Here is a 288,358-nt window from a genome sequence, read left to right on the forward strand (position 1 = left end):
GAGCCATTCGAGAAGTTTGTCACTTCTGAGTTGCTGACAGTACCTACCTCAATGTCCTACATGCTATGAATTTTAAATGATTATATTGAAATAACCCTAAATTTATTGAAGGATTGCCAACTCTTATGTAGCACTATTCTTCCCTCTGGCAATTGGGAAAACCAAGACAAAATAACCGCATCTTGCCATGAGTAGTCACTATACTATATTCAGCCTATCTACTCCAGCACAAGTGATACTAAAATATAACTTCCTATTTAGGGCTGGCTGTGCTTCTACATGCATAAATATGTGAGAGGAATACATTTCCTGTAGGCTCATAGTGATATAAAAACATCACAGTGGCAAAACCGACGTTCCTGTCTTCCAGCTTTTTGAAGCTGTATGTGTGCCTTTTCTGTTTCTCAACATGTTTTCATTCATACTGAAGGATCATGCACAATTACTGCTGCACATCAGATGGGCCATCGTGGATGCATCCATGAGGTCACACAACAGGAGGTAAAGCATCTCACTTAGGGATTTCCTTCAGTAATCAAGACTTTTCACTATCATCTTTGGTGATGTACTGAAGACTTTTCTGAGATATCTTTTCCACAGAGAATAGTCAAAGAAAATATTTGATCTCTTGGCAAAAAATTAAGTTTGAGTAACGTAAGTGTCTTTATCACTTAGTGTGAAGATCAATTCTTATAAAATAACCATCCCCAAGACCCACAGAATCACTATTTAATTTATTTTAGATCATTTTTCTGAAAGCTTTAAGGAAAACGTGCTAATCAGGAATGGCATCCTTATGGTAAGGTATGAATGAAGTTACATTTAGCTTTGTTTTTAACCTTCAAACCACTACAAATTAAGGCATCACATTAACTGTCCAGCAGGTCATCAAATTAGCAGGTCATCATATTAACGTGACCAGCAGGTAGAAGGAGATGATCTTGATCCGCTACTCTGCTCTCGTGAGACCTCACCTGGAGTACTGTGTGCAGTTCTGGTGTCCTCAACATAAAAAGGACATGGAACTGTTGGAACAAGTCCAGAGGAGGCCACAAGGATGATCAGGGGACTGGAGCACCTCCTGTATTAAGACAGGCTGAGAAAGTTGGGGTTGTTCAGCCTGGAGAAGAAAAGGCTGCCTGGTGACCTCATAGGAACCTTCCAGTATGTGAAGGGGGACTACAGGTGTGCTGGAGAGGGACTCTTCATCAGGGTCTGTAGAGACAGGACAAAGGGTAGCGGGTTCAAATTAAACAGGGGAGGTTTAGATTGGATATAAGGAAGAAATTCTTTACTGTTAGGGTGGTGAGGCACTGGAATGGGTTGCCCAGGGAGGTTGTGAGTGCTCCATCCCTTCCCTGGCAGTGTTCAAGGCCAGGTTGGAAGAAGCCTTGGGTGACACGGTTTAGTGTGAAGTGTGTCTGCCCATGGCAGGGAGGTTGGAACTAGATGATCTTGAGGTCCTTTCCAACCCTAACTATTCTATGATTCTAAGTGGTGAAATGGAAAAGGTCCTTTTTAATTTGGTCTCTCTGCTCAATCCACACTAAAAAGCAGAGTTATTTTCTTAGGAGAGCAATTCTTTGATAAGATCTGTCTGTACTCAGCTATCTGATAAACTGGGAACTAGAGATCCAATGTCACCTTTTATTTTATTTACTTATGTATCTGTCAGTGGTACAGGGATCTGGGGATACAGTCACTCCAAAGTTTTCTGAATATTTTCTTAGTAGTGATTTATAAATTAAAACCCAAAATCAGTTTTGTTTTTAGTTACAAATGAAATATGATTTCCAAAAGGATTGAAAAAAAAAGTTTAAAAAAGGTTTAAAAGCTGTAGATCATATCTCCTAGAGATATCTCTTGGCATTTGTAGTCCAAATCATGAAGCTTTGCTGTTACTATTCAGAGGCCACCTGTGTTGTTCTGGGCTAGCATTTTGACTAGATGAGTAATAAATTGTTTAGATAGTTAAAACATTAACTAGGTGAACAAGCAATTCTTAACTCCGCATAAATTAGTAGTTACCTTCTTGGCTCATAACAAAATACTGTGTGAAATACCTTGGACTAGGATTTTGCGATTAATCTGTTCCCAGGCTTTGTATTTTGATCTGTCCACTGGACTCTTTAAATGTTTAATGCTGTTTTGAAATTCAGGCTTGCTACTTCAAAAGAAAATGGCTACTAGAAAGATGATGTAAATAAATAATGATCAACCATTTATTATTATTCAAGGCAGTCTGCAACATAATGCATATTTTAACACCAATGGGATTTATGTAATAGATTTATTGTACTAGTAATGTAGTTATGACAAAACCACAGTTTGGGACTATTTATTTATTTTTGTTACTATACATGTGTATAATGCAAGGCTTTCCACAGATCCTCTGTATGGCTTTTCTGTGCTCTGATTTGATCATAATTTGTTCTCCATGATTAATACACATTTGTTTGCAGCTGTCTACAGTATTGAAACCTTAACTATAAAAAGGTTGCCTAGCATCCCAGGGAGCATGCCCACTCCATGCCCTTTTATCAGACAAAATCATCACGAAGGAGGAATCACAGGAATCCCACTCCAGGCTCTGCTGGCCATTAAAGTTTGACCTGTGACTTTGTGGCATTCGTCATGTCCCCTGTGCAGTCATTCCTTTGCTGCTGCAGGAAATCCCAGATATTGCAGGTAGCACCGGCCAGCTGCTTTGATCACTTGCCTTGCAGGGCACTCTTGCTATAGAGAAAAATTATGTTCACTGTTCCAGCACAGCTACAAAAGCAAAACGGGGTTTTCCTCACGTACTTCCTAAGTCGATAGTCCCTAAGATAAAAATACAAGAACTTCAGGAATTATTTGGACTGTCTTACATGGTGAAGAAGATGCTCAGCTGGTAGGATTTAGAGGCACTACGATGACCCTTTAGTGAGCAAAATGAGGATCTGCCTCATTTCCTCCTACTGGGGTTTCCCTGTGTTGTGTTACTGCTGCATTTTATCTGATCATGGGACAATTACTTATTTTTCCTAAAACAGAAAACCCAGAAATCTTAATTTCCATTCACTACCACCTTCTAATGAATATATAAGCTTCAATTCAAAGGCTTATCACAACACTTGTTCCTTATCTTGTATCAGATTTTTCACATACTCGTACTTTTTACTTTTCACATCCTTTATATAGCTGCATGTATATTTACATAACCACATATTTTATTTTTCTTTTTAATATGCATTTTATTTTTTTTTAAGTTGCTCTGGTACTTTATTTCATGAACACAACCTTATAAATGCTACTGAGAAACAAACCAAAACAAATTACATAAGGAACAGGGTCTCAGTAGTGCCAAGATTTTCTTCATTGCACACGCAAAGTTTTCCTAGTTAATTAAGAACAAACATGCACACAGCACAACTAGCTCCTACAATGTGAATTTCATTTCCTTGAAGCTAAATTAAGACCAAGTAAAACAGTTCTTGTTACAATCTGATCTTCAAAGGAGTTTATTTATTTCTTTTATACGTCTGGACAGCCTTGAGCTCTCTGTTTATATTAAATCAGCTCCAGAATCCTTCTGTCCCTCTTAGCAGGAAAGAATACTGAAATGGGAATTATACCTGAGGATTAAAGCTGAAATCAGTGGAACTGAGTGGAACGTGGTTGCCAAGAAGCAAGAAGGGCACTGGCCTAGACTCCCATGGTCTAGAGCCCATGGAAACACGGTCTCCAGTGCTGGGCAAGAGACTGGGAACAACACTATGGTTCCCTGTTAATTTGCTGGAAGGGGTATCTGCTCAAAACACACTGACCAGCATATCAGAAGTAACACAGAATACACATGAAAATTGGTGAATCTCTATGATGCATTCAATAACTTTCTTGCTTTTCTCTTTCTTTGTCTTAAAACTGAAAGCTGCACCTTCAAATTACATAATTTAAACTATTTTTGCTCCCTACATTCTCATTTGTAAAGGGTTTACCTCCTCTGCAGATTACTGAAACAGCACAGCATCAAGTTTAAATTTTTGACTAGCCACAAATATTTCTTCTTATTCAGAATATTCAAAGAAATTTCTTGAACCTTTGTACTGCCCATGACAAAAGTAGATACTGTCTCTTCCCTGAGAGCTCAGTTTTGTTATGTTGGAGCTATATAGGAGGAATGAAGCCAGCTCAGGAGTGTTGGCTGCTGGTGGAGCTGTGCTGGAGTGTGCTGGTGTAAGGACAGTGGAGGCAGCACAGGGAGGAGGACTACAGTCTAAGAGCTCACCTGGCATGTATTTCTTGTTTGAGCATAGCAAAGATGTATTTGCAATATTTTGACATAAGGAAACTTACCTCTAATAGGTCAGGTGAGGACAAACAATTTTGTGAATGCAAGAAAGAGTATGGGAAAATTCATTTCAAAGCATGGTACCTTACTGTTTCCTCCTGTGATTGCAAAATCATTTTGAATATATAATTTAAAATAACATGGTATGTGAAAGGTTCAGTGCTCATTGCAAAGTATAGTCTGTACAGAATGTATTTCGGTTCAGACAGAGGGTCCCTGAAACTTAATAGCCTTGTCCTTCTGCCCTATAGCTCCTGGTTAGCACTGGAGCACTCATTTCCATCACCACTAAATGCTCAGCTGCTCACCTAAGGCACACCATCTGGCCAGACTGCTTGTAAACTCGATTTTCATGATTGGATAGAAAATGTTACTCAAAATAATGCTATTTACAAAGCTTTTTATTGCATTCTGGTTGTTTCTTTGCTGTCACTTGAGAGACCAGCTGAGATTGTCTTTGATGGATGAGCAGCGGTTTATAATCCAGGGTCTACCTTCCCTCTCAGGTTTGAAAATGCCAGTAGTGAAATCTTCCTGGAAGGCAGTGAAGCCACCACATATTAATATTAGAAAGGAAATGACAGTATAATGTAATATTTCAGTATAATACAATATTGCAACAACCCCGCACTACCACTGTTTATTCCTAGCACGTTGCCATTGCTGTTTCTTCCAGTGAGGAGCAATTGTGTGGACAAGCTCCTGCCTTGTCTTGGGAATAAAACACCCACTGTGAGATCTCCCTTGACTAACCAGAAAGCTTTCCAGCCTGCTCCCTTGTTTTCATCATTTTTCATGAACAATTTCCCTATAAAACTGAATAGTGTAATACTCATGGAAAGCAATCACTGCAAGGGTGCAAAACAGGACTGAGAGAAAATTGTTACATCTTGGAGATGAGCTCATGAAAAGAGGAATTTATATCATGTCTGCTGTCAGGACTTTGTATAGTGCTCAGACTGGCACCATATCTTGGGTCATCTAGGGAAAGGTACTGTACACAATGAAAGAAATGCTTCATTAGGGGGCATATGAAGACCTCACTTCTGCCCAGACCTGGTGCCAGCTGGAGTGAAATAGCAATTTTAAGTGTTGGAGCAACAATAATTCTCCTTCTGATATATTAGATGTTCTTTAAATCAGAAGAACAAGGTGTCCTGAAAAAAAAATAAGAGAGAGTGGTTGTGAAAACTCGGACTAAACACTGACATAGACTCAGCCTTTGCAGGAGGTGAAGCTTCAAATTTTCTCCCTTGCAAGTAACAGGAAGAAAATAATCTAGTTTAAATAATTCCCTGATAGAGCACAGGTCATGCACAATGAACTGCTGGCGTACTTTCATCAAACCTCTTTTTATGCAATTAAAATAAATTAATAAAAAATAAAATGGTTTGCTAGCAACAAACAGAAATTAAAATGATGTTTATCAAGAAAATGATAGAAGAAAAGGACATGGAACTGTTGGAACAAGTCCAGAGGAGGGCCACGAGGATGATCAGGGGACTGGAACACCTCCTGTATGAAGACAGGCTGAGAAAGTTGGGGCTGTTCAGCCTGGAGAAGAAAAGGCTGCCTGGTGACCTCATAGGAACCTTCCAGTATGTGAAGGGGGACTACAAGTGTGCTGGAGAGGGACTCTTCATCAGGGTCTGTAGTGACAGGACAAGGGGTAATGGGTTAAAACTTAAACAGCAGGGGTAAGTTTAGATTGGAAAGAAGGAAGAAATTCTTTACTGTAAGAGTAGTGAGGCCCTGGAATGTGTTGCCCAGGGAGGCTGTGAATGCTCCATCCCTGGCAGTGTTCAAGGCCAGGTTGGACAAAGCCTTGGGTGGCATGCTGTAGTGTGAGGTGTCCGTGCCCGTGGCAGGGGGGTTGGAACTAGATGATATTAAGGTCCTTTCCAACCCTAACTATTCTATGATTCTATGTTTCTACGATGGTGAATTATTCTCTGAATAACCTGGTTAGGAGGAGGAACCCCATGAAGAAGAAAATGATAATTTTATTTTAAATGAAATTTGGCTATAAGTGTATATTAATGTTTTTGGAAACTGTTCTGGTAATAATAAGATTACCTTCATTAACTTATATTGGATAACTTTTTAATTGTTAAGATAAACATTCAAATTAAAATAATATGAAATATGGTGAAAGCATGCTATACATACACTTTATGTAGAACCCCAAAGCTTTTATTTTCTCTTGTTGAACAGGGAGCTATGTCTGCCATCGCTCTGTGGTGAACACTGGCCAGAAGAAACAGAAAACTCACATCAGGATAGTGCCCCATTGAAAGTGATGCACTTAAAAGAATAGTAGGTTAATGAAATCCTTGATAGTAATTCAGTACCTGAGAAGAATATACTACTCTTGGAAAAAAATTATTTATAGACTATGTTAGAGAGGGACTAATTCTCCTCTAGACTACACAGGTGTGCAAGGAATCCTGTTCTGTTAAAGCCAAAAACCATTTCTTTTCATGAAAGTGATGTTTAATTTATATAGATAGAATAATTTTATAACACTTTCATTGCCATTATGATTATTATTTTCACAAGTAACTGATCTTCTGTGGTACTGGAAACCCAGAAAACGTGGGCATCCCTACAAAGCTTGTCAGTAATTTGTATCATCATCCTGGGCATGTTCTGCAGGTTGTCTGCCTCTTAATTTCTTATGATTGCAGAATTAATTGTAATTACCCTCCTATGCACAGTTCTTTCAGATCCAGAGGAGAAAGTATGATGAAAGCAATAAGTGTTATCTTAACAGTGGCAAGTATATTAAAAATTACTTCAAGTCTTGCATGGAGAAAATGTTGCCCAACCTGAATGTAATTTTTATGGCATCCTTTCCACATTACACAGGCATTAATGTATCTGCAATGAAGCTGAAATAACATGACTTCTTTTTTCTATTTTTTTTTTTATTAGATGCAATTTTGCAATTAGTTCCACAGTATAGTTCAGGAGACAAATGAGACTGATAAAAGTATACAGCTGTTTCATCTTCAGCATGCATGACAGTTTGAACATTACTAAACTGAATTTGCAACTGTCCTCTGAGATTGCAGACTGGCCATGAGCTGCTGGAGCAATGCCTCTTCCCTTCCCTGGAGAAGTCATTCTTTTGCTCTGAGCTGTCCCACCACCACCATCTCCTGCCCCAGTCTGGGGGGCTTTGAAAGCCCTGTAAACCACTGGTGAAATGGGCTGCTTGTTTTTCTACTGCTGAAAAGCAGGAAAAGTCGGATGTGGATGGGAAACGTTTCCAAAAGACAAAGTTAGTCACAAGGACAGTTTCAGTGTGATAACCCAGAGGAGGAAATCCTATCAGTGTGAGCAAGAGCTAGAATAAACACGTCACTACAAATACTTGTTTCCCCTTTAATAAATATTTGACTGAGGTCACCAGCCTTGCCTGAGCTGGACCTGTTTTGATAATGCAGACCATTCCTCCATCTTACAGCTGAAAATTGTGTTTCCTTGGTTTAGAAGTCAGAGCTAGCAAACCTGTTTGCACACAGGCTTTCCTGCCCTGTAAAGTAGCAAGCAATCCAGAACTGTTGTTACTTGGGTATATTATAAAAACGTAATTACATGGTCTCTATTCTTTTTAATTACATCTAATTAGTGAATATTTATTCTTTAGCTCTCTCTCCCAGCCCACCACTTAAAATTGTTTCTGAAAAGTAATGCTGATCACAGCACCCAGAGCCACATGCCCAGGAGGGCAGACAAACAAGGCAGTGTACAGCCGTACCACCATGCCATGCTTGTCACTGATGGTTCAAAAGAGTTTAGGTGACATATCCCTCCACTTTATTTTCTTCAGATACTCTTTGGTCTATAGGGATGAAATAATTGAGGTATTCCTCTGGTGCCAGTTTCTTATTTTATGCTTAAGATCATTCCATTTTATTGTGCATAGGTACACAGGGTGAAGGATGGAAGCAAACCTGAGAAGCACCAAGAAATGGTTATTTCCAGTTGCAATGTATTCCCATTCACCTTTCTGAGCTTTCTACACAAGTATCAGGCCTCATCCTATGGGATCCTAACTACCTGGTGCTGCAAAAGCTTTCTGGCCAGCATAATGCACTGGGAACTTTCCAATCTGCACTTGTCACTAGCATATTTTCACACATATCAGCTTTGCCATTTGCTGTGAGATTATTTCCTTGTACCATGTATCTGCAAGTACAAATCATTCATTGTATCATTGTACAAATATACAAGTTATCAAAATATTTGAAGTCCCAAGGAGACAGCAGCCATCATCTTGACTTTGGAGGAAGACCTGCTTGATTTCAGAAACAAGCATGACAATTCCTTCTCAAATCCTGCAAGCTGACATCCTAATTGCACACAACATGCTCTGCTTTGCTCTCTAAAACACAAAGCATCTCATAGCTCGCAAGGACGCTGCCTGGGTTCCTGGTAACCAGAATCTACAACAGCCTACATTTTCCCTACACTGATGCTGCTGGAACATTGACTTCTAAAAAATGTAGTGCTCCTACTTGTAATGCAGTGTTTTACATAGCAAAATATTTAACAGAAAATGCAGCAAAGCTGTTGTAACTCTATGTGAGAAATTCGGCAAAATATGTTATGTCCTACAGTCTAAAGAAAACATGGCACAAGTTGTCTAGCTGTCTGAGAGCCAAGGTGTTAAGTAATTTTCTTATCTCAAACTGCGTCCTGTAAATTGGGTATAAAAAGGACTCAGGCATCCACAGAGTTGGCAGCTTAAAATGCCACTACCATTTATTGTAGCTGAGGAAAGGGTGTTACAGGATGGTGCTTCACAGGGAACCTGAGGCAGAAATTGTCAGGCCCTAAAATTTTGTGCTTGCTGTCTCATCTGCTGCCTTACTGTAGGCAGCAGTTGCTAAAGTCTTAGTCTTTGCAACGAGTGCCAATGTTCACAAACTTCCATCTCCCCTGGACCACTCACAGGAGCAGAGGAGGCAATCTCCCAAGGCATGGCAGAATAACTGCAAATACGCAAGTGCAAACTCTGTGTCGTGCATACCTCAACCGCTGACATAGCCGTACAATTTGACCTCCTCCAAACCATGAAGGGATACCTGCAACTGTGCTGGTCTGCTTCTTGAGCCAATATTAAGAAAAATACTGAAACTCAAATACCTGTATGTTCATATAAAGACACAGAGGCATGGACCTAGCTTTCTTTTTACTAAACTCAAAATACAAATCAGGTTGGATTTCTACAGCCTGTGGCACGTGTACAGATCTGGACATCTGAGAGGGACAAGCTTTCTCAAACATTTTTCTGCTGCTATATTTCTTCTAATACTATTTTAATCTGTTTCCCAGTGCATCCAAAGAACAAGAACAAAGTCTTTCTGTGGCTAATCTAGTGACCATAAATTCTCAGACCATAGTGAAAGCTTGTGTGACCTCATGGATAAAGTGTTTGCTTCATAATTTGAAGGTCATAAATTCAAATCCTGTTAATAGTCTCATCTTATTAAATGTCTCATAGCTTATTTTCAGCAGTGTAATTACACACTAGGTCAGTTAATTATTACTGATTTCCTCCAGCAACAACAAAAAAGGGCAAACTACCCACTAAGAACAACTTAGAAAGTAATACTTACAAAATCATTAGCAATTTAAACAGTCCAATTAAATGTTACAATTAAGTTTAAGTAGATTGCTCATTAGAGTAATTTTCTGTAGTCATAGCTGTACAAAAGTCTTAAAGGCCTTTTTGGGAACTGGGGAGCTTCATGCATTTCCATGAAAGTGAACATGCCATGGCTGGGGCTGATATGTATGTATCTGGTTAAATAAATTAGCTGGGGAAATTGATAAACATACTTATAGGAGCTCTTGATCAGAGAGGGAGATCTATTTTCTTTAATAGAATCTTGTTTAAATTACTGAAAGACATACCACAGGCCTTTCCTGAGTTTATTGGGAAGAATGGCCCTATTCCATATCCCAACAGCAAATGACACCTTGTTTTAGACCTGCATTTCTTGGAGAACATAATACAAATAAAAACAGCCCTCTGTGGGACTTTATGGGTGAACATGAAAATTAATGTGCTGCTTCATTAACTAGCTATAACATTTTGTACGGAAACACTTTGCCTGTACTGACCTGGGAGATCATACAATTGTTTCTCAGGGTTCATTGGCAATGCTTTTGCTCACATTGAGTAACGCTTGATAAATAACAAGCCAGAGAAAATGCCTGTGATTTAAAGTAGAGCCATGTGTTAGAAAGTCAGTCTGTGTCTTCTAGTCATGCTATAGAATGTTAAAGAGATTTCTGCTTATTAGTTGTGTTTTATTTCCTGATATCCTCTTTCTTTATAAGTGTTGGGTAAATGCAACGATGTCAGACAGCATGGAAATGGTGAATCACTTGATCTTCTCTTTGGGCAATCTTGCTCAGGGAAAGCAAGCCTGACTGGCTGAGATTTCTGGGAGACCCAGATGAGAGCATGAGAGCTCTGATTTCACCTTCAGGCCTGTGCCAAGAGCAGAGTACAAAGGTGGGGAGAAAAATTCCTCATTGCCTTAGAAAACTGTGTCTCTGCTGGGAAGATGTGGGCAGGAGAGTGAGGCACTCCTCGCTGAAGGGAGAGAGCCTTCCATGGCTGCAAAAGCCCAAAGCAAACCAGCCCTGAAGAGGGTTTTATACCTATACAAAAGTGTATAGTCTTGTAATTCCAGAGTGAGTTTTGATGTGACAATTTTAGCTTAACATGTCAGAATTTAAAAAGAAATAAAAAGAACAAAAAAAAGCATTCTTTCCAGAGGTGACTTACAAACTAAGGCTAGGACCATTTGTCTTGAAGCTCATTTCACATTAGGGTGTTTCTCACAATATGTTAAGCCCTAAAGGGATGTTAAGATGAAAAATGTGTTTTAATTATTTTAAATGGCTTAAACAAAGCGACTTGAAACTTTGTCTGCTTTGTACAACCATCCATGCATGAAATTAAGAGAATTCTATAATACACAGCCAGAGGAATAGAGTACCAACATTACAATGAGGCTCAGCCCCAGCACAGACCTAGCACTGAGGAAAGAGAACAACCACTTTTCTGTGTAGAAATACAGAACTCCCTGGTGAGGTTTGTGTACAAGACATACATGTATCTTTACAGATAGGTTGTCTTGTAAATTAAAGATAAAATTAATTGTCAGTAGCAGATATGAATCTGTGAGAGCAAGTCAAATATCAGTGGTAATACACAATGTTATGGATTGTTCCACAGGTGAGGATTTACTTGTCCTATCACTTATATCCTTGAAAATACTTAATTATCCCCATCCTGTGGAACATAATGTCTGATGAGGTAGCCTCATGTGTGTTTTCCTTCTCTGAGGCAAAAATAAACCACTGTTGTGGTCAGTTTATCCTCCTGCATGGCTGCAGCCAAAGGAAGTGAATGTTTCCTACTTCCAGACTGCTGGCCAGTTTGGCAGTAGGGATTGACCTTATGCATATAGTAGAGGATGAAGTAACACCTGAAAAGTGTTCAGTGATGAAGAATTTATCATGCTGAGCTGTGCTACTGGGACTCTAAGGCCTTGACTTGAGGTCTAGAGATAACAAGAAAGGAATACCGAGGAGCCGAGGATAGCAAATGAGACTTCAGAATGCTCTCTTGGAAGAAAAGAATTATTTTTGCACATCTTTATGCTACCCTACACAAAGCTGCAATCAGTAAAGGTAACCTTAATGGTATATTTTCATTGCAAATTTAAAAACACCTGTTATATCCCTGAGGTTCAGGGCACAGACTCTGTCTTTGATGAAGATTTATTTCACTTGTGCATTAGCATGCTTTCTGATCTTTTCAACTCAATTGAAATGTAGCTGTGCCAGTGACTATGCACAAAATCTACTATCCCAAATTTTAATATACAGCATACTACTTATCACATACTTTTTTTTTTGTTCCTTATATGATAGAATACCATTTTTGGGTGGTTGTTTTTTTGATTTTTTTTTCCTTTTTTGTTCCCTTAACCATAATCCAAAAAAGCTAAAAGGAAGAAAGTTTAATAAAATTGGTACACAAGCGTATTATATGTATAGAAAAATTGTAAAACTCATCTGGGCTTCTTTATTCTTGGTTTGGATGACCTTGACTGAGGTTATAGAATACACTAGCTACTGCCAAAAAAGAGTTCTAAACACTGTAAATCGAGAAAATGGAATTTTGCCCTTCTTCCACCTCCAGAAAAACCAAGCAAAATATAAAACAGCCATATTATCTTACAAAACAAAAGTCTGAATATTTTCCCTACGAAAATCAACGATTATGCTCCTCTGTCAAGCTGTGGCTCTGATTATAGCTCCCTGAAAATAAATTTATTTGCAGTTTTGCATCATCTGTGTTTATTTTTTAATTCAGTTTGAATCTGATGAATGATTTCAAAGAAATTAAAATGTAATGAAAACTTACTTGGCAATTAGCATTCCATGGCTCCTTGCAAAAAGGCAGTGTATCTTTGGAAAGCACAGAAAAAAAATAGCAGCAAATTGGGGTTTCTGTCATATTTGCCATGTAAGGAAAGAAAGCACACTAAAAAAATATCAATGTTACAATTCAAAGAATCATTGCATTAGGCTTTCAAGTGGTAGCTCTATACTGTAGATGCTATTTACTCTGTAGCCAGTAGTGCTTTTGCTAGTCATAATAAAATGCAGAGATGAAGTTATCAGGTTGATGTGGGATGGAAGAGATGAAAGCAAAATAAGAAAAACATACAAAAGGAACAGGAGCACAATCAAGTCAGACGCACACGAGTGTACCTTTGTGTTCAGATACATTCATTTCTGTAAAAACATTGAAGTCAATGGATAAGGTTAATAAAGCCAATTCTTGTGCACTGAGTAGAGATTGCTCAGGATATGCAATTCATAGATTTCAAGTGTTTGAAAAGCTTCACAAATGCTTGCCATTAGCTGTCTATCCTTAGACAACCCTTACTAGTGTATTTGAACTCTTCATTTGGTTTGTGTTTTGCTTACTGTTTTGCTACTGTGCTAGCCACATTTATCTTTGGGACTGCACACATGCTCATTATTCTACCTGCACATTGACACATTATATTCAGAGCAGAGTATTGGAGTAGAAGTATTTGCATGGTTTTAATGTATACACCCCTTTTGCTTAAGTATTTAATTGTTAAATTGTATTTCATTGTTATATACATAGATAACTATTCTGTCAGTATAGCCACTTCTCTCTGTAGTGATCTAAAATTCTATTGAGAGTTTCAGTGTACATCTCATACAGTGACTGTGGTCAGAAGTATAACCAGCTTCTTTATGATTTCTTCATTAACTTCTACCTTTCTGTTTCCTATTTTCTATGCAACTGTCATAAAATAAATACCAGCTCCATGATCACTTGTGTGCAATAATCCTGGAACCATTTAGTGTGCTACTACAGGAAAAAGGAAATAGATTTTTAGCTCCTTGAGAACTGAATCATCACCAGCCCATCCAAGTGTAAACAGTGTTAAGCATAAAGGAAAAAAGAAAAAACAAGTTTGTGGTAACAGAGAAATCAGCACTGCAAAACAACAAACCCACTCCAGAGATGAGAGGCTCTATGAAGACTTTCATGTGTAGAGGTGGTGTCAAAACAAAAGCATGGACAAGGGCATAGAAAAGGAAAACCAAAACAAACCAATCAAATCGAGTATTTCATATTTTGACCTTCCTTTAATCCAGTAGCATGCTAATTACAGGCAACATTGTTTTTAAAAGACTGCTTCACTCAGGAAAACTTTAAAACCTGTTGTGCTTCGATAAGCAACATTAATCTAATGTAAACCTGAGCTAACAGCTTAAAGCTGAATAATAGAGACCTGAATTAAAGTTCTGGAAAGGTTGTAGGTTATGTCAATGAGTTTACTGGCACCCAGAAATAAGTGCTGCCTTCAGATATCTATCACAAAAGAGTAAGCATGACCATAGTTTAAGATAGGATATTCTCCTAGAAGACTGAAAATGAGGCTTCCAGACCAGTCACCACAAGATCCCAGATGTTTTATTTAGTGATGATTTCTTGCAATACAAGCAAACATTATTGAATAGATTCTCCCCTCTAAGGCTGGGACCTAGACACCAGCATAGAAAGTTATGTGCTATTTGCTTCCCTTCTAGACAATGAAGTACTGGGAAAAGACCAAAGGAAGACACTGTTGTTGCTACTAGATTTTTTAAATTTTTTATTTTTAACCTTTATTAGAACTGCTTTGACGAGAGAAGCAGCACTTTTCTGATGTTTTTGAAGCCTTCAGTGCTTTCTCCCATAGTACTTTCTCCTCAAGTCAGCCTAGAAGCTTAGAGAAAATTTAGAGCCTGCTCTTAATAAAAAGGACTTGAACACAAGTTCCTGACAAAGAATGCTCTAATCACAGCATTTGACTATCTGCAGTTATCAGGGATTGCTCCTACAGTCTTCATACCCTTTCCTGCTGGTACACTCTGCCCCAGGGCCCAGCTGGGGCTGAAACAGAAAGTACTGAGCTGTAACTAGAAAGTCAAAGCAAAGCCCTCCACACCAAACATGTCTTTTTGTCATTTATTTGTTATTTTAAGAATCTCAAATGCTGTTAAATATATAAAAAAAGAGATATACTTTGCTAGAAACAAGACTCTCAGTTGCTGAGAACCAGGGAAACCCCACCACAAAAGAGATCCCTCAACAGCCACTAATAAGATGAAAAAAAATTGAAATAAAATCAAAACCAAACCTAGAAACCCCTTTCTTTCCTGAGCTTTTTTTTTTTTTTTTAAAGGATTTTAACCCCTCTGGGCTCCACCCACCATTCCAGGTGAAGAGCATAAGTTCTGAAGTGATGGCATGACTGTTGTGGTAAATAGTGTATTTGGGGCAGGTAGGAGAAAGGTAGTATTTTTGTTTGGAGGTGAGCTGTTAGCAAAGAATATATAATGTATAGTGATGCATATAGGTGAGTGGGTGTTATTTTAGTATGAAAGCAAGAGGAAACTAAAATATATGAGAAATTGTCTATTTTAAGCTATTTTTAAGCTATTTTCTCTTGTGGAAGCAACTTCTAGTATCAGATGAGAAGTTATATTTCTGGATGCAATATAGCAAAAAGTATTTAGTGAGACTGAAAGCTGTTCTGTGTCCTAAGAGATGCCTTCTGTGAGTGCTTTTCAGGAAAAAGAACAGATAAGGAATAGATGTAGCAGAAAGGTGAGATAAGTAATTTTTGCAGCTCTCAAGCTTTCCTATAGACTTGTGCTAAGAAGTAAGGATGGCCTAAAGGCTATGTTCTGCAGGTCTATTCAATACTTGCTTTATCTGCCATAATGATTCTTAGCTTAGGTAGCAACTTTCAAGGTTGCAGTCAAAAAGTGCAGAAATTAAATACAGTATTTCACAGATACAGAGGAAAATATACTGATCTTCATTGTCTTGCCACTGGTTTCAGCGCCTCTTAACCTTCTGATATTAAGTCATGAAACAGTTTCTGTAAATCAGGTTATAGACATGAATAAATGCAAAAAAGCTTTTATTGTAAATGTAAATAACCAAGTCTTAGGTTCTCTGCATAAATAGTATTTTCCTGTGATCCAAAAGATGTGTAAAAATAAAAGACAATAGTGAGAGAGGATTTAGTCCTTTATTAAAGACATATTTCTGCAATAAAGTATTCACATAAACATGCTAGAAATTCAGTGGAGTTCAAATACAGTATGATCATGAACAGTGTAATTAAATTACAATTTAAAATATGTGAACCATCTGCACTGCAATGTGGATCATAGTGCTACATTGGGAATATTCATGATGAGTTTTATAATACGTAGTAAAATAAAATCTACCAAAGCTCTGCCTGGTTTCCAGTCCCTTCAACATTTGCTATTAGTAGAGCATTCCCCTTGGCCTTGTCTAACTTAATATTGAGTGTTACACTTCTATGGCTCCATAATTGCTTCAAAGACTGTACAAAAGCTGAATCTAATGTGGTTTATCTTGTATCTGTCTCCTCTAAGAAAGGAGAGCTTCTCCTCTTATTCATTGTCAAAATAAGAATAGAAGAGGTGCTGAGAGCCCTAGGTGAACTTACAGGAGAAAGGCTCAAGTGAACAGATTAAAGCAGGCTGAAGAAAATTCAGAATAAAAAAAAAAAGTCTTGTTATTGTTGTTATGCTAGTCAAAATAAAGCCTTGTTTTTATGCTAGTAGCTACCATATCAGAAGGTAGCAGCTGAAATTTAGAAGTCTGTTGAAGACATGAGTTTCTCTGATATTTTGTTTTCTGATGTTTTTTGACTTTGAGAGCCACAGCATGCATACCAAAAAAAGATAGTTGACCTACTGAGTTGACAGGTATTTTTCAGCTACTAAAAAGCTAGCTTGGTTTAACATAATTCTTTATTAAAAGCAATATACAGAAACACTTCTGCCTCCCCTAGCTTCAATTCTGAAACCGTGTGAAATCCAGTGGGATTGTGAGCAGATCTTTGGAGGTTCAGGTGCTCTGCTGACACCTCTCCTCCTAGAGACTGCTTTCCAGGAATGACAAGTGAAGGCCACCTCCTCCTGATGGGTATGAGCCTGAGCCCTTTGTCGCTATTTTTCAGTACCTGCATTGAGCCCTTCTGAGAGGGAGCAGGTAAGCACTGACTGACTTGCCATCAGCTCACACTAACGGGCTGCAAAACTTCAATATCAGGTGAAGGACCTTTCTTTGATTTTCTGCTTTGTTGGCTAATAGTGTGCTTCTATTCCCAGTTTCACTTAGGTGCCAGGATAGAGGACTGAAATGCATGTAATAGGGGTTCAGCAGCATGTTGCCAGGCAATGGTCTGTGGCAGCCTCCTGCTACCACTTGATCCTACTGCAATTTCCACATCTAATGGCTTTCAGCAAAATTTCAGGCTAATTTGAGGAGGTTGGGGTAGAGGAGAGGCAAAAAAAAAGAAGGCTGTTAGGGGTTCTGGTAGAGAGGGAGGCGAAATTAAAGGGGAGCACTCTCTGAAGGTAGTGATCAAGAAGTGGTGGAAAATGTCTTAAATATTCTGGGAAAGGAATAGAAAAGGTAGAAATAACATGTAAAAAATAAGCAGGCTGGGTTGTACGGGTGGACATGCTGTTAAATCAGAACTGCAAAAGAAATTGATACTTTGTAGGATAGTTTGATGCAGTTTCTTTCTCTCATAATTTTCCTTTAAGAATAGGAAGACTTTGCTTCTTTAATGAACAAGGCAAACTGATGAAAACTCTTAACTGCTTTGTTATGTATGTATTTGAAGAGATGGTGCTTCCTCCTAGACTGTGATGTGAACTATTCTATATCCCAGATTCCTGAAAATTGAAGTTTATTTAGGACTGGATTTGCCATCCCATGCTCTTGCAAAGGCAAAGGATTAAAAGCTGGAAGGAGGGGGGAGGACAAATTGGTTTCAATGGTTTTCATAAAGAGAACTTTGTCGTGGTTTAAACCAAGTCCCCCAACTCCCGGAGAGTTAGGAAGAAGAATCCAAAGAATGTAGCCCCCACGGATTGAGATAAGAACGGTTTAATAGCTAAGGCATAACACAAAACCCCTACTGCCATTTACTACTACAAATAATAATGATACAGCAAACAGCAAGTGAAAAGAATACAACACCCCACCAGCCACCGACCCATAACTCACTCCACCCTGCCCGGCCGAGCACCATGTGCTCCCTCCTCCATTTTTCTCCACAGCTCCCCCCCTCCAGCTTTCTCCTTCCCAGTATGCCTCCTGGGCATCACGTGCTATGGTATGGAATACCTCATTGGCTAGCCTGAGTCAGGTGCCCTGCCTCTCCTTCCTCCCAGACTCCCCTCCTCCACCTGGCTGGAAAAAAAAACCTTGAACAAAAACACCCTCAAAACATGCTCAAACCATGACAAACTTTTACGAGGAAAGAAAAGGCAAGAATCGTGAGTTGAGAAAATTTTTGTTTGTTTCATATTTAGATGTGTTTGTAAACTTGTTAGGTTTTGCATTTTTTTCAGGCCTAAGTTGCCTTATAGCTGCGAAGGAAATCTGAAGCACGCTGTAAAAGCATGCAGCCTTTTCTAGTTTCTCCTATCCAAGACACTGAAACTATCCTGGAGAGATGCCTACTGGCATGTCCAAAAGGACTCCTCTTCCTCACACTTCCCAGGAAGCTTCCTGACGCTTCCCAAGCTCTGTGTAAAACTGTAAGCAAAGTGGATTAATAAAAAGAAAGAACCCCCCTCCCCCCAAAAAACACAGGAATCTGGTGCAGAATTGATGCTACATCAGTTATCACTGTACATTATGCAATAACGTCACAGGGAAGTCTTGATGAATCAGAAATTTAACACCAAAGTAGGCAGCAGTCCTAGATCAATGATTCTGTAAGCCGTGGACACTGCATCTGAAACAAAACTTGATTTCAATTCAAAACCTATGCAAAACATAAATGATACACTACCGAGCTTTCTTCCACTAAGTATTGAGCACACTGAGTAAAACTAGTCATGAGCAGACTTTCATTAATGCAAGAAAATGGCCATAAGATATTGCAGGTGTATAAAATCCATCAACAATGGTGGATTTCCAGTCTAGTTTCTGGTAATTGGCAACTACATTATTACATGCTCTGAGGGGATTCTTGTTACCTATATCAGCTGAGGACTGTGATCCTCAGTGGCCAGATAGACATCATGCTCTTCAAGCTAAGAATATCCATGAAGAGTATTTTTGGATAGGATCTGTAAAACATAAAACACTTGTGTGCCTTACAGAGAAAGTTGGGTTGAAAATCCCTTTTGTAATCAAAACAACAATTTACGAGGACAGACATAAGCTGTTAAAAGGAGTATAATTATTGCTTCCTCCTTCCTGTAGAGGAGTATGCTGGCATGAGAATGTATGGGTTTGGTAGGCTCATTTTTAATTAATTGCACATGTTTTTTTCATCCTTTTCTATCCATCTGGAAATATTTGCTAAGTGACAATTTCCTTACATCTAAATGATACTATTTTGGTTGAATAAATATTATTTCCTAGGGCTAGGAGTGTTGTTTCTTTTGCTGCAGCAAACCTACACCTGTGTTTTGGCAATTCTTAAACACAGGTCACAGGCTGTTTATTATTCTAACTTGAAAACATTGAAAACAAACAAGCATAGAATTGAATGTGCTAAATCCTTTTTCCTATAGCATGTGAAGAATAAGATAACTTAGTGTCTGTCTTCAGTGTGAAATATGGACCAGTTTTAAATCCAATTTATTGTTTGCCTGGAACAATTATATTTTCATAGCTCATTGAGATTATCATGCATGATTTGTATGTCTAATAAATAATGCATTCCAGTTAGTCTCTGAAACCCCCCAGAACAAAGATGATGGACTCCCAAATGACTGCTGGCAGATAGAAATTTAGTATAAATTATCTATTTTTTACCCCAATTAAAGTCTAAAAAGGTATCTGAACAAACTCACTACATGCTCATCGCTCACATCTTGCCTTTCAGTAGTTCTCTGAGCTGAAGTATCAATGCAATACAGCTTTACTTGATAGAAACAATGTTTCACAGTTTGTTTGCTGTATTTAATATTCAGTGCTATATTAGATCATGTAATGTTGTCATTAGTTTGGTAAAAAAAATAGACCGGAGGGAAAGAGAACTGCCATGGGGCAGTCTTATGGACTGTATTCCAGCCATGAGATTTCAGTTTTCATCTCTGGTGTGTGAACCTCTAAAAACCACAAGGAGCTGGAAATACCTGACCTCCTCGGTAGGCCAGTATGTCTAAAGCATCTTCCATATCCTGGGTAGGTTTTCATATGCATGTTCATGTCATGTCTTCCTACAGAGCCAAATTGAAGCTAAAACATTCAGTAATAATGTAGTGGGCTCACACCATTTATTTTTTTGACCAAGGCTGTTATTGCACCTGCACAGGGAGGCTGTGACATCAAAGGCAACACATGAAAGGGATTTTTAAAAAAGCCCAACCAACAACAGTAAATGTAGGGATTTGATTATTTGTGTAAATCATCATAGATATGGCATCTTTCTTTGATGTAGCCAGCACAGCAAAAGGTTGGAAGTTCACACTTAAATGCAAACTGCTTTCCAGCTCCTGCATTTGTTGTCCTCCATAGCAATATTTTGGTGTAATAGTTTTCCCCCTTTTATTCCCCACTTCATCATAGTTTCCATACAGAGTGATTGCTCATTCATTACTTATGCAGCTCCTGAGGACTGTAGTACCAAAAATGCTGATGTATAGCTTAGGCTCCCTTTTGGTATATTGAGGTCTTCAAACTATACCTCCAACTATGGGTTATAAGAAAGTATTTCAATGAAGCTGAAATGTGGCTGCTGAAAACTCCTGGCAACCAGGCTAGAAGCACCACAATGAAGTGATGGTTCTTGGAAAACCATCCTGGTGGAGACAGCTGTGTTGGGAAGGTGATCTGTAGCTGGGAGATGAGAACTGGACTATGCTCTGAGAAGTAGCTTGATGATGAATGTCATTGAGGTTCTTCTAATCCCATATCACCCATATCAGAATAGGAATATTGGTTTTCCATCAATAAATGATAAATTACAAAACTTACTAATGTTCAGAATTGTACATAAAAAGTATTTGCTTTTTTAATGGTACTTGATCAAGATAACTATCGCTCACATGCTTAAGCCAGTTAGCTGGGATACTGTTATCAGTGTTTGTCACGTAGCACAGAGTTTTATACAGACAAAGGTCTTCATTAAAGAAACTAAGTAAAATCTTACATCACTGATCCATGCCAAAATAGCATTGCCTGACTTAGCAAGTTTGACGCTAACAGGAACTGCAATACTTTTTGATGTCATGCATGGCATGTGAGCCCCAAGTTTGCTAGCAAGCAGTGATTATAGATTACAACTCAGGCATAATTTGGACTCACTCCTGCAAACTTGTCCTCATGAAGGAAATCTCAATGAAGTTAGGAGGATTAATTTAGCAAAATACTGGCTTTAAACATCAGTATCTTTAAGATCTGTTCTTGCATCTGAGCAATTTCTTATGCCACAGGACATCAGTGTTTTGAAAAAGCATCTTTGAAATACAGAATTTCAAGATCGTGTTGCTCCTCAGTGTAATGAGAAAAGTATGCTAGAGCTGTGAATCCAAAGGAATTAAGATGTTCCAAAAGTGGAATTCTGACCTCTTTGCTATTATTGTTCTATAGGTACGGGTGAAGTATCAATAACCACCTTGATGTAGCAGTATGTCTGAGCTCAAGTAAAATTGTTTCTGTGAATTGGGCAGATAGTTGGAGAAATTCATAGATATGCTGGCAAATTACCCACAGGATATCATAGTGATCTATCCCATGGGGTTGTTGAGTGCATCAATTAGTAATGCTTGGTGAGATAGTCACTATTAATTTTAGTTTGAATAAATTTCCTTTTATTTTTCCCCTATGAAATTGTCTGAAGCCTATGGATTTTTTAAAGAAAATACATGTAATTTGTATAGCTATCTGGGTTTCAAATGCTCATCCAGCAAAGCAACTTTTCAGTCTACTCCATCACATGAGATTTTGTGGAGTGCAGTCCTAAAACGATACTGAAAATGTATGCCATTCTTCATCTGCCTTCCAAATCAGACAGCTAACTACAGAGGGAAATGGGTGATCTTTCAGATCAAACTTATAGCAGCTTAAAGGTACTGTAATGTTTCATTCTGGAATTCCAGACAGCTTCAAGAGAGGAAACTGCCATTTCCTGTCCTTAATAATGCATTATTGCTTTAAAAAATACTTCAAATGCATCTCAAGGCACAGAAAAATATTCTACATCTTGAATACAAATTATGCACAAAGTACATAGGATAAAACAGCAAAAATGTTCTTTGAAAAACATGTTTCATGCATACTTCACTAAAACCCCTTATTTTCTGTTCTTCTAAATCAGTTAATTGTGCTGATTAATAAGGACTGGAATATAGAAGCTTCTAGTAAGGCAGAGAAAAATACATTATATATTAGAATGCATGTGGCATTCTAAACTGCAATAATAAAAAAGCAATTACACCTATAGCACAGATTTTGTATTTCTATGAAATGTCGTGGTTTAAACACAGTCAGCCACACAGTCCCTCTCTAATCCCCCACCTCTTTCTTTCCCCCACTCCTCCCAGCTCCCAGAGGGATGGGGAGGAGAACCAAAAGAATGTAACTCTTATGGGTTGAGATAAGAACAGTTTAGTAACTAAGGTATAACACAAACCACTACTGCTACCACCAATAATAATAATGATAAGGGAAACAACAAGGGCACAGAATACAATACCACCCACTGAAATGAGCCTGACCCAGAAGAGCGTGCCCTTCCAGGTAACTCCCAGGTACCTCCCTGGGCATGATGTGCTATGGTATGGAATACCTCTTTGGCTAGCCTAGGTCAGGTGTCCTGTCTCTGTTTCCTCCCCGCCTCCCCTCCTCCCTGGCAGAGCATGAGACTCAGAAAGTCCTTGGTCAGAGTAAACATTACTGAGCAACAACTGAAAAACATTGGTGTTATCAGCTCTGTTCCCAGGCTGAAAGTCAAAACAGCGCTGCACCAGCTACTAAGGAGAAAAATGGACTGCTACTGCTGAACCCAGGACACATAGCAATAAAGTGCATCTCATATTAAGTAGTGAAGAGGTGGATTAAATAATGTGCATGAAAGCAGACAAGTCGCTATCATTTCAGGGAAAGCATCCCTTGATGATTCCAGAAGGAACCAGGCTCTTTAACACCTATGGACAGATGGTGTACTGTGGAAGAGGATTAAAGTTCTCATGAGTCAATTGTTCAGGATTAATTTTTAAATTCCTTGAAAATTGCATCTGGGAAAAGTGTGACGTGGTGTTTGTTTCTGGCAAAACAATTTATTCTCATGTGAACATCTCATTAAAGGTAAGACCCAAGTGTAATTCCTAGAGGATCAAAATGAAACCAGCAGCAAGTAAATCGCACACTGACACTCTTCCCCAGCCCTGGGAAATGGCAATGGGACATTGAGTGCACACATCTGAAATCCTTCTTGCTGTCATCAAAAAAACTTCTGATTAGATTAATTGTGGGATTAAGGAAACATGCTAAGTAATCCAGTCATAACATGGAAGTGATGAAGTTTTTTAACATCTGTACAGATCATGAGAGCATTATTTCTCAGCAGCAGTCATGCAGAAGGAAAGGGGAGCTAACCCCTCCGAGATGACAGCTATGGTATTTATTCCAGCATAGGCTTTGCATTTCCACACAGGCATTCTTTGTATCTTTGTTGCTAATTGTGACAGGGTCCCCAAACCTTGGAGGGGGATACAGCTCCTGCGGATGGGTCTCCAAGCTCCCCTGGAGAAAGTGCTGTCTTTGAAATTGCTCGCCTGGTGTTCTACTGCACACTGCTTATGCTGATTACTTTTGATGGATGAATTGCTTTGGAAACAGTATTAGACATCAGTGTGCTCAAAGTGAGTCTTTCGTTCCCTTATGGACATGATTATCCTCGTCCTTCTTTTGGCAGTGTTTTGTCAGAGAGGAAAAAGGTGGCTCATGCAGAGGGACAGGAGGGGAAGCTGAACACTCAGCCCTCATGAGCTGATGGGGTTGGAGCTGGTGCTGCTCACCATATTGTCCAACTCTGAGGGGGCTGACAACATCAAATAAAGTATTGAAAATTACCTTAACAGTACTCCAGGTATCAGCTTTTGAAGTATCTGGTGACTGATGCATATGAATGACTAAAAGCATTAGCTTTCCCTACTATTTCCACTAATGATTTCCAATTGGCTTCTCTAACAAGGAAAGCCACAAAAGGAAAGTGAAAACAAAGCCGTTTGTTCTGTACTAGGTAGAGCTCTTCAGCTGGAGAAAATGATCCAGTTTTAATAATTGGATCTTTTTCTTTTCTTCTTTTCCTTCTTTCCCTGAAAGCATAAGGGAAAACAGAGAGAAGAACCCAAGTAATAATTGGCTTTATATCAGTGTTCTGTATGTAGCACTGAAGAGACAAAATCCTTCTTGGAAGCCCTGAGGCACGCTGCAGGGGCACAGCCTGGCCACTTTGTGTCTGCTCCTTCAGCCCCTAGGCTGGCACAGCAGCTGTTACTTTTTGCATCTCTGAAGAGGAAGCTTTTCCCAACTAATTGCATAAACACAAAGGGTCTTTTCCCTCACGTCTCTCCCCAAAGGCAGCCTTTTAAAAGCTGCCAAGAAGCCTGCCTCTGCGCTGAACAGCGCTTTTTGTGCTAACCCTTTCTGCTCTACTGCAGCTTTGCTTTTATACCCCCCCCCCCTCCTTGTGTCGGTTCTCTGTGCAGGGTAAATTCAGGTAGCTCAGCTGTGACACCTTTTATTGTGTGCGTATGTGTGTGTGTGTAACTCTGCCAGCTTCAGCAAAATGACTTGGTCATAGGGAGGTCTGTATGTGAGCTTCGGGTGAAGCCCTGCAGTTTGCTCTACTGCAGCAAATCTGCACAGATTCAGAAATATCTGTGGGTACAGTTGTGTCCAAAAAGCTGTTTTCCAAAGGCTGTTTTAAATCACAGTGTCACAAACAACTCCTTTCATTTTTGCCTTGCATATATTTATATACTATGACACTATATCAAAATCCTTTCTTATGCACATATAACAAAACTTAATTAGGATTTAATCTGTCCATTTTCTGAGATACTGGGCATCGAGTAATTTTTAAGTTACTGTAATGCTCTCATGAGTCTGCAGTTTTCCGCTGGAGGAGCCTTTGGCTCGGGTGAGGCACCTTGTAGGTTACACTGTGGTCTGTGCTGCTGCCTCAAGCATCAGTTCCATCAGGTTAACCAGGTGCTGTTGCCAATTGATGCAAATTGTCTGCACCTCTATTCCTAGCTTGCTGCTTCCCCCTGACTTTGCTAGGGCTCCCTGGGGGAAATCTGCGATGGTCTCCTGCAGACTGTCTGATCAGGCCTGCAAACGCAAAAATGGAATATATCCACTTTGTTGTTTTGTCTTTTTTTGAGCTGTCCATTCTGAAAAAGCTCAACCGAACAGAAAGCAGTGTTTAAGCACCTTATCCCCATTAAAGCAAACACTGAAATACTGATGTTTTCAACAGAGTTCTGATTTTTCAACCAGCTGTACACACTGACTGTATTGCCATCCCTTTGTAATCAATATACTGAACTGTAAACTTTGTGTCTCTTCAGTCAGATCCCCATACCACTCCAGACTTCATGGATTTCCTTCCCTGTGGTTCCTGAGCAGACAAGGTAGCCAGATCTGTTAGCCACATGCAGTAAGTCCTCTTATTCATGCCATAATACAAGGCTGTTCAGCAATCAGATAAAGGGGACAAGAAGGGGAAAGACTAAAAGGAGTGGGCTAGAAGCAGTGTCCTGTTTTGGTGGTGGTGGTCTGTGTGCACGCAGGAATGCAGGTCAGCAGGATGGGAGCATGGATTTTCCATCTCACTGGTGAATTCCAGCTCTGCCCTTGAACAAGGTTGTGGTTGAGGGGTGCTGCAGCTTCTTCAGACTTTGCCATATACAGGTTGTAACCAGTGATTTCACTGCTCCTGTAGGTTCCTTGTCTTCTCAGCCTATTTGGCAAGTCAATTAGTTTTGCCTCACAAGCCAAAATCTGAGCTGCCATTTGAATCATGCAATAAAGGAGTCTGTGGTATTTCTCTTAAGACCAGGAGCTGTTTAGTGAAAATATGGCAAATATACCCCAGCTTGAGAAATCACATCTGCCTACATATACATAAAACTGCCTCCATCCATGGAAATGCCTAAGTGTATGTTTGGTGTCCCTGCCCATGGCAGGGGGGTTGGAACTAGATGATCTTAAGGTCCTTTCCAACCCTAACTATTCTATGATTCTATGTTTCTATGATTCTATGCTTCTGCTGTTCCTAAAGGTGCTGTGCGATGCTCCTGGCTCAGGTTTGTTATCTTGTCAGGACAGAGGACCATCACTGGCACTCAGGTACTCTGCAGCTGGTACTGTACTCACTTCAGGGAGGACAGTGCTGGATAACTACAGAATTATTATTTACATGTACATGAAACGGGTTTAATTATCACAGTTCATCACTGGGCCCAGTAGAGGGAGCTTGTTTTAGAGTTGCAGCTTTTATCAGACTTGAAAGGAAATTTGGGAAAGGGAATGGCATTGATTCAACCAAGAAGCCAATGATGTAGTGAGTGTAGAAATGTTGAAGACCAGACTGTGAGAGCTTACAGATCCCTGAGAGATGCCAGTGATGTTTTGGCGGTAAGGCTGGGTAAGCACAGGGGAGGCAGCAACAACACCAGCTGCATTGATGGCTGCTGTGGCCATAACCAGAGTTTGTACCCAAGAGCTCTGGTCAAAAGGAACCACTGGTACTTCTTGCCCTTCTCAAGCAATTAGGTCCTGGCTCCAAGGTCGTGTCTCCCAGGGGCAGCGCCTTCACTCTGGGATGAGCCACCAGCTTCTCAAGCTCCGGTACCTTCTTATGTGTCAGTATATTTTAAACCTGTAATCTTAAAAAAGCTCAAGTAGACATATCCAGTTCATCTGATAAAATGTCAAAGTACTTGTGTACAAGATGATCATCTGCAGGCTTCCTGTGAGGGCTATCTGAGAATGGCAACCTTGTTCAGAGAAAATATCTAGATGAAGCAGCACCTTTTGAAGAGCTTAATCATAGCAAAACAACCTGTATTAGAAATCAACTGTAGCTCTTGCTGTAGAACACCCCACAAATACTTTCATACCAATATCACCAACATTAACTGAACATTCATCTGTTATATGTAATCCTGATGAAGACCCCCAGCCTGCAGTGTAGCTATGTATACTTTCACCAGATGAGGCCCATGAACTGGTGTAATTGGAAACTGTGTCTTGAAAAGCAGTTTTAGGTGGAACAACAAAAGATGATGGATGGCTGGACTGCCCCTTCTTACATCTGCCAAGTGCTTCTATGATTATGGTTTTCTTTTCTTCTAAGAATATCAGACCTAAATGCTGAGCTGAAATTTTCCCTGTTGTAGGTTAGCTTTCTGGTAGTTTTATTTATTATTTACTCAAATAGGAAGTGTCATAGTTCCAAGCAGTAGAGTTTTCACCTTATTAAATAAATCTGTCAATCTTCTAAAAAAAAAAAACGAAAATACTAACTCTTCCCATTTTGAGGCAGAGCATTTATATGTAAGGAAGGACTGATCTCAGCATCACAAGCTTTCTGACAGGGTAAATGTTTTGTGACATGACAGCATCAATGGTACTATACTATCATTTTTCATACAGTGTTCTAACAGTCCAATAAATAGTATTACTCCATTTCTATTCAGACTCTTTTACTTCTCTTATTTCAGCCCTTATGGGCAAAGAGATACAAAGCAACAGGGCACATAAGAATTGGAAATGAGTCCTTGCTGTAAAGCACAGTTTCAAATAGGACTTTCTCCATTTCAACATCAGTTTTCATCCCACTTCTTCCCTATGCAAATTAACAGGGCAACAATAGAAAGGATTTAAAAAGTTTCAAAAAGACATGAGTATTTTTCTTCAGGAGCTCCCTCTAAACTAGAGGCTGCCTTGCAGGCATTTTGTAATTGTCTGTTGTAGGTTTTCCTGCACCTCCATCTCCCATCAGACATATGATTGATCAGAATCAGCAGAATGATTGTATTAACTTTATTTTGAACTTCATTTTGAGCTGAAAGTGGAAACTAGAGACAATCTTCATGTTATTGAGAAGCTAGAGAGAGTGGCTTTATAAAACTCTGAATTGAATTTAAACTTTGGTCTCTTTTAAATTGATGCTTTTCTCAACCACCTCCTCTCTTTTTATGAGCAACAGTTTGTAAGGTGATCAGTTCTAGTATACTGTAATGACTCTGGAAGGAAGATATTTTAGTGTGAAATGTACTACTTGGAAGCAAACAGCATACTTCAGTAAAGGAGTTTATTTTTGAATTAAAAACAACCCTTTCCTGAGGTGCTTAGGGAGTAATGGTTCAGCTCTTCACACAGCAGAATAGCATCTATGTAGTGGTTTAGAGGTGCTTATTAACAATAGATTATAAACCTGAATCCCACATGATTCTCACATCTGTGTTGTTAAAGATGAAATATCTCAGACCAGAGGCAGCAAATGAAGACTCTTTTATGTGCACTGGAAGTTTCAGATAGCTTGGCTTAGATGCAGTTTATTCTCTTTTTTTTGCGAGAAGAGCTTTCAGCTGGTGGCTGAGTGGAAAAAAAAAAAAAGAATTTTTCATATTTCCCATGTTGTTTTGGGTTTTCTATTTCCTTTTCATTACCACAGTCACCTAATTACTCCCTGTACATGTGTGCTTCCTCTTTGCTACCCTCTCCCTTCTATCTCTCCCCCACACCCCCAACTCTGCTGCATCCTTTCTGGGTTTCCTCTTCCATTTGTTTTCTGCTTCAGCCCTACTTCTGAGCCTACTGATCCCTACGTCCTTGTCCTAATTTCTTTTCCAGACTGAACTCATTTCCTTTCTTGGCCATATTTCTCCTGACCCAGTCCAAGCTTCCTTTACACCTGCCCAGAGCTATTTTCCTGCCAAACCCAAAATTGTGCTATGAAAGTCCCTTGGAAGGGCCAACACTGGAAGATGCAGAAAATGGTTGTGCTGTATGCCGTGCTGCTCTGCACTTATACAGACCATCATGATCCAAGTATGGGTGCCAGTGAAGACCATATCAGATATTGAGTAGCATGCATCCCCAAAACATTTCTTAGGACAAAAAGACAGATGCAAAATTTCAGTAGATCCGTGTTGCTCAGTTGCGATAACAAAATTATATTTTTATGCCAGATGTGGATTTTTTCTCTGGAGAGGGAAGGTACTGGATATTATGAAACTGGGTTTGCTGGTTTGTTTGTTTTCAGTGCAATAAACTTCCAGAGCTTTGTTTTTCTTTATGGTGACATTGCTTGCACATCTGTACTTTATCCCATTGAAAAAATTTATCCCAGCCTGTTCTGTTTTGTTCTGAGAAAAAAATTCTCCATTTACACTGCCCTTTTCTGTTTCCTGTCTTGCACTTGCACCTTTAGTTTCTTTACTTACTTTAATTTAAAAGTCCCGTAAAGGCTGGTTAAGCTCTGAGTATTAACCTTGTTAAGGTCTAGGCTTGACCAGAATTTGCAAAGTTTAATTCCTCATAGCCTTCCTTGCTTTAAAATTACCTAGTGCAATTTCCTACATTAGCTCTATGAAAAAGACATCATAGGAAACAAGTTACTGTAGGAAGTTACCTCATGGTATTCAAATTTTGAAAGGAGTCTGTGGTTGAAGATTAGCTTTTGTTTTAAATTTGACTAAGCTAACAGGAAAGACATATAGAAAATGGCCCTCTACACCCTCACATGCTATACAGTGTACGTAACTCAATGAGTGGTGATGCCAGCAGATGGTAATGTGTGCTGCAGGCATTGTGTCTCAGGCTGTGATCTCACCACATCTTAAGGTAATGTAGCTTTCAGAGCTGGTCTGCCTTTGGGAAACTTCCAAAGCAAACCTAAGTGTTATAATGGGTGACATTGATTATTTAGGAGGTAAGACTTCCATTTCTGTATTACTCTTAAGCCAATGCTCCAGCATGATGTTAAAGAGAATTAAGTTTTTAGAGGCATTATGCTTAGGAGAAGGTGCAAAATGGTGATCCATTGCTCATGTCTTTATTTTCTGTCATGCTATGATACCCTATGTGGAAGTTTTGTTCCTTGAAAGGCAGCCTGGAGACAATTGTATTTCTGCAATAATTTGTTTCACACTTCTATTAGGTCTTTGAAGTGTGTTAGTGCACTGTTATCTTCTTATGTCATGCACACTAAATGTGGGCTATGGCCACTACTTCTTGGTGACCTTTAATGAAACAGGGAGGAATGTCTGTAAGACTAATTTGCAGAATGCAAGTAGTATGTAAGCAAGTGCTTTTTCTAACTCTACATTTTATATAGCAAGCTGAAATTCCAAACCTCAGTTCTTGAGTCATTTTCTCGAGTTATTCGTATCTACAAACTATGCTCCTGAATGCAGCTTGGTACTTCCTTATGCAAGTAGCTATTTTGACTTGGTAAATTGAAATAGTCTTTTTGCTCAACTGTTTCAAGATGCATCTGATGGCTCTGTCTGGGAACACATCCTAGCACATTGCGTGCATCAAGAGACAGATAATACATAGTTGGGAAAAGCACAGTCACTTGCATAAGGAGTCTAATAACTTCACGCTGTTGGTGGTTTCTATAAGATACAGATGTGGGAAACAGCAAGAAGTCTTAATTGGCTGTGGTAGAGGGATATTGACAGCAAGAGAAATAAAGGTAGTTCCAAGCCAATATTTTTTCTCCCATCTGAAAGGGCTGTACTACTGTAAAACACTAAATAACTAAGTAAGGTAAACACTGACTTCACACTTGTTTCCCGCTGTTACATAAAATCTAACAGGGTCATGTTTTCAGTATTCTCTCTCCCCCTTAAATGCAAGCTGATTTTGATAGAGTATCTCCTGTTGGACTACATATGTCCGGTATATTTCCTCTTCTACATCAGCACCTCTCTGTGATGAAGATCAGCTGTACCATATCCCAGATGTTTTACGACACAGCCAGCACCCAGCTCAAAGCTCATCTTTCTTTTTGGCGCTTGAAGGTCGGGGGATGTTTTTTAAATTGCTTTCTCTCCCTCCAATTACAAATGGCCAATTCTCCTCCAGCCCTTGGAAATCATCAGTTCCTCTGGGCTACAAGTCCATAAAACTCTAATGAAGAGAACCTTAAGGTATAAAACCATTGTGGAATGAGGGAATTTTTTGCTTTGCATTGCAGAGTTCACTCAACATCAGGGTTTCATTGGGTTATGGGCTACAAGCAGAGATAAGGGCAGGTCAGAATGAGGAATACTTGCAGAGGCAGCTGCAAGGCTTAAAAAAATGAAAAAAAAAAAAGCTGTGCTTGAGCAAAAATTAATCAATCAGCAGGCAGCAATCACAACTGTTAAATATAAATGTATTTATATTGTAAAATGGAGCCATGGCAATTAAGCTTGCAACTTATTTTTTTATTTAAAGTGGCTGAAGAAAAATTTTTGAATCATGGTATTCCAAAGAAAGCCCACCTTCCTTCTGGTGTTAACACATTTCCATTCTGAAACTTTTGCTTCTTCTTCCAAAAATGAAGTTGCTTCCATATGTCATAGCCATTTCCAGGTAAAGATGCCTGATTGTATTAAAACATGTACATGAAATATCTCAGCTGTGATACACATTTAAATATCATAGGATTTAATGCCCTCAGTCACCATGCAAAACTGTAAGAGTATTTTCAGATGTGTATGTAACATCAGCTGTGACTTTGCCAGAAATCCAAGGTACAAATACTATTTTAGTACACTGCCCCAGGAGCAGAGGCTAAATTCTCACCTGATTTCCTTAGAACCTGCAGCTAGGATGTGCTGTGGTATGCTCACAGAGGTCCATTTCTAGTGCTCTTTATGGAGGGGAGCAAAAGTTGTACCTTTGCCCAGTGTACTCACCCATCTCCTTCCTGTCCTTATTTCTCTTACAATGCAAGAAGGAAATATAGGATGAAAAAATTCGATCTGTCAGACTACAATAGCAGATAGACAGGCAGCTGCTGGACCTTAAAATAGACATAGAATGCATTATGCTTAATAACTAAAAATGTTATGATACCTTTTTGCCTTGCCCCTTCAATCTTTTAGCTCACAAAAAAACGCTTTACACAATGAACATGTTATTTTGAGTTCCAATCAGATCAAATAACAACATTAATGGTTCATATAGACCAAAATGTCATATTAAAGTTCTGACTGTCTCTAAGATAACAGTTTTATACTATCGGGGTAAAAAAAAAAATCAAAAAAGAAGAATCTTACTTATAAACCATGGCTAAACCCAAGAAAATTCTTGATTGCTGTTAAGGCAATTCCAGATATTCACACATCAAGCTCCATTATCCTGTTTTTTAGGCCGTAGGAAATTCCATTTACATTATTGACTTCCTGCCACTATGGAAAATAGGCTTTGGTGATGGTTTAGAGTTAGAATTAGCCCTCATCGTCCTTCTCTAGCTCTCAACCATGCCAGTGTAATTACCCAGAAATTATTAGTGTGGTCTTTTTCTTTTCCTCCTTCACCCAGCATTTCCTGCCTACTAAACAAAACCAAGGTTTTTGCAAGGCAGAGCAAAATTAGGATTTAAAGCAGTTAATACTGCTCAGAGCAAAAATATCACTTAGTCTAAAAGCTACAATAGACACAGGGAACCCTAAAACTGGAGAGAAATTTGTTTTTTTCTGCCATCAAGAACTGTGATGCTCATTTGTGAAGCTTTAAGGGCCAGTAGTAATGCCTGCATTGTCTGAGCAGCAGGAGAGTGGCTTTTTCTCACAACTTAATCCAAAATACAGTCCTGAAAGTTAGATTAGGATTGCTGCTGCTGCAGCATGTCAGAGATGCCTGACAGGAGCTGCCCTTTTTGCCAGCTGTCTTCTGACAGTTTCCAGAGGTACTGAATAGCTGATCCACCCATCAGTGGGAAGTTTCTGCTGGTTAAGGATGTGGCAATGACCTTCAATGAACTAGCTGGGAAGGGATTTTTACTTCTTGGAGAACATGTGTGGCTGAAGCATAGTGAATTAATATGGGTGGGTTTAGGTCTTGTGCTTCATCCTTTCCCCTCAGTCTCATTGTGTTCAATATGTTAGTTGTTCATGTCTGGCAAGCCTAAGAAACAGAGAAAAGGAGTAATCTGCAGTAATTTGTGCTTTTTGCTGTAGTTCATGTGTCTGTAATAATATTCTCAGGGATTGTATCTTCAGTTAACCCAACAGCAAGGGCAGCTGGTAATCTTATCCCTTTGACTTCCGAGAAGAGATTCAGAGCCTAAAATGTCAAACATTATCTTTCCTTGAGAGAAATTGCTTTACTGGTTTTACATTCATACCCCGAATGATGTGTCCCAGGAAGGTAATGGCTCCTTACCTTGGCTCTGGGATACATATGTGTGAAGCTTTTAATGAGCATTTTGTAACTCCCTCCCTGTTCCCAAGTGAGGGCACTTTGACATGAAGAGCAGGAATCATGATCATCCACTCCCAGCTCTCCCTTTTGGGTTTGCTTTTCATCTGACATGCTTGCCAGGAGCTTATTCCAAGGGCAGAGATTTCCAGCCCCGGATATATCCTTGTTTACCCAGATTATTTTGGTGAGAGAAATGTCCTGCTGTGATATCAAATTAGAAGGAAAAAAAGGGGGAGATTGGATTAATGAGCTGCTTGTAAACATGGGGATGTGTGGGCAGGTTAGGCATCAGAGTGAAATCACCCAGCTAAACCTGGGTGCTGAGAGTGCTCCATAAAATATGGAGATATTTGTATGTGTTTCATTCTCTAGGTTGGCATCTTAATTCAGGCTTTTGGATGCAGCTTACTAATAGTGAAACTGGGAGGCTTTGCCATTAGTCATCTTACATGGGTAGTAATTAGCCACTGGAGTACAGTCCTATTTTTTGTAATAAATTTTGTGTCAAAATTTCTCAGTTCATTATCTTTGGAAAAACTCACAAAACAATCAACACCCGCTTTACTAGAAGTACTGTCGAATGCCCTAGTTTTGTTCATGCTATTCCCTTCTGATATGACCACAAATTTCCCAACTTCTTGCTATCTCCTTCACCTTAATATGCCTTGGAAGGACTGAATGAGGATGACGTAAGTTCGAGGGCTTCCTTCTTTTTTTTTATCATCTCTATGAGCATGTCTGGATATTTAGCATATCTTATTCAGTGCAAGTAAATAACATGTTACTTTAATATTTGCATTTATAATCGTACCTAGGGGTTTAGCATATGTCTATACCTCAGTGGTATCAATGACAGCAAAGGAGATGCCTTAAACTAGCTATCTGGTTTAGCCCTCCTAGATCCAAAGTTTATTAGTGGTGACTTATAACTCTTCAGGGCCTGATATACCATGCCTTATTGATGCTACCCTAGAAAACGTGCAGCAGCTGTCACTTTCAGAAGGTGAATTGCAGACAGTCTCTTGATCACGTATTGATCCAGACCACTTATCTTGTTGAATTCCAGGGGAGAGTTCTTTCAGTGTTCTTTGATTCCTATGGGAAAAGTGCACACTAAATCCAGCTTTTCAGACTGTTTTCTAAAACCAGAAGAAGTGAGTCTATTAGGTAGGTGGATCACAGACAAATATTCTTAAGAGATGTTTCCTTCCAGTGAAACCCCTTTCTCACATTCAGGCATTATGTAAGTATTACACCCATTTAAGAATTCAACAGACAATAAAACCTATCCCTCTTTCAAACATTAGTTTTACTCCCCTCTCACCAGCTAGAAGTAGTTGGATCATCAGCTTTGATGTCTACATGGTAAAAAATAAATCCATCTGTGCACATGCAGACAGGGACACACTGTGATAACAATAGACAGATATTCATCTCCCCACCAGGCAAGCCTCTCTGAATGACTGCTTTTCTCCTAGAGAGCAAAAATTTTACCAGAAAAGGGGCTTTGTGATGAACAAGACACCTACTAAGCCCAGAGGTGGTCCCCAAATGCTTGCATTGGAAAGCCACTGACAAGGAAACAAGCTTTTGCTGTGCAAGTTCCTGCAAACCACAGCTTAGCCCAGCATTTTCCTGGCTTCTCAGCTCTTTCCTTATAGCCTTCTGTTTTTGCTTCTCATCCTAAGAGCAACACAAAAAGACAGGATATAAGGATTTTTATTTTTTCTTTTCTTTCAGGCGAATGTATCACCTCTTTATGAGCTCAAATCTCATCTTTAATAGATCTCACCCCCTTCCATTTAAACAACAGGCAGATACCATGTACAGCATTACTACTAGCTGTAATTGTGTAAAAAAGCTTGTATAGTATAACCCAAATTGAGTCATACGGACTAAGTACAATGGTCCATCAACTCTAATTTTCTTTAAAAGTGGTTGGTATGAACTGCACTGGGGGAGTGAGTTAGAAATTCTGCATCACACAGATAGTTGCTTGAACTGCTCTGCCAAAGTACAATTTTTTCCCTAGGTTTACACTCTGAAATGCAGCATTTTCCCTGCCATAGCTGACACTTTCTTGGGTAGGAGGATGTCTGTTTTAAAAAAGATTTGATCTTTCTTTCAGTAAAAGTACATGTTATTTTTTCATCATGCTAACCTTCTCAAAATGCCTTGGGACAAGTTTACCAGTCTCTGAGTGAACATGTACCTCCCTTAAAATACAGCAAATGTAAAACCCTGGATGTCACTTGCCATTATTTTTGTGTTTATCCGAATAGGCAAGCCTAGCTCACCTCATTTATTTCCTCCTTTATTCTGCTCACTGCATGACTTCTTTTAGTTATCTCCAACCTGTGTGCCCATCAAGGGCTATCTTCAGGGTTACCCAAAGGCACTCATCCTGCTGCAAAATAAGGTACCATCTCCTTGTGCCCCAAACATGATGCAATTGTTTTAAAGTAAGAGTGTAGCATTTGCTTGTTTCAACGGAGGAAGCTTCTTGGCTTTCTCATTTCTAACTCTGCTCCTCCAGCCAGGCTGGCATTTGAAGAGAAGAATCATTTCACTTTAATTGTGGGGTTTTTGAGGTGCCTAACATATACGGTATTTTGTAAAATAGCACAGAAGACCATAAAGCTTTAAAAAAAGGTTTCTTATTTATTGCAGAACACCTTGTTTTCCTGTTAGTGAAAAGACTAAAAGACACAAAGACCCTCTTTCTCTCTAATCAGGTTACAGCATCACAATATGGCTCTCTTTATAAGGGTCATTAGGTCTTTTCTTTGGGGAAAAGAGTTCTTTCCATAGCTTCGGTGAATTAACTCTTTTGTCTCTAGCAGAAGGTGCTTCCCTCAAGCAAACTTTCTTTTTGGCTCTCAATTGCCTGGAAGCTGTGTGTTTATTTTACTATCTTTGTTTTCAGAAATACTTTCTGAAGAAAATGCTACATCTACATACTGGCCTTAGGTCACTGAAGATACTTGGAATAACTGTCACAATATTCAGACAACATGGAACTTTTCAGGAAGGCTGTCAATTAAAATTCTCTAGTGCTCATCACTTAACCTGAATTCTGGACAGCACAGGCAATGTCTGAGTTTCTACCTGCTAAAGCATCAGTTTTAAGAAGAGATGCTTTTCAAATTAAACATTTGTCTTAATTCAGTTGTGTGGTGCATATATTGGTGAATATCATGCAGGTTTGTTTCTGATTTACATCTTCTTTTCACATCAAATTTGTTGCCACAACCTTAACTTCAATCGAAGAACACAGCACCCTGCTGGCAGCACTTCACAGCTGGGGTTAAACTCTAAACTAGACAAATCTAGAGATACATACAGATACAGGTATGTACAGGTTAGGAAAGCCCTTTGCTACAGCTTTTCATTAGGGAAATCCATAACAGAAAGTTACTATTACCAGGCTCTGATTTGTCAGATTTTCATGTCTGATGATGTACAAAATCCATTGTTGCAATGAAAAATGCTAAATGTTCTTCTGAGTTTAGATTTGCATATCTGCTACACTAGACAGTAGGAAAACAAACCTCTCTGTGATTTTTATCCTTGGACTCATTCATTACTGAAGTAATATTTCCCTGCAAAGCCTAAGTGCCACAAAAAAAAAAAACAACTCCTTTCTGAAAAGAGGTGAGAAAATGGCATGATTAAGCAGGCAGAGGAGATGTTTTGAGAGAGCTGCAGTGACCTTGGATGAGGTAGGAGGAAACCAACCAAATCACCTTCCCAGCATGTGACTTTGACAATTAAAAGATTCTATCTAAAAGATGTTACCTACAAGAGGAATAATATCTCTTTGAATACAAATTTATACCCAGAGGGTATAAAACTAGCTCATGCCATCCATGTATATTCACTGTAGCAAAGGGGGAGAGAACTAAGCTGTGCTCTGCTGCTGCAAAATTGATGGGTAATCCTGGATGGCTGCAAATGCTAAGGAAACAGATGCCTGGGAAGGCGTGGGTGAAAGAGATCAATCCTCTACTCATAGAATCATAGAACAGTTAGGGTTGGAAAGGACCTCAAGATCATCTAGTTCCAACTCCCTGCCATGGGCAGGGACACCTCATAATAAACCATGTCACCCAAGGCTTCATCCAACCTGGCCTTGAACACTGCCAGGGATGGAGCATTCACTACCTCCCTGGGCAACCCATTCCAGTACCTCACTACCCTAACAGTAAAGAATTTCTTCCTTATATCCAGTCTAAACCTCTGCTGTTTAAGTTTCAACCCATTACCCCTTGTCCTATCACTACAGTTCCTAATGAAGAGTCCCTCCCCAGCATCCCTGTAGGTCCCCTTCAGATACTGGAAGGCTGCTATGAGGTCTCCACGCAGCCTTCTCTTCTCCAGGCTCAACAGCCCCAACTTTCTCAGCCTGTCTTCATATGGGAGGTGCTCCAGTCCCCTGATCATCCTCATGGCCCTCCTCTGGACTTGTTCTAACAGTTCCATGTCCTTTTTATGTTGAGGACACCAGAACTGCACACAATACTCCAAGTGAGGTCTCACAAGAGCAGAGTAGAGGGGCAGGATCACCTCCTTTGACCTGCTGGTCACGCTCCTTCTGATGCAGCCCAGGATACGACTGGCTTTCTGAGCTGCGAGCGCACACTGCTGGCTCATGTTCATTTTCTCATCAACCAACACCCCCAAGTCCTTCTCCGCAGGGATGCACTGAATTTCCTTTTTGCCCAGCCTGTAGCTGTGCCTGGGATTGCTCTGACCCAGGTGTAGGACCTTGCACTTGGCATGGTTAAACTTCATGAGGTTGGCACCAGCCCTCCTCACAAGTGTGTCAAGGTCCCTCTGGATGGCATTCCTTCCCTCCAGTGTATCAACGGAACCACACAGCTTGGTGTCATTGGTGAACTTGCTGAGGATGTGCCCAATCCCATTGTCCATGTCAGCGACAAAGGTGTTGAACAAGACCAGTCCCAAGACCGGTCCCTGAGGGACACCACTCGTTACTGGCCTCCAGCCAGACATTGAGCCATTGACCCCGACTCTGTGTGCGCCCATCCAGCCAGTTCTTTATCCGCTGAGTGGTCCACCTATCAAACTGATGTCTCTCCAATTTAGAGAAAAGGATGTTGTGTGGGACAGTGTTGAACACATGCCCCGGCCCCCTACAGCTGACCCTTCAAAGGTCTGAAGAGGAAGGCAAGCACCACTGAGTAGAGCCAGACATGGGGAGAGGTCCACTGTCAGTCCATTCCGTGTCCATATCAAAATGATTTTGGAAATTGGAAGAACAAATTTAATGGCAATCTTAAAGGATCCTGTATTTTTGCTGGCAGTACCTGGCACAAGTGAAATCTGTCCTTTCTTTCCCTCTCTCGCACTCTTTTTTTCATATACTTATCTAACTACTTACAGAAAAAGTTTGCAATTTCAATAATACTTTGAAAAATCAGATAATAGTGCAAATAATATGTTGCTTCAAAATCACTCCTGAGACATCGTAACATTCCAAAGCTGTTTGAAACCTAAGAAAAGTATTGTCTGCTTCTCAGTATTCTGCTTGACTTTGTTATCACAAGCAGAATGCATGTTTTCTCTTCCTCAAAGTCACTCTTAATTCTCCTTGCTTCTTATAAGATCCTCTTCCTCTAGGAAATTAATCTTTGTTCCAGTTGCAAAAGAAATTTTCTCCTTCCTAAATCATACTCAAAAAATTTAGTGGTTTCTAGAGAATTTAAGCCTCCCGTTGTTACCATTTAACTTGAATTCCAGCAATTCTATGGGCTTTTCTTTTTATTTATTTTTTTAAGGCTACAATGGCTTTTCTCATTTTGTTTTTTTGTTGTTGTTGCTTGGTTGCTTGGGTTTTTTTTAATTTGTTCAATGGAAATTTTAAAAACAATCTTTTAAGGATCATCAGGAGACCCTTCTTGTTATCTACAATTGCACATACCTTCAGCTAATGTCTTATTATTTCCTCTTCTCTTCCAGACTGGTGAGCTGCTTTAACTTTAATCATCTTGTTCCATTTAATTTATTTCCCCCATACCTAAATTTGCTAAATAGTCTGCACAGCCTTGAACTGACTAGCAACTGCTGAGCCAAGCAGTTAAATCATTTAATTTACCAGTTTAAGAGTCCTTGTACTTCAGGACTCTTGTTTCTGCCTTTGCAAGGCATCTGAGTTGTGACTTTGCTGTCCACCTTTGTAATTGAGACAAGGATGCTGGTGGGATTGCAAAAAGAGAAATTACAACAGTAACACTCAAACTCCGTCTGATGCTGGAACCCTTTGAAGGCATTGCTCACTATCTCACAGATGTCTTCTGTGAGAAGCTAAGAAGAGAAATCAGATAACGGAACAGTGGTAAAAAAAGGTGATGTGATCAAGCTTTATTACTGTCTCTGCAAGGAAGGAGATGCCATTATCCAGGTTCCTAATTTTGTACCAACCTTTTGATCATGCTTCCTCCTGATAATGTGTTTTGCTAGCAAACAGTATTAATTATTATGTCATAAGCCAAACGACCCAAAGCAAACAGATCAAATCCAGGCTGGCGGCAGAAAATAAACAAGAAATCCATGGCAACACAACTGAAAAAGTAGTGGGCTTCTCTTCAAAAGTCTTTTCAAAACTGATATTGCCACGTTGTGCTAATTCAGTAACCTTTTAAAGAACAATCCTCTTCTGCCAAGTATTATTTTGGCAGGAAAACTTAGGGAATAAGTTAATAAATCTAGCAACATCTAAGAGCCTTTTGAAGACTATGTGTTTCCACTCACATCTCCTCCTTGCCCCACTCTCTCAGTTTACTCTCCTGGTTTTTGTTTGCTTCACATAATAAATAAAAGAGTTAACTGCTAGTGTGCTACTAGTTAGAACATGGCACCAGGCGCATGTGAGATGCCCACTCCAATGTCTGCTGGATGGAGAATGACCTGCTTGTTTGCGGAAGCCCATCAAAGCCTATGCAGTGTGGGTGTGGGAGATGATGGAGGACCCTGCAGCACATGCAGTGCAAAAATAAAACCCTGTGCTGATCTCTTCTCCCCCTTCAGCACAATTACTACTGCAGTGGTTTTTTCATCCATGAAGATGCACATGTATCATTTATTTATGGTGCATTTGATGTACCAAAATATGCCAAAGACAAGACACTGCATTCGCAGTCATCCGAGGACTTGCACTTGAATGTGTAACTGAGCATGCAACTTATTGGCCAACACATAGAAACTGCACAAGCACCAGAACAGACAACTAAGGTCCATTCCAGCTTCTGAATGAAGTCAAGACCAACATGCTTTCCATTCATAAACCTGCTGATTTTCACAATGATTACAAACACAACTGCAGGCATTAAGATGTACTGCTATGCTTTGTAAAATTGACTTTAAAGCTGTCTTTGGACTTTACAGATATCTGGCCTATGTTTGCACTGATGTCAGTGAAAATGTTCATGAGCAAGACATGACAAGGTCTGTGTTTTTTGGGGTAATAGCCTGTTATAAAAGCAGGAATTTGGTTGGATGTTTCTAAATCCAAGCCTGATGGGGTGGGGAAGATGAGAAGAAAACATCTGCCTGGCTCATCCTGGGTCTCATTTATCATCAGAGTTATGGAACAGTATCAAGCTGAACACAATCATTGCCTTCTGGGTGATGGTCATTCGTTTTTATGCTCTGAAATTCCATAATGTGATTATTTGAAGGCAGAAATCATCTCAATAGGTCTTTTTTCCACAGTCTTGAATCTTGTGGAGAACATAGAAAGAAGAGTATATTCTCCTTTTTAACTGAAAAAATAAATTTAAAGCAAAAAGAAATTGAGTACTTCCTTCACAGCGTCTGTCCTTTTTCTCAGTAAGAGACCTTTATTCTTCCAGGCTGTTGAGTTCATTATATTTACATTTTTCCACAAATTCGTTCACCGATAACCTCAGATTTTCCTCTTAATAATCTCAAAACCAAGCTATCAGAATACGCAGAGAAAACAAATGCTCTGAAATGACAGAGTTTCTGGTGAAATAGCTGCTGGTCTTGTCTTTACTCTTTGGGCTTTTTTTTTGGAGGAGTGGTTACGTAAAGGATTCTGCTCATACAGATCTTTGTTTATCTATCCATCATTTGAGTTGAAGTTAAGAAAATAAAATTATGATGGTGTTTAATGGTGTGAACCAATATTTTAGCTGATGCAAATAGCCATAGATTTTGACTTCTGTATAGCTGTCCCCTTCTAAACCAAGTAATGCATGTGTGGAAGTCAAAGGGTGAGGTACACTACTGGGAAGCTTACATTTTGGTGCTTAGCATCATCTGTCCTGCCCTTGACCTCAGTAAAAATGTCTAGGAAGAAGGAAATTCATTACCAGCACATCAAAACTTCTGGCTCTATAATATACCTTATCAGTATTTATTGTTCTCTGCTGCTCACCTTTATACTTCAGGTTTACTTTTTTTTTCTTTTCTTTTGTATGCAAGTCTAGAAGCAAATCTTTCTTTCTCTAGCCTAGGACAGTTGATTTTCCTTTTTGGGGAAAACTACAGAAGTTGGTGACTTGAATTATGACAGAATAGCTGTAGCTATAAAAATGACAGTTTCTGTTAATGGCTTCTTCATTATCTTGTCTTCTGCAGCATGAATACAAGATCCGTAGGTTCTGTTACAGCGAGAGATATGCTTGTTGATAGGCAAACAAAACAATATCCTTAGCCTGGAAATAATATAATCTAGTAGTGATTCAACAAAATGTTACATTAACAACAGACAAATAATCAATGTCTTGTCTATAATTTGCAAAACAAAGCAGTTGCATTAAAATAAGAACTATCTTTGTTCAGATACTTCTGTTTTTTTTACGTTTTCCTTCAATATTTACAGGCACCTACTTAAAGAAGAATAAAAGATAAGTAAACCAGAAAGCTGTAAGCTTGCCAGCAACTTTCCAGACCTCAACTTTAAAATCAGCTACCTGCAACAAGGTAACAAATAATTTATTGTCTTACTGTATTATGCAGATGTTGAAAATATGACGTTTTCTTGGTTCCACTGAGTCCTGCTAGACTGCTTGGGCTCGCCTCCACAGAACTGGGATCTGGCCAGCACAGCTTTCTTGGAATCTTTGATGTTCATATGCTCAGCTGGGCTTCCTGGGATTTTCTCCTTCCTGATGAGAAAAAAGTAAGTACTTTCCGAAGCCCATCAATTCCTGGCACTTCTTTGAGCTGTGAGTCACAGGAGGCTAATTGAATCAGTGGTGCTCAATTCCCTCCATCCCAAGACCTGCCCCCAGCAGCCGGCACTGACGTCAGGGCATTGCGGCTGGGAGCTGCTGATATACCACATGTGTATAGAAAAGAGAACAGAAAGAAAGATTCTGTGTAAGGAGTGAAATGGTGGCAGTAGAGTGGCACCTGAGTAAACGTTTACTGCAAAGAAGGGAATAATGCATGTTTATGAGGGCTACTCTTTGAGGTGTTTATCAGACTAAGACGGATTTCACACTTCCCTGTGTATATATATTTTTTTGCCTGAGCTTGTTGTTTCTGCTATACCTTGCCCTGTCATCCCTTGTTTAAAACTAGAGAGGCAAGTTCAACCATGCCTGGTGTCAGCAAGTCCAGCCAAAGCAGCCTCTGGTGCAGGAAGCATAGTCAGAGGAGTTAGCTCCAGAGATGCCTACAAAGGCAGGCTAGGCAATACCTCCAAAATGAGAGTTATCCGTGTCTTTCTATGCAAACCACTTTTCACAGCTCTTGTGGCAGCTGTTGCACTTCTCAAATGAGAATAGAAAACTCATGGATCTGGAGGCTGAGCTGTGCAGAGCTCGTGGGATGGAGATGGGGCCACAAGTCTCCACCTGCCAGGCAGCAGTGCAGCCATGTGGGCAAGCAGTTGTTTTCCTTCTAGCAAGTCCCTGCTGTAGAGGGGAAGTGCAAGCAGATTTTGCAACACCTTTGATTACAGTTTCTAAAGTTTACAGAAGAGCCAAAACATGCAAATGAAATAAAACAACAAGAGAAGATGGATCTTCATGTTTAGCTCCAAGTTTGCATTGGAGTTGCATGTCTGGGAGGCAAAAGAGACCTTCTGGAGGGTTTTGCTGGGATGTCTTCTTAGCACATCTTCTTTCTCCTAGCAGGCCAGATTGCAGGCACTAGCTAGTTCTCAGGTAGTGCCACAATTTCTTTATGCTGAAAAGCTTAGAGGAGAAAAATATGCCAGCTGCAACTAACTAAAGAAAAGCCCTATTGATTTACATTTAAATGCAGCTGTCACTCACCTGTTATAGCCAGGAAAGAAAAGGCAATTGGACACAGTACTAAAACACCACAGGGACACTTGTACTTTTACATGCTTGCAAAGCCCCTCACTCTGCTATCTGAATAGCACAAGGTGGTGAGAAGAAAATGGGTGGCAATGAATGCCAACATACAGGAGCAAGCATGCAGCCCTCTTTCCAGCTTAATTTGCCATTGTTGATGCACATGAGCAAAACCCACCCGGCTCTGAGTGTGGATGTAGGGCTTGCAGGGAACAGGGAGACTTGGCTGCAGAGCAGCGAGTGGGGAATGGGGTTGCACAGCGGAAGCAGCAGCTGTTCTCCTCACTGGCTCCCTCTCCCAGAGACGTGTGTCAGCAGCCCTTGCATGCATAAAGCACTATTGTTCACAGCCCAGGGAGCACTGGACAGTATCACTGCCTTACAGCATCAGAAACTGCACATGGTCCCTCTCCCAGCCACACAGGCACAGATGAAAACAGGCATCCTGAGGGTATCATTGAGAGGTGCAGAGAGGGGTACCTAGAAGGACTTCAGGCTGCCCCTTAGCCAGGTCCCTGGGATTGCTCAAGGTCTCAAGGAAGGTGGGAAGTGATGGACATCCTCACTGGGTCTGCACTGGGGTAATTGGGCTGGCACATCTGAGCTCAGCAGTGACCATTAAGAAAACCTGTGTAACAGCATAATGAATACCTGGTATTAAACTGCATGAGTATCTGGTGTTAAACTGTGGAGCTAATCTGCTACTTTTTTTTTTGTAACTCACTTGGGATGAAATATTTGATTTTTACATGTGATTCTGAGGGCATTCAAGCCCTCTGAAACACATGCCCTCTAAGTGTTGCATGACATGTACCAACGATAAAAGGGAATGCTTCCCAGTGCTGGTTTTTAATGCTGTATATAACAAACACTTCTTTCTTTCGTATTTCTTTAAACTCCATTTTTGAAGTTGATTTATATCTGCCTCCTGTTTTGCTCCAGTTTCAATCTGCTGGCAGTGCTCCTTGCCAAGCCAGCCTAATGCCCACATGAGCCCCATTAAGCCGCATGCTTCTGTATAGGCAGAAGTACATGTTTTTTCTGAGCTAAGCTTTGTTTGCCAAATCTGGGCCTGTTTTCACAGATAATGACTTCCTTTTTGTCTCTTTCTCCTTCTGTGTGCTTTTTTTTCCACACACAATCTTTTCAAAATGTAATATGACCCTCATACATCATTTTTATCAGCCTTATAAACCCAGCATAGCGTGGTGTATGATGTATGTAAATTCATGCGTCTAAAGCCAGTGAGGAAAAATATCTTTTTGTTCTCTGTCAGGAACAGAGAACACCTCTTTGACATTCAAAGGGAATGGGTTTTCTATCTGAAAACATTAGCTACAATAGTCTTAGGATAAAAAAATACAAATACCTTCTTTTCAAGATATCATAATTCATTTCTGCACTTTTTCAAATGGTGAGATTCTGACATTCTCTTTCAAAGTCACTTTTCATTTTGAAATGTATTTTTATGCAGTACTGTAAAACCCTTTAAATAATTTTATTTTAAAAAGTGATTAAATAAAATGCCATGAATTTATTTCATAAAATACTTGGAAGCTTTAATCTGGTTTTCTCACTGGTAATGAAAAAAATTTCTGGAGAAATGCAGAAATATACTTTTGGAGTATATTAATAGAGTCATATCTGTGTGCTTGATACAGAATTGTTACCAAGGAGGTCTCAGTGAATGGACGTTGGCCACTGAATCCTGTAATGGTTTGTGTTGGAAGGGACCTTAGAGAGCATCTAGTCTCAACTCCAAAGCACTCATCTTTGCCACAGTAGCCAACCACTGTTTAAAGTTGGAAACTAAACCTGCAAGGAGAGGGCTGGTTTAGTTAAGGACATGCTGAGAGCACTGGGCAAGTTCTATCAAATGGAAAAAACCCTCTCAGTGTGCTGAAAGGAAGACCACACCAGCCACCAGCACCAGTGAAAAGCAAGCTGTAGGGCATGGCACACTAGCAAAGGATCGCCTGACACTGGCAGGGCCTGCACATGGGAAAATTCAGATCTCAGTGTTACAAAAGCACATGGGGCTATAATGTTTCAGTTGGTTATGTTATACCCCTGTCTAATGATACTCCCTGATAACATCTGGAATTTCTGAGCACTACAGGGACTTTTGTAAATGAATTCGCCACAACAGTGTTTGTCCTAGACTGAGTATGCTGAGGCAGACAACTGATAAGGGACCTACAAGCTTGACATCAATACACAGTTGTGCTGTCATAACAATACAACCTCAGCCTCTAGGTTCCGACTTCTCAGAAACACGGAATGCTCGTTCAGGGGAAAGATAACTGGGAGCGGTTTCCTTGAAAGGAAAGCCACTCCAGGCAGCCACAGTGTGGAGGGCAGGCCTTCACAATGCTGGCATTGTTTAGAAGCCACTGACGTCTGCAAACAAAAATCTACTTAACTCAGTGTTACAGTCTAAGAGAGAAATATCAGGAATCTGTTGTCCTTCTGCTCCAGAGTTGGAGATTCAGCAGAGCTGCCTACATCTGTAGATAAAGGCGGTCATGCTCCTGAAGACATTAATATGAACACCACAGATTTCCTTTGAGGTATTTTCTCCTCCCTTGTTAGATGTGTGACTCGGCTATCTTGGTAAATATGAGAAGTCATGTGAGGCCAGACCAAGAGATATATTTTTCAGCAATGACTGTAATGCAGAATACCGTGGTGTCTTTTCATTTGAAAATCTTTATACTTAGGTTTAAATGAAAACATTTCTTTGAAATCTCCTAATCATCATACGTCCCAGATTCTGCGAATTTTACAGGCAGAAGATTAAGCCATATTTTAAAGAAGAACTTGAAACTGAATATGAAGTGTTTAACGTGCAGACAAATACCTCTAATATACGGACACAAAGATGGGTAATCTTTACCCTTGAGCCCTTTATTTTAAATCTAAAAAGCAGTGTCTGAAAAACCTGCAAGCCAAGCAGTTATCTCACATCTCTCACTTTTATTTATAATTATTCTTTCCAGTGCTATAGTGGAGACTGCAGCCGTGTTCTTTGGGCCATATCCTGCACATGCTCAGTGTCTAATTCCTTTGTTGACTTCTACATCACATAATATTTTAGATCCTTCATTATGTGGAAGGTAGAGAAGAATTTATATTTGGTTATTAGAAGCTTTATTAGCTGAAGGTGTGACAGACAGAACCTGTACTTACCTGTACTTACTTACAGGATGGATGAATCAGGGCATTTGTGGTGTATTCTAAATCTGTGCCCTTTTGTGCCACTGTCTGGGTCTGCACTGATCAGTAATTAGCACCTCCACTGTCTGGGTCTGCACTGATCAGTAATTAGCACCTCCGGGAGGAGTTTCCACCAAGAGAGCAACTACCCAGGCAAGCAGCTCAACCCTCCTTCCCCAATGGCCGTCTTCAGAACCTGGAAAAAAAAATCCTATTTGTGAGTCCATACTTTAATTTTGTCAATGGTATAAGTTATGTTATGGGGCATCTGTGAGCACAGGCCATCTCAGTTGTTATGGTAGAGCAACTCTCTTATTCCTCACCTCATGTCTATGGAATTCTCACTGAAAACTAAATTTGCTCATGATCTTGTATGTATGCCAAATGAAATTCCTTAATAAGAAATACCAAGAGAAGCAATAGATCTTCAAAAGCAGAGGAGTGATTACAACTTGAGTTAGAACATCAGTATGTCCAACTACGTACACAATGCATGCATCTATGTAGGTCTACTTAATCCTTTTTTTAAGTTAAAGTTGATTTTTTTTTCTCAAATTAAAAAAATAAATAGGGGAGCGGGGAAGGATTTTAAATAAACCCAGTTATGTCCATATCCATTCTAACTCCTTTTCTCTGTCTTTCTCTCCCCTACCTTCAAGGGCCCAGTCCCTTCCTCTCTCCCACTCCTTGCCTCTCATATGCATGCATTCACATACATTATAGCCAATAAAATGAGAAGACAGCAGTGAAAGAAGCTTTAGGAAACTTCTGCATGTTTCAAACAGCAAAATTAAGACAATTTAGCGCCTTTGTGGAACCAACTTCCTTTTCAGTTTTAACCTTATGGGATTCACAGGTACACATGTTCCTTGTCAGCAAAAAAGTATGTAGTGGGAAAAAAATCATTGATAGACACCAGTTGCACATCAGGAGCTTCAGTATACTCAACACTTATGAACAGAGAGATAGAAATGAGGGATAAGTTGTTTTGTTTTAAGACAAATAACCATAATTATGAGAAGAAATGGTATTACGACATTAGACAGTCCTTTCTTTTTCTGTCCCCTGTGGGTTTTTTAGTGGCTGTTTCTGAAATAAGAAGCAGAAAGCTGTGGAAAACAAAAAGAAAATCCTTCAATCACATCCTTTATTTTTAATCCAATCTGTATGACATGGAGTAAATTATTTAAAGCAAAAGTTTGTATCTGAGATGGCACTTTCAGTGCTTGGTAGGAGAGCTGTGCTGTCTGTGCTGACCAGGGGTGGTATTTCCCACTGCAGTCACAGAGCATACATCGTGTCTCTGCGCAACAAAGCGGGCCAGAACAGTCAAACTATATCCAGCTATAGCTAGATCTATGCCCAGAAAAAGTGGGGTGTTTTATTCTTTCAGCTTCCATTAGATTAATTATGGAGTTTTATGGGCTGCTTTAGACAAAATATGCTCCTTGTTATGAAGATTTCATCTTCTTATATTCCTTCTCAAGGAGTGTTAATGGGTACAAAAGGGAAGGATTACTGTGATAACTCCACAGCAGGAAACCCTCACAGCATAAGTTTCTGAGCCAATCTGGATATTAAAGCAGCCCCTATCTCCTGCTGTTTCAATCCTGATGGATTTATATCACACACCTCAGCGATCACACATTACTGAGGAGTTCTCTGAGTAAACACAGGCTACTTCAGTCTCTGGCAGTACAAGAGACATTGCTGAGCTGAAACTGTTGTGACAGCAGCCAACTCCTTTCATTTCCATTTCTGACTTCTGCCAGAATCCAGAGGAAGTGCCTTTATCATCACTGCTGTAGTCACGTAGTATACACCCTGAGGACTGAGGGATGCTTTTTCTGGGTCCAGGGCTTCCCATATTTAATAGTGGCTTTTACCTATCTTCACTGGCCATAATCAAATCTGAGCGTGATATTACAATACTCTTGCACTCTTAAATGAGAACAGAGAAATTCTTAAATTACCTTTTATTCAGAAGAAACAACGTGATTATATGGAACCTAGCAACTTCTACAGTGCCTGTGGTTGATGGAGATGACTAGGAGAAGCCCTCTAATCTTTAGATAGCCCACTCTTCAGTCTCAAAGCATGGCTCAGTGACTGAACATAATCACATGCATTTTGTCTGGTTTTTGAACAAGCAGTCAACACTTCGGCAGTGGAGAAATTAATGTACCTGAATGCCAGCCACAGAACAAAACTACCACATTTGAACCTGTGAAGGAAAAAGGGCATATAGATACATCTGGTTACCCAATGGGAACCAGAAGAGGAAACAAATAACTGCAAATACAAATAAGCATGTATCAGTCTCTGTCTGCAAGACTGAGGTTGGAAATAGATGATCTTAAGGCTCTTTCCAACCCTAACTATTGTATGATTCTATGATTATCTATCTCACTAACTTACCATGGACAGTGGGAAAATCATGCAAAATGAATGCAACTGAAGATGATCTGAACTCAAAAGATCAGGTCCATTCTAATTGAAAGTGCCTGATCCCATTCAAAAACAATTCTTTCTTTCAGCCACCCTGCTTGGGAGGTAGAACAATACATATTCTGGGCTACCTGTCTCTTCTACATATGGCACATGAGCTAAGATACTGCGAGTTTTGTCCAGTATTTGCATCAAATGAAGAGTAAGGCATGCTGCTTGCTTATTAATTAGCATAGAAATTTAATGCTGGCTGGCTTACTGGCTTGCAGATATATTTTGGCAATTACAAGGACCTACTGGGTACACCCACAAGGTGAAATCCTGGGAATTTTTCACTTCATTTAAATAGAGGCAAAATTGACCTCAATTCAGTAGAAGGAATCTGCACGTTTTATTTTTGAGCATCATTCCATATTTTGAAGCCTCCCCTCTTATGTGTAGTATTTCACATATGAATGTATATAACATCTTACAGCTCTTGGTGTGTTTAATCTTATCTGTATTGAAGTTTACAATAACTGGACATATGGAAGTGCTTGGAAATAGATGAACTTGCATAAGCTCAGTGTTCCAGATTTTCTTCACTTAAGAAATTATAGTAAATATGCCAGTGAAACTTGTGCTCAAGTAATCTCTGCTGTTCTACTACATTTAAAAAATAAAATACTCCTGTTCCTCACTGTTCACAGTACAGGCATTGATTTAATCTTATCCTTACAGCCTTTATTACCAAATATAATCTGTGCTCCAGATTCTGATAGCAGATACTATTACCTTGGAAAGCACTGGATATATATAAGGGTAACAGCCAGTTCTATAAAATGTTTCATGAGTTCTTGTGTTCCCATGTAGCATTGACAACATTTAAGTAGAAAAATCAGGTCTGCCCAAGGAGGGAGAAAAGGCTATCGGTATTAATAACGGCAAGATATTTCTTTTGTTGGCTCAATCACACTCTTCATAATAAGGATCACAAAATGATGTTCTTTGAAGGATGAAAAGAAAATCTGTTTTGCCAGGCATCCATTGAGCAAGGACAGAGAAGTGCTCTGCAGATTGTGATGAGCAAAGTATTATCTGAAGTGGACATATGGCAGCACAAGCTTTCAGACATGATTTCAGGCTCTAAGAGGAGTTATGAGACAGCTCTACTCTCAAGTACTAGTTAGTATGATGTCCTGGTTTGAGCAGTAGCAGTCATTTTTCTCCTTCTTGGTAGCTGGTGCAGTGCTGTGTTTTGACTTTTGGGCTGAGAACAGTTGCTGATAGCAAGTATGTTTTGAGTTACTGCTCAGGTGTTTGGTTTGTTCAAGGCCTTTTTTTCTGAGCTCATGCTCTGCCAGGGAGGAGGGGAGGCCGGGAGGAAGGGGAGACAGGACACGTGACCCAGGCTAGCCAAAGAGGTATTCCATACCATAGCACGTCATACCCAGGATGTAACTGGGAGAGACCCGGAAGGTCTGGAGCTCTGGGGGGATGGAGGAGGTATCGGTCGGTGCTCGGCCAGGCAGGGTGGGGTGAGTTATGGGTTGGTGGCTGGTGAGGTGTTGTATTCTCTTCACTTGTTGTTGGCTTTATCATTATTATTTGTAGTAGTGGTAGCAGTAGTGATTTGTGTTATGCCTTAGCTATTAAACTGTGCTTATCTCAATCCGTGGGGGCTACATTATTTGGATTCTCCTTCCTAACTCTCCTGGAGCTGGGGGAGCAAGGGGGGGAGTGAGTGAGCTAACTGTGCGGATTTGGGTTAAACCATGACATACGGCCATGGCAGTGAATATAACAGAGCTTTTAATTTATGTGATGCAGCTTTCCCAGGAATATCAGAAGATGAAATTTGGCTCCACTGGTTTAACTTTAAGGTGAAAGGAAGACACTGATGTCCAATTTGCAAGCACACAGAAGAGAGAGCTCTGTAAAAGAATAAAAGTATGTACAAGGCAGAGCCCACTGGGCATGTGATGATCATTGATGTCTTTGTCTTTTTAAAAAGGAGGGCTTTCAGATGATACCAACAATGCTCTAAGGAAATACACTGATTTGGAAACAACAAGGCATCAAGATGTATTGAGGGTACCAAACGTTGCCTTTACAAATGTTGTAGGAAAAGGAGTGAATAACCCAGGTGGAGGATAAACAGGAAGAATCTTTGTGGAAGCAGTTCATGCAGGATTTGCTCAGTAGCACCAGCAGATTTTGAAACTGATGTGTATAAAAGCAAGGATCTGTGCTGGTTATTACCTTGAGATTTCTTTGTTCGGGAACAAAGGGATGGGGGAGCAGCCAGGCAGAACGGTCTGGGTAAATTCTCCTGTGGGTGCGGAGTGGGGAAAGCCTCAGCAGCCTTCCTGAAACTACAGGCACTTGCTTCACGGCGGGGACACACACACACACACAAATCCCCCTGCAGCAATCCTTGCCAAGCAAAATACACTTTCAGTTTGCAGCATATCAGTTTTATACCAAAATTTATTTTACAGTGAAACAATGCATGTGGATTAAAGCAAAAAAAGTCAGTTTGCTCTACAGCAAGACATTATAATCCAAAGATAATAGGAGAATCCTAATCAAGGTTTCTGAGCTATTGTTCCAATAATCAGTTACAAATTACTGGTTTTCTACATTTAGTCATCTTTCCATATCTATTAGGAATTCCCCAGAATATCCCACTTGACAGTGGTGAGAAAGCTAGTGCACACAGGTTTTGTTTGCTGCAGAATTTAATTGTGCCTTATGGGGATTCCCTTCTGTCAATGATTAGTTGGATATTGATCCACATAACTGGAGGACTTTTTTTTTTTAAAAATAATTGATCTATAATCAGATATTTGAAAGAAAGCACACTAGGAAAGGAGAGCTTTCATCTTTCTAAATTCTGCCAGTAAAAAGCCAACCAATAATTTGTCAATATCTCGACCATCTCCTTTGCTGATGGAAGAAATAGAATATTTTTTCAGGAGTGAACTGTAATCAGAATAATGGTTTTGGCTAGCTTTTTTATTACTTTATAAGACATCCCATTATTTTTGTGGCACAGAACAGGTTCAGGGAAGATTATTCAGGCAAGGGGAGAAAGACCTTAATCACAGGGCTGCTGTTTCGATGGTACCACCTTGATTACCAAATGTCAGGGGGATACTGAATATGTTTGCATAAATAAGGTCTTTGCTAATGGTACTGCTTTTAAATGTAATTAATAGCTTTATGGGGATACTATTATTTTGAAAAACAAGGAGATTGTGGTAACTGAGGTTCAAATAATGGCATTAGAATTAACAAGAGCTAGGATGAAATGCATGAAGAATTATGTGAAACATTAATTAATGAAGAAATATAAAGCTATCAATTTTTGGGGCAGTTCTGGAGCAGGGCTGGGCAGAAGAGACACAGAAAGATAGCTTTGTGTCTATCACTGTTTGGAAATATAGTCCATCTTTTCATATTCACACATATAGGCAGAGATGGCGAAAGAGGATTTATGTAGATGCTCCAGGAAAATACTAGGGGTATAAGTTTTTTTGCAAAATCTTCAACTTTTTTGCTTCATTTTAAAAAATAACAGAGAACTACTGTATCCTGTTGGGGCCAACATCTGGTGGACAATTAAACCCTTTTAGACTCCGAGAGCAGGGAAACTCAGAGGAACTGGCCCTTTTCTACCATATCCTCTGAAGGATTACAGATAGAGACAAGATTTTGCAAATAACTAGGCACATAGATAATTACAAAAAGGTCCAGCTGATTTGTTTTTAAGTAAATTTGGTTAACCATGAAGTTTTATTTTGTAAAAAAGACTTACAGATATTGGCACTTGGATCTGAAATGCAGCACTAATAACTTTGTTGCGTCTCCCTTTGGTAGGAAGCCAGATCTAAGATGACAGAATAACCAGCTGAACAAATCCTTGGGTTTTATTCATCAGATTTCACATGAAATGATTTATCAAAACTTGATTCACAATAATATGACACCTAAAGGTCATGACATGACAGCGTGCGAGGCTTCCTACCAGAGAGGTGGCCTTGACAAATTCTGATCTGCCAAGGTTTAACACCTTAGCATATATATGGATGCCTCATCCCTGAAGTGTTCAAGGCCAGGTTAGATGGGGCAACCTGGTCTAGTGGAATGTGTCCCTGCCCATGGCAGGGGGTTGGAACTAGATGAGCTTTAAGATCCCTTCCAATACAAACCATTCTGTGATTCTATGATACATACAATGCGAGATGCAGACCTTGCCTCATATGACACCATTTTTTAATTTTTTTTTAAATTTTTTTTTTTAAAAGCCCGGCACTAACGGCACAATATCAGGAATCAAGGTTTCTGCTGCTTCAAAATTGTCAAGCCCAGTACAATTCTCTACATAACACTTCAGGTTTGGAACAGCCTGAGAAACCCTACTGGCACAGATTGCATGCAGGAACAGTTTGCCCCCTATGCTCTGAGCAGACACTTACAGAACTGATTTACCCTGCAAGGCTAGAAACATAAACATAGCAGTTCCCCCTAACACCGCCAAAACAAAACTACTCCTGTGGAGTTCCCACAGGAAATGGAAAACGTCAGGCATTAAGACAAGTCAGGCTATTTTTTCTTTTTCCTTTTCTTCTTTTTTTTTTTTGTGAACTTCAAGAAAATGCAACCTGCAGCAGGAATAGTTTAACAGTGAGAAACCCCAGGGCAAGGGAGGGAACTATCTCTTTGCTGTGGCACCGCACCTGTCTCTCTGCCCCAGCAGACATTTGTCCAACACTCACATTTCCATGTTACAGAAAACTGGGGGCAGAAACTGGGCAAGAGCTGTGGCATTCCCTGGCCAGGGGCTGGAATACAGCTGCAGCAAGGCCACCATGGCACACTGGGCTCTTCATCCAGGCACAATGAGCAAGGAAGTTGTGCCCAACCAAAGGCTTCTCTGCCTTCATGTGCCTTCTGCATTTCTTCCAGGCTTTGCATCCTATTTTAAGGCCATTGCTCTGTCACAGAAGTTATAAAGTAAATTTGAAGGTAGAAAATAAGGTATTTAATATTTGGATACATCCATCACATAGCCTGTGATGTCCCCTGGACAGTGGACATGATGGCATAGAGCAGACTGCAAACCTCACTGCTTGCAAACCTGAACTGGGCTGGCAGGAGCACCCCCAGAGAGAAGAGAAGCCCAGGAAGGAAGAAGAGTTTACTTATAAACGCGCACACACAAACCTTCCTTTCTGAAAGCACAATTATGCTTCATATTTAAGCATCCACTTCAAATGCAGGCTGATGGGCAATAGCAGCATGACATGAACTGATGGTTTCAGGAGGCACCAACACTGGAGAAATGAAAATTATTATTTGAGTGTGAAAATATGGGCTTTCCTGTTATTTAGTCTGTATTTAAATATTTGTTTCAAAATGTGGCTCACATTATAAAGACAAATATTTTAAGAGCAAATAATTGTTTAATTCAGTTTGCACACCATGTTAACTTCATAACAAGATTTATAGAACATGTAATTATGAGTGTTCATCTAATAAGTGATCATGGGATGACAGAACACTCCTGACAAAGCAGAAACAGCCAAAACTGAGGCACCTGCAGTGCCTCCCCATGATTAAGCATCTGCTGTCCCGCTCTGGGTGAGGACTCTGGCTGAGGGACCCTCTGCTTTCAGGTTCATTGTGTATGAAGGAATTAGTTTTGTTTGTTTTCATGAAGGGACTGAAACACGTTGTGACTCTTTCCTGCTGTGCCTTGAAATAGGGACTCTTAAATCAAACACAAGCTTTTGTGTGACAGATGCATTAGAAAAGGGGTTCTTTTAGGTTTGCTTTGTAAGGAAGCCAATCCTTTTGGTTCTTCCACTGATGTCCAAGCTCAGAAAGTCCAAATACAGACGAGAATGTGTCTGTACAGCTCTGCATGCCAGACACAGGCCATCCACTGCTGCTGCAGTGTCAGCTTTTACTTTTGCCAGAGCTCCACAGGAATAGAGGCAGCTTTAATCTTTTCTCTCTTCAGTGTGAGTTTTGCATTAGAATTCCTACCAATTCCCAAGCCTGACATATTTAGGAAGCATAATGGGGAGTAATGGAAAAGATCACAGTAACAGAAATATCAACAGTGGAGGATTTCATTCTCATTACCTCAAAATTAAATGGAAGCAGTTAACTGGAAAAGAGAGGATGAGTCAAATGTAATGGACAGTTCCTCTTCCATATGGAATCCTTAAGAAAATGAAGAAGTTTAGGCTCAAATACAGCTTGCATACAGGTAAATAAAACCCCCACTCTTGCTAATACAGGTGATCCTGTGCTAGAGCAAAAGCTTCAAGACAGCATTTATGCTGAAATAATGCAAAGACTGTGTACTGCAATCTGTAGATAAAGTGTTCCCTATTGAATATCAAGGCAGAAATTTTAGTGATTACCATTCCAAGAGAAGTCCAAATAATGAAGAGGTGTAAAGGAAATTCTTGCTGGGGTCATTCTCCCTCCTCTGCTTATCTGTTCCTGTTGCTGCCACATTGCTTGACAGACACATATATGCCTATGCACCTATGTGAATATATACTGACTTTCACGGTGGAGGCTACAGCTACAGTGAAAGAACAAAATCTATGCCTGGACACAGGCACAAAATCTATGCCCCAGAGACCAGCTCAGAAGGAAGGGTAAGTAGTTTCTGATTAATTATTTGCCTAGCTGTGTCTCTACAACCAAAGAGATACGGTTTAATGAAAAGCAACTCCTCTATTTGAGGTATTTTAACTTAAGGCAAGACTAATCTAGTATAAGTAAAGGTAATGCAAACTTCCCATTGAAGCTCACGTTATATTGTGTTTACTGGAGTGCTCATATGTTTATCCAGACATGTATATGAACATCCTGAACAAATTTCAGGAGAAAGTTCTTATTTTGCTCAACTCCAGGTTAATCCATCATGTTGGTATTTTCAAATTGGTCTCATGCTCCAAGGGGCAGTTCTGTAGAGAAAGGTTAGAGCAATGTTCTTCTAAGTAGAGTATACTTATTTCTTCTCAGATCACTGCTCCCAGGAGTGATTGTTGGCATTTAATATGTAGTGTCTGCTGTGAACAGGAATGGCATTGCTGGAGAAAGTGGATCTCAATCACCCTTTGCTCAGGACTTAGCCACCCTTCTAAGGAAATATTTCTTACCTTTTCAGTGAAACTGAGCTTGAAAGTGTGTGCGCAAAGGGTGTTGTGTGGCTTTTCCACAGGAAGCCCACTGTTGTTTCAGGGATGTGAACTGCCCTGGTATCCCCAGCGGATATCACCTTGCTGTAACAGTGCTGTTACAAAGGTCAAGGTATTGCTCTTGAAATCTTGCACTGTTTTGCCCTGGGAGAGGATCAGTGATTCCCTCCAGTTCTGTGTGGCTGTTCTGCCACAGGGATTCAAGATCATGGGATGCCACAGAGGCATTACAGCTGCTTCTCCAGCGAAAAGTAGTCATTCCTCATTTAAGGTTACCTGATGAGAGTTCAGCTTCCCTTTACAATTCCCTTTCAGCATTTAGTTTGTTATAATTTACTATAACTTAATTAAAGTACTTTCTAAGATGATGTTAAGTAGTGAAATAAAGTGACTATGCCTTGCCCTTAGGGTCCCTTCAAATATGTTAGAATTTTAATATCACTGGCATTTTTTGTAAAAATACAGTTCTATCTTAGTTACTTAATCAGTGAAAGATGAAACATTTAATTAACATAAGACATGATGTATTTTGCCTTCTGTACAGCCTGAAGGCTCCAAGGTTTTCCCTTTTAGTATCAAAAAGCCTTCATAGCAAATCACCATATGATACTAGAAGTGAAGACATAAAAGGCATGCTCTGTGCTATTCTGAGCCCAATTTAAATCTGAGATCTTTATTCTTTTATTGAGTGTGCAATACAGTAAATTTGCTTAAGGTGGTGTAGCATAAGGCCTATTCACCACTCAGATCTCACACAACTTGGTACACAGCCTGCATGCTGTCTGCACTTGAATGTTTCACAGCTTTAATAAGGTATTTAAAAAAGAAACGGAAGGAGGTGGGGTTTTTCCACCCCTATAGAGAGTGTTTTTCTGAATGTTGCACACACTTTTACTTAAATTTAGTACCTGCTCTTTCTTTACAGATTATTACCTATTAGCAATTGGGGTTGAGTACCAAAATCCCAATGATGAGTCTGAGGATATAATCAGCAGGGGCTGAGCCCTGTTAGCTGTCACTGCTTCAACAGCTAAACATGCATCATTTAGTTGTGTTTATAAGCAGGTGCAAATAGAGCCTTGCAAAAAAAAGGCTAAGGTAGAGGTTTGCATTGCTTTGGGGACTTTTATATTCTGTTTTACAATATCTGACCAGAGGTTGTAGGATGCTGGGAAGTGGGGGCTGCTTTTGGATGATTCTCTGTGGCTCAACAGTGCAGAGACCAGCCTTAGCATCCTCAATTGTGGTAATGAAGGTTAAAAAACTTTTTAGCTAGGCTTTTTCTTATCTTTTCTTACTTTATCCTCTAATTATATCCATACTGAAGTAGCTGTCATTGTAGGCCAAATTTATGCCAAAATTTTATTCTTATGAGCTCGAAGTCATTTTGACATTAATGGCTTTACTGCTTCAAACACAGCATTTGAAACATTATGGGTACTTTACTTCTCCTCCTTGAACAAATAGCATCATAAGAGAGTCAGTAAAGCACCACTTTGTATCAGGAAAATTATCAGTAGAGCTGTTGGACTCCAAGGAACAGATTTAACATTCAGATTTGTAGATTTGCAGAGCTGTTTTATTGGATAATAGGCTGTATTTCTGATTTAGAGACAAGAGAGATGTTTAATGAGGACTGAGTAAAAGCCCTGCAGCTTCACAGTAACTGATGTCCTAAAATGTATTACAGATCAGTGTATTCTAGACAAATAGCCTCTTTTCTCTATGCTTCCCTGTCCCCAAACATTACCAAACACATCAGGTGAGAACTCTATCCAGAGTATGGTATAGAGATGCTTGAAGGAGTAATGAGATACATACGTGTTCCTTCACATAGTTAGAATCATAGAATCATAGAATAGTTAGGGTTGGAAAGGACCTTAAGATCATCTAGTTCCAACCTCCTGCCATGGGCAGGGACACTTCACACTAAACCATATCACCCAAGGCTCTGTCCAACCCTGCCTTGAACACTGCCAGGGATGGAGCATTCACAACCCCCCTGGGCAACCCATTCCAGTACCTCACCACCCTTACAGTAAAGAATTTCTTCCTTACATCCAATCTAAACTTCCTCTGTGTAAGTTTCAACCTGTTACCCGTTGTCCTATCACTACAGTCCCTAATGAAGAGTCCCCTCCTCATTAACAAAGGCTAAGCAGGCAATGAAAACATCTCCAAATATTTACAGAGATTTTGAAAAAAAAAAAAAGGGGGTTAAAAAAGGGGTTAAAATTGCGCTTCTGGGATACTGGCAAAATCAGTTAATAACTAGTTACTGATGCTGTGTGTACACGGTGCAGGCAACAGTAATGCAGTGTAGATTATCTTCTCAGCTGAATTCTACCATCTTGTGGGTTCCCAGGAAATTACAGCTCCAGTATCAAAATCACGTGCTGAAAGCATTGCTATTCTTAATGAACCAGTGACTACTATGAACAGAGCACTATTAAAGCTTTTCTGTAACTTGTGCTTTCCATTTCTGACTTTCCAAGCCACAATAATATACATATATCCTGCATTTTCCATCCATTTTCCAAACTCTTAACTTCATCTGTGGAAGTTTTGCAGTGAAAATAGCGAAGAGAATGATGCAAACCTTCTGCTGCTGTTTTGGCTTTTAAATCTTGTGACAGGGAAAGCAGAACAACAACATAAGGAAGAAGTGAGCAAAAAAGAAACATTAGCAATCATTTGAGAACCCCCTTCTTTCTCCTGGCCAGTTAAGTTGTCCTTTAAAGTGCCAGAGATCCAGTACAGTTTTGCCTGAGAATAGCAGGATTTCTACTTGTTTAGGGTTTGGGGGGGGGTGGGAGTTGGAGGTGGTGGTTTTATTTTTTCTTTTTCTGTTCAGAAATGATGGGACTCTTCTGTTTATATGTTGTGAATTTGATTTTGAGTGGGATAATGCTGAATTTAACACTTGAATTTTAGCGGAAGTTTTTAAAGACCTTTAAAAATGTGGCAGCTGCTGACTTCAGTAAGGTTTCACCAGCAGCCAGGCCATGAGCTATTAGAAAAAAAAAACCAAAACATTTAATGTACCAAAAAAAGAGAAAAAGCCACAGCCACGATACACATTCAAGAGCACTGGCGTGTACTATAGCTGTTAAAGGCAAAAGAAAACATACTGTTGCAGACAGGTGTTGAAAAATAAAACTACTAAGTTCAGACTAATATATTCCTAGACTACAAAATATGGCTGGAAAAACATTTCAATGTCTTTTTCAAAGCACAGTGGGTCTATTAAGTGCTAAATATCTAAATACCAATACAGCTTTCATTAGTGTGACTGGGAAGGCAACCGAGCATTGAATTGGACTCAACGAGCTGATGCTGGTGTCCCTCTCTGGGATGCCATGATCCTCAATAACACATTATGACTATCATAGTCTAAATCCTTTAGTGTCAGAGCAAGAAAAACTTGAATGTTATGAGAATGAAACATGAGGCCTCATATCAATAATGAGGCTTCATTTCTTTTTATCAGCACTCCACTTAGTGATATATGAGCCACAGCAAGTTCCCTTGCAGCCTTGATAAGAACAAATGCACTGATCTCTTCCAGCTCTTTTTGTAATCAATGAGAAGCTGGTGTGCATGTTGAAAATAATAATGTTGACCACATCTGCAGATAGGATTTATCATATTTCCCATCTCATTTCAATTTTCAGAAAGATTTTCTTCACTGGGGTCATAGATCTGAGACCCATGACAGTGTTTATCAAAGGGGCCTGGGTTGAGCTGATTGTGATGTCTGTCCCAGGGAACCAACTCTACCTCTCCTTTCCAGGAATGTAAGCAATTGTGTATCATCACATTTACACATTTTAAAATATCTTTCACCTGATGACATGTGGATCTCAGGACATCCATGAATGATTCCTTAAGGTCCCTGTGAAAGGCAACTGTAGAAGAGCAACCCTCGGTTGAACTCCATCCTGAGAAAAATATTATATTTTATTCCCGTAGCATCAAAAGAGAAAGCAATGGAACCAAGGAGTTTTCCACTGTGTCTGCACCTCACCAAAACACAAAGTGGTGTTACAAATTAAAATACAGTTAGTAAAAGGAACCAATGGAGAAAAAGCCCAATGAAAGAACTGAAGATGTTCATGCACCCTCCTAAGAAAGGTTTCAAATGAGGCAGAGGAATAAATAAAATCCATTTTCAGATAGAAAGCTAGGTGTATATTCTAGGAAATCAAGAATCTGAACAAGCAGGTAAGAAAAGGTGTGAAATTCTTATCCTTTACAACTCTATATTTAGCAGAATACAATTAATAAAACCCATGCTTGTCATCAAGTTTCTAGAGAGGAATTCACAGTTTTATAATAAGGCCTATAATTTCTGATTACTGTGCTAATGTAAGGCCTGAAATTACACTTCTGGGGGAAGCAGATTCCAAAATATGCCTGTAATAAACCAATCTGAAGCCTGATCTCTTAGGCTGCTTTGAGGATGTTCACAATTCTCAGGCAATTTGGTAGTCATAGCACCTCCAAGAAAGTCCTGTCAGAACATAGAAATATCACCTCTGAGGGTTTTTATAGGCCAATAAAACAAGCTGGCTTGGACAGGTATCAAGACATGGGATATAGGTTTTAGTAACCACAAATGAATAATTATCAAATGTTGCTTTATGTGAGTAATGACATGACTGGTTCTGTAGTAAAAGCCCTTGGGAAAAGTCACACTAGACCATTGATGAGGAAAACATTTGTTTTCTTCAAACACACACAAAAGAAATATAGCAGCAGTATTTCCTGTACTAGTAATGAACTCTTATCTCAGCTGCTGTCAAATGACAGAGCTTTACAAAACACACAAAATGCTAGTAAGCTACATAAATGGAAACCTACCCTGTCCTGGCTTAAATCATTCCCTCCCCCAAATTTGCAAACGAAAGTGAAATTAATTTCCCCAATAAAAGGAATGCAGATAATTGACTTCAAATGTGCACCTACAAAGGCAACTTAAATCCAAACCCCAGTACCAAGTGCTGCTTTAAATCCTTGCATTGTATTTAGAGATCATAAAATTAGGCTTATTGACTTTCTACTTAAGACTCTAAGGCAGCATGGCTTGAAGAAATGATTAATGGATGTTGATATAAGTATGTGCTTTAAATTTTGACTGAGGTATAACTCTGCCAGAAAAACAAATATTTTTGTTAACTGCTTTCAATGGTCTGAAAGATCTCCATTCTTGGCAGCTGCTGTGGACCCACTGTACAATTTGCCTCTTTTTCCTGTCGTCTGATGGCTGGATACCATAATGTCAGCAAAGCTGCTATTCTGGGTTCTGTGCATTTAAATAAAAAGAAATAAAAAGGGGGGGGGGGGGGGGGCAGGGAGGGAGGGAAGAACAACATTTAAATAATTCTTGGCTTCCAGGATCTGGAATGCACATTTTAAACAAATCCTTGAATATACAAATGAAATGCTAAAAGACAGTCAGCTATTAATACTATACATTTACACAGGCTGGAGAGGATAAACTGGTTAGTCTGTTGTGTGTCATGAAATCATGGAAGGCTCCTGTGGTGTGCAAGCACAGAATTTCAGTGATGAATGCCAAGCTGGTTTCTAATCTATTTAGTAATAGGATTTATCTAAGAAAAACATATAATAAAATGTGATTTTGATATTGGGTTTGTGAGTAGTGATACTATGAACCCCATATGAATCTGATAAAATATCCCTGCTCATAGAGCGGACTGTGCCCAATACACTAACAGAAGTGGACTGATAGACCTAAAAAAAGAGCTAATGAGTTATCCTCATCCAATTAAGGTGGTTTTAGTGGCTCTGCCAGGAACCACATAGTCTTGGTCCAATACCATTCCAGATCTTTATCAGTGGCCTAGAAGGAAATGAAATTAATTCTGATAAACCCATCAGCTGATAACGAAATATGTGGTGTAGCAAAATGGTAAGTCTGTTATTCAGAGCAATCTGGAATGCTTTTTGTCTGAGATACAGCACACCATATAAAACATAAAAATGAGTTAGTAATGTCCCCAGACAATCTGCATTATTGGTTATCTTTACCTACTGGGAAGCTGAACTAGACCAAAAATCATTTTAATACAGCGTAAAGCTGTGTACATGGAGAAAGAAGCATAGCTCAGACTGAGGGGGTAACAGTTTGTATATCTCTGGGATACACTAAGATTTTAAAAGTTATCTGCTGAATTTCCTGACTACAAAGTTCTCCAGCGCAGTGATGAAAAGTAAATGCTGCGTGCAGGAGTACAGAAGTATCTTCCTGGAGCTGTGTAGCGATATTTCATTTACATATCATCCCAGTGAAATTACTTCCTGAGAAGGCCTAGCTGGTCCTTTAAAGAGCTTCCAGCTCTACCATGTGCCCTTGCAGGAATGACAATACCTGAGTGAGAAGATCAAGTCCACCCTGACAGGACTCTGACATCTCCTACCACAAACAATGCTGGGGTCTGTAGATGATCACAGAATAATTTAGGTTAGAAAAGACCTTCAACATCATCCCATCCAACTGTAAACCATAACAATGCAGGTGTGAGCAGGATTCCAACTGGCTGCAAGGAATAATGGAAATGTACAAAGCCAAGTCCCGCACTACACAGGAGTACATCAAACAGGGCTTTTGCTGTCTCCCCTTCAGCTCATCACATACAAAATAGAGAATACCTGCCAGATCTGCCCAATTCATAACTGTTTCCTATTCCAGCTGCAGAATAAAATTATCTTCCTGTCATAATATCTGATATAAGCCTGAGACCTCTGAGGACTGTGTGAGATAATGGGTACGTGTTCAATTTTCGTTCAGCTTACATGGGAAGAAAATGCATAAGCTCATGGTTTTTTTTTTCTTCCTTACAATACTCCTTATTACATTTATCAGCCCTCCACTTGCTTCTCTACTTTCTGTGCCTTCCAGCACAACATTTCAGCAGCATCATTGGCCACTTTTAGGCAAAGCAGCATTGAAAACACATTAAACGTGACAGCCAGATGTGTTGATCTGTTGACATTGGACACTATGAGGTTGCTATTAAGACTTTGCAGTGGAGTGTGAGCAGGACAGTGTTGGGATTAGATTGCTTGTTCTGTATCTGGAGGTGAAAGCCTGATGAAGTGTTGGGCTGTGTTATCAACAGAGCTGTAGGCAAGACGAAAAGTGTAAAATGACCTTTTCTTCACTTTATTCCTCTTTTTACAAGTTATGAGTGGTGGAACGCTTCCTAGCACAACCTTAACTGTGTCTGAATTTATTTGTGTTAATCTGAAAGGGGTCAGAACTCTACCCAGACTTATGCTGACGTATCACCAGAGTAATTACAGTAACAGGAGCAGAACTATTCCAGACTTAGGCTAATGAAGTAGGAAGAAGTTGGCTTAGGATGTCTCTGTCATGCTTTAATCAGTCTCTAAGAACAGCAAAGAGGACACAGATCTACATGTAATGTTTCCAGTGGACTTCAGGGAAGAATTTGGGAAGTTACCCTGAGTTTTAAGGCCTTTCTTTTCTCTTCTCTCCTTTTTTGTTTAGCACGAGGGTGATAAAGTGCCCAGAATTTTAGGGTTTTGAAGCAAATCAGGTAGAGCTTGCAGTGGAGATGGTCATGGTTTCCACAAACTTGGTTCTTCAGCACTGTTCTCATCTGAGCTGCTCAGTGACAGATGGACAAGGAGAGCTGTTGGCCCTGACCCTATGGCAGGCAACACAAGATTTCTTTATTGCCTGTATTCCTTCTGTCCTGGCCTGGTTTTTTACCATTGATATGTCGAAATAATGCAGTACTTGTGACAGGCACATCAAAATCTTCACATAAGCAAATTGTTCATCTCTCAGGAAGCAAAATTATGGGGAGTGACAGAGGAAAGAATGGATCCTGAGGGATTTATCACTGTTCAATGAAAGCATTTGAAACCCCTTTTGCTGACAGTACCAGTGACAGCATAGGCAGGTTTGTGTTGATTTAGATCTTCTGTAGCTGCTTCAATTTCAACAGATTATTTTCTTAGCCATTAAAACAACTTCCCTTCTCCGCCCCCCAAAAAGAAAGTAAAATTTTTATTTTTAAATCATCTCCTGACTTTGACTACATTTGACATAGAAGCTCACATTAAAAATATAATACGACGACAGTGAGTGTTAGAAAAAAAGTTGACTGAAATTGTTTTGGTAACTGAGAATTAGTTGCAAATTTTTATATCATTTTCTGTAAACACTTTTATTTTAAAAAGTCACTTCTGAATCCTAAGAAATGGAATTTTGATATACTGAATCACTTCAGGAATTTAAAGGTTGTGATTTTTTCTTTTGTAGGTGGCTCATACCTAGAAATACATCTAGGCTAGCTTTACATCTATGAATACAAAAGATTTAAGCAAATTCTGTTTCTGAAACAACTTGCTGATATTTACAGTCATCATATTAGATATGTGATATAAACCCCAATGTTAAATTATACAGCCTGTAAACAGAAAATAGATATTGTTGGGCTCATTATCTCGTATATGTGAGATGAAAATTTTTGCAATGTATCTTTTTGTGTTAGTATAATGGGCATGTATCATAGTTTTGGTATCAGATATTGACAGGTGTTATTTGTGAGTTTCTGGAATAGCATAAACCTGGTGCTGTAAACCCTATTGTCTAGATTTTCTCCTCTTTTCTAGATATTCTTTTTTTTCCAGAATTTTATGCAATTTGCTTACCTCAGGTGTACAGAATTTAAGAGGCTGATGTTGAGTTTTCATTTATTAGAATTTCCATACTTTTATATAGCACTTTAAAGTTTGACACAAGAGAATAGCCCAGAGGGAAGTGCAAACTGTGGGTGCAGAAAAGCCATAACAACCAGAACAAGATTTTGTCTGTTGCACACATAAAATAGTTGGTTAATGATTTATTTTGACCTATTCATTAGTGAATGGACCAAAGTCCTTTCGGGGGTGTCAGAATGCCCACTATGTTTCTCAGTGCTGTGTTGTCAACTCAGAGCTCAAGTTTAGCTGGCAGATGTGGAAAATCCCATGTAGTGAGAAAAGCCACTTGTGATAAATCCGTGGTGAATGCTTGAGGAATTATTCTAGCTAGAACTGATGTTAATTTATGATGGTAATCCTTCCCTTTTACCCAATATAATATCTTCTCTTTGAAAATATCATACTGCTGTTGTTTTCTCATCTAAACTGGGGGCATTTTTATAATACAAATAAAGACACCTAGATGCACAGGGCTGCCTTTCAAGAAGAGCCAGTGAATTGCTGACTGAAAGCAAGGGTCGATGTACGCCTGTAGATGGAGTTAAATATCAAAGAACTGGTGCAGATTTTGACAGAAAGATGTGATCAGGGAGATGAGACAGGACTAGCGATCCCTTCTTAATTGTCCCATAGTTTACTGTCCAGCTCCCTGTGAGAGGGAAGGAGGTGTTTCCAATAAGGTATGTAGGTTTGTAAGGTTTAAAGGTATACTTGCTATCTCCTGGTGAACCAATTCATGCAGCTGGCAGGGCACTTTCAGGCACAAAACTCCTCATCTGTAACAGGTACGGCAAAGTGCAGAACTAAGTACTGGCTGCGGAGAGCTGCCCCCAGGAGGAAAGGTGCCCCATGATGATGGAGCTGGCAGGGATTTGTTTAAAAAGCCACTGTGTCTGGGCTGCCAAAAGGAATGGGGATCAGAAGGAGTTAAGGGCCTGAAGTCTGTTTTTTGGGTTAGATGACAATACCGTCCAGGGACATCTACTTCACCAACCACTTCTAGTCAAGACCCCCCTGCTGATGTTTATTTGAGCTCCTTTTTTTGCATTATAACCATCTTTAACACCTTACCCTGCAACTCTTCCAACTCCATGTTACTCAGACTCTTCTTGCTTCTTTTCACCTAGCTTCTCTCTCCTTCTTACTTTTCCAGTTTGGAAAATTCACTGCCAGGTTCATTAACTACCTCACAAGGATAAATAAACTCTCGTGTTTGTTGATTTGTTACATGGTTACACTGGGCTTACTTTGTCAGCTTAATTGCTGCCCGCAGGTTGGTCGACTGCCATGTTTATGCCTGAGCTTGCATTTAAAGGTTAACAAACTCAGAATCAGACTTTTGCTTCCATTGACACCACTGGCATCGGGGCTGTCCCTGCCTTGGCGCTTGACGGTGGCCGCGGGCAGGTGGGGTTGGGGCTTTCCGGGTCCTTTAAAGGTTGTTTTGGGATAAAGGAAAGCACGGGCTCGTGAGGATGGGGCGCCCGTGGGATGTTTCACCTTTCCCCCCGCACGGAGAAGCGGGGAGTGCTCACTCCGCAGCCCCCAGTGCTTCGAGGGCCTGGCGGCGGCGAGACAGCAGAGGGCGCTCGGCGCTCACGCTCGGCTGCTTCGGGCCCCGCGCTACCCGGTGCCGCTCTTGGAAGTTTACCGCGGCAGCCGAGCGTCTTTCCCGGGGACCACACGTCCCGGCCACAACGCTGAGCAGCCTCAAGTTCCTTACGAGCTGCTTTACAAACAGCGCCCGCAGCCACGTCCCTCGGTGTGCGGGGCAGGCGCGCAGCCGCAACCCGACCGACGGGGTCCCCGCCGCCCCGACTCCCTCTCGCCAGCCCGGACCCCCCTCCCCGCCGCCGGGGCGGACCCCCAGGTACGCGGGGCCCCCGCCGGGCTGGGCGGGCCGGTGGGCGGGCCGGTGGCGGGCGGGGCGACCAATGGGAGGCCGTGGGGGGAGTCGGCGGCGGGCGTCAAGAGGGAAGGGATCAATGAGCGCCAGGCAAAGTTGGGGTCGGGCCGTGGAGAGTGCTACGACCGTGGATTACAAACCCGGCGGCGTCCCGCACCGCCGCTGACGGCCGCGTCGGCACCGGGCATGCTGGTGGGGCGGCGGCCGCTGCTGCCGAGCGGCGAAGTGCGAGCACCCCGGCGGTACCGACGGCGGCGATGAGGTGCGGCGCCCCCGGACGCCCCCCAGCCCCGGAGCGGCGGCTGCGGCGGGAGGAGCGGCAGCGGCTACAGCAGGAGCGGAGCGCCCCGTGAGCGCGGCGCGCCGGCGCGTCTGCTCCCTTCCGTGGTGGGGCAGGGTGAGCGGAGCCTCCGTGAGTGACGAGAGGGAGAGAAGCGGGAGCGGTCGGTGGGAAAGTGGACCCCGGGGTGCGCCGCTGAGAGCGGCAGCGCCGGGACCCTATCCCGGTGCGCTATGGGCCGCCCTCCCGCCGCCGGCCGCGGGGCCTCGTCGCCGCTGCTGCTGGTGCTGTCGGTGCTGCTCCTGCCGCAGCAGCTACCGCTGGGCGCCGCCGCCGAGCCCCGCCAGGTCTTCCAGGTACTGGAGGAGCAGCCACCCGGCACCTGGGTAGGCACCATCGCCACCAGACCCGGATTCACCTACCGGCTGAGCGAGCAGCACGCCCTCTTCACTATCAACGCCAGTTCGGGAGCCCTGCACACCCGCACTACCATCGACCGCGAGAGCCTGGCCAGCGACGTGGTGGACCTGGTGGTGCTTTCCAGCCAGCCTACCTACCCCAGCGAGGTGCGGGTCCTGGTGCTCGACCTCAACGACAACGCACCCGTCTTCCCCGATCCTTCCATCGTGGTGACTTTCAAGGAGGACACGGGCAGCGGGCGACAGCTTATCCTGGACACGGCCACCGATGCCGACAGTGGGACTAATGGTGTAGACCATGGCTCCTACCGCATTGTGGCCGGCAATGAAGAGGGGCGTTTCCGGCTCAACATCACGCTCAACCCCAGCGGTGAAGGTGCTTTTTTGCACCTGGTTTCCCGGGGTGGGCTGGACAGGGAGGCCACCCCCACGTATCAGCTGTTGGTGCAAGTGGAGGACAAGGGTGAGCCCCGGCGGCGGGGGTACCTCCAGGTCAACGTCACTGTCCAGGACATCAATGACAACCCACCCATCTTCAGCCAGACTCTTTACCAGGCACGAGTGCCTGAGGATGCTCCTGTTGGGGCCAGTGTCCTCCAGGTCACTGCAGCTGATGCTGATGAAGGTACCAATGCTGATATACGCTACCGCCTGGAAGGAGGTGATGGCAGCAGTGGTGGTGGGGAGGGGTCTGGCAGCCTCCCATTTGAGGTGGACCCTGAGAGTGGGGTGATCCGTATCCGGGAGCATTTGGACTATGAGATGCGACAGCAGTACTCCCTGACGGTGCAGGCCTTGGACCGAGGGGTGCCAGCACTGAGCGGCCGGGCTGAGGCCCTCATCCGCCTGCTCGATGTCAATGACAATGAGCCCCGGGTGAAGTTTCGCTATTTCCCAGCCACCTCTCGCTTTGCCTCTGTGGATGAGAATGCAGCACCTGGCACAGTGGTAGCCCTGCTGACGGTGAGTGATGCCGACTCCCCTGCAGCCAACGGGAACATCTCTGTGTCCATCCTGGCTGGAAATGAGCAGCGTCACTTTGAAGTGCATAGCAGCAAGGTACCCAACCTCAGCCTTATAAAGGTAGCAGCTGCGCTGGACCGGGAGCGCATCCCGGCCTATAACCTTACGGTGGCAGTGGCAGATAACTATGGGGCCCCTCCACCACCCCCAGGTCCCCCTATTTCTGCCTTTTCCCCTGATGGAGTGGTGGCAGCTCCTGTGAGCCGTTCATCCGTGGCTAGCCTGGTGATCTTTGTGAATGACATTAATGACCACCCCCCTGTCTTTGGGCAGTCGGTGTACACTGTGAACATCAGTGAGGAGGTGCCCCTGGGCAGCTATGTGAGGGGCCTGAGTGCCACAGACCGTGACTCCGGCCTCAATGCCAATCTCAAATACAGCATTGTCTCGGGCAATGAGCTTGGCTGGTTTCGCATCAGTGAGCACAGTGGACTGGTAACCACAGCTGGCCCTGAGAGTGGCACTGCTGGGCATGCTGCAGGCATGTCCACCTCCAGCAGGCTGGACCGGGAGACTGCTTCTCAGGTGGTGCTCAACATCAGTGCCCGTGATCAAGGGGTGCAGCCCAGGTTCTCCTATGCACAGCTGGTGGTGACCATCCTGGATGTCAATGACAATAAACCTCGCTTCAGTCAACCCGAGGGCTACCAGGTGTCCCTGGCTGAAAACTCCCCATCAGGAACTGAGTTGCTGGTCCTGAGTGCTACAGATGGGGACTTGGGGGACAATGGGACAGTCCGCTTTTCCCTACAGGAAGCTGAACCAGCACTGGCTGTGGTTGGCCCCTCCTCAGTCACCCCTCGCCAGATCTTTCGTTTGGATCCCGTGTCAGGCAAGCTTAGCACCATCTCACAGCTGGACCGGGAGGAGCAAGCTTATTTCTCTCTGCAGGTCCTGGCCACTGATTTAGGCTCTCCTCCCCTTTCTTCCATAGCTCGAGTTAACGTGAGTCTCCTGGATGTGAATGACAATAGTCCTGTGTTTTACCCTGTTCAATATTTTGCCCATATTCAAGAGAATGAGCCAGCTGGAACCTATGTGACCACAGTGTCTGCCACAGACCCTGATCTAGGACCCAATGGGACTGTCAAGTACAGCATCTCAGCTGGAGACACCTCCAGGTTTCAGGTTCATGGCCAGACAGGGGTCATCACAACAAAAATAGCTCTTGACAGGGAGGAGAAAACTGCATACCAGTTGCAGATTGTGGCCACTGATGGTGGCCATCTTCAGTCGCAGAACCAAGCCATTGTCACCATCACTGTCTTGGACACCCAGGACAATCCACCTGTTTTCAGCCAGGGTGTGTACAGTTTTGTTGTCTTTGAAAATGTTGCCCTAGGTTACCATGTAGGTACTGTTTTTGCTTCTACCATGGACCTCAACACCAACATGAGTTACCTTATTACTATGGGTGACCAAAGGGGCATGTTTGCCATCAACAGAGTGACAGGACAGATCACCACAGCCAGTATTATTGACAGGGAAGAGCAAGCATTTTATCAGCTGAAGGTGGTTGCTAGTGGTGGGGCGATAACTGGAGATGCTGTGGTCAATATAACTGTCAAAGATTTAAATGACAATTCTCCACACTTTATTCACGCGGTAGAAAGTGTAAATGTGGTTGAAAACTGGAAAGCTGGGCATACCATATTCCAGGCCAGAGCTCTTGATCCTGATGAAGGTGTTAATGGTCTAGTTCTTTACAGCCTTAAGCAAAACCCGAAGGGCTTGTTTTCAATCAACGAACAAACAGGGGCCATAAGCTTAATAGGGCCACTTGACATAAATGCTGGGTCTTACCAGGTTGAAATCCTGGCCTCGGATATGGGTGTGCCGCAGCTGTCCTCTAACTTTATCCTGACTGTATCTGTCCATGATGTAAATGATAACCCACCCGTGTTTGATCAGCTTTCCTATGAAATTACTATTTTGGAGTCAGAGCCTGTGAATTTCAGGTTCTTTAAGGTGCAGGCTTCTGACAAAGATTCGGGAGTGAATGGTGAAATAGCTTATAGCATAATTGAAGGAAATACTGGGGATGCATTTGGCATATTCCCAGATGGTCAGCTGTATATAAAAAGTGAACTGGACCGTGAACTTCAGGAAAGATATATTTTACTGGTCATGGCCTCTGATAGAGCAGTGGAACCACTCAATGCTACTGTGAACGTTACTGTAATTCTGGAGGATGTAAACGATAACAGACCCCTGTTCAACAGTACCAACTATGTATTTTATTTTGAAGAGGAGCAGAGAGGTGGATCATATGTAGGGCAAATAAATGCTGTAGATAAAGACTTTGGGCCGAATGGTGAAATCAGGTATTCGTTTGAGCATATGCAGCCAGATTTTGAGCTGAATGCTGTAACTGGGGAAATAAGAAGCACTCATCAGTTTGACAGAGAAGCTCTTATGAGACAAAGAGGAGCTGCAGTATTTAGTCTCACAGTAATAGCAACAGATCAGGGATTGCCAAAACCTCTAAAAGATCAGGCAACTGTACAAATCTACATGAAAGACATCAATGATAATGCCCCCAAATTCTTGAAAGATCTCTACCAAGCTACTATATCAGAATTGGCAGCAAATCTGACACAGGTTCTGAGAGTTTCTGCCTCAGATGTTGATGAAGGGGTTAATGGATTGATTCACTACTCTGTAATCAAGGGAAATGAAGAGAAGCAGTTTGCAATAGATAGTAGCACAGGCCAAGTTACCTTAGTAGGCAAGCTAGATCATGAAGCTACTGCATCATATTCACTTGTCATCCAAGCAGTAGACTCTGGAGCAGTTTCCCTAAGTTCAACTTGCTTGTTGAGCGTTGAGGTATTGGATGAAAATGACAACAGTCCTTCCTTCCCTAAATCAACCTTTTTGGTGGATGTCCTGGAAAATATGAGAGTTGGTGAACTTGTGTCATCTGTCACTGCCACTGATTCTGATTCAGGTGACAATGCTGAACTCCACTATAGCATTACGGGGACGAACAATCATGGAACCTTTAGCATCAGTCCCAACACTGGTAGTATTTTTCTTGCAAAGAAACTGGACTTTGAGACACAATCTCTGTATAAGCTGAATATAACAGTAAAAGACCAAGGAAGGCCACCACGGTCATCTACAATGTCAGTGGTAATACATGTTAGGGATTTCAATGACAACCCTCCTAATTTTCCTCCTGGGGACATCTTTAAATCTATTGTTGAGAATGTACCTGTTGGTAGTTCTGTCATTTCTGTGACTGCTCATGATCCAGATGCGGATATTAATGGGCAGCTAACATATGCAATCATCCAGCAGATGCCAAGGGGTAATCATTTCCGTATAGATGAAGTGAGAGGGACAATATTTACCAGTGCTGAAATTGATCGTGAGTTTGCTAACCTCTTTGAGTTAACAGTCAAAGCCACAGATCAGGCTGTTCCTGTGGAGTCCAGACGATTTGCTTTGAAGAACGTGACCATTTTGGTGACAGATCAAAATGACAATGTTCCTGTATTCATATCACAAAATGCTCTTGCAGCCGACCCTTCAGTTGTGATCGGTTCAATTCTAATGACGATTATTGCTGCAGATCCTGATGAGGGCGCCAATGGAGAAGTGGAATATGAAATAGTCAATGGAGATACCGAAACCTTCATTGTGGATCGCTATAGCGGAGATTTAAGAGTAGCGTCAGCTTTGGTGCCTTCTCAGCTTGTATACAATCTCATAGTTTCTGCCACGGATCTTGGCCCTGAAAGGAGAAGATCCACCACTGAGATGACTATCATTCTGCAAGGGGTTGACGGGCCTGTTTTCACTCAGCCAAAATACATAACCATCTTAAAAGAAGGTGAGCCTATCGGGACAAATGTGATATCTATTGAGGCATCAAGTCCTCGGGGCTCTGAAGCTCAGGTGGAATATTACATTGTGTCCATCCGCTGCGAAGATAAGAGTCTTGGGCGCCTCTTCACTATCGGGCGCCATACTGGTGTCATCCAGACCGCTGCCATTTTGGACAGGGAGCAAGGAGCACGTCTCTACGTGGTGGATGTTTATGCCATTGAAAAGTCATCTGTTTTGCCCCGCACCCAACGAGCAGAGGTAAAGCTTTTATTCAGTAATTATTTACCTGTTTGCTTTCTAAATGAGCCATTTTGTGTATTTGTTTTTAACTGTTTTACAGAGAGTAGTGCACAGCAGAAGCCAGGAAAGCTAAGTCTGCTGATTCATTAGTTAAAGATGAGTTTTCAGTTGGTATCCCTCAAACAGTTTTCCTCAAAGCTGCCTCTAGAAATTTGAAAGAAGATTAGGCAGAGTGCTTAAATTGGCTATGCTAAGCCTAGGGTTGGTCAAATAAATTCTAGGTACTAAATACTATAACTGTGACAATATTTCATCATGGGCATTTTTGAGTTTTGCGTGTGTTCTCTTTTTAGCAATTGTTCATTATTTGAAGTCTTTTATTCCCATGTGAATTATAACTAAACTTCTTTCACTGCAATAATCCTGTCAATATTTGTCTGAGAACTGACCAGTAGGGTATTGCTCTCTGGGCAGCTCATTGAGTGTCTCTAGTCTTGGATGTGCTTGGCGTCTCTGCTTGGTTAAGTCTGTTAAATTCCTCATGCACCTCTAATTCAGGCCATTTCTTTGCACACATGGATGAGTACGAGAATGATCTTTCTGTTTTTGAGTGTGATAGACAGTACAAATGCGATGGTTTAGCTGGCAGTTTTCCTTATCATAAAGACGTTTGCCTTGACTGAGAGGTCTTTAAATGTTCTCTGCATGATTAGCTTTGAGGACCAAAGGGTGAAAAACAGGTTTGAAACACACCTGTGTAGTGTGAATATTTTATTTGCTCTGTCTAGTAATTGAGCCACAGAGCTGATCCTTTAGGTTATTCTTGCTATCTTCTGTAGGAATAGTGAAAAGTTTGGTGTGAAAGGGAGTCTTGTGTTTGGTTTAAGTTGTACCATGTTCTAAAGCTCCCTCCTGCACTTTACTATCAGCCATTTAACTTGCAGTTCTTAGAAATTTGGGGCTGGCACTGCTGAGTGGGTCAACCTGTGGAGGATGCTGCTAGCGTGCAGTGTTTCAATTATTTTCCTTGCCAGCTGAATGCTTTGCCTCAATACTGCATAGCTTGCACAGATCCCAGATAGACTTGCTCTTCAGAATTATGTCTTAGCTTTGAGCCATTAAGGATGCTGCAGTGGTTTGGTTTCTGTTGTTGGTTGGGATTTTGTTTTCCTTTTTGTTTTTAGTAGATGTGGTATTTCTAGTTCTTTAAACACTGTTCAAACTCAAATATTTCTTAGCACTTATGAGAGAGCTTATCTTAGTGTGTGTGCTGTGTGCTGTTGATTAGCCTGTTTTGAAGAGTGTATTGGAAAGAAAATTCCTGATTTACGGGTCTCTGTATCCCTGCTAGAAATTTATAAAAGACTAAACCTTTATAATTTTTTTTATTATTATTACATCATATTTTGTCTTGATGGACAGTGTTTTGAGGGTTCAGCCTTTGTCAGTGGGTGTTTAGATCATAATCTTTCAACTCTGTGTCTGTCCGCATGACCAAAGAGTTTCTTGACTGGAGAGGACTCAGAGGAGGCCATGTGATTGCAATAGTCTCACACATTGTAGAAGTATTTAATATGAATATTTGGTGAGCAGGGAAGAGAACAGCCATTGAAACTTTGAGCAAATTTTACATTGTTGAATACAAACTACTTCTGAAATCAAAAGCAAATGTTTTATTCTGTAAAGGATCATTGAAAGCAATAGTTGGAAGCTAGGATTTCATATTACTGGTTTGATCTTTACAGCTTCTAAAATGCTGCTTCTTCCAAATGTAATTAGCTTACTGTGCTTCTTTAGAAATACATTATAAATTATAATCATCTATCAACTTTAAGAAACATAACCATATGCAGTCTTTCTCTTGACTGATTGGATTTCTCTGGTAGAGCTTTTGCTGTCCCACAGTTGAACAAGAACTACTAGAGTGACATTCTTTGTGCAAGCTGTCAGTGGGTGCTGAATAAGCAATGCAGCTTTTTTCTGTGTTTCTTTTGGATGGTAACTTTTGTTTTGTTTTTAGTTTGATGTACGTAGTGCAAAAATTTTTGGTCTTCTTTTTTTGCCAAGCTACTGTCATGAAAAATCAGCCTGTATCCAAGTGTGTAGACACTATCTCTTATCTTTGTAAAGCCACCTTAAAGCACACTTTTGCTAGAGTTTTTGGGAATCAGATGTGCAATGTGAAAGGTTTAATGTTTTTTCCCAGTTTTTAAGGTGATAGCTTGAGTGGTGGCATAACCATAACACTGACAAGAGACAATGAATGTGTGTGGACCTGTACAATATCTAAAACCATGAAGCTTAAGTGTTCTTTCGCCCACAACATCTTAAACTTTTTTTGGTATATACATGGCAGGTTGAAGACTGATTTTTTTAGAGTCCTGCTTGAGGAGTAAGTTGTAAAGCGCTGATGCAGGTGTGCAAAGCCTAATAAGTCTGGTACCTGACAGCTTTCTGAACAGATAAACTGGATATAAATTTTTGGTTTTGAGGAAAAACCTTGAGTATTTTATATTTTCGTTGCTCCTTCTATGCAGAGAATGTTGGGTTTAGTTTCTGAATATGGTTAAAGAAAAGGGAAAAACAGTAACAGGATTTGCTTAACGACTTCACTTTCTTCTTCACTGCCTGCTATGCCTTCTGCCTGATGCCAGACATCATGCTAATTGCACTGTGGCATGTGAGTGAAACACTGAGCACTCAGCCACCCAGTGCTAAGCTTGCTGGCTGAGAGTGAAGAGAACAGAAGTAGCAAGAAAATTAATAGTCTTTTATCTAACGTAGGTTTTGGGAATCATTTTGTGTGGCAGATACCTGGTGTGAAATAGAGATATTTACAGCTTCAAAGCAGTGGCTAGTCTTTGTCCAGTTGGCAGGCAGTATAAAAGAAGAGCAGACTTGCGTGAAGTCAATTGCTCTACAAATGAATCAACCCTTGTCCTTGGGAAATGGTGTGGTGTGTGTGTTTGGGGTTTTTTTTTTTTTTTTAAATTTTATTTTAAATTTATATAAACTATAATGGTAAGATCCACCTAGTGCTCCAAGTGAAAACATCTCTTTTCAGCCTTTCTCATCCATCCCTGGGGCTTGCCCTTTAGGATCATAGGGCATAGCTATGGGGATTGTACACTACAGTTTTCTGAAGAGAGGGTCCAAGGGAACAGCTATGCGATGACAGGGCTGTGGAGAATCCCCTTCTGACCCCAAAGCAGCTGGCATGCCTTGTAACTGAAGGATTACATTTTCAGTAAAGCAGCAGCTAAAGAGTTTATGAAACAAAGAACAGTTTATTTTCAATTTGTGGATTATGGCTTTTTAGCACTAGGTTTCATATTTGTGTATTTTTCTGTGCTTATTATTACTATATGGAGAGAAAGGGTGTGTGTGTGTGTGTCAGAAAAGTGCAAGCTCTGAGTTATGTATGCTCAAAGTACCAAATGCTCTGAGATTTGCAAAGTCAAATAGTGCCTGTTCTATTTTACATCAAGTGGTGTAATTTTGGATAGTTATTACTGAATTAGAAAGCTTTTTTCTTTTGGACATTAGCCAATTTCTGTGTAACCTACAGTGACAAAACAGGTGATTTGATGTTGTGTGAGTTTGTTCTGTGATCAGTCTTCTTTTGCCCTGTCTTGCGTTAATCATTAGGTGTGACATTGTTCTTCTCAGATAAGAAAAAAATAATGTAGGTGTTCCTGAAGCTCTTCTGTTTGCCATTTTATGCCTTTTTATGTGTTTCTGCTGAAAGAAAAAATGCAGTAATTCCTTAGCTCCTTCCTCATGGCTCTCCAGCAGAAATTCTTTTCTAACCTCTTCAGGCAGGGCTGAGGGTTTCACCATCATGATTTTATATTTAATATAGAATGACTAATGCACATTGGCATCACTTGGAAACCATGTGAATTTATTCAATTCTGCCTCCCAAAACAATGATCGTATGCTGTGGGAGACTTTGGGTGGTCGTGTGTTGTACCCTGCTTCTTAGCTGGCAGTAATAATAGGAACCCAGGGACAATACCTCATCTTCTGTGCTCTGTTACTAGGGATTAAATGGAATTAGACGGGATTTCTAGCTTGCATGTTTAACCCTTCAGTGGGCATATTTGCATGTTTAACACTTGAGAAGAGCAGTGGGTTTGCTGGGGACTAGTGGTGCTACCATGTATGTTGTATATGACAAATGAGAGGATAACAGTTTGGGATGTGAATTATTTGTATATGAAAGATGTTTAACTGAACTTTAAACAGGTTCATAATTTCCAAGGAAGGGAGAGAAAGGTATAAATATTTATTTATACACTTCATACCTTCCTTAATACCCTGGAAAATGTATAAACTTTAAATGAAAGTTTTACTGATGGCATTGATTTGAAAATGGAAATACTTGGAGAGGCATATCAATGATCCAGTGAATGTTAACATGCTCTCAAAACAGGGCAATTCCCTTGATTTTCAGACAGGGAAATATGAGGCACTGAGTTTTCTTTTGCATTTGTGCACGCATAACTGCTTCTTGTAGTACATTTCATGACTGGCACTATTGGGAAACTTGGACTTCCAGGTTGGCAGAGGCTTTTATCTCCCAAATCCATAGTCTAGGCAAAATATGTGCTTTCTTTTATCAGGCAAAATATGGAGATTTTAGACAATGCTTACTGCTGGCATAGTGAAGATTTGGAATTTAATGAAGACAGACAGAATGAATGGTCCTCTCCTCCTGGAAAGAAAATTATAGGCCATTTCACCTTGACCTGGTGTGAACTGCAGCCATGACCATAAAACCATGACTGCATGGGATAACTAGTTTATGTGGAGCTTTTAGAGTCACCCCAAACTAGATCCTGTCACTCCTGTCTCTCCTGCACCCACTGAACCTAAGTGTGAGGTGGAGGTGCTCAAAAACTGTCTTCCCTGTGATGCAGAGCTCCAGAAACCCAGATTAAGAAAGGGAAGATGCTGCTAAGCAGGAATGACAGAATACGTTGCAGCAGAGGTTGCCCAAGCCATAGGAGCACAATGCATCCCTTGTGCTGTTTAGGTTGGGTACCACTTCAGGGATGTGGGGCTAGCCCTAACATCCCTGAGAGGGGAAAGGGATAGATTGCTGGGGCAAAACACTGATGGTGTTACTTCTCTAACCAAGCTGGCTAATTGTGGAGGGCTTTAAATTTAGTAACAGAATTTGAAACCCACTTCAGAGAAGTCTGTTATCTGGCATATTTACCCATATAAATAAGAACAATGGGGTATTCCTTGTATTCATACTATTTATAAATCGTTTTATTCTTTAATGATACATGGCACATTAATTGTAGCTTGACAAAGGAAACTACATGTGAAAAGTTTGAGTAAACAATGAAAATCTGTTGCCTTGTCCAGCTACAAAGCCAGGTTTTTTTTCTTCCTAATGCTGATATTGCTGATTCTGAGTAACTTAAAATTATTTAAGTTATTGCTGTCATTTGCACTGATCTGAAAAGGAATCTCTAAGTTTTGCTTGAACTGAAGCAGGAGATGAATGTGGCTTATGTTGAAAACTGCTCAAAACCAATTTGTGGGTTTTAGTTCAAAGTTGTCCCTTTTTTTCCGTCCTCTAATTTCATTAATGGTTCTGCCTTGCTACATTTTCTTAATATCTAGAATTTCTCATTTCTTTGCTATTTTAACAGCCTCTGGGCATTTTTGCATGTGAGGTCACTTCATGATTTTTATGTTAAAAAATCACTAGACTTTAAAAACAACATTCTTTATTATGGAAAATAGTTTTTCATGTGTCTCTTTTGGCTATTATTGCTAGTGTTTGCATTAACCATAGCAAAATTTTCATGTGCTTGTTTTTGCTGAGTGTTAAATTCTTCATACAAATCTCTAAATTATTCTTAGGTTCTATTGATCTTAATAAGCAAGTCTTTTTCCATCTAAAATGATATCCCGCATTGCTGCTAGAGTCCAGGTTTCTTTCCATGTTTTAGTCGGGTAAAGCAGTCAGTGGTTGTTCATTTTGGAGAACTCCAGAACTGGGTCACCAAAGCCTGCTTGCCCTCGTGGTGTCTCCAGCCCTCACCACTGGCTTTACTGGGGCAAGATTAAGTTGTTGTCGGCCCCTGGAATATTTGCTATTGTCTCTTCCTCTTTCCTGTGCATATCTTGAACCTTGAGACTGCGTCTCATCAGAAGATGTTGGTACCCTTTTGACTGATGGAAGAAGGTTCCAGATGTTTCCATGGTCTCATCTGAGTCTTTACAGAGATTGGATTTTGTTGAATTACCACTCCAAGGGCCACTTCCCACCATCCAATAACAAGGTGCCTTTTAATTTACATCAAAGCAACCCCTTAGCATGAAATAGTTCCATTGGCATAGTTGTTTTAACTGTGTCTAGGATAGGGAGTAGCATTACTGTTAAGTTAGTTTGGTTTCTTACCCATGTAATTGTATCTGTGCAAATCCTATGTGTAGACAAGCCCAAATACCCTTGGATTTTAATTAGAGAAGAAATTTATGATGACTAAAATTGAAGTAAAACAAAGGGTTTTCCTGACATATTCCTGCAGTTAGGAAAAGTGATGCCAGATCAGTATGGTACATCAGTACCATACAGATTTGTTTCAGTAAATTTATAGCCTGACTTCACTTTGCCAAGAATAATACCAGATATGTTAGAGAAACTGTGTCTTTGTTTTACTACTATGTTTCTCTCTATTCCAATAAATCTTATTTTTAATTAGACCCCTAGTCTAGACTGTCACCCAGGTTTGTTTTTGTAGTGATCTATTTTTGTTTACTTCCTCAGAGCAATAACATACCAAAAGGACAGTAGAACAGATGGAAACTGATAGCTATGTTTGCACTGTAAAAATACATATAGTTGGGTTAGTTAATGCAAAAGAATTTCAAAGAACCTATTATGAAGTGGTAATTTATGTGCCAACAGCTATGCAAAAAAGAAATGAAAACAAGCATTTGCCTTAGCGTTTCATGTTCTGCGGTCTTTGCACATATATGCTGTTAATAGGCTGTCGCTTGTAGTGATATAGTGATATGCAATTAGTGTGTAAGGGTTCTACTATATTTAGCACAGCCATCCAGGCATCCAGCTCTACAGACAGAAAAGAGTGCTCGTGGTGGTGGAAATATTCAGCAGGCTCAGACAGATGGATGGAGCTTTGGGGGCTCTTTCTTCTGGAGAAGAGCACCTTCTTGCAGTACATTGCCTTCCACCTCCACTCTACCATGTGGCCCAGAGGTGGCATCCCCCGGCCAAGTCTGGGTCCCCAGCAGTGACCTTGTGAAGGATACTAACTCCTAAATGTCCCATGAAGTTGATCTGGATGCCCTATTAGAGGTGAGACACAAAGAAAGGATTTTTCTCACAGCTCTTGAAGAGAAAAAAAAAATAAAGTAATAGCTTTGAGATGTGCCATATGGCCAGTGGGTGAAGTATCATTAGCATTAAGATAAAATCATAACTTTCTCAGTTTCACATATCCTCATTTTCCATACTTAAGACTAGCTGTGCTCTTCTAAATATGCATATATGTGCATGTGTCAGAAAATTCTGTCTTCAACCGCTCAGTTGGATGTGTCTGGAAAACAACCAAGCTGAATCAAGCAGTGTTGTAGTTTTCTTTGTAGGATCTGCCTGTACCATTTTCAGTTTTTCTCTGGTACCTATTGGACTGCTCCCAAGCCAGGGTCAAGCCCCAGCTTGCCATTACTAGCAGAGAATTATAGAATCACAGAATGATTTTTGTTGGAAGAGACCTTAAACCTCATCCAGTTCGAACCCCTTGCCATGGGCAGGGACACCTTCCACCAGACCAGGTTGCTCCAAGCCCTGTCCAACCTGACCTTGAATACTTTCAGGGATGGAGGCAGCCACAGCTTCTTTGGTCAATTTGTGGCAGTGCCTCACCACCTTCACAAAAAGAAGTTCTTCCTTAGATTTAATCTGAGTCTACCCTCTTTTGGTTTAAAAGTGTGTAAAAGGTGAGAGAAATGTGGCAGTGTAATTCTTTAAGTTAAGTTAGTTTTCTAGGAGATTCACTATTTATCTATTGTTTCTTCCATAGTACGGTGGCTACAGTCTGTAGCCAGTAACCTGATTTCTGGGCTTTTGAGCAGCCTCCTCTAGTGAAATGTATTCCTGTCCATGGCAGGGGGGCTGAACTGGATGAGCTTTAAGGTCCCTTCCAGCCCAAACCAGTCTGGTGTATGAATTTTTAAAATTACTTCTTTATTTAATAAGAGAACACTAAAGCTGCTGTGCAAGGACTGGTGTTGGTGTCAGGACTTCTGGACCTGTGCCTCATACATACTGCTGCAGCATGGTAAGGGGTCAAGTGCTCCTGCCTTCCCTAGGAGGCAAATGGGGTTTGTACCAGAGCTGTGCCAGGGTGTCCAACCTACCATACTGCCCGTGGAGGATGTGTCATGTACTTACTTAATTCTTTATGGGCAGCACTGATAAAGCTGATGAGGATTTGGGTCTTAGAATTTACTTCTGACTCATTTCCAACCCCTTAGTTGGAGGCATCTTTTATGGGGCAGATTATTATATTAGTACAGAGTATAACAGTCATTGTCACTGATGGGAACGAGGCGTGGATTTAAGAGCTGTGATATGGGATTAACTGCTTTTGGAGGTCTCTGTCAGAGTTTTGCAATCCACATAAGACTTGAAGTGTTTCATATCTAGTCCTCTTTGGGTTTTTAACCAAAAGTTTTATTTTTGGTAGCTGCAACATTTCTTGAAATACAATCCAGGAAAATACTATTAATTCTAAGAATGTATATAACATGTTTCACCTACCTAAGTCAGTAGTCTTCTTTTTAAGCTATGAATAGAATTTATCTCCTGCTTGGACTGAAGTAATTTAAATAGCATCCAACACTAGATAGTGCAGGATTAAACTCAGCATTAGCAATTTGCTATAGGTATATTAAGATAGAAAAAGCAGTACTTAAAACTTTAAGCTGGAGGGGCGGGTTTGCCATGGGCCCTGTGTGTGGGGAAATACATGATTATATTTCCCTTGCAGTGTACTCGAAGATGAATTGTTCCTTGGAGAGCTAGAGGGAAAACTGAGTTGAGGGCTTTTCATGTCAACTCCTTTTTGGATCATTTTTGATAAATAAAGAGAATTCTACCGAAATAGTTCAGAAGAATAAATAAGATGTCTGAGCTATGGTACACATCTGTAGTGTATGTGCTTAAAGCTTGAATTTTCCATAGGGATTTTCTTCTATATTACACTGCAGGTTTCCTGGTGTTTTTCCCCATTCCACATTCCTTATTCTTTTCAATACAGCAAATCTTTTTAATCCATCAAAATGTCATTCTGTCTGAAATATGAAGACATGTTGCAATTACAAGGCTGTTCAGAAACAGAAGGCAAACTCAGTAGTTTATTGCACTCTTATTCTTTTGAGACCTGCATTTTTGTTTATGTGATTTAATGTCTTTTTTCTGAGCATGATTCTATTCCCTTTGAAAGTTGCCTAATAAACTTTTTTATGCCTGTTTGCTTTAGAAAAGAATTTGAACCTTCATGATTTCAGGGAAGAAATGAATGAAAATCCAGATTTTAATCCCAGTAGGGTCATGTCAGATTGTCTGGAAAATAATTTATGGTGGTGGTGATCTTAGATGAAGTAGAGGTTTTCTTTCCACTGTTTTCTCTCTCTAACAGCACTCTTAGCTCTTGCACTTCTGACTTTTAAGGGGTTGGCTTATTTTATTTTATTTTTACATATAAATTTCTTAACTCCAAGTAATTTCTATGGCCAGCACTGAAAGTCATGTGGGGTTTTATAATCTGTTTATTTCTCCATGCTGTGTTATCAAGCAGGGATGTAGTTACTCAGAATAAGGTTAAGTGATCATGTTGAGATCATAATTAATTAAACGTAAGCTCTGATACGTTGTTATTTCAAGACCTGCAATCAACAGATGGAGAATGCCGCCTGACCCACGTGCTGGTGGAGAGGGGAGGAAGTGGGAGTGGACTTCTCGCAGGGCAGGATGATATTGGGTAGGAGCAAGCTGCGCACATGCCTGCCAAAGTACTTGGATCAGACTAAAGGAACACAGATGGCTGAGGCTGATAAAGATGTCTTTTATTGTTGGTTTGGTTTGGGTTTTTTTTCTGCTTGGTACTGTTTTGAGTTTGTGTGTGAGAGGGGCAAGAGGGAAGGAAGACTACTATATGAATATGTTTGTTTTGATACATTTTACAGTGTAGGAAATGAGTTGCACAAATTCAATGCTCCTGCTCAGTAGGATGCCAAAGGCTGGAGCTAAGCCCTCCTTTTTAGGTTTCTGTAACAAATGAACAATAATGTGTCCTCAGGGATTTATATCATGCTGTCCAGCCTTTGGCTCTTATCTGCTAATAGAAAGATCCCGATGCATTGCTGAAAGTAGCTCCTACAAATTGGACTGAGAATCCTTAAAAACACATAGCTGCCTCTGCTCATAACCAACCTCAATGTTAGCTCTCCCCTGTCATGGATTTATGTGATGTCTGTGTATAAATAAACCAGTATATATGTATGTACACATATATATGTATAAATAATGCCTTGTCTTCCAAGGAGGTAGCAGTGCCTAAGTCTGTCTGCAGTTTGTCTGACAGAGGAGGAAGCCAAGCCATTGCGGGACAGGGGCATGTAAGGGAAAGCATGTCCCGCAGACTCTTAATCTGAGGAAAGTCCTGTTCTTCTTAGCATCTGTTATTTATTGTTGTAGAAACTAACTGGCCACTGCTATCTAAAAATGGTATGTCTGAACTTTCAAGTTGCTTGCAGAAATAAATCATTGTCACCAGACATAGTGGTTGTCCCAAGTCTGTTGGATCTGTTACACCCATGAACAACACCATCCATCATGGCAGGGCTGAGGAGAAAGGAGTAGAAGCAAAAACTTCAACTCCATCTATTTGAAACAAAGTTTAAACCAGGCAATTTCATTAGAAAGCCTTAAAGATTCTTTTTTTTTGTGAATGATGGCAGTAATGTTCTCCTGCTCATGACAGCTGGAAATCCACAGGATGTTCTTGCTTTTAAGCATGAAAGAAAAATGGTACATGAGACTTCATTCTAGGGCAAATAATTTTTATTTTGAATAGCACTTTCAATTTGCAGTCATTAAGCTGACCTATTGCAGTCATTTTTCATAGAAACAAATATATTAAAAAATCTAGTTGCAAAGTCATGCTCCTAATGGTATCCTGCAAATGACTAAGACCAAGCTTCATTCAAAACAGTGCTGTTTTGGTCTATTGTCTTCAAAATGCTCTTTCTCTCCTTCCTCGATCACCCCATATTTATATGTTCTTTAAACAGACGATGAATTTTTTTATTTCCTATTTTTTTTTTTTTGTGCAGCAGACCTGCCTGGAATTGCTGGAGGGAGACATTGTTTCATTCTGACGTTCATTGCTGTAAAAATGAGTGTGCTTTCCTGATGCCTTGTGGTCTCACATGTGCAAACAGCTTTTCTATAAATACACCATAATATTATGAGTATTAATTGTGGCTACTGCCGTACAAATGGAAAAATAAATGCAGTTACATTTGCTCTGAGGGGAAAAATAAAGCCCTTTGTGGGGGCAGGAAAATGCTACTTTTTTCCTGTGAAAATGTATCATTGTTATTACACTTTGGGTCTATAAAGGATGTACGAGCATGAGAATCTGGAATTTATAAAAGGAATTATAACAAACAGTGGACTTTTTCTTTTTTTATAATGGTGCTGATTTTCAGTTGCCGTAACTATGCTTTATTTAATTGAATCACTTTTTTATACCAATGTAATTGGTATAACCAAGCAGAAAATGTGGCCCTGAGTAAATAAGACTGAACTTCGATTCATATAAATTGAAATCTATATTGAAAGTGACACAGGGTAAACAGTAAATATACAACAAAAATTTGCTTTTGCCAAGGAAATCAGGAAATCAAGACATTCTGCAGTCTATAATTAGGCACATGGGGTAGCTCTGTTAAAAGGAATATAAGACAATGGGATTAACACAGTACTCCAAGGGAAAGAACAAGTGATAAATTACAGTCCAATGTGGGCTGCAGGATGACTTTATAGAGTACAGTTTTGTAGAAGTGTCCATTTAGAAGTCAGTTAAATTCTAGACATTAATAGGTAAGCATATGTTGCTTGTTCATATAATTTAAAAATAAAGGAGAGCTTTATCTAGCATTAATATAGAGTGCTTCCTGTTGTGGCATAGCTTTAAAAAGACAAAAAATCAGCTGCTTTATCTGGCCTAAGTCAGGGGTAGGTACTTGATGTTTACTTAGGCTGGTAAAAAGAAGTAGAAGCTGTCTAAAGGAGTTTGGTGAGGCTTGTAAACAGAGCATGTTTTCTTGCTCAATATTAGCTTAATGTAGGGACTATAATGTTATGTTGAGACATTTCCTCATTTGGCTCTCCAGATGCACGCTTGAATTCAGAGCATGTAACTTCAGCTTTGAAGACTAATAATCCACTTTTTGAGGCTTTCAGTATCTCCTCATGGTAGGATAATAGATCCCCTGGAGATTGTCCTTCAGGGGAAACCAAGAACGGGAATGTGCACATCTACCATGGGGTAGGACACTCACCCTCACAAAGTGTCCACACAGGGACCTGTGTGTCTTGCTTAAAGTAAGCCAGCATATTTGAGATTTGGTTAAACTTGTGCAGTGAATCCCATAGCACATGCAGGGTTTTGTTTACATCAGGAAAAGCAACTGCAAACACAGCATGCTTGAGAGCAGGTTGGTGCTAACAGGTCTACCTTTCTATGGCCCCCAAGTTCACCTGCACGTGGAAGGGTGTGAAATAGATGTGCATAAACATGCAACCAGGTTTACATGTCAGCCTCCTCTTTGAAAGAAATTAAGTTTATTAATGGGGTTTTAATTTTCATTCAAGAAAGTTGCATTCAAAAGAAAGAATTACTTTCACCACCACTCCAAAACATATTTTAATATGGTTATAGCAAATACCTATCTGTGTGTGTATTTCTTAATTTAAAAAACAGAAGTCTGGCATTTCAAATAAAGGATTCTGGTACAGAAACAGAGCATTAGACTTCCTTTGCAACTGCCACAGGCATTGATTAATTGGGACAGTCAGCATGGCTTGCTTTTAGAAAGAAAGAGGTTAATGATTAACTAAGTTCTATTTCTGTGCCCCCCACTGAGCATATAAAATGATTATAAAAGAATATAGAATAGAGGCAGTTGGAGTTGTTGTTGTGCACAATTGATACACAGCCAAATATTTCACAATATACTATATATAGCGAGAAACATTAATTTCCATGTGCTAGCCATCAAGATCTGAATATAGTAATGTATGCTCCAAGTCATTCTGTGTTTTTTGGAAAGAAAAACCTGTCATTCTCCATGGGTTATAGATGAAGTAACACCTATGCTGAATGATCTACTTGGTTTTGTGTGTGTTGCAACACTGGAATGGAAAACCAGTGTTTGATAAGTTATTATCAATTTTAAGCCAAATGATGGCTTGATGTTTCTAAATGCTTACTGAGAAATAATGAGACTTGAGATGTGCCCTCTGTGAATGTGTGATTTTTTTTCATTCATGTTATCTGGGGAAATAAGAAATTTGTTCTGTAAGTAAGGGAATGGTCAGGGACTCTGTTTGATGCAGTTAGCAATGTCCGTCATGTCCCACTTGTAATTCTGTGTTCTTGGTGACTGCCAGCAATGATTGCAGCATGCTGCAATGTGTAATTAAGCATCTCTTGAATGAAGCCTACACAATATTCAGTATTCTTTTACATGGATCAAATTCAACTCTGTTGAAATTACATTTTCAAACCTGAGTAACATATAAAATTTGGGTGTATGCTTTTTCAAAGCATGTTCTTGAGATTTAGTATATCAAAATATTTATCTTCTTATTTGTCTCTCTAAATTGGGATTTGATTTTTATCTGAAGGGATTGTGGGATGATAGCTGAGCTTCTGTTGTGCTTTTGGAAGTAATTTGCTTTTACATCACATAAATCTTCCAAATTACTTAATAATGCCTCCTTCACATGTGGGAACCTGCAGTGTCAAGGACCATTCAGGACGGAATGAGACAGAAAGAGCATCGATTGGTCTTGTGTGACTTGGATTAAGCAGGAACAGCCCAATGTATGTAATGGATGCAAAGCTTTCAGAGACACTGTAATTTGTGGGGCACCAAAGTTTTTGCTCCTGTTCGATGACATTGGTTGCATTTCTCTGTTCTGGTTCCCTGGTTTACTGTCTGGAAACTCTGTTTATTAGAACATAGCTATATCATTCACCAAGCTTTTAAAATACAGAAGTTTATGTAACATTGTAGTAATATTGAATCCATTTAACAAACGTAATGTGTAGATTTATGTGAAATTTGTAGTTTCAATGCGGTGACTTTGATTTATATGTTTTGAATGATAAACCCTTTGTAAAACTACTTTATAAATATGGCATTTATATGTGGATTTATGCGGTCAGTGCCTCTCAGTAGCTTCCAGCTCAATGTTCTCATCTTCTGAATCCCCCAAAAGTAATTTTGCCTGTGAGTTATTAACTCAGCCAGTGGTAGTTTTTTAAGTGCCAGCTCATGCACACCTAACCATTTGAAATTTAATATTATTTTGATGGATGCTGGAATTAGGCCTCTTTCAGCATGTGAATAGTATTGTCAGAAAAATTTACAACTTCAAATCCAAGCCTAATATATACTTTTGAGGGAAGGTTTGTGTTACAGGCTGATAGGTTTTGTCTGGCTTCCCTGGCTTTCCAAAACATTGGTGGGATGATGACACTGCAATGTGATGGTCTGGTAGTCTGTCATCTTGAGGATTTACTTTTGTGTGAAGAACATAAATTCTCCTTCAGGCTTTGTATTAATAATTATTGTGGCAGTAGCTTTATTTTCTGAAAGTTGCCTTCATTGGGCATTAGTATCAAAGCTTTCAATAGGCTTGGAGTATCCAGGCATCTCCTGGGACTTGGTTCGTGTGTCTGTTTTGGGTGGGAAGGGGTACCTCTGTAAGGCTGGATACTGCTCTCAATGGGAAGGGTCACCATATTGTATCCTTGGCATAACTGGAGGCACAGAAATCCCATCTTCTTTAGAATCTTCTCTGTACTGAGCCTTCCTTTGTTTTATTAATTTTTTTAGCTTTCTATAAGATTGTTATCTGTCATATATATATTTATAGATGTTTATATTTTTCTTTAGCAAACAGAAAACCATGTTCTTCACATTTAAAAACTTAAATTTTGTGTTTGTTATAATTTTGAAGTCAGAAATGTTGTAGTAGTCAAGTTTTGTCTTACAGCAAGTCTTCCAAAAAAATATGAAAGTTATCAAAAGACTTAATTAGTAGTGCAAGTGCTCCCTCATTTCTGATGCAGACCTGCATAGGTGGATAATGGGTTCCAGGAATAGGTGGAATGAAAGAATGCAGCTGGATCCTGTGGCTCTAGGACAAGTCAAGGTCATCCAGAACTAGGGCTTCAGTGGTCCATGAGGATGAGCACTTGGCTGATTGCAAAGTGATTTTCTCAGGCACAAATGTGTCTTGAATATTGACTGTCCTGGCAGTGGACATCCCTCTTGTACAGTATAGAGAGCCTCTGTATTGTGGCGAGAGAGGAGAGAGGTGATCAGGAAATGGGATGATATGTCACCTTCTCTAAGGACAGAGGTGAAGTGGAGCCCCTGAGCCAACTAACTAGCATTGTTCTCTTTATTCTCTACCCTGCCTTTGCCCTGGCTCCAAATCCTGTAGCCCACATCTCCAAAGCATCATTTTGGGAGGAACATCAGGCCACGAACTCACTGTGTGCAGGATGTGATGGTACTACAGAGTGGAGAAGGCTTGCCCCAGGGGTTCCCACCATTGCCTGCCTCTCGCTCTGACTTTTGTGAACCACTGACTGGAATGGTCACACAAATGGAAGTCACTGCAAGGTAATTCCCTGTGTAGAATTAATGTCTTGACTCAAGAGGATCACTCAAAACCAGTGAGGTAACATACCTTTACTTTAGAAGGCAGGTGCTAGTTTTTGCTTCCCATCGTACTCTAGTTTTCACTGTCATTGACAGCACCCATGGGTACTTCACTCTTCTGCTAATTTCCAAATGTTAATTATATGTGTGTTTATTTTAGTGTGTAGTCATTTGTGTTTATTGTTTTTATTTAACATTTCTTCCTGCTCTGTTACTGGCAGCAGTATTTGATTTATTTTTGTGATTAATTCTTAGCCCTTTGAAATCTACGGAGCCTTTAGAAAAGAAGGAAGAAATCCTAGCAATAATAATAGCATTCAAGCTCTTTTATCTTCATTTTGTTCCAGTGCAGTGGTGGATATTCCAAATTCTCCATGGTAATAGAGAACTATTTCAGAAGCAAATATCTTGCCAGATCTTTGCATTTTCATTGCAATTATTGCTTAGGAGCACGAGTACTTTATCAGCCGTAGGCTTTGTATCACTGGAACATGGATGTTTAAAGCTGATGCAAATGAGCATTCTCTTTTCATTGTGAGTTTACTGCTGAAGTAATGCAACTTTAAAGATCTTTTCTTAGTGGAACTTCACTGGCATCTCTTTGGTAAGCAAGGGGCGCAATGCATCCCCGTGGTTTCTTACAGGCAGAACAGAAAATTCTCCTTTACCCAGCCTGTTTTGTTACTTGAGGATTATGCGCATTAGTTGTTATCCCATTATATGGTACATTCATAACTGTTCTGCTCAGGATCTGAAGTAACCAGGTTGGGACTGTGTATAGTCCTGCTGATGTGAAAAGAGCACAGACAAAAAAGACCTGATTGTTTTTCTACCCCAGGGACAAGTAATTAATGAAAGATTTTGATTTACTTATATCAGTTCAACGTTTATTTGTTCTTGTCTGCCCGACTGCTAGTCTCAGGCAGACATCTTCCCTCTTTGGTTGCACATATCACATCTGGCCTCAGCTACAAAGAGGGAAATAATTTGCTGCTGCTGAAGGTTCTGCCTGATCTTATGATGTTCCTAAGCTGTAAACCTTACAAGGAACAAGGTTGGAAACTGTGGAGCTTTTCTACATTAATCAAAGACACAATCAACTTGCAGTAACAAGTATGTTTCTTTTCCTATAACAATGTTGCACTTTGTTTCATTCTCTTATATTAATACCATAATTTAGGCCCTATTTCGGGCTGAGTTTAGAATTGGTGCTTGTAGCATTAAACTGTTTTAATATGCACTTAGGGAATTTGTGGCACAAACATACTAACATTTCAAAAGAAATAGTTTTATTTTTTTAATCTAAGCTTTCGTAGGCCAAAAGTAGTTTTGATTGAGTAAAGGGTTGGAAAGAACACAGCACTGTCCTTGACTGGGCTAATTACTGAATATTTCAAATTAAGTATATTCCTTATGTAAACCCACAAAAAAAGTGATTTAATAAAAAATAATGCTTGAAGAGCTTTCATCTCCAGTGAGATTACTTGCATGAGTCAGTTGAAAAACATTCACCTTTGTTCACTGACATTTAAGAAATTAAGTAGCTTGGAGCTACTCCTTATGTTGTAGTTACTTGCTTAACTACTGACTTGATGCATCTGTAATATAGAAGATTAATTCTGTACAAATTACATAGGATAGCTAATTTGATATTTAAGACTTCCTTAATTGAGAAACTAAATAATTATTAACAATGAAACTTAAAAAAATAATTATAATAATTAGCATATTATTATAAAGGCACAAACTGTTATGCCTGTGAAGGAATAGAGCTTTGGGAGGCTTGAGCAAACATTGGATCTGAGACACTCAGTTATGGCTGGGACAAGTATGACAAGGCCAGGCAGAGTGCATGGATTTGTCTGCATTTGAATTAATATATTAACTGCCTTTTTATTTATTAGACTACTCTCTTCATCAGGGCTTGTTGTGCATTCTTGGCAGCACAAGAATATGTGTGTTGCTGGGAAAAAGAAAATTATAAGTTATTTTCTGCAATTCTGAGACATGAGCCTAGATGAGAACATTGCAGTGAGGTCTGTTATGTTTCTGTGTCCCTGTATCAGCTAAATGTGTGGAATAATGCATAAGTAAAGGGCTTCATACTTAGAAATTTTCATGTTGGATTATTGTTGAGACATCCTTTTTATGTAGATAAAAATTTCAATCCAAATGGTGGTATCTGCTGCAACGATGTAGCAACACACATACATATTATGTAGAGGAAGCCAAGAAATGGATGTAATTATCCTGTCATCACCCATGAGAAATCTGTATGTCACTGCTGTGCTCCTGAAGACGATAGCGTGTTTTCCTATGGGTCACATACTGGTAACTCTTGAAGGTATTGCTGAGTATTCCTTGAAATGTTATCCTGATACCTTTCTGTCATAGCCCAGGAAAATTAACAAAGCAGAAAAAAGCTACTATAGGGAAGGATACACTTCTGGTTGAAATCTGTGACACTGGGCATGAATCTCAGTGCCAGACTTACTAAGGAGGTTGCTCAGTCTGTGGCATAACAGTTCACCCAAAATGTTTTGAAAATGTCACCTGTTAGTTTAGATTAATGAACTTTACAAGTTCGTATTTGACAGGTTTGGATAGATGGTGCTAAATTTTTTTTATCCAGTAATTTGAGAGGTGGTCACACAGATGCATGTCCCATGGGGCAGTTTTGTATGCCAGTACTTGAAACCTCTGCATCTGTCCTGTTAGCTGGGGCCTGGTCACTAAAGATCAGAGAGACACAGTATTGCCCATGGTTGTGTCTGAAGGCAGTTTTCTTCCAATTTTTACTACTTTTAACTGAAAGGAATATTGGTACTAAAGGTTCCCTAAAGATTACAGCTCTATCAGTTAGATACCGTGCTGCTTTGCTGCTTGGTGTAGATAGAGAGCTCCCATCACTAGAATATAACCTTGCCACTGAAAAGAAAAGCATTGGTGAGATCAGTGTGCTTGTGTCATGCTACTTCTGAAGCAAAATGAAGACATTTGAATAAACAAATTAAATTTGTTGCTACCTTCTGTGTCTTATTCAGTACTGAAAGCTACCTGCTTGGCACTGAAGCATATTGTTAACTTTTTAAAAGGAACAAGTTTTCTAATTAATTGAAAGCAAAATTACATTTGTCAGATGATGTCTGTGAAGAGGGATGTTTAGTTAGATTCGGACATGCATTTGTGGGTCCAGAACAGGTAGAGTTAAGTCCGAAATAGTGCGGGACAACAGATGAAATTATGTGAGTATATGTAGGTATATTCCTGCAATGCTAAATGCAACCAGTTAGGAAAGTGAAGTTAGCTCTTGCAGTGAGATAGGACACTGCATCAGCTTCTGCATATCCAGAGCGTAAGTCTCGGGACCTTAGCATGTGCTTGTCAACAGGAACTGCCCATCTTTTCTTGTTTTCTCTACTATGAAATTCAAGTGTGCAGATACCTCCTCTAGGATACGCTATGCAGGGTTTTTTTCCACGGTAGAAAAATTTGTTTGCTTCAGTAAATCAAAACAAAAAGTACCAACACCCCTCTATTAAACAAACAAACAACCAAACAAAAAACAAGCCACAAAAAACAACCAAACAAAAAACCCCACAACCTTCCACCCACCTCCCAAAAAACAAGCAAAGAAAACCGACCCAGAAAAAAACAACCAAGAAACAATGGCAAAATATTTTACTAGAAGCATTTAGAAAGACTTGAATAAATAAAATGGAAGGAAGATGCGGTAGTTAAGATTCAAAAGGATGGTTTCCTTGAGAAGGATCTTAGCTACAGAACTGCAAGAACTGACTAGAGGTGCAGGGTGTTGTATTGAGAGCATTGTTGTAACTCTAGAGACAAAACTGAATGAGAGATGATGCCTGCTGGGAGGAGCTGTGGTGCCTCAGGTGAGTGAATGTAGTCAGTGAGCTGTGATTCAGATAACCTTCTGATTGATGACAAAAGATGTCATGTGGATGTAATTAATTTTCAGTGACTTGTCAATGTCTGCTTGTGCCCCCCAGCTGCTGATATGGATAAACAGTATTTCTTAATGCAACTTGTTTGATACTTGTCCTCATGCCCATGTTTCATTGCATTCATTACATTCAAATTAATATTTCATATACTACATTTAAAGATCATCTTAAATCATCACAAATAAGAACAAGTGCTTGGCTATCCTCGTAGTATAAAATTTAAAAGTTTTGGAGTTCTTTGTCTTACACAAGCTATATCTTACTGTTTTCAGAGATATAGTTCAGTTGTGTTCCTGTGAGCTGCATGGGATTATTCATTTCTTAGAGGCAGTCAAATTTTCCCTGTTTAACTTGCTGTTGACAAGAGCTGGTCTGGGTCTTTTGTTGTATTTTTTTTTTTTAAAGATTAGCTCTTAGAAGGTCATTTGACTTTTGAGGGTTATTCACTTTGTTAGCCTAAACACTAAAACCTTGTGTCCTTGAGTTCTGATTAGTGACACTTTAATAAAGTCATTTGAAGTTCAGTAGACTGAATTTTCCACCTTTTCTAATGTTTCTATGGTCACAGGGAAGTGACCTGTATTCAGTCTTTTGAATGCAAATTTCTTAAAAGTTTCTGTGCAATTTTGTGTACCAGACTTCTTCATGGGTTGTAAAAAGTGCTTTTTATTTTTGTAAACAGTTACAGCAGCGTCTTTTATCTTTCTCTTCTGTTTTCCTCCTCTCTTTCTTTCTAGTGATGTGACAGCAATTGACTAAACTTGGGTCTTTTTGGATAACAAAGGATGGAGAGAAAACTTAAAGGTTTTTATCACTGCACTTTTTTTTTTTTTTGTTGGACCAGGGCAGACAAAGACCTTTCCACTTGATTAGATAATAAGGCTAACATGGGCTTTGACTGAAAAATATCTTTGAATTCTGCACTTCTTTTTCCTCTCTAGCTAAAAAAAACCCAATACAACCAAACCAAAAAAGAAAAAGAAAAGAAAAAGAAAAGGGGGGGGGGGGGGAAGAAAAAAAAACAACTATGCCTAATCAGCCACAATTAAATCTTTCATGGTGAATTCACTTTGGAGGAATTAATGCATTTTGTATTGCCTAACAACTCGAGTGGACATTAACAACACGTGAGAACTGAGGGGAAGAAAAATTATGGCTGTCTTCTTTTGGTTCTCAAGGAATAGGGAAGGGCAGGTCATTGACTTGATTTTCATGGGAAGTTTGACTCTGGAGCACTCGCATATCCAGGAGCAGAGCGAGGGGTATTGACAGCTGGGATTTGGGGAGGGGAGTGTGCAAGAACAGTAACTGTGGCATGGATTGTTGGGGAAAAACAAGGGAAAAGGAAAACAAAGCCCAAAGGGAGAGCAGTATCTGCAGTGTCTCAGGGCTGAGGGGCTTCTTGACAGTGGATACTCGTGCTTGGACTTGAGCAGTTGTAGAGAAATATTAGTGTAGTTAAAGGGGGCTAGTGTTACATGAGAAATAATTCTCTGCTAAGGAAGCTGAAGAAGTTGTATCGTGCTCCTCCATGCATACTGTGAAAGGGTACAGAAGGTGCTCCTTCAGCCCTCTCGCCTCCCTCACTGCTGAAGAACAGCTCATGCAAAAGAAATTTGGGAATCCAGATGTGTTTTTCCAAGATTTCCTAAGTACTACAGGCCAAGAACAATAACTGAAAGTGTTCTTGACTATTATTTTAACAATTTCTTTCTTTTGACACCTGTTTTGTTCATGTTCTGTGATTACAAGTAGTCTGGACACTGAGGTGTGTTCACATCAATACATCAGTCCACTTTTTCCCTTTCACCTGCATAAGTCCTGGGCTCTGATACAAGGATCCAGACAGACCCTTCGCATGCTTGGAAATTTGACTAGTCATACAGTCTTCTCGCCCCTTCTCCTCTGAGGGACACGTGGACATCCCATCCACTGCTCCTTGTGCAGCCGTGTCTCGGACCTTTTCCTCCTCCATCTCCACTCATGCGTGCACATTCCCAAAACTGTCACAGCCCTGTTCACTTGCCTGCAAGACCCTGAGTCATCATTTCCCCCCTTTTACCTAATTAATCTCTTGTCTTTCTTATCCCTTCCTCCACCTCTGCCATCATTTCCCACTCTTGTTGGATGCCAGCAGCTCTACCCCCAGCTAGGATTCCTTCTGTTGCAGTTGTTTTTCCAACTTCTTCCTGAGGAAGGTTTTTGGTTTCTTCTGAGCATCACATGCATGACACAAGATTGTCATTCAAAGTAAGTTCTTCCTTTAAGAATCCACACTTCATGTTGAATTGCAATACCATAAAGACTGATCTTGTGAGTTATTAAAATAACATAAACCAAACCAAAAGGCAAATTGTATCTGGTATTGCAGGTCAAAGAAACATGTCAAGAGCCAAACTAGCTTATTCCTTAAATGCTGCCTCAGTGAAGGCCCTTGCCAGTTCTTAAGGCTTTTGCCTGAGCATCCAACCTCTGATGTGGGCTCTGAAAGGTGGACATACCCCATAGCAGCCAAGCCAACCCCTATTTTTAATTGGGGTCATATTCCTTGTTGTGCAGCCCAGTCCTAAAGGTTTCATCCCTGCATACAGAAGAATCAAGGGTTTGTTTTTTTAAAATACTTAACCAGGCTTTGGCAGCAAAACCTCTGCTACATCAGAAGTTTCTTTAGTTCAGTCAGCTAATCCAGGTCATTTAGAACTGGGAAAATGATTGGAAACTGTGAAAAAATCAAGAAAACATACTTTCCTTATCCAAAAATAATGATGAAACTGTGAGAGAATGAGATCAGCTAATTGTGGGTTTCTGGAGAGCACAGTAATGGGAGGCAATGGCTGGGATTTTCCTTCCAGTCTCTGAGGCCAGAGGCTGCTGGCTCACCATGGTCTGCTGTAAGCTTTTGTCTGACTAGCAAAGAAGTAACTGGATTTTATGTTTTATATTTCTATATTTTTTATATTTCTATATTATTTATATTTATATTTCAGACCTTATCCTAACATGAGTTGTGGGATTAGCACGTTTTCACTGGCTGTGACTTCACAGGTGACAACAAAATTAAGTATGAGTAAATCTTCATAGTCCCATTTTACAGCTTTCATTTAGTTCTCTTCAATTCCTCCTAGTGGGCTTGTGAATATGTTTTAAGATATGCAAACATATGAAAGCTATTTGTTTTATTTAGGTGTATAGATGATGTTCCTCTGGGATGAGCTACCTTGTTTTTTTCTCATTTCAATACTTACTGCTGTTTGGGATTTTTTGTTTTGGTATTTTATTATTCTTAATTCCTTAGCTGGTCTTGTGCAAGTGCTTTTGTTTTTCTGGTTTATTTAAAAAAAATTCTGAAATCCATCAGCTGAATTTTCCTTTTTAGAAGGCTAGAGTTACTGTTCATGTGTGTAGCTCTCAATTTACACAGTTGCTCTGAATTTGAACACCCCTCTGCAATGGCATATAATGGCTATCCAAAGCAAAGTCCACAGGTTTTGATGCTGACTGAAAGCAAACCGACTCACACTCCCCAGCATCCAAAAAACCCCGGGGTTAGTGCTGCACAAAGATCACTATAGGAAGTGGCTGAGGGTTTTTTTTACCACTGGCTTTTGTCTGAATCCCCCCTTTGCTTGAGCTTTAGAAGTCAAAGGAGCAGAAGAAATGCAGTAGATGATTTTAAATGTGTGTGGGAAGAATGGGAGCTGAAAGATTGCCTTTCTGAAGGCTTCGCTCAGTTCCTGCCTTCCCAAAGAGACTGTGGGGAGTTTATTCTTCCTGACTGCCTCTCTGCAGCAAAATAATTGCCTTGAGGATGGCACTGTGGAAAGATGCTTATTTCTGATTATCTTTGTTTTAGTGGAGGTTACAATAAAGAGGGGAAGAAAATGCAGAGGTAGGGAATAGTTTTGGATAAATTTAAGTGCTTTATGGATAATTTGATAATCATGAATGGCATCATTAAAATCAAACAGAAGTGTGGATTGCTAAACATGATGGCTTTAACTGACAGGCTGTATTTCATGAAGCGGTAATTGTGAGCCGGAAAATAGCTGTGCTTTGCAAGCTCCTTAGTCCAGATGGGAATGAGGATATCTTTATGCTTTTAATGTGTTGGTGGGGAAATAGTGCAAGTGAAGGAAGAGGATTACGTAGCAGGAGGTCCTGCTGCACTGGAAGCTTGAGGCAGCCTGTGGGCACCACAGAAATGGGACGTGAATGTGGAATCTGGCAGCAAACAGCTTCTACCTGTCTTGCATACCTCTCACTGGGCATCTTCCATTGATCTGCTTGAAGACATGTGGCAAGCCTGGATCCCATGGAAGCTTGTTGTACTCTTTCTAATCCCCACCAGATCAAATGCTGTCCTCAGTTTAGGCCTCCAGTGCCTTAATCAATTAGTCCTGGGAAGCACTTCCAAATGTAATTCGTCTTATCTGTAATCTTATCACCTCACCTGGCAGATTATCCATTTTTATCTGATTTGTGGGCCAGCAACCTACACATCCCAGTAAGCCGATGCTTCCAGGTCATTCTTCCTGCTTCTAGCACTTCTATAGCTGCCTTCTTCTTTTCTGGCAGTGCTCCTCTAAATTAGGGAGAAGAATTGACTGAAAAAGGAACATCAGGTCATGAGAAAATGACATTTGAGTATTCAGAGAAAGCTATGTGTTATTGCTACTCATTCAAGCAAAATGAAATACAAATCTGCTTTCACTGAATTCAGACCTAGGATATTCAAATATCAAATCGTGGTTCTGTGTGTTGTACAAAATGTAATGCAGTGACATGGCATTAAATGCATCAATATCTGTAAAGAACTAAAGGCACAAAAAAATGTAAAATTCATTCTTGTGTTTTAGCATTTCTGCAGGCAACTGTCATTTTAATTCGTAAGCTGTTTCATAGTGTTATGGCTGTTATCCACTGCAATTCTGGAGTCGTACCCTTTTGTCTGAAGTTAAATGAGAGATCTCATTTCCAAGCCACTGTGCATATTTAATGAAATTATTCCAACAGGAGGGTAGGGTGGAAAGTCATTCCTAGACATGTGCTTTTTTCTCAGAATGTCAATGTGACTTCCAATGATTCTCCACACCTTCATTTCTGCCCCAAATGCAAAAGCATTTTCATTGCCAGCCCCGGGCTCTAGACCTTACTGCTGGCCTTTTTGCTCCCCACACTTTCTGACTCTTTGGGAAGCCTGGGTTTTTTGTGTTTATATCCCTTTCTAACCTCATGAGCACTGAAAGGGTTGAATTGCTGATTTGTCACTTCCATTGTTTGTATTACTCTAAGCCTTGAGTAGATCTGTTCCCTATCTTCAGCTTTTCTTGCTGACAGTTTTCCCAAGTTACTTGGCACTAAATTTAGTGGTGATGTGGTTGGACATTGCAGAAGCTTAACATGGGGTATTTCTAACTTTACTGAAGTTAGTAAAAAGCCCATTGCTGTTGGTTGCAGTAGGATTTCTGGATCTCAAAAAGTAGGCCGATTCCCTATGTAGTTTCTCAGCTTTGTGCATTATTAGAATAAAAGCATGCATATCTACTTGCAATTTGGGACAAACAATTTAGATGATGTAGTTCTTGTAAGTTAAACAGCTTTTACTTAAAATGCATGTAACTAATTAAGTAGCTTGGCAGCCTGTCAAAATGATTGCTTAAGTACTACAGCTTCACAGTAACTTTAAAATGGAAAACCAGCCAGTAATTCAGTGATATCATTGAGAAACATAGCATTCTCTCAAAGCAAGCAAAGATGTTAAATACAAGGGATAGACATCATCCGTGCTTTTGGCCATTGCTGGCTCATACATTCCTACACACTGCTTTGCTCCATGTTAAGTAAAAATGAATATTGAGTATTCTTTAGTGGAAACTTTCCACCTGCTAAAGCCATACAAGATCTTAGTGTGCATGCACCCTTAGTTTGTGCTGTGTTAATTGGATTAAGTTGTTACAAGATGAGCAGCATGGGAAGACACAGGCACAGAGAGGGGGGAGTCTTCTGAGTCTCACTGCAGTGCTGTCCCCTAGTTTTGTATCATTTTACGTTTCTGCTGATTTTGTTACTGCAGGTGCTGTGCAGCATGGTCCAGTATGGACTGGAGAATTTGTGTTCTAGCTGAAAAAAACCCACCTTGTCTTTCTGCAGTGTTGCTCTAATTACCCACTGTTCATTTTCAAGACAAAAATGAATCACTGTCAGGCTTGCACATAATTCCGTGTTTGGCCCTAATGCAGTGATTGCAGAACTTGCCGGTAACCACACACATTTGTATCATGGGAAATGTATTTTGTTAAAAACAGACAAGAGGAAGCTAACAAACCATGGCTTTCTTTTGCAGAAAAGCTTAGCTGTATAAGTAATCTCTTAGAAGCTACTGTCTGGAGACAAACATCAGTGTATACCAGTTTAAAGTGTTGTATGCTCCAGAGAGGATTGCTTCAGGTCTAGCAGAGGCTGTGTCAAAGGCATTTGGAGTGACTTACTGGTTGTGCTTTGGGGATGATGGCACGCTGCTGCCTTCCTCACAAAACAAAGTAGCTTTTAGGTCATGCCTGGCACAGTTCTTCGGTCTTATTATTCCTAGGAAGGTAAACCTGTCTAAAATTGGCATGGGCAAGCAGGCAGGAGGCAGGCTGCTTTGTCAAAGAGCTGCCTGCGTCGCAGCTGCATCCTGTGATTGACGCAGTCACATCCGGAGAGGAGCAGTCCTGCTCCTTGGATCACGGGGTGTTTTCAGTCCATGGTTTGTCTCGTGCACTCTCCTCAGTGGGTGCTGTGGACCTCAAGTTGACAAAAGGCCTCTGTAACACCATGTCCATCTTTGAATTATTTGGTAGATGAGGGGGTAGCTGTGGCAGTGGTCTTGTTGCTCTCTCCTCTCCATTATATCATTGGACACCTCTAACTCACATCTTCACTGTCTGCTTTATTCAGAAACAACTGGAGACACCAATTACTGAATAATTTGCCTTTGCTTGAGGGAACGACAGGTGAGATTTGTGTGTGTCATGTTTAACAATGCCATAGCTTTAGGGGAGGGGATGCCAATAGTTAGATGATCCATTCTAATTTGATTTCAGATCATGCTTTCTTTCAGATCAGGGTTTGCTTTCTCTGTGTGGCTTACAAGGCAGAGCAAGGGGTTTTGGGGAACCTGGTGGTAGGGTATGCCCTCTCCTTCACTGCCTGGGGTTGCTTGCTGCATCCCCCAGGGTAGTATCCATCATGGGAGTGCTCTGCTGAAGGCTGAGGGGAGCAATCGATGCCAAGGGGTTTGGAAATTCCCACTGAGCATTTACCATATGTCATGGAGCTCTTCGTGGTTCTGAGGGCAGGAGTCAGCCTGGTGTTTAACAAGTTGGTCTGTGTGATGTGCGCTTCCTTAAATTACATGTATTGAGGGCATTGAGATAACTTTTTTTTTCTTCTTCCCCCTGAATGAAGGTGTTTCCTGAGACAGTGCCAGAAACATTCCCATTTGTTTGATAGGAAGTGTTTGTGATGTTAGAGAAATTACAGCTTTGAGCATTCAGAGCTTGTTGAAAACAACTTGCTCTTGAGAAGATTTTTAGTAGCATAAACTGTTCAAGCACACAAGTACCCTCAGTAATGAGAAGTTAAGAAAAATGCCCAAATTGCATAACTAGAAGACAAATTAGGCAAGAATCTGTTTCTGAAGTCCAGTGCTCCCAGGTGATGATTTGCCCGTAGTCAGGGGTGTCAGGCAACCCCTACCAGGTGGCAATATCCTGAGAGCTAAAGCTCTAAGGATAGTTTTTGGGGTTTTTTTTCTTCCATAGCATGTCAGATTGTATCTGCAAACCACATTGCTAATGTACTGCCATGGGGCAATTTGTTCTGGAGGAAAAAACTACCATGTAACAGACAAAAATGGGGAAAAAGCTAGTTTAATGAACAACTTTTCATCCTCTGTCTCACAAATTGAAAGCACTAACAGAATAATTGACTAACTACAGACCAAAAAGATCTTTTATAGTCACTTATATGACAGAAAAAGCACGTGATCATACAATATTAACTTGCTTTTTAAAAAACACTATCATAGCAAACTTCTTTCACTCTAGCAGCTTTCTAGCACTGCTGTCATTCTTCTTTCCATTAGCAAAATGAAATCTTTAGACCCTTCCTCCAGCTAATGTTATTCTTCACATGGCAACATTCAAAAACCCATTGACAAGCTGCAAATGATGTGTGAAGCAAACTCCAGGATTAAGTTTATAACCTTTCCCCAGGGGAAAGAATTTGGAGGCAGGAATGAACTTGGGATAGTGAAACAAAAGGGCACAATGAGACAGATCAGGAAAACTCATATTCATATTTAGCTGGATGAAAAATTCCATCCAGTCCTAGTTTATGTGGTATACCAGGGATTATCCACACAGGTATGTAGGACATTATGTCTCCTTTTCACAGGTTTTACTGCTCTGGCTAATAAGAAACGACATCTCTCCCTCTCTCTTCAGTTTTGCATCTGGGATTTGAAAGTGTGATAAATAAAATATAAACGGTAGAAGATGGAGGGCTTATGACCTGTGGATATGTTTGCATCCTGGGTTTCAAAAGGCATGTACCTTCCTCCTGGGGGGTTGTCATTTTCTACTGAGTTTGTTGTCAAATAGGTGTGAATAAGATTTGGGGGCCTTAAGACACTGTTAAATTGCAGATGTTAATGAAGTGATGGAGCTAGAGAACTCTTTCCCCACAGTAATGAAAGAAACAGTGTGTTCCTTCACATATCTTTAAGATTATTTCCTTTCATCTGCCAGTATTACTTTCTTTTGAACTCACTTAATCTTTGCTCCCTATAAATTGAGAAAAGTTATTTTAAGCAGCTCAGTGGGCAGAAGGGTCTTGTGACCAAGCATTCCCAAAAAGAGGTCCGACCACAGGAGTTAAGCCTTGTCAACCTGGTATCTGGTGCCAGACAGAAATGTGGCTTTACTTGAAATAGATAATTGTGGAGAATCATAATATAAAGGAGTATAAGGCTTATCAGTACTGCCACTTCTTAAAAATATGAAAATAAAAAAACAGAGAAGAAAAATCAAATAACAACTTGGTTGTCAATTCAAAATGGTGCAAACTGGGCTTTGAATAATTCCTAGGAAAGCTGACAGAAACTCAGCTTTACTCAGATAAGTAACGAGAGCCTGATGAGGTTAAAATGGAATTTAGCCATGCCCATAAAGTGGGCAGTGCACTTCAGTCATAGAATCATGGAATAATTTGGGTTGAAAGGGACCTTTAAAGATCAGCTAGTCCAACCCCCTGCAGTGAGCAGGGATGTGTTCAATTACACCAGGCTGCTCAGAGTCCTGTCCAACCTGATCATTAACATTTCCAGGGATGGGGGGCATCTGTCACCTCTCTGGGCAGCCTGTGCCAGTGTCTCACCACCCTTATCTAGTCTCTCTCCTCTTTTAATTTAAATTCATTACTTCTTGTCCTGCCACAACAGGCCCTGCTAAAAGTCTCTCCCCGTTGTTTTAACGAGCCCGATTTTCAGTACTGGAAAGCCACAATGGTCTGACTAGAGCTGGGTTCCCAACTCTCTTCTTTGCACATATGTTATTCAACAAAGTTTGACACTTGGGCTTTTGGCTTGGTTTTGTTTCCTGACAGCACACTTATGAAAATGAAAAATCATGATGGCTCGCTAACAGCTGCCAAAAATGCAGAGAACTCCTATATAAAGCTGAGGTCCAGCAGCAGGACAATACAGCAGGACAAATGCCTCTTGCCCAATTAAGATGTATGCTTGGAATGAGAGGTCAAGGCTCTGCATCATTCTGTCTGCTACCGCGTTATCACCAATATGACGAATTATTGTCTTCTTGGTTAGCAAGCATTGCCTTTACAAGCAGCAATGCTCCACCTTCTAGATTTCAGAGCCGTGGACCATGTTTAGTGTATCTTTGTTTATAAGGAAATTATAACTTTTCCTGTTTGGATCACTGTATGCTTTTGGCACTTCTGCTCCTTCTGCATGGGTCACTTTTTTTAAGGAGGGACTATAGTGTAGAGAGACCAGAATATGCTTTTTCAGGAATTTAAGCCAGAAAATATTTGGCAAGGTTTTTTGTTAGATATCCTTTGGAAATATGCTAGTTCAAAAGTAAATAATAAAAAAAAAAATCAGAAAGGAGGCTGGAAAGTATTAATAATAACCAGTCTTTTGCAAGTAAGAATGAAGTTGTTGGTATTATCTGTCTTTTTAATAGCAGAGCATGAGTTCATGTTTGTGTTTCCCCTCTTTCTCTCGACTCTCAGCATCCACAGCCTGGATCACAGGCATTCCTGCTGTGTCTACATTAGGGATGATGGAAAGAGGCAACAAATGCTTTGCAGAAGCTAGCCAACTGAACTATGGAAAATATGCAAACACACATATGTCTTCTGCCATTCCTCCAAGTACAAAATAGTTCCTTGGAGTTGTAATGCCTCTCAGAAATCAAGAGCTGAGCTTAGTCCTGGCGGAATGATTTGCTGTGGGCTGTGCAAGGTGCAATGTGAGGGTCCTGCCCTCAACTCTTGGTTGTCTCCTTGCCAAAACGTGTCTTAGTGTTTCTGTGGTCAGCTGAGGTGTTGTGGTGTGGAGGCTTGGGATGACATCTTGCAACCGTTCCCTTAACTAGGCTTGTTTCAACTTGCTGCCTTTCAGAGAAAGGAGCTTACATTTGGGTATCTGCTCTTGTGAGTGTTGTACATCCTGAAAAGAAACTGAGTTATTGCAAGGCCTGCTGGGGTTTTCCTTTCCACCAGTTCTGATTCCTGAAGTGCTCCTTAAAAAAGTCAAGACATACATGTGCAGTCTTTGGGCAGTTGAATATGCTTGAATATATGCTTTTGGTTTTTTGTTCCTTTTAAAAAACACCTTGTGCCATCATGATTTATAAGCACTCTTAATGGCTGAGATTTATTTTCTTAAATAGTAAAATGTCTTCAGCAGTTGTAGGTAATTCAGTATCTGTTTCTCAGTCTGTGGCCCCTGGAGTGCTGACCTTCTCCTTGGGTGTCAGAGGGTGGTGATTTCCAGTGACCTGATACCTGGCTGGTATCTCCAAGTGGTGACCTGAAGGTGACAGGCTGCAGGCTAAAATAAAACCGCAGGCAGGGAAATTACGTCAAAGTGTAATACCATGATCAGGGAAAACAGCTGAAGGCTGGGTTTTGTTTAGCACTCTGGAACAGCTTGGTCCTACATCAGGGTATTTTTCCTGTAGTCAGTATTGAGCTTTGAATGTGATGATTTGACATCAGGGTAAAAAACTCTCACTTGTGTTGAAAAGCATAATTTTTGTTTGTACTGTTGTGTTGGAAGGTTGTTATCCTGTGGCTTTGAGCTGCAATATCCATCAAGTGCTTCCTTATTATTACTTAAACCCTTACACAAGAAAACTTGCACATTCCTTAGGCTGTTTCTTTCAGTTTTTGGTGTTGTTGCACCTGCTGCTATTGTCTAAGCCAGAAGATGGAGATGATGGTAAAAGCAGATGAAAGCTGAGGCCATCCGGAGGCATGGCAGCAGACAGCTGTGAGATTTCCTCAAGCTTGGCTGAGAATCTCATGTTGGATGCCTGGCTGCCTTGTTTTCAAACACGCTTTGTTTTTCCTTGCTGTTCATTTGTAGTCCTGTTTTATAGTAGAAATGAAAGAGCAGATTACTGTTCTCCGTCAGGAGAAAGGAAGGGAAGAGAAGACTCCAATGTGGTTCTTCTTTGGAGGTCATCTCAGATGGTTTTCAGATAATCATAGGAGTGTGCCAAAAAGTTGAATCACTGCTGCAGTGTCATACCAGGCGCTTGTCTTTTCCAGAATACTTTTGTGTCACTCGTAATGCCCACATTTTGGATGCTGAGCTCTGAAATGTTTCCTCGGTGATCCTGCAGTGCTTTGATGAGAAAAAATCTTTTTGAATTACAGAGGCTTGGTTAGCTGTCTTTTAGAAAAAGAAATTCCAAGTGGTCTTTGTTAACCACTGAATGATAGGTTATTGTGGCATAAAATAGAAGTTCACTTAGACTGCACATTTTTGCTCTGAAATCGGCAAGAGGAGGAAATGTTGATATGGGTGTATACATGGGAGGAAGATTTATCAAAGAAGCATGCATTCACACACCCTCTCTTTTTTAAAATTATGGTCAGTAAATGATAGGCTTCCTTCCCCTGTGTTGGAATGCCAAATAGATTTCTAACGAAATTATTTATATACACATCCCTTCCACAAAAATATAAAGCATGTCCAGGTCAGGGTAAGGCCTCAGTGTCCATTTTGAAGTGGGAGATGAGAAAAACTCAGGCACAACCTTCAGCCTTTCCTGTCAGCACAATTTTTCTCCAGGAAGAGAAGATGGATAATGTGAACTTAACATTTTCTTATTTGCATATCATTTTCTTCCTGCTTATTTAAATGTGTATCAGTTGCAGCAGATGCTTGGTCTGGTTGGATGGTTTAAATCTGACTGCTGTAACTTTGACCATCCTTATGGCTTTCTTGCTGCTTCTATGTGGCTTAAGGTTTGTGGTGGCAATGGTAGTAGGGTTGGGTGTGTATGAACACAGTGGGGAGCAGGTGCTGGTACCTGCTCCCTTGCAGCATGAATAGGTCTTCTCCTGCCTCCTCCGTCATCATGTTCTCTCATGAGTTAGGTACCTTAGAGTTACGAAAAAAAAAAAAAAATATATATATATATAAAATACAAGCAAACACAGAAAGGAAGAAACTATCCAACCTGCAGCCCTAAAATTCTAGATTCTGGGAGAAGTATCTTCCCCCAGCCAAGCAAAAATATATGTGTAGAAAGCTTGTGCTTCATTGCTAGGTCTACTAGATGTAGGCTATTTTTATTGTTGAACTCCCTGAGACAGTCAGGATGTAAGTTTCAAAGCAAATGAATGTGTATGTGTACTCCCATGGCCTTCCTTCTTCAGCAACATTCTTCCTGTTTCCTTTACAGTGTTTCTCCTAAAATTAGTTTCTTTATAATAGTAAACACAGTTAAGTTCTTTTAGATAAATTATTAAATTATAAATTTAGATAAATTAGTAAAAGGGGAAAATGTTGCTGGTTTGAGTAGTCTTACTGTGGGTCTGACTGGTACTGGCAGTGATTAATTAACACAAGTGCCACTTGTTTTACTTGGTAGCATTTAAGTTGTAGAAACCAAAGGCATGCTTAACCATAAATGATCAAACCACCTCCTGAAAGGCTTTGTAACTGGGTTGAATGAGACTTTATTCTGCAGAAATGTTTCTTTCTTTAGACTTTGTTACCAGTCTTTAATGGACAACTGTGATTAGTTTTATGGTTATCGTTTGTCTAAAGATTCTAAACTTCTTCTTCCCTCCCTTCTGCCCCTAACACATGGTGCCCCTTCAGGGAATGTGTCCTTGCCAAAGGCAGAAAGATGGTCTCCCCGGATCACTGCATTAGAAATGTGCCTGCAGCAGCAGCAGCAGCTCACAGAGGATGAACAGTGGGTGTTTTGCAAGTGCAGGTCCAACGTACATCCTTTGACTAGCTCTGCATCCATCCTGGGGAGAGGACACATAGATCCCCAGTGCATGTCACCTAACACAGCTGGGCCAGAAGGACTTTGGGGTCCTGAGCTGTTAGGCCCCAAATTGGATCTGTCATCTCAAAAAACGTTTTATGTAAGATCCTTCATATTTGCATACTTCACTACTCTGTTTTAAAATCTCTTTCTCTTAAAAAAAAATGAAGGGCAGAAAAATTAGTGAAATAGAAAGGAGCGATTGACAGAAACACCAGTGATTTTTAGGTTCGATCAAGCTGTATTTTGCTGTACTGCAGTGGGAGCAGCAGAGGGAGCACAAGTTAACACATCGTTGCTTTACCAAGAGCAGCGCTGTCATCACTGAAGACATTTTGCTTGATTGATGAAGATCAAGAATGAGCAAAAAACAACCCAGCCTAGTGAGCTTGCCATAGGACAGGAGAAAATGTCCTCTATATTAAGTATGGAGGGGTAGCAAATGAAAATGTATCCTGTTACTGCTGCTTTCTGGTTTAAATTTTTGGTTGCGCTCTCCATGAAGCTCCAGGTTGCATGATGTCAGTATGGTTTCGTGCCAGGATGCAGCCAAGGGTAGATTGATGCTGTGTGGTTTCAGAGGGCTGTGGTGCCATCCTGCTTCATAGTATTCTCCTGTTAGACCTGAAGCTGCAGATTAATAATTGTAGGTATTGAAAAAGAAGATGAAAACGGCAAACACCCAGCCAAGTTATCTTTGGTGGGTGAGATCGGAGCCATGAGCTGGTCAGGCTCTTGCAGCACATAACAGCATGACCTGGTTTCTAGGCAGTATTTAAAGCAGAGTTTCATTTTCCTTGAGTTTATAATCAGGTACAAAGAATAATCTTTCCCTTGAAGTCCATTGTGTCCTTTCAGGCCTGGGCGGTGCGAGCTCTCTTAATCCACACAGCCCTTGCCACCCTGTCAGGGCTGGCATGTGGGCTTTTGGGGCAGATTGCCATCATCAATGTCACCAAATCACATTTGTCACTGTCATCTTAACCCTTAGGCGTGCAGTTTTGTACAGCTGTGTTTCCCATAATCAAGACTTCGAACAGAGTTGAATTTCCTCTTGCCAGTCCCCAAAGCAAAGTCCTGGATAGGGTCAAAGAGGAGATATATATATATATTTTATTTTGTTTTTTTCCCCCTCCAGGACTTTTAATAAACACAATACAGGCTTTAAGTTTTTCATTCTGATTACAGATTGCCAATAGCAAATTTTTGCTTTGTTGAATTATTCAAAAGTAAAGGTTATTGAAATGTGCACAGAGAGATGGCTGGTGACCCAGAGTGATAAGTTTAAAAAACCTTGGCAGCTTTGGGGGTGGGAACCATTTTTAGTCTCAGAGAATAGAAAGAGTAGAAATGTCTTTGTCTGGAAAAAGTAAACCGCTGGTGTACTTGCACGAATTCACCCTTCCCACTATGCAAACACCCCTTGCTGTTTTATTCAGTGGTCTACTTTGTTTCCAAGGCCACTGCTGACTGTACACCAGAGATAGGCATAGGCTGCTAAGTAACAAGAGGTTATCTGAGTAGGTCAGGCAGCCAGTTCATTGTTTTCCAGGAACACTTGTCCAGCGTGCAGTTGTGTAATGCTCAGAGCTAGAAGCTGGATGCACAGATGGTGGCCTTTGTTATTCATTACCTATGAAATTAATTGCCAACTCCATAGATTTTTAATGCCATTTCCTCAATGCTACTTTTAAATACCTTCTGGAAGTGGCTATTTATGCTCCTAAGTACTGATTCTTCCGTGGCCATGAAGAGATGAGTCGACAAACAGCTTCAAGACCAAAGGGACCACCATTGATGCCCAGCTTTATCCCTGTCTTTCACAAGCCACACAAAAATCCTGCTTATCCTAAAGATATATAATCTTTTCTAAAAAGCTGTGTAACTCCAGCACAAGTAGGAAAATCTTGCCTGTTTTTACTCACTTCAGTGGGGGTTGCTTTTCTTATGGGCATTCGCATAATAAGGTAGAACAAAGTGAGATGCTGTTACTGACTCATGAAGAATCTGCTTCTAAAAATGTCTCAGGTCTAATGCAAGACGTCTGGCATTACTCATCTGATATGAAGTGAGCTTGCTTGTTGTAATCTTACTTAAATTACTCCCTCTCCTTCACCAGAAGCAGGTAACTAGAAATCAGAAGCCACAAATAAGCATCACCATGGCCATTCCTGTTACCAATGATGGATAGAAAGGTGAATTTATCCTGTGTTGGTACTTTTCTCATCTAATATTCTTCAATGCAATAGTTTTAAGGAGAACCTCCAGATGCTGATATTGGAGAGGTAGAATTTTTTTTTTTTCTCCTTTAAAATGGACTTGGCTATATTCCTGCCATGAATGTGAATATCATTTATCATATGCCTTGGTTTAGCTTCAGCCAGCTGTTTTGTATTGGAGAGCTGATCATGTTTCACCAGCAGGAGAGCTCAGAAGTGATAGAAGTAGCACCCAAAGTGCAAAACACAGAGTCTAGTATCATCTGTAAACTTTGAACACTGGCTATTTTCACTTCTAACCTTTCCTGTTTGTTTAATATAAAAGATGGAGATTGATCTGTGGCATTTTTGTGTGAGTGAGCTGTGAAGGTGGTTCTCTTCATATGTGCCCCTGTCTTAATAATATCCTGTGCGGGAAAAGAAAAATGTACGTTTGCAATGAAAAAACAAAATCGTAATTTGTGACTAATTTACTTTTTTGAGGTAGATAGTGCAAAAAGCAATATATGAGCATGTCCACCTGTGCAGTTGTAAAACAATTCAGAGCTTTGGGACTAGATTTATGCAGACGTTTTTGCAATTGAAAGACATCTGCAGATAAGGAGACAAAGGCAGTCAGGTTGGTCACTTCTCGCTTCTTTCATTCTTCTTTTTCTCACCCAAGGAACAGGGTTTGGCATCCAGAGCTCTGCTTATGGTCAGTGTTTAGTGATGTTCCTCTTGGTGCTACTTCACCAGTGTTAAATGCTGGTAGTTTGGTCTCTTCTGTCAAGTCCCTGGATGCAGGTGTTTAGCTATCTACGTGAAGAATTGAATGATTGCACACCTGCTAGATCCATTTTTTTTTTTTAATAATTTTCTTAGATCTGGAGAGTAGCTTGTTTTATCCTAATCCAGTATTGTTGTGGTTTAAGCCCAGCTGGCCACTCAGGCGCGCAGCACCCCCCCGTCCCCCCGTCCCCCCACTCCCGGAGTGATGGGGAGGAGAATCTAGCCCTTCCGAGTAATTGCGCCCCGTTTATATACTGGGCATGATGTGCTTTAGCTAGTTTGGGTCAGGTGTCCTGTCTCTGCTTCCTCCTGGCTTCCCCTCCTCCCTGGCAGAGCATGAGACTCAGAAAGTCCTTGGTCAGAGTAAACATTACTGAGCAACAACTAAAACCACTGATGTTACCAGTGTTGTTCTCAGGCTGAGAGTCAAAACCATGGCACTGCAGCAGCTACTAAGAAGACAAAAAGTGACTGCTACTGCTGAACCCATGACAAGTATTCATTTAATGATTTCTGTTGAGGCATTGGTCCTGTTTCCAAAATGATTTTCCTCAGTTTTGAGGGACAGACCATCAAGGTGCGTGTAAGACTACTAGGTCTGTCAGAGCAGTACTTGAAACAACACCTATCATTCCAGTTTAAAGAAAAAAAACACGGTACAAGGAGCTAGCAACTTGTTTCATCTGTGAAAGAGATGGAAGGAGGTGCTTCTCTACACAATTGATGGAGCTCCCCGCCAAAAAGCATTGTGTGCAGTAAAGTCGACATAGGTTCAAGGGGATGTTGGACAATATATAGAAACCACATCCTGAGAAGCCCTTGAACTGAAAATGGATGGAAACTGGGGCAATGCAGGGGGAATTATTCTTACATGTGTCCCTGTGCTTTTTTTATTCCCATGGTTTTAGACTTGCCTTTTCAGCCCCAAATTAGGGGGGTGGGGGGAAATCCAACCCAAACTCCAGCAATAAAATATATTTTAGTTAAGAAAATTTTCTATGCATGCTTTTCATATATCACAACTTGCATAAAGAATAAGATGTATAGAATGAAATCGAGTTCTTGCTTACAGCAGTGTTGAAGGCTTGAGCAGGTGAAAATTTGGTCTGATAATACTCATGTTGTTACATAGTGGTGCAGGCAATGAAAAGACTGGAAAGCACCAGGAGAGGTACAACCTGACAAAATATTAAAATTAACAACATTCCTTTGGGAGCATCTATAGAGTAAGCAAATGTCAAAGAGCTTTTGATCATCATTGCTATTGAAGATGAAAATCACATCAGTGTTCTGCAAAGACAATGTTCAAATAATTGTTGTTCGACTGTTTGTGTTTAAACTGAAATTACTTTCACTCCTGTTAGCGGAGCAAGGCCATTTTTGTGCCTGTCACCTAAACATCAGCCAAGAGAAGGGAAGACTGAGAGGAGATGTGCCATCCCTCAGAAACCTGAGTGATTCCTGCACCTCCATCTCTTTACTGGACAACAACAACAAAAGCTATTTTTGGCTTTCTGTGTCAAGGAGGGGATTGCTTAGTCACTTGAACAACTTTTTAACAGCAAAGTTAGTAATGCCTTGTAAGGGTATGTCCAGAGAGTTGGTAAAATTTGTTTTAGTATTTATTTCTTAGAGTGGATACAGAAGTGCCTGCCGGGGATACCACAGGTACAGCTGATCCTCTCTTTCAGCACAGGGATGAACCAGCTAGTTGTTTTCCAGATTTTTCCAGCCTTATTTTTTGTGTGTTTGCAATGCAGGACAGAAGATCTTGGCATTGTTTTTAGAACTGATAATCCTAGCAGGGTTGAATAACTCAGATGTATCCAAATTTTAGGCTGAGCTGAAATACGATTAATAAGTAGCAGTTCAAGCTGCAGTGCCCCAGAACAGGAACAAAAGTGTTCTGAGCTGCAAAATTAATTAAGGCATTTACAAATGAACTGCTGTCAATTGTAGGATTTTTTTTTGCATGGCAGCTCACCTTCTACCTACTAATGACTGTTGCTCCTATATACATTCTAGGTAGGTCTGAACAAACATACAAAAGTACAAGATTATTTTTTTCCTCCCTTTTTCTCTTCTCCAGTAGATTTGACAAAAAGCAATGGCTCACTTCCAACCGTTTATCTTTCTCTAGTAAACACCTACCTGAGAAGTGCTGGTGGTCTGCTAAGGCAAGTGCTTTCTCTGCAGCTCGGGGCATTGCACTGTTCTGGTGAGAACAAGGACTGCCAAAACAAATGCTGAACTGAGATTTCAGATTAATTTCTTATCCACCATTGCCTTCTTGGTGTTAATCCCTTTCTCAGTTAAGAAGAATGTGTTTCACAGTGTCCCTTCTGAAGGGAAGCAGCGTTTTTCTGCTCCCTGGATTGATTTCTGAACATTTTTGGTCTGTTAATAATGAAAGCTTCATGCAAATGTGTATTTTGGGTTTAATTTACATTTCTTCAGCTGCTGCATATTGTGTGTTTTGCCATTTACAAACTCATTTGGGGAAAGAACAGGAATGCATTGTTTCAAAAACATGGACAGTTAACTGGCTCCCTTTCTCATAGAATCTTTTTGAATGTGAAAGACACAAAAGGTTGCTAAAATATTCATGTGCTGCCATACCTCAAAGGAGGAGGATACCTCACCCAAAGATGTCAAAGTGTAGATAAGTAGAGAAATAATATACATTTAGAAGCTGTTGCTGTTAAAGTAAAGGTTCAGCAAGCCCCAGGTTTTATTTGGCTAATGTGAAGTTTCTTAAAATCTCTGAATTCTGTGGTGGGAGATCTTTGATCTTTTGCTGTGTCAGGATTTGGTCAATATTGTGTCTATAAACTATACCAATTTGTAAATTACAGCTATAACATCATAGTGTCAATATTTGCTTTTAAAGCACATGGGGGGTTTTGAAAATACTTGCAGGTATGTTTACATACAGTAGGTAAAGACAGCAAATAGATTTAAACCCCACAAAGGAAGAACGAAAATAAACCTGATACAATATTTATGTATTCTCTTTACATTGTAACTTAGTCTCTGTTTCTTTGATTAGAAGTAGTTCTCTTCCATCATGTACCCTGTCACCTAAAATGGTGTTAATATTTTCAAACTTTGGAAGATTTGTATTCTTGTGAATGTTTTGTCTCAGATGTAACTGAAGCTTGAAATACTAATGTCCTTTACAGGTGGTGTACCAAAATAGATGAATACTGTTCTATGAGCTTTATAGATGATAATCTGTCTACCAAGGACAGAATTCATTAGGAAAGTGATGGGGGTAATTAGAATGAAGGACAGACTTACAGAACTGGGACACATTTGTTACTAAGAGCCCTATAAAAATATTTCCTTCTGTAAACACAGCTGCTGTATGAAATGTTGTTTTTAGATATAAGTGTCATATAGACGTCTAATTGACAGCTGTGGTATTACAGAATGTAATCTGTGTGTATAGGTCAGGAAAAGAAAGTGATAATTCAATGATGAGATTGTTTTTGACACAGTAGTCACAAATTCAAACTTTATGTATGCCTCTCATTTACAGATTTAGATAATATGTACTTTTTCTTACGGGACTTAAATCTTCCAGGACATTCTTCATAACACTGGTTACAGCTTCACCAGGAGGCTGTTTAAAACACTAAGTTAGTTGCTTGTGGAGGGGAGCAGATCAGTGTATTTCCCTGAATTTTCTTGGCCAGTCCTGGCATAAATGCCTTCAGCTGACCATGTGTAGATGGCAGCATTTACCTACTTCAGGTGATGGGGAAGATTAGTTCTCAGTGCTGGAATAAATGTTCTTAAAAAATAATATATATAAAATAGAAGGATAAAAACTAATGTTGTCCTAATGACTGAAATAAATTGTGTAAGTGAGCAGGAAAAGGATGCATATGCACCCCTGATGGCCTCCTTATGTTTGCTGGAAAGACAGCTATGGGGATGGCATTTTTTCTACAAAGAAAAAACCAAAACCACTGTCTGCCTTTGAGGGTTTGGCTATTTGGGCTAAAAAAAAAGGGCAGTGCTAGGTGTTGGTGGGTCCTAATGAGAAGCATGGCCTTGGGACCTTGCCCCTTGGCTGCCATGCCCATAGCAGTGGCTTGCCTTTCCCAGAAATATCATTGCTATCAGTTTGGGTCTCATCTGAGTCTTTTGTTGGTCTTCACTGTAAAAATCTCTCTGTATTCCCTCCAAACTGTTTTCACCTATTTTGAGGTTTGACTTTTGTATTAAACGGCTTTTTTTTTTGTTATTCAGTTTTAGTTTGAATAACAAATGTGAGTAATACAGAAATTCTTAAGAGATCTCTCTGTAGGATTTTTCTTATTTAGAAAAAAATCTTGCCACGAAGTCTGGCTTTTGGACAACTATGATGCAGTTTTTAGAAAGTAAATATGATATGGTACAGAGTTTGAATGTCTGGCAAACACTGCATAAGGCACCACTCTTCATTTTGCACCACTATGAAGACTTCTAAAGGAAGAATTCAAGTTGTGTTGCTATTTGTTTTTGACCTAGTTTATTCCTCAACTCTGTAACATGCTTATGATCTGTTAAACTACTATTATTTTTCTTCCTATCACCTTGTGCTAAGCAATCCATTGCAAGCAGTATTTCCTGTGCTTGTGGCACATGTGGCAGGCAAGGAGTTAAATGTGTGATGCTGTGAGAAATACTCTGTGGTGATTGTAGGGTCACCTTTTACTCTGGTAAGCTGTAGACTCAAACCTAGCCTAGGACAACACAGGTCAAAGTATGAAGCAATATTTATTGTGTGCTAGCAAGGATCACAGTTCAATATTCTAGCATCTGTAAATTCAGATAAAGAACATACAGTATAGACTGCCTCTGCCTCAAGGAGTTTGCAATATTAATAAAATAATCAGAGCAGAGTGCCCTGGGGAGAAAGCAAAAAGGAAATACCTAAGATTGAAAAAAAAATTATCTTCAAATTATTATTGTTGACTCATATTTCTGGTTATTATATTAAATATAAAATGAGAACAAAAACAATACCTGGAAACCCCACAGTGTCCAAAAGTACAAGGAATCTTACTCTACAGAGTTTTAGTATTATAAGATTTTTATAAGAGCCCATGACTTTGCAAGTTCTGTAGCCATAAGGATTGGCAGTGAAGCAGAGTAAAGTAATAAAAAGGCAAGGCGTGGAGCCAAATACTTCTGTTTGTAATTGTGGTGGTGATGTGCAGAGCAGCAGGAAGACCAAATCAAATGCAGATGCTTTTTGTATGAAATCTTGACTTTTATTGGTGGTAGTGCTCAAGGTGGTGTTGATACTGTAATATCCCTGAATAAAGGCTTAGGTTATCGTGCACATTTTGGATGGTTCTGTTCTGCAGTCTAAAGCTTCATTTTGGTTGCCCTCTCACTTTTCTCACTGAGGTCTCTACCAGGTTGGTCTTATCAACTGCTGGCAGTAACTGTTCAGCTAAACTGCTTCCTGAACTGTTGTAGAACTGTATTGTGGAGTGTTTTCCAGCATGGAGACAGGACCTGGTGTGCCTTCGTTGGTCCAGGCAGTGGTTTCTCCTGCTGCCTCCCTTCCAGCACTGCAGCATTTCCTTCCTAAGTTGCTTTTATTACCATTTAAGCCCTCTGTTTTTCAGACATGCAGGGAAACTTATTCTTTATTCTTTACTCTTCTTCATGCTTTTTTTTCCATATAATTTCTCCCAGTCTTCTTCTAAACTGAATCTCAGCTCTTTCAATATCACTCGGTTGGTGGGTCAAGTTTAATGATGATGGTCATCATTGCTCCTCTCTTCTGAGCTCTTTCCTTTGGATTTACACTGTTACTGGATTTCTACTCTGCAATTTGATCGAAGTTCTGTAGCTAATGTGAGCCTATGCATAGCAGAGCAGAAGGATTATTTCTTATGCCATACACATGGCACTCCTGATTTTATGCCCTAGCATGTTGTTTGCCTTTCCTGCAGCTGGGACATGTTATTGGCTTGTATTCAGATGGGAAGATCCCCTCTAATAGAAAGATGTGACATGTGGCTTTTCCCCTATATGCATGGTCTCCATCCCTGGAGGAAATCAGGTCTGGTTTATGCAGTTGGCTTTCTGCTTTTTTTATCTCCTTGTTGCTTAGGAACCTTGGCCTTAGCTGGCAATTAATCTGCCTACTTATATACAAATATATAAGATATAACAGTGATAGATATATATTAATGACAGTAGTGAGGTTAGGAAGGGACAGTGGTACAGCCAACAGAAGGAGATCCGTAGGATTTTGGAGAACTGTACCTTCTGTACAAGGGGACACGGGGGAATGACTTTATACTGAGAGAGGATAGATTTAGACTAGATACTAGGAAGAAGTTCTTCCTGTGAGGATGGTGGGGCCCTGGCACAGGTTGCCCAGAAGAGCTGTGTCTGCCCCATCCCTGGCACTGTTTAAGGCCAGGCTGGCTGGGGTTTGGAGCAACCTGGTCTAGTGGAAGGTGTCCCTGCCTATGGCAGGGGGTTGGAACTGAATAAGCTTTAAGGTTCCTTCCAACCTAAACCCTCCTGTGATTCTGTGGTACTGTTCTAGTAGCAGGAAGAGGAGGGAATGAATTGTGGGTGAAGTTGGGAGTGATAATTCAGGTGATCTTTTCTTCTCGTTTCCCTAAGAAAGTGTCAGACCCTGCAAATCCCACATTCCAGTGTGCAAATAGGTGAATACTCTGCCAAGGAAAGCAGCATTAGACTCCTCCCAGGTAAACCAGATTTAATTAATGTTGTTACATTCATAAACCCATAGTTATGTTAACCTGTTTATAACTGCGGATGCATTTTGAGCAAGCTACAAACAATGGAAGAGATGTCACAGCATTTCCCCAAAAAATGGGATATATTAGCACGTAGAAGTTGTACCGCTGCTGCCTCAGTCAGATGAGAACACAGATTGTACAAATTGTATGTCTAGCAAAATAATTGGTCCTCCTCCACTTGGTTCACATGGACTTTTGGCAGGGCTGAGACTGAAACTGAGATAAAAACTCTCATTTGCCAGCCAAGAAATAATCTCAGGAATGGGCACCTGGGGGTGGGGGAGCAGCCATTCCTGCGGGATACCACTTGGTATGAAGCTGGCAATGGGGATTAAACAGGTGGTCTCTGTTAAATACCAAAATAAATTTTACCTTCTGTTTGAAATCATCTTTCTGAGACTTTAGGCTTTGAGGATATTCAGTAGCTTTCAGCTTTGAGATATGTCACATTTCAAACTCCCACTGAAATAACTCAGTTATCCATCCCTCCTACTGAGATCTCCCTGCGGCTGGTCAAGGTTTGCTCTGAACTGTTAATTTGAGACCTTCTTCCTAACATATCAGAGAGGGTTAATGTTGACAGCTCTTTTTGGTTCAAAACGTGGCACTTAGCTTTACCTTACCATAACATTTTTGTTTTGAGGAGACTTTTTCCTAAAGTGTGTTTAACAGAACATTTTTTATTAAATATTTGTTTGTAAAATACCATTGTTAGCCTATGAACACTTACGCTGAAGCTCTCCAGCAGAGATTATTCTTTTGCTAATACATTCCTGGAAGGTGTCTCTTCCAGTTTCGTACAAATCTGTCTGTATTTGGAAGCATAAAGCCCAGTCCTACTAGACACACCTTTTCCAAACTGAACTTTTGTCCAGTGGATTATTAATTTAGTCCCATCAGTGGTTTCATACCCACTACATAAACTTAATATATTCTTTTCCACTTGGCTTGAAGAAGTGTGAGGTGATGTCTGGTCATGTGTTTAAGGTTATTGTTGACGGTTCTGGTGCACGCAAGCACATGGAAAGGTTTAAGAGCAGATGCTGCAATTACGGAATTACAAATGTACTTATTCTTGTTTTAAAGATGTGCATTGATGAATTATTAGGAATTATATTAACCTTTTTTTTACCTTTCTTTTAAACTGTACCCTGCAACTGCAGTGTATATTCCAATAGGCTCTGCTGAGAGGATGGCTCACCTTAAATCACTGCCCTGAATCCACTGAACTCTAAGGCTGTTTCTGCTAGCAAATGCAGTAACAACCTGTTTTTTTTTTTTGTCTTGTGCATCAGCTCTGTAGAAGTTATCTAGGTTATTGGAGCATTTGGCACTTGGCAAGCCTCACCAGGCCTTATGCCAAATAAGACACACAACATTTGTTGCTGTGGCATGTAAGTTGTACAAATAAGGTTTTTATGCCTACAGGAAAAAAGCACGTAAATTGAAATTCTTAGTCATCTTTCCTTAGTCACATTTTAGAGAAACGAGATGGTATCATAGCCATTGTACAGTGTTAGACAATTCACTGGGACCTATGGTAAGCGTGAAATAAATCTTTTTAGTTGGCCTTATTTTTTACAGGGTTGCTGTTTTCTGTCAGCAGATGACTAACATAACGACCCATTTTCTGTCATAGCTATTGAAGTCAATAGGTTTTACACCAGCAGGAATTTTGATGTAATTTAATTATGATTTCAATACCAGGAACTAAGCTCAAGTTTAGAAGAAAGACATTTAAGTGCTGCTCTGTTTCTGTGTAGCATGATGATATTATTTGTCAAACTAGTTATTGAATTTGTGGTGTTAATGAAGTTACTCTTAATAAGGTGCACTCACACATGTACTAAAAAATCAGAGGAGCTGAGCTGTCTGCATAACTGTCTACATAAGAAAGCTCTAGTTATGTGTGTATAACATAACTGAGTTATGTCTACATAGAATGAGTTAGCAAATTTGATAAGCTCTACTATATGAAGTGTAGTACAGAAAACGTAATTAGGAAGTGCTACTGAGGTTAGGAACTGTACAGTGAAAAAGTGCAGCATTTTATATGCTTTCTGTGATGATTTTATTATCATCATATACGGTGTATACAAATACAGCAATGTATTTGTAATGTTGTAGCTGTGTTTTAAGTTAGAGATCTACAGATACTGGAAATCACAGTTTGCAACACATTTCCTAATCTGCACAGTACACAGCTATTAAAAAGACACTATATACTGAGCCCAAGAGCTATAAGCTTAAAGTTCATCAATCGCTTACTGAAACACTATGGATAAATATGATTTTGAGTATCCTTGCATCTTCCTAATGATCTTTGATGTAGATCACACAGAATCACACAGATCACACAGAATGCAAAGTAAGTCATGACAATATGCTTCATAAGCTGTTTTCTAATGCTGTTCTGACATCCGTAGTATTTTACCAGGGACTATGAGAAATGTAGGAAAATACTTTTGTCTAACATTAATGGAAAAAGTATGTATTCATATGTGTCAAACTACTTTAAGTAATCATCTGTCAGTAGAAAATTAAGTTAGGATTCCTATTTGCATTTCTACTATTCATTAAATACATGTTCATCAACCTAAAAAAAAAAAGTTGGGGCAGCAGGTTCGGATTTATCAGAGGTGCCAACAGGACTTTCACACCCCAGGTATACAGCTCATATCTCTTGGGTTGTGGGAACACCCTGAGACCTCAAAATGCTGCCTGAAGGGGTATCATAGCTGTTAGACTCCACTGGTGAGTTTGATGGTCCCTTCTGCTTGGTTGGAGCCCACCACGTGCCCCAGTGCCCTGGAGTGCCATGCTGTGGGTTTGGGCTTGCCAAGCCCCACTGAGAAGCTTATTCTGCTTCATAAGGTTTTTCTTTGTAGAATATGATTTTTTTTTTCAGTTGCTTAGTTTTCTCTAAAGGCTAAGATAGGAAAAGTTTAAAAACTGACATAGGGTGTAATTACTGTAGGCCTCAGTTATGGCTTTGGTGCTCCCATACATAAAAGGTATTGCTGTCTGAAGCCTGCAGATTGTGCGGGAAATGAAAAGAGTTTGGTTTGCCTGGTTCCCTCCAGTTCTGGGTCAAACCAGAGTACTCAGAACTGTGGTCTCATCACTTCAGTACATACAGTTGAGCTTTTTTGAAACATCTTGCTTGCTGTGATCTGAAATTATGGCATAAAGGCCACAAAACTAATGTTGCTCTTAGTTACAAAGAATGGAGGAGGAATAATGTTGACTAAAAGTAGCTGGACAAAATTAATGCTGAAAACAACCTAAAATCTTAAATCTGCTTAATCTTGAACCTGCACCCATCTTTAACAATGTTCAAACAGTTTTAGACAGGAAGAAAGTTAATTTAACTAAGCATTCAACTATTAAACATAAATACAGACAGTCATTGTTTATTCTGAATTCATACAAGCTATTGTAGTCATTAGTAAACTTAATGCTTTGCAAAGCACACACTCCCCCTTATTTTACAATACCTACTGAAAGAAGTGGGTAGGCAGTAAATTTCTTCAAGTATAACCTATTGAAGAAAAGTACTTGCGAGCATTTATTGGTTTTAATTCCCCTCATGAAAGCAAACTGTTAATCATTTTTTTCTGTTTGCCTTTATATAATGTCATCTTCCATATGGCTTAGAATTCATGTTATGTCAGTACTCTAGTGTAAAGTAGATAGGTGGTGTGTCTCATGGTAGCTGGCTCTTGGTTTCCTTCACCTTATTATTTTCAGTGTATAAAATGGGTTAGAAAGTGTACTGCAATTGCAGCTGGATTATTACCCCAGAATCCTAGCAAGTTGCACCTGGTTTTTAGCAGAGCAGTAACTTCTCATGAAAACTTTCTGTTCATGCTGAAGCATGACTGTTGAAAGCAGGGCTGATGAACAGTAAATGACAGAGAAGAGTATCAAATGATTTTGATAGAGTATAAATTAATAAGTTCAAATATGGCATGACCAAGATATTTTTTCTGATTCTGAAATTTCTACATCGTCAATATAATGTAGTGATGCAGAAAATAAAGAGCAAGTGACATCAGAGTCACGCTTTCATCTTTGACTAGTGTGTTGTGAGACTTGATATTATTGAGGATAATTGCTGATGACTCAGTAGACTAAAGATGCAGGGATTCAGGGTGGTACATTGCTGCAAGCCAAGTGCTGGAAAAATTATTTATTAATCTCTCAGCTGTCTCCTGCTTGCTTCATACATCCTGAGCTTCAACATCCATCTTTCCCAGTGGAGAGAAATCACGAGGGTGAAGTGGATCATTCCGGTTGTAGTCAACTCAGGTGAACTTGTGAGTTCTGTACGCTAATAGCTATTTTGCATTTGCACAGAGGTTCAAAGTTAAAATAGCTTCTGGAGACATTCCCAGTTTGTTCAAGCCACATGGGACTGGTGGACAGCAGGGCCATAAAGGAACTGAGCTTTATAGAAGCAAGGCTGTGTGACTTAATTGTAACTTTTCAAATTAGTACATTCTTTCCTTACCATGAGAACTTGTTTTCTGTGGATGTGTTGCTTTGAAATTAATATCCATGACTTTTTTTCTAACAAATAAATAAACTGAATAAAGTTATCCAGCTTTTCAGCGTCACCCCTGTCTTGAGACTCTTCTGAGCATGAGCACAAGTTTGTCTTCTTGCTTGCCTGGTAGCAGCCCAGGCCCCAATTTGGATGTTCATTATTTTTGTGTGCATGTTTCTGTGGGCTGTTACTAAAAAGTCTGGAGTTTTACTGAGGCCTCAAGAGTGTGAGTTAGCAAAGACAATTAAAGCAGTAGTGGGTTCCATAGCTTGGTGAAGTCCTCTCTGTTGCATTAAAGGGGTAACGGACTGTAAAATATAAATACCACAGCTAGAAGAAAGGGACAGATTTTCTGTAGCATTTATTAATGTGAGGCAGACTGTGGGTTCTGGCAGTCTAGATGGGAGAACTGTAATGTTTCTTCTGGTTTTTCTCATTAATTTTGACAGTTTTGAGGGCCTTTCATTTCTGCACAAAGAGGTTTCAATTAACCCTTTAAACTTGCCTGTATCATAGGCTCATTTTGGTTCAAATACAATAGTCTGTGCAACACATGCAGAGAAAGGCATTAACCTTTCTGGAGTCTCTCAGGATTTGTTTTGGGGGTAACTAAAACCAGAATGTGCATCCAGTCATCAATTAGCATTACTACAAATATTTCTCCTTCATTTCTTTTTACTGTTGTTATTTTAGCGTGATTACTGTAATCATAACCCGTAACTTTCTCTCTGAAGCATAGGGCAAACACAGCATTTTGCACACCATTTAATGTTGGGGAATTGCCATGGCCTGTTGGAGAGCATATGCGAATTACTGGTTTTCAAGAAGTAAGAAAGTTGTGTGGTGTTTGGTGATACCTATGTAAGGAATATGCTTGAAAAAAATGTGGAAGTAATAGCTATCAGGAAGATGTTTTGAAAATACCAGCAATCTATAGTTCATAATCTTGAGAAATCTTTAGAGACAAAATACAACATCGGCAAATGGCACACAGAAGTGTGTTATTGATTCATAAAGGAAAGGTAGAGGTGACTTTAAATAGGCATTTAAATACTGTATTGAAAACACCGGGAATAAGCAGATAGAAACCACAAAGCCAAGGCAGTGTATCTGAAGTTACGAGAAATTTATATTAATATTTGTAAGTCAGGATGGCAACATAAATGCATTTTTTATGTTAAATGCATTTTTTTATGTTAAATGCACAGATAGTCAAAAGCAACCTCAAATATTTGTTTCTGTTTCAGAAGAGAATCTTCTGGCTATTTTAAATTTCTGCATCCTTAAGTTTCATTTTAATGAATTTCTGGTAATTTGCACAACTAATGCTAATGATGAGTTGAGAGCGTTAATGATGAGGCTGAGAACCAGGCTATGCATTTACTGTATTTATTCCCATTTCAAACTTTCCATTCCTTGCCTGTTTCATGATGAACTCACATTTATAGCTTGCTACCAAATGTAGCAGATGAAAATATTTCTACAGTACTGTAAAGAAAAGAACAGCACTTCATTATCTGTAGCTATCAAAAATCCCCTGGGGAAACTATTTCAGATTAAGTTGACCTGGAAGATTAAGACATTAAGAGTTACGAATATAATTGTAATTTAGGCTATAGTGTAGAGGAGGGACAGGTGTTTTCCAGCTTGTCAGGTGCTTAACTTTTGCCACACAATATTTGCAGAGGTTTTTACAATTTAGGACTTTCATTGTATCCATTATGTCTAATATAGATCATGTGGTTGTAAGTCACTAAATGCTGAATTCACACGGAATTTTCAAAAATGCTAATGATCTCCTCCACTTCTTTTTCGTTCCATTACACAGTAGTAACAGGTAGCAGTAATGGTATCTCTGTTTAATCATGGCTACAAAGCAGAAAGATTCAGATCTATTCAGATTCAGGTGGCGGTACAGGCTCAAGCTCTTGTGTGTTATTTGGTTTGTGACGATATCAGTTAAGATGCTCAGGAAAGCAAAATCAGTTTGCTAGTGGATTAACTGAGCCAGTTCTCAAAAAGTTTTTTGCTTTGGTTTGTTTCTTCAAAGGGTGTTTGAAGAAAAAGAACTGAGTAAATTGTGGAAAAACACTGCAAAACATTTAATGTATTCTGAACTTGTGTATGCCTGTATACACAGTTACCTAATAAATGGCGTAAAAGTTTAATAGGGTACACAAACTGGGATTCTATTTTGTTCTGTAAATAGAAAAGCTTGACAAACTTCTACCAGCTTGATTTTATATATATTTGGGAATTGGGAGGAAGTTTAGCTAGCTTTTTTCAATGTTATGGTCATCACTGTAGCAATAGACAGTGAATAAACTTTGACCATGTGGTAGTACATTTCCATGGTAGTTTTACAAATCTGAAGTTACTGTATGGTTATTTTCTCTTTCTGCTGCTTGCAAAACGTGGATTTTCATATTGTGGTGGTATATCATTTTTTAGATGATGTACCTCAGGATTCCAAAATGAGGATACTGTTTATCTTATCCCTTGAAATATTTTCAGTATTAATAGTAGATTCTACTTCTCTGTGCTGTAGTTTGGTCACTGAAATAACCAAAGGAATAACTGCGTTATACACACACTTCTGGGGGCTCTCTAGGGGCTGAGATTAAGACAGAGATTTCTTGTGAGATGTTTCTTTCTGCCCTTCATCATTAGTGTCCACACAGCTTTTGCATTATGTCACATTCTGACTGTGAAAATGAGGAATGGTGCAGGCTTAGGCCAGCAGCTGTATCTGCCATAAACTGCAGTATACCAGTCAAATCACCTTATTTCTCTGTCCCTTATTCTTTTTTTTTCCCCAGAGGGCAAATACAGTAATCATTTCTCTACTACAGAGATGTCTTTAAATCATGTTTCAGAAGTCTGCTGGAAGTTTGTAGTAGGCAACTATTGATAAATGAAGGATGCAACGTTATTAACTCCTTACAAATACTAAAATAGTGCTTTTCAAACTCTATGTTTCTAGATAGGTATTTATGTTTTCAATTATACACTCTTTCTAAACAGAGCATCCATATCTCTGCTTCCTATGCAATTACTTGTAGTAATAGTGTGCTGTAAAGGATACTATGATGTCTTTGAGGCATAATGCCCAGTTTGCCCTATCACCAACTGCTCATTATGAAATCACATTGCTAATGAAGTTGTCACCATTAAACCTATGAGCTAGCAGAGACTTCTGAGTCGTTGGCATGGAAGGAACAAATGAGACTGAGATTTGGGTATTTTGTATGGTGGTTGGGGAAACAGTCCTAAAAAGTGGGGGGGGGGGGGGGGGGGGGGGGGGGGGGGGGGGGGGGGGGGGGGGAGGGAGAGTGGGGGTATGGATATGCAGCATTACTTCCTAGACCTCTCCATGATGCCCAGGTTTGTTGCTGTGATTTTCTTGCTATGAGTCAATTTATTGCTTTCTTTAATATATTAATTTTTGCTTACCCTCTGTTACTATTTTCCTTCCCTTTAATATAATATAATTTCACTGTAAACCATTCCATTTTTGTCCTCAAAAAATTATTTTTTTCTTGATTGTTTGTCAAGCTATTGAAATGCTGCAATTGTCAACATACAATGAATGATCATTCTCTAATCTGTTCCACATGGATAGTGGGCCAGTCTGTACATCCAGTACACAGAAATTCTTGATTCAGTTAAAACCAGCAAGACTGATGCTGTTGCAGTTTAACATACAAGAGCACTTGGAAAAAACATGCAGTTCTTAAAAATCACATCACAGCATAAACACCCTATTGAAGACATGATGTACATAATCACCTATGAGGAACAGAGAAAAAAACTAAGGATAAATGCAAAGAAATTGAGCTTAGGTTCAATCTTCCAAAGAAAGAATTATATTTTTTGTCATGTCTTTTAAGGGTGCTTAACTGTGCAGAATTTCTGACTCTCTTATGGTTACATTTGAATTCTGATTTTTTTTTTTCCCTACGCTCTTTAGAAGGAAACTGGTGATTCTCAGCACTACTAAAATACTTCCCATATGTTTTTAAAAATCCAGAGGCTTGTAGTAATGACCAGTGGTGGTGAACTTTCAAAGGATCAAAGATTTGGCATGATCAGGATAAAAGCTGAAAAACCCAAGCGCTATAATGCAAGGGAAAGCTGAGTCACTTTAGTCAGGACATCAGAAGGCACCTAAGCAAGAAAAGTCTCTGGTTTCACTTGTGCTGGAAATACTATGAGAACTGTTCTTTTGTGGTGTTTCTGCTTCCCACCACACTGAAATTAAGATATGCAGAAATGCCAGTGTGTTTCTTTCTTCTTCTTTTCCTTGAAAGTTTACTAAGATTATAAAAACTCACTTAGTTTTGACTTGATTGAAGGGAGGCTTTGGTTTGGTCCTTTTTTATCTGGAGTAATCCAACTGGCCTTCCAAACAGCTGTGTTTGTATTATAGTTGTCAACTGCTGGTGATATTTCTGACTCAGTAATCAGTGCTTGCTTAGGACTACCTGCAATAAGACCACATTCTTCTAATGTTCTTTGGGAGCAGGTGGCTGTGAAGTGTCCCCAGGTCAGTTATGGGGTGTTAGTTACATAGAGAGGCTGCAGGACAGCATGGACCCTCAGGCATTAACCTCTATCCTCTCCTCCCAGACACCCTAGAAGTGTACTACACTAAAGCTAGAAAAAGAATAAAAGCATATCAGCCAATCCTTTGAGGAAGGAATTAACCACAGAAGCCAATAAATAAATTCACTCATGTGTTTATATATATATATATAGGTCTACAGTCTCTCTTTGCTCTTCTGTTAAGTTGAACACGTTGAAGTCAGCGAGAGATTGGCTGTGTTGCAAAACCATTAGTACTGGTTGAGATAGCTGTCATATAGCACTTGGATATTGATAGAGGATTTGGACTATTTTAAAGTTCTCATTATTGACTGTAGTGGCCAGAGAGTGTAACTTCATAAGTGGAGGTAGGTTCTACATATAAGAAAACATGTAGCAGATCTTTAGGAACCAATAAAAGTCAAAACTCTGAATTTACAGTCAAATAAAACACTTCATATCCATTATTAAGGAAGATGACTGTAAGAATCCCACATAAGCACACTGTTTAAGCTATTCCAGTGATTTCTGTGAATACTTCTTGCTTTTTGCTTTATTTTTCTTCAGTGCACAAGGTCATATATAAAGGTACCTTTTAATTAGTCTTTAATGCTTGGTTTTCTAAATTTTCTATATTAAATCCAAAGTCCAATGGCTTGGTAAAGAAATACCTAAAGAAAAGCGTGGGGAAAGCCTGGATGGTCATCTGGGTCTGCTGACCGCAGCCACAATGAGAAGGTCTGTCTGTGACCACATGAAAAAGACTTCTTGGCCACAAGTGGCCCGCGGCCACAGGGAGGGAAGCCCATCCCCAGCACTGCAGGAGCAGATGTGAAGCTGCTGCAGAAGAATAAGATGGGGTCATTTCCTGAAATTCGTAGGAAGATGCAAAAAATTTTTGAGTTTCTAGCCCTGCAGTTCCTTGGTAGCAGCCTCTAATGGTGGGGGGGGGAAGCAATTAGGCATTTTTAGAAAATTGCAGTGTTCTAAGTGTGAAACTAGAAAGTAAATTGGCCTCATGTGGTTTATTTGCTAAAATCTATTAGACTCATACAGGGTTTCTTCTCAGAAAGGTGTGCCACTATCAAGCCCTCATACCACTGCAAAACATCAGTTGATCTTCAATTCTACATCCTTAATTCCCTTCCACTCACAGAAAAATCCCTATGGTTTCTTAAGTGACTATAGCAATGCTGCTTCTACCATGGCACTGGGTAAGGAGCTTTTCTTCTGCTGTTTGGGCAGCCTTCAGTCAGGGGAATTGGATTTTTCCAGTTGTCCTGATCATAGAATCATAGGATATTGAATTGGAAGTGTCCTTAAAGATTATATAGTTCCACTCCCCCTGCCACAGGCAGTGATACCTTCCACTAGACCAGGTTGCTCAAGGCCCCATTCAACATGCTTTGAAACCAACCTTGAAGCTAACCTCCTTCCATACAACTACCCATCAGACCCATACTATCCATGTTAGGATTGACTGTTTCTTAAATGTCACACCTGTAGGTTTAACTGATTTATTTAATTTGTATGTGTGACATTCCCATCCTCAAACTGCTAATGCTTACTTAATGCTTACTTTTTCTTTTTTTCTTCCTTTTTTTTTTGTCTGGCATGGGAAAGAATGTTCTTACCAATTCAATCCATTTCTTATTACATGGCAGTAGACCTTATTTAATTAAGTGCAAAGTTATAAACTAAATGGTTCCCAAATGTATAACATTTTTTAGTATTTAGAAAAAAAAAAAAAGAAAAAAAAGAAGCCAAACCAAAAAAGAAAAACCTTATGAGCAAGTGTTTGCCAAGTGTTTGCATTGGTTTAGCAGGTGTTTGGAATAGGTTTTGTAGCTAGAATTACTGATAGATACAGAAGAATTAATGTCTTTACGAGGAAATTACACATTTTATCTGAGGAGGTGACACAGGACTGCATGTGTGCACATGGAGGGAATTCTTTACTATGAAAGTGGTGAGGCCCTGGCAGAGGTTGACCAGAGAAGCAGTGACTGCCCCATCCCTGGCAGTGTTCAAGGGCCAGGCTGGACAGGGCTTGGAGCAACCTGGTCTAATAGAATATATCCCTGCTTGTGGCAGGGGGTTGAAACTGGATGAGCTTTAAAGTCCCTTCCAACCCAAACCATTCCATGGTTCTATGTCCCAGCATCCACGGGTAGGCAGGGAAAGGATGGTTAGAGGAGTTCTGGTTCATGGCAAGGCCAAGCAGTGCTGCTGACTCACCACTTGAGGGACAGATGGATGGAGCTGTTCTGCAATCACTGCCCTCCTTGCCGTGCATAATACCCTGGGGGCAGTAGAGCATGAGGCTGTTGTACCCCATCTTCTGCTGCAGTAAACTGGTTGTGCTGGTACCCATAGTGGTTGTTTTTGTAAACTATGTGAATATTGGTTGAGCTACACATGTTATTTGTTTACCAGTGCTGGCAAACTCATGTGTATTTCGTTATGGTTTTGGTGGTGCAGGAAGGAAAAAACATGACTGCTTGTAGTATTTCTTATCATTTGCATTCCTTGTACCATTTTAATGTTTATATCTTATTTATTGTAAAGCTGGATTACTTTGTATTTCCATGTGTATGCTTATGTGTTTTGATGGGTGTTTTAAAAAGGGTGCTGTTGCTTTCTTAAATTAGCCAAGGTTTGAATAGTGCTTTCCTTAACCCAGTCTTAATTCCCTCTGTCACATGTGAGACCTTGCCTATCTTTAGAGAGCAGTAAATAATGTAGCACTTAAACAATTACTTTAAAATATTGATTTCAGAAAGAGCAGGAATGTCAAAATGGCTTGCTTCACCTTCAGAAAAACCTTTTTTTGTGTTCTGGCTTTTCAAACAACATAGTTGGCCCCCAAAGCCCCACTCAGTTTTTATTGCACCCCATCTTCCATGAACCAGTGCAGGCATTTGGAGACTGGGATAGGAGGTACCAATCATAGAATCATAGAATAGTTAGGGTTGGAAAGGACCTTAAGATCATCTAGTTCCAACCCCCCTATGTTCTGTCCTGGCTTTGCGGCCTTCTGTTGGTTGGCAGATGTAGTTGCTTTTGCTGTAGGAATGCTGTTATCATAGCTGCATGCACGTAACATGCCCAAGCAATAAATAATTGGTAATTGAAACAGCCTGAATTGTTTGCTTTACTTGCATTTGTATATCTGACCCTTCATTTTCCTATGCTGTGGGGTGCATAACAGCACATCATAACAAAGTCCGGAGTGACCCAACATGGGATATCTGAAAATATGAATGGTTTGCCTGAAGTGGAGGCAGTCAGCCTGGGAAGCACAGAGAGCATCTTTGCTTCTGACCTGGGACCAGGGAGCCACTAAGCATCAGGGACAAGCGCCTGGCTCCAGTGCTTATTTTGTTAATGGCTGTGTCAGGTTACCACGTGTGTCCCCTTCTGTGATATATGGTATGCCTGAGAGGAGTGAGTGCTGCAAATAAGTTTCTGAAGTTAATTTCTCTGTGCTGCTCTGGTGTTTATTCATCTGTTTCTGTGAGTATGCAGAGGCGCACAATTTGTCAGCCACACGTGTCTACTGACAGGCTAATAATGCTGTTTCCAACATTGCTGGGTTTTAATAAATATTCTACCCAGGTACTGATGCACCCCTAGCACAAATGGATAAATCATACTACATGTCTGCTAAAAGCAGTATTTGCAGCTCTCTCACTAAAGCAAGCCATTTCTTTTCAGTGCAGTATCATCTGGACTTTCCTGAAAAGTTAGATGTAACCACAGTAGGTACTGTGTTTCCAGACAATGCCTTATTGTCTGCACAGGCTGGATGCAGAGACCTTGCATACCTAGTTAGAATCAAGATTAAATTACCAGCCTTTTTGGCATTTTTATGTAAAATGTTCTTTATTATGGTCTTCTCATAGTTAAAGCATGAGTCATTTGCAAGCCATAATAGATTTTGGCTATGCTGCATGATGAAGTGTTCTGGATGCAGTGAAACATTTAATCAAGACTCCAGGCAGTGCAGCTCCCTATGGTCACCTTTAAAATAAAAAAGGGGAGTAGGCAAGGGCAGGAGGGAGAGAAAAAAGAAGTAAATTATGGCACCTTTTCTTTGCAGCACTAAGATGAATATTTGAGACAACACAAAAAAGTGACATCTTTTTAAATAATTATAAGAGCAGAGTATGCTTGATTTAGCTTAGATTTAAGGAAGAAATTCTTCACTATGAGGGTGAGGCCCTAGCATGGGTTGCCTGGAGAAGCTGTGAGTGCCCCATCCCTGGCAGTGCTCAAAGTGAGGCTGGAAGGGGTTTGGAGCAGCCTGGTCTAGTGGAAAGTGTCCCTGCCAATGGATTTTAACTCCATAAAAGTTACTTTGGGTTACAATACCGGAATTACAGCCCACAGATTAAAATTACTGGGAAATTCCAGAATTACATATAAATCTTATTAGTCATATTTCCATGCATATGGAGACTTAATGGAGAAAATTAAACATATTGACAAAATGCTTTGATCCCTAAGTTTCCAGCCAATTTCAAGGTTGGTTAGCAGTAGTAATTCCTGATTTTGTGAGGGGGAAAAAGAAATATCACTATAATCCTTCTTCTAAATGGGCTCAAACTGTTGTCTTTTGCTGGGTCAATATTTGGTCTGCACTGGGGGGACTGGAGTGGGCAGTTGTGTAGCACAGCACAGCTTTTACATCTTTTTTTTCCTTAAATTACTCTTGAGCTCAGGTATCAAAATTAAGTCTTGTGACCTGGTCTCCTTCTGTGGAGAGATCCTAAATGTCTAAGGGTATGGCTGACACATCTGTTTATTGCCTGTGTGCTTGTGCCTGTCACCTAAAATTAGGGACTTTGACTGTAATGTACTAGAAGGAGTTTAGATTATATTCACTACACTGATTTTTGTTCAAACGTGTTACCCCAAAGCTCAAAGATCAAGTGACTGCTGCTGCCTCTGGACATTCAAAGTGGGATTCTTAACAACTTTGTATTTCTATTTAGCAGGTTTGCTGGCCTGCAGCACCATAGACTAATGTGATTTTTATTGTACTAGCATGAACTGGGATTGTTTACCTCCTGGAAAACGAGATATTCATATGCCTCATTCAACCTCTCTAAGCAAAAAGAGAGCAAAAGCTATTGCCTTGTCCCATGGCATTTCTTTGTAAATGGGTTTTCCATCTTGTTGAAATTGTAAATATGCATGTAGTTCAGGTTTTCCACCTTTCTGAGCTCTGCTATTATTGGTTATTCAACTAATTCTAATATTTAAGTGGACTGGAACACCTCCCATATGAAGACAGGCTGAGAAAGTTGGGGCTGTTGAGCCTGGAGAAGAGAAGGCTGCGTGGAGACCTCATAGCAGCCTTCCAGTATCTGAAGGGGGCCTATAGGGATGCTGGTGAGGGACTCTTCATTAGGGACTGTAGTGACAGGACAAGGGGCAGTGGGTTAAAACTTAAACAGGGGAAGTTTAGATTTGATATAAGGAAGAAATTCTTTCCTATAAGGGTGGAGAGGCACTGGAATGGGTTGCCCAGGGAGGTAGTGAATGCTCCATCACTGGCATCCTTGTTCAAGGCCAGGTTGGATGAAGCCTTGGGTGATATGGTTTAATGTGAGGTGTCCCTGGCCATGGCAGGAGGGGTTGGAACTAGATGATCTTAAGGTCCTTTCCAACCCTAACTATTCTATGATGCTATGATTTTTCACCCCTATGCTTACTGTTTCCCAGTATTTTATTAGAGCAAGGTGGGAAACTGGTTCAGGATAGCCTGTGGGCTTTTAGCATTATTAGAAACTATTTTAGAGATATTCTAGGAGTATCAAGATATATATATTAAGTATTTTTCTTCTTTTCTTCTGGAAATGCACTTTTGCTTGCTTGCACTCGTGCTACTTAATCTTTCTGTTCCTTTGCCTTCACAGTTTGCAGGACCAGTGCATGCGTGATTCTTCAAAGCACTTAGTATAACCGTAATTTCACTGATGCAAGTAGCCGATATGATTACTCACATCAATAAAGAAGGAATCTACCCATACATTTGTGTTTCCTAGCATTAGCAAAGCATTGTTTGCTGGATGAACAAAAAAGCCAAAGTGGTACAGGTAGGAGAAAAATTACAAGTGTTGGCCAGGTTCTTCAGTTAGCTACATGGATGTGATAAATTAATAGTTGATTTTTTCTCTTTTATCAACATGACTGATATTATTTAGAATGTTTATCAAGGGATGGGGAATAGAATCCTTTCATTTTGATTCTGTTAAAATTGATAGCACACTACTGCAGTCTCCAGCAAAAAATAAGCTCCTTAATTCTTTTTTCTTTTTATTTTAATATGAAGGATCATATGATGACTTAAGCATAAACAGAAGTCTTCAGGAAAGCATGTGCCAATGCTGCCTGTAGACTATTAGATGGTATCTCGAGAGAGGCAGTGAACGTAATGGCAGTAAGCAAAGGGAACAAGAATGACTCAACAACGTAGAAATTAAAAGTTGTCATCTTTCCACTCTCTTTGATCTTTTAATCAAATAGCTGTAGCGTTTGAAGAAGTATTGAACACATGAGACATCTGGGAACTCCTTTCTTAGGTCGTGTTCTATCTAGAGATCTGTGATCGAGCATGTAATGCAGATAGGGTGGCTGAAAGCAAGAATTTCTGGGGCTTTTGGGGCTCCCAGTGAAACTTGCTGCTGCCACGTGAGCTCATTCAGGTTTTCTGTGGCATCTTTTTTTCCTCTTATTTTCATTTGGTAGATGTAAGAATTTGAGAAAAGTATTCTGTCTATAAACCTTCCTCACCTTGAAATAAAAGAAAAATAAATGTTAATAGGTGTAATAAGCCAGAGGGATAGGTTCTGGCCAAATGAGCCCATTGGTTTATAGAAGGCGTTATGATTGGATAGACTTTGGCATGTTGCCTTCCAGTGCAATGTTTTATTTCACATACCTTTGTAGCTCATAAACCCAGTATGATTGGTCACTAAAATAATTCCTTGTTCCAGAATAAAACTCTCATATTAAGCTTTTATGTTTATGGAATTTGTCTAGCCTGTTCAGTAATAATTGCCTGGGGTACTAGTATTTTTGAAGAGGATTGGTTCTTTTCTAAGAAATTAAACTATCTTTTAACAACTGCTTAATTCAACAAATTATTTTGGCTAAGAATTGATTACTCAAGTGCAAACTAATTTTGGCTAACCAGAAAAAAAAAATCTTTTTTTCTTGATTTCCATCAGAATTGAGTTTCTCCTCCTCCCTAACCCCTACCCCGAATAAATGTTTTCAGAACCATGTGCAAAGTATGAAGCTATTGAAGACTTTACACTGCAGCATCACTCTTTTAAAAGAGTCTCTTTCACCTACAGTCTTCACAAATGCCATCAGTTACTTCAAAGAGGGCATTTTCTAATTTCTTCAAAGTAAAGACAACATTTTGAAACAACAGCGAGTTGCCCAGTGACTTCTTGTGTTCAGGTTCATACTTAAATGGATACTGTATGCTTTATGAAGTGAGGTCCTGGTATGGTTCCTGAAATTTGTTAAGACCTGAAGTTTGTTTGAATGGAGAAAAGAACTTGTATTTTTCTTATATCCACATTTAAAGTAAATTAAGTCAAAACTGTTTGATGTGTGTGCTGCCCTGCCTCAATCTGTTCTGAATTTTTTTATGAAGAAAAAACCACAAGAGGCTAATTTGAGCAGCAAATAAGAATCTTAACAAGATCGAGGTAATTAATACGTCCTCTGCTTTACAAATATCCATGACAGCAGGCTGAACAATCATAGTCTCGCAAATGAGGATAGGTTGACCATCTGTAACAGTGGCAGGGGTGTGATGGTTTTGTGAGAACAAGAAATTGGATTCAGACATGGGGAAATCTGTAGTATTGTTTGATTTGCTACTTTTGCTAATCTCTGTGGTCTGTTGTTTGTATTTTTGTATCTTAGTTTAATATAGATTGAAACAAACATGGACACACAAAAAAACCCCTCGTATAACAACAGTTTACATAGAAGTTGGTCTGGAAAATGATTGTGTTTACTTTAAAGGCATAGTAAATAAGCAACATGTATCTTTCTGCAGAACCTTACTTTTCAGTCTTTTTTTTAGATGATTTAAATGTGAGGGGAAAGCATTATATTAGAAATGTACAAAAATACAGTGATTTTGTGGAGGTTTACATGCACATGGATAAAACAAGCTTTCTGGTTTTTGGTTTGTTGTTTTTTTTAATTCCCCTTGAACAAATAAAGCAAGGCAATATTTTGAATCTATTCATCAGTTTTCCATCACAGTCTTTACAGATTTAAGAAGTGTCTGAGACTATTTATATTCCCATGGCTTCTGCAGAAGTTCCAGGCTCTTCAAGGGAGCAAAGGCCTCATCAGTGCCTGGACCACCAGAGAGTCACACTGACTGATGGTTTTGAGGTCAGGCAAAAATACTGCCTATACTGCATGGTTTTGGAGAAGGGAGTGGTGGTTATCACTTTCCATGTAGTCTGGGCATGTTGCTTCATAGAGTAGTACAGACGTTGTGACCTAATGGTTCCTTCCTGTTCTAGGGACTGAGGTTTGGACAAATCCCTTAAGGACACTGTCTTTCTTCCTGTGGCATATTTCAGGTTTACAGGTCTTTATTTATTCTTGTATTGATTTTTCTCAAGTCCTTCTCAGAGATGTATTACTTGAGTGAAATTTCTGCAAACGGGCTGATCTCAGGATCTCATTTCTTAGGTTTGCAACACTCTATAAGCTGAAGTAATAACAGAAGTAAAAAGACAACTCTACACAGGGAAACCAGTTAGACTTAGCAAGCAATGAATTATGAAGGAATATGCGTTATCTAAGCCCTATGGACAAATAGTAAATCACAGTGTGAATGCTTGCTAAAAATATTGTGGTCTCTTTCTAAAAAATTCTCTCCCTTATTTGAGAATTTCTTATTTTTACAGCATCTAGAGCAAGTCTTCAGTATAAAATACAGTGGCTTTTTTCACTTGTGAGCTGATTTTTCAGGATAAAATTACTTCTTCTATTATTATTCTTTTTTTTTTTTTTTTTTTTTTTTTTTCCTCCAGTTCACAGTTCTCTGGAATCTGACTTCATAATTAATTTATTTTGTCCCACAGCCGTTAGCCATCTGTATTCTTGGGTTCTGGCTACCTTACATTGTGTAAGCTGTAGGCAATGCACAGCTCCTAATCTGAACCCCCCAAAAGTTGTCATATATTTTTCATATGATTTTTACAAAGGGTAGCCTCTTATCCTGACAATGGGTTCTGGTGGTGAAATGTCACCTGCATCTGAAACACTAGCTGTGCGTGACACATATGGTATGAATAAATAAATTGTAGAGTTGTGCAGCTGGTTTACCTTGACACCGTATCTGGGGAAATGCTACACTTAGAGCAGAAAAGCACACATAATTTGCTGTGCCAGCTCATGGGGCAGGACCCACTTGCAAAATCCTTCCTCTGTCATTTCTACTGTGTCTCTTCCATTTCTGTGGTTAATTGTCACCCAGATGCATCAGTCACCATAAAAACTTTTTTTTTCCTTTGAGAGTTTGTGTCTGGTTAGTTAGTTGTCAAATCACTGCTTGTGATGCTCCGGTCAGCACTTCTTTGATTTCTGTTGTCAGGGATTTGAATTTAACAATAAAACTTTCTGGGTTAATCTGTCTCAGGCTATGAAGTGTTTTTGTGTGTCATTCGTGAGCAGTCAGAGGAATTAGAGATGGTATCAATACATAATGGTCTTCTATAAAAGACCATGTAAGTCTGATAGGACCAGCGTTTTGTCTGCACTTCTAACAGATCTATCTGTAATATTAATGTAATATTTCCTCTGTTTTTAAAGTTCTCTTTACTGTTGTGGGAAAGTTCTGGCAGGCTGACTGTAACAGTAACCTACTGTGGGCAGAAATACTGAACACAAACTGAAAAAAAATGAAAATAAGCATGCTAACTTACTCGAGGTGACTGAGGATGGCTTAGATCTCTGGGTGGAAGGTGTCTCCCCGTGTGGTGTATACACTGACCAGTGTAGCCATAAGTTGTTCATGACAGTCCACATCTCTCCACCCTCTGAAGAACTCCTGTTGGAGGAAAAGTGTTTATCAGGGAAACAACCAAGCTCCTTGCAGCCTTCTCTGCATTAGAAACATCCTCTGAGGCAAAAGAGATGGGTGTGCTATGATCAAATATACTCTCAGAGTATTTATGGATCTACAGCAATTTATATTTTCAGGATGCTTAATGAAGGAGAATAGCATGCATATCAAATCTGTTCCATCACAAAGTCTAGCACTGGTGAAAATGTTAGGCTTTCCAAACCAGCTGGCTTTGGGAGGAGGACAAAAAGATGGAGGACCCCTCAGGATGTGGTCTCAGGAAGCCCAAGGAGGACCAATGGCTCTAGGGTGCAACCAGTGAGAGCTCTGGGAAAGATACAGCTAATGAGCCTGGGTGACTCAATTACTCTACAGGGACAGCCAAACCTTCATCACCAAACTGCTTATCTTAGGATCATCTCATTGATCAAGTCAGAATGGCTTGCCAATTGGTGGTCTGTATGAAAACAGTATGAAAAAAGAAAATATTATGGGAGGTGACTGAAAAGAATAGAAATTATAGATTTCAGATCAGCAGAAATGTCTGTGTGGATTATATCCAGAGCAATCTTATCCACATATTTTCAGCTAAGTGCAGGGAGATCCCTTGTGGGTAATGGCATGGTGGGTACTGTAGGATACATAACATTTTGCCTGTCAATCTAGGTATCTTTTTTAAGTCATCCATACCTTTCCCTACCTTCCTGTGCAACCGCTTTAATTACCTTTCTCTCTTCCCTGTAGAGCAATAAAGACAGACTTCCTTCAGCTCCTCAGTTTTCTCGTTAGGTCTTCAGATTTTGGTGGCCATTTAATACTTTAGGTCCAAAACAAGCCTTCTTTCTGCATGGTGAATGTAAGCCAGCTGTGTCCTCTCTTTCTTTCTTTTTTGCAATGTTACCTGCCATACGCAGCAACAAAGCAAAACAGAGCTTTTTGAATTAGCATCAGCAGGGCAGCAATCTTGCTTGTGAAAAGATAGGAATAAAGGGCACAAAACAACTTTTAAGGAGCTATCACTACTATTTGAAAAAGCATACAGATATTGTGCGTGAAAAGAACTTCAGTTGAAGCATTCATGTGTAAGGAGATGCTAGTGGGTGCTTCTAAAGTAACGTTTATGTTTGCATTTAGAGTGAGAAAGAAAAGCCTAAAGAGCAAGGGTGTTTTTTCCTCCCTCAGAACGGAGGGTTGCCAATATATAAACATTTCAGGGAGAATTTTACACCACCTCATCGTTATGTCAGGCAGCATTTTATGGTTGAATGATCTCCTGCCCTGGGACTTGGCAGCTATACTCCAGGGGACAACTTTGAGGATTAGAGTGACAGTCTATCTGTGGATCTTTTCCAATATAAACTAGACTAGGACAATTTAAAATCAGTTCTTATCATCAAGTCAAATTATTTATGTTAGAGGCTTTCCTATGAGTATTTTATAAGAACGTGGAATTTTAATATCCAGAGGGACTTTTCCTATTGTTGGTTTGATTTTGGAATGTTCTAATTCATGTGATTAAGAACAATTTACCTGATTTCTTTCAAAATTATGTGATTTGTAACATTTAGGTCCAATCAGTGTCTAATTCACAGTGTTCACACAACTTTTTCCTATTCCTGCTTTTTACAGGTGGAAATAACACTTCAGGATATCAATGACAACCCACCAGTATTCCCCACAGATATGCTTGATCTCACTGTAGAAGAGAATATAGGAGATGGATCGAAAATATTGCAGCTGACAGCCATGGATGCTGATGAGGTGGGAGTGTGATTTCGTATTTGAGTATCTGTACTAAAAATGCTATTCTGAAAATACGTGGTTTTACCTGTTCCCTTGTTGCCATTGTGAGAGCTTGGCCTTGGAAGTCATTGTAGTCATGCTTTGAACTGCAGCTGGCCTGTTCACAAAACTGTGACTCACGGCGTCAGGCAGAGGCAAACACACACAAGCAAGTGTGATAAATACTCTGTTACTTGAAGGCTACTCATGGGTTTGCATATCATGAGTTAACATTTTCCTAACATCCCTTAATGAGCAGTTCTACTAATAGCAAAAAGTCATAGAGTCATAGAATGGTTTAGTTTGGAAGAGATTCTGAAGCTCATCCGGTTCCAATCCCCTGTCACAAGCAGGAGCACCTTCCACTAGACCAGGTTGCTCCAAGCTCCATCCAACCTGGCCTTGAACAGTGCCACGGATGGGGCAGCCACAGCTTCTCTGGGTACCCTCGTAGTAAAGAATTTCTTCCTAACATCTAAGCTGAATATACTCTGTCAGTCTAAAGCCATTCCCCCTCGTCCTATCACTACATGCCCTTGTAAAAATACCCCGCATTTTAGATGATTTTCTTGTTTTCAGTTTCATCATACACTGTACTTGATGACTTGGCGAAGGTGCTGGGATTCCCACCTTGGGATAAAGATATATTGACATTCAGTTTAAGGCCACAGCTTGAGATCTAAACTAGGTTGTATTTGAGCCAAATTTCAATGTGTGTAATAAAACCAATATCAGAGGAGCCTTGGAGAGCAGGAAAGCTTTTGATAATGCTTGCTCACCCTTGGATTAGAACTATTTAATATCAATATTACCCTTTCCTAAAGAAGGATTTATTTCACTAAAAAGAAGGTGAAATAAATAATAGTAAAATATGTGCTCTGTACATGAACCTATTTGCAAAATAGTTTTGCCTCCTTAGATTCGTTACTGTGAGGATGCTCCAACCAAAGAGCTGTTAAGAAACTGGCAAAAACCTTTGAGCAACTGATGTTAAACAGTTGGCCAGCCGGCTTAGTGAGGGGATATTGCAGTCTTGTATGCATCAGGCAAATATATACACATATAATTTGAAGTATTCATTTCTTATGGAAAGTAAGTTACAAGAATGTTAATCATATTGTTTCATTCACTTGAACTGATTCTTTCCACTGGGGAAAGGCCTAAAAAATCAATATGAACATGCAAAGAAGTTTGTGTTGTCATTAAAATATAGGGTTACACTTGACAACAACAAGCAATTCTTGCATTCAAATAATAACGTAATTCAACCTCCTCAAGAGAATTTTATTTCTGACCTATTTTGTATTAGCTTGGTTAGTTGTCCTGTGATTGTTAATTGATGTACTTAATCTTACTGCTACAGAGGGAACCACTGGAGCACCCCCAGGAATGGTACTAATGTAATCATGAGCGTTTTGTCCTTCTCTTTATTTTCTGGTAGCAGCCTGACAGACAGACAAGAAAGATGGTTTTAGAAAGGTGCATATCTGTAACAAAAATTCAAGCTGCTTGTATTCAGATTTGGAAGTAAACATTGAGCTACCACGCTCTGCTATGATGTGGTAAACAGATATCTAAGATTTTAGCAATATTATGCTCCAGCCTCTTCTTAACCATTACTAAAATGCACCTCATATTTTATTCATTCTGAAGCAGTCTACACAGTGGGAATTGATTTGTTACCTTAGAAATCAGTTGAGCTTTTTATAAAAAGGAATTATTTCAGTTTCCCTACCAGAACATTTGTAACTCAAAGAACTTTACGAAGAGTCCAAGGTTTTTTAGCAGTGCGCAGTTTAGGGTTGAGAGCCTTACTTTTTCTTTCACACAATATTCTTGTGACATTACCTTTTTCTGGCTTCCTTCTTTGCACATGCAACCCATATATGCCCCATAGTAAATCAGCATGCAGCCTTTGCTACATGCACAGGTGCTTTCAGAATCCAAGTTTTAGCTTCAAAAGGGTAAATGAGCCATTAAAACTCATGGCTGAGTGGTGTAGAAGAGCTCTCTTACAAATATTTTAAAATAGTAGTATGAAGGCAGAAAATTTCAAACCCTTGTCTGTTGTAAAAAGGACATTGTACAGAGCTGAGGAAACATGTAAAGACGTTCTCTAAGTGCTAAGTGGTACTAAAAGCTTTAATAATTACAACAGCTTCTAGCACTCTGCAGCTTTTTTAAAGTCAGTTGTCAATGGGAAGTTTTTATATAGCCTTTTAGTAGGTCTTACATGCCTGTATTTTGCTTTGCATCTCACCAAACTCATGTAAGATTACTACTTTGATAAAACAATATCACACATGGCTGCATTTTTAGCTGCACTCTCTTAAGAGGATACTGGTTAGTCAAACAAGAGATGAAGAACGTGGTCACCTCTGAAATCTGAAATTCTCATCACATTTTTTTTTTGCTAAGCTGCACAATTGGAGGAAGGCAGGTACACCTGATCACACAGAGGCTGTGTACGCCAGAGCCCTGTGAGCAGCTGTGCAGGGCTGGGCACCTGCAGAAGCTTGTTTTCTTTCTAAATTCCATTTTATCAGTTAGCTCAGGCCACCTCTTTGAAACAACACCCCAGAGAAATGTTTTGGCATGAGGCACTCCAGTGAGGTCAGGTATCTAACACATGTCTCCCATCTCACAAATACAGGTGGGTGTTTATCTCTGTTAATTTGCTTTTTTAGGCAAGAGTGTTTGAAACAGCTGTAGGATTTCTTTCTCTCTGGTCTCTTTGATCTGTTGTTCACCTCAGAAGTGTCACTGATGTGCAGGTTTCAGCTGTGAAATCTGAGGGGGGCCATGGTAAATATCTCCTGTTTCACCAAAATGCATAGTTAGCACATGGGGTATAGGTACATGTATCCAATGCTGGAGGTTACCAAAACTTCAGTTCCCTTAAGCCTATCTTGGACGGGATCATAGGTCTCTTTCTGTTTTCCCTTAAAGCTGGTGCTGTATGTTCTAGCCAGCTCCTTGTATCCCCTGGACCACCTGCCAGAGCCAGCTTTAACCATCTCCCAGTGCCAGGAGGTGGGTGGAAACAGATCTCAGATAGCATTCCTTTTCCCAGGAAAACTTAGTACTCCTCAGGGCTAAAACCTGTAAGATGGGTTGATTTTGTTGTTAATAATCAATGATACAGACTGGCTGCAGGTGACTTTTCTCAGTGTTTGAGACAGAATAGGGCTGAGGCAAAATGCAGTGTGTCAGTGTTTTTTCATTTTCCTAAGTTTTAATTTCAACCTGTAAGGGGAAAAAGGAAACAAAAACCCACAAAACAACAAACAAAACAAGTATTGATCATTTTTTAATGTAACATTACTTTTCATTAATTTTCCTTTTAAGCAAAATGCTCAAAGTTCGTATGAATCCTTTTTTTTTCCACAGATGAATGGGATGCTTTATTTGATCTGAAAGCTTATGCTTTTGACTTCCAACTCAACCCAGAATAATGATTTTAATGACAGGTGATTTGTCACTCTGAGGCTGATTAATTTCGGGGTAAATGTATTTCCATGCAGAAATTGGTCTTTGAGAGGCTGCTGCAAGCCCGGCTCCAGTGAGTTTCTGCTGACTGGGGGCTGCAGCTCTGGTCATGCTTTGGTGGAGCTGCTTTGTGGCCATCCTTGGTCCTATCTCCTTGCATTCCTTCTTCCTCTGCTTCGTCCTCTATCCTACCTTCAGAATGCGAGAAAAGCAGAGCTGATCCTACTGGCAGGAGCAAAATATGTCTGGGTAACTTTGTCATATGTCTCATAATTAAAAACCATGTGCACATGTATCTTTACTGAGGATCTGACGTAGGGACTGGGCAGGAAAGCTGTTTATTAAAGGAAACTGTTCTGACAAATATTTGCCAAGTGCAGTTACTGGAATGGTTCTTGTCTTACAGAAAATTATGATGTGGTTTTCCTGGCAAATACCTTGATTTGACCACTTCTGTTTTTACTTAGGGAGCCAATGCCCTGGTCACATACACTATTATCAGCGGTGCGGATGATAGCTTCCACATTGACCCTGAGTCAGGAGACCTGATAGCCACCAAGCGCCTGGACCGGGAGCGCCGCTCCAAGTACTCCTTGCTGGTTCGTGCTGACGATGGCCTGCAGTCCTCAGATATGAGAATAAACATTACTGTTAGCGATGTTAATGACCATATCCCAAAATTCTCCAAGCCAGTGTATTCCTTTGACATCCCAGAAGATGCCACTCCAGGTAAATAGGAAATTATCCTAAAATAGACTTGAAATTTTCTTTTTATCAGTCCACAGGGATTTGAATGGGAAGGGGCAGCCAACCTGTGTGACTTGGCCAGCAGGCAGAAGATGCTGACAGTTTTAGATGGGACAGAGAAACAGAGGGAATCACATCATGCTGTTTGCTAGGAAATCTGTATCACTAGTGGGTTCAAATTTCTTTTCAATGGGAAATGTAATGATTGCCACTCAAATAAATCCTAGGTGCAGAATAGCAATTATGCCTGTATCCCAATGGAAATCTCTGAGTGAAATTATTTTAAAAAATAGGAAAAAGAAAAGAGGAAGAACAACGTATAGGATACAAACAGTATAACCTGTCATGAAGATGTAATGGTGATGCTAATACTGATTTAGGGAGCCATCTTCAGTGAATGTGACTTACAGTACTTAATTCATCAAGTGTAGAATCAGATAATGGGTGACCACTGAGCAGCCAGTAATATACTGATTCCTTAAGAATAATCCCTGCATGACCTCAGTTACTAACCCTAACATCATATTTCCTTGATCTTAGCTCTGACTTCTGGTTTTGACCTGTTTTATTATTTTGTAGAAAATCTAACCTTTCCATAATTAATTGTGGTTCCTAAATCTGATCACCAGTCTCTTCAGTTGTTGTTTTCTGCATGTAAATCTTGTTTTGTATCCAAGAATGCTTTGATATTCAAAAGTTAGTTCATAAGCTAGAAAATATTTAAACCACAAAAAATTTTTTGAAAGCTGTGCTGTATTATATGTCTCCAGAAATTAATATTACTGGCAATAGAAATTTTCCAGTATTTTATACAGACTGCTCATATAAAAGCAGTGTCTGCCAGTATTAGTAACTGAAGCACCTTAGAAGCTTGTTCTATAATGTGAATAACCAAAGGGGATACAAATGGCATGGTGATAGCTTTCAACCTTTTAGTTTAGGGCTTTGACTTATAAGCATGGGAGGCTCAGCTTGGGATAGCCAATATTATCCCCATGCCTCCCAAATTTTGCACCCTGTCCCATGCTCACAGTCCCATAATTCAACGGTGTTTTGTGTTAAAGGATTACATTGCAATCAGCTGTGCCTCGGGAATCTGGTATGATAGTAATTGAGATGTCTATGGAGCATGGGCTGACTTTGTTGCTGAGCCCCAGCTATGCTCTCCTCTTGTCACGCAGAGTCTTGAGACTCTGTCTAACAGGAATAACCCTGGAAATGGCAAGCATAATTCCCTCCACATTAAGATGAGGCTTCTCTGTGATCATTTATGGGGTGTACATTTGTGTCCTAATGCAGCTCAGTGGTGATAGGTTCTAAAGGAAGAAAAATCTGATTTTGTACTTTTAAGTGCTGCAGTTTCTCCTGTTCTCCTTCAGGGCTCTGTTCTCTGTCCCAGAAAAGAATCCCTGTTCCCCTTGAAGCCTGGCAGCTGTGACTGGGAATTGTACCTTCCTAGGGCTTGTACCTCTGCTGAACCTCTCTGACCACACTGTAATCAAAATCGCTGGAGGGATGATAATCCTGACTGGCTTTTGGACAGCTCTCTTCTCCAACTAATGTGCAATCACACAGAATCATAGAATGATTTGTGCTGGAAGGGACCTTAAAGCTCATCCAGTTCCAACCGCCTGCCACAAGCAGGGACACCTTCCACTAGACCAGTTTGTTCTAAGCCCCATCCAGCCTGGCCTTGAACACTGCCAGGCGTGGGGCAGCCACAGCTTCACAGCAATCAGAATTGTTAGAGCATGAAGTGATCAAATGGGTGTAAAATATATCAGCGTATTCAGCTGGGTTAAAGCAAATTGTAGCACTCCTCTTCATCCTGATGATAAGTAGCTTTCATTGTCATGTTGCTTGAAAATGGTTAACGGTGTTACAAGTTATTAATCTGGTTCCATGGAAAAGAGATGAAATTGTTTATTTTCTTGGAAATGAGCTGATCTTAATTATAATCACTGTTTGAAATACTAGAGAGTGACATTTCCAGAATTTAGTAAGATAGTACAGTCATGTGAACGCAGCTATGCAGAAATGAAAACAATTCACAACAAATTCACAAGGAGTTGAATATCAGAAAACAGTGAAGACAGGATGCCCATAAGGTTTTTAAGTTTTCTAACCACCGTTACCCTGAAAAGGCACTTTTTCAAAAGTGGAGCTGGGAAATTTGTTATGTACTGACATTTCAGTTTCTGCATTTAGAACGAAATGTCTGGAAGATTTCAGAACTCCTGTTTGTCTGTGAGGAGGAGAGGGTCCTCTGAGTCATAGAAAGAAAATACATAGCAGGATAAAAGGTATTTTTGCCCCATTTAATATGTAACCTGGATATGTTCCCGTTTAAAGATAAAAACAAATAATCCTTGCCATTTCTTGGGGTTATTTAGTAGCCCTTTAAAATAAACATCATACTGAGTACTGCTCCTTTCAGCTTTCATACATTATTGAGGCTTGAATTTCTACCGGACATGTCTTATTCTACAGTGTTCCTTGATGATGAGCTGATTCTGACCACCCCAGTGAGCTGCCTTTTGGGAATGACTGATGTTGTTGTCCTGTCATGCTGTGCAGGTTCCTTAGTGGCAGCTATTCTAGCCACTGATGATGACTCTGGTATCAATGGGGAGATCACGTATACCGTAAATGAAGATGATGAAGAGGGTATCTTCTTCCTGAACCCCGTTACTGGAGTCTTCAACCTGACCCGTGCACTGGACTACGAAGTACAGCAGTATTACATCCTTACTGTCCGTGCAGAAGATGGGGGAGGCCAGTTTACTACCATCAGAGTGTACTTCAATATACTGGACATTAACGATAACCCACCAGTGTTCAGCATGACTTCATACAGCACATCTTTGATGGAGAATCTGTCTCCAGGATCTGCTATTCTCAACTTCAGCGTCACTGATGCGGATGATGGTAGGTGTTTCCTCATATTCTGCATCACTTCCAGTAAATATGTATTTCACCTTAGCACCATATTACAAGACCCAGTAGCAAAGGCAAATTAAGGCTCTCCTTAGGATGCCAACATATGCTTAAATGCAGTGCTTGCTGTGTAAATAGTAGTTAGTTTTCTCACATTTCGCATTAGGTTTAAGTGGGTGGTTTCTTCCTTATTTTTATTTCTGGTGAATTAAAAATACATTCAAATACTGCTTTTAACTGCTGTTGCAGAACTGAGTTCCAAAGCTATATTTTACCTAGTGTATATTACAGCAGCTGAACACCACAATTTCTCTCCTGGTGCTTAGGCTGCACACATTTAAATTAGACCTATGTGTTCATGTGGCTTTGTCAGGGATTTTAGTGACAGGACAAGGGGTAATAAGTTCAGACTTAAACAGAGGAGAGATTCAGGTTGGATATAAGGAAGGAGTTCTTTATTGTGAGGGTGGTGAGGCACTGGAATGGGTTGCCCAAAGAAGTGGTGAATGCTCCATCCCTGGCAGTGTTCAAGGCCAGGCTGGACAGAGCCTTGGGTGACATGGTTTAGTGTGAGGTGTCCCTGCCCATGGCAGGGGGGTTGGAACTAGATGATCTTAAGGTCCTTTCCAACCCTAACTATTCTATGATTCTATGATTCTTAAAGTTTATAATATATTCTAAATAAGGTTCTGGCAGTAAAAGACATCATCTGCCATCATCTTAAATGTGCTGTTAACATTTAAGTGTATAATGAAGAGAATTGTGATCTATAGGGTAGATAGTGGAGGTTAAAAAGCTGATTAAAAGAGATCATGGGAAAAAAAATTCATCAATACAAGCTTTGATCTTGGGATTATTTATGGCATCCAGAAAGTGTTAATGTGCTGCAGTGTAAAAGATGCAATTTTTATCACTTGCTTAACCAGTTTGCCATACAGTTTTTGTCCAGGCAAGAATAATTATAAAACATGGCCATAAATACATAAAAGTCATTCCATAGGATACTGACATTAGTCAGTGTGACCTAACACAAACTTGTTAATAACATTCATAGTGACTTTACAGGTAATTTTTGTGACATGTTATGCAACCTTGTCTCCTCTCAACTTGACACTGGCTCAGCAAACCCATAGAAACGTATTGGATTGAAATGTGTGCTCCAAGCACAAAGCACCTACATGCTTTGAGGAATCACAGTTCATGCACATAAAATGCCTGAGCTGGTCAAAATTATTCAGTAAAGCAGTTTTGCCTCAGGAAATGCTTAGTTATTGAACTCAAACATTTTTGTGGGAACATAAATTTTGTGCTGATGGATAGAACTTTCCGTGGTAAAAGTTGTGCAACTGGTTTTGAGATCAAACTGAGAAAATGAGTGAGAAGTGATTCCATCAGATAAGCCAACAAGTCAGAAATTATAGCTTGGTGGCACTGGCTGTTCTTGCATGGATCTCTTTCACCACTCTTGTTAAAGCTTTTATTTTACGTAACCTACCTATAAGTTGGAGGAGGAACTTGTGCTTGTATCATGCATATCCAGGGAAGGGATTGTTCCTTCAGACCCATAGCTAAATGGGTTTGTGTCCAGTGTATCTCTTCTTTTGTTTCTTATTTTCCTGTTAGGAGTACATTTGGTTTAAATCTTCTTGGAAGTTAATTTCAGTTAACCATTACGGATCTGTTTTCCTTTTCTCTTCCACCTCATACATTAATTTTCATCTGCTCACAGTGAATGTGAACTATATCATAGCACTGACATATCATTTTACATTCTTCATGAGCTCAGTTACCGGTGAAGTAAATGAGTATTTGAGGAGTAATGCAAAGAAAAGTCAGATATCTTGCCTTCTGTATTTTCTGGCACACTTACTTTTCTAACAGGCTGGATTTAAAATTAATAGGGCAGAAATTTTCTTCCAAGAGTGTTCCAGGTCGAGTTCCCTCATAAGACTGTAACTTCAGGAAATGTTATGATCTAGTGGCATTTCTGTTTCAAGCCCAAGCTTATTATCTTCTGTCGTGTTATATTTATCTAGAGTACAGAAATAGCTAGTACTGTACTCTTCTGCAAGTGGCTCACAGAAGATACACTCAATGCACACAAATATAATTCTGTTGATTATTCATGTTATATGATTATAGATATAGTCTGAAGGAGCTCTGAAAAGACACTGTTTTATAGTGAGGTATGCCTGTTGTTTTAGGATAAACACTGATAAAATACAAAAGCATAGTGATAGTGGAACTGCTCCCATTTTCATTTTCTTTTTCAACAAACCCCTTGGGAAACTACTAGCCTAGCTCAGCTTGTGCAGTTTCATATACAGATGCATAGTAGACAGCAGCTTCTGGAATTTAGTTTCCTTAAACACATTCATTTTGAGATTCAGATTTTATTTTTTTCCATGTTGAATTAACAGGAAAAATCTCAGGGCAAAGTACAAGCTTGTCTATTTGTTAAAAAGTATAGTAAGATATTCCTCCAGGCAAAAACTGGTGGGATTTCCCAGTTAAACTCTACAGGTATTTACAGAATGGTGGGGGGTGTAGGATATTATGTCTTGTTTCATTAGTAAATAAATAAAAACAGAAACAAGACCTTTAAAAGAGCATTATAGTGAAATTGCTTGCTCCTTATCTGACCTCTCACTCAGAGTTTTAACAAATTAACCCTCAGATTAAATAAAATCGAAGTTCAGCAAAGAGAATGCCCCTACATTCTCCCTGAGAAAAGCCCAGCTTCAAACCTGGGGAGAGAGGATGGATGAGCCACACAATGTGTTTAAAAAGAACACTTAATTAAGTGCAGTCCTGGCTTCACTGATACTTTAGCAACTCTCCTGCTTCACAGTTAAACCTATATGACAATACAGGACAAGGAATGAAAAGGTACAGGGAGGTGAGATAAAGAACAAGCAGTAAATTTTATAGAAACAAACAATGCCACAGAAAATTCTGGGGGTGGAGGAGAAGAGTATTTTAAAGTAATTTTCTTCATTAGGAGCTAATTCCTACCCATCTCAAAGTCAATTGACAAAAATCTTGAATTGCCAGAAAGTGCTTCAGCTACAGCTGACCAAAAATAGACTGGCATTAAATTTTCATGCTGTTTCACTTTATCAAAGTAATGTAGAAACACTAATATCTGGCATATAAATGTATTAATTTCTTTAATTGCATTGAAATATTTTGTCTTTCATGTTTGGTTCTAGTTATTTTATAATTAAGTTCCTACAAGAGAAGAAAAGAGAGGGAAAGATGCCAATTAGAGTAGCTGCTGGGGGAACGATAATTAAAACTAGTGCTCCTAAATCTGAGCATAATCAACAGCAGAGATTAATAAATCTAATGCAGGAATAATTTTGTTATCAAAGCAATTCAGTGGGAAGGGAAAGAGCTTCTGAGCAAAATGACAAAATGCACAGCAATCATCTGCTTAAGCAGACAGCTTGGTTTCTTTGCATGGAAAAGCACATCTGAGGGGTTAATTAGTAGTGAACAGTCTGTTAATCTACTAAACCTAAATCATACTCCTTATGAGCCAAAACAAGAAACCAATATTTTCAACATTAATTATAATAGGAACAAGATAGATATTTTTATATAGATAGATATAGATATCTTGAGAGAGAGAGAAATATCTGTATGAGAGAAGACTCATTCCAATTGAGTATTCCCAAAAATGAGCTGTTTAGAGTGAACTCTGGAGTTAAATCAGTAACGTACATTTGTTTCCTGTATGGCATATTTAAAGTAATTTTGCAGCCTTGTCAAGATTCAGGGTACATTTCCCTTACCAGAATTATAAATCTCTCCCTTGACCATAATTGCTAGTTATGTTTCGATCACAAGATGAGGGCTGTTTATCTGATGTGTTGGAATACTATGCCGTATATGGGAAGCATACCTCTCCCCAGTATTCACACTTGGCTTGCTCTAACTAGGCTTGGGAGTTTCTGGTTGTGGCTTTTTTTAATTGGGTGGAAGAATTCATGGAATAGTTACATGAATAATAATGTTGCTTAGATAAACTGGGAAAAAGAGAGGAAAACAGCTGTTCAGTGAGCAGCAGAACCATTGAGTCTTGGTTTCCCAAGGAAAACCCTTCAAAACCTTTATCCCTAGCCAAGACAGGGGAAAAATCATGCTGTTTGCCACCATGCATTTCCTGCTGAATAAAATGCATAGACAAGCTCAGCCAGCTGCTCCCTCTGTGGCTGCTCCAATTAACATCCTTCCCTCTCTCTTTCTTCAACTCTTGTCAGAAAATAATTATTTCAAAGGCTTCTACTCCACTCTGAAACTGGGCTGAAATTAGCTGATGGATTCAGAAATGGTCATAAGGAGGTGGAACAGGCAGCACAATTATACAGTCCTCATTTCCATAGGAAATGAGGCCAGAAGCACATATATCTGGGACAGTGGGAGGAAGTCATGTTGTCTACTTTTCTTTTCTCCCCACACCAGGCTCCAATTCACAGCTGTCCTTCAGCATCGCCTCCGGGGACAGTGCCGGGCAGTTTGGCATTGACAACAGCGGGGTGCTGAGCATCAGAAAGCCTTTGGATCGGGAAAGCCAGTCTTTCTACAGCCTCATTGTGCAAGTCCACGACATGGCCCCTCTCCCAGCCTCCAGGTACACAAGCACAGCCCAAGTTTCCATTATTCTGCTGGATGTGAATGACAGCCCTCCAAGCTTTATCTCCCCGAAGCTGACCTATGTCCCAGAAAACACGCCAATAGACACGGTTGTGTTTAAAGCACAGGCGACCGATCCCGACAGTGGCCCAAACAGCTACATCGAATACAGTCTGCTCCGGCCTCTGGGAAACAAATTCAGCATTGGCACTATTGATGGTGAAGTGAGGCTTACCGGGGAGCTCGACAGAGAAGCTGTGTCCAACTACACCTTAACCGTGATAGCCACAGACAAGGGCCACCCATCCCTTTCTTCATCTACAGATGTGGTGGTTATAGTCCTGGACATTAATGACAATAACCCACTTTTTACCCAAAAGCTTTATAAAGTAGAGGTGGGAGAAAATACTTTAACAGGGACGGATTTAATCCAGGTGTTTGCTGCAGATGGAGATGAAGGTACAAACGGGCAGGTCCGCTATGCCATCGTGAGTGGAGATGCCAATAATGAGTTTCGGATTGATTCTGTGACAGGTGTGATAACAGTTGCCAAGCCTTTAGACAGAGAAAAAAATCCCTCCTATACCCTGACTGTTCAGTCGTCTGACCGCGGGAGCAGCCCCAGGACCGACACCACCACTGTCAGTATTATTCTGAAGGATGTCAATGATTATATTCCCACATTTGAACTTTCTCCCTACTCTGTAAATGTCCCTGAGAATTTAGAGACACTCCCAAAAGTCATTCTTCAGGTGCGTATGTTCAGCAAATAAATATCTCATATAATACTATTAGCATGCCTCAGGATATGTTATTAATGTATAGTGTTTTCCTCCAAAATTGAAAAGGTGGGAGACAAGTTGCCTCTTGGCTGTAATCTGACATGCTGTGGTTGTTGGCTCCTTTACCTTTTTGTTTGTTTTGGTGGGGTTTTTTGATTGGTGTGGGCTTTTTTCAGGGTTTTTCGCTTGGCTGTTTTATTTTGCTTTATTTTGTTTTTTTTTTTACCAGAAGTTTATAGAATGCTTTGGAGTTCTATTTGTTTTCCCTACTTATCTTCCTGCCTACCCCAGGACTTAAAGAATTTGCTTTATATCTCAACTCAATCTCAACTTCCATGCAACAAACCTTTCAATCTGATGATCATTGCCTACTTGGGATGGGGCTCTGTGCCAGACACTGAAAGAGCACTAAATGGATTTAGCCAGCAGGACATGCAGTGCTTGCTTTGATATCAGGCTCAGCCTATACGAGATCATCTGTAGTTTCCACTGAGCCCCAGCAAAGTCATGACTGTATTTATGCTTGAGAAAAAGAAGTAATCAACTTTTTAATATTTTCAAATTATGCTTTGAAGTACATCATCACTGTGTTAAGTAATTTTTATAATTATAGCTAATTTATACTAGCCCTTAAAACATTTGTATTAATTCAATCTGTTATTTTGGATCATAGATGACCATAGAATCATATAATGGTTTGTGTTGGAAGGGACCTTGAAGATCATCTAGTTCCAACCCCTGCCATGGGCAGGGACACCTTCCACTAGACCAGGTTGCTCAAAGCCCCATCAGGCCCATCCCTGAACACTGCGGGGGATGGTGCATTTATTTCTTCTGTCCCAGATTTCACAGACCCTGCATTCACAGCTCTTGATATTTCTTCCCACTTGTTTGCACTGCTTTTATAGGTTGTAGCAAGAGATGATGATCAAGGCCTAAACAGCAAACTTACTTATGTGCTGGTGGCTGGGAATGAAGAAGGAGCCTTCACCCTCTCTGCCAGTGGAGAGCTGCGCTTGGTGCAGAGCCTGGACCGGGAGGCAAAGGAACAGTACACGCTACTGATCACGGCTGCTGATGCAGGTAATGCAAAGTGGTCACTTGAAAGCATTGCATTCAGGATAGAAAAGAAATATTTTCATGATGGTTTGGAATTTTAGTGGATGGAGATTCATACACAAGCTGCAGTTTAGATTTCTGTAGGAAGAGCTGGGCTTACCTGATGTCAAATGATTTCTGGAAATCGGGGGGGTTTTTTCCTTGTCTCTAGTTTTCTGGTAGTAGGACTCACTACAAATTTAGGTAGGTTGATTTCTTTCCCTGCAGTAGTAAGTGGTCCTACCTAGGTCATAAGAACCTCATGCATTGCAATAAAAAACCCAATATAAATAACAGTAAAATCCAATAAAATGTTGTAATCAGAAAAGTGCAAACAGGTCAAATCAACAGCCATAAAACAGCTATGGACCACTCAAATAATCTTACCAAAATCTTATGTCTGAAAGCAACATAATTTGCTTATCAAATTTAAATTTTCTGCTTTGCTCAGCCTCCAGTCATACATTTGCTCCAGAATTCTAAGTATAATACAATTTTTCTCAGTTTAAAATGGTATGTGGATTGATGTTATGAAGATTAATTACACTTTCACTTGAGTCATCAGAGCACAATATTCTGTTTTCAGATTCGGTGTGAATATTAGTAACAAAGTCATCCTGCATCATATTCTGGATTGATCTACGGTCCCCCATGGTCTGATGGATTTAATTTACTGCAGAACTTGTTCTTAATTTCTAATACCAAAAATAGAAGGAAACTTGTCAGCTTGTTGACAAGTGGATACAATTCTGTTTTCTGCCATATTGTGTGCCATATCTTGTATCAATGACAATACATATGGCTTATATTTTCCTATTGCAGCAGCAGTCAGGTATTTCACAGCCTGAGCACAGCTGAATCTGCAATACACGATTTTAGGACTGGATGTAGCATTTGTCTTGCACTTTGGATAGAGATAACTGTATGCTTTGTATTTTTTATGCTGGCTTTTCATTACTTTATAGTTGCAAACTGCTCACTTGTGACTTTGACTTGCTTGGGCTTCAACCACACTTATTATTCCTTCAGAAGCTGAGGCTGGTTTCGTAAGGGGGAGCATATCCTTGATGTCTGTTTACTCTCCCAAGTCCAAGTCAGCAGGAGTCAGTTAGGGCTGTACATAACTGGGTCTACATATGAAATATCCAAAGGCTGAACTGATAAGGGGTGTCATAGAGCCAACAATTATTATCCTTGGAAGAAGATGGGAGCAGAAGACAGTTGCATTCCATGCCTAGCACTGTAAGCCAATAGTCTGACAAGAGCACAATCTTTTTTCCTAGAATATGGTTCCTAAAAAATATGAAATCCAGGAGATTACCCAACCATACCAAATTAAAGTATTTATTTGTGTTGGGAGATCTCTGAGTTTCAGATAATCCAGGGGAGACTAATACATGAAGTGACTGAGGCCTTTGCCCTAAGGGGCTGACAAGAACAGCAGCAAGTTTTATTAGTTCCTGTGTGTAAACATATAGATATTATGCTGAGTAAACACTGTATGAAACTGCTTTTTTTTTTTATTTTGCTGTGTTCTCATAAAGCTAACTCACATTATTATTCCCTGTTATCAGTGTTAAAAGGTGCTAGCAAATGTATTCAAAAGCAGGTGTTCAGTAGTAGCTTGAAGTTACATATAACCATTCTGCTGTGTTTACAATCTGACAAATCCACGCTTAGCTATAGTTTTCAGCCAACTTGGTGAATAACATAACATGTTCTAATTAGACTGAAGACTTGCGCTGCATGTGTGCCATCAAAGAATACCAATTTAAAATCATTTCAGTCACAATTTATCTAAACTAAAACATCACAGGTAAATATCCAGCTTCAGCAGAAGTCAGTGCCAGAACTTCCCTTAATTTCATGGAAGCAGGATGTGGACCATGGTCATAATGAACACTAAAGTACTTTAAATATATTACATACTTAATAAATTCAAGGGCATCCCTGCCATGTTGGAATTAGTCATATGGAGTTCAAGTAGTCTAGATGGTAAAGAACACTCTGGCATGTAATTCGTTGGGGACCTCTTATAAAGCCATGTATGTCACAGTAATGTGGAACAAATGGACCAAGTTACAGGTTCTGGGATTTCCATTTATCTTTGTGTCTCAAATCTTAAATTACTGTAAATTACATTATCATACATAACATGCACATGTACTTCTGTAGACATTTGGCATTGAGTTAGAAAAATATTCTGTGGGAGGAAGCCTTTCTAAAAGATTTGCAGCTTCTAAAAGAAATGGCAATGCCACAATCTAGAAATGGGTAAGAAAGGTGGTTTGAGTACTACATGCTTGAGCAGCTACTGAATATTTATAAAAGAAACTCACTGGTATGTCCAGCTCTTTGCCTAATGTAGCTATTTCTTTAGTGTGTCTCAGTTTATATTTGTTTGATTATACTTAGAATGAAGGATTTTGTGTAAAAACAATTCAATCTGAAACACACATGGAAAACTTCTTTTTCTTTCAAGGAAGCAGACACAATACATACGCAGAAGGACGTTTAGACATAAGAGCTGATGGATTCCCAATTTGGTTTTAGCTGTCTTCCTGATCTCCCTATAGATAATCAATGACTTCTTAATTTTCTTACGTTTATTATCACTTCAGCAACTTGGTGACTGCGGTTCTTACAGTATTACCCTAGCCTGTGTATGGGGAAGCTGATGGAAGAAGAAGAATTTTTAATTTTTCATTGTTTTTATCTAGAGGTGTCAGTCCAATGTACTGTACGCAATCTGTGGCCTCAGAAGGGGCAGCTGCGTTGGTAATGGTTGCTATTTCATCCTCAGTACTTTATGGGCTTTGTAGCCTGTATTAGCAGGGCTGCATAAGATGCGGTTCCTGTGATGGCTCAGAAATCTCTGTGCTTTGTCATGCACAGCTGTGCTCTTCCAGAGGCCAGATCCCAGCCCTGGGCACTTGAGAAGAGTTGTTGCATTATTAACAGTTAAGCATGCCAGTCAGATCAGATGGGGAACTCTGGTGGGACCACATGCACCAGCAATAGAAACTCAGTCAGTAGTTGAAAAAAAAAATGCTTTCCCAAGCAAAAGCTCCCCTCAGGCTCAGAGAAGTCAGTCATGATATATGCATCTTCCTGGCTCTGGCCCAACTATTCCTTGGCCCTGCCTGCTGATCCTCCACCCAGGGTAGATCTTGGGTCGGCAAAGTCTTTCCTCCACTCTGGGGGAGGGAGAAGACTGATAAAACGTTTTCCTGGCACTTGGCTCAGTGATCTGTGGCCATGCAGCCTGCTTCATGCCCAGTTTCCACAAGACAGCCTGCACAAAGGTTCTTGATTTCAGTCTTGTTTTATTATCATTCTTCCCTCACTTCTGCACTTCCACCCTGTTCTATCTACTGCTGTGTCTCAGGTATAAGACTTCCACTCTAGGCAGTGAGGATTTACAAAGACAAGCAAAGTGTACATCACTAGGAATGCACAGCATCTTCCACAGTTGGACACCTGTAACTCTCCTCAAGAAGTAAGCATAATTCAATCCCAAAGTTCAGCCATTCCCATTCAGAGCCTCTCTTGCAGCACAAGCTGTAAGACCAGAGTGCATTAATTATGAATATGATGGCAAGCAAAAAGATGGACTGTGGAATAACATGATAGTATTTAGATTGCAGATGCTCCCCCAAAATGTCTGCTAACATAAACGCCAAGAAACCTACATGTGACTATTTGAATGTGTCTTTACAGGTCTGTTTCTACCACATAAATAATTTTTGCTGTGCCTTTCTTCATGGCAAACAGTTGGGAAAAGTCAGTTTCTAAAGTTTGGGTTTTTTTCACCCCATCTGGTGGGGATGCAGTGCTGGGTAAACATTCAGCTCTGGCAGCATGACAAGAACTGGTGCAGCTGCTTTTATCATCCCTGTCTTTAATGATTTGAGCAATTTTCTGGACAAATGTTAACATTCCAACAGTCTTCCTTTTATTTATTGGTTGCAGGGATGTTGAGTAGCACATCTGGAAGCCTGCTAGCTGCCCGGGACTACTGTTTAAATAAACTGCAGCCACCATCTCTTGATTTGGTTGGTCAGAATGGCATGTTAACACAATAAAATCAAAATCAAAATGTGATGTTTCTAATTAGAATCTGTGTTCCTGTGGGTGTTTTAATATATTTTTAATAAATAATTTAGTGATTTAGATAAATAGTTCTGAAAGAAATTAATTAGTGGACTGATTATTATATTTAGTTAGCTGCTCTGTGTATACATCCTTGGCCTGTATGTAAAACAGTCATGTGTTTTTCTTTAGAAAATGTTGGTCCCTGACTTGTGCATTCTTTCCTTCAGTGGTGCAGGAGGGCAACCAAGCAGAAAGGTTATATCCTTCTCAGGAATTGTCTTCTGAGTTCCTTTCAATCCTGAAATCAAATGAAATCTGATAATGTAGTTGTATTGGGGTTTAACACATTTGCATACGTTTCTCAGTTTGAAGTGACAAGTAAAGGACTTGTAAGTAATGTAAGTTTTTTCTAGTAATGGTAAGAAGGAATCTTGAGGGTTAACTTTGTGTGAGACTTATGTAGCTGGGCTTAAAAGCATTTATACTCATAGTGTTTTCTTAGCATACACTGTATTTTTAATTTACAGGCAGTCTTCTGTGCAAAAAGATGTTGCCTGGAAAGACTAAGTTGTATTTTGAAAACAAATTCAGCTATTTTTTAGTCTTGGTGCTGTCAAACCAAACAAGCAACTCACAAATTTCAGTTAGAACTGTCCTGTTTTCCATGCTTTCTGTGCTATGTCTACCTATACACATCACTTCAGGCTTCGGTGAGCTACATAAACTTGACGTGTTTACCTTGATGGCTATCAGGTGACATAATGATTTCTCTCTTGTATGGTCTTGTTTTATGCTTTTTTGTTTCATTGTTAGTTCTTAACTTCTTGGTATAGTTTGAGGGGTGAAAAAGCTGTTATATCCCTGAAAATTGTTTCAGGTAGATTTATTTAAACTGGAAAACAAGCTAGAATATAATGCTTAATATGAAGGATTTAGTATCATTGAAAATATCAAGGAAGATTAAATTGTTGTAAATTTTCAGGCTGTTACATTTCCTCTCTTATCTCTCCATCTGTCTTGCTATGATTAGTTTAGAAATTTTAAACAAAAATTAAGTTAAAATTATTATGCTTCTACTAACATCACTTTATATGAAATTCTATTTCAAATGTGCTGAATGTTATTTGTTTTGCAGAAGAATAAAGTAACTAGAGCAGTCATTATGCTATGCAATTTCTCAGCCTTAGAGAAATACTAGATTTTTTTCCAGTCTTGATAATCTTAAATAATTTTTAAAATTAGACATTGCACCTAATAGAATCAAATCTTTCTAGCTCTTTCTTCAAATACAAAGCTATGATTTCGAGGAGCCTTAATTGCAAGGATAAAACAAGTAAAATGTGTACATATGGCCCGAACACTTACCCTGCTGGTTAATCTTCACTATTTTTACAGGGTGGTTTTAAAACATAATTCAAAATTATGCATTACAGGAATTTCACTGTGGGATATTCAGGAGTCACAAGCACTCAAAAATTGCCTCAGTCAGCAGTCTCTGCAGGAGCCAACTTCTCTCTTTTTTCTATTTACAGCAATAACTTATGACAAGGAGAAGTAATTTGGTGGTTTTAAGACAATACTTTTTAAAATGTCTTTGCCTTTCTAAGTCGTGGTTCCCCTTTCTTTGAATCTTGCTTGGATGGCCAGAGGCCTTGGCAGTGCCATCCATGGTCATGCCCATCCTTCTGGAACTGCCTGCATGGTGGGCACAGGGAGATCACCAGGTTTCGTTATGACCTGTATATTCAGCTGTGAAAAAGTTTCCTTAAAGATTTATTTTCTGAAATGTATTGGGAAGAAGGCCACTTCTTGCTCTGGAAATAAATGCAGTTCTGGCTAAGAAACCAGCGATACCTACATGTCTCTTTTCTGAGCACTGTCTCCAACAAGCTGTACCTTTGATGTTAATAGATTACAAATGTATGTCAAGGGGTTATGGCAAATGGGATTAGTGCTTGTGCCTTCTGTGGAAGGAGAACACAACCTGACAGCCACAAGTCACTAACTGCCATCTGCTAACGTCAGGAGTCCTGTCTCCAGCTCATGCTGAGTGTGGTGAGGCAGGACTCTTTTGGCCTTTCCTTCATGCATTTTGAGATTCACTAAACAAAAGCAGCAATGAGGAAAAACACTGCACTGGAGGGATATATTAGTTACCATTTTTAAGATGTCTAAGTAATGAGCTTATGATAATGTGCATGTGTATGTGTAGAAAGAGATTGTTAAATGGAAGTTGTGCTAAATGTATACTATGCATTTGCTTTATTGCAAGTGTTTTGTTCTCTCTCTGTACCTGTGTTCCAGTAGGCCCAGCTCTATAACAGTGCCACAGTGCTTTTTTGTTTTTTTAATTTTCCTTTTCAGGTGAACAGCTGCAGGTAATGTAATGAAGAGGTCAGAGGAAGAGAGCAGGGATAAGGAAATGTATATCTGCACTAGAGGCCTGAAACCTGCCTCTGTGTGAGGGTGCAAGTCCATCCTTTCAAAAGCACTTTAAATGTCTTGCAATGTAATGTTGCTCCTGTTGTGACATTGCAAAGCGCAGTGAATTCATAGGATTGCAGTCAGTCAGGAATTTTGATACGAAACTATCCAAATTTAAAAATCATATGGATAGAAAACAAATAAGAGATTCCATCTCACATCACTATTTGAGACAAGGATTTCTTTTGCACTGTCAAAGCCTTTGTAAGTATGTGTGTTTCTGCACGAGCATCAGTCTAAGCACAGCTCAATATGTCATTGCTTGAATAAGGGTGTACTCTTGTCCTAGTGATATTTTTTTTGTTTTTCCTTTTTGATGGCTTATGTTCCCAAATTTAGGTCTGCTTTCTGCCAGTTTACTGAGGCTGGTAGATGAGGGAAAATACAGAGTTTTCTAGTGAAGTACAGAAAACATTTTTTTTTCTCTTGTCATATAATCCTCGCAAAAGTACAGCCGTATCCCAAGAGGTTTCTTGGTTTTTTTGAAGTACAAGCTCTGTTAAATCAGCTTTGGGAATAACTGGTTTGTATCTAACTATGAGAAAACCCTCAGATTTGATGCACTTGCAAATCTGGAAAATCTGGGTTCCTGCAGGCCTCAATCACCAGTCACCTGCTGAACTGCATGTGAGTAGTGCTACGTTCTAAGCTTCTGAATATGTTTGTTTCTTAACTACATATATCAGCTTTTGTCTCAAAATATACTAGGTTCACAAGTTTTTGAAGACTTAGCATGAAAGCCTGTAGTGAAAAATTGAGTAAGAAGAAAACAAAATACAGTCAACATAACCATTCAGCCAGGATGAATATTTGTGGTGCAATCTTGTAAAAAGAACTACTTATTTTTCTCATTTTGCAAATGTGGCATCTTTTGTGTTCCCAGTAAATAAGTTAATTTACGGTCATCCACATTTCAGATTAAGCTTTGTGTGCACTAGAAATCCAAAGCATAATGCAGGCTACTTGCATCTCAACTTACTCTGTATCCATATTTATTTTAAAACTCACCAGTTGTGTGAGGCTCAGCATGCTCTGTCTGTGTTTAAATGCATTTAGAAGGTTTGACTGCTTTCTTTTGAGAAAGGCCCTGTTTACTTGAGTGAAAAAGTTAATGCTTTGTAATAGCACACACAACTTTTAGTCCTGGGAATCATTCATTGAGTGTTGACTGGAGAAGTGAAATCCGCTTTGTTGCAAAGCAACACATTTCAGTGAGGCAAAAATTCCATTTCTGTTAAATCACTTTCCAATTTTCAGGGTAATGATGTGTTTAATTTACCACAAAACATGGTAAACTGCCTGTAGTATGAGTTTTGATTAGTCATTTAGATTCATTTTATTTAATTTTAATCCCTTTTTTTCTTTTTGGTGAAATGTACCTGTAGGTTTTTTTGCTTTATTGTTAGCTTTCTAGCACTTAATTTTGATATTTTTATGCTGGCAAAGCCTTTGAGTTCCTAGTTTCTGAAAGGAATGATAGTTTTACTGTCTGCTGTGCTAACCATGGCATGGACAGGACTAAGAAGCCATTAAAGCATCAGACAATATGTGAATAACGTGCTGAACACATTCTCCTATTTCTAATTTTCACTGTGAGCCACACAGTACTATGCAGCCAAGATAATTTACAATAGCATCATCTTTTTCTGAGCTTTATTGAAGAAGTTCAATGGCTTTGCAAGTTTCCTTCAATTGCTTTCTTTCATGACACCAGTCCACTAAGTACTCTTATCATTCCCTGCTCATGCTAGTGTCCAGCTATGGTGTGGAGAGCTGAACTTACAATGCATTTGGGGATACAGGGAGCCCCAAACCTTCCTTCTTCCCAAGGAGAAGGGAGGATGAAGACAGCATGTGGTACTCCCTTCTTTTGAGGGTGCATGAGTAGCCCTAGACAAAAGTGAATGCAGTCTTTAGGTTCATCCTAAAAGCCCAAGAGCCACTTTGTGGCTCCTCAGCATTAGCACAAATTAGGGGAATGAGTGAATTATGATGCCCAGAAATGCGTATTGCCCTCTCTTTGCTGGTTATCCTGCATTTGAGGAGTAGGAATTGTCAGGTTAAATGATACTTTTTCCCACGGTCATAGAATTGTAGAATCATGGAATGGTTTGGGTTAGAAGGGACCTTTAAAGCTCATCCAGTTCCAACCTCCTGCCACAGGCAGAGGCACCTTCCACTATACCAGGTTGCTCCAAGCCCCATCCAACCTGGCCTTGAACACTGCCAGGGATGGGGCAGCCACAGCTTCTCTGGGCAGCCTGTTCCAATGTCTTGCTACCCTCACCTTCCTGCATTTAGTTTCCTTTCTTCTACTTGCATTGCTACACATAGCCAATATTTTTCATCACCCTTCTCCTGAACAGAGGGAGAAAAAACTTGAGAGGGCTCATTATAATTTCTAAGCTGAGACATACCTGATATCGTCATATTTTTGTGGTGACCAGCCGCAAATAAGCACTGGTGAATGGGGCAGAAGACAGCTTGTAGGTCTTTTCCCAGTTGCTGAAAGGAGTGGTTCTGCTTTTGTGCTGCTGCCTGCTCACCCCTGAGCCCCCTGCAGCCATTTCTTCATGTCAGCTTCTCAAATGCCCTGGTAGTGAGGGGAGCCACAGCCCAGCGCTGGCCAGGCCCAAGGTGGCCTCTTGTAACCTTTCCCTGCAACTCATCTTCCACCGCGGGCCTCCTATGAGCAGGCTCCCAAGCTCTGCTCCTTCTCTTCGTCCCAGACACATGTTTATTTGCAGATGTAAGCAAAAAAGCTTAATTTTTTTGGAAGAATATCCGTGGGAAGCAATTTTCTTCCTGAACTCAGTGTTACTATTTTGACACTATCCCAGGTTAATCTTTATTTCCACAATGACGTGTGGACGTTTGCAGGACTGTCTGCTTAATGTATATGTACAGCTGTCACCTTGAAAATAAACTGCTCAGTTCCTAGAACAGGTCACAGCACACAGAGATGAGAGAATCAAAATAATAATAATAATAGTCATCATCTTTTAAATTTTAAAGATATTATATTCACTGAACTTGAACATCTTGAGTGTTTGGCTTATATTTTAGGATTAACACAAAATTTACTATGCTTCTTTATGCAAAATATTAAGTGCAGTTTGAAGAAGAAAGGGATGATGCTTTATCATAATAGGAATAACAGACTTGGGGAAGATTTGCTATCGAAGCAAAACTAAGAAATCTGGGAACCCAGCCTGACCATGGAAACTACTCCTCTCACCACAAATATGACATGTACATTTTATGAAACCTACTTATTACCAGGGGCCGAATTCTGTGGTCCTTATGCAAGCACAACTTTCACTGAAAGTTCACTGAGGACGGTATAATCAAGCCCCAGGCTATTTCTTTTCCATATAAAATTACTTCATTTGTAATTTCCTCTTCTTATATTTCTCAGTAACTGCAGAAATGTGAGCTAGTCATTTCAGTTCCAAGTGAATAAAAGCATTGAGGACTCTGTGTGAAATCTCAACTTTATCTTTCAGTGTAATAAAGTGAAGGAGTAAATTTGTGGACGTGATGTTTTACTTAGAGGAACAAAAATGCATCTGGATAACTACATAGACAGGAAACCAATCTAAATATGTGAGTCTTTCCATCTAAGCAGAATTAAAAAGATTTGGGGTTTTGAACCGAAGAGCGGTGACTTGGTATGTTACAAACAGCTGAATTAATATTGCACTTCTGGGATGTTTCTGTGAGCACAATGCAGCCACAAGCTGGTGCTGAATGGGAGCTGGGTTATTTACATTACTCTAGCTAATTTTATTAGTATGGTGCTCAACTGTGCCTGGTTTATTCACTTCTCTGAGGCTAAATATAAATACAGTGCTGTACAGCACCTTGTAGGTGAATCCAATTGGGAAGTGGAGTCGAAGTATAATGGAATGGAATATATAAGGGGGTAAGAGGCGAGGGATGGGATTTGACCTTTGGAGCATTTGGTTGGTACCCTGCAAATTCAGATTCCTCAGAGGAAAAGGGGACTGGAGATGGATGGAGTCAAATGGCTAAGTCAAAAGCTGCTAGAGCTGGTCCAATTGCCCCAGTGTTCTGTTACCTTTAGAGGCACTGCCACTGCAGTTCATTTTTGTGAATAAACTGACAGTGTGAATTTTCCAGTGGTGGCGCTTTGTGTTAGCAGATACATTTAAAACAATGAGTTACAGTTTTTAGCTGCCATTTAACTTTCTTCTCCAGACTGAATTGCATTCCTGATGCTCTTTGAATGGGAATTACCCAAGATTAATTTCTGAATTATATATAAATTGTTTAATCACCTGTGAAATTTAACAACTTTCAACTTTTAATTTCATTAGGTGCAAGATGAATGTCAATTAAATGTGTTTGGAAGGCCGGAGCTTGGTGACACATGCAGCAAACACTGCTGAAGACTTTGTTTCATTTAATGCAGTAATAATAAACATTCCACAGGCAATATTTCAGCAATCAAGAACACTTTTGCAGTCTTTTCTATCTATACGTGCTTGGCTAAATGACAAAATTGGGGGTGGTGGGAAGGGTAAAAAATGAGTAAGACTTATTGCCTTAATGTAACCTTCCTGGCTGAAAGTATATTAATTGGGAAAATGAATTACCTCAGACTAGAGCAGAGAAAGGCCTCCATTGTGCATGGCTGTGGCATGAAACCTGTACTGTTTGGCTTGCATACTCCTTCCTTGCCATCATGATCCATCCCATCCAATTGGCAGGCTTAAAGTCAGCCTTGTGAGATTTATACCACCTTTCAATTGGAAGCTCTTTTGTTCAGTCCATTTGTGCATTAAGCCAAGTTGCTTTGAAGTATTTCACAGTGAAAAACCCCCTTCCTGTGCAGGAGCTGCTCTTGGCTTCTTCCCTTGATGCAACATGGTGGTACTTCAACCTGCAAGGGTTAATGTGTAGGGAATTGGTCATTATTTCTTCTTTTCTGCAAGAACTTGGTGTACAAGAGCCCTTGCCAGGACCACATGAGACCTGAAAGCAGTGCCTGCCTCCTTCCTAGTTCTAAGGTTGAGATACAGCAAAAACCTCGGGTAGCAGCAACCTGATCATCTGTGGGGTTAGAAGGACCAGGGCAGTCACACGGGTGCTGACTGTGTTCCATCAAATGGCAGCTCCGTGTGATGTGCTTGCTTGCAGCAAGGACTTGAACTAATCTCTGGCCATGAGCATTTCATTATCATCACATTTTTTCCCAGTCCAGCAAATGTTGAATTTTGTTGTATCTATTTGGGTTTGAAGGGGAAAGTGACACAATCTTGGGTGAAACAGGCATGGTCATCATATGTGTTTTGAGTTAAAGGGGTCATAACTCAGGTATTTTATGTTTCACTCCTCCTTTTTGTTATATTTTCACAGAAAGAAATGATCCCCCTTTTTTCAGGGTTGCATTTGGTTAGAAAACGTCTTGCTGATTCTTGCCTGAAAATAAGTATAATAGACTGGTGAAACTCGTATGAACTTTAAAAACTCTTCCATTGTCTTTTATTTTTGGATTTGACAAAAGAAAACCTTAAGGGAATAAATACTGAGAAGTTGCACATGAATAAACATGCTATTTCTCACTCCTTTCTGCTCCTCAGAGTTAAGTATTAGAATAAAAAGGAGGATGAAAGCCATAGGTTAAATAAGTTCAATCTGATTTCCTGTGAGCCAATATGATATCTGAGCAGGCATTATTTGCTGCTATAGATGGTTGTTTCTATGGAGAAATTGAGTCAGAATAGGGCTGGAGACTCTGCAACCTTCTCACTCAGTCAGAGAAGTCTCCCCAGGTCAGGGGTGCAACCAGCAGTGGAAAATCCATGCAGAAAACTCGGGTTTGCTGCTGTTTCCACTCTGTTCTGTGGATAAATAAATTGAGGGCTGGAGTCTTCAATAGTTGTCAGTGTGCCACCTTTGAATGTCTTCTCTTAGAGAAATAGGAAAGACAGCCACATGTTCAAATTGGTCCTAATTGTTACAGGAAGGCTTCTGAGCAGTTCCAAGACCATCTTTTTTCCACTGAGCTAGTATTACAAAATATTTCTGGAATTAAATAGAGCAAGAAAAATAACTTCTTTTTAGCTTTATTTTTTTTCTTTCACAGCTTGTATTTTAAGATGCCTTTGAAACAAATCTGCCCTGCTCTGTGTGTTGAACTGCCTTTCTTGCTCTTTGAACTGTGACATGCTCAAGCGTGAGCCTTTAAATCAGGGATGGCAGACCTCGGATTAGAATGGTGATATTTGTAACCTCTAGCATTTTGTATCCCACTTTACTTTCAGGCTCTCCTGCCCTCACTGGCACTGGAACCATTGCTGTCACAGTGGATGATGTCAATGACAATGTCCCCACATTTGCCTTTAACATGTATTCCGCTACTGTTCCTGAGGATGCTCCTACAGGGACAGATATTTTGCTGGTAAACTCCTCAGATGCTGATGCTTCTACAAATGCTGTCATTAGGTAGGTCATTTGCTGTGTGTGAATACTGCCTCATACCTTGCCTGAAGATTCTTTTTTTCCCCCAGTGTCCATCACCACCATGCCATAAAGGTATAAAACACAAATGTACAGCTGTATATGTGTAGCTAAATTGTTTTGGTGCATCTGGCCTTTTTTTTTTGTTTGTAGGCTTTTAGAATTACATTAAGGACAAGTACAGTTGCAGTGTTGTTTCATTTTTTCACCAAGTAAAAGCAAATTAGTTTAATTTACACCCGAATGTATTGGGCTAGATTTATATTTCTCAATAAGTGTAGAGATAGACAAAAATTACAAAAGTTAAGGAACCCTAAAACTCCAAAAATATAGAATCATAGAATAGTTAGGGTTGGAAAGGACCTTAAGATCATCTAGTTCCAACCCCTCTGCCAAGGGCAGGGACACCTCACACTAAACCATGGCACCCAAGGCTCTGTCCAACCTGCCCTTGAACACTGCCAGGGATGGAGCATTCATGACCTCCCTGGGCAATGCATTCCAGTGCCTCACCACCCTAACAGTAAAGAATTTCTTTCTTATATCCAATCTAAACCTCTGCTGTTTAAGTTTCAACCCGTTACCCGTTGTCCTATCACTACAGTCCCTAATGAGTAGTACCTCCCCAGCATCCCTATAGGCCCCCTTCAGATATTTGAAGACTGCTCTATCATAAATGGATTAAACGCTTCAGCTTGCAGTCTTTCTGTATACCTTCTCTGCATAAAGAAATAGGATATAGGCTGTGAATGATCATTATTACTGATGCCATCAGCCTGTGTAGCCTTTGGAAAGGCTTTTGCATTCTCTTTAGCATAGCTTTTAGAGCTGAGACCTTGTGATGAAGGATAGAGTTAACAGATATAATATAAATATTTTAAAATGTATTTCTGAAGAACCTAGAAACTGTTGTTCTTGGAGGCTGACAGACATTTTAAAAATTAATTGAAGGGATTGGTGGGGAAGAGGAAGATGTACTTTTCAAATGTCATCAATGACTTTGCTACAAAAATTGACTTTGGGACAGAGTTTATTATTTTTTTTTTAACTTATGCTCAAGTGAAACCACTCAGTCTAAAAAAAGTATAGAAGGTATTGTTCAGAACTAGTCATCTTTGCATTTTTTGTTTTTAAGCTAGGCAAATCTAGAAATCAGTATCTGGTTTTTGCATGAAAATGTCCAAACTGGTGCATAGTGTCAATTTTGTGATAGCATACATATGTCTGGGGAAAGGCTTTAGTATTTTATTTTCAATCTTAAGTGGATTTTCAAGCCTAATTGTAGTTTAGATGACTGCTTCTGCAGAGGTTGATGTATTTATAATAAACTGTCTGAGCCAACCTGCTAATACACATTATGGGAGATGCTACAGACTACTGAACAGTCAACAGAAAACACTACCTGTCGTGCTGCTGCATTCACATCTTTTCATGTAGCGATCAATTTTCACTGAAAGCCAGCATATTCTTTAGGTAAATTTATAGTCAGTTAATGTCTTCAGTTTAGAATGAAAATTCTACAAGGCAAGGCATAAAGTTTATCCCATTCAGAAAACCAGTGAAATTGTGATTTGACATTTTTGCTTTAAATGCCAAATGTTTTGCCGAGCACAGTCAATGCAACTTAACTGGGCACTAGGCTGAACACTGTCCATTTGCAGTTTCTCAAACAATGGTAATGAAGATGCTGAGTGGCAGTGGCAAGCTGAAGATTATCCACTGAGGACTGATTTATTGTGAACACAAAGCAGATTTATATAGTTATTAATTTGAAGGACACATAGGTAATCTCATCACACTGAACTATTGTGACTGCAAACACCTGTCTCTCCAATTCCAAACTTACAAAACAGGATATAAAAATAGCTTCTTTATTTAACTCTGTTGGTTCACTTCAGTTAATTATTCAAACTGCCTAAGAATGTTAATAGGATTGTCACTTTTTTTAAAAAAAAGAAAGTAAAATGGAACAGAACCATGTTATGGCAAAGCAAGTGTATGTAAAATACTGTAATATTCTCTTTCCAACTAACTACAGGCCAAAAATAGAAACTTGATGTTTTGGCATCTTTAAATATTTGAAAAGCATTAAAAATTACCATTTATTAAATTGTGAAACAATGAAGCTTTTAATTCTATTCACTCTTACTCTTAAGAAATTATTTCTGGCAAGCTTCTTTAGGAAAAAAGAATTCCATACAGAGCATACATGACTGTAATGATTGCATCCCGTAATCAGAAATTATCAGGGTGCTCTCAGATTTCTTTAGTGTGGTTGAATAATTTTAATATTTCTGCTATTGGTCTTTGTCATTCACTCAGTGCTTCATAGTAAAACAGTTGATAAAAATATTCTTTTTCCTTTGTAAGTAGCTATTCAGAATTGTTTTCAGGTTTTGTTTTACACTTTTTAGACTCAGGAACATACTTTGTTTTTCTTGGACAGAATTTGTCCAGATTCAGCATTTAGAGTAATGCAAATCTTAAAATATGAGTGGTATTACAAGTCTGGGAAAAGCCAGAGGGACCAGAACATGCAAGATCATCTTGTCAGAGGTGTCAAGTACTCAGAACTCCTTTTCAGTCTCATTAGGGCCTGTTTCAGACTCAAGTGTTTGGTTTCCAAAAGTAGTATGTAACTATGCTGAGACACACATACATTGTCCAGCTGGTTTTTCATACAGTTGGACTCATACATAAATCAGACTATCCTACGGAAAATATTGCTTGTCATTATTCTGGGAGGGAGGGGTTGGTTGAGGTATTTATTTTTTTTTTTTATTATTATTTGCTTTGATTTTTTTTTTTGTAAAAAGATTTCGTAGCATCTTCCCAGTGTTGAAGCTTCAGCTATTCTGTATATGTAGAAGAAGAAGCCTCTGTCTTCTGCAGTGCTTCACACAGGGTTAAAACATCACAAATCCCAGATGAAATTTGCACATGCAGCTGATATTTAAGGAGATTTAAGTGGTGCTTTAGGCTTTGTGCATATTCTTTCCACCCTGGATGCACATTACTGTGGCTCAAGAATAATTATGTATGGCAATCATATTACAACATAATTAAGCAATTAAAGCACGCTTATGGCATTCTGTAGAGATTAATGATTGAACAGGGGAAGTTGCCACAGCTTATTACACAGGCTGGCTATCAGTCCTCTAGGTAAAGCTTCTGGCCTGTGTTGTTATTTCTGTCATAACCTGCTCTGATTTTAAGAAGGTGAACATAGGAATATTGCTCTCCTTCATAAAAGCCATTTTCATCTGAATCTTTTATAGAATCACCTCAAAAAAGCTGCTACTGTGCTGCACCAGGCTCCTCTGAAGAAGCAATGCTAATCACAACTCTATTGATTTATCTAAAAAGCGTAGTATTAACCAATTACCTCATAAAACACAGCCTAGGGTTACCCATACCTTTGAGATCCATTCTGTATGAACATAAGCTGGGTAAGCATTCAAAGAGAAAGGACAAATTCTCTGTGCTAGTAAGGCAGAGGTAGCCTGTAAAATGAATTGCAGTAAGCACAGTTAGTTCTTATCAGATCACATTTCTGCACACACATGCACATGTGTGCACATACATATACATCAATCAAGTGTTAAAGTCTGGTCCCAATTAGTCCCTATTAACAACAATCTGTAGTTACTAATTTGCTACGAATTCCCATGAATTAACATTGAAATCTTGAATAGCAAGAGTCAGTATGGGGAAACAATATGCATTATAAAACCTCTTAGTAGCAGAATACAATATGAATTATAAATCCTCATATTATTTTGTAAATTCACTGTCCTTTTATTTCAGAATAAAGTATTTTTTCTTATTCTATTCTGCAGATTTAGTTAAGAGGTATACCAGCCTTTTCGAATAAAACTGAGTAGATTAGCTCAGGGAAATCTGCACTAGAGGATGCCTCCAGCAAGCTATTTTGATAGTATATCTGACTGCATCACCAAAGGTACAAAGGCTCGGTCTGCTCCTTATTTATGAGAAATCTATCTGTGTTAAGCAGCTACACTTGGAAATCCCCAGAAATGTAAAAAAATAAAAATGGAGACAGATGGCTAGTTAGAGGAAAGTCCTCTTGTTGATGCCCACCATTATGGTATCTGAAGAATACAGAAAATTGCTGTAATTTTAAGGCAGCAGGCTGCCTATGAAATACTAATTGAATTTTTCTTCCTTATTTTTTCTTTCAAATAGCTATAGGCTTACTGGTGGCAATTCTCAATTCACAATCAACCCATCAACAGGACAAATCATCACCAGTGCTCTCCTTGATCGAGAGGCGAGGGAGAACTACACTTTGGTAGTAGTGGCAAGTGACGGGGGCTTCCCCAGGGCTCTCTCCAGTTCCACCAGTGTGCTTGTCTCTGTTGCTGATGTGAATGACAATCCGCCCAAATTTCATCATCATCCCTACGTCACCCATGTCCCTTCACCTACCACTTCAGGTAACCCTGGCAATACTTGTGATGTTTCAAATTGCATAAACATCTTAATGAAATGTAAAGCTGTGCTATAAGAAATGTTTCTCAGATGTTCCTCTGTAGCTGTTTTCCACGGTTTGTTACCTTCATGTTGCATGGGAATGAATAATGGCAAAGATAAATATGTGACCTGCAGTTCAGCAATGTGGTTTTTTTTTAGTTTCCTCCTTCCGTCCAAATTCAATTATTTTCCTGCATTTATGTAAAGAAAACACAGTGTAAATGAGCATTGACTCAAACAAGGGATTCAACTATTTTGACAGGGTTAGTAAAGGAAGAAACAAAAGAGACTTCTACTTATCTCTGCACCTACATAAAATCATAGAATAGTTAGGGTTGGAAAGGACCTTAAGATCATCTAGTTCCAACCCCTCTGCCAAGGGCAGGGACACCTCACACTAACCCATGTCACCCAAGGCTTCATCCAACCTGCCCTTGAACACTGCCAGGGATGGAGCATTCACAACATCCCTGGGCAATGCATTCCAGTGCCTCACCACCCTAACAGTAAAGAATTTCTTCCTTATATCCAATCTAAACTTCCCTGTTTAGGTTTTAACCCATTACCCTTGTCCTGTCACTACAGTCCCTAATGAAGAATCTCTCCTCAGCATCTCTATAGGCCCCCTTCAGATACTGGTTGGCTTTCTGGGCTGCAAGCACACACTGAAGATGGCTCATGTTCATTTTCTCATCAACCAACACCCCCAAGTCCTTCTTCTCAGGGCTGCTCTGAATCTCTTCTCTGCCCATCCTGTAGCTGTGCCTGGGATTGCTCCCACCCAGGTGTAGGACCTTGCACTTGGCATGGTTAAACTTCATGAGGCTGCCATCAGCCCACCTCACAAGCGTGTCAAGGTCCCTCTGAATGGCATTCCTTCCCTCTAGCATATCAACAGAACCACACAGCTTGGTGTCATCAGCAAACTTGCTGAGGGCACACTCAATTCCATTGTCCATGTCACTGCCAAAGGTGTTGAACAAGACCAGTCTCAACACCGATCGCTGAGGGACACCACTCATTACTGGTCTCCAGTCGGACATTGAGCCATTGACCACAACTCTTTGCGTGTAGCCATCCAGCCAGTTCTTTATCCACTGAGTGGTCCACCTATCAAACTGATGTCTCTTCAATTTAGAGACAAGGATGTCCTGTGGGACAGTGTCAAATGCTTTGCACAAGTCCAGGTAAATGACATCAACTGCTCCACCCCGTCCATCAGTTCCATGCCCCAGTCACAGAAGGCCACCAAATTGGTCAGGCAAGATTTCCCCTTAGTGAAACCAGGCTGGCTGTCACCAAGCACCTCCTTGTTTTTCATGTGCCTTAGCATGCCTTCCAGGAGAATCTGCTCCCAGATTTTGCCAGGCACAGAGGTGAGACTGAATGGTCTGTAATTCCCCGGGTCATAAATTTTCCCCTTCTTGAAAATGGGGGTTATATTTCCCTTTTTCCAGTCCCCAGAACTTCACCTGTCTGCCATGATTTTTCAAATATGATGGCCAGTGTCTTTGCAACTTCATTTGCCAGCTCCTTCAGGACACGCAGATGGATTTCATCAGGTCCCATGGACTTGTGTACATTCAGGTTCTTAAGATGGTCTTGAACCAGATCCTCTCCTACAGTGGGCCCAAGGTCTAAGTTTTCACAGTCCCTGCGTCCGCCTTCCAAGACTTTGGTGCTGTGGTCAGAGCCTTTGCCAGTGAAGACCGAGGCAAAGAAGCCATTCAGAACGTCAGCCTTCTCCAAGTCCTGTGTAGCCAGTTCTCCCGAAAGCTTCCAGAGGAGGCCTACGTTGTCTCTAGTCTGTTTTTTATTTGCTACATACCTATAAAATCCCTTCCTATTATCTTTAACATCCCTTGCCAAGTTTAGCTCCAATTGGGCCTTAGCTTTCCTAACTTGGTCCCTAACTACCCGGACAACATCCCTGTATTCATTGCTGGCCACCTGTCCTCATTTCCACCTTTTATAAGCCTCTTTTTTCCTGTGAATTTTTCTCAGCAGCTCTTTATCCATCCAAGGAGGTCTCCTGGCCCTCCTGCTGCACTTCTTTCTAGTTGGGATGCAACACTCCTGAGCTTGTAGCAGGTGATCCTTGAATATTAACCAAGAGTCTTGGGGCCCCTTACCCTCTAGGGCTATATCCCATGTAACCTTGCTAAGCAGATTCCTGAAGAGTCCAAAGTCTGCTCTCTTGAAGTCCAGGGCAGTGAGCTTGCTGCACACTCTTCTCACTGTCTTGAGGACCTCGAATTCTATCATCTTGTGATCACTGCATCCAAGGATGCCCTGGAGTATCACGTTTCCAATGGGCCCTTCCCTGTTGGTGAACATGAGGTCAAGCATGGCACCTCTCCTTGTCGGCTCCTCTATTGCTTGCAGAAGGAAGTTGTCTTCCAGACAATCAAGGAATCTCCTGGATTGCTTGTGCCGGCCCATACCATTGCTCCAACAGCGTCAGGGTGATTGAAGTCCCCCATGAGAACAAGGGCCTGTGAGCGTGAGGCTTTTCCTATTTGTCTGTAGAGTTCTTCATCCACAGGTTCCTCTTGATCAGGCGGTCTGTAACATATCCCCACAGTAATGTGTCCCATCACTGATTTCCCCTTAACCCTTACCCACAAGCTTTCTGTTAACTGATCACCTGTCCCCAGACAGAGTTCCATACTCTCCAGCCTATCCCTAACATAAAGGGCAACTCCCCCTCCCCTCCTACCGGGCCTGTCTTTTCTAAAAAGCCTATAACCTTCCATTCCAACACTCCAGTCAAAGGAGCCATCCCACCATGTTTCGGTGATGCCTATTATATCATAGCCCCGTAGATGTGCCCACATCTCTAATTCCTCTTGTTTATTCCCCATGCTACAGGCATTTGTATAGAGGCATCTGATCCGAGCTCCAAATGAAGCTGGCTCAGTGGCTAGAGCGGCTAGAATATTACTGCATTGCTCAGAGTATTTATTATAGGTGCTGGCAACTGTCTGGGTGTGTTGGGATGGAATGATGCTCCCCTCCCCCAACACAACTAGTTTAAAGCATCCTTGACAAGTCTGGCAAGCCTCCCAGCAGAGCCACTCTTCCCTTTCTTTATCAGAGCAGTTCCACCAGACCCCAGTAGGCCTGGCCTACAAATGTGTGCCCCATGTCCAAGACACCCAAACCGTTGACTATGACACCACCCTTTTAACCATTCATTAACCTGTCCAATCCTCCTTGCCTTTGGAAGGTCCTCCCCTGTGTCTTGGAGAATTGTCAAAAAGACTATCTGAGCTCCAGAACCCCTGACCACCTCTCCCAGAGCTCTGTAGTCCTTCTTCATACTCCTCAGGCTACTACTATCTATATCTCTAGCACCCACATGTATCACTAGAAGTGGGTAATAGTCCGTGGGACTTACTAGAGCAGGCAGCCTCTCCGCAGCATCCATGATCTGTGCCTCAGGTAGGCAACGCACCTCCCTTGCGACCGGGTCAGGCCGACAGATGAGCGCTTCTGTCCCTTTCAAGGCAGAGTCCCCTACTACTGCAACCTGCCGCTTTTTCCTGGCGGCACCAGTAGAGATCTTCTGTACCAGTGCACCAGCCGACTGTTTCTGATGCAAGTACATTTCCTCATCAGCCCCCTGCAGGACAGCAAAGCGGTTCTGGGTGGGTACAGCAGATTTAGGAGGAAGCCCCTTGCTTTTAATTGCTCTCTTCCTCCTTTGGTTGTTTTTTTTTTTGTTACTAATTCCCAGCTTCCCTGATCAACAGCCTCCTTCTTTCTTCCATGAGTTAGAGGGGAATCTTGAGGCCCCTGTGCTATTTGGGCCTGGAGCAAGCAGTCCTGCTTCCTCTCAGCTTCCCTGACATCTTGCAGCTTACTGACAATATCCCGTAGCTCAGCCACCTGCTGGAGGAGGACCTCCATCAGGGAGCAGCGAGCACAGCCCTGCCCATTCTGCACCTTTCCCTCACAAGACCAGTGCAGGCACTCTCTACACTCCAAGCTCTGCACCGCAACCTCCCCACTTACCAGCTCTGTCTGGGTGCCTACACTGGCCACCACCGGGGCGGCCGGGGCAGAGCTCCCAGACTGGGCCCTGGTCATATGGCGAGTGCTCACCATCCCGCTCGCCTGCCCGCGCGAACTGCCGCGCAAACTGCCTCGACCTGCTCTGTTTGCCTGCTCTGTTCACCGCGCTCCTGGTCACCGCACTCCTTGGGTAGATTTTTAACCACTCACAGTTGGTGCCACTCCTCCTGTCTCCGCCCCCGGTGAGTCACCTCCTCGTGGTAGCTGAGCTCTTGGGCAAGTCCTGTCGAGGACTTGAGGCTCCCCCCTCAGTGGCTCTTGTCGCTCTGTGGTGAGGCTTCTGGACGCTGATCTCCGCCGGCTCCGCTCCGGTATTACAGGCATCCTTTCTCAAGCTACTCCCCTCAGCAAGTGACCATGACCTCTACTATCTCAAAACAGTAAAATGATTTTATAATATGATGACTGTATTACTCTAGATTCATCAAACCACAGAGTGGTTGGCTGTGGAAGTTGGTGACGCTGAATATTTTCACATGCATACACATACATGGATATATGATGCCTACAGACAGGATTCCAAGACAAATGGTTTACAAATCGAATTTTCCTTTAAAAGAACAAAACTAAAGGTTTGTTTCCATGTCTTGGGTCTTCTCTCTAAATTTTAAACAATTGCAAATACTTCTCCTTTTTATGGAAGAGTGAATTTGTTTACATTTCTTCCCTGTTTCCAGAACAACATTATGAAATTATTGTGTTATTGCCTTGGTGAATCTTTGTTTTCTGACTAAGGCACAGTGCCTTTGTGTGGCTCTTTTGGGGGTATTTCTTTAAATGTGTCTAATAAGGAATACACATAGGTTTAACCGATATTTTCTGATCTTTTTGGGTGCTTTCTGTATGGAACCCTTTACAACTAGCAACATATAGAAAACCTGAGCTATGTTTTTAACTTAACAAAATCCTAGGGATGCATGCAATTTTTTTATTTGCAACTCCTCAGTTTATAGTTCACTTTCATTTAAAAGGAAATGTTAATATATTTTCGCATTATTTTGAAAGGCTGTTGACAATGATGTTACTAGCAAGCATGACATCCATTTAAAAAAGAAAAAAGACACACAACTTTATTGCAGTCCAATGTAGCATCTGAAATAGCTTTTTAGAAATACAGAACAAACCTCATAACTTGATCAAGATGTTTGCACTTATACCAATCACAGAATATCTATAGTATTTTTTGAGAGAAAAAGCTTAATTTGCTCGTTATTTTTCAAGCAAGTTTAAAAAGGGGAACTAGTAATAATAATAATTAATAATATAATTGCTTAACTGAAGCAAAAATCTTTTTTTTTCTTTCCTGTCCCATTTCTCACAAGGGTTTGAATACTGTTCTTGTGTAAATATTCCTCCCTCCGGAGTAAAATTATTGCACATGACGAATAGTGACATGAAGTATAGTTTTCAGGGGATGCTGTCATATTCATTCCTGCCTATAAATGATTTGCCTTAAGATGCTGAAAACAACATGATTTTTATATACAAGTGGGTACTTTCTAAATTTCAGTGCCAGTAAAACATCAATAGAGTGTTCTGCAAATTGGTTTGACAGTGTCAACTTGGAAAGATGTTCCGTACATTAGATCTGTAAAGTCTAGTGCAAAAGAACACCCTGGATTCTCCTTGCAAATAGACACATATAGAGGTTAATGCAAATGGTACCTGTTTGTTTGAGCTCACTGTGAAGAATAAATTTGAAAGACCTAAAATGTAGTATATTCAGGTTACTGCACTAGTACAAATAGTTTTGTGTTTCTATGCAATTTTACCCCTATCTCAGAGTACCAACTTGCTTTTAAAAACGCAGTCCCCTTAGTTACTGTCCTCAGAACACTCTTACAAAATGAGGAGGAGCAAGCTGCTGGGGGAAAAGGAGTATCAACTAGGGAATATGAAGAGAAAGAGCTGTGAGGGCGTGTGGTTGTGTAGGGTAAATGACCATGGGTGCTGCCTGTTCACTTGCGTAACCTTACTAGTCATGGAATTACAGGCCTTTTTTTATGATATGCATAAATAAACTACAAGCAATTAAAAAACCCCAAAAACAGTCTGGTTAGATTTCTGGCTTTCATAATGTGGATGTTTTAGAAACAGGATGCCAGACTACCAAAAAGTGCGGATGTGTGTGCAGCCAGTGACATCTGCACATGCAGTGACATTTTTGGCTGTGTGCATGTCTTTCAGGCTCTCAAACTCACCTAATCCCTTGTTGAACTTAGCATCTTATAAAAAGAGCAGTTCATCTTCAAAGCAGTGTAAGGAAGTGCATATTGCTTCAGGATGTGCTTCCAAGTGAGAAGCTAACATCACATTTCCTCCAATCAGTGCATTGATTTAAAGAGCTGCCCTAACTTTGTTCTCCATTTCAGGCTCATTCGTGTTTGCTGTGACCGTCACTGACGCAGATGCTGGCTCCAACGCTGAGCTCCACTATTCTCTTGTGGGGAAAAACTCTGAGAAATTCCACATCGACCCAGCAAGGGGGGCCATCCTGGCTGCGAACCCGCTGGCAGGAGAGTCTGAAGTCACCATTTCTGTGCATGTAAGGGACAGTGGCCGGTACCCCAAGACAGACTCTACAACTGTTACTGTGAGGTTTGTGAGCAGAGCAGAATTCCCTCACGTTCAGGCTGATCAGGAGACTTTCACTTTTCCTGAAAACCAAGCAGTTGGTACACTTGTCACCACCATCTCTGGATCTTCAGCCAGAGGAGGCTCCTTGTCTTACTACATTGCCAGTGGTAACCTGGGCAGCACCTTCCTGGTTGACCAGGTGACAGGACAGCTATCTGTTGGGCAAGCTTTGGATTTTGAAGCCATACAGAAATATGTGATTTGGATCGAGGCCAGAGATATGGGCTTTCCTCCCTTTTCCTCATATAAGAAACTGGAAGTGATGGTTATAGACGTCAATGATAATGCACCAGAGTTTGAGCAAGATCCCTTCATTGCAGAAATAGTGGAGAACCTGTCCCCACGGAAGATTCTGACAGTAGCTGCTGTCGACAGAGACAGTGGGCTAAATGGACAGCTGAATTATGAAATAATTGATGGCAATACAGAAAATAGCTTCAGTATCAATCGAGCCACTGGTGAGATCAGAAGTGTCAGGCCTTTGGACAGGGAGAGGTTGTCTAGATACACACTAACCATAAAAGCTTCAGATAAAGGCACCCCACTCCAGAGCACGACTGTCAAAGTTATTATTAATATTTTAGATGAAAATGACAATGCTCCAAGGTTTTCCCAGATATTCAGTGCTTCTGTGCCTGAAAATGCACCTCTTGGCTTTACGGTAACCCGAGTCACGACATCAGATGAAGACATTGGGGTGAATGCAGTCAGTAGGTACTCCATCAGGGATACAAGTCTCCCATTTACCATAAATCCCAGCACTGGGGACATCACCATCAGCAGACCACTGAACAGGGAGGACACAGACCGCTACAGAATCAGGGTCTCTGCACACGACTCTGGGTGGACAGTGAGCACCGACGTCACCATATTTGTCATAGATGTTAATGACAATGCTCCACGATTTACAAAGCCATCCTATTACCTGGAGTGTCCTGAGCTCCCTGGGATTGGGTTGAAGGTCACCCAGGTTTCAGCCACTGATCCTGATGAAGGGTCTAATGGCCAAGTCTTCTACTTCATAAAATCCCAATCTGAGTTCTTCCGAATTAATGCAACCACAGGGGAAATTTTCAACAAGCAGTATTTAAGGTATCAAAACTCCAGCGGTTCAAGCAATGTCAACATTAATAGGCACAGCTTCATTGTTACTTCTTCAGATCGAGGCAGTCCTCCATTAATAAGCGAGACAACTGTCACCATTAACATCGTAGACAGCAATGACAATGCACCACTGTTCCTCGCTCAGAAATACTTCACTCCTGTTACAAAGAATGTGAGGGTTGGCACAAACTTAATTAAAGTTACAGCAGTGGATAACAAAGACTTTGGCTTGAATTCTGAGGTGGAGTACTTTATCTCTGATGAGAGCAAAACCAATAAATTCCAACTGGACAGGAGTACAGGCTGGATTTCTGTGTCATCTTCACTAATGTCGGATTTGAACAAAAACTTTCTGTTTAAAGTGAAAGCAAAGGATAAAGGTAATCCTCCACTCTCATCCGAGGTAGCTGTTGAAATAGTGGTCACAGAGGAAAATTACCATACACCTGAATTTTCTCAAAGCCGCATGAGTGTTACTATCCCAGAGAGTCACTCTGTTGGAACAGCGGTCAGGATGATTTCAGCCCGAGACAGAGATGCGGCTATGAACGGGTTAATCAGATACAATATTTCCTCTGGAAATGAGGCTGGCATCTTTGCTATTAATACAACTACTGGTACCCTGACACTAGCAAAACCACTTGATTTTGAGCTATGCCAAAAGCACGAGCTAGTTGTTACTGCCACGGATGGAGGATGGGTGTCCAGAACAGGCTACTGCAGTGTCACTGTTAATGTCATTGATGTGAATGATAATTCTCCAGCATTCAACCCTGAGGACTACTTTCCCAACGTGTTAGAAAATGCACCCAGCGGGACAACTGTTATTTGTTTAAATGCCACCGATGCTGATTCTGGATCTAACGCTGTGATTGCATATGCTATTCAGTCCTCAGACAGTGACCTCTTTGTCATTGACCCCAATACAGGAACGATCACCACCCAGGGATTTTTAGATTATGAAACAAAGCAAAGCTACCATTTAACAGTAAAAGCATTTAATGTTCCAGATGAGGAAAGATGCAGCTTCGCTAGTGTCAACATCCAGCTAGAAGGGACAAATGAATATGTACCCCGGTTTGTGTCTAAGCTTTATTATTTTGAAGTTTCTGAGGCAGCCTCCAAAGGTACTGTTGTAGGTGAAGTTTTTGCAAGTGATCGTGACATGGGAACTGATGGAGAAGTTCACTACCTTATCTTTGGCAGCAGCAGAAAGAAAGGCTTCCAGATAGACGAGAGAAGTGGTCAGATCTATGTTTCAGGACCTCTTGACAGAGAAAAAGAAGAACGAATCTCTTTGAAAGTCCTTGCAAAAAATTTGGGGAGCATTCGTGGTGCGGATATAGATGAAGTAACTGTTAATATCACTGTACTGGATGCCAATGATCCTCCTGTTTTCACCTTGGCAACCTACAATATACGAATCAGTGAGGGTGTTCCTCCAGGCACCCATGTCACATTTGTGAGTGCCTTTGATTCAGACTCTGTCCCTAGCTGGAGCAGGTTTTCCTATTTCATTGGGTCTGGCAATGACAACAGTGCCTTTTCCATCAACCCGCAGACAGGACAGGTGACGGTCACTGCAGAGCTGGATCGAGAAACACTGCCTGTGTACAACCTGTCAGTGCTAGCCATCGATTCGGGAATGCCATCTGCTACGGGAAGTGCCTCTTTATTGGTAACTTTGGAAGACATCAATGATAATGGTCCTACCTTGTCCACCACCCAAGGAGAAGTCATGGAGAATAACCGTGCAGGAACTCTGGTGATGACGCTTCAGTCATCAGATCCTGATCTCCCTCCAAACCAAGGTCCCTTTACTTATTACTTGCTCAGCACTGGCCCTGCAACCAGCTACTTCAGCCTTAGCACCACTGGTGTGCTGACAACCACTAGGGAGATTGACAGAGAGCAAATCAGTGACTTCTACCTGTCTGTGATTACAAGAGACTCTGGCATTCCTCAGATGTCTTCCACAGGAACTGTGCAGATCAAGGTAATAGACCAAAATGACAACCCATCTCAGCCCAGAACAGTAGAAATCTTTGTTCACTATTATGGCAACCTCTTCCCAGGTGGAATTTTAGGCAATGTAAAGCCTCAAGATCCAGATGTGCTAGACAGCTTCCAGTGCTCCCTCACCTCAGGAGTCACCAGCCTTTTCAGCATTCCTGGCGGTACCTGTGAGCTGCACTCACAGGCAAGGTCCACAGATGGCACGTTTGACCTGGCTGTTCTCAGCAATGATGGGCTGCATGGTGCTGTCACCAGCAGTGTCCGGATTTTCTTCGCAGGCTTCAGCAATGCCACCATTGACAACAGCATCCTCCTCCGCCTGAGAGCTCACAGTGTGCAGGATTTCCTGACCAATCACTATCTCCACTTCTTGCGCATAGCCAGCTCCCAGCTGACGGGGCTGGGCACTGCCATCCAGCTCTATGGGCTGTATGAGGAGAGCAACCACACCTTCCTGATGGCAGCCGTCAAGCGTGGCAACAACCAGTATGTGAATCCCAGTGGCGTGGCTACCTTCTTCGAGAGCATCAAAGATGTCCTGTTCCGCCAGAGTGGGGTGCGGATTGAGGCTGTGGATCATGACTGGTGCCTGCAAAGCCCCTGCCAGAATGGAGGGAGCTGCCAGAGGAGGCTGGCAGTGAGTCCAGCTCTGAAGAGCCATGAGAGTGTCCCTGTCATCATTGTGGCAAATGAGCCCCTCCGGCCCTTTGTGTGCCGGTGCATGCCAGGGTATGACGGGAGTCTGTGTGAGATGGACATCGATGAATGCCTCCCTTCCCCCTGCCACAACGACGGGACTTGCCACAACTTGGTGGGGGGCTTCTCATGCAGCTGCCCTGAGGGCTTCACTGGCATGGCTTGTGAGAGGGACATCAATGAGTGCCTTGCCAACCCATGCAAAAATGGTGCCGCCTGCCAGAACTTCCCAGGAAGCTTCAACTGTGTTTGTAAGACTGGGTATACAGGTATGCTTTTACTTCTCTAGATCTTACAGTCCATAAGAGATGTAAAGAGGGCAGAAACCTGCCTTTTTAGCTCAAGATTGTCTGACTATAAGCATCCCCATAGGTGAAGATATCATGCAAAATGAGCTATTTGTAACTATGAAAATTCAGAAGACCAGGTGCCCACAGCATTATTTTATTTTTAGTTCTGTCCTCAGGCAAATCTCACTAACCTGATTTGCATTAGAACAGAAAGATTTTTACAAGAGCTATTTTAATTTTTTAAATATGTAGAATCCATTTCCAATTCATAAATATGATTTTTCTGTTCTTGTCATTGTTCTGCATTTCAAGTCTGCTAGGAGTGTGCCAAGCAACAAAATTGGCCTCTACCCCCAATTGCTTACAGTCATACAAGAGAGAAAACAGATGAAGGATAAGGGAAAAAACAGAATTCAGGCAAAATGATCAAGCATTTCTGTTATGTATTTTGTCCCTTTGTAATTTTTGTTTTTCATTAACAACAGAAATATCTACAGTATTCCCACCTCTTCTGAGTATTTTTTCTCTAGGACTTATTACACTTTCAAACATAGCAGTATTTTATCCCTAGAAAAACAGGGTGATATTTGCTTCTGTAATGAATGTTCAAGGAAGGTTTGAACAATTTCAGTCATTGCGTATGACCAATTTTTGCAGATGTCATTAAAAAAATCTAAACAGAAAAGATTAAATAAGGCTTTCTGTACCTTTTTCTGAAGAGTATTTCTCTCCTTATGGTAGGGTGGGAATTATCTGGCTACCACCGATACTAAAACTCATTTGTAACCGATGGAGTGACCAGAAGGTTGATTATTCTTTTTATTTATTTATTTTTTCTTAAACCAGATTAGGACATGAGATCTGATACACTTTATTACAAAGGAGAAAGTTAATCAAAATAAAGGTTTTAACTACTTCATTTAAAGCATAGCTACAGCAGTAGATCCATACTCAGTGTGAAAGGACTGTTGATACAGAAGTACACTGATGTGACCTTTTGTGTGGACCTCACAAATGTGCTACTGAACCTCAGGTCAGGAGCAATTACTGTTCATTGACAATCAGTTCTAATTAAGTTACCAATCCAGGATTTTATTTCATGTTGTATTAGTACATCAAATTATTTTGCCAGGAGCATGGCAAATAATTATAGGGCACCTATCCTCTTTTTAGGTCATTAGCACCAAAGATTATTTTGGCATATGTTTGCTGTTGCAACGAAGCAAAACACTTCATTAGCTCTAGCAACATGCTGTAGTATGTGCCTCTAGCCTATAATTCGAAACAGTAAAGAAATGTCCACCTTATTTTTTCTGGTGTTAAAGTTCATATCTTAATGTTCAGCCCTCATGTAAGCTAAAAAACAAGTTCTACATGTGACAAGCTTGAAAAGAAGAACATTTTTAACTAAGATAATGTAATGAGAGACTCTTGACGGTTTAAAATGTTTGACTGCCTTCACGCCATGAATTAAATGTGGCATCTGATATGAGCTTTCTTAAACTCCTTGTCAACACAAATAAATTTTAAATAGACTACCACTGAGGCAGACGTTTCTGTCTGGGGGTCAGATCTTTTTATAATCTGTTGGCCATTGCAGAATCAAGAATTATTTAAGTGTCTGAAGATTAATTGATCAAGACAGAAAACAAATGGCACTAAAGTATGTAATTAAAAACCAAGATATCTTCGGTGTTGAATATCAGCAGAACTTATTAGATAAGATCACAAGAAATATTCAGTATGTTTAGACACTTTATGTCTGCAAAAGCATATCTTAAATTCTGCAAATGTAATATTCAGTAGGTTCTGCAAACAAATGTCAGAATACAGATTGAGAATACTTGACATGGGGACTATTATGTCGTTATACTGCCAACAGAAAGAGAACACAGCTGCTTGGACATTTAATCCTGATTCATATATGATTAAAGATAGTTGTAGTGAATGTAAAAAAAAAATCTCATTTCTTTATGAGTACAAACCTTAAGTACCTCAGAACAAAAAAAAAAATAAAAAGAAAGAAAAAAGAGACATCCAAAATAATACATTTCTAATTCAGTTTACCATGTTCATAGCTTTGCTGCTTCTCTTGGAATGAGAATACAGGCTTATAATTGAGTTCGCATGCTCAGTATAAAAGTAGTATTTACATGGTGCTGCATACAAGTAGAAATTAGTGTTTTCTGAGACAGACTCTCTGTTCACAGTAAATTAGAGTACATGTAGACCTTTATAATGGCCTACCTGGAAACCTAGAGTCTTACTTTTACTTGATTTATTATGTTTTGTCAGCTGCATTTCACTTCATCATACTGTAAAGGTAATGTACTTCTTTTCACTGAATAGGATTATAAAGACTGATTACCTCAGAGCAACATCATTAGGGTTTAAACAGTCTGTTTTAATTACATCTCTTAATGATGATCAGGTTTTGATCTTAAAATAATCACTTTCTGGATGGAATATACTTTATGATTTACAGTAGTTATCTGCCCTTCCTTTGAACCCTTTGGTTCCTGTTTTCCAGGACTCATTAAGATGAAGGAATGTACGTTTGTGAAATTGTTTCAAATGTAAGATTAAAATATTCGAACAACCACTTTAAAAGATGGACACAGAGAACCACAAAACCTAAAACTCTCAAATCAGCTGAAATCTAACCCAAGAGCATTCAGCTGGTACCTGTTCGTGTTACATTTTTCAATTGAAAAAGGAAAAAAGTTATCAGAAAGTTATATTTTTGCACAAGCCCCTGCACGTGATGGTATCAGCTTGAGGTGATGAATGCTGACTGCTGTCTCTTATCAATTATCCAACATTACCCTAATTTTCATGGTCTTCAGAAAAAGATCTTTCTAACACAAAAATGAATACCCCAAATCTTTCAACATTATCTTTCTGGAAAGCAGTAAAATGGAGCACCTGGGTTCAGACGAGGATGCTTTTTTGTGTAGTGGCAAACAGTTTCTTTGTTTCTTATCCTCTTCAATCCGGTAAGGTTCTTTGGATGATTATCTGTGCAAGAGAGAATTTCAAAATAGATAGTAATTGTATAAAATCTCTACTCCGGGAGCACAATATTTTTTCTAATATTGAGATAAGACAAGGGGTAATGGCTTTAAACTGGAAGAGGGGAGATTTCAACTAAATATAAGGAATATACTTTTTACAGTGAGGTTGGTAAGCTACTGGCACAGGTTGTCCAACAAGTTGGCAGATGCCTCATCCCTGGAAACGTTCAAGGTCAGGTTGGATGGAGCTTTGAGCATCTAGTTGAAAGATGTCCCTGCTCTTTGCAGGGGAGTTGGACTAGAGGACCTTTAAAGGTCCCTTCCAAAATAAACTTCCATGATTCTAAACACAATTTTATTAGCTTCATGAATTATTCCAACAATTGTTAAATATGAAGACATTATTCACAGGTTAAAATATGTGTATCTAAAATAAACATCCATATTCTGTTGCTGGCTCAGCAAATATGTCAGCTTTAATGTTAGCTGAGAAAAAGAAGAGTAGTTAGATCAGATTAGTAAGCCTTATTAGCTACACTTGATTTTTGTGTAAATTAAGAATCATCAGTGAGCTTTTTTGAGCATTTCTGCCTCACTCTTGCTACATGTTCTCCTCAGTAAGTCAACTATCTGTATTATGCACCATAATATTGAAACAAAGAAAATAGCAAAATATAAGATAAAAAGTTAGCTCATCCTTCAGTCATGCCCATTAGAGAATAAAATATAAATAAATACCCCCAAAGCATAATTAGATTCAGACACTGGAAATATTTCCTGGATTTATGATGAATCTATGAGTTATGTATTAACCACAGAAATCCTCCAGCGCTCTGTTTCCATGCTGCTTGCAGTTGCACATGGACTTCTTCTGCTCACATGGAAGAACTGCCTGCAAACTTCTTTAGGTTAAACAGAAAAGTAGAGGGAGGGGAATAAAAAGAGGCAATCTTAATTAGGTGACCAAAGTTGTGACATTTTGAAAAGACTAGCAGAGTTAATATAGCACAGTCCTGATTTTCTACAGCTAGGGACCAGCAATCCCTAAGGACTGCATGTTGTGCATTGTTGTCATGTGAGATGTAAGAATTATGCGTGTGACATATAAGAATGGACACCCTTTGTGCAAGCTCATGTTGTACTTTTAACTTAAATATATGTTATGGTTTTATGGTTTGAGGAATGTAATAATTCATTATCAGAGCAATAAGAAGTATTAAGGCAGTATTAGCCATTGCCATGTGTATATATCCCAGTCTAGATGAAGTTCGGGGAGAGGTCTGGAAGAGTGTGGCTGATTTTGCCACGTTTTGCAGAGAAACATGAGGGATAAACTTCATGATACTTCCATGTTTTTGCTAAGCAGGCAGCAAAGGGAGGCACTGTTGGCAGAAGAAAGGAAGGCAGGTTCCAGGTGTGTATAGGTGAAGTGTTGCTAAAACTGATAAAAACTAAGCAATGGAAAACTTAGAAGTGAAGAGCAATGCTTCTATAGTTAATGTTTCCATGCAAAGAAAATTTTTGGTTTGTACAAAGAATCCCCTTGTCGGTATTCAGCATCTGTTAAAATCTTCACTTTTTCTCCTGGTTCCCTTCTTTGTTGAAGTAAATTATCACTGAAGTTATTCCAGTTTATTATCTGGTGAATAATATTTACCACATGTGACAATGTCTGCTTAGAAAAGGACTGCATCCAGGTTAGCTTCTTTTAGCTCCAGAGGACTGATGTCTCTCTGAGTCAGGAAGGAGGTTGTAATGAATGAGGAAAAATAAGAAAATCATATAATGTACAATAGAAGCCTGTGTTCAGTGTGCTATGTTGATACAGGGTCCAGCAAGGGCTGTCTGTGTCTCTGTCACGCTGAGTACATTGCATTCAACAGGGGGAAAAAATCATTATTTTTTTTTTCCAGTTCAGCATCTCCTTTCATTTCATGTTCTTTTACAGACACCAGTTAATAAAAAATCCAATTAAATACTAAACCATCAATACCTATAAGAGATAATGACAACGAAACACTTGAAAAGCAGAATTAATTTCTCTGGGACATGCATAATGCTGCCTAGCATCGTGCCTGTGTTTCTCTCTCTATCCCACAGCCGCAGTGGGTTCCTGCACCCTCCCTCCTGGCTGTGCGTTCAGCATTGGTTCATAAGCTCGTTACCTAAATACCAGCCTGACTTTCCTATCGACCTGAATACTCTGACCTGGAAATTGCTCTTATTCCCTAATCGCAGGGAAGACGTGTGACTCCACTGTCAATTACTGTGAGTGCAACCCCTGTTTCAATGGTGGATCCTGCCAAAGTGGGGTGGAGGGCTATTACTGCCACTGTCCCTTTGGTGAGTACACTTCTCCCCTCTGCTCCATCTTCCCTTTCCCTATTAATATTTCTCAAATCTCTATTTTTGTCTGCGTAAACCCTGTGGGTGTCTATATGAATCCCAGTCTGTGGGCAGGTGTTGCTCATCTCCTCTCTATTTTCCTCAGCTGCAAGAGGGAGAAAACAATATTTGTGCCAGCATGGCAGTAGATGGAAGCATGAGGAAGTGTGGGGGGTCACTGTGGCTGCTGGAGGGCCACACCGAGGGCTCAGAGCAGTGCTTGGGTCTCCTGCCTAATAACAGATGCTTTTAGGAAAGCTGAGGAGTGAGGTCACTGTAAGTAACATCAGCATTGTTGCATCAAATTGCAAGGAAGTCATCATGTTAAACTGGAAAAAGGGACTTTGGGATGATATTGAGCAGAGAGAACTTGCTTTTCTTCTGAGAAATATGAATAATTTGCCAAAATATTTGTAAAGCAAAACTGGGGGGCACCCACATTTTTCTGCAGTTGAGGAGCAGCACATTAGATGTTGGCACTTTCATATTTAGTAGATTTGATTAAGAGAACCTGGATGAATCAGAATAGTTTTGCTAGCCCACACCAGTACTTGCTCATTTAATTTATTGCATATTAATAAAGTTCTGAATTACAAAACTGGAATCCTGTTCCAAAACTCAGAACAGCATATAGTACTGCCAAAATTATTAAATTATTAGAATTTAATTATCTCAAATTTTGTTTGTGGAATGAACCAAATAAAGACATAAACCAATACATATATTTTAAGGTGTCATGATATAATTGCAGCAATATTGGTTCTGCATGCAAGTTTGTCATTGTTTGTGTAGAAAAGCAGGGAAGTAAAGGCAACTGTTTAACTGAAAACCAGAAAACCTGAGAAATCATCTAAAACTTTTTAAGGCCACTGGAAATCATCACACACAAGTATGGCTCACAATACACACTTGTAACTACCTCTACATATGTTTTTCTACTAACATGTGGAATAACTTCTTTATTCTGTTTTATTTCCTTTGTTTTATGTTTCCTCAGAGTTTATTCATTTCCTATATAGTACATTGTAAATGTAACTAATAGTCATAAATTAAGTTGGAATTTTTTTCTCATTGCCACTGCAGTAAAAAAAAAAATGTCAGAAATTATGTGACAGAGATCCAAAAAGAAATACATAGAATGAACCAAAATATTCAAATCAATAAAAATATAGCAAGGCATAATGTTTTAGTCACACATATGCTTGTATCATAAGTAATGAATCACTGATTGAGAAGCAGTTCATGTAACAGCTGAAAAGAGAAAAATAAGATCAAGTTGCAAATTTATTTCCATAACCAGATTAATAAATGCCTGATAATAATTAACAACCCTATCTAATATAACTGTCAGACTCACTTTTTTTTTTGTTTTCTAAAAGAGCCATAGAACTCGATGAAATGTACTTTCTGTTTCAATAGATGTCACTTGTAACTCAATTTTTAAGCTTAAATGTATGTATTTCAACATTCATCTGTGGTTAATAGGAGTCTTCTGTTCAAGCTGCACATCTTTAATCATGCAGTAGAAGTTTCAAAGAGAACCTGTGTATCACAGCCATGTCTAGAGCACATCAGTGCTTTGGTTTTGAGAGAATGCACAGGAAGGAAAAAACTGACACCAGATTTTACTTTTCATTTTGCAGGTGTTTTTGGGAATCACTGTGAACTGAACAGCTATGGATTTGAAGAGTTGTCTTATATGGAGTTTCCCAGTATGGATCCAAACAATAATTACATCTATATAAAGTTTGCCACTATAAAGAGTAATGCTTTAATGTTGTATAACTATGATAATCAAACCGGAGACAGGGGAGAATTTCTGGCTCTGGAAATTGCAGAAGGGAGGCTGAGATTCTCCTACAATCTTGGCAGTGGCACATACAAGCTTATGACAACTAAGAAGGTGTCTGATGGACAATTTCACACAGTGATTGCCCGACGAGCTGGAATGGTAAGAAATGCTAAAATGAGAAGATGGAATTTAAGACAAGTTTTTAAGCCAAGTCACTTTGGCTTCCGTATGAACTCAGAGGAGCATAAAATTAGTAACGTTGTATTTACTAGCAGAACCTCCAACTTTGGAAAAAGCCTCCTCGTTTCTGTCTTGCTCCAACTGACTCAAAGGACTAAAATGGCTTGTTTAATATGATGGTGATGAAGAATAATTTAAAAAAATTTGCAATGCCACATACTCTAAATGTGAAAAATGAGAACCAGGAGTGATTAATGAAATAAATTGCTACACATGAGGCTAATTAGCTGATGCAGATTACAGGAATGATTATTAGGGAAGACTAATTAAGGCTAAAAGCTTCAAAATAATTTTTCTCCACTTTGGGAAAATACAAACAGACAAACTTAATAATCCTTGAGGTGATTTGGAGATTTTAACAATTTCATCATACTGGAAGCCTGTTTTTCCTCTATAACACACATGTAAAAAGTTTGAAGGTGCTACACTGAGAGGGTGTTTTGGGGGGAAGGTGGGAAGTCACTTTTCCTTTTGTCCCCCAGAAAGCATCTGAGGGGAGGAATTCTACCAAAAACTGGACTGGGACAACTGATTGCCATATGCATGATACTCTGACCCCTCTCCTGCCTTCATTTTTTTTCAAGTAAATGTTTTCTATTCCTCTTCTCTCATTTTTTAATAATATTTCCAAAGCAGAACATAAACCAAATGTTCTTTGAGTTCAAGCCAGGCTTTTTGACTCCACAGTGTTTGAGTTAGAAATGAACCAAAATCTATTCGCCATCCATAATCAGTAACTATTGCCCAACAGCTCCTTTCTCAGGCAGAAATGGCCAGCATACGTGGAATCCCATATCCTTCCTATATTTGAAATTGAAGTCATATAAGAATAATATATGGCTGGGGTTCCACATCTTGTTTTATATATTGGAAGACAGAAGTGATGTAGGGAATAAAAGAATAAAGTGTTCTATCCTAGAACTAGCTGCCTTACTCAAGAGCTTCAGATCTGGGGTGAGATGTCCATAGGCACAAATGTCCTGAGAGCAGCAGAGGACTGCATTACCTTATGGTCTGTGGTTCTTTGTAGGATATGGGTTGTCTGCTGACCTGGTGCTTTTTTTCTTCTCTCTTAGAGAGTCTTGGGCCTGAAACTGCATTTCAGTTTTGTAGTACAAGACCTGATTTCCCCATTTATTAAAGGTGGATGGTTTAGTGTACAGCTGGATTAGCAAATCCGATTTGTGTGTTTGCAGGAGTTATATATGCAAATAAGATGAAAGATAATTGTGATGTTGAGTCATGACTTAATGCGGATACTTCATGATTTGCATCACAGCTTCCAAATGGAAAGCCTAAATCTTTAAAGGTACCAGGTTCCTAGCAATTAAATTAGGGTGATATTTCTATCAATAAGATTTAAATGGCTAAGTATAGGAGCTCACTTGTAACATTACAACAAATAAATGAAATATACTTCAGAAAAAAAAATTGAGCAGTAAAATGTTTTACTTGTAGATATGCCAGAGGGCTAGACTACGGAAGAGATAACATAAAAAAGGCTATTTACAGAAAAAGTGAGTTATGAATGCTTCTGTCTGAATGCAGACTCTTAAGACAACTTATAACATTGTGTGATTATTTATTTTTAACATTTAAACTTTCTCAGTAATGTCAGCTGTTTACAAATACAGTATGTGAAAAGAATCGCCTTTGTCTTAGATATTTCTGCTGCAGGAAAATGTCTCCCAGGTGTCCAAAACTGTATAAAATAGCCCCCCTTCAGGATTCCAAATCTGTCATTTCCTACAGCACAGTGGGGTTTTATCGGAAACTGGTAAAATCATTAAGTTGTCAGTCCTGAGCTATTGCAGAGTGACAGGATAGAAGTCTCATAATGCAGCAAGGTAACCATAGAGTAATGTTTAAGTAACGAGCAGGAACATTTGACTAACATTAGAAAATAAGTGAACTCTGGTCCAAGTAAAACATACTCTCAAATATCTAGCCCTTGAGCTGGGGTTGAAGTCTGGCTTTCACAGTGCATAGCAATGTAAGTTAGGGAGATTACACTGATTGTACTAAGAACAAAAAACTCATTTCATTTTTTGGTTTTGATATTCTGAAGGAAAATATGGATCCATTTGGTGGCATACAGACCAGACAGCTTATTAGTCTTTCTATGAATTGTTTCATCTATACAGGGCTATAATCTGGTTTGTAACTGCAGACTGATGTTTCTCAGGAGAAGCAGTTTGCTCATTATTTATGGAAAGAAATTCAAGATAAAATTTCATTAAAATAGCAAATTGAACAATTTGGGTGTGCTGTAGGGCATGATTTAAGTCTAAGAACTATGAATTTATTTGGTCAATACAGTGCATCAGCTCACAGTATGTATTTGGAATGGACATGGACAATCTGTGGGGATTTCAAAAGGATGCAGTTAGTGAACTTAGTTGCAGGCAGAAAGAAAAGCCATTGCAGATTAATGAAGTACTGATAGCTAGTGCTGTTTGCTCAGCTCCAATAGAGTAAGCTAAATTAAAATATAAACCAAGGCATTTTTTAAAAGTGACATTGGATTTAAATTTGCTGCAAAGCAGCACCACACCTTTAGTTCAGACATGAGAAGCTGATATGTACAGTTTGGAGATTATGTTTATTTTTCTGAAAATTTGTTTTAAAGAATAACTTTCAGCAGATCTGGTTTTGGGTTTGGTTTTGGGTTCTTTTTACTAGTGCATCTGTTATTAATAAATCTCTGTGGAGAAAATTCATTGCTAAATAAGGAATAAAATAAAAGCTCCTTTTTAAATCAGCAGAAATTATTTCATGATTTCAGTGAAAGCTTTGGTTAGACTTTTAGAGCTTGCAAATAAAAGTGCCATGATTCACTTTAGTGTGAATGACTGAGATGGGTAATGAGGTAACCCCAGTGTATGGGGCTTGATGGCTTGGAGGTAATAATAAAGAGGAAGTGCTGGCAATACTTGGTACTTTTCCAAGCGTCAGCTTGGTCCCAATGTAGGTATCCTTATTTTTCACCATTATTTAATGCCAACAAACATCCCTCATGACAGGTCAGCCTAAAGGTTACCTTAATCCTGTCCACTTGGTTACTCTTGGAATATTATTGAGTGGCTGGTTATTATTTTTAATTAGTAATCTCAGTCATTGTACTCCCAGCTTTTGTAACATGCTTTTTATCAAGTTCAAGCAATATGTTTAATGTCATGGTCAAGCCACTGAAGGAATGCCCTTTGTGTTTGGAGGGAGCAGCTCTCTGTTCAGATCAAGAGTAGGATACAGTACAAGCCAAAATAATGCCATTTCAAGGAGGAAAGCAAACAAACATGAAAGAAACCCTACCTAAATCTGAAAACTGTGTTTACCTGATTCTCTGTATGAAGCAGTTAATTATCTCACTCTCTGCTAGTGTCCACATCTTGGTGTTCACTATGTTGGTGCAGATGGGGGTTGATCAGTGGCTCTGAAGCACCCTGCAGTGCTGAGTGACAGTAATACACAAGTGCTCCATTCTAGCCAAGTTCTTGATATATTTAATCAGTTAATGTGGTTGGTGACTGCAGCCTTGTAATATTCAGCATATGTGTATGTGTGGCTTTTGCAGGCAGCATCACTGACAGTGGATTCCTGCTCTGAGGATCAGGAGCCAGGCTACTGCACTGTTAGCAATGTTGCTGTTTCTACTGACTGGTAAATAATTCTTTATTTTGTGCGGGATTTTTTTTTTTTTTGAGTAAAATTTAAAAGATATCACCCTCTAAAGCCAGAGTAATTTGGAGTCATGATGACATGCCCTTAGCCCAGCCTCAACAAAGGGATCAATACTTCAGCTGCTCTCTGTCAGAGGCAAGCAAAGCCAAGGATCCTAAGTGTCATTTCCTCCCATCTTTGCAGAAGCAAACTGAATTTTCTACATGTACCAGTACTTGCTAATTTAGGCTACATATCTGCATAGAGTTTATTCAAAAATCCCCAGTTCTAGACTCCATGTCTGGCCCCAGGCTTTTGTGGCACTCAAGAAATGTATGACCATGGGTAGTCTGCACTGTGGTGTAAATGGGGATAAGACTTATTGCCTAATGATTTGGGGTCCTGTGTTTGTTTATTTATTTAAACTGTACCTCTCATTTCTTATAAAGGTGTGAGAGATAACATCACCTGATTACTGCTTTCTTAATAATTATCATTATTTCGACATTGTTTTCAGTCCTTTCCAGTTGCCATCTTTTACAGTTTTCATTTCTTAACCATTGACCAGTACAGAAAACAAATCTTATTTCTTGTGTTTACCTAACTAAGCCTTTCTGTTGCATCTTTAGATCCTCTTTGGAGATAATAATAGCTTCAGTCCCAATCACTTTGGCTAGTCTCTTACAATAATTACAATCATATTCCCTGTTACATGTGATATCCCTAGCAAAGGTGTTATATTTTTGTAAAAAAAATTAATCCAGCTTCCAGCTATGTTAATATCATCTACACTTTAAGAGTACTTGAGCAAAAAACTTTATTCATTATGATTTCATGCACACCACTCAGTCAAGTCAGTAGAAATTTTCACATGCAATAACTGAGCTGGAATTTAGAGTCATATCCATTAAAACTGTTATTTCCAGCACTACTGACCTGTCTCCCCTTCTAAATATAAAATGTGAATTTGTAGGAGGAATTTTAGCTGTGTACCATAGCTGATGGTTACAGTTCCCGTGTTGTCACTGATATCTTAATGTCTGATGCTGATAAATTGTTTTTCTGCCTCTGTTATAGGACTCTTGATGTACAACCAAATCGGGTTACTGTTGGTGGCATCAGGTCTATAGAGCCCATCCTGCAAAGGAGAGGACAGGTGGAAAGTCATGATTTTGTGGGCTGTATAATGGAGTTTGCAGTCAACGGACGTCCTTTGGAACCAAGCCAGGCTTTGGCAGCTCAAGGAATCTTAGATCAGTACGTCTGCTATATATGGTATCAAATGGACCACATTTACAATAAAGGAAGCTGTCATGAAAGTCAGACAGTGTTCACTCAGACAACATAAGTTGTTTCTTGTTTAAAAAATGACTTTAGAATTTCTTGTAAATTGAGAAAAATGTAGGAAGAAAATGAATTTGGCTGAAAGGTTCACAAAATATTGCAGAGGCTTGAGAAAATCAACATCACTTTATTTCTATTGCCAATTGTTATTAATGGTGCTTTGAAGGCTGGAGTAGCCTTGTTGTTGAGTTTCTTTATAAACTCCACCTGGGTTTGACTATGCTCATACTGTTTGCTAACCCTCTGTTCCCTCTTATTTCTTTTTAATCCACAATGTCTACTGTATCACTTTGCCTCTCAAGCGTCACTGAATTTCCCTCATATCCTCCAAGCAGTTTTTCATTATGAACCATCTGATTCTATCAGTTTTTCCATCTTGTTATGTGAAGTCACAAGTTGTAGCAATAATGTCAGTCTTCCATCCAAATTTGCTAGCCCCTCTTTCAACCCCTAAGCTTGTGCTGTTCATTGTGCTATGGTCTCTGGGGTAATGCAGATTAAAAAGCACCTTAAAGGCTTTCTTCTTCTCTTGCGTAACAGGAAATAGGAGCTTCATTGTCTCTGAATTCATTTCTCTTTCAAAAGACTGTTCTAAATTGTCACTGAAAATCAGGATCTGTTTAGAAACATGATCTCTCTGAGAAGAGCCTCTCCATTTTCGCATCTCTGAGGGGAAGAAAGGGAGTATAGTTCAAACACAGGATGCTTCCCAGTACATTTGGTCCACTTATTTGTGCATACATTCTTCAGCATCTATGTTTCTGTTTTGTTTCAGGTGTCCCAGACTAGAAGGTGCTTGTACAACCAGCCCCTGCCAACATGGTGGCACCTGTGTTGATCACTGGTCATGGCAGCAGTGTCATTGCAGAGATGGACTGACAGGAAAGCACTGTGAAAAATGTATAGAGGAGGTTTTACTGTCTTTCTCTTTAACGTAAACTCTGGTTTAACCAGATGCCATTAAGAGTTCCTTTTCAGGGAAATGGGATAATGAATTTTATAAGCTCAGGAAAACAAGCAGCATGCTTGCCTCTTAAATAATTTTGAAGGACAAGTCCACAATGGACTATTGTCCTTTCATGAGCTAAATAGAGCAACAAGTTACATATATTAAGTTTTCTGGCATGTGTATCACATTTCAAGTAACTTGCGCTCATTTAAAACTATTGCTTCCCAGTAATGTATAATATCAGTACCTAAAATAAAACTATCCTTTAGGATGAATTTGTCTGCTACAGGGAGGTAAGATGGTAAGGGAAAAACCCTTCCTTTCACATTAGGACTATGTGCATGTGCTTATGTCTCCTCTGGACTGTAGGACTTTTTATCAAACAACCATCAGATTATAGGCAAGAAAATATGATAAATGTAAATGAAAGCAAGCCATTTACACTCTGGGATTATTAACTTGCATGTGGATAATTCTGTAAATCAATACGGAATTGTCTAGAAGAGCAGAGAGATTTATTTCCATGTAGTTATAGTATAATGACTGGGCTTTGTTTTCTTACATGTCCCATTATTGTTTAGCTGATTTATATACTTTTATTGTGCCAGTTTACAAAAGAATTTAACCATAATTTTAACAGCATTTGGTAGTCAATGCTCTGAACTTTTTATTCTTTTTTTTATGCCATAACAAATAGAAAGTCATTATCTCTCCCTTGAAGAGCTTACAGTTCAATATATCATGAAGCACTGCTTGCAGTAATGGAAATAGTAACATCCCTGGGAAGGAATTACAGTTGCAGGAGCCAAATTTTTTTCCCTACTCCCTCACTTGTTCCCTAGTGAGTTTTAATTTACTGTTGACTGATAGCAGCAGTAAATTACCAGCACACTCCTACTCTCAAACACACATTCTGGTTGAAGCCAGAGAATAGAGGGGCTGAAATTGCCATTCACTCCTGCTCTCCCCCATGACCTGCTCTGAACTTGATCTCTGGATCAAGCTCTGGAAGACAATGGTTGTTATTAGGCAGATGGTGCCTATGGCTGTAATGAGCTATGTACTCAACAGTTCCCCATCCTTGTCCCAGATATTACTGCCGACACTGCCTTATCGCTAGAAGGCAAAGGACGACTCGACTACCACATAAGTCCAAACAAGAGGCGAGAATACATGTTGAGGCACAGCACTCGAGGCACCAGCCTGGGACCCCCAAATGTGGACCGCTTGGAAGTGAAGTTCAGGACAAGGAGTGAGAATGGTGTTTTAGTTCACGTTCAGGAAAGCAGCAACTTCACTACTGTAAAGGTAAGTTTACAGCTAATGCTGAGCCTGATTTGACTGGACTGCTTCATATATGGTGATCAAAATCACATTTTTCCGTTACTCTTGCTGTTTCCTTTATAAAATATTAGGTCTTTAACTAGGCACTGCTCCAGTATCATTCATCTTCTCAATAATTCCCTTGCTATTTGCCAAGGTATCAGAAGATCTTGATGGTTTTGTATCTAATCAGTTTTGTCTAGACTCCAAATAGTGACAGCAAGAGCAGTACTCATTGCCATATTTGTTGTCATCCTCAAATTACACTCTACAGAACAAATTATTTTGTTATTGGCCTTTTATCTTCTGATTTTTCAGACCTTGAACCCAGACCCTCCATAAACTTGCCATAAAGTTTTCATTAACTCCTGCTAGCACGGCTCATGTTTATCAAACTAGGAAGTGAGGGATAACTTGAATTCATGAGGTTACCCATGAACCAATGTAAATTTTAAATTATTTTGAAATACATAGCTGAATTAATGCTTCACATGCCACACAGTTTTGGTTTTTTTCCCGAAGAGTTTATTGCTGCAGAAGTTACCTTTCTCAAGAGAAAGCGATGGTTCGGTTCCTGGCTATGACTCAATCCATTTACTCATAACTCTAAATGAGTACAGCAGTGATTTTGGCAAGCCCCTTTATTGGGTTGGTGTAAGCTCCAAGTTTCCTTGACTGCTGTAAGGCTTTCCAAGTCTTTTTTCCCTGACTTTTAAAGAAGCTCATACAGAAATTCACACTTTCTAAGCTTCAGCCCCATAGATATTGTCCACCTGCCTGATCAGAGGGACAGAGCTTTCCTTACATACCAGCTGCATTCAAGAAGCAGGTCTGCATTACTTCCCCAGTGTACAGATCATTTGATAGGAAGTTTCTGACTCGGTCATTTTAGCAGATAAGATCTAATTATTTTGAGTTCTAGAGAGAAAAAACCCAAATACTACCTTTTTCTCTAGTAGACTTTGCTAGGTGAGCTCTACAAGTGTTACTTAAAAAAAGATAGAGACTTGCCTTTCTTGGCTGAAAGCACTTGTGGTGTGTTTATGCAAACACTCTTCTTATTGTTAATATTGGTGAAGTTATACAAGCAAGCAGAGCGTGTCAAGTCCCAGCCCCAGCTGTGCAGGGGGGAAGAGCAGAGGTTTGCCTAGTAACAGATGCAGAAGTCTGAGAAAACATAGGTAATATCACTGTGCTGATTATTGCTGAAAAGCTCCCAGATGATGATAGTAAAACCGTAGTAATTTGACTGTAGTTAGTTCAGCATGGCTTTTACACCACCCCTCATACCCAGAGTATGAGCACTTCATCAAAACGAGCACTTCATCTGAAGTGGCTCAAGATGCCAGTGAAGCCAACAGACTTATCAGTCTCCATGGCATCCCAGCCTACTCGCAGTACAAAAGATGAGTTTTAGGGACTTCTCTTTTCCACTCTGGTCAGTCTTCAAACCAGATAATTTTATAATTTGCTTTTTTTGGATTTTTTTAATATGCTTGTTACCCAAAGTGTAAGCATTCAGTGAAAACATGCCATGTGTTTTAAAAGTATTAAGTTGTGCCAGGGTAAATCTACAAGTCCTGTGGCTATTTTCATGCCTCCACATTTTTCTTCTCATAGTTAACTGTTTTCAGTATGAGGATTGGGGTAAAGTTGGAGAAATGGTAATAAATCAGACTCTCTGAGATTGCAAGCAGCTGATTCACTAAATGATAGATGTAAACTAAAAGATGAGAGGTCTTTATAATATAAAGGGATCCTTAATCCAGGAAAGATAAAAACCTAGTGGATTAAATTAAACAGCAGTCAAATTCATATAGAAAGTAACCCTCTCAAAAACCCACAAAGAGAAAGGTAGAGGATTCACAGCTTGTTTTCCTACAAATACACATTGCAACTAATTCAATTAGAACTAATAGGACAAATACAGCAGGTTAAAGGTAAATTGCCTGCTTTGTTTCATCTTACAATCTCATCTGAAATCAGATTAAATTAGCATAACTCTAGCTCTAAGATCTACTAATTGTACAGGTAGAGAGTATGCATTGCATATGACCTATATGACCTAACATATGTATATGTGAGGGTGGTGAGACACTGGCACGGGTTGCCCAGAGAAGCTGTGGCTGCCCCATCCCTGGCAGTATTAAAGTCCAGGTTGGATGGGGGCTTGGAGCAACCTGATTTAGTGGAAGGTGGAACTGGATGAGATTTAAGGTCCATTCTAATCACATATTGAGCTGCAGGAATAAATCACAACATAATTCCTTTAAATGATATCTCAGCCAATCTTCTATAAATCTGTAAAAGATAGTGCTCAGATTTAAGATAAATAAGGAGCAATATGTTCAGTAAAGGAGACCTAAAATAGTAGTAAAGTTGAATCATCCTTGTAGTTAGGAACATGTTTGCTTTAGTGGTTCATTCTTTTCATTATATTTTACATGTCAGTTGCTCTGCCATTTAAATAAAATGCAGAAATGGGTGTTACTCAATCATGTCAGCATCAGCATTTGTTTCAAATTTAGTTGTGCTTCAAGGAACCAAGAAGAACACTCCTTATTTTTTCCCTCTTGAAGAAGTCATGGACCAGCCTTGTCTCTGGAAATTTTATTTTCCAAATGTCACTAGTATTTTATTTATGAGTCTGTTAGTATTAGTCATATGCAATTTTAAAGAAATAGAAATAGAGCTAGAAAATCATAAATCTGTATGGAAAAGATCAGTTGCTGACAGGTAAATAATTCTACAGTTCCCTCTAATGTGGAATTCAAAGTTACAATTCTGTGCTTAGTCTTCCCATAAACTTAGAGGATGTTGTCCAATATGGTGTATTTTTTTTCATTTACATAAAGGCCAAAATGCAAGGTAGTACTTTCATGGAGCATAAAAGGCAAAATAAGACTGAGAAACCAATTGCAGGTTACAGACATAAATATATGTATACATTCAGCCCACTTAATCCTTTTATGAATACTTCTGATTGTGGCAAATGGTGTTTAGTATGTTGTAATTGTCTGTGTGACTGCACTTTCAAATTTCTTTGGGCTGTGTGATAGATTAGATGTATGCCACCTGTGTTTGCCAGTAACAAAAGCATCTTATCTTCAAGGAGCAGCTTTATCAGAGGCACCCTCAAACAGTACATTTTCAAGTAATCAAAATTCTTGCATTTATAAATGAAGTGCATGCACATATTAACCATTGTAGCTCTTGATCCAAGTGGAGTACGTGCTAGATACATCCAGTTCAGGCTGCTGCCAAGACATGAACATGGTCTTACAGCCATATTAAAGTCGATGTGAATGAGCAAAGTCCTCAGCTTGCATCACTAAAGAAGTAAATCCAGAGCATTGAACAGTTTCTGGAAATGAGAACAGCATTCCTGTAGCCAGTGTGTCACCTCACAGTTCTTCCCAGGTTAACATTATTTTTCCTGGAACAAAGCACGTGAGGCTTGGAGAGTTTTCAACAAACCTGGGACTTCAACCTTTCCTGGGCTATCTGTGCATGTGCATGTTCTGTATATGCGTGCTACAGGTCACAGACTGACTGTGAGGAACACAAGAGGGAAACCAGTCATCTTATTTAAGGTGTATGACCAAGCCTGCAGAGTATGGAAGGAAACTTGCAACAAGTTGCAGAGCTACCCTATACAAGTTGTGCACAATGTGGACACCACTAGGATGTCATCTGACCACCTGACTTTTATGCAGTATTTCAGAAGCTGGCAGATTTGGATGTTGGGTTCTTTTTAAATCTTAAATGCACAATTTGCACTGATCTCATTTTGGGATCGTTTAATATTGAAATAATAAGAGGTTTGAAATCCTACTTTTTCATGAATGAGTAGAATTGTGAGGCTTCATTCCTAGATGAAAAGCCAAAAATTTTTCATGGAATATAATAGTACCTTTTCTTCTTAAACAGCTCACAAGTTTTAAAGTAAGCTCACATAAACCCCAATTGAAAATTCACACAAAAATAATACACTTTGCAACACTTCAGAGAACACAACTATTTTCCTGCAAAACGCAAATTAGCAGGAAAGCCAGATTATGAAATGGGAAACCTGCTCAGTTCCTGCCATGCTGTATGTATTCTTACTGTGTGGTAATGAAAACTAGCTGCAGAGTTTTAGGGCAAGGACAACGTATGTTTACTAAGCAAAGCATTTTCCACACTTGAATTGAAGAAGGAGGAGAAATTATTCTTTTGTCAGATAAAATGTGTCACATGCATGCCCTGTTGCTGGCCTATTTCCTCACTTCTCTTATGAGGTTAGCCAGGGAATGAGTGGAGGGCACCTCTTAAGTTTTCTGCAGATGCAATTTAATTGCGGCCAAATTTTTAGTACTAAATTATTAATATGCATACAGTATTAATATGTATTAATATTTAGTCTTAAATAAATAAATAAATATGTAATTGATACTTTTCCAGTACAAAACAATTATTTGGGGAAAAATACTCCCAGGCTTTCTATTATAACCAAAGACGTGCTTTTGTACCTGTAATGAATTGATGTTACATTGGTTATGTGTTTATATTAGTGATTATGCATATATAATTTTAAAATCATGCCTTCTGTATTCTTCTGGTCAGATAAAAGGTGGGAAAGTGCATTACATATCCGATGCTGGAACTGCTGGGAAAGTGGAAAGAAATATCCCAGAAATATACACTGCGGATGGCCACTGGCATTCGGTACTCATTGAGAAGAACGGATCTGCGACTATCCTGTCTGTCGACAAGACTCATAGCCGAGACATTCTCCACGCCACGCAAGACTTTGGTGGACTAAATGTTCTTACAATTTCTTTGGGAGGGATCCCGTCAAGCCAGCCTTTCAAGAGCACAGTTGCAGGTGATTTCTATTAATTTACTTTAATATAATGCAGATAAGCACATCTGAACAGACAAAAGGTCTCTGCTTAAAGGTTGTAGAAAGTACTGTAAATCTTTTTCAGGTATTAGAATATTTCCATCCTTTGCCAGAAAAACTGCAGTACGAATGAGTAAGGATCACAGACCTTATTCCTTCAATGCACATTGCAGCATTGCTGTTTCCAAAACCAGGCGCTCCATCTGCGGGGCTTTTTGGAGGCGAGGGGTGGCTTTGCTTGCTTGCCTGTCAGTCAATTGTTATCACTTTGTTATGCTAATAGAGAGAGAAGAAGGGACCTATTCTTTACCTTGGTCAGGACCTGAAAAATCAAGGCAAACCTTTCACTTGGACAAAAATGCTAAATAAGAACTTTGTCTCTGCAGGGTTTTAGTAAATACTGCAGGATTTTGCTCATTATTAATATGATACAAATATACTCTGAAACTCTAACTTCCTCCTGCCTTATCCTGCTGTCAAATGAAGAATAAGATTTATTTCTGAGCAACAGAAACCAAAGACAATAAGGAGCCACCCTCTGACTGACATCTAGCTGTTAAGAAGTAAATCAGTCTCTCTGAAGAGTTAAAGCAACTATCCTAAACCCTGGAAAAAGAAGTAGATATCATATGTTTGATATCATTCCCCCAGTGACAAGTAAAGATGGAAGTGATTTCTAGCTACAAACTCTGAGATACTCCAGACAATGCAGACATAGGTTATACAGAGTTTTTATATTGAAAAAAATCTTCCTGACATCAAGAATTATGACCAGATAAAGTATTTTCGAGTAGAGCAAATTCACACTTCACATTTGTGTATTTTGGATATATGGATGCTATGACCTTTACACTTTTTGCATGCACGTTTTATGAGTAATGCATGCATAGAAAAATCAGAGGCTTTCAGGAGAACTGCAACAAGGAAAAATGAGGATACTAACTTCTCACCACTGCCCAATGCTGTGGCAAACAAACATATTAGGAATGTCTGGCTTCCATTAGGAATACACAATTCAAAATCTCTTATTCATGTGATTTTCTTTTATTTTAATACTGGACTACATTGTGTACAACATACCAAGGATTTACAAGGGGGTAGAATAAATCTCTTCATGAACTGAGTCAACAATATCTGCAGTACTGTTAGAGGCAGACAAAAACATACATGGGTGATAGTTCCAGTGCTGTGAAGCTGGAATATCCAATAACATTTTCAGACCCAGGTGGACCTGACAAAATCCCAGTTGCTGTTAATCACATCACTGCTGCAAGGGACCACCAAGCACACAGCAAGGTAATCATCTGTTTCGCTTGGGCTCCCACCTGAACCTAAATCCTCAGTCTGAAAGGCTATAAATCTGTGATATCACCTCATACAACTTGAGTATATTTGCTATTCATGACGGAGTAAATATTCATACTGAAGTTGTGGCTGCCCCATCCTTGAAAGTGTTCAAGGCCAGGTTGGACAGGGCTTTGAGCAACCTGGTCTAGTGGAAGGTGTCCCTGCCAGTGGCAGGGAGTGGGAACCAGATGAACTTTAAAGTCCCTTCCAAAACAAACCAGTCTGTGATTCTGTGATTCGTAACATTTATCTCTGTGCTACCCATTTTTACAGAGATTTCCACAATTACTCACAGAGTTACTGTTCATAGTGGCTGTTCTTCCATTCCAGCAATACTGGAATGGAAATACAAAAAGTTTTGCAGAAATAAAACTTTCTCTGATACTACTAATGCATGGAAAATTTCCTCCTTTTTGTTGTATCACCCAAGTGTGACACTTCAGAACTTAGTAGTGGCACTTTCCTTATTGATTAATTTTATTGATAATAGCCGATACATTTGGTCTTTAATAATATAATCCTGTAAGCCTGGCACCACAGATGGCATCCCAAGGAGAAAAATCAGAAGTTAAGGAGAAATAAGCATGTTTTCTACAGCAATCACACATGTGAACACCGAATGCATAACTTACAATCACATTTCTGCATGCCATTTTGACACAGCTCTGAGTAGAGGTCAGCATAAGGTTGCATAATCCTAAAACCCTCACAGAAAGGTGTAAGTCTGGGGAACACAGAGAATTTTTAGCCTGGTAAAAGGCTGGATTTTCCTGTGACCTCACACACAACCACGACACAAAGGCCAGGGATAATAACCCCAGCTCCCTGGGCTCTCAGGCACTGAAACTCCATGTCACTACTGTCAGGGTAGCACCACAACGAAGCTACAGAAATTTTGCAACTTTGGGGCACTCCAGATTGAGAGACATGAAAGTATTGCCATGATTTTAGGAAACAGTAAGACGGGAGGCTTAGCTGAAGCTCAACATAAAAAGGACATAGAATTGTTGGAACAAGTCCAGAGGAGGGCCACGAGGATGATCAGGGACTGGAGCACCTCCTGTATGAAGACAGGCTGAGAAAGTTGGGGCTGTTCAGCCTGGAGAAGAGAAGGCTGTGTGGAGACCTCATAGCAGCCTTCCAGCATCTGAAGAGAGCCTATAGGGATGCTGGTGAGGGACTATTCATTAGGGACTGTAGTGACAAGACAAAGGGTAACGGGTTAAAACTTAAACAGGGGAAGTTTATATTGGATATAAGGAAGAAATTCTTTACTGTTAGAGTGGTGAAGCACTGGAATGGGCTGCCCAGGGAGGTTATGAATGCTCCATCCCTGACAGTGTTCAAGACCAGGCTGGACAAAGCCTTGGGTGAGATGGTTTAGTGTGAGGAGTCCCTGCCCATGGCAGGGGGGTTGAAACTACATGATTTTAAGGTCCTTTCCAACCCTAACTATTCTATGATTCTATATTTGTTAAGATTAATTTTAAAGACATGAAACGCTATTAGAATAGATGTTTCCCTATAGCAATCATTTGAATGCTTGGCTTATTTGCTGAACAATAGAGCCTTTCATTTAGCTTCAGTGAAATGGGTCTATAAATTGAAAATTGAGTCAGTTTAACAATATATTTTTAGAAAATACAATGTTACTGCAAAAACTAACCATTTGCTCATTGCTTAGTATTTTGGCAAAATAATTTTGCTTCAAGGGGAAACTACATTATAATAAAGATCTGAGAGTATAACCTTCAGACGTCCTTCTGTGCGTGTATCTGTAAGATAAGCACACTACAATCACAAAAATATCCGTTTGCATTGCAAACCTCAGGTTTAATCTGCTCAGTGAGCAGCAGAGTTGTGTCTGTGTATAAGCAACCTGGTTTTACCAAAAGTGCATTTTTTCATTTAATTTTATATTTTCTCCTAGAATTGAATGTTCTTCCCAGTCTCCAAGCATGAAGTAGAGACTTCCTCCTGGAACAGTAGCTCCTTCTCCTGTGCAGCCTATATAATTCTTAAAAGCCAGATCAACATTTCAAAATACATTTAGGCTTCTGCTTACACTTGCCTGGGTTTTTTTCAGATTTAATGAAAGCAAAGGGAGTGCAAATGTCTTACATGTCTTCTAGAAAACCTGACATGCTAATTTCATCTTAATTGCAGGGTTGATACATTTTATGTACTTACCTAAGTACGTTTTTGTTGTTTTTAAATCTTAGTGTGTAAGTTAAAAATACTGGTTCTTTCAGAATTCCTGTTTGGCAAACTTAAAAGAACCAAATACTTTTTACAAGACATCTTGGTATCATTTATGTAAGTGCCATGCTCATATCTTCAGAGAAATTAATTACTTTCTTATCTTTAATCTCCATTTCTAGATATGAAAACCGTAAGTTTTGAAAGATGCATATATAGAAATTATGTGAGGAGTTTCAGGCATGCCAAGCCTTTACTTAATCTTGTTCTGCTTAAAAGTAGATTTCAATTCCTATCTAATATGAACCCAAAAAAAATATCAAAAGTTTATGAACAAAAGTCATTACAAACTAAGAGGAAATATTTAACAAAAGCAACAAAATGTAATATTCCTTGCTCCAGAATCTAAAGGATTCAGATTCTTAGGTACTGAAATGTCTGTGAACGGGGTATCCTGCTAGCAAAATGTGAAGTTACTCAGATATTGCACTGTTATGTGGTTAATATTACAGATATTTTTACATTAATCACAATACAAGGTAAAAATGCAGGGAAGAAACTGCAAGCTCAGTACACTTAAGATTCAGTCATGAAAATATGGAGTGTCAAACAACACAATTTATCACTCGTGCTGCTTCAAACGACATCACAAAATAAGGCTGTCGCCTCCATTCTAGCACTGGGGTTTCCATTTTTTTACCTCTGTTTGTGTTTCCCTTTTTATTTCAGGGGGCAAGAGACACACCATAGATCTTGCCATCTGCTGATCCAAAAGGTTTCCCCTTTAGCATGACATTGATGCTTAGAGTGTCTTTGGACCCTGTTGACAGCGCATTACCAGTATTTGGGTCCTGATGACACTGTTGCTTTTTCTCCTAGGCTTTGATGGCTGCATCTCCTATATCAAGTATGGCAGGGAGAGCCTTCCCTTTGCTGGCAGGCACAGCCTTGCTACTCTCTCCAAAACAGACCCCTCGGTGAAGATTGGCTGCCGTGGCCCCAACGTCTGTGCCAGCAGTCCGTGCTGGGGTGAGCTGATGTGCATCAACCGGTGGTACGCCTACCAGTGTGTCCCGCCCGGTGCCTGTGCCTCCAACCCCTGCCAAAATGGGGGCAGCTGTGAGCCCGGGCTGCACACCGGCTTCACCTGCAGCTGCCCTGAGGCGTATGCAGGACAGACATGCGAAGCAGTGGTGGCGTGCTTGGGGGTCCTGTGTGCCCCAGGACATGAATGTAGAGCAGGGATCAATGGTGGACATGTCTGCCTTCCAGCCCCACACCCCACCGAGCTGTCCCTGCCCCTCTGGGCCGTGCCAGCTATCGTGGGCAGCTGTGCAACAGTCCTGGCACTGCTTGTCCTCAGCCTCATCCTCTGCAACCAGTGCCGAGGAAAGAAGTCAAAAGGTCCGAAAGAGGAGAAGAAAAAGGAGAAGAAGAAAAAAGGGAGCGAGAACGTGGCGTTTGATGACCCTGACAACATACCACCTTATGGTGATGATATGACTGTCCGGAAGCAGCCTGAAGGAAACCCAAAACCTGATATCATTGAAAGAGAAAACCCATATCTCATCTATGATGAAACTGATATCCCGCACACCACAGAGACAATCCCCAGTGCCCCACTGGCTTCTCCCGAGCCCGAGATTGAGCATTATGATATTGACAATGCCAGCAGCATCGCCCCCTCTGACGCTGACATCATTCAGCACTATAAGCAGTTTCGGAGCCACACGCCCAAGTTCTCCATCCAGAGGCACAGCCCACTGGGATTCGCACGGCAGTCCCCCATGCCACTGGGAGCCAGCAGCTTGACTTATCAGCCTGCCTATGGGCAAGGCTTAAGGACAACATCTTTAAGCCACTCAGCATGCCCTACTTCCAACCCCCTGTCTCGGCACAGCCCCGCGCCCTTCTCCAAATCATCGACTTTCTACAGGCACAGTCCAGCAAGAGAGCTGCACCTTGCCATAAGGGAGGGGAGCCCGCTGGAGATGCACAATGATGGCTGCCAGCCCGGCATTTTCAACTATGCCACTCGGCTGGGGAGGAGAAGTAAGAGTCCCCAGACCATGGCAAGCCACGGCTCCCGACCAGGAAGCCGTCTGAAGCAGCCCATTGGGCAGATACCTCTGGAGACTGCTCCCCCAGTGGGGTTGTCCATTGAAGAGGTGGAAAGACTGAACACACCTCGGCCCAGAAACCCCAGCATCTGCAGTGCAGACCATGGCCGGTCCTCTTCTGAGGAGGACTGCAGAAGGCCCCTGTCCCGGACAAGGAACCCAGCCGATGGTATTCCCGCACCTGAATCTTCCTCTGACAGTGACTCCCATGAGTCCTTCACCTGCTCAGAGATGGAGTACGACAGGGATAAGCCCATAGCGTACACCTCCAGGATGCCCAAGTTATCCCAGGTCAATGAGTCCGATGCGGATGATGAGGACAACTATGGTGCCAGGCTGAAGCCCCGACGGTACCCTGGCCGTCGTGGTGAGGGGGGCCCAGTGGGGGCACAGTCACCTGCTACCAGCACCGGGGAGAGCTCCCTGCCTGTGAAGCTGGGGCAGCAAGCAGGAAGCTTCAACTGGGACAACCTCTTGAACTGGGGCCCTGGTTTTGGACATTATGTGGATGTTTTCAAAGATTTAGCATCACTGCCTGAAAAAATAGCAGCAGCAGCATTGAGTGAAGACAGCAAAGGTGGTACAACAAAACCTGTTTCCAAGGATGGGGAAGCAGAACAGTATGTATAGGCTTTATCTCCTGGTATTGCCACAGAGCAAAGCCACAGGAACTGGTCAAACCATTATATGGTTGTAAAAAGCAAAGGTCAGCATTTGAACCCCAGGCCAGTTTGGTTGGAGAAGACTTTAAAAATAATAACCATTATGCTGCTGAAAGAGACTTAAAAAAAACAATCATAAACAAAGCAAACCATTTTTAATTGTGCTTGGATAAATTTATTTCTCCTGCATGCATTGTATTTGAAAGCAAGATATTTGGCATGCAGCCTTTGAAAAGGGTTTCCTATTTACCATTGTTTGGTTTGTGATTCTTAAATTAATAATGCTTTGTTCTGAAAATGAACTAATTTTTTTTTCATTGTGAAGGATGTGCATATTGTCTTCAGCTACTAACATGTTTTACGATGCAAGAGTATTAAGGATTTAATTTTCCTTAAGAAGTACATGGAAGAAGCATGGTGAATGAAGGAATTAATTATACTAGTAAGGTGTCTCAGAAAACGTAGTTACCTTATCCTGCAGTTGCTCACATGTAACTTTATGGATGAAATCAGCTTGAATAATTGCTGGCAACAGTGCTGTAAGTCTTATTCCATACAAGAGGTGCTAGAAGCAGCTCAAGCCAGTCAGCACTTTAGGAGTTTTTTAATTTTCAGCTTGTTTGTTTGTTTGGGGGCATTTCCCCCCTTTTGTTGTTCATTTTCCTTTTCTTTTTTTTTGGGGGGGGATGGGGTTGTTTTTGTTTTGTTTTGTTTTTTTGACAAAGTTGTGTGAGAGCTTCTGAATCTCTATGAAATATTTTGGGGATGCTTAACCCTGGTCCCTGCCCACCCCCTTCAGTGCTTCCAGTGGGATGGAGCATTCAGCAACCCAACCCAGCCGGCAGCAACAGCATGGTCAGTGGGAGCGTTTCTTGGCCTCTCATCTAGGTTGTGCTGCTGTTGCTGCGGTCTATGCATCTCCCCAGAGTTCATCTTCCCATCTGTACTATGGAAAGGTAGGAAAAACACCTACCTACCTCAGAGGGTTGTTGTGAGATTAGTTAACTCATCTGAAGTGCTTAGACATTATAAAGCACTATAATAAGTATTATCATAATTATTGTTAAAGCACTGCCTAGTCTTTGTGACCCTGGAGTGGCATTTTCTGCATTATATAATTTTCTATGATGGAAACTTGGAAGAATTATTTATTGTATAGAAAATTACTGCACTCTAGCATTTTGGAGCGGATATGAGGGAAAACTACTTGTAGATTCATTAATGTAGCTTACTGTTTGCCCCAGATTCCCTAAAGTTTTAGGTAAAGTAGAACCTCACAAAGTCCTTACATCTTCATGCAGATCTGATGAACCTATCGTACTGTGTAAAAACTTAAATTTTTTTGTCTTTTTTTTTTTTACCTAAGCTGTGTTTTTATATCAATATTTTCCTATGCTGAATAGTTTTCTTACTTTCAGGGAAAGTAAGAAAAATACTTTTTTTACATTTGTTACTTATGTAACATCCATATTTTTCACGTTTTGATAAAATTGTAACATACTGTATGCTTTCTACCTGTAAATGCCAATAATAGAATTAAAATATTTATTTAAAATCTTCAGTATGTGTTATTGGAAGGCTTTCATCCTTTCTCTCTCATTTCTACTCCTTTGTCTTTTACTAGCTTTTACTCAGAAGATGGGCTTTAAGAAGCAAGGTGATGTAAAATTATGCATTTGGAGTTCATGAGTGACCTTGCTGTGACTGAAAATCAGCAGGATACAGAAGAGATGGTATTGTGATGTTGTTGAGCCTAAGATAGTGTCAAAAAGTACGAAATCTACCTTCAGTTTTCTAACAGAATAAAACTGTATTTTAGTCCATAAGGGTTTATTAGAAAAAGATGGCTTTGCATTTGTATCTCTGCTCAAAGCTGAAGCTTTCCAGTACACAAATAGTTAGGAGTGTGAGAGCAATAGCTTTCTTTAATAAAGCAGCAGCTGAACAATAAATAACTGCATTTTTGTATATTTGTAAGAGAGTAAATAAGAATTACACAACTTGTTAGAGAATGCAGAGTGAAAAAGTTAAGACTTCAAGCAAGAGGTGAGTTCTGAGGTTACACTTCCAATTAGTGGTGTTTTGTTTAAAGAACTTACTTAGAAAAAGAATAACAATTCAAAGTTTTTTTTTAATTTGTTACTCATTTGGTATAGAGGTTTTTGGTCAGTTTGTCTGTGAACCAGCAATGAAGAACCAACTCTTTTTGGCTAAAAATGCTGCCAGATTCATCTTGCTCCACAACAGCAAAAAGATAATGGCCCAAAGTAACCCACATTTGTATCTAAGTAGTTTCATCTGAAATAACAAGAGATCCACAGATTATTTTGGAGTTTGAGAAGCTGCTGTAATTAAACATCTGTTAAAAAGCTGTATGTTTAGTTTGAATATTATCCTTTAATATGAACTGTACCACATCCAGGCAGTGATTTTAATAACACATGAAAACTTTAACAAATGAAATCTTTTAAATGTAACACCAAACACATTGCGATCTGCATTATGGCAGTTAGGCATTCTGAAATTATCAAAAAGCTTCGTTAAAGGAAAATAACATACATTATGGACTCACAGAAAATTTATATCATAACTTGAATGCAATTCACAGTTTATCGAGCTGGAGTGTGTTCCTCTAAATGCTGACACTTTCTGTGACATACAAAAGTACATTTTACTGATTTCCTGGTTTCCCTGTTACTGAAAAGCACAGAGATGTTTTTGACACTTAAACATATGATTCATTTCAGCCCTCTTTTTTGTCTTTTTTTAATTCTTTCATCATGAGGATCAGAAAAGGGCTCCAAGTGAATCGTGAAACAATCATCCAAAGTTATTAAAGTCGTGAGGAGTGAGCTGCATAATTCCCCTGGTTCATCATCAGAACTGCACAGTCCTCTTTCAAGATCTGGGACATATTATAAGTCACAAATATGTGGAGAACAGTCTGCACTGCTCTCTTCAATGCACAGGAGCCTCCAAACACATCTCATGTCAGCAATTTGACTTGGTGACCTATCTTTCTGCTAGTAGCTTACAGAGAGACCTCCCGTTTCTTCCCTGTGAGATGAGGGAGAGAACTGTACCACTGCCCACCTTCTAGAGGGTTTCAGCTGAACTGCCATTGCTGTCTCAGATGGGGATGTTTTCTCCTGATGGCTAATTAGATGAAAATGGATGGGGATATGTCAGGTTTACTCACCATTCTCTTATACGCCTATGAAAATGGAAACTAACAGAGTCTTGAAATACTGAGATTTGTGGTAGGGGGATAAATTATTAAAAGAAGTGAAATCTAGATTTGTCTGATTCAAGACCTTCCAACATTTTTCATCAGTTAAGTAATTTAAAACCTCAAAATTAATAGAAAGACTACATTAAAAAGGAATGTAAAGTCCCACATTCTACTAAAAACATCCCCTGCTGACAAGCAGACAATGAATCTATGCTGCAGACCATGACCAGTGTCAGGGTATTGGTTAGCAGTGCAAAATCCAGCTGGAGCCGCATTACTGCAGTCTGGAAATGGTGTAGGGAGGTGGTGCAGATCTCGCTGATGCCTTCAAAACCAGAAAATGGAGTCAGATGCTCCTCAGAGATGCACAGCAAAAAGACTGGAGACACCAGTAGTCATAAGGTAATGGATATGATGGAAATTGTTCTGGCAATGGGAGCAGCTAGGTGCAGGAAGAGATTACCAAGTGATGTTATGGGCACCCCTGTCCCTGACAATATTCAAAACTTGCTTGGACAACATACTATTGAACCTCACTGACATCATAGCCAGCCTTGCTCTGAGCAGGGCATTGGATCACATGACCTCCAGTAATCTCTCCCAGCCTGAATGATCCTGTGATTTCAGGTATGTTCTGCACCCTTCATTTCCCCTTCCTGTTATAGAAAAAAATGGGTGAGATGTGCTGGCCTGGGGCACCGTTCCACTAGCACTGATACATTTGAAAATCTTTCCATCAGTCACAAATGAGGAGTGCAAGGAGCACCCTGAGCTGATACCAGCAAATTAACTTAGCTTCTTTACAGCAATTTACAGCATTTCATTTATTTCTTCTATGCAACACTGATTGTATTTAACTTTTGCCAGCCAGCTCCTACAGGGTATAATCTAAAGTGCCACTGAGATGATGTAGTGTGTGCTTTTACTGAGCACCTCCTGTGCCACTTCAGGAGTACTGTCTTGTTTATTGTGTTGTTGGTTATATTTCTGAAGCATAGAATTTAAATTATAATATCCTTTCAATTAAGTATTTAATTTAAATGTGTTGCCATGTAAAGGGCACTTTCTTAACTGAAATCTATTAGAGAATCCTAATTAATGTTTTCTGTTGTGGGTCTTCTGGCATTTGAGAAGGAGAATGAAGAGAAAAAGATTATTAAGAAGAAAGGTTGCTATTTTTTGAAGTAAGACTAAGGGAAGAAGAAAGTGAAAAGGTCATTCTCTCTTCTTTCTCATGCTTGTGTTTTACTGTTCACCCTTTTATCCTTTTCCATATACATCTATGTATGTATACAGTCAACAGTCTTCCCTCTGTGAAGTCAGTGCTTTGTTCCTTTGGTCTTCTATAAATAGCACTTAATGAGGATGACTGACAGCATGTGTTCAAGTTGTTAGAGAGCATCACAGCCTGTCTTTTTAGAAAATTTGGATATTTGCCTTCAATTGGCCTTTCCTGTGTTTTATATGAACTTTCATCCAGCCAAGCCTTTTGAGAGCCTTTCCAACAAACAAATCCTGTTGGATTCTTAGTCATTTTTATAGCTTTTTCCTAGTGACTTCCAGGTTTCATCATCCTTTTGTATTGAGACGATCAGCCTCAGATAAAAGATAGAGTGTTTCTAAGTTAGATTTAGTGTTTAAGAGTACTTTTATCTCTAACTTTCACAAGGTAAATTCTCCACAGAATTACTCTTCAGTTTTATGGCCACATGCATTTCATATAGGAGCATGTACAAAATAGTAAATAAATAATAGCATTGTAATAGTAGCAGGCAAATTTCTCAACAACTTCTAAATGTAAGGGGAAGAGTCCAAAAAGCAGTGCCAGATAGTTTGGCAACCTGCTAACAAAAAAAAAACAAAATCAAATTTAATTTGATTGCATTCTCCATTGGGAAAAAAATTCTGAGAACTGTTGTCTATGGCTAAAGATGAAAACTGCTTGAGGTTTAACCACCCAGTGGTGAGTCACCCTTAGTAGAGATAGCATAGAAGCCATCTAGTCAGACCTGTCCACCCAGCAGGCCTCAGATGGGACCAGCAAGCTCTGACAGCATGCTTTGAGTTATTCAAGAGCCATAGTTGAGGGCAAGTTTAAAAGTGAAACTATTTTTTCCTCAGACCAAAGTGAAAGTCTGATTTCCAGGGACCCCTCTGAAGTAATTCCACAGGAATGAACAAAATCTGTTCCTCTAATTTGCCGTTTACTGGTGGGGAAGAAAAAGGCTCTCAATCTGTGGTCCTAAGGAAATATTTAGTTTTGGGGGATGGATGCAATTTTCAGAAGTTTCCACCAACTTGGCTTGAGCTCTTCAAGCTCTTTCTCAGCTGAGAACTGATGAAGAGCTGGTTACGGGAAGACCCTGCATGGTGCTTCATGCCAGTTTAACAGCAGCATGCTCTGCCTGTTCTCTGGGTGTTATGGATCATACTGTAGGTGCTTGCAAGCTCTACTTCACCCCATATCTAAAACAATCTTCCTGTTCTCTGCTTTTAGTGGGGGGCAAAACGAGAATCCCACAAGGTGTTGTTTTCCCCCCTCCCTTTACAACTGGAAAGCACAACTAGCAATGGACGGAGAATGAGTAGAAATTACTTCTAACCACCGGTAAACAGGAAGACCTAAGTAAATGCATTTAACTTTATTTTAAATCCTTTAGGGAGAGCATTTTCAGGGAGTCATCAAACAGTATCAGCTAGAACAAAATGAAGGTAAAAGCTCTTCATCCAAAAATTTTCTTCAGTCAGGACAAATCAACAGTATACCAATGAAAAGCCAAAATCATTGCAGCCTTTCTTAGACTTCTGCCTGAGCCCCAAGGATGATGTCTGGTATATCACACAGTTCACAAGTTGTGTCAACTACTGTGTTAAAATTGTCAAGAGAAGAAAGTGAGATAGCTTGAGGTGGAAACTAGAAAGACCAGAAACTTCAGTGTGAAAAGATGTGCCAGACTGAAAAGCCAGGAGTAAAAGAGGAGATTGAGTGAGCAGCAGCAGAACACAGAAAGCCATGATGGGATCAAAATTTCCTATATGTTTCCCAGGATCTCCGCCCTCATTGCCACAATCAGCATATACAAGGGAGCAGTTCAGGTGTGTGGGATTAGCAGCTATTGTGTAGCCTGAAAAAAAAATGTCAACAGATATTCTAATTACAAAAGAAAATGGTTTTATGCACGTCAGCAAGTTGATGCATACACATAGCAATGTATGTATGTAGGCATTCATGAACATGCTTTCCATATGGCAATTAATACCTGGCAAATTCCCTGGCAAGACTCCATGACTGGAAAACAGATTAGCAACCTCTCCCCTGCCCTGATAATAAAACAAAGAAAAAAAAAAGCCACTGTTCTGTATATTTCTGTACATTCTCTTAAAACACTGTGACTCTTTGTGCAGCCCTTCAAACAAGGAGTAGGGAAAATAAACAGGTCTCTGTCTTCCCATTTGTTGGTTTATTTCCCCTGAGTCTTTTAAAAGCCAGACCCTGATTTAGTAATTAGTGTTTGTTCCTGCATATCTTGTGCAATTAGCTGAAACAGCAAATTAGGGAATAAGAAATAAACATTAATATAAGAAACAAACATTAATATAACAGAATAGACACCAAATGAGAAATTGATACTGTTGAGTCATTCAAAAATCACACTTTGGTGTAATGATCTCGAATATTCCAAATACAGATTGTAATTTCCTTTAAAATACAACTTCCTCTTAATACTGTAAGCCTTTATTAAAACAGTTTGTTAAACCTTGGCAAAGACACTATATGGCAGCATCATTGTGTAAGAATTCCTTGTAGTGTGTAGAAAGCTAAGTGAGAACTGGAATGGTTTGTCTCTCAAAATAACTGCTGTTAAGAAGCAAAAGGAACAATTTTGACAATTTCTTTACACCTGTAGAATTCATTGTAATATTGCCAGGACAGCATTCCTAACTGCCTGTGAATTTCTGCCTAAATATTTATTTATAAGTGAGGAAGTGCTTTTGCAATGGGATGTTAATTGACATTTCAGTCAACCCATTACTGTTACTAAGAAAAAGGATAAGCAAAAGCTTGTCATCTTCTCAGTGTTCCTGTCACCTTTCTTGTTATCCATGTTCTTCAAAAGCTTTTTGGCTGAACAGGTGAGCAAACAATACTTTGTGAATGCAGGAAATCAGCATGTTTTCTGATGATTTGCTCAGAAGCAATGACGATTGCTAGTCCTTTTCTTTAGGAAACTCAACATAAATGTCTTCTGAAGGAGGCTAATCTGAGAGTTAATCAAAACTGAGAGCACTTTAGAGTTACAGCATGTAAGAATGAAATCCTTTAAAAGTGAAAAATCTAACCTACAGGAGCACCCCACTATTTCAGCAACTGTATTATGAAATTGCATGAAACTCTGGTTTCCCAGAAATGCCACCAGAAAGCCAAATAATGAGATTATTTTATCCATATTGAATATACTTCCTTTAAAGTTACCCACAGAATCTATAGTGCACTGGCTGCGCTAACAGCACCACCTAATCACTCAAAGCACAGCAAGTAGAAAACAGAACTTGATGAACAAATAGGTCCTTGAGGATGACAATTGTTATGTACCTCTTGTGAAGGAGTCATTCCTGGTCAGAGCCAGTGATGCTCAAAACTTGTAGCCTCAGTTTTATTAGGGAACTACTTTTCAGATATGACAAATTATACACTGTGTCATCTGGGACTTTTCTAATTCTCTTATACTTGTGGGTTTGGTCCCTCTTTTACTCCAAAGTAGTTTGCAGCTTGAGACATGAAAGAGGTAAGAAATATTCTCATTACTTCAAAATAACTGCTTTTTGTGATTGAAGTTTTTAACTGCAGTAAGGAGTAGTTTCTTATGGGGAAAATTATATTAAGTTATATGCACTCTGACTTCTTTTCCTAGTGTTACTTGAAATCTTGTTGTTATTTGCTGTTCTGTACCCGAATTGGTTTTCTCATTATTAGTTTTGTTCACCTGTTCTTAGCATTAAAACCTATAGCAGGTTTTTATTAAGCTAACACTCCAGATAGGAGTGGCTGTGAAACCTTTCAGTACTGCTCAGCAGTTTGCAGTGAGGAGGACTCTTCTTTTTTGTTGATTCGAGTACACTTACTGAATAATTGCATCTGGCAACGTTTTGAAGCTTTGTCAAATTTTCCTTTGCCTTCTGATTTTGGTTGCTTCTGCTTTGACTTTAAGATGTCCCTGGATGTTTGTCACGGGAACTTGGCTGTTTGTTTTAAAGTGACATTCAGTACTCTGAAGAAAGAAGTATGACAAATCTGTAATTGTGTCGATTTTTCTTTTCCACCCATGAAACAGCTAGACGTGTGCATACCTAACTGTTCTACTCGTGCAGTACACTATGTCCTGGATTTTTAATAGGATTTCTCTGTAGCTAGTTTAGGAGTCTAGGACTGGGGGCTGTTTTTCCACTTATAAATTAACTTTGCTGTAAAGCACTGAGAGTTTTTAATCTGGCAAATGTTAATGACAAGAGAAAAGCTATGGTACAATGAGTGAGAAAACCTTTTCCAGTTTGTCTCATCAGCTTTTCTCTGCCCTTTGCCAGGAGATGCTGTTGCTTCATGAAAACAACTGCAGATACTATAGTGCTTGATAAACAAAGATAATAAGGAAAACCATAGAGTTCATGCACAACAAGATAGCTTATGAAGCTAAAATCTGCCCTTAATAAGTGCTTTCAATAGATCAAATAGTGCATATTCCTGGCACTAAGGGCCTCATACTGTTTGGGTTTTTTTTTTTTTGGTCTGAAGGGTTGATAGAGCATAAATTTAGATTAAATATAAGGAAGAATTTCTTCCTTGTGAGGATGGTGACACTGCCACAGGTGCCAGGAGAAGCTGTGGCAGTGTACAAGGCTAGGTTGGACAGAGCTTTGAGCAGTGTGGTCTAGTGGAAGGTGTCCTTGATGCTTTGATGTCAGAGAAGGGGACATTGTCTCCCGCAATGAGCTCACTTCTGGATCTTAACATCAGAACTGGCCACATGGACCCAGTTCTGAGCTCAGGCAGAGCAAGACTGGGGTTCTCCTACACCGTTTGTGTGCATAGCCTGGTGCCAGGGTCTCCTGGGGGTCCCTAGGGAGTGTAGCCTTTGCTGCTTAGCTGATCACCACCCACAAGTTGTTGAGTTCTAGGGTTGGCAGCAATGAGCTGCTCTGTGGCAGGTTCACCCACCCTTGACAAGGACCTGGCCAAGGCTATCAGGATCTTGCCGTCACAGGTAGATCCTGGGAGCACTCCTGTGTGTGCAGCTCTTGTCCCATACCCAAAAGAGCCTGTGTGCAGCCATGTGCAATTACCAGGGCACAGTTTACACACAGGAGGCTTTTCCCTGGTAATTTCCTGGTACCATTATCAAAGAGCCTGATCACCTTTGGCCACAGTTGTAGCGTCGTGGCGTTAATTGATATTTGTGCTCTTACAGACACTGACAACACGTGCAGATCTCAGTGGCTACAGGCTGCTGTATTTCAGATTTAAAACAGTCAAGGTTCAATTGTGCTTTTAAAGAAAATAAAAGGCTTAATATAGCAACAGGTGGGCTCACAAGCAAGCGGAGAAACAACACACCAGGGGAAACGTGCATTTCAAATCCATGTACTGTCACACATGGTAATTGCTGGTTTGGACATGATGCTCCAGCTCCTTAAAAAGGCAGCTGACATACAAACATCAGTGGTCTGTAAATGCTGTTTTTTTTCACTGAGTGGCAAGGGAGCTATTTGGATGTTTTGTTTCTACACTGCTGTGGCAGTCTGTTGACTGCCATAGCATGACAGTATCCCTGAGGGGATAAAAAATAGATTTGAAGTAAACAAACAGGGTTGCCACCTGTGAAGCACTTTTGCTACTTAGAACAGATTTTACTTCTCTAATAATAATTTGTTAGACTTCTTCTATGTCTTTGACTTTAAAGAATATCTGATATGGCCTTGACCTGGCAGCAGTAATCATGGATCAAGTAATGCAGTCTGTGGAACCCAGCCATCAGTTTGTAAAAGACTTGTTAAAAGATGCACCAAGCCTGACAGCAAAGAGGTCCAGAAGATTGCCATGGCAACAGCAAAAGGCTTTGACATAACAGGTTTTATTGGTTTCTTTGTCAAACTGATCCACATGCTCGTCAACAAGATCACTGCAAGCAGCTGAATATTTATCGTGAAGAACAAGATGATGTGACACTTGCTGCAAAGATTTCACACATTTAACTTGTTGGTTTTGGTTTTGTTTTTTTTTTTTAGGCTTACAAAAGGTGGAAGCAAGGACAGGAGGCCTGTGATGAATACAGGGATGTTGTCTGGGAAGCTAAGCACCAGGTTAGGAAAGCTAAGGACCAGTTAGAATTAAACTTGGCTAGGGATGTAGAAGGTAACAGGAAGGGATTCTATAGGTACATTGTGAATAAAAGACAGACTAGGGACAGCGTGGGCACCCGCTGGAAGCTTTTGGAAGAACTGGCTACCCTGGATTTGGAGAAGGCTGACGTTCTGAATGACTTCTTTGCCTCGGTCTTCAACAGTAAATGCTCCGACCACACCACACAAATCTAGGAAGGCAGAGGCACGGACTGTGAAAATGAAGACCTTGGGTCCACTGTACGAGAGGATCTGGTTTGAGACCATCATAAGAACCTGAATGTACACAAGTCCATGGGACCTGATGAAATCCATCCGCGGGTCCTGAAGGAGCTCGTGAATGAAGTTGCAAAGACACTGGCCATCATATTTAAAAAATCATGGCAGTCAGGTGATGTTCCTGACGACTGGAAGAAGGGAAATATAACCCCCATTTTCAAGAAGGGGAAAATGGATGACCCGGGGAATTACAGACCAGTCAGTCTCACCTCTGTGCCTGGCAAAATCTGGGAGCAGATTCTCCTGGAAGGCATGCTAGGGCACATGAAAAACAAGGAGGTGCTTGGTGACAGCCAGCATGGCTTTACTAGGGGAAAATCCTGCCTGACCAATTTGGTGGCCTTCTATGATGGGGCTGCAGAACTGATGGACAGGGGTGGAGCAGTTGACGTCATCTACCTAGACTTGTGCAAAGCATTTGACACTGTCACACAGGACATCCTTGTCTCTAAATTGAAGAGACATCAGTTTGATAGGTGGACCACTCAGTGGATAAAGAATTGGCTGGATGGCTGCACACAAAGAGTTGTGGTCAGTGGTTCAATGTCATCTGGAGACCAGTAATGAGTGGTGTCCCTCAGGGATCGGTGTTGGGACTGGTCTTGTTCAACATCTTTGTCAGTGACATGGACAGTGTGATTGAGTGCACCCTCAGCACGTTTGCTGATGACACCAAGCTGTGTGGTTCTGTTGATATGCTAGAGGGAAGGAATGTCATCCAGAGGGACCTTGACACACTTGTGAGGTGGGCTGATGCCAACCTCATGAAGTTTAACCATGCCAAGTGCAAGATCCTACACCTGGGTCAGAGCAATCCCAGGCACAGCTACAGGTTGGGCAAAAAGGAAATACAGAGCAGCCCTGCGGAGAAGGACTTGGGGGTGTTGGTTGATGAGAAAATGAACATGAGCCATCTTCAGTGTGCACTCACAGCCCAGAAAGCCAACCGTATCCTGGGCTGCATCAAATGGAGCATGACCAGCAGGTCGAAGGAGGTGATCCTGCCCCTCTACTCTGCTCTTGTCAGACCTCACTTGAAGTATTGTGTGCAGTTCTGGTGTCCTCAACATAAAAAGGACACGGAACTGTTGGAACAAGTCCAGAGGAGGGCCATGAGGATGATCAGGGGACTGAAGCACCTCCCCTATGAAAATAGGCTGAGAAAGTTGTGGCTGTTCAGCCTGGAGAAGAGAAAGCTGTGTGGAGACCTCATAGCAGCCTTCCAGTATCTGAAGGGGGACTACAGAGATGCTGGGGAGGGACTATTCATGAGGGACTGTAGTGATAGGACAAGGGGTAATGGGTTGAAACTTAAACAGCAGGGGTTTAGATTGGATATAAGGAAGAAATTCTTTCCTGTTAGGGTGGTGAGGTACTGGAATGGGTTGCCCAGGGAGGTAGTGAATGCTCCATCCCTGGCAGTGTTCAAGGCCAGGTTGGACAGAGCCTTGCATGGAATGCTTTAGTGTGAGGTGTCCCTGCCCATGGCGGGGGGTGGAAGTAAATGATCTTGAGGTCTTTTCCAACACAAACTATTCTATGATTCTATTCTATGATTCTATAATATACAAGACATCAAAGGGTGAGGGAAAGAGTATGTTAATCAAACAGAGCCTCAGCTCTGGATCCAGTGTCTGTCTCATGTGACATTTGCAGTCCCACAGCTCCACTGATGTGCCTCCTTAGTTGCATAAGGAAGATATTAATTCTACTTTCCTTCCCCCAGCTCTGTTTTGTATTTTATACACCTACAGCTGTAGGACATCTGCTGAGACAGAAGATTCTACATAAATAAGATCTTAATATAAAAACTGTTATTTACATTACCTAAAATGAGAACTGTTAGGGAAACATCAAGCAGGCTGTGTATCTTTCCTGTGATGGCTGGATGGAGGTTCCAAAACAAAAAGCAGCAGACAACCCTATGTTTTCAAGGGCTCCTTTACATTTCTGTAAACTCTAAGAATTCTGTGGAAAAACTTCTTCTAAGGTTCTTTTTCTGCAGCCCTTTATGGAGTTAATTGCTCTAGTGTACTTTCCTTTCTTCTAGTGAGATCTTTCCCCTGCTCACTGAGGCTTAAAATATGATTGGGAGGGTCCCGCAAAACTTCCAGATGACCTTCTATATTGAACAAAACCCACGTGGAAGAGATAAATCCTTGTCCACCGTTGAAAGACAGCATGGTTCAGCTTCCAGTGTGAGCTTTTCTTTCTTCTAGACCTAATTCAATGCCAAAATAGTCAACCACCATGCAGAACTTTGTTTTGTTCAACCTTTTTTGATCCCATATAGGGTTATGATTGGCACTACGCTGTACATCCAGGGTTTTGGGCCATACAGCCGCATTTTCAGAAGGCACAGGTTACCCAAATAAATACTTTAAGGTCACGCACATCCCACTGCCAGCAAAAAAATTTCCCAGCTATGGGATCATTAAAGGCAACAGCTTGTGAGTTTTCACAGTCAGCATGAAGGTGTGAGAGTCTGAAAGGCAATCAGCTCTTACATTGCCACAGCTACAGCTGCAACAAAGAGGCTGTACTACTCACTCTTTTTCTGCAGAAAACCAACCCAAAGTGACCTCACCCTTCAGGATCCCTTCTTGATTATACTGATCTCACAGCGATACATGGGTGACACACAAGGAGTTGCCTGTTCATTATAATCACTTTCTGTTACAGAGAAAGCAATCTCTTAGTTTGCCAGACTTCAGCACTGATGTGGCGAGTGCAATCAGCAGGGAAGAATGTGCCATGTCAGCAGAATAATATGAACAAATAAACCCATTGAATTATTTGTGGTTGGATGTTTGTTTCATGACTCTTTTGTCACTTAGCCATCCTTCTCTTCATCATGTATTTTATTTTCTTGCTAAACCATTTTGACACATTTTCCACACTATATGTCACCAAAGATTGCAGCCCTCAGAAGAGCTGCAGTAAGATACATTCCTTCCTCTTTATCCCTGATTTCTGATGCTTATAGCAAGGAAATGGCCATCCAGACTGTAACGTGGGGTTTAGGGATCACCTTGCTGCTTCCTGGCATCTCTTCTGCTAGGGATGTGAACTAGCACTCTGAAAGTACAGAATTAAAACAAAATGAAAAAGTAAACAATAACAAAGTTGTGAGGTGTCCTGCTGGTGAGGTGAGATGTGAGGCTCTGGTGAGACCATGCTATGTTGTGACGATGCCTGTTGCTCACATAAAGTCTGATCATTTCCAAACAATGTTGATTCCAAATATTTAGATCTTTAAACTTCCATGAGGTGTTCAGGTGTTTTAGGTTATTCTTGACACTTTGTGTCCAGCCACCAGTTATCTAGAGTCTCTGTGGTGCTTTTGACATTTTATGTTTGCAGTTCACTTGGAGATGATTTACACAATCTTACACAATTTACTTCTCTGTTTCCCAGCTAATCAAGCAGAAGAGAACCAAACCTGGCTTCTTGAACAACCCTGGGTGTTCAGTGCAGCTCACAGACTAGAGCTGGCAGTGCTCATTGTGACCATCAACGCTCAGACTAGGGCTGCCTAGAGCCATATCCAACCTCAAAGCAGTGTAAGGGACACCAGCTTGGTGAAAAGAGGCAGGCTTTATTACAGGAGAGCAGCAGGACAGCAGGGACTTTGCTGCTGAATGTGACCGAGTGACCAGAGTAGAACAGGAAGACAAATAAAGGATAGGTGAGGCTGCTTCAGGGTAAGGCAGTAAAACTACCTGATAGTCACAGATGTGCACACTCACACAGACTCCATAGGACCTTATTCAGTACAAGATCTTGACACTACTGCTCTGAATGTCTCCTGCTGTTGGTTTGGCTCCTGGGCTAAGTGCTGCTGCAGACTGCTTCTCTCCTGCCTTGGCAATGGGATAAGGGCATTGCTTTTATAGGCTCATTCAGTCCCACATAAAGAGTGAACCTTCCAGGTAAATGATAGAAAGCTTATGAGCTCTGAAAGCTGGGTTTGATAGCAGACAATTCATCCTTTGGTCAAATTTGTCTTTAAAATGTTATAAATGGCAAATAAGTTTCTCAGCAGTGTTTCAGAGTCCCCAAGTATTTTAGTATTTGTTATTTATTCAGTTATAAGATATCCACTATCCCTAAATCTAAGCATGCAGTATTGATTTGTGTCACTTCCAGCACTGGCCTCCATTCCTTGTAATGAGTGACAGCAAGCAAACTGCTTGTTTTCAGATGCTTTAAGGACCATGTGTTTATGGTAGTTGATGATCCTAATTTTAGTGTTTCCACCAGGCCTGTGCTGAAAGACACACCATGTTTAGCAAATGTCTCTTTCGGACCCTCAGTCTTGCAGAATGGGCTAATGAAGCTCTTTGTGTACTGCTTTTCATTTAGTGCTATTTCTCCAGCTGCTGCTATAAAAAGAGCTCTCTCAAACACTGCACTCCAGGTTTGCTTGCATAAGGAAAAATGCATGTGCAAAATGGACAGAGAACTTTTGGCTTTAAAAAAAAAAAATCAGATGCCATTGTTTTTTTGCCTTAATGAAATTCTGATTATTCCACAAATTAGACTTTTCAGTCCCAGATGTACCTGGACCTGTCTCTCTGGGAAATGGTGCAGTGTTCAGGGGCCACACAGCATGCAGCTGTTTGCAGTGTGCTGCAGCTCTAACTCACATCACACATCCAGGCTCCTGGGCACAGAAATCAGAGATGCATGCACAGGATGGTGTTTATACCTTAATTCAGTTGCTGACAGAGCCCTCCTTAGAATAACAGCATTCACAAAGATTTGTAGGCTGAAACGGAAACACAAGAAGTGATACTGGATTGAGAGGTAGGACTCAGCTCAAAGCATTGAAACTTTCTTTTCTCCAGGTTGTGCACAAAAATACTGCAGTAGACTTCATTCATGTATCTAATGAGTATCTAATGGCCCAGCTTTTCCATGTGTAAGTGGGATATGGAACCAAGAACAAAGAGGAAAATACGCATAAGCTATGTTTTACACCATAATACTCTGGTCACCCACTAACCAAAAAAGCTGAAATAGCAAAGTAAATCAATCATCTGATGCAGAACCGCATGAAAGACTGTCTTAAGGAGCTCCCCACTTCAGACTTGCCACACTGTTTTTTTCCCTAAGGATACCAGCTGTGGTTTATCCTCTCCTTCCCTCATTTCCCCACTTAAAAAGTACTACATTCTCAACGAAATCTCCATTCCCAATGCAAAGAGAATCATTGGTTACTTGACACTTAAAACCTACCAAATCTTCCTCTCCTGAACCTCATCTCAATAATATATCAGGAGGATGAATCATCCTTGGCCAGAGCACCTAAAAGGACTCAGACTACAGAGCTCTATCAATACATTCTTTTGGTCCTCCTTAAATGAATGGTTATCCTTCAAATACTGTGCTCCAAATCCCAGACAATTATAAGCAATGATAAGCAATGATATGTGGGCAGCATAAAGGCCCATTTCCTAGTTCCACAGTCTGCAAAGAACTGGGGTAATTGATCTGCATTTTGTTCAATCTTTCCTGGCCATGGGTGACTTTTCCTACTTATTTATACTATACTTTTAGGAGTTTAGGTGATCCATGTATGGCTTATCAATTATAACTAGAAGCTGTAAATACAGGGGAAAAAAAAAACCAGAGAAAACATAGCACTTAGCAAAGTACTGATGGAGGGACACCTGAACAGAAATTTAACCCTCTCTTATCTGTAGAAGATCCTGATGGTGCTCAGCATTGCTTGACTGGACAATGAGGAAAAAGTAGTTCTGTGAAGAGACTGTGTTTTTCTGTGTGACCATTCCCAACAACCCCACCTTGCTAATTAAAGGCAGATTTATTTGGCTTTATTGATGCTAACAGGGCTTAGAGCTGTATTTGTGGATTTTGTGAAAGCTTTGTCCTTCTTAGGGACTGAAAGAGCAAGCGTTGCTTTGCCCACTTCTGTCGAAGCACCTAAGGCTTAGGAAGAAACCTTCTATGTGTTTGGGGAATGATACTAGTCATAATAACATCCATTCAGCATTTCATGCCACTGAGGACTGATTCCTCTGGTGTGCAGGTTCAATGCTGTTAATCACAAAACGTTCCACTTTGTGATTTTGATGGTTTTGGCTGGGAGAGCTGTTATATTCAGCTAATGAAACCTCTACCTTGCTTCGAGGAATCATTCTTTAAATAACAGATAGAAAGGGACCATCACAAAAGCAGATTTGATTGCATGCTCTGCTATGCAGAAAGGAAAAATGCCCTTGCCAGCCTCTTACACTGCAACCTGGTGTGAGCAACTGTGATGGACCGTGGCTCTTGAGCAAGCTCAGGACCCTTCTGTGTCTTACCAGTTATGTACTATATTGCATAAACTTTTTCTATAAAATCAGAAAGCCAAGCCAGCATCTAGTGATTCCAAAACATGGAGTTAATGAGACCTAATTTTCTTTTGCTTTCACAGTAACATGAAGGATAAGAGTGTTGTCAAACTGACGTACTTCTATAACTGCTGTTGGAAGAGTCTGCTGGTATTTATATTGTGAATGAGTTCATTGAAATAAAGATAGACTTATTATGGATTAACTGAGAGCAAACATTAAGCCTTAGCAGCAAAAAATAGCAACATTATTCTTGCTATCTGCACATTGCCTTTAAAAGAGCACTCTTCTTTGTATTACTGGGTGGTTCTTTTTTTGTAGGGAAGGATTGTTTTTAATACTCAGTGATAAGAAGACCCTGGCAAAATAAACAAGCATGAGGGTGGGACTGCCCTCAGTAAACCATTGTGTTTCCAAAGCTTGACTCTTTCAACAGCCTGGCTCTGGAATCATGACTCTGTATGTTTATTATTGTATTAGCATTGTATGTATTGACAGTCTGACCAGTAAAACTACACTAGCATCATTCCACAAAATGCTGATGAGAGAAAACAATAATGAACCATCCAAAACACTAGTTGAAGCTATTTTCATCTGTCAAGGAATGAGCAAACTGCAGTGAGTTTGTTCATATTGCTCCTTCTTTTCCCTCTCTTTCCTTTCCATTTTGCGACTTCTCCTCTCTGCCCACTTACCTTTATTTTACATGTGTGGCATCTGTTGGCACTGCACTGGACCACAGAATATTTGGTTGCATTTTCCAGGAAGGAGGGAGGTAATCAAGCTAAAAACTCATCCCAGATTCACCAACAGACTTGATAAGGGTCTGAGCTGGTGTCAGGGATGGGAACAGAAACTTGAGAGCAACTGCTGCCAAATTCCCGGTACTAAAGTGTAGTCAGGCCACCTCTGAGAGTGCATAAATTATGCACTCCACTTTAGTCACCTACTACAGCTTCAATACAATTTCTGCATGGCCTGTCAGCCATTTTGGTTCTGGGTTAATTTTGCACCACTCAGCTGAAAGCCTTTCCTCTACCTACCTAATATTCTTTCTTCAGGGTTTTCTAGACTAACACCGTTTTGGTTGGGTTTTTTTTCTTTTTTTTTTTCATCCTTTTGTTTTCCTTCTTGACAATCAAATTCTGAGCTAGTCAAAGCACCAAGTCAAACTGCCTTGCATCGCTATAGCCTTAAAATGCAAACAAGGTTGAAGGAATCCTTTTCAGAGATGCAAACTGGTATTAGCACTGAGCAAAGGGAACCATCTAGCACCTATCCAGTCCTCAGTGCTTTGGAAAATGTGTTTGCAGGTTTTCTTCTTCGGTTATCTGAATGGTCAAGATGGCTTTCTCTTCTAGATGCCCCCCAGCTGAGCACATCAGTAATGGACAGGGGTGATGGGGTTGGGGCTGCAGGGCCATGCTGATACTCTGTGATGAAGAAGCAAAGAGGAAGCAGTGTTGGTTTATGAAATCCACCTCAGGTTTGTGGCCTCATAAGGAAAAATATGCCTTAATAGAAGGCAGTAACTGGCAAAAAATGAGGGAGTGGGAGAGCTCAGCCCGAGTCTCTGTTCTCATTAGTTTTAAATTAGTGGAACTCCATTGGCTTTCCTGGGAGTTATTTCTGATTTACACAGAGATAACTGAGATCAGAATCAGATGCAAAGTGTATTGAAACCCTGTGTATTTACAGTTTTGTGATGGTTCTGCAAAAACAGCTTGGATAACGCCGCATTGTGCTGGGCTGCCAAGAGGCTGGTGCCCAATCTGTACCCAAGCCAGCACTTAGTAACCTACCCAAAAAAAGAGAAGCAAAGCACAGTGATGTTTTCTCACCAGCCTTGCATTCTGTGAAACTCCACTGGTGTGCTGGGTGTCACCATCAAGCACATAGTGCCTTTTGCACAGATATAAGGAAAATCCACTGGCAGAATTAAACTCTGCTTTGAGAAGTGATCTCTCAGCAAGAAAAAAAAAATACAATTTGCTGAGAAACAGTTTATGATGGTGCTGAAGGCCAGCCTTGCCATGATTATTTGTACTGTGTTATAGTGTTTCTGCTATGAGCAAGCTGCACTGCTGGTCCTTCAAGCCTTATTTCTTAAAATGAAATGTTCACTCAGCAGCCAAGCTTGTTTTTGCAATTAATAACATCTAAAGTGACAGAGGCTTAGTTTTCCCCTACATCTTCTCTTTCAGTACTATCTACACCACAGAGGTTCATTGACTTCTTTCAGTCAATACCAGTTAAACATAATCTAATATTACTGAGGTTTTCTGTTCCTTGGTTTTTTTTTTTCCTAATACTTTGGTTACACTGATTGTGTTTTAATCGATATGAAATCAGCAGAGGCTGGAAGAGGTAAAATAACTGAAACCTGAGTGAGTCAGTGTGTTACAGCAGGCCAGGCACAGTCAGCACGCTCTGTGGCAGCTCTGAAAGCTATCTGCTCTCTGCTGACAGGCAAATTTTCATAGTGTGGTCTTTGCTCGTGTTTACATCTGCATTTGTGTAGTCTTGAGTGGCTGGGGCTGCACTGTCTCAGACAGTCATGGAGGTAACTAGGAGCAGGATCTGATTTGCAAATTAAACTTAACTGTGGAACCAAAATAATGACTCCTTAGTGAAGGCATTAACATATTTTAAAAGCCTTTAGTATGCTATGGGTAAAATTTGGGCTGATCTGCTTCTGTGCTCATTCAACGTCATCAGAAGGAACAAGGAAATAAGTGATCTATATTTTAAAAACAGAATGCCAAATGTTATGCTTTTATTTCGAAAATCTGCTTTTGCTAAATTGGTGAACATATTATAACAACAAATAATTGTACATTACCTATATGTATATATATTCTGTATTGTCATGGGCTTGCTTCTTCACCATTTGCAGTGATTTAAGTTTCCAGCAAGACAGCATTACTGAAATACAGCAAGAAAAACTGTTTCAGAAGGCCCAAAGCTGTTGAGCCTTTTCAAGCAGATTAAGGTCTTAAAAGTACCAGAAATCCTTCATGAAAGCATGCTTCCAAACTTACCTTTTAAGGAAGTTTATGATGATTCAGATAAGACTAGAAAAAATTCCTAACTTTCAAGTACTTACCCATTTCTATAAACAAACCTAACACCTAAACTCTTGATAAATTACTTAAGGGTTTACTTACTGCATACCGCAATATATTCAGGTGCAGCATGATATATTCTGCACTTAGGGGCTGGTAAAGGCAGCAGGGAGAAATTAAGATGTTCTGCAGTGATTTCATGACCTGAACCATAGTTATTAATTTTGGTGTATACTGTTGTATTTCTACCACAGTGTCTAACCACACGGCTGCTATTCAGCTGGGAAAATAGAGGGTTTGTTTGCAACGACATTTTGGGTAGCCTTAAAGCTGTCTTCCGTCAGCCTCAGCTGTATGAGCTCATTCACAGCCTGCTTCAGCATTTGCGATACAGCTGCTCACCGTATGTGTTTTGACCCTCCAGCGGATCCTCTATTTCATTTAGTCCTGCTTCTATTTCTAGGCTTGTCTTTGTCGATCAAAATTAGAGATGTGAAACATAATATAATGACATTACAGCCCAATAAGTATGAAAAAAAAAAAAAAAAACACAGGAAATCAGAGGTAGTGTTTGGTCTGATTGCTCCTGGTGGAGAGGCTCTGGTTTTGGACTAGGACACTAACTCCATATGTCTCCAATATTGCTTCCATTCCAGGCTGGGGCAGAAAATTGATCAGACATAACTTGTATTTTTTTTTTTTTTTTAGTGAGCTGATGACCCTGAGGCTGGTGATGATCTCACAATTGATACTCAATTTCCACTCAGAGAGTCCTTACTGTCTAGTTTGGGAATCAAACCTAGTAAGAGTTACTGAAGTACACAGGTAGATCTGGGAACATGTTTTTCAGGTAAATAAAAGTCAGTTTGGCAATCACTGGATGAAAGTCTCTGCGCTTGTCAGCTTTAAAATGGGGTTAAGATCCCACTGAAGATTACTTACTGTTAAGCAAACTCAGACTAGCTGTGTCCTTCTGCCCTGGAAGACAAGGCATTGTGGCAATACAGACAAAAAGAAAGATGCTTCCCTCATGGGAGATATTAAGTAAGTAACTAATAATATAAAAATATGTTAATAAAATTTTGGCAGTGAGTAAATTTAATATGCAAATTGCTGGAAGACATTAAGTATGGACTTCCACACTACCACTCCGACAGACACTTCAGTAACAACAAAGCTACTCTCTGATATTGCTTAAATGTTACTTGTTCTTTTTTGTACTCTGATCTAATTCTTGTTTCCTGCTAATGGCCAAAAACCATTGGTCTAATTAAAATCAGGCAAATATTTTGTGTCATGTGTAATAGGTAATACAAAGTACATATGTAATGATTTAACTGAACATCTCAGCTTTGGATAAAGAAATGTTTTCATCTGACATTAGCTTCCCAGTAGATGGAAACCAATGCCTGTTGCCAGTGCTGTCAGAGTTCTCTGATAGATGCTGCATGGGTAGCACTGGCCTTTCTATAGGGGTTATTCAAGCACTGCAAACACAAGATTGTTTGGGGGGGGGGGGTTGGTGGGGGTGGTTTTGGTAGCTTTCATTTGCATGGGAAAATCACCCTCCATGATAACAGAAGAAGATAGAACAACAGCACATTTCTGTGATCCTTCTGTGAGAGCGTCCCAATCTAATCTCCATTTGGTTATAGTATTTGGAGTAGCATGAAACATTAGCAAATTTGGTCTCTGGCCTCACAAAACCAAACACAAATATTTAACCTGGCAAAGGATTTTTCAGTAACAATCCCCAAAAAGTCAAAGAGAAAGTAGGCCTTGTAATACTTTTAAACTGACAAAATACTCATGTGCGAGGCTTCAGCCATTCTTCAAAAACAGCAGAAATGAATTCTCTCTAGCCAGAGAGAAATCTCCAGAAACAGAGATTTCCAATCCTAACTATTCTATGATTCTATGTAAGTGTTGCAGTCTCTTATGAATACTGAGAAAGAGCCCACCTAAATTCCTACTTCAGATTCTTCAGATTCTGAGAGATGAAAACTAAACGCAGGCAATTTTGTATGGCTCTGGTTGTGTCCAGTGTACCCAAATTTTAAAGCAAGGTAGTGAGAGGTGATGGTTAAGTCAGTGGCCATTCAAAGGAATAACTAAAGGGAGAGCTATTTTACTGCTGAAAGAGCAGTACTGATATTTCTGTTCTCTCCAAGTTTTATGGCAAGTGGGAGAGCCTACATCAGGAACTTGAACTAGCAAAAGTTCCCCAGGTCCAGTCCTATTCACCACGCTTCCTAGGGCAGTGAGGTTTAGATTAGGAATTAAAAATCACTAGTTTAATGGTAGGGGGAGGAATTATTTCTTTTTTTTTTTTTTTTTTTCTCCTAGGAGAGGGAGGTGACTTTAACAGTTTAGACAGCTATGTTGTTAAAAAAACAAAACCAAAACAACAAACTATTGTGAAATAAAGCCTTTAACTTTCCTTTCCTATAGACAGTTTTTGGCAGCTCCAAGGAGAATTAATCGTGATTTTCTTTGATTGCATGTTTTATTCTCCTCTAAAACTGTGCTCTGCACATGCACACTATTCTGTCATCTCCAATTCCTGTTTTGCTGGCTGATGAGGGAAAAAGCCCCCTGACATCTCTGGCAAAGGGAGGAGAGCCTCTCTGCAGTCCTCACTCCAGCCAACCCTTGCCGCAACAAGTGCATGCAGTCAGGAGCAACTCCAACTTGGTCTGCTCAGATTCAGATACACCATAATTTCCATCAGCTCTGGGTACAATTAGTGCCACAGCCTGAAGCAGACCCTCGAGGCAATGCTGATTTTTACGAATGAGTCTAGTCCTCTCAAGTTCCTCCTCCTCTCCCTAAAGCACTTATACCAGCACAGCAAAGGAGACAGCTGGGTGCAAGAAAGTGGCAGGGACTTTGTTGTGAACTGCATGAGCCTTCCAATAGCTTCAGGCGAAACACATACCAAAGCAGCAGAGAAATGTAGTTACCAAGAGCCCAGTTCTATAAAAGCAAACAAACATCTCTTTTTATTAAAAACTATGGACTTTTAGCCCATCATGAACAGAGGTTTGAAAATTTCATTTGAATTACAGAGACTGTAAATGGCATGGTAATATGTTCAGCCAAGGATTCAGTCCTTAATTCCCAATATACCCAAAACCATGCTTTAAAGCATGACCAATCGTAATAAAATGCACTGATTTTTTTCTTGTGGCAAGTCAGGAACTGCTGTTTGGCACACCTCTCCCATATGTGCCTCCCACCCATTCACATGGGTGCTAAATACATTTTCATTGAATTTGTTTCTTTATGCCTGCACTAATCACACTGCCATTGAATTGGAGTGAGAAGCTGAGTGACCAAGCAGCTCAGTAGGGGATTTTCTAGGAGGAATTTTTTTCTAGGAGGGGATTTTTTAGTAGGAGGGGATTTTCTAGGAGAAGGGAATCAGTGAATCCAAGGCCAGCTCCAACAAATTTTGAATACTAAAGAAAAATAATAAAATAACTGAAATAAGGGATAGAAACTTAGATCTGGCCTCCAAGCAAGACTGGGCTTGCCTGGGGGCTATACCCTCTGTGTGCATAGCTTGGTGCCAGGGGCTCCTGGGGGTCCCTAGGGATGTGTAACCTTTGCTGAAGGTGTCCCTGCCTGTGTCAGGGAGTTGGAACTGGATGAGCTTTAAGGTCCCTTCCAACCCAAACCAGGCTGTGAATCTATGATTCCGTTTTTTCTGTGACAGGTATCTTACTGTACATGCAGGGCTTTTGCAAAATATCTGTAAAAGAGATATCAGGGCAAGGTGCAATCAGCAACATCCATTCAACATCAGTTTTGTCATTTTGTAGCCTTGCATCTAAGGAATAGTGGCATAAACACTGAAAGGTACTTGCTTCCAGTTTCTTTCTTCCTTTTGGTGCTATCCAGGTATGCATGGCTTATCTAAGGAAGAGGTGGATCAAATTCCTTTACAGCAGGAATGGGCAGGGTTAAAAAAATAGCCTTTTGCTGCTGAAAAATGAGTCTTTCCCTTTGCCACAATTGTCTGTTGCAGGGAGAGGAGCCTCTTGTGGCCCGTCAGCAAAGGAGGTGTTGGTGAAAACTGGAGGCTCTTGTCTCCACCAGAATATAAAGCTGAATCAGGAGGACCTTGGAATGGGCATGGTCATGGTTAGGTATGAGGTATTATTATTACTACTACTACTACTACTACTACTATTATAATATCTCTTGCCTTTCTCCACCTTAGGATTTTCTTGAACTCCAGTATGTTTGTTTTTTTTCCTCCTCATTTCTTTCCCCTCTTTCCCTGTCTATCTGTAATTTGGACAAGTGAATAAGGAGCACAACTTTGTAGGCTTGCATGGTGCTTGACTCAAAATAAGCTTTTTTTAATCTTAGTTGTTAAAGATTGGTGTCTTTATCAGTCCAAACAAAAGATCTGCAGCTAAACCATTAGGATAGTAGTTTACGAGCATATAGCTTGCTCTGTGTTTCCTCCTGACAACTGTAAATAACAGATAACCTACTTCAAATTCAACCATGTTTTTAAATATCATGCAGATTTTATATCTGACTCTGCATATTGCAGTTCATCTCATTTTAAATCTTTAGTTTAAATCTAATGACTGACTTGGATTAGAAGGAAGCATTTAAACTCTCTGAATGATAGCTAAATTTCCAGAGTTGTAGACGTGGGCCATACCTGTCTAACCCTCCTTTAGTAACCAGTTTTAGCAGCTGCCCTATTCCTGTTTGGTCCCAGCCCCATTTCTCCCTGCAGAGACGGAAAGGGCTGTGTGTACGCGACCTGTGGGCACTTTCTCTTTTGTTTCTGCCGATCTCATGCAGTGAGTTAAATGCATCAGACACTTGTTTCCAGGTCAGCACCTTGAAGCATGTCTGAGGAGTAAGGCTATGGAGACAGAAATGCGTAAGGCTTGCTTTGACTGCTGCTTCAGCAGTAGTACTGGCTGTATCTAATCTGCTGTTAAAGGCTGTTGTAGTTGCCAGCACTGTTATTCCCTAGCTGGGAGAGAGCTAAACCATCCAAATGCTGTTTGGGTAGGCAAAGTATTTAAAAAAGTAAATTCAAGAAAATGTTTGGCTGCCTGTCCTATTGCAAATAGCATTGCCAGTCTAAGAGGACTTCACTAGAGGAAGGAAACTGAATGTTTACTGATGTTGATTAGTTTCTGGAAAGATTTAAGAAATCTGTTTATACATGGGCTGGTGGTGATATAATTTTGTCTGGTGTCTGGGAAGAATGAAGACTTCTTTAAATTACTTATTCAGACTTTAAGGTCTGAGAGGTGAACCGAGAAGGCATCACGTTGCCTCATCACATCAGTCAGATATTCACAATGAAAGCAGAAGGCCACATAGTCTAGATTCAACAAGAACAGCTGACTTTGAAAGAGAGCAAAACCTTATTTGTGGCTCTCTTTTCAGCCAGCAGCCTTTGAGCAAACCTGTGTGACATGCATGCTGAGCAAAGCAAAGGAGCAAAAAGCTGTGCTCTGCAGTGTCTGGCATGCTGCTGTCTGCCTCCCTCCCACTTGTAATCCAGCAAAATGCTGGGGAAGGGGCTTTAAAACCAGTACTTTGCAAGGGCTCAGCTGTTCTTCCCCAGGAGGCAGTGGCTGAACTGGCAGAGCAGCTTGCTCGGGAGCAGGAGGGTCCCTGGTGTGAGCAAGGTGTTTGCCTCCTCCCCAGATCTCCCTTGAGCACTCACTCCAGGGGAGAGCAGCAGATGGGTGAGCTGCCATGGGGCAGGTGAATTGCAGAAATAATATTATTTCTTAGAAGTATAAATATCTGTGAGAGTCTTAAGGTTCATATTTACAAAGAGTATGTTTTTTACCCAGGAGAGGGAAGGCAGACACAAGAAGGGCCGCAGGAGGTAAGACTTAGCTCAAGGTGAGGTTTTGATTAGCTTGATACCAGGTCAAAGAATGGGATCGCTTGCTTACACATTACTCAACACTACAGGGCAGAGGACCATAATAAAAGTGCTGGGAGGCAATAGTCACAGTGTGGATGAGACAAAACCCAGGAGATCCAGGGAGGAATGAGAATTTATGGGTACAGTAAATTGCAAAAGAGAGTCTTATGGTGAGATTTTAAAATTGACTTGCAAGAATAATTTAGTATCTACAGATGCTGGGGGAAATTAGATGGCTCTGATTTGCTCAGAAGGTAGAGTAAATGTTTCAGTCCTCAAAGCATCAAACCAATATGAAGTTCTAGCCAACACTGATGACATGAGTCACCAGTTAATACAAACTGGAGAAGTTCCAGAAAGTGTTTAACAGCTCCAAGTGCCATCTCCTTCGAATGCAAACTGATGTTGTGCCAAACAACCTGCAAAAGGCTAGGCTAGGTCATAATTAATACTGCAGATGTTCACCCTAAAAACCTAATCCCAAATAACATGTTTTCTGCTGTGGTGTATGATGGGAAATGTTTTTCCCACACAGTTGGGTCAGAAGTTTCTTGCTATTCTGTAAAGTAAAATCTGGTTTGGCTTTCTAAGTCTTACTTCAGATTTACTTAGTCTGTTTGTGTTATACAGGTTATCTTTCAAAACTGTGTCATGAAAACCGGGATGGAAATGCCAGTCCCTGTTCTGGCTACCCCATGCAATCTGAAGCACACTCTACCTCTCATGCCTGTCTGTAATATCTCCTTTATTACATGATTGTGTAATTCTCTTTCATGTAACATCCTGCTCAGCAGCAATCCTTTATGAATTTCAGGTAAGCAACAGTGTGAAGGAAGAATAATAACCTATCAGATGTGGAAAATGCAGTGTCAGTATTCGGTAAATCTGAGACATAAGGATCGGATTTGGAAGAGGGAAAAAAGGTGCTTGAAGGAAGCTTAGGGCCTGAACGCTTTTAAAATGCTGGCTCAAAGTCTACTGTGCTCTTAATTAAATCCTGATACCTTCTAGCCTTATGCGTATGGTTAAGTGTCACTGAAGCCAAATGGGTTTAAGAAGACTTTGTCAAGCACATGACTTCTAGCATTGGTCAAATTGCTGCCCGAGTTGCTTAAGTTACATGTTATTAGTAAGGTTCTGAAGAATTATGTATTTCAATAGTTTCATTGCTTTATATGGTTCTTCAGTGTCATGATGAAATTTATGTCCTGTGTGGTGAAAACCACCTTACTCAAATCAACACCTTCCATCTCTAATAGAGCATAGATATGGCAGGGAGCAAACAAACAGTGAGAAAGTTTCTCTATTTTGTTGTTGTTGTTATAGAATTAAGAGCATATTGACCATTTAAAGCAAAAGTCCAACTCTGGCTTGCAGATAGCAAACAGCCAGCAAATGGAAATTAGTGATATCACAACATCATGGATATTTTAAAAGCCTGTATTAGTAATTGTGAGATTGATATTACTTTGAAACTGATAAACAATTTATGCATAATAATGATCTTTAAGGCTATAATTACTATGGAGCTTAGTTTGGCCTTTATTTTGCTTCTCTCCCTTATTTACTGCTTTTGCATCCATTATTTAGCCTGTTTGTTGGAAATGCTTTGTGTGGTTTTAAGTCTGAAACATGTTTTTAATGTATGGGGAAGATAAAACACTATCTTTTGTCAATCAAGTTAGAGGCTGTGGCCAAATCACAACTTTGCAGAACAAAAATTAGGCGCCTGTTATTCTGGTTATATGGAATCCTTCTGTTGTGATTACATCCAGCTTTGAGTTAGTATAAGGTCACCTAGCTTTTTTTCCTTCCAAACTCCTTCTCTTGGGGAAAAGCGTGACTGCTGGCATTTTCCATCTTCCTGGGGCCTTAGGCTCGAGCACACGAAGGGAAAGAAAGATTCAGGAATCAAACAAAAAAAAAAAATGGCCATTATATGAATAAAGAAGCCTTCTGCTCTTCTTGAGCAGATAGAACATTCTGAAGATGATACCTTTTTTGTCTGAATTATATCAGTTTTTTTTTACTGAACAAAATTTCATGCTGCGTGTCCCCGCTCAAACACTGTTGCACATATATAAGCTGTATGTGCAGTAAATGCACAACAAAATCCTGGCTAATTTGTAGGCAATATGCTTGACTGACTTGAAGTGCAATAACATCTTTCAGTGATTCCCATGCAAGCAAGATTTCTTTTACTATGATTCTGCATGTGGTTTTGCTTTACATGTGTTTTCTTACTTGGATCAAGCACTCCTATGTATCAGTATACACTAAAGACTCATCATCAGTGGGATGCAGGGCAAATACCCTGCTTTGGGATTTGGACATTATCAATTCTCATTGCCAAGTTAGGTGAGCATGGACAATTCCCATCTTTTCATCCAGCCTCCTTCAATACTGCCCATTTCTCTCTCTCTTGCATACTGTTTATTCAGTATATGGCTATTCTTGCTATCAGTATGAGCTGCTCAGCACTTCCAAGGTCTCTGTAACAGGAATAATATTTACGCCTATCCCAACGGATTGTAGACTTCACTGGATTGCAAAGTTTGTTGCTCTAACAAGAAGCTAATGGTTCCTTACCTCATGAAAGTACATATTCACCCTGATCTTTAAATTCAAAATATTTTACCAGACAAGTCTTTCAAGACTGATTCTTATTATTTTTTTTTTCTTAAAACAGTGTATTGGGAAAACAATGTTTTATAACCCTAGTGCATAATTTCCAAAACAGTATATTCATAGGACAAATGCCAATAAGCTAGTATGTTACACAAACAAGAACGCTATAAATTACGTGAGGACTATTTACATAAAAACTTCAAATTGAGTATTTACACAATAATTCATTTTTAAGTATTTTACAGCATATTCTGTAGAAGTTTAGAAAGGAAGATTTAGCAAATGGCCAGTCACATTTTGAATAGTCATGAACAATAAACCCTAAAGTTACTACAGCTGTAGCTATTTGATGGAAAAGACCATTAAACTACCATAAGCTAGTAATACTATTAGTCTAGCTGCTGCTGTAAACTGATGTTTGTATGTTAAACTCTAGTTACTTCAGAAAGTAATTTTGCAGGGTATCAGGTATTTCATGCTTAATATTGGTGGTGTTATACATATATATTAGAAGTGAAGAAATCTTATTTCCCTTTCTGATAATAATACTTGCACAACTGATTTTGGATCTTTGCTATTGATGTTTCTCAAATCTGACCAAGTTGGAGAGCAAGGACCAGGGATATGAAGACTGTCCTCCTTGCTGCCTGCCTTGCTCCTGCCAGACCCAGAACTCCTCCATTAGTCATAAAATGTTTCTGACAAAGCCTTTTTCATCACAGTGGTCATTTTTGATAGGATATTCAGTTTTAATAGATTCTTTCTTTTGCATCAGCTAAAAAATGTTAACACAATTTATAATCAAAAGGCTTAAAGCCACATGGACAGAAGACCTACAGGCTGCAGTTTAGGATCTGAGTTCTCCTGATGAATGAAGAATGTTTTTTATTTCAGTTCTGCAAGTGCTGAAATATAAGCCTATTTTTGTATGCAAAATAGTTATTATTTGTTTATCCTCTTGTTTTCTCTCCCCTGACATTGCAGATTTAAGCAGGTTATAATAAACCAGAGTTGTGGTCTATGCAAGCCTGCCACATCAGGGGAGAGAAAAGAACAATTTACTATTGCAATACTTTGATTTATGATGGAAACTTCAAAACTTGTTATAAAAACAAATTATAAAACTCATTTTTCTTCAACCAAGCGGCTAAAACAACCCAACAAAATATGAATCTAAATGACTCCATCAGACATGCTGCTTGAATGTTTTCAAGAGGAAATGCCATCTTCTTTCGTTCTTTTACAATACAGTCTCTATTCCCTCTGTCTTTGTTTAACCTGAAAAAAAACCAAAACTTCAGAGACTTAATATTTTACCATATCCCAACACTCACAGTGTTAGGTGGTCTAGAATACCATCTTCATCTTAACACCCACAAAAAAACTATTTTTAGCACCTGACACTCCTGAAAGAGTGCTATATTCTTGGACACTGCTCCTATCCAACACACTTTTCACAGATTCAACAAGAAATGAAGAAACATATTTTGAAAAGAACTCTTTAGATTTGAAGCAAAATCTAATCAATATTTTAACAAAAAACCTTTCTGCAGTCTCCCTTGAAATATGGAAATGGGTGGTTGGTGAATTCCCCAGCTGTATAGTTTTTAGACTGAGTTTAGGCTTCCATTGTCTTCATGTTGACTAGCTTACACCCTCAATCGCATTCAATAATTTCTGATTTTTAAAAATATGTGCTCTGGGGAAACATCTGAGGGGAAATTCAGTTTGTTTCTTTAGAGAGTCACTGTAATGCCTGTGAATGGCATTTCAAATTCATTGGTGTTAAATGAATTCTAATATTCAGAAGCATTTCTTTCATTTGGTTCTTTAAAAGCAAATTCTGTCTATTCTTTTTTCTTGTCTCCTTTGTCAGAATTAAATGTACAAATATAGTAGCATGAGTGAAACTGTACCTGTATAAAGCTAGCATTTTGTGCAACAGGATAGGGCTTCTGTCTATGTATACCTAAAAGTATATATATGAAGTGAAAGTGAGTTTAACATTGTTTTGACTGACTAAAAATTGTTGTTTGTATGTTTATGCACATACATTTTGATTCTGTGACTGGGTTTATGGCTGTCAAGCTGACTGGAAAACTCATGACAGCTGTGAACTGACTTCTGCTGAAGACATGTAGGAAGGAAGGGCCAGTTTAACCCAAAAGATACATTTTTCGCAATGTTAGACAGAATTGATGGTCTAGCAATCCCTCATCACATTTTTCTTCCAAAATCAATCCTAGTTTTGGCCACTCTTTTTTAGCACTAAATCTTGGTTTAATGTAAGAAGTGCTTGAGCTGTTAGATACGACCATAAAGCTTTTTACCTTAGTTTGAGGTTTTAAATCTTATCTCAGTAATAAGTACATACATTTTATTACATGTGAATGGGACTGTCTGACTATAAATCACTGCAACTGTTTTTGCTATCTTAGTAGATGAATAGGCTTCAGTCTCTTCCATATAGCTGAAGTGCAGGGATAAGATGAGACACAAAACTGTTTACTTGAGTCTCAGATATAAATACAAAGTCATCCTCTTCAGGATAAACTTTAGTCAGGATTAATCCAAATTTAAATTGAAATCTGGCTTTGGCCAGTACTTCAGTGTGGTTTTAAGTATAGTAGCCATAAATAAAATTCCAGAAGAACAAAACACATTGAGTGACATCTTTCTCAGTTTGTTCCCTGGTGTTCATTGTCCCAGCTCTGATGAAGTATAACCTCTACAAACAGACTAATACAGTTCTTCTAAAGTGGTAAGCATACGTAGGTATGGCTGTATTTCATTAGATCCCTGTTGGCACACCTTTCTGTGCAATGTCGGAACCCTGGCTGGGGTGAAACTTTATGGTATTGGAAGCCTCAGTGGAACTCTGTCTGCAGATCCTCCATGGGGTATGAGGACATCTATGTCTGATTTACCATATTTCTGGATTTTCTTTTTTTTTCTGAGCTCTGTGTTCTTTGTCCAAGATTTTTCAGTGTTTTATGGCTGTGTCAGTCAGACTAATAAAAAGATACTGCATCTTCTTACTAATGATACTTCTCCTATGCCCTTAGACTGTTACAGCTGCAACAATACTATTGCTATTAAATCTTTGCGTTAATCTCTTTTGTTGTTGTTATTAGTTTTTCTATGAAACAATTTAGAGCTTATTCTGGTAAATACCTTTTTCTTCTGGAAAGCAGCAATTCTGTGGATTCAGAGTAACTTAATTATGATCATTTTATGCAGATTTAACACTTTATTTTTTACCCTTTTAATAAACTAATGAATTTCATGCTAACTTATGCAAGCAGAAAAGCTCTTCCTTTAGAAATGTTAATGAAAAAACTTCATCATAGATGCAGTTTAAATAATATCCCATCTTTGTATTTTAAGATCCTATGAACCTGATAAATATAGCACATTACCTTATCATCTTACAATAAAAAAAAACATTCACCCTTGATTTTGAAAGAGGGTTTCATTTGTCAGAGACAGAGAACCATGTTTCCACTCTTATTTGCTGCTCCCTAACTAGTCCCCAACAATACATCTTGTGAGGGGTGGGCTTCTTCATGGAAATTAAGGCTGTGTAGTGTAGTAGTGTGGACTAATTGGTAAGACTGTTCCTGTTCCCTCAGATATCAGAGCAGAGACTGTATGTGGTCCTGCTCACATTTAGTGTGGGCTTGGTTTACTGCAAAGGGCAGCACCAGAACCATTTTGGACATAGTCCTGTTTTTCCTGGCATTGCACACAACCTCAGAGGCAGTTCCATCCCAGCATATCCTGAAATGCTCTGGCTTTTGTTCCTGCCCTTCAGTAAAATGAAGTGCTGGATTAAATTCTCATGTTGTTCATGTAACATGTTGCTTTCTCTCCTACCACTTTTTCACATGTGGATTGCTTTATACATTTTGTGTGAATGTTGCATGTAATGGACCATGTTGGTGAAGGATTAGTACTTCTATCACTTAGAATGTTAATGCTGGGATGGCTAACTGAGAAGCACTAGGCTGGCCATATTATTTAAATGATCTCCCAAACAATGTAATCTGTCCCCTGCTGTAATTAATTTCTGGAAAAGAAGATACATCATTTTATGATCTGAAGACCCCGGGCAAACTTCTAAACATAGCATCAAGGCAAATGCATGCATCTTAAAGGTTAAAGATGAATACTGTTAAACTTATAATGGATGAATCTGTTTAATTAGCATCAATGGAAAAAATGTTATAAATTCACTGTGGAAGTATGCACCTATACATATGTTATCACAAGTATTTTCTTTTTAGCAAAGAATGTATTAATCTGAGATTGTTATGAACAACCTTATTTGTCTGGGCATGTGATATTCATGAACAAATAAAGGAAAAGATTTAATAGTTTTAGTCCTTGACAGTGTATTTTGTTCCAGTAACCACATAGAATTTAAGCTGTTTGTATTAAACGTGAAAAAAAACTAAACAGAAGAAAAGAGAGATCATGTTGATTTTCGCAGCTATTCAGAAGAACCTTTTTGGAAACTTACAAAAGGATGAAATAGCCCCTTCCCCAGGAAACTCTCTTTAGGTTGAATAAGCTCCTACTTGTGGGGTTCCTCTGAGGTTCTTCAGAACAGGAGGGTATCTTTCTTCTCAATCAGTCAAGTGGATGCCAGGTACTGAATACTACATACTCTAAAGCAAACAGGATTTTAATGTATTAGTATTGTTGTTCTTGTGGTTGTTTTTAGTTATTTAGAAGAAATAGTGTAATCTCAGACATGATTCCAACAGTGAACATACAAACCAGCACTCAGGTACCTCCTGCAACCTGAGTTTCCTACAGTTGCTTTATAAGCAGTTTTCTACCATCTTTTGTACAAGTACTAGAAAAATTCCCAGTCTTTCTGGTGAGTCAATCATGTTACATCTTTTGCCAAGATTTTTAATCAGACTGAGCATACCATCTGCTGGTGAAGCAGAGGGTATAATAATAATTTGTGGAGGTATTGGCACCACTAGACCATAACTTAGAGAGTGCATTAGGGCTTACGGACGTACTAGAGTATAGAGGAAGAAAATGTGAGAACAGTTATCTGGGCAATCAGAAGAGAAGAACAGCTGAACAATAATTTCATGCTGTCTTGAAACACCTTTACTTTGATAGCTGGAAGTGGCCAACCACACAGGAAAGAATAGTCTGAGCAGCAATTTTTCTCACTTGCTTTGTCTGACTTCCTTGGCCCTGCTGTATGTGTAACTAAATTAACATTTTGTGTAGAAAGGAATGGAGGAAGGGTTTTACAGTTACCCTACAATCGACCTACCATATAAACTGGGTATACAGAGCTGATTTGGTCTCAATCTTTCCTATATTTCCTATTGGCAACTCACCATTCTTCCTTGTCAGAGCTGAAGAAGTCAAGAACCATGACAGGGATCCAGATAAAGGGTTTCCAACAAAGAAATTAGTGGACAAATATAATTTTCAGTCAAGTGTTGGTAAAGAAATATTCTGTGAGTTTGCTAAACTTCTCCTCAGCTCCCATGCACTATTAAAGCCACGTGAAACTAATAACTTCTCAGTACTGGCTGGCAGCTGACGAACTTCTATAAAGATGAATTAACTAAGAAATGAGGGAAAAGCTCGCATCAGAGCATAATGGCATTATAATTTGCACAAGAACATTTGTCAGAGAGGAAGTTATTACTAAATGCTACAAAAGAGTCCTATAACAAAGGAATCTTATGGGAGGAAATGTTCAGAGATTTTTATGATCTGTTCTCCATTTCGGTGCCTGATGTAACGACTAGCTCTAATGTGCATAGTCAAGGTCATTCAGTGGAACTTGAGCCAGCAGCCATTTGTTCCAACAGTGCCTCTATTTCTTCTCAGGTCTTACTGAATTCCTGAAAGATTTTCTTCCCATTGTTTAACAGAGGCTGTGTGAGGTCTAGGAGTTGTCTCCTTTTCTTTTTATTGCCTTCTTTACAATTTCTCATTCTCTATTTTCATTACCCCTACACATTTCATTTTTTCCAATGGATGTTATATGAGAATTCTTCATGTCCCAAGGGACATGAAGCTGTAGATATAGGTGCAAAAATTTTGCCTTTATTTTCACTGTTTTATGCATCTTCAAGATGCATAGCTCCTGTTTGGATGTCTTTAGTATGCTTCAAACTCAGAGGAACTTTTTCTAGTTGGGGAATTTTCTCAAACCAAGAAAGCTGGCTAGAAGTCGTAAGTTGCCTTCTACTTGTGTGTCTCCAAACTTGTGAGGTCTTACACAGTTTTGTGAGTTGTAATATTTGGAGTATAGTTTAGGACAATTCAGCACTATCACCTTGGTTAGAAGGGCTGAACCTTCAGTCTGCATTGTTTCATGTAAAACAAAGCCTTAAGCTTTATATATGTGAATTTTATAAACATTCCTCTTAGATATGTCACTGCCACTTATTGGAGGCATCTGGGCACACCAGCATGTTGTCTTGGAAACCTGCCACAAATCCTAAAACAGGATCAGCAGTTGTAAATTTACTCTAGAGTTGGGCTCTTCCTCTGGTGGGATGAAGGCAACAAGAAGAAAATCAAGTGCCAAAGCCAGTCCTGTCCTAGGGAAGATGGGAATGGAGCTCTTGACTGCATAGCTGGTGAGGTGACAGCAGTGAGCACTTCCTAGCTGTGGCTATCAGGATCTGCAAAGGATTACTACAGGCAGGCAATCTGAATTCACACTCCCCTTACAGTGTCTACATATGTTGGTGTACACTAATTTAAAGAAGCAGTATTTCTTAGGGGTTCAAGATATTTGGATCAAATTAATTAATCCAAATTCTTTCACAGAACTGACTGCACTAGAATAACTCAGTTTGCTCAGTAAAATACGTATTTTCACTACAAGCTGCTACGATTATATATTGCCAGTGTTTTCCTGCTTATTTCCTGATTATAATATAGCTCTGTTTGAGCTAAATTAAAGCATGACATTTTGAATGTGGAGTTTGAAGTCCTAGCTAGAAAAATGATTAAAACTTTTCAAATTTAATCAGATCAAACCAATCCTTAATCCAGAATTTAAAACCAGATTATCCTCTGTTTCATTTTCACTTTCCATCAGAAATGACCATGTAACTAAGGGATCTTTCAAGACCCTGACATTGCAACACATGGAAAATAAGTAGTTTATAAAAAAGCCTCTCTCCAATCTCCAGAAAATTAACTACACTTGTTCTTATTCAGGAAAGTTAGTGCCATTAAATCATGAAATTGTTTATGATAAAACCAGAGAAAGTGAAAATGTAAACACAATGAAGACTTGGTGGTGCCAAAATTAAAGCTTATACTACACCAGCTGATAACTAGCTAGAAGTCAGAAATATAATACATTAAAATAAACAGTTTGAGATTAATCTTTAGCTGTCTGGCAGAGTATGAATTGAAGCCAATTTCAAATAATGTCAACACCAGTTTAATTCTCCACCCCTTACACCCTTTTCCATTCCCCCACATTATACACATTTTTTTACTTGATTCACAAGGTAAGGGGATGAACTTTCAGCTGCTAGCAAGTGGACTCACTTTCACATGCCCAGAAGCCTGGGAGCACAGTATTTTAATGGAATTCTCCAGGTCATCTGGAAAAGGAGCAGGACTCTCGGTCATTTGCTGCTGTCAGAACAGATCACTGCAAGATCTTGGAGTTGTTCAGCTTGTTTTTTATACCAATTTCTAAAAAAAAAAAAAAAGCAACACTGACATTTAAAATTCAGGTTTCTTTTAAGACTCATTGCTGTATATCAGCTACAAGAAAACTTTGTGGTTTTGTTGTAGGGAGCTGCAGGGCAAGCAGAATTGAGTGGTGTTTGGATTTAATATTGGAGCAAGGGCAGATCATACAGAAAATAAAAAACACTCCCCTGTTGTGCAAGATATACTTATATGGCTCTGTTCACTTGAAAATCTGTTCTCGTTGATCTTAGTCTGACTCTCTGCAGGGTTTCCTTGGTCAAGGAGGCTAAAATTGATTCAAGGCCCAAAGCTCTTCAGCTCAGTGTTGACAAAACCTAGAATCCAATGTCCTTGTGTCAACACACTCCGACTTTCTTGGCTCTTCAAACCACATTTTGCTGTATGACCAAAAATGGAAGGTGGATCACAATGAGAAACATATGGCTGGGAATGGAATTTCAAACTGGAGGAGAAGAACGGAGGAGGAGGACACAGATGGAGAGGAAAAGAGCAAAGGAAAGTAGAAAATGAAAAGAGAAATTGAATTTAGGCTACTCTATTAGGAAGAAGAAAAACAATACTCTCAACTCCTCTGGTGACCTTACATGGGACCCTCATAGAGCTTTATTTTTATGACTTCTCCCTCTTACATTTATTTATTTTCACTGTTATTTCTATAATGTGCTAAACATTAGATTTGGGGATAAGCTGCAGAGTTATAAATTTCAAATTATTTACCGGCTTTCCAGGGTTTTCTAAAAAGATGTGCAATATATTTTAGAATAAAGGCAGGAGCAACTTTTTAAATTAGGAAGTTTAGCCACAACTCGCTAGTCCAAGGCTATTCACAGAAACGTCTGAAACAAAAACTCACCCAATTAGTTCATAATTAAAGCTGACAGAAGGGCAACAACAGTTCTGCTATGTGGCAACTTGTGAGGTCCAGAAATTTGGTTTTGCTGAAACATGGCTTTATCTACTGGGAATTTAAAAATGTCCACTTTTCATTCTGACACGGATCAAAGTTTGGGGGTTTTTGTTTGTTTTTGCAAAATACCAATGTATTTTTACAGGGAAGGGAAACTGATTTTCAGCTAACTGTGCTCCATAAGGCTTAGTCACAAGAAAGGACAACACAATGGGCTGTATCCGTTACAGTGCCGCCTGCAACGAGCTCTCCACTGTCCCTGAAGACAGTGTTGGCCCTTGCTGTTGGCTGCAGAGGGTTTCCTCAGATGGTTTTCACCAAACTCAGTGCCCTTTGGCCTTGGTGAAGCTCCACAGTGTGACTGAGGAGTTCTGCCAAACAGACATGAGGTGCTGAACGCAGCTAAGCATTAGGTCAGGCTGGGAAAGGAGAAAGCACATGGGCTGTGAGCCACCCACCCTGTAAGGACTGTATGGTCTGGCAATGAAATGGCTGTGGCTGGGATAAACCTAGGGTGGCTGCAGAGAGCCAAGTGATGCCCGTTGTGGTCCTGGCTCCTGGGAGTCTGTGAGCGGGCTGGAGTTGCACTGACATTGGAGACACAGCAGGGTGAGGGTTAAAGGACTTCTCTCAGATGTGATCTCGGAGGGGCTGCCTGTCTTCTAGATAGAGATTTCAGCTGTGGCTGCCACTGCTGTATAGGGGCATCTTTTGAGAAGGGACACTGATTTCAAAAATTGCTCCGCACTTTTGGCCAGGAGAGTCATGTCTTACAGCATGTTACAGCCACAGGTGTCCTGTGTTTAGAGAGATACATTTATCCTGTGCTGCTGTCTTTTGAGTTATAAATGCTGGCTGTTCAGAGCTGAGAAAGATCTCTTTGTATTATATATAGCTACCGTTATCATGTGTTAAGTAGTTGTCTTCTTATAAGGACCACAGAAACCAGAACTTTCCTGGCTAGATTGAGGCATTAAGTCTCTTGTTTTCTAAACCGTATCATACAAAGAAAAAAAGAAAAACAATACCAAATAAAGGATGCACATGATTCATACCCAATTCTCTGTTTCTAAAAATTATGATGCAGTAGAGATGCTACAGTTACACTGTTTCAGACCTAATAGCACTTGATTGCCAAAATCATGTCTCTTATTCTGGCAATACCCCTGTGAACACCATGGGAACAACTGCTGAGAGGCAACATTTGAACTGAAGGAGCTGCTACTAGACATTACTTCTAAATTCCCTACACACGAACACTGCTCTCATCTAAACTGTTATCAAAGTTCCCACTGATTGCACTGAGTGGTAATAATTGAGCTAAGTGATTCTTAGTACGTCAGCTGAGATTTTAGGGGTAGAACAGAAAATCAGGTTACTGACAGGTGCTTCTTTGTAAGATTTTGTCAGTGCAAAGAGATTTTTATACAGATAGAGAACGTGGTTAAACACTGATGTAAGTCTCAATCTGTGCTAAGATTTCTAATAGGAAACAAGATTATATCTTTAATGAGTAGATGCAATAACCACACTTCGGAATTTGATTTATAAAATTAACTTGATATAACATTAGCCAAGCTTATGCGAATCTTAAATGCTTTATACAAATGGGTGTCTTGTAGCATTCTGAATTTGTTTGCTTTTTTTTTTAGAAAAAATAACTCAACTGTACACAGCCTATTAAATGCTACACAGTACAGACTGCTTTAAAAATAGCATAAGCTAAACATTGATAGTTTTTAATAAACCAGACTAAAATGATGAGTAAGTTTAATAAAGTGCATACTTAAGACAAATATAACGAAAGGTGAAGGTCTGTTTTCTTTTTATTCTGTTCCTTAACCTCTACTCTTCAATCCTATGTTTGGTTTGGGGTTTAAAATATATTATTCTCTTAAATGAAGTAATAAGAGAACAAGAGTGAGGAGCCGACCTGTAAAGAGAAATTTATTGCAGAGAAACTAGCAGGGAGAAAAAGTTCCTATATTAACTACAAAACAGTAAGGGCTAAGACTTTAATAACTTTATTGCAATGAAAATGTTTTTCATAAAGTCAAAACAGATTAGTTGCAAGAAAAAATATTTAGATCTTCTACTTGAAGCCAAATAGTGAGAATTTCAGCTAATCTAAATAGATTTATGGCTCTTATCACAGTCTGTTCCCTCTGAAGATTTTGCACCTCTTTTCTGTAACTGAACACCTTGAGACTGTGCTCAGACGGGAGAGAAAAGCAACCGTGCATGCCCTGCTGCCCTTTCATAGCATCATGTCTCTCATCTCTCTCAGGTTCCTTACCAGCTCAAGCCAGCGCCACTGCAATATACTCACAGGTCTCTTAGCACCAGTTTGGAGGAGGTATGTGTAAGTTGCTGCCTCCATCCCAGCTTCTATAATTTGGGGAGATATTTGACTTCAAATTTTATTGTGCATTGCCTCATTTTGCATTAGTAATTTTTGCAGCTGCTCTTTATGGTTTTTTTTGTCAGCACTACCATACCTCAGCAACTGCAGAGAATTTCCCCAAAGCTTCTGTCTGAATTGAAAACAGCCTCGAACTCTGCATATTTCAAGCAGAAAAAAAAAAATAGCAGTTTCAACATAAAGTGAAGAAGAAAAGAATAATTTATAATTTTCAGGTTTATTTTCAGTTTTCATTTTACTGATTCCTAGTAATACTTGAAATACAAAGAGAGAGAAATGCATATGAAATCCAGTTTTAACTTTTTGTATGGGTACAGTGGTAAAGTGGTTTCTTTAGTCATATAGCAATATTAAGGTATTGTGTAAAGAAGCATTTCTTTGGAGAGAAGGTATTGCAAAGTCTTGAAGGCTGCGAACAATTTAAATTTGACAGGTTAAGGAAAGAGAGAAGGTTTTTTTGTTTGTATACTTGTATATAGATAAGCACTCATTTATGTTTATGACCTCTATCAATTTTATTGGGAGCCATCTCTGTATTTCACAATCTTACAAGTTATAATTTGCAGCTATTAGATAATAGCACTGTAGTAACATATTACTTTAACAGTATACTTCTTGTAACTCTTTTATTACTTTATCTAATTCACATTAAATCTAAGGATCAAAATCAAAGTTGTCCTAATGACAACATTCAAATTAGAGCCACCGGTATTAACAGGAGTTGATTACAGTGGACTCAGGTGACTGAACTGGTGACTGGAAAAGATGCTCAAGACATATGTAGGGTTTGTTTTATCAAAACAAAATTTCAGAATTCAAGTTTCTTTTCCAAATTTAAGAACATTGTGTTGCTAAAACAGAGGGATGTAAGTGTAGGTAAAGAGAAAAACTGCTGACAAAGGTGTTAGTGGGGTTAATTAACTGTTTCCCAGCAACATTTTCTAATGAAAACATTATTTAGGGATTCTCTTGAGATTTTTCCTCCTTAGTCTTTTTTTTTCAGAAGAAAAAATTCCTGATTAAAGTAAATCAGTAAATTCTGTAAGCTTTATGTGACATTCCTTAAATAGGATCTCCTTTATGTGAATTTGAAAGTTACAGATAGACACACAAAGAAAAAGATTTGTGCATTCTTACTGGTAAGGCAGTCCACATGTTATGAGATTTTCAGTTTGGTTTGGGTTTCTTCAAGTAGGTATATAACTCCCCTCTTAGATATCCCACACAAGCTTAAGAATCAATAGCTGGTGATCTGAGAAAAAAGCTCAATCAAGCTTTTGAAAAAATACAGGGAAAAATCAGCAAAGTGTTCACTTTTAGTTACATGCTGTAACTTTAGTTGCATGCTGTAACTAAAAGTGTCAGGACTACGTTTCATAGAATCATAGTATATTTGACTGAAGGTTGCATTCTTTTTTTCTTCTGTGTGTGTAAAACCATTTTCCTATGATCCTACTTTCAACAACGTGCTCTCACCCTCTCGATATTTTAAGTAGGAGCATTATCTTTCCTGAGATATTTCACCTGTTTGCTGCGTTGTTATGAGTTCATGAAAATAATTTACAGTTGTCGTTTTCATGAAACAGAAAGAGAACCTTATTTTAAGAAAGATTAACACTCCTGCCAGGTCGAAGAAAAGAGGGCTTTCCCTTTGACAGGTGAGGTGAGCATGGATGGACCATTCCCCAAAAGAGTGTCTCTGCTCTGAGCTGTGAACCAGAATCCAGCTTTCTCTTTAGCACTGTATTGAGAAGAGAAAATAAAAACTTCCATGTTTTTCCAGCCATGATGTTGATAGGTAAATCTGCAAAATTCTGGTTGCAAGGCAGTAGCGGGTTAGGGAGTTTTGCTTCGTTGTTTTATTAGTTCACTGTGACAACAATTTAATGCACATGGGAGTTAGTCTTGTTGGAGAGGGGGACTTTTTGGAACTGTGAAAATGTGAAAGTCCTGTACAGTATCACTGTGTTGGTTCACACACCACTTCTGACAAGACTAACTGTGACAACATGCAGAGATGAATTTCAAGAGACTGTTTATACAAGATAAACTCATCACAGAACATCAGAAGAACGTGACCTTCTCCCCAGTCGTGTGCGCCTTCCCTGTCTCATCCCAGTGGGAGCTCAAGTATAATTTCATGTAAGCCTCACTCTCTGCTGTGTGAATCAGTCATTTCTGCCACCTCAGTTGTGACTCCTGAATTTGTCACACATTAAATAATTCCACTCCTGAGCCAAAGTGCAGAACTGTAGATACTCTGAGAAACCAAACACCATCCATTTAATCAGGTTCCCAACTTCTCTGCACATGTGGAAAAGCTAAGATGCTTTTGACTGTGTACCCACTGCATTTTTAGCTCCTTGCTTATTTTACCTGTGCTCCTCTTTCACATCCTTCTTGTGGACCATGTGAGATGCCATGTCCAGAGAGGTGTCACACAATAGCATTGCACAAACCTGGCAGATGACTTCTCCTATTCTCATGTGCATGCATGCTCACTACTCATAAACAAGGCCCCTTCCACCTTGTCTGTCCCTCTTTCAGACCTCTATTCTGCAATATCACAATCTGCATGACCCCATTTATCCCTGCAAGGGTCATGACTGTATTCTGTGGGGATCTCTGCCATAGAGAAGCTGAGATCTGAGCTGGCACAAGCATGCTGACCCCTGTGCCTGGGTTAGGGACTGCCTGCACAGGTAGCTCTTCATGGTAGTCCTGGCAGCAAGGATGCTGTGAGCTAGGTTGGAGGGAATGCATCATGTGCAACAGAGGGTGTGAAGATCTGAGGATGTTTGAATATTCCCCTTCCAGGTTGGTTTAGGCAGGATATAAATGTCTGCTGTGTCTTGATGCTATGGGAATGGGGATTGAAATGGCAGTCTTGGGCAGATGAATTATAACTTGAGTCATACATCTGGATTTTCTGGATTATTTTTATTTAAATATCTTTTATTTAAGTTTATTCTACCTGGAAATAGTACAGAAACATTGTCACACTGATTATTCTCTGGTGGTGCATATCGCAACTTATGCTGAGTTATTTTCTTCCTAAGACTATGAGAAACCTACAGTTTGAAGTAAAACTTCTCTTTAGTCTGGGTTTTTTACAACAACAAAAAAAAGTCTTAATATTTAATGCCTTTGTAAAGAACTTGGTTTTCTACTGAAACAGGGAAAGAGATATTGCAAATTCAGACTGTATCACTTACTAAATGCTTTGCACTTTTTGAAGGACTGTTCTGAGCTGCTCTAAGAACTCCTGGGAAAGAAACACAATGGCTGCTCATGGCAGCTGCACATTTCCTCAGCACTGGGACACTTTATCCATACAGCTGGACTGTGGTTGGGGAGGTGGTGGAGCACACAGCTGTGCTGACTCAACACCGGCATGGGAGCCCAGCTGTGACCGTCACACTTGGTTTGTATTTTCCTCTCTGCTGCTAGCAGGGAATTGTCACCTGGTAGGGCAGTGTAGATTCCTTTCTGTCCCCACAGTGCCTGTCTTGAGCAAGGACATACGAAAGCTTCCAGAGAGTCCCAGGATTTTCCATCCATTCACAAGGAAGGGTGTCAGCATCCTGTAACAGGGTGGACAGGCTCCTGAGACAGGAGATTTCTCTGGTTCACATAATGACGCTTGGAAAGGCTGGAGGCAGCTCCAGAGGGTTGCACACAGATGCTAACTTGAGGCCTGAAAGCAGTACTGTCACGTAGGTGACGCACAGGTACTGGGCTTCAGTTGGGAAGCCTGCAAGCAAGTACAGCCAAACCCTGCAAACACATACTGTTTCTAGCTTACACCTTTGATTCTGTGGAAATGCACTGCACACAATATGCAAAGACTTTGGTAGCCCTATATGTTTTTATATGCCAGCACTGGTATACTTGGCTCCCTGGCTCCTTTAGGTTTTTGTTGTTTGTTTGGAGTTTTGGGTTGGTTTTTTTTTGTCTAGGCTAGGCCTATGGTGGGCATGATGGAATGAGTTACAAGGTGCCAAATTAAATTAGTTCACAAATTTGGAAGAAAGCCAGTCAGGAAATAGAAACTGCTTTTATAAGAAAGTGAGGGAGAGGGAGACGGGGAGGATCTGTCTGCCTGTGTGCATGTGCAAATGGAAAACCTGTGCCCCCAAATAATGTAAATCAAACGATTATAAATGTTTTGGATCAATGCAACGCATTTGTAAGTGATTTCTAATACTTCTTCTTGGAAAAATTCCTTGTTTGTTCATAGAAACAGCCAGATGTACAGCACTCACTGGGAATAGTATTAATTTCTGTGTTGGTATTTTGCATGTTTACAGGTTATGTTGCTATGTTGATCAGCAAATGAGCTACCATCTATACCTTATTAACTTACATAAGAGTGGACAGTAGAAAACAAGGGCAACATATTCAGCCCACTAACTACATAATAATGGTCTACATTGCTTTAGTTATCCTCTGAGCTTAGTAATGCAGCAGCCATGAGGAAATCTTTCCAGCTACAGCTTGCCTTTACTTTACAAGTTGATCTCATTTCATTTGCTCATGTGACTTCCAGCAAAGTTAAATCTGTGGAGGCTTCCTCTCACTTCATTTCACCCTGAACTTAAAATAGTCAAAACTCTTTTATACGGCTTGCAACAGAAAACAGCCGCGGTGGCTTTCAATTAATTACATCATGATTATGCTGTAATCTGTATTTTCTCTGTGTTCAAAATGTATTTTTTGACATAATTACCTGTTATAGTAGATATACGGAAAAGAAAGGGGCTCACTTTCTGCTTTGTAAACTTAGAATTTTATTGTATTAGGGACTTGACAAAGTTCTCCTAACATATTTTGTGTCAGACTGTTGTGGGAAACAGTACAAAATGGAATAAGTTTCTTGCTCTCTCATGATTATTAATCTCCGAAGAACAGTATGGACTACACTCCACTAACTTATTCTTGGTGCAGCATTAAATATCTATATCAGATTATAACTCTTGTGTAAATTTATTGTACTCCTTTAATTCTCCATTATCAATAGCACACAACATATTGAAATACATTGCTTGAAATATTGAAACTATGATAATTAAATGTGTTTTGAATCATTTGCATACATATACCTCTGCTGAAGGTCTTCAGAGTTCTTTACAATGCCTACCTTGAACATTTATTTATTTTACATTTTATAAAATAGGTAAGGTATGCTACATAATGTGTATTAGACATATGACACATCATACATCAGTATAAAGTATAAAGGTAGAAACCAGGAGAAACTAAGCAAATAAATTGCCAAAGCCAGAGAACAACTGTGCAGCAACATTAACCATAAAAATCAGGAACTGTGATTCTTGGACTATTATTCTAACCATTATGCATAGTTTTCAATTCTACATTGGTGTTTTGTAAAGGCTTATTGTTTTGAAGAGGAAATGCATAATGAAACTGCATTGAGGAAGACTTCTTCAGATTCCCAAATGTTAAGTACTTTGATTGAAAGTGCCATATGACCACAGCTCCTTTAGAGAGTTGATAATGTGATAAAGGCAAACAAAAGACTAGGTGGGAAAAGCTTTCTTCAGTACAGGAATAAATGGTAGCTAGAACAGTAGTTATTTTGCTGCTCTCTTCTTCCCATGCTATTTCTCCAGCTTTCAGCATCCCAGTGACATTTGTCACCAACCGCAAGAACAAAAAAAAGAGAAGGTTGTTTTCCTCATATGAAACTGTAAATGCTTGCTAAGGCTCAGACAAAGGGGAAGGGATAATTCGCTGTTCAGATTTTACTCATCTTTACTCATGGTGCAATGAACAAAGTCACAAATTCAAGGTATATTTGCAGTTAATATCATAATTGAAAGTAAGAATAGGTTAAGGTCGCTCAGCCCCAGAAACTGACTTCTGGGCTAGCTGGGAAGTAAAGTGCAGACTTCTGAAAAGCCTCTTTGCTCTGAAGAGAGGATCCTAAATAAAATATTGGTAGTTGACTGGACAGAGGAGCACTTATTCCACTAAGAGGAGAGTTCACAGCATCTTTCAAAAGAGAAATAATTCTGGACTTGACACCTTTGTGTTCACTTTAGATCCTGGCTTTCTGCTTACGTCTCTCATCTTCCTTCTCTGGTCTGGAGACCAGTAATGAGTGTTGTCCCTCAGGGACTGGTGTTGGGACTGGTCTTGTTCAGCATCTTTGTCAGTGACATGGACAGTGGGATTGAGTGTGCCCTCAGCAAGTTTGCCGATGACACCAAGCTGTGTGGTTCCGTTGATACACTGGAGGGAAGTAATGCCATCCAGAGGAAATTTGACATGCTTGTGAGGTGGGCTGATGCCAACCTCATGAAGTTTAACCATGCCAAGTGCAAGATCCTACACCTGGGTCAGAGCGATCCCAGGCACAGCTACAGGTTGGGCAAAGAAGAGATTCAGAGCAGCCCTGCAGAGAAGGACTTGGGGGTGTTAGTCAATGAGAAAATGAACATGAGCCAGCTGCAGTGTGCACTCACAGCCCAGAAAGCCAACCCTGTTGTGGGCTGCATCAAAAGAAGCGTGACCAGCAGGTCAAAGGAGGTGATCCTGCCCCTCTACTCTGCTCTTGTGAGACCTCACTTGGAGTATTGTGTGCAGTTCTGGTGTCTTCAACATAAAAAGGGACATGGAACTGTTGGAACAAGTCCAGAGGAGGGCCACAAGGATGATCAGGGACTGGAGCACCTCCCATATGAAGACAGGCTGAGAAAGTTGGGGCTGTTCAGCCTGGAGAAGAGAAGACTGCGTGGAGAAGTCATAGCAGCCTTCCAGTATTTGAAGGGGGTCTATAGGTATGCTGGGGAGAGACTCATCATTAGGGACTGTAGGGACAGGAAAAGGGGCAGTGGATTAAAACTTAAACATGGGAAGTTTAGATTGGATATAAGGAAGAAATTCTTTACTGTTAGAGTGGTGAGGTACTGGAATGGGTTGCCCAGGGAGGTAGTGAATGCTCCATCCCTGGCAGTGTTCAAGACCAGGTTGGATGAAGCCTTGGGTGATATGGTTTAGTGTGAGGTGTCCCTGGCCATGGCAGGGGGGTTGGAACTAGATGATCTTGAGGTCCTTTCCAGCCCTAACTATTCTATAATTCTAGTCTATGATTCTCAGTCATTTCTGTTCTTCATATGTGAAGACCACTGAAAGAGCTAAATGCTCTGACTCCAGAGCTCATAGCTCCTGTATTTAAATGGGAAAGAATCACAAAACAGACTCTATAAAGATATTAAATGAGACATAGAATCATAAAATTATAGAATAGTTAGGGTTGGAAAGGACCTTAAAATCATCTAGTTCCAATCCCCTGACATCTTTAATGTGTTTGAGAACTGAGACTCTTTTCATCTACTTGACTTAGAAAAAATATTAGCTGTTCCACACAGCAGACTGCCCAAATTCTGGGCACTTTCAAATGCTTTCTGTTAACAGCACCTTCCCTCACTGAGATTAAAATGATAAAACTAATTCATCTGTTTTACATAGCATTGATAAGACGGTTGTTGAATTAGGAGGTGCTGACTGTTTTGTGGTCTACATCACTAATTTCTCAACTGTTTTAAAGCAAGCAGAAGGTGTATTAGATCATCTTGCTTCAGATAGAACCTTTGAGGATGTTCTAGTGTGAATAAAAATGATACAAAAATTTGATATACCATACATAGTGCATTTCTGGAAGGAAAAGAGGCCCCATAGTTTTTTGAGACATGGAGAGAGATTACATTTCATTTAAACGAACACTTTGCCTTTTTACTCACGTAGACAACCTTGGGAAAACCTCATATTCTGAGCTTTATTTCAAGTTCAAATTAATTATTCATATGACTTTTTTTTTCTCTCCTAGATGATACCTTTCCCCATTCCATAGTCTGATAGTAAGTAATATATCTAACATGCTTGTACTTTCAGACCAATGAAAACACACTCAACAGTGAGTTTGCTTCATGTATGGCAATCAAAGTTCAATAAAGAATTAACCTGGTTTTCATTTACATAAGCACAAAAATGTATTTAAGAAAATTTTGTTTCCTTTACATTTTACACTCTTTAAAGTCCAACTTGGCTTTAGTGACTTTTTTTCCAATTTAAAGCCTTGTTTGCCAAGTTTCAAACTGAGTGAATTTTTATTGCACAGTTATAACCCATTGAGGGAGAAGAATTATATAATGGAAAAATCTTGAAATAGCCTTAACTCTAAAAGTGCAAATATCTTACAGCACCCCTTAAAGAGAAAAAAAAGGTCATCACTTATATTTGCAGCGACATACTCCTATAATCCTTTAAAATGCACCCGGGGTGAATTTCACAGGTGGAATCAATGAACATAATTAAGGAGTAATGACCAATGGGGAGGGCATTTCCTGACTGCTAATGACTAGCTGGGGTAAAAGGTATGGTGAAACCACCAGGCCTGAGTTTCACAGGCTATTAACTGCCAGGAAATGCCAAACTCAAAGGTCATCATTACAAATGCAATATGTGAAAATCCAAAGATGTAAATAAAACTAATATTAATACTTTTATGTATTGAAAATGTAGCTGTGGAACTGTTCATTGTATCTGATGCATGTTTCTCTTTATGGGACAGGCCTTCTCCTTGGCTGCAGTCACAGGGAGCTAAGTGAAGGAGAAGTGTGATGTTAGCTGTCCCATTCCATGGAGTTCACAGTACTGAAAATGCCTGATGGATGAGCTTGAGACTGCTTATAGCCATCATGAAAGATCATATGCATCAGGTGAAGACATTAAACACAGAAATATAAGTATGCTGCATTTATTATTAGGCTCAGCTTTAAGATCATGTTAAAATAACTAGATCGTGTTAAAAGATCAGGAAGATCATGTTAAAATAGAATCATAGAATAGTTAGGGTTGGAACGGACCTTAAGATCATTCAGTTCCAACACCCCTGCCATGGGCAGGGACACCTCACACTAAACCATGTCACCCAAGGCTTCATCCAACCTGGTCTTGAACACTGCCAGGGATGGAGCATTCACTACCTCCCTGGGCAACCCATTCCAGTACCTCACCACCCTAACAGGAAAGAATTTCTTCCTTATATCCAATCTAAACCCCTGCTGTTTAAGTTTGAGCCTGTTACCCCTTGTCCTGTCACTACAGTCCCTAATGAATAGTCCCTCCCCAGCATCCCTGTAGTCCCCCTTCAGATACTGGAAGGCTGCTATGAGGTCTCCACGCAGCCTTCTCTTCTCCAGGCTGAACAGCCCCAACTTTCTCAGCCTGTCTTCATATGGGAGGTGCTCCAGTCCCTGATCATCCTCGTGGCCTCCTCTGGACTTGTTCTCACAGTACCATGTCCCTTTTTATGTTGAGGACACCAGAACTGCACACAATACTCCAAGTGAGGTCTCACAAGAGCAGAGTAGAGGGGCAGGATCACCTCCTTTGACCTGCTGGTCACGCTTCTTTTGATGCAGCCCACAACAGGGTTGGCTTTCTGGGCTGTGAGTGCACACTGCAGCTGGCTCATGTTCATTTTCTCATTGACTAACACCCCCAAGTCCTTCTCTGCAGGGCTGCTCTGAATCTCTTCTTTGCCCAACCTGTAGCTGTGCCTGGGATTGCTCTGACCCAGGTGTAGGATCTTGCACTTGGCATGGTTAAACTTCATGAGGTTGGCATCAGCCCACCTCACAAGCGTGTCAAGTTCCCTCTGGATGGCATTCCTTCCCTCCAGTGTATCAACGGAACCACACAGCTTGGTGTCATCGGCAAATTTGCTGAGGGCGCACTCAATCCCACTGTCAACCAATCACCAAGAAGATCATGTTAAAATAACTAGTCTAAAGGTCAACTGCCAGTCTCAAAGTCAAGATCAAGTCTTGTTTATCAGCACTCTGTGTATGCTTTCCTCAAAGCATTATTCTACAGATTTTAACCCTCCTTTTACCAAACTTACTGTGTGCAAGTGATGGATGCAAGCAGAATGATGACGTTTTGGAGAAGAGAAAGGGGAATACTGGGGTCCTGATGATGTTCAGGCTGTGGTGCTTGATTCTGGTGGCCATATGAGCATCCTGGTTTTCCTAGCTGTATGAGAGAAGGAAGAGTGGGCAGAAATACTCAAGGAGATGTCAGCTTTCTAATAATCACCTAGGAGAAGCTGGAAAATGTTTGGTCTCTGTTAACAGTAGTATGGATATGCTTCCAAATTTTTCTCTTTGAGCCTCACAGCTGCCAATACCTTCACTGGTTGTTGCTTCATAAACCAGAATGCAGGTTTCAGTGATTATTTACCCCAGCAGAGCACAGCCTCCAGTATTATTCAGCATAGCTGATATGGTCAAATCTTAGGCTATTTCAGTGATTTAAACTGAAATACCATTTGGCAGCAATATAAAGTCCAGTGCAGTCACGAAGTCTGTTGAGAAGTAAAACAGAAGAGTAGGAAAGGATTGGTAAAAAGATATGACTGGGAAAAAAGTTCTGTATCAGCAACAGTATCAGAGTACTGCTATTGTCACAATACTGTCAGGATCAGCCTAAGAAATTTTATGCTATGTCTTCTCGATTTCCCCTTATGGTTAATTTTTATGAGGGTACTGTTCGTGAAAGAAAGCACACAGCTTTGAGGAAAAGAACCAGGGCACTCCTGTTGTAGGAAACTATTTTTCTTTAGTGAAGGATAGCTATTACCATTTACAAATGCGTAATAATGAAGGGGAACAAATAACATTCATTGTAGTTCTCTTGAACCAACAATCAGAGTCTGTTTAAAAGTCAAGTGTCTAGCAGTACATGAATTAACTTGACAGAATTAGGAAAATACTATGGAAACTGGAAAATGTACTACATAAAGCTGACTGTTTTCCCAGTTCATAGTCCAGTGCATTTATTTTTATACATAAATATACATATACATTTTTATAATTTTTATACATAAATGAAGCATTGTGTATTCTGTGTAAATCATTTCTAAGTACTGGGAGCTGCAGTATCTAGAGCATGTATGGAGCCAGAGAAAAGGCTCTGAAGAAACAGTAATGTTAATGTGATGAATGAGAAGTAACCACATATCTTGACTGTAAAATAGAAAAATGTTAACTATTAAACAAGAGGCATAATTATTATAGCACAGCTTTTTCATAGCTTTTGAGGACAGTATATTATTTTCTGTAAATTTCCATCAATCTATGCACCAATTTGAGATCAAAAAAACTTCTGATCTTATTATTTTAACATCTATTTTTCTATTATTATTCTATTAGCACTCTAGGAACAGGACAGCAAAATGTTCCTACATCATGTACTTTTGCTTTTATTAACATGTGATCTTTAATTTGGTAAAACTCTATTTGTAATGAGTCTTTCCTGTGAACATTATTTAAATCCATTTCTTCAGATTTCACAGACATAATGTTTTAAATAGAAGTTTCTTTATGCTTGGTGTGTTTTGAAAGACAGTGAACAGCACAAAAGGAGCCTTAGGTATTATTCTTTAAATTAAAAAATCCTGTAGAAATCTCAGCTTTTGAGCATGTTCAGAAATCAAATAAATATCCAAAGGCTCCATACTCAACATCTGGGCAAAAACCTCATGGCAAACTCTCTGAAGACAGAATACATAAACCTCCTTAACAAAAAAAAATCCTAATTTTAATTAATGGAGTGTTTACATGTCTGTAATTTTCCAAAAATTCTGAATAACTGTTATTTCTTACAAAACTGATTTTTTTTTTTTTTTGCCAGGACATTCAACTACTATGAAAGCAAAAAAATCTAAGCATAGATGCAACATATCATAACATAACAACAGGATAGATCCTCAGTCATTTTCAACATAAGAATATCCAGAAGCATAAGAATAAGCTGATATTCAGTCAATCAAGCCAGTTTTTCATGTTGCAGAAAGAGTGAGGTTTAAAGTGTTTAAAAAAAAAAAGAAGAATGAAATGGCTTTGAAAAGAGTTGGGGGCTCACATGTAAGAAAGAAGAGATGATATGGGGTGAAATTAATAAATTTCTTCTAAAGGCTAAGCAGAATGAAGAGGAATAATCAGTTCATCAGGTTTCCTAACCAATTATACTGTTTGAAAGCTTTCAGATGATCCCATATAATTCCACAGTGTTTTCTTTTTCTTTGGGTAACTGCAGTTCACAGACTGGGATTCTTCATACTGACATCCACAGTATGAACAGTGGATCAGATCTCTGGCACAAAACACCAGAATAACAGTTTGCGTGGGTAAGTAAATAGGGGCACCCATGACGAATTTACTTCAAGCGAGCTCACTGGTGAATTTTGTTCTGGTAACATTATGGTGCTTTAGTCTCTAGTATGAACCACCAAAGGGTTCCCTGTTGGGTTTCAGGAACAAGCTCATTTAAAAACCTTGTCTTCATGAGTATCTCCATAGTACATGCAAAGACCAACCACTTTCCCCAGCTTTTGGCAATGTATGAAGTACCATTATTTATTTCCAAGCCAGGGATATTTGAAACTTAGTTGTTAACAGCCTAGAAAAAGCTTTCTCTCAAAAAATACAGAATACTGATCCAAATTTCAATCCATATTTGTCCATTAAGCATGGATTCCAACACCATCATTTCGATGTTTGGTCATGGCTGTAAAAAGGTGTCTCACTGTGATGAAATTCTTGCTAGATTATTTTAAGGGGTAGAGTTGAATCCAGCTTTCTCACTTGCTTTTTTTAAAAAGCGTAAGGAACAAGGAAACTTGTAATTTCACTGCTTGATTTACAACTATGCTTTCCACAGTAGACAGCTTCTGAAAAAGCAACAACCCACCCATTTGCTGACACAGGTATCAGATTAATCAAAGAGTCTGGATTTTTCCCCTTGACATAAGGTTACACAATCTCTGTCTCCAAGAATTACATGGGTCAAAACAAAGTTTTCTAGTTAGGCTTTTTGGTTGGAAATGGGATTACCATAGGACAGAGTGGTTCTACAGCAAGTGGGCAAAGCCTTCAAAGGTAAACTTCTCTTTTGAGGTTTTGCAAGTAGAAGATGAGAAGCCTCTGCCAAGCATCCTATGCTCAGCAGTGCCTAGCATCCTACGCAGAATGGCATTGAGTGAAACATTTGATACCTTAATGAGCTAAAGAGGCCATAAAAAAGTAGCGTTTATGACATGTATGTTGTGCCAGAGACCAAAATGAAACTACTTGTTCTCTCCTTGTGCAAAGGATAAAGAGGGAATTCATGGCAGAGAAATAAAGAAATTACCTCAGGCTTACAAGATATATTTTTTATTTGAAATCTTTTTATATGCCTTATCAATTACTTAACATAAAGTAACGTTTATCTTTGTTGCATTTCAGTGGCAGCTCTGGCTTCTTATGATTTCTTTCCAAAGTAAATGTTTGAACTATTTCAACTGAAATGACAGAATATGCCATTTCCATTAAAAAAAAAAAACCAAAGTTGTAAAAGTGATGTAAACAGCTTTACAGACTCTGTCAGTCACCTATCCATGTTTCTATAAGCAGACCAAAGGACACAGAGCTCTGCCAGAGCAAAAAGTTTAGCTGGTGACTTCAGCTGGCCAGTGGCACTGCAGCCTTGTCCCAGCTTATTCCTCTGCTCCCACAGCGAGAGAAAGATCACATGCACCTCCACTTGAGGCTGCTGCCCATGTAACAAGTCGAGGTCTGCTTCCTCCCTCGACCAGAGTCGATGGGAATGGTTTTCATGACAGTGAGACTTTGCAGTGCTGTGAGATACTTAATGTGAAAATTTTCATTAACAGGCTGAAAGGCCCATTAAGAAAAATTGTATTTTCTCTATGAATTGAGGCAGCCTGTTATCCAGGGAATTTCCTTTTTCTTTTCTTTTTAATGGTATTTTAAATATTTTTATAGATATTATTTCATTTTGTATTTATTTATACCCATTTCTATTATGTGATGTCACATGCACAAAAGCCTATCAAGCACAAATATTCATCAACAGCAGCGTATTCATAGGAATATAGCTTGTATATGTGATTAAATATGTATACATATGTACTTGTTATATCATCTCATCACTGTTTAGCTGTCATTCATAATGTCAGCAATGTGCTCACTATGTTTTGAACTTCAGCCTATTGAGCCCTTAAAGTAGCTCCCTAAAAGCTGCATGCTTACACAGAGGAGGAAGTTGCTATACTATCCCAAGTTTTTATTATGAGAGAGCATATGTTTTAAAACTCAGATTGTCTTTTTGATTTACTGGGCTAAGACTAAGATGTCCACAGTGGTTTATAAGCTTTCTGTGGGGGAGTCTGTGGATAAAAGACCAATTTGAGCAAATTGCCTTTACTGTTGTTAACTCACATACAGCCAGAAGGTAGTACAAAACTTTACAAACTAGCTGGTGGTTTAAATCAATATCCTTCTACCAGATCTCTTCTTTTGTATTGGGGAGCTCTGACAGAAGAGCACAGTGGGCACTTGGGTCTCTGAAGTCACCTCAAAGTGAACCTCAAATTAGTAAATCTCTTAGGCTATTTTTTGTGCTTTGGGTTCATTTGTTTTGATGGAAGTGTGTCTTGAAGCATGCTGTATAAGCTATGCTTCAGTGGGAAACACAAATACATACTTTCTTAACATGCAAAACAGTATCTTAATGTAAAGTTGTAACAATGTGTTAAATAGATTTGTCAGCTTTGTCTCACCTCTCCTTTCCCTTCTTTTCCCATTAATACAATGCTGAAGGGTTGAAACTCTGAGCTTGCTGCCTCTGTCAGGGGGATTAATTGTCTCACTGCAAGGGAAGTTTGTGGAAAGAAAAACAACGCACAATCATTTGTTGATGTTTTGTGCTTAAATTGAAAAACTGCTTTATGGTGGTTGGGTGGAAGCTTTTTCCTCACTGACTTCACCACCTTAGTTTAGTGAGTTGATACAGGCTTTTCCCTAATTTTCCTCTTCCATTCATCTCTGGTGCCCAACTAATAGCTGTATAAAAAAAGCTCCACTACTTCTGTTGTCCTTTCAGTTAAAAACTTCTGCTGGATGAGTGCTGCTGCTAAGAAACAAGCCACAGGCATTTTTGTGTAGAGTCACTCACAAATGTTTATTACTGTGACAGGATGTTATCAGGGCAACTACTGAGCACCACTGCCCTTTTGAATAAAAAAATTCACCCGCTGACATGATGCATCATTGTCATGTTGAATGTCACTTTCCTTGCTACAGATTCCTGTCCAAAGGGCTTTGCTCAGGATTTGCTCTGAGAAGTCACCAGTGCCATGCAGGCAAATGTTTGCAGAGGGCATGTGAATCACAAGAGGACAAAACTCTGGTGGTCTGAATCTGTTTAAAGCCTTAGGTCAGAATTTCCATCTATAAACATTCTCTTCTATGTTTACTTTTTTATACAGCTTGATTTACTGGAGGTGAAACCCACTGTATACTAACTTTTTCAGACTAACTGAGTAATTACTGTTGATAGTAGAATATGCTCATCAGCAACAACTCAGATGATCAGTGCATAACACCATATTATCAAGTTTATCTGCGTGATGAGCTCTTCAGTTAAATGTTAGAAAAATGGCCATGGATTTTCTTGCCTTTTGGAAAAAAATATCAATTGCATAATTATAATGTTGCTGTTTAAAATATATGTCTCCAGAAGAGATGACATGTCGCTATTACATTTCTTTCTGGGTGAAATCACAGACATCTGGATGGTCAGCAGGTGTTTTGTTCATAGATTTTCAGTGTAAAAAGAACTTTATGTTGCAAGCTGAGAGTCATTCCTGCATTGCTAGACACACAGACATACTTCATGCTTAGGGTAAGACATTTAAACTTCAAGCTGTAGTTACAATGGTAGTAAAATAATATTTTGCACAATAAAAGCTCCGTGTTTGTTTTAAAGTGAAAGATATTAATTTATAGCAAGCTAGTTTTCTTTACATGTACACTTAAAACTTACCTCTGTGTGCAAAGCAGTTTAAACATGTGCTACTAAAAGAACTATGATATGGTCCCAGCTGAGCACTTTATTCCAAAAACAAAAAGGGTTGGCACAGCTTCTGGTCAGACACAGCAGGTTTTTGCAGATCTGCCTTATGCTCAGTGTAACCCTCCCATTCTTCAGTCTCCCTTGCTTCAGGATAAGAAAGTGAATTTGTGTGGCACTGACATCCAGTGTGATCTCTTTGCAAGCCTGAATTTTTCGGTAGCAGCTATTTAGGAAAGGCAGCATGTCTTCCACTAGCAACACAATTTTTCTTCTCTTTTTTCTTCTATGCCAAAGTTTAATAACTTTGTTGTGTGTTCCTGCCTTATCATTGCTACTAGAGCAGCACAAGCAAGACCTGTATCTTTCTGAGAGATTTCTCTTTCATTTCCATATCTATAGTATAAATTGCTCATATTTTGTAAACTATTCAGTGTGTACTGAAATAGATTTTCTTTAAGATCAAGTTTCCTTTTTTTCTCATATGCCATATTCACTTCCTTCAAATGTAGAACTTCCTAACTTTGTAGCTAACTTGAAATGTGGAGCAGAGGGTATCACTGTTGCTGTTCAGTCCTACACAGTTCAAGCTAAGCTCCAAGTACATAAATGTCATGAAAAGATAATACAGGAATGAAAAAGATTGTTTTGACTGTATCTAGAAACCCAGTGTTTGCTAGTAAAAATAAAATCAACACAAAATGTTCATTTGAAACTCACAACAATTATTTTTTAATTGTTGATATACTATTTGAAAAAAAAAAAAAAAACAAACCCAAAAACAACAACCCAAAACAACAAAACAAAACCAAAAAACAACAGAACTACATTTTGGGGTTTTGTTGGGTTTTGTTGTTGTTGTTGTTGGGTTTTTTATCCATTTGTGTGCAGAATGTGTGTGTTAGTTATTTTATGGTGTGTGATCTGATCACAGGTACAGTTAATGGCACTGCAGTTATATGTAGGAACCATCCAACATCAAAAATCAAGCAGCCTCTCTGACTTTTACTGTTACACTATTCGGAAGAAATTTAGTTCCTGGACCTGAAGTAGCAAGCAGGCATGAAATGCGATATTGTTTAATGGTGAATTTCAAACCTTTTGCAGGGAGAATCCAAGAGAAAAATGACCTCTGAGCAGCCAGAAATCACTGGTTGCCAACTGCTGACATCTGTACTTCTGGTGATGCTCTGAAATTCCTGACATATGAGGTTGAGCAAACAGAGTAAATTAATAAACCAAATGTAATAACTCTGTATTTCAGCTCAGTTTCTTTATATTAGAAATAGTGAGCAGGAAACTTCAGCCTGGCAACTGTTTTTGAAGAGAACACAGTTTGCTTTGATATTACCCCAGTCCCAGTTCAGCTCTGTGTTTGAGTTGGTTAATACCTCTAGATTCAACCTTTCATGCTTTGGTGAGGAAGTGTTCCCTCACTGACCTGATCATGCATTCTTTCAGTGTGAGATTTTCTGAGTCTCAAGATATTCTTTACCAGCAACCCAGAAGTTCTGGGCCCAAATCAAAACTTTCAGCAGGGTCAGTCCAGCTCCAAATGTTACAGCTCAATTTCTTTTTGTTCACGACTTTCATACCAATATTCAAATAGCTAAGAGAAAATCCAGTATATAACCATCATTTTCCACTGTCTGCTACAAAGTTTTTAGTTTTCTGCATTTGTTTTTATGGTAGGATAGTTTCTGGTTTGAATTTTATCTAGCATAAAAACTGCCTAAAGGAGCAGACCTAGATATTAGTCTATTATTCCTTTCAGATTTTGGCTGAAACTGAAACATGGAGGAAAACCAATTTTCCTCCTTTTTCCTGTTCTAAAAGATAAGTGTGACATGAAGCACATGCCTCTCTTAAATGCTCTCGCATGTGCCTAGCATTTTTAGGTCAATAAACCCAGCTCTGGAACATGGCTGAGGCAAGCATTATGGATTAAGGATTTTTCATGAGGACTGGATTCCAGGCAGAGGTTTCTTTGTTCCCCTCCAGAAGGATTTACTCATACACATTACTCCTCTTTTTATGTCTCTGTTTTTCTGTGCTTAGCCACTAGATACTAACAGGATGCAGCCGTACTTCCCCACTGCCCCCATGTCTTCCCTACGTGCTTCATTCCTTGCAATGCAAATGTTCAAAGCATATAGATATGTATGTCCATGTCAAGTCTCCCTTGGCAGACCAGAGGATGTTGTTGCTCTGTGTTTCTAGGACTCCCAGCAACCCAAAACTTGCAGCTTCTTTGCTGTCTTTTACACATACATTGACCTCAAGAAGTATCTGAGTTTTTAAACAATTTAGAGTTGTAACACCTAGAAGTATTTCTCAGCATCAGAGGTGCTAAACATGTTCTTGGCAACCTTGCTTTGGGCCACTTCTCCACTTGGGCCCAATGCCAACCATCTGCGTGATACCACATAGTGTCTCATTATGGGCTGAGTGACAGAATGGCTCATGAGCTACTAAACCCACTGACTGAGACAGCAGCAAAGAGGTGGTACCCAAGGCAGACACATTAGAAGAAATAATTAAATAAATAAATAAAAAAAAGACAGGGAACTCCACATTACTGCTCCAGTTAGCTGCTACTTCACATCCTGAGGGAAAGCTGTGCACTTCCTGAAAGAGCCCTTTCATACTTCACCCACTCTCTTTACATTTAAGATTTCCATTTATTTGCTATGTCTCATTGAAACCTCTGTCTCCAAGGAGAGGCTGAGTTAGTATTTGCATTTGTTGCATTCTCATTTGAAGTGAATTGTATTATCTAAGCAGACTCTATCTGGGTAGCATTTGTATTTTTTCTTTGTTACCTGCCTAAGCATACCAGGAATAGATACCCCAGACATTCATATATTCGATTAATAGTTAATCAATTAACAGTTGATCCAAGCTTTTAAAGAGAAGATCCACACAAAGTAGCCCATGATTTCAGCCAGCTAAAGCAAATTAATATAGTATAAAGGAGCCAAGACTTCTTATGTGGCTTTAAAACTTACAGCCATTTTCTGCGGCTTTTTTTTCAAGCTCCCCATTCTCTTTTACTTCTGCTGGTATGATTTTCATCCCTGGAAGTGAAGTGGCAGTGTCTGTGTGAGCCTTGTTCAAAGAACAGAGTATCAGGGCAGGAGAGACAGGAATGCTTAGCTGAAGACTGGCTCAGTTTTGCCTTCCAGTGCCTTCACTCCTAGGGATTTTCTTTTACTAAATAATGCTTCTAATGAGATTTAAGTCTCCCATAAAAATAATTAAATTAACTCTGTTGAAAGACTTTTCCTTTCTGACAGGAAAAGGGGAGATTAATGATCAATTGCTTGTCTGTTCCTTTCACCCCCTTAAAAAATATTGTAAATATAGATTTAAAAGGATGTGAGGGAGGTGAGAAATGGAAATTATGGAAAGACTGGAGCCTTGTTATAGCTATGAAGAGTCTCAAGCAGTCTGTGGCTCACCATAGGAAAAGCTGAGTGGCCAGTGTTGGCAGTCAGAGCTGATTACCTTACGCACTTCCCTGTGGTTTGGCTTAGCTCCTCTTCCATCCATATTTTTGCCTTTCTTCAGCCTTGACATCTACGTCATTTTTATTTGTGCATTGCTGACATCTCACTCACAAGTTTCTCCTTCATCTCAGCCCCTGGAACCGCTGGGAAATGGTTGAAGATTAGTGTGCAAGGGGCAGGGACTTGTACAACTTTTCCAAGCAGAGCTTGGACAGCAAATGACCCTGGATGAACCAGTCCTAGAGGGACTGAAAGGGAGAAATCTCCTCACCCAAAGACAAGGAAAATGAAATAAAGTACTCTGAAAAAAAATGTCTGGTTTAAAGTTTGAGTGCCATCTTAACACTCAGGTAATGCAATAACTCTTTCTAGCTACAGGGATGTGTGCCTCCACACAGTATCATGACCAGCATGCTGAACTTGTTATCCTAAGAGAAACAGATCAGTAGGAGACTACAGAGCAGTCCAGTAGATATATATCATCAGTGTTGGGTGCTGACAATGGTTTAATTCTATATCAGTGAGACCAAAGAGTGGAATTTAAGTTGAGAAATAAACTAAGCCCTAAACTACATTTACCATAGGTCACAACAACTGTCTTGAGGCAAAATTCCACATTTTCTTTAAAAATTCCTATTATGAGCAGCATTGGAGTGGACCTGGAGATAAGACTAATTATTTACTTATTGCTCCAACTTGGCTCCTTCTTATTTAATGAATGGGTAAAATATTTGCAGAGCTGGGGGGAAGTCATAGTAACAGAAAAGCAGTAAACACAGTGAGCATGCATCCTCCTCACTTGCCTTATTCCAATAATGAGCCTAGTGTCACTAGAAGTGGGGAAAAAAAGAAATACTGAAGAGCTATAAATTTGTGATACAGCTTTTCTAATTATCTGGACAGAGAGCAGAATACGTGGCAGAAGTTTTGCTTCCTGAGCAGTAGGGGATGTTAGGAGAGAGGAAGAAACTCAAGCCAGAAAATTTCTCTCCTGGCCTCTGGCTTTATAACACTGAAGAAATAGCTGCAGCAAAAGCAGGGGGCACCTCCAGCAGGTCTTTGGCAGGTCTTAGCAGCCAAACCTGACATTCTAGCCTTCAGAATGCCTAACAGTTGTATAAACCTCTGCAATTTGGATGTGCTTTACTTTTAGAAGCTCACGTTCTGATTTCACCTTGCAAGTATTTGATACCTGTGTTCCTTCCTGCCTGCCTCAGAATGCAAATATATAATTACATATACAGAGGCATCTACCACATTTGACTTCATGTGAATACACTCATTGCTTGCTTTTAAAATATATCCCAAAAAAGGTGAAAGCAGTACACTACTAATAGCTTTTACCCACAGTGAAATGTTTGATGTTTCTACCATGTAGCTATGCCATTCAGCATAGGAAATTGTACTTTAAGGAGGCTCCTGTAGCATTAAACAACTGTGCAGAGGTTCACATTAGAGTGCGTACAATAGGTGGAATTCAGATACCGAAGGAAGCATTTTTCCTCTCTGATTTTTGAATGTTACATGGAAACAGAATTAAAGGACTCAAGAAAAATATCCTGATGTAGAACAGTGAGAATGGAAAAGTCCCACCAGAGCAGAATTAGGATGAGCTAAAAGGCTTCAGCTGTGCTTCAATTTATACTAGCAACTACAGCTACCAACTGAATGAAAACAAACAACCTGCTAATTATAGCATCTTCTGGAACACCTGGATTGGATCTAGGCATTTCCTGTTCCTCATTAATGGATAAAAACAGAAAATGGAGCTTAGACTGGGGATTGAAGCTGGGGATGAATTTCTCTTTCAGGTGTTGCTCTAACATTGAAGTAAGGCTTTACTTCTTTCTTATTAATTGACCCCTTTAATGAAAGGGAGGTTATTATTTTAACTTCAGGCCCTAAGAATGTCTTTCCATATGCCTACTAGAATAAGTAGAAGGAAGTAGGGTTCCTATTCAGTGCTTTGCTGTGATATCTGGTGGAGGATTTCTGGTCTCTAAATTCAAAAATATGTAGTTTGGAGTAAGGGGGTTATCCATATGCCTGCATTAGCAATCTGGAAAAGTCAAGAGCTCCAGAGGTGACAGGAACCACAATCTTAGGTGGGAAGCAAAAAAACTGCTCATGTCTTTTCTTAATTGGTTGCAATGCCTAGCAGAACAGGGCTCCATTATCACTGTTTTTTCGTATGTGTTTTAGGATACTCAGGTCCTTGTGATATAGCATTTAAATCTCTCATATCCTCAGTAATTCATGCTGAAAAGCTTTAGGTGCTTCCCTGTTGCTTTAGCATGCTATATTGCTGTAGCACTTTTCAGATAATCTGATTTTAAGGATAACAACCTGAGGCAAATTGCTCACTGAGTATATATATATATACCTATATCACATAGGAAGCCAGGATGCTTAAGTGAAGGCTATGAATCTTTATGTGGTGGCCAGACAGCTGTTACTTTAGTACAGTGACAATTGTGACAGCCCAAATTATATTGTACCCTTGGAACCTGATTCTGCAACATCTGCCCTCTACTTACCAAAAACCTTTTCCGCCATGAGGAGAATAGGATGAATTTTATGGCTTTAAACTGGTAAGAAACATTAAAGAGTAGGGGTCTTTTTTTTTGCCTTTAAAACAAAATTATTTGGCCCTGAGGTTTCCTCAATGTTTACTTTGGTCCCAGTGTAAAGAAAGCAAATGATTATTTGTTTTTTTTTCCTGAGAGGAAATAGTATTACTTCTGTTTAGAAGAAAGGAAGTTACATACACTCCAGGAAGCTTTCTAGAACCTAATTATCTCAGCAATAATAACTACAGTCTGAATGAAAAGGTCTTGTTTCTGGTCATTTTGGAGAAACCTTTAGTAACACTGTTCTTTGAAGGATCTTCTGTATAATTTTATTATCACAGTTGGGATTGCCTTCTAATTATCTTTGGTTGCTCTCTGAAGAGCTCCTATCTTTCCCATGCCAGTTTCTAGAGTTGGGGAATTGCCTCATGGAGTGAACATAAGTTCTGACACTAATACCTCACTACAGATGCTGCAGGTACTTCTGCCAGCTCTTCTCTAAAGGTATCTCCTGAAAACAAAGAAATAATTTAGAGCTGATTCTGATTTATCTGGTACCAATAATCTAGTGGCATAAGTCCATCAAAACCAGTCAATAAATTTCACTGACAGAGTCCAGAATAAAAATGGTAATTTATCTTTTGCTTTTAATGCTTCTGATAGGAAAGGTATGTTCTTGAATGAAATGTAAAATGACTGATTATGGGAGTTACTTACCAAAATGCCTGGGCGTGTTCATTCTTATAAGTAACTTGCAAATTTAATGTTCAAAACCTAAAGGTAAATGTAATTTAGCCCAACTTAAAAGCCCTAGAATTTCTCTGTGAATACAGGCAGCAGCTACGACAGCAAGTGTGACATATTTAATAGTCCTTCTGTTATTGCTGACATTTTCAAATAGTTATTTTCTAGAGACTTCACATCCTATTCTTGGAAATGTCTGGTTTGCCCCAGGGTATCGGCTCTTTCAGTTATTAGTGTATAAGATCTGATTTTTTTTTTTGATGCCAGAACAGTGTTTACCTCGGCAGGCAGTTAACTCCATGTACAACCATCCCTTCACATGTATCACCCACTGAAATGGCAGTAGTGGCAAAGGCACAGAAATAACTTTGTGTTTACACCTCCAAAAACCATACCAGCACTCTGGAGAATGAACAATTGTATTTATTCCAGGTTTTCTCATGCTTGTCTGGGACTGGCTGAGTGAGTAGAAGTCCTGCGTGGCACCACACTTCTCATGTAAGTCAGACCTGGGAATCAGTCATGTCATTTTGCTCTTTAGCAGTCTACTGAGCTTCATATAAACACAGAGAAATAAATCACATATAATTTGGAAATATGTAAATATTAAGATTTCAGCTCCTTCAGTTCTTATATTGTTTTTTTATTCTCCTTCTATATTTTGAAATACATACTTAAACTTTATATATTTCTAATTAATTTGGGCCAATGATGGTGAACTTCTGTCTGGAATGTCACTATTAGCACACAGTACTTTTGTGGGGCAGCGGACATCATCCATGCTGGTCTCCACTGCTCTTCTTACACCATGTCCTGGACCTGCGGCTGGGGAGGATGAGCTGTCCCACAATCAGTTTCTTGGTATGAAACACAAAGGCATGAAATGGCTCGTAGGAACTCTGGTCATACACATAAAATCCATCAGAAGAAGCTTTCTTAACTGGAATCTTCCAAGAGGCAAGCCCCACCTTTTGCTGTATTTCATGGTAGCGATAATATATACTTAAGCATATATTTTTGAAGGACTTCCCAGGACATATTCCTCCTCAAGTGAATATTTCTGTAGATGATGTAGACTCATCACAGTATTTTCTGTTTATCTATAGCTGAAAAGAGGTTGTATTAAATTACTTGGTAGCAGCTAGGACAGACAGTTCCATTTTGTCTTTATTAAATCACATGTTGCTTAAACCGTTTGAGCAAAACAGTGAATCAAAGTTCAGAGCTCCTGCAAACTCCACTGACTTCAGCTGAATTATATCACTTTCACCAGGGTTGACTTATTTGTGAAAGCAAACCCTTCAAAGCTGTTATTGTGGTAAAAGGAAAGGAATCCCATATTGTTTTATGTATGATAGTGTGTCTGTTTTTTTCTACTTCAAGTCCTGCTCTTTACAAAAGTCTTTAGTTTAATTGGCTCCAAAGAAGAATTTGCCCACATTTAAATTATCAAAACCTGCAGAGCAGATAGGAATAAAGCCAATTATTTGTATTTTATTTTTAGTGAACCAAAATGATCACAATATAAAAGGTGCAAAGATTAACCCAAACTCTCTAACATTTTACTGTCTCAAAAAAACAAGATAAGGACTTTGAAAAGCATCCAAGTAATAAATTCAGGGAACCAAACATGAAGTTTTCATAAGTTTATTACAAAGAAATGCAAAAGATGATGGGCACATATGAAGTTGGAAAAACTTTAGCAGCCTTTTGTGTTTGTGGACTTTAAAAAATAAAGTGGTCAGATGTAGCTAATGATTCTTAAACCAGGTGAGGTGCTGGGGGAAGGGTAAAAGAGGGGTGGGAAATGGAATGTTCTCAGCCTCCTGCCTGGTGTCTGCAAGCAATATGCAAAGCTAATGATTTTACCCTCTTTGGATAAAACAAACACTGGGCGTGTGGAGACTTGAGTGTCCTGAATGAAACTGCAGAGGACCCAGGCTCAATGGGCTGCTGGGCAAGGCTGTTATGATCATCCTTGCCTCAGAGAAGGAGCCAAGCTCCATGTCCATGCAGCTGGATAACAGCCCCAGGTGTGGGAGACTATGCAGTGTCCATGGAGCAGAGGTCAGGAGACATTCCACCCATGAAGGGCTGTACCCTTGCCAACCCCACTGGTGCAGCAGATGAAGAGTGTGCCTCTGGGAAATGCAACTACCATTTTCAGGCACAAATCTAGTTACAAATGTAAACATCCTGAAGTCAGTAGATCTGTTGCTAGGTTTTGTTCATAATCATAGCTGCTGTGTTTTTGGGGTAGGGGGTTTAACTTTTAATCCTCTACAGCCTTGCACATTTTGCTGAAAAAAGGGATGATTCAAATACTTATGAATACTGATAGCGCCGTTTACAAAGTTGAATATGTTATTCTTTTGCAAATCCACTGGAGACTCAATTTAGTCTAATGCACTCACCAGGGAAAAGAGATTCAGCTTTACTCTGAAATTTCTGGATGTATCTCAGGCCTCACAGAAAGTAATGCTCTAGAAATCAGCATTTTTGACATGGTAATGAATGACAGATAGGAATAGTTTTAAGCATAATGCTTACTCCCAAGGTGCCACATTTGCAGTCACTTTTCAGAGCAGAATTATATTTTACCTTTTTGTGTGTGTGTTGAAATATTCTTTTTCCATTTTCCCTTGAATCACAGATCTCTACATTCATTTCATGTAATGAAAGAGAAGTAATCAGAACTTTTGCTGTTTCTTTCTTGCAGCATTTTGGTGTACTTCTTGCTGCCTCTAAAAATCCGGCCATGAGATGCATAGGTAGACAAAAGAGCTGTGCCTTTTTTCCTGTGGCTGTAGCCAACAAATAACAAAGGATGTTTCTTTTTTACCCTGCTTCCTACCCCTTCTCCCTTTTTCTTTTGTCATGTTACCATTTATTTTGGGAAATAACTAGATGGAAGAGCCTGAAATGAAGGACCTATTCAGACCTAAGTGACACATCGCTGAATGTAGCAACATATTTTCCTATAAATTTATATTTAGCCTCTGTACTTGAATATCCCACTTCAGTTATATGGGTAGCACAAACTGACAAAGGTGTTAACTGATTGATTGGTGCAGCAAAGTAACTTCCATTTCATTTGTGTCCTTCACCAGCTCTACATTTTCCACGCAGAAGGGCTGCCAATTCTCACACCTAACGGGTGAGTCTTTCTATTTTGTCTTGCTTGAGCAAAATTCCATTGGCGTTTCCAAACTGATGCTTGCACCCAGGCATTTCCTAGCTCGCTGGGCAGCATACTGGAAGGTGAATGAAATCCCGCATGGCACAGTCGCACTTACCAATTATTCTTGGATTTGCTTTTCATAGCCTTTCCAAGCAGTCCCAGCCTACTTGACTATCATAGCCTTTGAGTGCACTGTTTCATCTTTGTTTAGTTCCTACAGTTCTTACAGCAACAGTGACGACAAAGAAATGTAGTTTCCCTCTTTTGACATGTCTCCAATCTTATTAGGATCTCCTGCATGAGTCATTTCCAGGCCCTGATGCAAGCAGAGTGTTTTGGATAATGCTTTCACAATCAAAATTATTCAATGCAAATCTGGGAATTATCCAGTATTACCCACACCTGAGGTGCCTTAGAGCTGACAGATGAATATACAAATGAAATACTGTGATAGAGTAAACAAAAATAATGGCTCCAAAGGAAGAGGAGTATATTCTGTCTGCTCTGGTTCATTTTTGCAGTGCTAAGTGTTATGGTTTTGGAGTAGGCATGGCTCTTCACTGATTGTCCATGGCTACAGCATATGGCCACAGATTATTAAGTCAGACTCTCTGCAGTTGCTGTTTGTTAAATTAATTTTCCATCACAACAGCTCAGACATTCTGGGGATGTGCCTGTGTATCCCATCACACCTTTATGTTGCAGTGACAGCAAGGAAGGCATGCTTCAGGATCACTACTGCACCATCAACTCAGCTTTTGCTCATTGGTCTGGGAAGAAGAAATAGGGCCGATCAGTCAGGAGAGAGACACAGTGGACCAGCATGCTTGTAATTTTGTCTGCCCCAGTCAGAGAAATCTGAGATACAAAACTGTAGGGTGCAAAGACTTACAAAACAGACTTTGGCATGCCTGGAAAAGCTTGAGAGGCTGATACATGACTACACTAGGTTGTAGCCTGAAGTGGTTTTCAAGTATTGAGGGAATTAAGAGGTGGAAAACATGTTTCCAGATTTTTTTATAATATCTGAGAAGCATACGGTAAAAATACTGCTTCTTCCATTTTGGTCTTTTGTTCTCTGCACTGAAAGGCAACTTTTACCCAAAATTACCAGCCCTGCACATGGTCTTTTCCAAGAATGAACTCCTGTGGTAACTTCAACATTGTACCATTTATGCATTCCAAAATTATTTCTAAAATAGATTTTCCATGTGCAAAATCAATCATCTGCTTAGCCAGGTGTGAGAATCTATCAGCTGTGCACACAGGTGTCAGTGCTTGAAAAATGATCCAGTTTCCTCCTTCATACAGAGTTTGCACAGGGGCCTGTGTCACTTAAGTCTCTCTTAGGCTGCATTTTGAGGATTTAAGTGGAATTTGAACAGTACTTTCTGTGCTGAAGGCCGTCTACATAGGGCAAATGCTTCACAAAGCAAATGCACAGATGGGCAAATTTGGCAGCCCATAAGTGAGGCTGGGCTTGAGGCCCAAATCGATAATCTTGCCCCAGATGTGTCTCCTAAAATGTGTCTAGCTCTTGTCAGGCTCATTAGAGAGGGGTGGTTTTTGGCTGGTTTGTCTTTTTTTTGAGTGAAAACATAGCATTTCTCAGTGTATCAATGTTCCCAAACTCAAGTACTTAATAACCTCTGCTATCTAATACCTGACTTGGCTTTGCATTAGAAACAATTGCTTACAAAGTGTTTATCTACTGAGTGAGAATCATTAAAAGAAAATATAAAGTTATTCATATACTATTTTTGGGCAACACAATGACCTTGCTGCTATTTTAAATATTTCTGTATAATTTATATTAGCTATAATACCATCAATAAGGCTGCTTGAAAATTAAGTGTCATTTTTGGCTTGAGACACTGGGTGTGTTGTGGGACTGAATGCCATGTGCCAGAAAAAAATTAAAACCAAAACCGTGGTCAAGTAGCTAAATTTATGGAGAGAGCAAGCAACATGGGCCTGAACAACACAGCTATTTTGGATGAACAGCAATGCCTCCATCTGGGAAAACCTTAAAGTTCCCCTCAAGCCTAATTGCTGGTAAGCCAAGGTGGGTGGAAGAGCAGCAAGCTGGTGAAGCTGTAGCTGGTGGTGATGCTGGTATCCTCTAGCTAAGCAAAGCAGGGGGTGCTGGAAAGCTCTTGGGAGTGGATGGCAACTTGCTGTTATTTAAGTCCCTAGGTGGTGAAATACAGTTGTCATTTTTCCTCTAAGAGGAGGCTAAAACACCCAGCTCAGTCTATCATTCATTTTTTGGTGAAAGTCTCTCTTTACCCAGGTAGCTTTTGCCTCTACTTCTTCCTATGCAAGTCAGTTTTCCTCCAACGTGGATGACATTAAGTGTGCCGTGCCAGAGGAGGCCTCTCTAAGGCATTAATTCTTCCTTATCTCTGCTGGAAATCCCTCCCCTGTTACATCCCAGGAGAACACTTTGCCTTTTTCACAGCTGCATCACACAGATGGTTTCACCATCGTCCTGCGCTCTGCTAAGACTATGTGAATATTGTGGGATTTGGCAGTACTTCCTGGCTTCTGGGTCCAAGTGCAGGTCCTGGACACATCCCAGCTCTGTGCTGAGATGGAATCTGGATGTGCACTTGCAGCCTTTTCCTCCTACCTGTCCATACCATACTTTCCATGGAACTAAATGCAGAAATGCTGGCCAAAAAAGAGACTTAGTGCAATACATTCTGGCCAGGTCTCCTGTCTAGATAATCGGTGAACAGGATCTTGGAAAATACTGCAGCTTGTATCAGTTGTGTAGACACAGCCATATATACTGTATCTTTTTTTTTTCCTCAGGTGTTAAAAACTGACTCCACTCTTCTTAACTGATCCTGTTTGACATTTCCTTTTTTCTCTCACTACACCTGCATAACAAGAATATGTTGTCATTGTTTTTTCTACAGAGCAGCAAAATCTTATTTGTCTCTACCATTTATCTATCTACCTACCTATCTGTATCTCCTCGGTTTCCATTATTCTGTGGACTGCAACCTTCTCTTCTCTGAGACTTCCTGAACAACCATCTGCAAAAATTATTCTTCATATCTTTGTGTAACCAGTTTGCTTTACATTTTGAATTTACCACTTTCTTTGCATACTATCAAATTTTAGCTACTTCTGTTGCTTAGTATGAAATCTAGACTAACACTATATAGCTGACTCCCTTGTACAGTAACCTCTTTGTAATCCTCTTCAGGTGACAGCCCCCTTGAAACGATTTCTAAATCCAGTTAGGAATCACTGATTCCCCTCTCTTTTAAGAACATCAACAGAAATTCTTTTTAGTATCTTCAAAAACAGAAACAGTGAAGACACCAGGAATTACAGTGGTGCTGTTAAAATGTTCATGTGCTCAATGAGAAAATAGATCTGCTCTTTGAGCTGATCCATTTACACATCTAGTGTCAAGCCTAAAATTAAGAGATTAATCCTTTGAGAGAGACTTATTGCATTATATTTGGATGTGAGATGTTTGGTTTCCAAAGGACCATTCTAACAAGCATACCTAATCACTTATAAAAGTCTGCTGCTAATGACAGTTGTTTTCTTGCAGACTTATCCCATCAAGCCATCATTCTGGGTTGTTTTGTGTTTTTTTTTCCCAACCTCAGAAAGAGTCTGGCTTTGTAGTTTTGCAATTGTGTCTATTTTTGCTGAGTCGGTGAGGCTTTTTAACTTTTAATTATATGCTAAAGATCCATGACACTAAGATTTATGGCACAAGCCAATAAAAAAATTCCTCTGGTGGTATGCAAAATATTCAGACGGCTTAGGAAAATAATAGTCTCCGTCTATATGTACCAAACTGCTATTGAGAATTCCCTCAAAGAAAGCTTTAATTTAAAATGTAGTATTATATTTTACCTTCAGAAACAGTCTGAGGAATATTTTTCTCTTGTGTTCCCATATTTGCTATGATAAACACTTGCAAAATGCTATAGGAGAATTTCCAGAACACTTCAGACATGTGGAAATAAGACAGCATGTAAAAATCCCATGCAAAAGCTGTGGACTCATGGCATCACCAGCCTACTCAGACACTCGAGAGTAATATAAGATCTGAGCTGTGCTGTCATGACATCAGAGTTTCTTCCATTAACCAGAGCCCCTCAGGACACTTCTCTAAAACTTTCTCTCATGTGAGTGAACATATAGATTACCAGTACCCTGCAAAAAGATCTTGTCTCGAAACTCTCATTAAAGTCAATGGGAGTCCTGTGGCTAACCTGTCCATACAACACACTTAAACTCTGGGTCTGAATGGCTAACCGCTTAATATTATACATGTAGATCTTTTGAGAACATTTTTTAAAACAAAGCAACAATATTTTGCTGGGAACATGAGAACCTCAACACACTAAGCTTTTTCTTTTTCTTTCAGTGGTCCTTCCTGGATCAAGCAGGCAACACTAGAGGGGTCTCAAGCTCACACTGTTTGAAGGGCTTAATTGCCTTGGGGGACAGAAAACAGAATCCAGCTACAAAGTTTTGGTCTCAATCCCAGATACTTAGTCTATTAAATGAGTCAGGAGGTTATGACTGAAAAGAAATAAGCCCCACAGCAGAAGTGTATTTTGCAAGCTGCTCTCTGGAAAGATGCTGATGCAGAGTCAGACTGCCAGTGTCAGGAGGTGTACTGATTTCTATTGAAATAGGTGGGTAGGGGAAGGAGAGGGAGAACAGACATTTGCAGGCTTTTTAAATAGGGCAAAAGTCATTCTTTTCTACACCTTTAGATACTCATTTCCCTGCCCCCAAACACAGTTTCAGCAAGACATGACTTCAGGCAATAACGTTTTTCCAGTGACAGGGGCTATTGAGTTTCATGGCTGAGGAGCATGGGAGGTCTAGTATCTGGGAGCAGAGGTCTAGGAGCCATTCAGTCACTCTGTCACTTAGGGCAAGTTACTTGACCTTTCTGCATGCTCTCTAGAGCCATGTCAGATAAAGAAAGTGGTTTGACACCAGAATTTCATGCAATACTAGAAACCTAACCTGAAATAAACTTTCTTTAGTTCACTGAAGAGGTCATCTGTATAATCTTGAAATGTCACCCATGTCAGCTGGCTGAAAAGCTGGAAAAGTCATCATTTCACCTTCCAAAGTCTGTCCTATCTTTACATTTTCAAGGAAAATTAAATGTTTATATGACAAAAGCAGTGTTTGTGGGCACAGAACAGGTGACCAAGTTGTGACTCAGCATTTTTAATTGCTGTAATTCTCTGTAATTAAAATCTGGTGACCTATAGCCATGTAAGTCTGAAATTAGAAGTTGTTTCTGAAAGCACAGGCTTGTGTATTTTTTTCAGATTAAATCATAATTTTTGAAGTTAGAAAAAAACTACTTAATTAAAAAGTTTTCTCCTTCCAGTTCACTCAGTCATTATTGGACTGCATCAGCAGGTAGTAAAACTATTCTATAATGAAGTATTTGACTATTTGAATATTTCACAAGCATAAAGGTATTGCTGTTCTTGTTTCTCTTTGCTTGCTTGAGTAGTACAGATAAATTACAAAATCCTCAAATATAGTTTCTGCTTGCAGTGTTTTCAGTCAGCTTGAAACTGTGGATATTTACACACTGGAGCTTGTAGCTGAAAGTGCTCAGACAAATTGTTTGAGGCCACTGAGTGGGTAGAAATTACTCTTGTGATTTCATGGACATCTTTGTGAAAAATAAAAGGATATTAGAGTTTTTCACTCTGAATTACCAAGTGCTGATTTAAAGGGAAGAAAAAAAAAACCAAAACCCAAAAACAAACAAACAAAAAAGACAAAAAGGGTTAAAGTATTTCCAAAAAGAAAAGGGAAATTCACTGTATCTTTGGACTGAGGAAATAAAGAATGTTTCCTGAGGTCTATACTAGACACACTGCTCACTTTAAAGGTCATTTTATTATTCACACAGAATCATAGAATGTTTAAGATTGGAAAGGACCTTAAGATCATCTAGTTCCAACCCCCCTGCATACGCAGGGACGTCTCAGATTTGACCATGTCACCCAAGATTGCACCCAGCCTGGCCTTGAACACTGTCAGAGATGGAGCATTTACCTCACTTCTTTGGGCAACCTCTTACAGTGCCTCACCACCCTCACAGTAAAGAACTTCCTTGTATCTAACCTGAACTTCCCCTACTTAAGTTTAAACCTGTTCCCCCTTGTCCTACCTCTACAATCCCTAATGAAGAGTGCCTCTCCATCATCCTTGCAGGCTCCCTTCACATACTGAAAGGCTGCTATGAGGTCTCCATGCAGTCTTCTCCAGTCTGAACAGCCCTAACTTTCTTAGCTTGAACACCAAGAATGCATACTCAGTGTTCATTGTGAGGAGCACAATTAAATTGCAGAACCAATAGGGTTGGAAGGGACCTCTGGAGATCATCTAGTCCAACCCCCAATGGTTGATTAATGTACTTGCTGTACTCGAATCCCTTAAAATCAAAACCCCTTATATTCAAACAAGTATGAAGACCATACTATTTCAGTGTTCAAAATTGCTTCCATATGCATATGCTCATGTGCCAGCCTAACACAGTTAAGGCCAATTTTAAACATGCAGTGCTTCTCCACTGGGCTTGCAACTGGAGCAGAGATCATGCTAAAATACTGATGTTACTATGGAGCAAGTAAAAGCACTACATGTATGACTTTTATAAAACACATGAAAAGGCAAAAGTTTTGCCTTCATTTTTAATCAATGAAAAAAAAAAGTTTTTTTTTCCCCAGGTCTTTACTTTGAATCTTATTTGGTTATATCTGTATAGCCTTCTCCTTGTGCTTCATTTCACTAAATGCACTGTAGCCATGCTTTGCAGCTGTAACATGTGGATCTGGCTTGACCTGTTTGATCACAGAATTTGTTCTGATTCCTGCAAAAGAGAGGCTGAGGGAGCTGGGTCTCTTTAGCTTGGAGAAGAGGAGACTGAGGGGTGACCTCATCAGTGTTTACAAATATGTAAAGGGTGGGTGTCAGGATGATGGAGCTAGGCTTTTTTCAGTGATATCCAGTGATAGGACAAGGAGCAATGGGTGTAAATTGGAGCATAGGAGGTTCCACGTTAACATCAGGAAGAACTTCTTTACTGTGAGAGTGACAGAGCACTGGAACAGGTTGCCCAGGGAGGTTGTGGAGTCTCCTACGTTGGAGATATTCAAGGCCCGCCTGGACAAGTTCCTGTGTGATGTACTCTAGGTTACCCTGCTCTTTCAGGGGGGTTGGACCAGATGATCTTTTGAGGTCCCTTCCAACCCTCGGGATTCTGTGATTCTGTGATTCTGTGAAAAGTTTTTGCAGCTCTGCTCCTCCTGTCATCTGCTGCCCCCAGTTTGGTGACTGTCCTTAGTAAAACCTAAAGTTAATAATGGGACCATCTAAACAGCACTGTGAGTTAAAGAACAGAAGGTGTTCATGCAACTTTGCTTCAAACATATGGCATTTTCCATGAGCTTGAATAGTCAACAATTACTGTGCAACTGAAGAACAGAGGTACTGTATACCTTGCAGTTACATAAAGCACTGCCTTACTTTTAGTAATGATCCCCATGCATCTTTTTTGGGTTCAAACTCTTTGTAAAGATTGGAAAATTGTGTAGGTGATGTTTTCAAATTGCCTGAAAGCTCATAACAAATAAGTGCCTGGGTATTTCTGCTCACAGCACATAGGTCACTAGAGGAGGTGTGTGTTGGGGAGTCAATGGTTTTCATACCTAAATATTTGTTCCTTGGGCCAAGAAGAGATCATAAGATCAGTTAGTATAGACTTGTAAAACACATCATTACACGTCTGTCAAGTATTCTATGTCAAGAACAAAGACTTCAGTTAGTCTGTATATTAGAGTCAGAAGCATAAAACATGACTCTCTGCAGGCACAGACCGCCCTGGGAGGATGGCTAGATGGATCCCCAGAAGGGTTTCCTTACACAAGTTCTGTAAGGAAAGGCTGAAAGCCAGATGTATCTCCCACCTCTGGCTGGTGGGAAAATTTCTTCTGTTCCCAAATAGGTAGAGCCCTGAGAATGATGTACCAAATGTTCAGTAAACCAAGGGGATTTCTCTGTGCTCTCAGAGATCCTTGTCTCCTGCTGCATTCTCTGATGCTGGGGAAGGAAGAACAAATCAGGCTTATTGCTCAAGCAAAAATAATCCCACTCAAACTTAGTAGAGAGCCTTCACGAACAGGGTTGATGCTGTTGCACAAATGTGTAGCTGTTAAATGTGACAGTCCATTGAAAGCAAAGATACTGTGAACAAAGGTGATAAATGGAAGGGTCTTGTCCCAGTCTTGGCACATACAAAGGCTGAAGAAATTCTCCTGAAAAACTGATCAAAGCATACCCTAGCAAGTTGTCTGATTTTATGTCAAAGCTCACCCATCTTCTCAGTAAATTTTAATCACAGCTTTGAAGGTGTCTATTTAACACAGCTTTAACTGTCACAGCTTTGAAGGTGTCTATTTCAAGGTTGCACTAGTCTAACGTTAGCTCCCAGCCTTAATAGAGAAGTCTTAAGAGACTTAGTCACTAAATCTCTTGTCCATGCATATTGCGCTGTCAAGGCATTTTCTGCCTTCCTTTCATAAGCTGGGCTCCTTTTGGTCTCACCTCAAAAAACTCCCAAACCCTCTGTACTTGTTCTGAAATCTGTCAATTCTCACTGGTCCGGGCTATATCTTCCTAATGTGCAAGACCAAACCTGCAAGATGCTTTATCACTGTTCTCATTAATATTAATTTTAAAATGTGTTTAAGGAAAAGAAGAATTTGCTGAAGCTTTGGACTAGGAAATCATGTGGGGGTAATTGTCCATGATTATCACTACCAATGACCTTCAATGTACATTAAGGACTAAGGTTTCCACAGAAAGACTATAGGTGAAGCACTGACAAGTCTTCCAATTAGGAGTCTGTGATTTACAGGAGGGAGGGGAAGATGACCATATTTGTGAATATTCACATTCTTGACCCTTCTTTGGATGAAATGCCTTTTGCCTATTGATGACTCAAAACTAAACCACAGTGGGAAAAGTGGATATGTTAAGAGCATTAGTAATTTTCTTTTCTACATGTATGGAGAGGAACTGTCCTTTAGAATTCCAGTTTACTATCTCTGTGAATGCCAAGCAGTCGTGCAGCTGACTTTATAGGTATGCTTCCCTACCTCTTAAAGTGGATCAGATCAATTTATTTTATCATGTTAATTTAATTTTCTGACTTGCATATTCAGTTAAGGGCTTTCAAGTGTACAAAACTGTTTAAAACACTGCAAAATATATTTGTTCTATCAGCTCCCATGGTGAAAGTCTGGCATTCTGCTTTACAGGTGGATTTTAATTTTCTTCTTATAAGAATGTGATGAGTTTACTTCCTGTAGCCTTCTGCAATAGAAAGAATGAGAGGAATATGACATTATTTTAATCCTTTTCTTACTCAGGTATTGGAATTTAAGGTATAAAAAGAAAAATAAATCTGCTTCCCAGAATTCTGAATAAGATTTCTAGGAATGGATTAAACTGAAGAGTTAAATATTTTGTAGCTTTTAACTTAACCAGTTGCAATTAAGTCACTGTGATAATGTGCACCAAGATCTGAGTATCTGCAGAGTTCAAGGTGAAAATGTCACCCATTGCCTCACTGCTTGCTTCCTTTCCTGACTGTGGCCTCATGAAAATTAAAATTACCTTTACACCAGTTGTTTCAGCCTCTCTTGCTGTGATTTGCTCAGGGATCCTTGTCTTCCTTTTGGTGCCTTGTGCTGTGTGTGAAAGGAGGCAGGGTCTCAGCTGGGCAAGTGGGTGCTGTATTAACTGATGTAGCAGCATGTAAAATACAGACTGTGGGGTCAGAAAAGCAACAGGGAGAACTCAGGAGGCTCCACAAACAGGTGCGGAACCAGCTGGGGCAGGAGCTCCCGATCATTTGGAAGAGTGCAGGGCATCATCTGGGGTTGCCATCTTCCCATTGGCTCTGATCCTGGAGCTCCAGCACTGCCCTGGCACTGATTGGAATCCCAGCCCAGAATCAGCAGTGCAACTGGAGGCTGCAGGGTGCCCTGGAACAGCAAGGAGAGATCAGGAGTAGTGTTTTTACTTATAGCATTAAATTCAGCACTTGAAAGATTCAGTGCTGTTAGCTGACAGAAAATGGTAGATGCTGGAAAATACTTCTGCAGCCACACAAAGTGCCTAAATGCATGTTTGTCTCCAAACTAGTGATGAATGTAGTTTTAATGAGGGAAACTTTTGGGACTATAAGATTTTTTTAGCTTACTGCAAAAATGTCTGGCTTACTGGGTTTTCAAACGGCTTTAATACATTTTGACTATTAACATTTTAACTTATGTGAATAGTATAATGTCATTTCTGGTCTAGTGCTCTTACTTTCTGTTCCATAGACATTGTGGATAACAATGCAGAAAAAAAATGCTTTTCTTTTTTTTTGTGTCTTCAGCTCTTTTTGAAATTGGAAGTAAAACTTATCAGCAACTCTAAATCACCAGTATGGCTAATTGTCCATTTTGTGTATTTTCTGGAAACCATGCAAGTATCACACATCACATGAAATTAGCTCCTTAAAATGAAATATATGCAGTGAAATTTGTTGGATGCAATAGCTTAATAGTGAAGAGATGTGCAGGAAAAGACTATTGAAAGTAGTTTGGTATCCAGGCAGAACTGATGACTAACAGCTGTCAGGTAACCATCTGCAAAGGAATAATTTTCTGCCTTCTTCCTACTCCTTCCCAGGTTCGAGTACTTCCCAGAGGCCTGGGGAAAGAGCCACAGAAGGGCACATGATGAGAAAAAAAAAACAAAAAACAAACAAAAAAAAAACAAAACAGGAAAAAGGCAAAACCAGAACAGTCAAATATTGTACCTCTGGTCCTTACATGAGTCATATGTCAAGTCACATATTACACAAAAGTCTTCCACCCCACCCCAATGCCTCAGTCAGCCAGGCAAAGCTCCCTGCCTACCCCTTCTAGGAAGAGGTTTGCTTACATTTCTCTCAGTGACATGGTTATTGAGGTTGCAATAACAAAAGGATTACATAGATATGTGATTGGATATTGGAAAAGGGTCTTTGTAACCAAGCAGAGAAGGAGGTACTTAATTTGCTTGAAAACAAAAGCTCGTATTCTGGGGGAATCTACAGCACAATCTGTGTGAAGCTCTAATTCCCCAAATCCATCTGTGCTTCCACCAGTATAGAGAATTACTGACTCTAGCAATGCCCCAGATGGCAGATAAGGATGCAGAAAAGGGTTGCTTGTTTTATTAACTCTAGCTACCGGGGGGAGGGGCTAAGCCTACCATTTCAAATTAAGGACACAGAGAATATACTATGACAATGAGATCTAATTAAAATATCTTTCATGAGAAACCATGACAGAATGTTGCTTCTAATATCTTTTTCTGTTGATGTTGCGGGTGTGAATGAAGCATATGTGTAAAGCTGAAGGAATGAGTTCTGCCTCACAAATGGAAGACTAATTAACAAATTTTGCAACTAGAAGGGCAGAAAAAAAGGCTGTTTCTTTTGTGATATTTATCTGAGAGCAAAGGATTTCCGTGAAGTCTAATTCTCAGAGTTTAATTTAAATGCCTAGTCTTTCTCCATGGTTATTGGAGAGACAAAGACTTATGCATATGGACTTGGAGTCCTCTGAGGAGGACTTTTTAATTGAATAGGGAACATCAGTTCCCAGTAGCGGTTTGCATGAGATATGAAAAGCTCAAGAGTGTGAATATCCTGCAAGGTCTTCCAAGGTTTTTCATCCTGTTTTCGGAAAAAAATTGCTGGAAGTCATGTACACCTGAGATTAAGGGTCTCATTTACTATAGCAAACACAAATTTTAATTTGTCTGCCAGCATTATATGTCTTACCATTACCTGTGTGTAATGAAACACTGTGGTATGTCTAGAAAGTAATCTTTCCACATATAAACCTGCTTTCCTACGTTTTTAACCATTTTATTTTCCAGTAATCAGAAAACTATATGAATCACTGGTGTGAATTTCATGGTTTGCTATTAACAAGACAGAAACAAAGCAGTTTCATCAGGCTAAAAATTATCTGGTCTTCACTGACAATGTGTTAGGGAAATAATGTAAAGCAATGCTTTCCTTCTGTTTCTTTTAAATTGTTTTGGTGGTCATAATTTGTGATCTTCTTGAAAGTGAGTTTTGAGTAAGAAGAAGACGTGGACACACTATGGCTTCTAAAGACAGTAAAGTGACAAGAAGTCTACAAATTTAAAAAAATAAAAATAAAAAATGCTGTACATCTGGACTTTCCATTTCATAGCCTCTGAAATGAACCCACTGTATTTTCACAAGATAGTTTAAAATGAGCCAGGCTGCATTCAGTTTACAACATGCATCAACACAAAAAGGCACTTACAAAAACTACTGGGAGTGAGTAGGGGAGTGTTCACCCATCAGGCAAAACCAAAGTGTGATTAGCAATAAGTTATTAAAAGACTTGTGAGAGGGAATATCAGTGATGGGATGAAGAACTGCAGTGAGACTGAATCTCATTGTTGTACTTCAGTGAATCTTTAGTGTACATTTGCCTGATGGATCCCACAAAAAAGACATACAAGGGAAACAAAACTGATACATTTTGGCCTTCCTTTACTTTAATGGGAAATGGTTATTTTTACTCTAAAGTTTTTATCTTAGTTTACTCTTTTAGAAGAAAACAGATTTTCATAGCTGAAATCTTCCTTGCTCAATGAAAACAACTGTGGTGAATTCAAGCAGCAAGTCAGAGTTTAACTCCCTTATATTGTTTTGTAGTTCTTTGCAGTCACAACTATGTGATCAGCAGCATGGTTTTTTGTGTGTGCATTGTTTTCATGTATGGAGCATGAAGGAGAAGAAGGCTGTAAGATCTCCACAAGCAAGGAGATACCTGTGGACATCACAGCAGAATGATGTGATAGGACCCCCTGAGACTGGGAAATGCATCCAGAGCACTGCACATGTAGAAATATCCCTAGGCTGGGAGGGATTCTGTGGTTTGAGGAAAAATTTCAAATGAAATAATGAGTACATTTTACACAGCTAAAAGTTGTTTAAAACTTGCTTGCATAATACAGTGTACTTCTTTTCATTAGTGATAACAGAAAATATTTAAGGCTAACGTCGTAAATACCACATGCCAGAAGAAAGTATATATAGCCATTTGAAGGAAGTATTACTTCGAGTAGTAGGATGAAACTGAGGAACAGAATATGTAGGCTAAGAGATGGAAAAAAAGAATAAATCTGTTTTGTTAAGTGAACCATGAATAATCTGCTGAGGAATATAGTGGAAGTTTTATCCCCTGAGTCACTAGAGCTATATAAAGCTCTTGAATGTGCCTATGGGGAAACATCACCATGCTGGCACGAAAGTGACTTGCCAGTAATTTTATGGTTTCAGTCTTCCTTCAAGTCAGGAAGACTGATTCGGCTCTAAAAGTGCTTCATATTACTTCATATCTTTCTCTTTTTTTTTTTCTTTTTAATTCTTTCATGTTTAGAATCATAGAATAGTTAGGATTGGAAAGGACCTCAAGATCATCTAGTTCCAACCCCCCTGTCATGGGCAGGGACACCTCACACTAAACCATATCACCCAAGGCTTCATCCAACCTGGTCTTGAACACTGCCAGGGATGGAGCATTCACTACCTCCCTGGGCAACCCATTCCAGTACCTCACCACTCGAACAGTAAAGAATTTCTTCCTTATATCCAGTCTAAACCTCTGCTGTTTAAGTTTGAGCCTGTTACCCCTTGTCCTGTCACTACAGTCCCTCATGAATAGTCCCTCCCCAGCATCCCTGTAGGCCCCCTTCAGATACTGGAAGGCTGCTATGAGGTCTCCACGCAGCCTTCTCCGGGCTGAACAGCTCCAACTTTCTCAGCCTGTCTTCATATGGGAGGTGCTCCAGTCCCCTCATCATCCTCGTGGCCTCCTCTGGACTTGTTCTAACAGTTCCATGTCCTTTTTATGTTGAGGACACCAGAACTGCACACAATACTCCAAGTGAGGTCTCACAAGAGCAGAGTAGAGAGGCAGGATCACCTCTTTCAACCTGCTGGTCACACTCCTTTTGATGCAGCCCAGGATACGGTTGGCTTTCTGGACTGCGAGCACACACTGAAGCTGGCTCATGTTCATTTTCTCATTGACCAACACCCCCCCAGTCTTTCTCCACAGGACTATAATGAATTTCCTTTTTGCCCAACCTGTAGCTGTGCCTGGGATTGCTCCAACCCAGGTGTAGGACCTTGCACTTGGCATGGTTAAACTTCATGAGGTTGGTATCAGCCCACCTCACAAGTGTGTCAAGGTCCCTCTGAATGGCATTCCTTCCCTCTAGCGTATCAACAGAACCACACAGCTTGGTGTCATCGGCAAACTTGCTGAGGGCACACTCAATTCCACTGTCCATGTCAGCGACAAAGATATTAAACAAGACCGGTCCCAACACTGATCCCTGAGGGACACCACTTGCTACCGGTCTCCAGCCAGACATTGAACCATTGACCACAACTCTTTGAGTGCGACCATCCAGCCAGTTCTTTATTTAGCTTTGTTTTGATATTAGGCTCTGAAGTAGTTGCTGATATGAAATGGGCTGTTTTGGGGACAACTTGTACCCAGGACAGTGCACAGAGCACTGCACAGTTTGGGGCCATTGGGAAATAGTACATAGGTTTGGATAGTAGTTATGAGATCCATTGCCCCACTTACTGAAGTGATGGGACTTCAGTTCTTCCATGAGAAAATTAGGCCACAATCTGATCTAGTGAATGTGCTTTGTACTGTCTTTGGGGTTATTGGAAAATATGTTTGAGAAACAATTTTCTTTTGCTGAGCAATGGGGATAGAGGGACCAGGTCCTTCCAGGGAGAGAAAGGTGAGGAGAGGTCTCCTGTGAAGATGGCCAGCAGGCACAGGAACAGTTCAGCACTGCTGTTGTGCGACTGCAATGCTTCCACCTGTGCCCATAAACCCCAACCCTGGACTATTGTACTGCTGACCCAGATAACCCCTAAACCCAACTCAGCAATGACAAAGGATCAAGTAACACCAACACTGTAATAGCATACTGACTGGTCAAAAGCAGTATCAGTTTTGATCCTGAACTAGTCATTAAAGGTAACTTTGGGATCGCAGTCAAAAACTTTGTAAGAAAGTGTTAACTGTTAGGACATAAAGAGGCTGTGCATGTATCTTTCTAGGCAAATAAATCAGGAAGAAAACAAGCAACAGTGGGTCCTGGGGATTTAAACAAATTTGAGTATTTCATTGAGACACACCAAACGCAAAATGAAGATAGAATTAATTATGAGTTTGTGACTCGTAAACAACCCTTGAAGGGGAAGAAAACATGGGGAAAATGTTTGCCTGTATGAGCATATTTGATGATTTGATGTTTCATCTCTTGACCACTACTAAAAACTGAGCTGTCAACAGTGACTGTAAACATTGTTCCTGGGTGCTAATGAGTAGATCAGAGTCAAACAATTTATACATCAGTTTAGGAATGTATTTTTCAACATGTATTACTTTTGTCAAAAATTATTCATTCATTTTAAAAGAAAAAGTAGGACACTTTGTTCTAAAATCCCCATGAGACTGTAGAACAAGGCATGATATAGATCATCAAAGGTTTCTGAAATCAAATACCCTCTTAGCCATGGGTAAAAGAAACCTTGAATAGGTATGCATGAAATCATAAACCAGGATGCCAAATACATTATTTAGCAGTTAGTAGTTCTGTTTCTTCCCCAAACAGGAGGACATATAGCTCCTTTTAGTTGTTGGTTTATTATTGTTGTTATTATTAGCCTTACCGAAAACAATATGGATATTCTTATCCTGTTTCCAATGTCTGATCCAGATAAGTGAGGTAAAAAAACATGTCAGTCTTTTCATTCTGAATTCATTACTTCTCTGTTTAATCGTGAATTCTTTATTGTTGAACGACACCTCAGGAAAGCTTCAGCTCCAGAAAAAGGTCTTTCAAAGTAGTTTATTTTCACTGGTATTTAGTCATTACTGAAATCACCCATCAGGAGTTATTCAGAAATTGTGTTCTTGGTTTTGGAGGAAAAGGAGGGATAAAAGTATCTGTGGCTCTCTGACTCATCCCATTCTTTTGCAGCTTATGCAGAGAGATTGCAGGTAGAAGGGATTGTGCGGGGTTATGAGGAATATGGGAACATACTATTGCTACTCTCCAAAAGTTAAACAAAGGAAAGCTGTCTCACTGAAAACCCGCACTCACCTAAAGAGGAACAAAGGCTGTAATTGCACAACTGAGATATGCTGATAAAGCTACCTTTCAAAAACAGGCCTGGGTATTTCTTTTCTACACCACTGAAATCTCTGGAAAGCCCTAAATAATTGACTGTTCAGGAGCCAGCAACTGAAATAAAAGTTGGAAGTACTGTTTGCACAGGTGGCTGGCCTACTGGCAGGCTAAATGCTTACCCTCTTGCCCATATCAGTTATTCTGAGACTGTTCAATGTCTGCCAGCTTTGATAACAACAAAATCCTTTTAGAAAACTGCTGATGCAACATTTATTATGCTGTCTTTATGGGATTTAATTTTTTCCCCTTGTTTTCCTTTTTCAAGGATATAGAGAGTATAAAGGTACTGGAAGAGTTGCCAAGACAGTAAAGCAACAAGTCAATTAAACAACTACCCCAACTTTCCAGAAGTCTGAAAGTAAACAAGCTGAGATACCCTCTGGGGACTTAGGTTGTTTTACTTCAAAAGTGTGGTATGGGCTTCTGTACAAACAATGAAACTCGATCATTCATCCTTGCAGTTGCCAAGGGACTTACTTGTCATCTGAAAATGCCTGACTTATATGAACTCTGCTGACTGGCCCAGACACTTCAGTGAGTCTCATGCCACACACAGAGATTTGCTTTGCCACACCTTTTATTAACTTGACCAGGGTAAATCCTATGAAATCTCCCCAAATATTGATGCTGAGACCAGAACAGTGTTCAAAATGAAGCAAT

General features: G+C 39.9%; 1 protein-coding gene across 1 annotated transcript; it reads left to right on the top strand.

Moving 5' to 3' along the window:
* Window positions 1–67,774: 67,774 nt before the first annotated feature.
* On the top strand, window positions 67,775–206,980 carry FAT4 (FAT atypical cadherin 4). Its single transcript, XM_034063071.1, has 17 exons — window positions 67,775–73,075; window positions 137,277–137,408; window positions 141,386–141,647; window positions 144,243–144,593; window positions 149,070–149,992; window positions 150,931–151,105; window positions 163,990–164,170; window positions 168,392–168,642; window positions 175,129–179,478; window positions 184,752–184,856; window positions 186,542–186,849; window positions 190,505–190,590; window positions 191,668–191,847; window positions 192,710–192,834; window positions 193,974–194,191; window positions 198,812–199,073; window positions 203,517–206,980. The coding sequence occupies exons 1-17, from the start codon at window positions 67,775–67,777 to the stop codon at window positions 205,385–205,387; spliced, it is 15,081 nt and encodes a 5,026-aa protein (XP_033918962.1). The 3' UTR covers window positions 205,388–206,980.
* The last annotated feature ends 81,378 nt before the right edge of the window (window positions 206,981–288,358 follow it).

The sequence above is a fragment of the Melopsittacus undulatus genome, chromosome 5 (genome assembly GCF_012275295.1).
Source record: "Melopsittacus undulatus isolate bMelUnd1 chromosome 5, bMelUnd1.mat.Z, whole genome shotgun sequence".
NCBI lineage: Eukaryota > Metazoa > Chordata > Aves > Psittaciformes > Psittaculidae > Melopsittacus > Melopsittacus undulatus.

What these genes read in the sequence shown, in the direction of transcription:
- FAT4 (XM_034063071.1), top strand. Translation starts at nt 67,775, where the DNA reads ATGGGCCGCCCTCCCGCCGCCGGCCGCGGGGCCTCGTCGCCGCTGCTG. An exon ending in GCTCAAGGAATCTTAGATCA is followed by an intron (nt 191,848 to 192,709) that starts GTACGTCTGCTA and finishes GTTTTGTTTCAG; the next exon opens with GTGTCCCAGACTAGAAGGTG. An exon ending in TTTCAAGAGCACAGTTGCAG is followed by an intron (nt 199,074 to 203,516) that starts GTGATTTCTATT and finishes TTTTTCTCCTAG; the next exon opens with GCTTTGATGGCTGCATCTCC.